Genomic DNA, 260,173 nt, shown 5'->3' with positions numbered 1-260,173 from the left:
ACAGAAAGGCAATACAGAAAGGCTCCTGTGGCTTACCCAGAAACACATGCAATTTACTTGTACAGCCACAGTGTGAAAGGTCAGCAACTGGCCAGTTCCTTCCCAAAGGCGCCAGGTGAATACCAAAATACATTTCAAATACAAAAATACATCCCCTTATTTACAGCAAAAGCATTCACTTTGTCTTATGTACAAAAGGGCACACATTACGAACGGCAACAAACTCATGGAATGTTTGGTAAGATTTGCATCATTTCACTTTGATTTATAATAGCCTTGTAAAACCCCTCACACAGGTTCTGAAGCAGGTTTCTACCACACATTTGGGGGACTAATTACAAAAGATTGACCCTGGTTCAACCAGATAACTCAGTCGGACTTGATTTACTGTGTCATGCACGATCCCAATGGTTTAGTGTGGACACAGTCATCAGAGAGCCTGTTCAAGATCAGCACATTGGACAGATTATAGAATATAGAGTAGCAGTCATTTATACCAGGCACTGCTTTAAGACAACCTAAAGATGGCGTAGCAGGTAGGATAGAGGGGGCTGGGGTGGGTTTTGACAACTAAGCAACCATTTGATCAGTAGAAGGTGTGTTTATAGAAGGCAAGTGGGTGAGGGCTGGACAGCTTCCAGAGCATCTGGTTGAACCTTAGTTACACATCTATTAATCAAACGAAAGGACAAACATAGACAAACAGTATCTTGACAGGAATAATATACACACATTATCAGTGTACTCAGTTAACCAACTCTAGATTTGTCAGGTAATGTGCACTAAGATATAAGACAGGCGACAACTAGGAAACAAAACCGACTTAGAAATTATATGGCTCTGATTAATAGGGCAGGTAGTGATTTTACAAACCATTTGACAGAAAATGAATAATGCAAATCTAATGACATGTTAGAGTAAAATACATATTAATTACATGGAAGGATTGTGCGTCTGGCCTCCCCTGATTATACACAGACAAGCCACAGTTGTGAATAAGCAAGTGAAATCTATGAAGAGCAACAGACTGGATGTTAAGCTAAGACTCCAAGGCCACTGGCTGACCCAGATCCTCCATGCCTCCTCCACAGAGCCTGGGCTGTCTACTCAAACCCTCCTGCCTAGCATTACGCAATCTCATTTAGCGTCAGTGGGGCCGCCCCACTCACTCCTTACACAATCCCTCTCTCCCTCTCTCGCCCTGAAACAACACAGCAGGAAGAGGAGGGAACACCAGAATATATTCTATTCAATGTAACAAGGTTCTTCACAACAAAAACGCTGCATGAAAAGCTTTTTGTATTATTTTGCTGCTGGAGTGACTGTTTTTAAGAAGCATTATCAACAGAACAGTGTTCTTTAGAGTGAACAGTTTTTCTGGGCACTACTGTAAATCGTGATGCGATTATTATTATTACTTGTTTTATACCCCCAGTGGATTCTGAACTTTGATATTCAATTTAAAATATACTCTATTTTCACATTCACAATGACATTAGGGCTGAATGGACTTTTGGCATAATGATGATATTCATTCATTTTTTTTGTGGAGAAAATGTATTCTCGTGGTGGTGTTTTGACTATTTTTGTAAAGATGGGCAGTTTTGAGTCTTTTGGACTAGAGAAGGCTTTCCTCCAGTGAGGAAGTATTGTACACCCTTGGTATGCATTTACACTGATTGTCCCTGTTCATGTTTTTTTCAATATATACAAAACTTTCTTGATACAGAAATAAATACAAAAACAGACAAACTGTGTAACAGTTAAGACAACAAGATCATGTAAACATGACGTCATAATTGATATTCATAAAAGGAAAAGTTCACAATATTTTTTTGCATAAAATAAATATGCTCTTTTTTGATGCCAATAATACGTATATATTACATATGATTTAGTTTGCATAAAGAGTCAAATAATAAAATGAACAACCCCATGTGGATGGCGTGAGAATACAAAAACTGAAAGAGTTTGAAGGCACTTATACCCATTAGCTTGCAATGTCGACCTGAAGAAAAAAAAAGTGCAATGCACACACAAGCTTAAACATTATGGGACAAAATGTGGTAAAATGTAAAAAATAAATGCCTTTGAAAGATGTATAATTCTAGCATGAGGCAATAGAGTGCATTTTAAGCGCTTTAAGCAAAAGGTAAAAGAGGACATTCTTTGGAATGTATGTATTAAAATATTTGCATGACCAATTGTGAAGTAGGAGAGGGAATTTCTATAACAGAACAACTGGAATTATAAATACCCCCCCACCACCCCACATCCCTATCCCCCTCACCCTCCTATCCCATTTGCTATAGATCCCCCTACACCTGAAGTACCCCCCTGTGTTCTAAATATTTGTAGAAGTCCTTGAAAAAGCAACAGTGTGATGGAATCTGAGGAGCACTTCATCTGCACAGAAGCACTGCAACCACACTCACCCAGTTGAACGTGCAGACAGACACACAGAGCACACAGATGTTTCAACAAGTTACTCAATTCAAACCCCTCTCACTCCCTGCTTCTGCCTCCAGTCAAACACAGCAGTCAGAGATGAAAAAGTTCCTGTGGAGCTTTGAATGGAGTTGCCCGTCATTTCTATCTTCTTCACATACCCTCTTCATCCTCTCTATCAGGTGGGACTTCAGGGAATGGGATGGAACAGGAAGGCCAGGGAGCTACTGCAGGAGGTCAGGGAGTGCAGGGAGAGGTGGGTTGGGGGTGGCACACTAGGGGGCGCCGTAGTGTCACTACACATCCACATGGGTAAGGAGTCTGGAGAGCCTGTGTTTTTGGCAGCTCCGCCCCTCAAGGTTAAAAGTACTCCTCTCCTCCTTCGGGGTTTGGCTCTCTGTGGAGGGGAGAAATAGTCCATCAGTATCACAAAAAAGTCTGGTAACCTAACAATCACATTCATTAAAATGACAAGGAGCACTGATAAAATCATGAGTCCCTTGTTCTGAAGAGCAATTTGTGAGAATCTTCTCATTAACAAAGATGGAGACAGAGTCTACAGCCCTACTTGTCTGGCCTCAGTTTACATTTTGTGGTACTGCGGCTCTTCTTGGAGGAACTGGGCGCCGGTCCTGTTGTAGTCCACCGGATCGGAGTGAACCTTGCTGAGGTACTTGGTGTTCTCGTGTTCGCCTCCGTGGCTGTCATGTGCCGACCGGTCCTCGGTGGAGTCGAGGGGCGCCCCCTCCGAGCCGTCCCCCTCCATCTTCAGGAAGCCCCCGTGACCGTCCTCCAACGAGGAGCTCTCGTCGTAGAAGAGTAGGCTGCGGGAGCGGACTAAACAGACACAGACAGAGATAAATAGAGGATGTTAAGTTAATCACTGCCTTGATCCTCCAAACACAACAAAGGAACATAGAACCATTCCTATATTGTAAAAAAAATGAAAAACAAACAGTAAAAAGTCGGTTTTTCTTTTGAAGAATGGAATGGTTTTAAGCAGGGCGGACATCTTTATTCAGCAGGTGTGTGAGTTTTACAGGGAGAACAACTCATTACAGCTTCCTGTGACATGCTGACTTCAGGTTTCTAAAGCAACCCAGCCCTCACCAACCAATTCTGAGTAGCCAGTAGGTCCATGTATGATTTCCATGTTGTGGTCATCAAGCTGAATATTATAATAGAAGGAAAGATATTGGGATTTCCGCTAACATACTCGCCTGAGTCTGTCGCTTTTGAAACACTACAAGATAAGATGTAACGCCACAGTGACGTGTAATTCAACCACACGATGCTCCCGTTGACATTATTTCTGGAAGTGCTGGTAGGCAAGCAACATGCGACCTGAAAATATGTGATATGTATGGGACAACAAGCTAAAGGCTTTGTGTTTGTCATGCTGTAGATGGTGGACTATTCTAAGTCAGGGTTTCCCGAACTTGGTCCTGCACGTTTAGTTATTTCCCCCTAGCATTACACAGCTGATTCAAATAACCAAGTCATCATCAAGCTCTGATTGTTCTAATCAGCTGTGTAGTGCTAAGGGGGAAAAAAAACGTGCACCCGTGAGGGGCCCCAGGACCGAGTTTCCTGAAACTCTGTTCTAGGTGACAGGTGAGGGGTAGGGGACATACCCTGGCTGGCTGTGTAGACATCAGCCGAGGGGAGGGGCGAGGAGGACTTCACGGTATGGGACAGGGAGGAGAGCTCAGGCAGACAAGGTACAAGGGAGCCCAGCACCAGGAAAAAGCACAGCGCCACCACCTGGCGGGAGGGAACCAGAAACCATCAACAAAAGCACATGGTCAACATGAGAACAGTGTGCTAGTGAGGTTCTGTTCTCCAGCTTTTGCCAGTTTGAGTTCATGGGGTCGCCTCTGTGTTTTATAGTAGAGTAGGCCAGGCCACAAGCCAGTGTCCCTGTCCATTGCTGTGAGTCTTTTCACAAACAAAGCGGTCGTTTTCCCTTTTTAACATGACGTGACTATCCAGTCCAAGGAACACTAACTACACAGTATCTTAGATCAGTGGGGAGCAAAGAAAACCCCCACATTTTTTAAATTGGATTTTGCATGTCTGGTGCATGTGTGTATCAGAATAAATAGTATGCAAAGTACCATAAGGCATGTTCCTGTTTGCGTTGAGGCCATTTTGTAGGATTGGGGCACTTTTCCTGTGACCAGGACCTGGAGTTTCTGGAGCTGCTGGAGTAGAGTTCTGGAGAGAGGAGGCAGAGAATACATGTTTCAGATTGACTAATAATACAACTGTATTCATTTACCGAATCTACAATAATGATCCTCATGTGAACTTAAAACGTTCTCCAGAAGAGCAGACTCTAACGACTGTCAGACATTACAATGATCCAGTTTAGCTCCAGCTGTCGGATAACACAAAGCATGCACCATTACACACACAAACACACACACAGATGACTGACAGTGACATTTCACAGAAATGTATTGTGAATCCCCCAAATAATCCCTCTCCATCTGGCTATTTCCGTGATTTTAGAGCGAGTACAAAGTCAACTAGGATTGAACATAAAATAAACAATTACAAAAACAATCATAATTGTCTTGCTCTTCTGAGCATCCAGGACATTGAAGTTCATCTCTGAGAAAAAGGATAATGTGAGGATAACACATTGAGGAATTAGAGCTGGAAATTATATAAGACGTCTCTATTTCTAGTGTGTGAACCAAGCTCCCACAGTCTCTCCCGCTCACCACAAAATACAAGCTTTGCCCAAATAGAAAGCAATTCAAAACCACAAGCAATGCAGACGCCCGCTCGGACTCTACCTCCTCCATACATTTCTCTCTCTCTCTCTCTCTCTCTCTCTCTCTCTCTCTCTCTCTCTCTCTCTCTCTCTCTCTCTCTCTCTCTCTTTAGACATTAATTACTGTATGTTAGACGAGCATGAGTGTTGGGTCAGGCTGCAATAAGAAATAAAACCAGGTGAGCTTTCATATTTTCACCACGAGAGGGAGCATGTTTTCCACTAATGGTAGAAAAGACATTTCCATTGTTAGCCTCCACATAACCCAAACACCATGAAACGATTTGCCATATCCACAATATGTGACTATAACCCTAGTATAAAGTTCAAATACATGCAAACAGCTATACTGGCATTATATTGGTCCTTTGGGGTACCCCAGATGCACAATAACAATTTACATGCTGTTAATACCAGAGATTGAAAATACAGTACATTATGATAGAAGAAGAGCTTCATGTTATGGCCCGATTGAATATGAAGGTGGTTATAATTTTTTTGTCAAATCTTAACAGGACAGTTCTCATGGAAACTCGGGAAAACGGAACATTAACGTCCCATGTGAGGAATGTCCATTGCATCATCACGTTTGAATTGAACCATGGTTGGTCAGTGCTTGCACAGTTGTGATCTATAAACCATATTGCTCCCAAGGGACTAAAATAGACTGTGTAAAAGAAAAAGAAAAAAAAAACACGAGTAGATCTTGACTGGGAAACATGTACATGAGTGACTCTGTGACACCTTCAACTTCTCAAGAGCAACCTTGGCCCTCCTCATGAACCAAACCTTTTCAGACGTCGTCAATTAAAGTACAGCAAGCGCCTAGTATCCAGCTAACTGTATGCGAGATGCATACATCACTAGTAAAAACATTTTTACTTGAGTCACATTAGGACAACAGATTGCTTGTTGGGCTGCCATCTCGCATTGACAGATAAGCCCATTTTGGCCCCTCTTTACCAGGCAAGGCAAGGCATATGCTGTTGGAACACGCGCCCCACACGTTGTTCCTAGCTGGCTCCTGTGTGTTCCATTTGGACTGCCTGCTAGGAGCTGAGTCAGCCTGTGGTTTCCTTCTCGGGCCTCAAATTATTATGAGGCCGATTTGAGTGAGCACTTTTTGTGATGGTTCACTCTGTGCTGTAATTAGGGAGAGGTATACTGTCACGCTGTTACTTTGATCCAAGCAACTTGAAATGCCTATTGTAAATTAGAGGCTGGCACAGTCTGCGATGCCTTTAAGAGTCTGTGTTAGTCTGTGATGCCTTTTATTGAGCCCAATCACTTGCACAATGGTCGACACTGTGAAAATGCCCCCACCTAATGAAGGAAGAAGCAGTCAAATCACAGACAGCTATCCTGAATAGAAAAAGTTATCCGAGACTTGATTGGAGCTGGCGGATCAGGGATGTGTCTAGCATCACTCAGAGCGTGCTCACACATGCACACACTCACACACACATAAAGTCTGTCACTCAAAGTCATGGCTCACCTGTTAGCACTCTCCAGTGTTTCCACCTTCTTCCACAGGTCACTGTTCTCAGATGTGTAGTTCTCCACCCTGTACGACACAAAGTCACATCCATACATTCGATCATGGCTATCTGACAATTTGGAATATACATTCTTGATAATCACAGACAACATGGGCTATTGAAATGCAGTGCTTGAATATTGGATGGGAACACAACACAGTCTGCGGTGATAGGAGGCATAATGGTAATGCTATAGTAACCTCTGTACCGCTGTAATGTATTTAGGTCTTAAATATTAACTAAAAAAACAACAATGACCATGAATGGAAAGTCGGGGATTTTCCTGGTAAGGAACAGTGATCTACAGAGGCCTTTGCTGGAATGGATTAAGTGATTGTGTGTGACTCAGATGGCCTTGTGTGACCGCATGCTTTAATGGACAAACGCCATTGGCATTAGCTAAGGAACAATCAAACAATGAAGGAGTGGAGAAATGAAAAAAAGTGGAGAACAGGAATGACGATGAGAGAGGAGGAAAAAAGTTGGCAGACAGGAAAGGGGAGAGTGTCCTGCTTTTACTTTTTCTCCAGGCACTCCACGTACTCCTTCTTCTTCCTGCGACTCTCCTGGGCAGATATCTAGACAGAGAAGGGAGAGAGGGATCCCCAAATCAATAACAGCTCATATGATAAAAGGGAAAATATTAAAATATTAATATTGCTGAAACACTACTTTGAGATTACAGGTAAAAAATTACATTAAAAAGTATTGCGGTTACAAATAGTTTTACACATTTTCTGGAAGCAAATCGTACAGTTTCTTTTGGACTGAATCTACATTTTACTTCCCGGGATGCAAGAGTGGGTACCTTATTTTTTATTTTCCTGCGAACCCTCTTCAGTGCCTTCTCCTCGGTCTTGGTGAGGGGCAGCTTGTTGGGTACGGGGTAACCTTCAGCGATCAGGGTGCGTTTCTCCTCCTCTGTCAGCATCAGGGGCCCTGAAGTGCCCTGTAGTTTCTGTGGAGAAATAAGGATTCATTTTATGAATTGGAGAAACTGTGGTACTGTGCGTATTATACTGTATCTGTACACCAGGGCAGCTCCTAATGAAGAGACTAGACTAGGGTGGCGGTCAGGGTCAGTGTGAGGATGTGGATATGAACTCCTAATATGTCCAGCAGCTGGGTTTGTCTGCAGCCCAGCTCATCGTGGGTGGCTCTGACTCTACTGACGGGAAGGGCTTGGAGCTAGGCCGGAGGAACCTCCTTCACTGATAGAGAACCATCCACAGCACAGCCCAAAGTCATCAGGAAAGGCAAACCATAGATCAGCCATGGGCTTAGATACTGTAACACTGCATGTGCACGCACATACACTGACTCACACGCACTCACTGACATTCACTCTCACTCACACACACTCACAGACTCAGGATTAGCATAAACATAGTTCCTGTTACTTACAAACAACTTGATGTACAATCTTTTTCTCACTTTCGCTCTGATTGGCACCATTACCAAAAGACAAAACGGCACGCTGCTGGGGGGTGTGGCGAGTGGGACGGTCTCAGTACTTACGTGTGGGGCAGTAAGGAGGGGTGAGGAGGATATGGCAGCGGAGGAGCGGGCCTGTAGGCGGGCTGGGCTGGAAGGGGGCATGGAGCGGGGGCTCTGGGATCCATCACTGTCACTGCCATGGCTGCTGGGAGGGGTGGGGGAGCTGCAGCTGATCATCTGTGTGTGTGTGGGGGGGGCAGAAAATAGGGTTCCAATGGTTATGAAATGCATCACTTGCAACATGACCCATGTGCTCAAAGCCTCAGCCCATCTAACCTCATGATGATACACAGTCCCTGTATAATGAGACAGAGGGGACAAAAGTCTGACTTCATCTGTCGTGTGGGATTGAGCTGAAAATAGTTCATTTAACTTAAACAGTGGAGAGCAGCGGTGCAAATCCAAGACCTCATAAAACGGTCAGTTTTGCCAAGACATCCATATTTAAATGGCAAATGACTTCCTGGACAGAGTCAGTTCAAACATAGAGACAGCTTAATTCCAGTAAGTAAGACAGCCAGTGCCTGCTCTTATTTTTATTGCTTGATCCCATCCTCCCATCCACTCAGTAGCCTCTGTGTAAGTATCTGAATGGAGCTCAGACAGGGATGGGGTGAGGACTGTGTTTTCTTAAGATATCTGTGCCAGGCAGAATTTCCCCCAACACAGTTCCCAAACACCAGGCCATACCCATGCTGGTATGACCCTTGGATTTAGTTTGGTGTGAGTCCAGAGTACACAGGACCCAGGTTTTATTCTGTTATTACTGGAAAGGGAGGCGAAGAATGGGAGAAAATGGACTTTGTCAAAGGCAGAGGCAGACACAATGCAGACGTTATTGTTCAGACTGCGCTCTGCGAAGGGAGGCAGGGCTAGACTGGACATGTGGTGCTGCTGGACTGTGGTTATTGAACATAAGATTTATGGTCAACCAGATGGGATTCAGTCTTATATGGAGGTATTCCTCTGCATCACGAAGGCCATCTCTGCAACCCCTGAACCAGTAAAAGTGTCTCTTTAACCGGGATACTGGAATCTGCAGGCTGGTGACTGAACAGGTCCAGCTGCGTCTCTACAGGTGTATCTGGTCAGTTCTATCTTCTACTCCAGTTGAATCCCTCTGTAGGTGAGGGTAGTCCTTCCCTGTCTCTCTGATACACTCTTTAAAATAATTGGGCAATATGGTGCTCCAGGCAGAAATGATGAAAAGCGAAATGCAAGATAGTATCTTGGTACATCAAAAAAAAGGCATTAGTGTGCAGAACAGAAAATATTGCCATTCTTGAGGAAGGGATAGAAAAAGAGAGGGGGGAGAATCTTACTTAGCTGGTTTGATCAACACCGGGGAAAAAAAAAATGAGCGCACTTAATCACCAGCACCACTACTCTAATAATATACTTTCAGATTAGAGTCTCAGTTGGCTTCTTCCGCCTAACTTCATTAGCAATTAGATCAGAAAATACTACATGAATGAACAGAGGCATTCTCGTCCTGTATGTGTAAGCGAAAAATGGGAAAAGAAAAGCGAGCAGGTTATAATTGGAAACACTTCATATCTGAAATGAGCCATCACTAATAGTGTTTCATAGTGAAATACCTATTAGGGGAAAGAACACATTATACATCATTATGTGTCACACTTGCTTGCAGTAATTGCTATTCCTATCTACCACAGCCTAGCCATTCACTTTCACAAAGATGGACTAATTCAGCTGAATAAGAGAGAGGAAGAACATGCCGACCACTGTCTGGAAGAATGGTGTGTCATCGGGAATACACTGTAGTGAGCCACAGTGACACACGCTTCATGTCAGGTTTTTCTAACCCCCCCTCCCCCCGTGTAAATAACACACTCGTAGAAAGGCACTATGGCGGAATCAATTGGAGGTAGCCGCCTGTTGACACCTGCACATAACCTTTAAGATGAGAGGTGGGATCTCTGAGTGTGTAAAGGTCTCAGAAGAAACGGAGGCATCTCAATAATTGAATGAATGGCAACTTAAAAATACCAGCTTTCTTAGAACCGCTGGATACATAAGCCCTTGAGGATGTTTGAATGCCTTTAGTGTCCTCTTGCTTATTGTCGTGGTTCTCACCTGAAGGGATGTTGAGGAACTGGTTCACCTCTCTGGGTTCATCTTTGATTGCAGGTGTGGGGTTGAGGTTCAACTCTTTGGAGCCCTGGAATAAGAGTATTATGAAGAGCTTAGTATTTGTATAGGACAAGAGACATTCCAAGTGGTTCTGACAGTAAACACATCCGAAGACAGTTCAAAACTATTTATATAACTGAAGAAAGGGAATTCATCTCCACCAATGGTTCTTGGAAGGGATCCAAGTGAGGACCATGTAGCCAGGACACTCACCATTTCAGACGTATAGAGTTCATTCTTACAGCTGGAACAAATCGGATGACCATGCCCTAATCCTAAAATATTCACAGATCTTTAAATATGCTATGAATTTGAAGATGTTCAAACTAAAATAACTCTTGTGAAAAGGAACGGTACTGTAGTAATGTGTGCTGGGCTACAGGCCTGGTAACCAGGGATAACTAGTAATAGCTGTGCCGGGGTTCACATCTGACTGCTAAGCCCCACCTCAGCCCCACAAACCATGAATTACTTCCATGGACAATGAAGCATGAGTCACCGTGCTGGTCCTGTCGGGGTGCACTGTGTGAATGGTTTATTTCCTCCACTTACAAACTAAGTTTATTTTCCTTTTAATAATCACATTTTGACCTACATTTTGTGTCAAAAATGTGATTTTAGGTTGCCGTTCCAGCCAGACACTAAACTCCAAATGCCAAATTCATAGATGTCCTTCAAACAGCTCAAGTTTTAGTCGAAGAGGAGAAAGCCAGGAGAGATCCCTATGGTTTATAAAGAGGCTTAGTCTTCCATAGCTCTTGACACGCAGGAAAAATGTTTTCCTTGGTAATGGATCAGGATAAGTTCTAAGTGATAGTTTCTATGGCTGCAGTTTCTTACTGTGTCCCCCGATGAGCTCCTGTGAGGTGGTGGGGCGAGGTTGAGAGGCTGGAAGCATGAGTTCCCCATGGAGGGGACTGTAGAGGAAGGCTCTGCCTGTTGATCAGGCTCCTGCTTTACCAGGATAGCTGTCAGGTCCTGGCTGAAAGACCACATTCCTTCAAACTCTGGGGAGAAGAAAAAGAAGACGTGGTAAACGAATTAGTTGTATGTCTCAAGGGATATCATTACATAACTAGTACTCTACATGAAGTAGAGTATCAAACCAAGAAGCCCCCCTGTGTATTTCAAAGGGACAGCTTGGGATACTACTAGAGGGGAGCAAGATTGGGTGACAGATCAGTGTAGATTAAAGCAGCAGGTGTGACGCACATCTACAGAATGGATCCTCTTTATGGTCCAGGGCTAACGCGAAGCAGCTGATTGTGAAAGCCAATAGCTTCAACTTTGAGGACTTTCTGCCTCCGAAATGAATTTCCTCCTCCGTTAATAACCTCTGTGAAGATGGCAAACAGTGAGAGGCCAGTGAGTACAAAGCCTCTCCTGAAGAGGGGCCGTCCTGCAGTTTCAAAGTCAGGAGTAAAAGCACTCACAACCAGTGGTCCTCGTTAGCAGCCTGTTTTTTCCCCTTTATTTGTTTGCTGGCACCCTGATTGGATCGATAAAACATTACAGAGGCTTATAAAAAGGTAGTAAGCAAGCTTTCAAGTTGTGCTCCTTAACAGAAGACAGGTTGGGGTGTGGGCGAGATTCCCATGGCGAGGAGGGGAAAGGGAGCAGTGGGAGACTGATTACGGTGAGGGTGTAAATCCCTCCCCCACTGGGGTTTTATGTCCACAGACTTCACCCCACGGGGGAAACCCAAAGTGGCGTCAAAATCTTCAATCCACTCAGAAAAGTCTACTGTATTGGCAACCTTGGCAACATACTAAATTGTCCACAAGGAATAGATTACATTTTTACTTTGCCAAACACAATAAATAATGGACTGTAAGATGAGTGAAATATTGCAAATACTTATTTTATGGTCGTGTAACAACTTTCCTTTGGATTCTACATCAACAAGTCATGGCTTGCAATACATTATGATAAGGCCTTGGCTTTTCTGTGGGAAGATTCAATCGGGGAAGCAACCGGATGCACTGAATGAATGCGACCAAGGACACCACTAACTCTAATTGGCATGTCATCACAAATCATTAATGCAAACCAACAGCACGTCCATGTCATTTTATGTACAGTATCTAGACAGTAGCTCACAACTCATGGGATGTCATGGCTACAGCCTGCACATACCCATGAGGCCATGTGTTGTGGCCTTGAGGAACCATCGGGATTGCCTTTGAAGTTTACAGGCAGGTCAGTACAGTTAGTCGGACTCCCCTCACTCAGCATCCGAGTGGATTGGGGCAGGGCCTGGGAGCTCATTAGCCAGGCTATGAGAGGGGATGGCAGTTTTATCTTCACACATTACACCTAGGTGGAGAGCAGTAAAGCAGCTAGACACCCCCTTTTAACAGCCAACCTCTTTAAAAATGGGCATTTTACAGTGATTGGGGCAAAGGGGATTGGGAATCAAATCTGCGTTGGCAGCAGGGCTCTCTGGGTGCCTCTGCTCTGTCGACAGTTTGGGAACTTGACTGCTATGGTAGTGCTGTGCATCAACATGCACACTTTCATGTTGACATTCAGTGAAAGGAATGTGTGTGGCCAATCATCCCATATGAATCCATTTCATTAGATTCCATCCATTTGTGGATTCCATCCATTGTTCCATACACCTTACTGGGGATCCCTGTATACTTTTTGAGGCCAGTGATTTAACAGTGATTTCCACGTGTGATACTGTGGTTTTTAACTCACTGTTTAGTCCAATGTTATGCATTCAGTCCACCCTAAGCCTTGTGACGCAACCGTATCTAAGAGCCAAGGCAGTTGTCTGTGGCTCTCAGAATAGGTTGCCCCCCCCCCCCCCCCCCAAGCAGATCCCCCTTTCTTTCTTAAAAAAAAAAACTTATGGCTCTTCTTTTCCCTGGCCCCAAGCACAAGGGAAATAAAGGAGAAACATTTGCAGCTTGGAGTCATTGCAAGGGCTGCAGAAGCCACATGATGTGTGTGTGTGTTTGTGTGTGTGTTGGCTGACTGCCTGGAATTCCCTGACTTGCTTCCTTGATTCCTCCAGGGTGGGCAGGGCTTGGCTGGGAGTGTACTATGTGAGCTCGGCTCCTTGGATGGGTTCTCTATGCGGCACGGGAGCGTCGGGAGATAGGGCAGGAGCGGAGAGCGCGGATACAGATCTGATACAGCTATTCTAGTGACGTAGGACTTACACTACTATCAAACTATAGACAGTGTACACCTAGCAGTCGTGTCGGTGGAGCTCTTGTTTTTGTCCTGAAGTAACATTTAGCCAAGGCATTGTGCTGTAGATGTATTGCTTCTTGTTAATTTTGGTCAAAGCATCAATAAATTGCCAATTAGCTTCACCATAATAAGGTGTGTGGGTTTCCGGGAGAAGGATAACCTACTGATGAACAAGATCAAAGAAGAAGGACCAAAAATCATGCTTTTCATACCTGCTTCCTCATCCATTTTGATGGACATGGAGGGGCTCTGGGGGGCCGAGTCTCCGCTCAGGGAGTAGCTGTGTTCTTGCTGGATGTCAGGGTTGGGTGGGTCCATCTCCATGTCCAACAGTGGGTTCCTGTCGGCCAGGAGGTGGTCATCAAAGAAGCTGCTGAACAGCTCGTTGGAGAAGTCCTCCATCTGCTCCGAGAAGTGCTGCAAAACAAAATCACCAACAAAACAGTCATCACATCAGACCGTCTTCAATCAGAAAATCATGTCAATCGAATCCCATACCAGAATATACAAATGTAGACCTGCTCTTTGAAGTATGAGTCGAACCATTTCAAACATGCAGTCCTTGGGTTCTATGCATTAGGGCACCAATGTCTGCTTCAGTTTTTCCACTCCACTACTTTAGTTTAGCTAGCAGACAGTGAGTCACTGCTGGTGTGCAGAATCAGAACAGCTCTATTAAAATCCCTAGGGACACAGTCTGGTACTCTGGCTGTAGTGTTCTAGATAACCCCTGTATTCCACATCACAGACCAGTTCACATTCACTTTCTCTACACTCCACCTCCTCTCAAACCAGCTATGCCTAATGAATCCCAACAACACATACCACTAATTACATGTCATACACAATGACCAACATGACTAGCTGTAATTAAAAACAGGCCAGCAGGCTCCACTCGTTTTCCCAGATGTGTAACAGCTATGCTCTCAAGACTTTATATCATCCGTGATATGCAGAGGGGAAATACAATCAAGGGATTTTATAATCGCTAGAGCTGTTATAAAAATGCATTGTTACAACGGTAAACGTAATGTGAAGAACGCAGATTATTTCAGGCCCAGTATCTGGTTGGGGAAAAAAGCATTTAATTACAGATCAGAAATAATAGAAAACCCCATAGACGGCAGCGGCACTGTGGAGTCAATACAATGACTGTACTAGTCAATCCAGAGTCCGAACAGCTATATGATTTGCATTGAAGGACATCACTATCGCAGACATGTTGAGACATGTTGAATCATCCTGGAAATAAGAACACTTGTCGAGATTTGTGTTTCATTTGAACATATCTACACCTTTAGTTACATCAATTGCACATAAATGCTTGCTTCTGGGTATGGCTTTTGAAGGTAGGTTGACATTAATCACAGTGAAGAGAATTCCAGAGCCACCATCACTCCAACTCTTACCAAAGTGATGAAAGTTTTTCCATGTCCCTCACTAAGTTGTATTTTTTACATTTAATTGACTTTACCTTTATTTAACTAGGCAAGTCAGTTAAGAACAAATTCTTATTTTCAATGACGGCCTAGGAACACTGGGTTAACTGCCTGTTTCAGGGGCAGAACGACATATTTGTACCTTGTCAGCTCGGGGATTTGAACTTGCAACCTTCCAGTTACTAGTCCAACGCTCGAACCACTAGGCTACCCTGCCTCCCCATACTTGTATACCTTTACAAGTATGAGACACACGCAACTATTCACAGTACAGCGACCTGTGGGGCAGTTTGTTTGCTGTAGAGGGGAGTGTCTTAGGTGTGACCTGTAACCCAGGCATGAGAGCTGCACAGCTGTCAAACAAAACACAGTGTACGCCATGCCACAGCACCAAAGACATCCCCATTTCACTACCTGCTGGGCCTCTCACACGCCTAAACATTGTGAATTCTGTGACAGGAAAACGAACACAGATCAAGCCCTGGCCATCTGTGTGTTCCCACAGAAGGCTGTATCATTAGACAAAATATCTACATTTGCTGATAATATTTAGGCCTAACAGATGAAATGATCTTGCTGGAATCAATTCCAAACAGTACTACATATTCACCCTACTTGTCATGTTCTCATGATAAGGATATGGATAACGTGCAAGGGAGTATATAAAAGGCTCACTCTCCTTAGTTTACTCCTACATTATCTATGTACACAAAACTTAACCGGATATCAAACACCATTAAATAGAGCTGATGTCGGTTCGAGAGCAGTGTATGCTTAAAGAAAAGCACACTGGCAATACTAGATGATCCGGCTTATTTACTTGATGCAACACCATTGCCGTCAGCAGGCACACTAACGACTATGGCTGAGTGCGCAACAGGATAAACAGTCCCACCCAGACCCTTTCATCTACAGCAGGAGGTTCCTGTTGTGCACCGTGTGCGACGGATGTGCTTGCGGCCCGAGATAATCCAGACTGAACTGAGTGATGTGTTTCACTGCCAAGCCAAGAAGAAGGTGGCCATTATGGTGGTTGGAAAAGACAAACACAATCACAATGTGTATATTACACAGATAAATCGTTGGTTTTTGTAGGCAGCAGGCTGTAGCCACTGGCAGAATTTCCCACGCAAATTTGAAATTGAACAAGCCTTTTAAAAACGAACAAATACACAAACAAATTGAAAACTATTCAATAAAGTCGACACAATATAATTTAAACGCATGCTCCCGTGGTAGAGTGTCTCTGTACTCTGGTTCAGTCTGTGATGGTGATGGTGATAATGATGCAATCCCTCAAAAGTAGAGACGGAGAATTTCAGAGGCAGACAGAGGGGCCTTTTCTCCCTTGTGGCACTTAAATAGTCTTTTAAAGAGACCCAATTACTGAATTTGGGTCATACTTGGGACGGAGTAAAAATAACATTACACTTTTTCTTGTTGGAGTTACTATGACGATTGTTTGCACATGAACCCACTAGAAATGTAAGCCGGAAAGTCAAAAAGATCACAGATTCTTTGGGAGTTGCCCCTCATATGACATTTTCTCTAGATTGCTAATTATGTTTTGGCTAGAGCACCAGACAGCGGGCTTTGAAGTACACCAAGTCATACCAGGACGGTACTTGCATGCATAATGACTGAGGAAATATTTTAATTCTCCGCTTAGAATGAGACAGAGAAAGCTTGCTTTTTGAACAGCAAACAGGTAATGAGAATTCATTATAGTTTTGGCACTCAAGTTCTTCTCTCGTCTATCATTTTAGTGGTGATGATGGCAGACAATAATTACAGAGGTCTGTCAGAATGGGATGGGAAGAGAAACACACTTGAGGGAAACATGTCTTCCCTGTCTGGGGTGGAGAAAAGACCCTTTCTGCTGCCCCAGATGTTCCCTCAGCCCTCGCCGGCCCATCTCTCCAGCTGGGGCAGCTGGTACAGGTCTGGACAGACAGGAAGCCCCATAGAGGGGGAAGGGCTGCTGGGTGCTACTCTTTCTGGAAGACCTCTCATTAAAACGCTCTGTGGCTGAGAGAGAGAAAGATAGACTACTATGCTATAGGGAACCGAAGAGGTTAAAATGTTCCAGAGCAACTCGACTCCCTACTCTACATCACTGCCTGAGCAATCAGGCTCCAGAGCATTGTCTGTGCAGATACCTAGCAGCCCGTTTAAACGCTTTGCCCTTTAAAGCCAACTATGATAATAGATGCCAAAAATGTTAGCGCCACTGCAGTTATGGATTTGGAAACCAAATATTGTATTTTTAGAAACCACAGGCACAGGGATAAATGTACAGATTTCTTGGGAGTATTGTACTAACTGTGATTGAAACAAGGAAAGTGTTTTGTTTGGCTTGTTCAGAAGGGGTGGAAAGTTACCATATCTATCTGAAACAATCTAGACATTCTACCACACACTAAATAAGCCCTATAAGCCTACCTACCCTCTTGTCATTGAAGTGGTGCTAGTATTCCTAGCAAGGCATAATCATATCAAGTATTGCACTCTCTCCTGGCACACAGTATCACATTTGGTGAAAAGAAAGCATAAAGAAATGTCTATGCAGTAGACATAGTAAACACTGCACTGAAGTCAAGCAGCTCATGGTAATACCAATGTGCTTCTCAGCATTGCTTGTGGTGATACAAATACTATGTCAGCTCTGTGACCAATCAGAGCAATGCATGCAAATTAGCCAGGCGCTTGCAGAAGGAAAACTGGAGTGCAAGGTTCGCATGGAGAAGCTCGGCAGCAGGAGAAAATGTGCGTTTGTAAAAGGAAAAATAAATCGGCCAATAAAAGTTTGGGCCGGGGACCCAAGCCAAGAAAGCTGCTAGACTCTCAGATCTGCAGGAATGGCTGTTATGCAGTTCAATTGTGGCCACTCTGTGGAGATTTGCCCTTGTTGCTGTGAGAAGATGAAGAATCGAAGCAGCAGTTAATACAGTTTGTTCTTATAAAAACAATTATTATTTGAAGAATTGTGCTTAAGGATGCAGTTAAAAAACTGAAAATCAACAGAAAAGATGAGCACAATATGACTGTTATGATCTGGACTATGTTAAGTTCGACATACAGGAAGACTATCTAGAGGACACGCGCTACATTAGTACAGGCGAGGAGGAAATTACAAGCGAAAAGCGTGCGCGTTCAAATCAGCTGTGATCCGTAAAGTTTTGACAGCTTGACCTAATCTGACCTCCCATTGAAAAACCTCTTAAGTTGCGTGCAAACATTAGGATTTGAGACTGCTGCATCCAAATGTTCACATCTGCAACTTTAAGGGCCTGGTCACATGTCTTCTCTTGTCACATTGCCGCTGGCTCCCAAATTGGACCAGATGCTGCAAGATGAGCCTGATTTGCGTCTGATGCTTTTAACGACTTACAATTGATGTGCATAATGCTCAAGTGTACACACCTGAAGCCCTTAGGATAAAGGTACAAGGAGGTTTTGAATGTGTCCCCTGATTCTCACCTACTACCTGCTGTTTGGGGAAGACATTTGGAAGTAGCGCTTCTGTTTAAAATCAGAATTACAACGATCTCCAACGAAACGACATATGTGTATTAGACACAATTTACATACTGCTTGACATACTGTATTACGCATGTAATCACTGGTATTTCCAAAGCTCTCAAATCAACCAGACTTGACACTCACTGACTCCTGCTCCTCACTGAGTCCAACATTTAATTTATTCATCTAGTGTTGAGGCAGCAGTCAGAAGTCCCATGGCCTGAATTTCCCTCTGCATGAGCAGCGAGGGAGCACCCTAAAGTATAGAGTAGACCTATGAGCTCCCATCCCCCACGTTCCCTGAGTGGAAAGGCCTGGTTTCTTCATTCCAGTGCAGATGCTTTCTTTAGCAAGCAGAGAGGTTTGAAAACCACAACCACTAGAGACAGGCTTCTGTGTCACACTCTGACTGGTTTCCTGACCTTTAAGGGATTGTTTGGATCCATTTAGAGTCTGTGATAGATTAGAGGAAGCCCAGAAAATATTATTGTTGAGGGGGGATCACCTTCTCACTGAAGCTCCAGGGTCCTGAGAGTCTGGAGTTCTACTTTGCTGTGGCATCTGTGGCCAACCAAATGGACTGCAAAACTCAAGTCACTTTAATCACTTCTCAATATTATCTTCAGCTTGCAACCTCACAGTCCCAACCATTCCCTCTCTGACTGTTTGTACCCAATTTCCTGTGCTCAGCTTGGTCCTGCAGTCTGTAATTTAGTTGCTGCTTTTCCTTTTCATTTTTTTCTCCCACTCAAGACAATGACAATTTCTCACAGCCAGTTGCACTAATAATGGACCTTAGTACACTTAATTGACTAGTCTGAACTTCAAGTACTATCTTCTTTAAAAAACTTATTTGGGATCGGTGTCCTGTCCACGGGACGGTTGAGCTAACATAAGCTAATGCGATTAGCATGAGGTTGTAAGTAACAAGAAAATTTCCCAGGACATAGACATATCTGATATTGGCAGAAATGTTAAATTCTTGTTAATCTCACTGCACTGTCCAATTTACAGTAGCTATTACAGTGAAAGAATGCCATGCTATTGTTTGAGGAGAGTGCACAATTCTGAACATGAAAAGGCACATTTGGGCAGCCTTGATACAAAAGCTGGAACAGAAATGCAATGGTTCATTGGATCAGTCTAAAACTTTGCCCGTACACTGCTGCCATCTAGTGGCCACAATCTAAATTGCACCTGGGCTGGAATAATACATTATGGCCTTTCTCTTGCATTTCAAAAATGATGTTACAAAAAATACAAAAAAACGGTTATTTTTTCTTTGTATTATCTTTTACTAGATCTATTGTGTTATATTCTCCTACATTACTTTCACATTTCCACAACCTTCAAAGTGTTTCCTTTCAAATGGCACCAAGAATATGCATATTATTGCTTCAGGACCTGAGCTACAGGCAGTTAGATTTGGGTATGTCATTTTAGGTGAAAATTGAAAAAAAGGGGAGGATCCCCACCATTGGAAGCTTTGAAAGAATTTACAGCCTTGTTCCAGCAAAGGTTAACACCAGTCTACAATGTTGACTCGGTCTGAGAGAACCAGCGAGGCAAGGTATGAATGAACTGTGGTTGAAATGGGTCAGGGAACAGGAATCCAACTGTTATATTTGAATCCAATTCATATCAGTATGACAGTCATTCAAAGGTGACTAACCTGTGGCTAACCTGTATCCCCGAACATTGTGACTAATCTGTCACATTGTGACTAACCTGTATCCCCGCACATTGACTCAGTAACAGTTCCCCCTGTATATAAGCCTCGTTATTGTTATTTTGTTGTGTTACTTTTTATTACTTTTTACTTTAGTTTATTTTGTAAATATGTTCTTAATTTCTTGAACTGCACTGTTTGTTAAGGGCTCGTAAAGTAAGTATTTCACGGTAAGGTCTACACATCACTAATTGAATTCATTTGGTTGCTTATATGGAAAGTGGATTTTCAGACAGGTTTTGTCTGACAGGTATAGCCAGTCCTACTGCTTCAATAGAGATGTGTAGGTGGATACGACAAAAAGACTTGCCTAGAACTGTCCCTGCTATGTCTCCTGAAAGCCTCTCCCTGAAATCTATCCCTGAATGCTCCATCCTAACAATGTGTTCCAGATTAAGTCTGGCTTCTTCTGTTCTGCTGTTTCATTTACAGAGCTGGTTGCCAGAGACTTCAACAGAGGACTGATTTACAGACTGAGAAAACTGCCCACCAGCCTTTCATACAAGATAAAATAGATTAATTATACATATCTACTCAATAAGCCAAACAACTCACAGCTCCATTTAGTACCATTACGGTTAGTCGGAAACCACAAGGAAAACATTCATAAGGTGACCTAAAATGTCATACCAGTGTGAAAATAACCTGCAACAGATTGGTACAATGCTGCAGATATATGACTCTTTGTAAGCTTGGAGGATGGGTGGGTACTTCAACTACAATGGGCATTATCCTCTTATTACACGATGATAAACAAAGTGATACCTTCAAGGATGTGATGAGAAGGAAATGGGTGAAGGAAACACTCATGTCGATATAAGATAAAGAACATGAGAACTTCCCTGAAAATAGGCTATAGGCTCACCAGAACTTGGTCCAATTCAAAATTTGTGGACGCTCCTATTACTCAGATGTCTAAATCAATATACTATTTCGGAAAGGCCCATAATATAGCTGGAGGCTCTATTATGTAATCTATTTCAAATGAATATTGATAGAAACCATATCATTTCTAGTTCTAAGATGTTATATAATTCAAATTTTCATGGGAGTACAGATTTTTTTTTCTTCTAAGAGCAATAGACATGGGCACGATTAAAAAAACAAAACAAGAATGACCGGCATTTTTAACAATTCAGTGAGGACAATATAAGAGACACGCACCATCACCAAAGATAAAACACTAACTGGTTTGACAGTACATGCTTTCTAAATTGATCACAGCCTGCAACTACCACATGTTAGAGCTTATTTCCAGGGTGTGTGCTCCGCACTTGACTGAAAGGCACCACCACGCCTTTGATATTCACCTCAGAGACAAAGTTGAAGGGCTGATACTCGCAAGGACCTTTTAATGCTTATTAATCTTTCTCATGACATCTTAGTTTGTCACGTATCTCTTTATTGATCCTTCCATGACAAACACACATCAGTATTAGAGGTCGACCGATTATGATTTTTCAGCGCCGATACCGATACCGATTATTGGAGGACCAAATAAATCCGATACCGGTTATTCAGACTAATTTGAAAATGCATTTGTAATAATGACAATTACAACAATACTGAATGAACACTTATTTTAACTTAATATAATACATCAATAAAATCAATTTAGCCTCAAATAAATAATGAAACATGTTCAATTTGGTTTAAATAATGCAAAAACAAAGTGTTGGAGAAGAAAGTAAAAGTGCAATATGTGCCATGTAAGAAAAGCTAACGTTTAAGTTCCTTGCTCAGAACATGCGAACATATGAAAGCTGGTGGTTCCTTTTAACATGAGTCTTCAATATTCCCAGGTAAGAAGTTTTAGGTTGTAGTTTTTATGCTATTTCTCTCTATACCATTTGTATTTCATTAACCTTTGACTATTGAATGTTCTTATAGGCACTTTAGTATTGCCAGTGTAACAGTATAGCTTCGGTCCCTCTCCTCGCTCCTCCTTGGGCTCGAACCAGGAACACATCGACAGCAGCCACCCTCGAAGCAACGTTACCCATCGCTCCACAAAAGCCGCGGCCCTTGCAGAGCAAGGGGAACAACTACTCCAAGTCTCAGAGTGAGTGACGTTTGAAACGCTATTAGCACGCACCCCACTAACTAGCTAGCCATTTCACAGCAGTTACACCAGCCTAATCTCGGGAGTTGATAGGCTTGAAGTCATAAACAGCAGAGCTGCTGGCAAAACGCACAAAAGTGCTGTTTGAATGAATGCTTATGAGCATGCTGGTGCCTACCACCGTTCAGCCAGACTGCTATATCAAATCATAAACTTAGTTATAACATAATAACACACAGAAATACGAGCCTTATGTCATTAATATGGTTGAATCCGGAAACTATCATCTCGGAAACAAGACGTTTATTCTTTCAGTGAAATACGTAACCGTTACGTATTTTATCTAACGGGTGGCATCCATAAGTCTAAATATTCCTGTAACATTGCACAGCCTTCAATGTTATGTCATAATTACGTAAAATTCTGGCAAATTAGGCGTCCCAAACTGTTGCATATACCCTGACTCTGCATGCAATGAATGCAAGAGAAGTGACACAATTTCACCTGGTTAATATTGCCTGCTAACCTGGATTTCTTTTAGCTAAATATGCAGGTTTAAAAATATATACTTCTGTGTATTGATTTTAAGAAAGGCATTGATGTTTATGGTTAGGTATACATTGGAGCAACGATACGCACCGCATTGATTATATGCAACGCAGGACACGTTAGATAAACTAGTAATATCATCAACCATGTGTAGTTAACTAATGATTATGGTTGATTGATTGTTTTTTATAAGATAAGTTTAATGCTAGCTAGCAACTTACCTTGGCTTCTATTGCATTGGCATAACAGGCAGGCTCCTCGTGGAGTGCAATGTAATCAGGTGGTTAGAGCATTGGACTAGTTAACTGTAAGGTTGCAAGATTGAATCCCCGAGCTGACAAGGTAAAAATGTCGTTCTGTCCCTGAACAAGTCAGTTAACCCACTGTTCCTAGGCCGTCATTGAAAATAAGAATGTGTTCTTAACTGACTTGCCTAGTTAAATAAAGATGAAATAAAAGTGTAAAAATGTAAAAATTAAATATTTTTAAAAATCGGCCAAATCGGTGTCCAAAAATACAGATTTCCGATTGTTATGAAAACTTGAAATCGGCCACAATTAAATCTGCCATTCCGATTAATCGGTCAACCTCTAATCAGTATATACCAGGGCTGCCCAACCCTCTTCCTGGAGATCTACTGTCCTGTAGGTATTCAGTCCAACCCTAATTTAGCAGTTCTGATTCAACTAGTTAAGGTCTTGTTGAGCAGCTAATTAGTAGAATCGGGTGTGTTAAATTAGGGTTGGACTGAAAAGCCATAGGATGGTCGTTCTCCAGAAAGAGGGTTGGACAGCCCTGGTATATACAGTACAGTGCCTTCAAAAAGTATTCATACCCTTAGATTTTTTCAAAATGGGATTAAAATGGATTTAATTGTCTTTTTTTGTCAAAGATCTACACAATGTATCTGCAATGTCTCTGCAATGTCAAAGTGGAAGAAAAATTCGCCCAAAAATGGTTTTCATAGAAAATAAAATATTAATATATTTTGATTAGATAAGTATTCAACCCCTTGAGTCAATACATGTTGGAATCATATTTGGCAGAGATTACAGCTGTGTCTTTCTGGGTAAGTCTCTAAGAGCTTTGCAAACTTGGATTGTACACTATGTGCCCATTAATCTTATATTTTTCTTTCAAGCTCTGTCAATTTGGTTGTTGATCATTGCTAGACAGCCATTTTCAAGTCTTGCCATAGATTTTAAGCCGATTTAAGTCAAAACTGTAACTAGGCCACTCAGGAAATTCAATGTCCTCTTGATTTAAGCAACTTAGGCTGCAATAAAACTAATAACTGACTGATACACTATTATATACTAGCATTTAGTCTGAATTCATTCAATGCTTGATTGATAAAAGAGGGTATCAATCAAACTACCTCACCTCACACCTGATCAAGTTATAGAGTAGAATCACCTTATTGACCACTTAAAAGTGGAAGTCTGTAGCAGGGGTTTACGCTCCTTAGCGGAAAACACATGTAGCAGAAAGTGTCAATGATTGTGAAGAACTAGAGCCAGTGGCCTGCCATTTTGATAGACTGGTTTCTTTTGCATGCATACATGCATTTTCAAAATATTACATAACTTTGTCATAGCCATCCATGATGGACTGGCTCCAAAAACAGCAGTAGAAAGCTCAGCGCAATGAGTCCCTGTAGGAACCTAGTGGGAAGGAATGCAGCTAGCTGATCCCTTTACCTCCTCCCTCTGCCAAAAACTCCTTTCCACCCCCACTCTACATTAGTGTGTCTCGACTGCAAGGCCTTGACTTGCTGGAGTTTTATGGCATGCCCAGTCACGCTCCATCACCTATGAGCAGAACTAGCCGCTGGCTTGTGTGAGACGCGGGCGTGTCGGCCAGTCACCTGCCAGCTGGGATCCCCCCTCTTCCACACAGACACACAGACACACAGACACACGCTTGCAGTGCAGCACTTGCAGGTGCCGTTCTATTCTGTGCATCCATATATAAGTGAATATTTAACTTCTGCAGTCAACTACAGTATGCTTACTGACCTTTTAGCCGATAGGAATTTCTCTTGTCATTCAAATACAGTGGGATTGAACAGACCAGCCAAATATGAAGATAACCTGCGAAGTCATTGCAGGCTGTAATCCATGTAAAAGGAATGAACACCCTCTGACACATTTCTAAAAGTCGCATCATGAGAATATGCAAATCTCCACCCATCGGCATCCTAGTTAATGTGGTCACACTCTGATCTTAAAAGCTACACAATAGCCTGCAGCTTATCTGATTTACCCACCCATGCAATTACCTAAAATGTAGGGTAAGTGCTTGGCAAGAGAGACATCAAAAGCAGCATACGAAAACTCCAAGACAGCCATTGAAATTCTAACTCCAAGCTATAAATATAAAAGTAGCACACAGAAACCTAAACAGTTGAAACCCTTAAATGACCCACCTATATTTAAACCTCCATAATAGTTGGTAAAACAAACACCGCCTATTACTTGCCTCCCCCCACCCTTCCTCCAAGGCTGTCAGTGTGTAATTTTGCTGTAATTTTTAAAGGCATAAAAGGGTTCTTTCACTTGAAGAGGCCCCGGCCTGAGCCTCATCACTTCGGGCCTACAGAGGGGCTTCAACAGAGGGCTGTGCAGGGGGAAGCAGTGGCAGACCGGTGAGGGGTGCACGCAGCACACACACAGGCCCCCATTCACTCTCACACAGCACTGAGACAGCAGTCAGTTGCTAGAATCTGAACGTATTCACACTAAAGACAGACTGGTCCTCTCCTCCCTGTCGCTGTCCCCTAGAAATCCTCCAACCACAATCAAGCCATTGAGGGCCAGGGGCCAGGCTTGATACATACCCTCACAGCTGGGAGAATGTGGAGGGACATCTGGGTCTATTATAAGTCTGTCAAATCCCAATTGACAACACCTTCATCCTCAAGTGTACCAAGCGCATGACTAGCTGAGCTGATGTGCTGATTCAGTGTGAATGCCATTATGTCACATGATTTCCCATTCATCTGTGTGAAGCATTTCCAGTTACACTTCTTTATGTCCAATAGGTGTTTGGATTAGATTAAATGTTGACCCATTGGGGAGTAGTTAAAGATACAAAACACCACCACTCTCTCCTCAGAAGAACGAGTAATCATGGAACATTCAAAGCCTAATGGGATCCTTTCCAAATTGCTCACCATTTCTCCAATAGCCCATTGGTTGGTCCAGTTTTCCACCACCTTGTAACAATGATGTACTCCATCTCTTTGTGGTGGGGTTGCTAGTCTTGGTACAGTTGAACATTTTCCAGTTACATTTACTCTTGATCCCTGTGTGAAATATGCTGAATATTTAACTTAACTAATAAATGAGGAAGATATTCTTATCGGCAGACTCAATAGCCTTGGTTTTTCTAACGACTGCCTCGCCTGGTTCACCAACTACTTTGCAGACAGAGTTCAGTGTGTTAAATCGAGGGCATGTTGTCCGGACCTCTTGCAGTCTCTATGGGGGTACCACAGGGTTCAATTCTCAGGCCGACCTTTTTTCTCTGTGTATAGTATCAATGATGTCGCTCTTGCTGCGGGCGATTCCCTGATCCACCTCTACGCAGACGACACCATTCTGTATACTTCTGGCCCTTCCTTGGACACTGTGCTAACTAACCTCCAAATGAGCGTCAATGTCATACAACACTCCTTCCGTGGCCTTCAACTGCTCTTAAACGCTAGTAAAACCAAATGCATGCTTTTCAGCCGTTCGCTGCCCGCACCCGCCTGCCCGACTAGCATCACCACCCTGGACAGTTCCGACCTAGAATATGTGTACAACTATAAATACCTAGGTGTCTGGCTAGACTGTAAACTCTCCTTCCAGACTCATATTAAACATCTCCAATCCAAAATCAAATATAGAATTGGCTTTCTATTTCGCAACAAAGTCTCCTTCACTCACGCCGCCAATCTTACCCTAGTAAAACTGACTATCCTACCGATCCTCGACTTCGGCGATGTCATCTACAAAATAGCTTCCAATACTCTACTCAGCATACTGGATGCAGTCTATCACAGTGCCATCCGTTTTGTTACCAAATCCCCTTATACCACCCACCACTGTGACCTGTATGCTCTAGCCGGCTGGCCCTTGCTACATGTTCGTCGCCAGACCCACTGGCTCCAGGTCATTTATAAGTCTATGCTAGGTAAAGCTCCGCCTTATCTCAGTTCACTGGTCATGATAACAACACGTTCCAGCAGGTATATCTCACTGATCATCCCCAAAGCCATCACCTCATTTGGCCGCCTTTCCTTCCAGTTCTCTGCTGCCAGTGACTGGAACTAAATGCAAAAATCACTGAAGTTGGAAAATTTTATTTCCCTCACCAACTTTAAACATCAACTATCTGAGCAGCTAACCGATCACTGCAGCTGTACATTGGCCATCAGTAAATAGCCCACCCAACCTCATCCCCTTATTGTTTTTATTTTATTTACTTTTCTGCTCTTTTGCACACCAGTATCTCTACTTGCACATCATCATCTGCTCATTTATCACTCCAGTGTTAATCTGCTAAATTGTAATTATTCGCTCCTATGGCCTATTTATTGCCTACCTCCTCATGCCTTTTGCACACACTGTATATAGACTTCCTTTTTTCTACTGTGTCATTTACTTGTTTATTGTGTTATTGGCTTGTTTATTGTTTACTCCATGTGTAACTCTGTGTTGTCTCTGTCACACTGCTTTGCTTTATCTTGGCCAGGTCGCAGTTGCAAATGAGAACTTGTTCTCAACTAGCCTACCTGGTTAAATAAACATTTTAAAATTTAAAAAATTGTCTTCAATTCGATCAGAGTCATTTATTGAGGACCATCATAAAAGTGTGATAGTTTTCACATACGTCACAACAGTCTTTACAAACGCACTGAAGCCGGATGCATGAGCAGGATCAACTCCAGCTAACACGCCCACTTTAGGTCCGGCACGATTGGGAAAGAGAATTTGCTGAATTACACAGCTGAGCAAATAAAACAGCAATAGTCTACATGCCGGCTGTTTATCTTTCGTAATCGTTGCTGACACGCATGTGACGAACCCAGCAACTTTCTCTGACGCGCATTGGATATTTGCAGTGTAGTCTCACAGCTTAATTCATCCATAAATCAGTTTATTACAGCGTAATTAACACATCTATCACAGTCGAGACAGAAGAACACTGCTGACACTGTAGACATTGAAGCATTAATTGCATAGGCTATGGGCATGCAAGCCGAATAATATATTTTAAAAATATTGGGAATAACAGCGACACACGATTTATGCTGCATTGCAGCTTGTCAATCACTATTTGCGTAGAGATTAGTGTTGATAATATGTAGAATAGAAAAAATAACATCTGCACCTACCACATTGTTGAGAAAATCCCCTTCATTCAAATCCTCAAGGTCCAACAGGTTGGCACTGGGGAAAAGTTTATCCGGGGCGAAATTGTCCAGAATGGTGTCCATAAGTGCAATTACTATAATTAAACTCTATGATAAAATATATTTTCACAAAAGCAATAGAAGGTAAATAGTGAAAAATGTTAAAAACCGATGACAACAGCTGTTTTAGGCTACTATGTTCTGAGCTGTCTCTTATACAACTATAATTTTGTTATGCATCCCGCGACTCAATAGGTTGTTGTGCTTATTAAGATATGATTTTAGATTTTATATGAGTTGTTATGATGCGAGGTGTCCTCTAGTTCAATCAAATCAGTGACATCCAGCTGCGCTCTGTCTCTAAGGAACAAATTACTTGATTAATATTCATGATGGTACCATCCCACTTTCTCTGCACTCATCACCGCCTCTTTTTTTTTTCTTTTTTTTTAAAGAAGCAGTAGCCTGTGTATTATCTGACTCTTCTCATAGCATGTAGAGTGACATGTAGAAAGTGCAAATCTCCAATTAAAAACCTTCAGGTGTATCTCTGTGAAGGTCATCTCACAGCATTAGCAGTTATAACACATGTATGACAATAATGACCCCAACATGTAAAAAAAAATCAGAAGTTGACTGAGAACACATTCTCATTTAGAGCAATGACCTGGGGAATAGTTACAGGGGGATGAATGAGCCAATTAGAAGCTGGGGATGATTAGGTGACCATGAAGGTATGAGGGCCAGATTGGGAATTTAGCCAGGACACCAGGGTTGACACCCCTACTCTTACAATAAGTGCCATGGGATATTTAGTGACTACAGATAGTCAGGACACCTGTTTAACATCCCATCTGAAAAACAGCACCCTACACAGGGAAATGTCCCCAATCACTGCCCTGGGAATTTTTTAAATATTTTTTTAGACCAGAGGAAAGAGTTCCTTCTACTGACCCCCCAACACCACTTCCAGCAGCATCTGGTCTCCCATCCAATCCAGAGACCAACAAGGACCAACCCTACTTAGCTTCAGAGGAAAGTCAGCATGGGATGCAAGGTGGTATGCTGATGGATAAAAAAAGGACAGATCGATATTTACAGAATGATCACCTGGAGGAAAATAATTTTTGATTAGGCCTAGTCCCCAAAAATATTTTGCACGGACTGGCCAATAGTCTATGCTCTGTTCAGTTTGAGGAGAACGCGAAGATGAGGAAGACCGGAGGTCAACTTTGATAGATTGCTACTACTATAATTAATTTATTAAAAACAATATGTTTCTCTCATGATGTATTTATCAGAGTTATTGACCCCACAATAAGCCAGATTCGAGTAACTTACATTGTGGTGCTGAAAAAAAAATGGAAATGGACAACTCATGGGGCTGAAAGTAGATACATTTGAGTAGGTATAATTCATTTAAACCATCCTCACTTAATTAGACTTTACTAACAACAGGTGTGAACTAACAATGTCTTCCTATTTAAGAAATTAGGTAGGCCTACCTGTTTGACAGACAAAATTAGGCTATGGACTGCAATAGCCATAGAATTGTTGGTCAATTCCTCCACCCACCATGCACTCTTTAAATAGCCTACCTCGATGTCAGTGAAGGGCTGTTAACGGGCTCGGGAGAGTTGAAGGTCAAGTCATGCACCCTCCGAAACATGACCCACATGACCCGCTAAACCGCGCTTCTTAACACCCGCTCGCTTAACCAGCTGCACCAATGTGTCGGAGGAAAACACTGTTCAACTGAAGTCAGCCTGCAGGCGCCCGCCCCGCCACAAGGAGTTGCTAGAGCGCAATGAGTCAAGTAAAGCCCCCTCCCCTTCGCCGGTCAAACCCTCCCGACACTGGGCCAATTGTGCGCTGCCCTATGGGACTCCAGGTCACAGCCGGTTGGGATCAAACCCCAGGCTGTAGTGACGCAGCAAAACTGTGATGCTGTGCCTAAGACCGCTGCGCCACTCAGGAGGATTAATAGTCATACCTTTTATTCGAGAAAATGGCAGTTAAAGATTTAAGAACATTTGGAAGAAAATTAAACGGATCCGATTATATTCATTGATCTATAACAGTGCCTTGGTCCGCAATGCTTATGCTAGAAACAAGCTGTAAAATGCCTGGCAACGTGGTGACACTGATGCATATGGGGATATCATTGTTTTGTTTCTTTGACATTCAGAGGCTGACTTTGCTTGCGAGGTAATCTAATTATGTCACTATCAATTGATTAAAGCTATTCACTTCCTTCACAATAGAAGGTGTTTAAACCCAGACAGCTTTTAGGGACACACTTGTTACCTTCTCTCGTTGGGTGAAGCCAGTGATGAAGAGAAGCCAGCAGTTAAAGCTTACACTTTTCTGCGTCGGTAGGTCTACTCTGTCTAGGTTGGAAAGGTAGGCTTAACTTTTGAAAGTACCATGCTCAGATTCCTAAATGAAGTCTCAGATTGAATTATTTGCAAACAGGGACAGTTTCATTGCAAAAAAGACATACTGATTTGGCATTGGAGAAATGCGATAAGATGATAACACATAGGCGTATCTCTCCTATCTCTTTGTCCATTCTCAGCCTGCAATGTCCACCAATATGGAATATTACGTGGAATTGCAAGAAGTGTTTATAAAAGCCATTTTTTTCTTGCACCTGCAAATACAATGATATATTCATGCAATGCTTTTACTATAAAGGGGCTCTTACCACCCCTACTCTTGTCCACAGTGGTATGTGAACCCACAACCTTCTGGCCCGCAGCCCTGTTGCCTGTCCAAGAAGTGTGGGAAAAAGGAAGACATGTTCTCTGCTATCCGCTTGGTTTTAATTATTATTTGGGGTATAGAGTACCACAATATGAGTCAAAATACCCATAAAACCTAGCAGTCAAACAATAAATGGTTCCAATCATTTTTCCATCATTCATTTTTCTGATAACCGTGTAAATCTGGTGCCTATAAATATATTCGCCTGTTTGTACCCCGCCAAAAGTAAATGCTAATTAGATGCTAATGTGGCTATCATAAAAAACAAAAAATTCCATGATGATCTGGATGAGACTGCCAAAACGAGGCAAAGGTAAGAATCTCCGGATTAACTCTCTGATGTTAGTAAAATGTTGTAATGAATAAATTGGCTACATTTCTTTCAATTGACAATTCTGTGAACTGTCTTGTGCAAGTTTTAAATTTACACAATACCTGTTAGCAAAGGTGTCAGCTAGAGATGACGTGCAGGAGCTTGCAGGGATGTGTAGTCTTGCATGATGTCTAGTTTGATGTGAATTAGCATTTTTGAATCTGAGAGTAAATTGAGCCGAATATATTTGTAAAAGTCACCTTGTCTGAGAGAGATTTACATGCTTATCGAAATGCCACGCCAGAGTAAGCCTAAACGATTGGAACCATTTCCCTGTTTGACTGCTAGGTTTTATGTGTATTGTGACACTTCCAATGCGGGGCTGTATACGGGAGGGTCACTTGTTTTTCAGGGATGATTTAGGTCAAATATATTTTGTTGAATGGAAGGCTATCCATTTTTATTTCAGAGAAGTCTGATTTTCTCCATGTAACCCTTATTATAAATAACGTTCATTCCCTAACATTTCCTTTTATCACAAAACATTAAAATACTGCATGGGCTGCACTTTCACACTCAATAGGAATGCCGATATGCAGTGTAGTGATGCATACATTTAATAAAGAGCATACTTATTCTAATGTCTCTTATGTGCACTTTCTTACAGTATACAGTACTATTCATATAGTAAATGCATCAGAATGATAGAGACATCTTAACTGACCGAGAGTGTGGATGCAGCATTATGCTCATGACTGCAGTGATATACTGACTGTGTGTGTGTGCGTGTGTGTGTGTGTGTGTGTGTGTGTGTGTGTGTGTGTGTGTGTGTGTGTGTGTGTGTGTGTGTGTGTGTGTGTGTGTGTGTGTGTGTGTGTGTGTGTGTGTGTGTGTGTGTGTGTGTGTGTGTGTGTGTGTGTGTGTGTGTGTCAGCCATAGGATGCTACTCTGGTATAGTGCTGTGGTGAACCGAGCTGTCTCAGCTCACAACCAGGCTTAATTTACGCAGCAGGGCGTCGGGTTCAGATCCACTACCATAACCAGAAAGTGTGAGAGTTAGTTTGATTGAGTTGGATAACATCCTTGACTGATCACAGGCTAAAACGGGTTGCCTAGTTGCGTGAAAATGACCTCCTATTTTGCAGGACTTAAAGACATGAATTGAAGAAAACATTTATCTTGAGAGACGATTGACAATGACACTTCTCACTTCTTGCACCGTCTCTGATCACTGGGCCGGATTCAGTTCACACCTGTTACCTGATTTTACCACCTCCACTGAGGGGATGGAACACTAAGCCTGTTATTACTCAGTCAAACAAATCACAGTGTCACTGTAAACAGATGATCTGGATCTTTATGCAGCTCTGGTGGTTTTTAAAAGAGAGCAATAATGAATATTTGTATGCAATGCTCTTTAACAGCACTTCAGGTGGACAGAGAAAATAATCCCATTCATGTGGTTCTTTCTCTCCACCATTTCCTCTAGATCCTCAGCTAATGTTACCATTCCACTCTCTGTCCCCTCCTTCAGGGACTGTTTATGTGGCCTAATTTGTAACAACTGGCCCATGATACATTACACTCATTCTTTTGTGTGAAGGTGCTGTTAACTGCGTGTGGTGCGATATTACGCCATTTCAAACCAGCATATGAACAGAATGCAACCTGCAGATGTTTTTCTGAACCCTTGTTTTGTCAAGTAGGCTATCCCCCAGGTTTTAAGTGTACATTTGTATGCTTACATTGCAATGAGTACCATGTTAAATCCTCAGAAATGTCTCAAAGTCCTGTGATATGTGGCCTAAGCAGGTCATATTGAATGTCTGCTTTGTGTTCACCTGTCTCTCCTCACCTTTCTGACATGCTAACAGGGGGAAATAATTAGTCATCACTTACGCACCACGCAATTTCTGACCATTTGTTTATTTTTCTGCTCCAGACCGGCAGCTGTAACAGTGGCTGTTTAATAAAGCAGTGGTCTTGGCAAGTGCCCCTCTAAAAGAAGTCAATGAGATGAGGAGGAACAGGAACAGTTAAAGCAGACAGTTCTGTATTTCTTGAAGTGAGCTTATTATCCCTAATTAGGAGCCCATTCTAACTGGAAAGGACTCCTCACCCGGGTCTGATGAAGCCATCGCTTGTCGAGAGCGAGAGTGGCTTCAAGTAGCTCGGTGATTACCTATAATTCCACGGCCAATTAGAATACAGACAGGGGCAACATTTGGTGGAAAGCAGCAGATGAGGACACTGTTAGATTTCTTCGTTTTGCCTTTGTCTAGGAACATAGCTATTTTGTCATTATACAGGACACCACTACTCTCACTGCCATATATTCTCACCAATTACTCTTTGTAGCAACAAGACAAGATGAAAGTGTGACTAAAACAGGACAAGATGAAAGTAGCAACAAGACAAGATGATAGAACGTGGCTTGAACAGGATTGAAACTGAACACACATTTCACTAATGTGCACTGGGCTTCATATGTCATACATCATATTCCCAGTCCTTTTATGTGTCAGGCCATACATGAAATACTTCAGGTATACCATGGCTTCCTCTCACTCTTGTAGCTAATGATAGTTAAAACAAAATGCCATAGCAATGAAAACACCTGGTAGGAGGGGGGCTGTTAACGCTGCTTCAAATGGCTGCCTCGGGCCTTTTTACTGCCTCTCTGAAGCCTCTCCGCAGCTCTTACGTCCGCCCTGTACGGTTGTAAACCCCATCCCACTGCAGATGATGGCTGGTTGGAAACGTACCATAAATCCCCTGAAGTTTCCTTGACCAGATTTTGCCCCATTACCATCAAATGCAAAGGTGACAAATGACATCAAATGCAAAGTTGTAACCACCGGTTTACTGTAAGATGAAATAGTTTGGTGCTGTATGACAATGTACAATGTCATATCATCGTTATAGACTGAGCAGCAGGAAGGTGGAACCATGGTCACGCTACATAATGCCAATTACGTCCAATGCTGATGATGCTATTGCAGGCTACAGCAAGGATAGAATCCCCAGGTCTGGACTATGAGGAATTCAATTGCAATCAACTACAGTAGCTGGTGCACAATGGTACTAAACTGTGCTGTTTTTTTGTGTGAACCCCAGACAAACAAAAGCTTAGTTATTATGTCATTATTATGTAGTTAGAATTTCACCAAGCGCTACCTTGGCAAAATGCAACTATGAGGTGAATAGTGGAATGTTGCATAAAACATGACAACATGCCTGCCACAACATTACTATTTGTCCACACACCTTGCTGCTTGGTTCATAGTGTGGCTTGAATACCAAGACCAAGAAGACTACAGGGTCTCACCTCTTCAGACCCACAGTGCATCTCCCTCGGCTTTTCCCCTTTTGTCTCCACCTCAGACAAAGCATTATGTCATTACAAACGGCTTCTTCCATAACTGCGGGCGGAAACTTAACTCTGTGAACCAGACACCTGTGATTGTCACATGTAATATATTATCATAAAAGAGGATTGAAAGAGAGAGAGAGAGAGAGGCACAGAGGGGTTGGACTGTGCAAGGGTGAGCAATAGATACAACTTATTCTCCTATTGACAAAAAAGAGCTTAATATACTGCATTGCTGCCATGGTGGACATTTTTATGTCGCTGATTGCTGCCAGTACTTTGACTCCTACCAAAGATAACTGACTGGCCTCAATGATCCCCTGTGTTCTTCTTATTTCACAGAATGAATGGTAAATCAGCCAAAGCTAGAGCCATGCGGAATATTGGTAAGGGATTGCCATCCAAATGTATTCAATTTATGTCCCTTTTGTGGCTGTATCATCTGCCAACTCTGTTAGCCTGGTCACTAAGTATGTCCCTACCTAATCTCGGTTACACAGAAGTCAAATTTGCGCAAAAGTTTGTCACGTCCACGAAAGATTAATCCCTAATTTATTGAGAAAGACAAAGGAGCAATGCACAAATAAGAGAGGGTGCATAACACCCATGTACGTGACAAACCAGATGGCACCAGTGTGTGAAATCCTCTCCATTAACAACACTCATTACCTGTCCCTGTCGTGGTGGTCTTTAATATGTATGTCCAATTAGAGGTTCTATCTCTAGAGGGTATCGATGACGGATGAAGAGGGATATTGACCAACTGAGACATTTACAAGGATTTCATACTCGAGAAGCACTGGTATAGCAGTGCGACTCAAGACAGTGATTTAGTGACGTAGAGTGTGGAGAGCAGTTACTCATGTAGAGACAGCGTATGATCACTGCCTTTCAAAAGAGAGTAGCACTTGATGTCGCTCTCTGGCCCGTAATGACAGGGCTGCACAGAGAGTGGGTTGTGATTATACTGTCCTATGTGGTGTAACCGGGTACAACTTGGCTTCCCATTTGGGTTCAAACAAGCTAAAGATTACTTTCAGTTGCACCCATCCTGTCAGCGCACATACATGCGCATCAGAAAGTTGTAAATCAAAATGCTCATACTGTACAGAAGCCCTTTAATTGCACCCATTGTTTCAGAGGTTTCTGAAATGACCATTAAATGAAAACATGAAACCCGAAAGGACTGAAGAATAAAACACAATAAAATATGAAATACTCCATTATAATATACTGACACCCAACACCAGCAGTCTAAAGCAAAAGTACAACACATTCTGTTGCCTCTTCTCAATGGCACATCTGTGTGGTTTACTCTGGGGAGGAAACTCTTATGTAACATGTATGCCATTGCGTTCTGTACAGTGACTTGTTCTTATACTTCCAATGAGCAGACCATTAAGCCTCTTTCTTGTACACCGAAGAACATGTATAGAACAATAACCTGTATATGTACAGGGTGAGAGAGTACTTACCAGTAAGAACTCTATGGAACATGATGACAGGGCCTGGTGGAAAGACACTAGAGGAGTCACAGAATATAATTATGTGCAGAAGGAAAGTAACAATATCCCGCTACTGTCATACATTCTGGTAGACAAAGCACACCTGTGTAACACGCCCTCTACAGCTAAAACCTCAGGAGTCCTGATACTGATCAATGTAGTCCAATATTTCAATAGGTTGCCTGTCCCGCATTCTCCTCTGATCCCAGCAAGAGAGGAGAAGAGCCTGTCAACTACACCCATCCCATTATCATTAGCACAGTGAAAGAGGGTCACTGGAGAGGACAGGTGAATCCCACCCCTCCAAATAATGTGCCCCTCAGCTCTGAACACGTTGACCTTTATGTCTCTGTAGCTACCCAGAGGCTGAGCAACAACAGAGAGCTGATTTCAGTTCAGGTAGGTCTCCATGCAGAAAACAGAGAAAAGTAGGACAGGTCTTCGACAACAACGGCAAAAATCCAACAAAAGGGCTTACCAGGAAACACTTCCAAAAGGAATCATTTGAGGCAGAGCTGATTTCATCATGAAGTTACCTGATATTTTCCTAGCAGGGGAAATGTGATGAAGCTGGGTTGACACCTTAGATTGTGATACATTATATTACATAACCTTTACTAATACTGTGCCTCTGTATCTATTATAATTATTATCATTTTGAAACACAAGATAAGGAGAAATTGCTTCTACTATATTATACTGCCAGGTATGTACAGAAACAGTCATGTCTGATTTGACAGGTTTATCTGAGAGGTAGATCCTATGTTACTGACCAATTGATTCTGGTAGCCTATTTACAATGATGGCTTTACTAGGCCAATGTACATTTTTGAAGGTCAGAACGTCTGACCATTTGCATGGATCCATAAGTCCTGTAAGGTGTCTATCCCCACACTCCTGTTCGACTATCATTTGCTCCAATTTTTTTGGCGTGAGTACATAACCAAAGTACAAAACAGTGATGTCATATAAACCAAGGTTCTAACTAGAACTTTGAGGTTTGCAGGCACCTTTTGACTGCATACGAACTATTATCAATGTCATTGCTTTGCTTTTTTTGTTTTCAAGGGGATGGACTTCTGATAAAACTATGAACCTGAATGACTCACCACTTACTCTGGTAGCATCCAGTTCTGACTGAGGCACCCATGGCTCCGCTGTCATTACTGAAACACTACACTCTGCTTTCCAGACACCAGCCTTTCGGATGCCATGGTAACAGATTTAGCATGGTGGATGAATGAACATAGAGTGAATCTGGTGAATGACGGACAATATTTGCCATAAGCTTTTGTTGTCAGGTGTGAAATAACTGTAAATATATCTTTATATAGAAAAATATATTGTCTTTTTTTAATGAAAAAACAACACCAACTGAGGTGTATACTTTCAGTAAACAATCATATCATAATGGCTAAGAAACGTTATTGCGTCCATTTTCAGTCTGTTTTCTTGAGATAATTGGAGTAATAATTTCTGATACGTCATGTTTTAAGAATTTAGGTCAAATCGGGGTTATGTTGTTTTACAAGACAACATGCATTGAATGGGCTTTCAATGACACAATTATCACATTTTAGGTATGACCCAGATGCAGACGGTGTCGAAGAAACAAACGTTTATTTCTAATACAGGGGCAGGCAAATGACAGGTCATAGGCAGGCAGGGGTCAGTAATCCAGAGAAGGTGCAAAGGGTCCAGAATGGCAGGCAGTCTCAGGGTCAGGGCACAGGAGACAAAGGGCTGTGGGACATGAGTTTAACTCCGGACACATGAAAGGTAGGATATATACGAAGGGTAATGGGGCAACAGAAGACGAACAGCAAAGGAGCTGATGACTTTGGAGATGGGAAACGGGCCGATAAACCGGGTATTTGGTATTTGTTATTTTATTAGGATCCCCATTAGCTGTTGCAAAAGCAGCAGCTATTCTTCCTGGGGTCCACACATAACATGAAACATAATACAGAACAACATAATACAGAACAGCAATAGACAAGAACAGCTCAAGGACAGAACTAGATAAAAAAAAATTAAAGGCACACGTAGCCTATATATCAATGCATACACACAAACTATCTAGGTCAAATCGGGGAGAGGCGTTGTGCCGCGAGGTGTTGTTTTTTGAAACCAGGTTTGCTGTTTATTTGAGCAATATGAGATGGAAGGAAATTCCATGCAATAAGGGCTCTATATAATGCTGTATGCTTTCTTGAATATGTTCTGGATTTGCGGACTGTTAAAAGACCCCTGGTGGCATGTCTGGTGGGATAAGTGTGTGTGTCAGAGCCAAGGGACTACTAGGGGGGCACTTGAACATTCGTAGTGTCATTCCAAAAAGTGATCAAATTCAACATCTACTCACAGACTCCAACCTTGACTTTCTCTGCCTCTCAGAGACATGGCTCCATAAACACATAAACACTCTCCATATGCTGCTGTGATTGTGCCTGGCTACAATGTTTTCAGGAGAGACAGGATGGAAGGAAGAGGAGGGGGTGTGATGATTTACATTGAAGAACATATCCGATGTAAACAAATTGAGTGGTCATGTGATAATGAACTAGAATGTATCGGCCTGAACGTTACACTGTTTCCCCAAATGTCTTTTACCCTCATTGGAATGTATAGGCCACCTTCCACCAAAAGTGTGTTTTTTGATCAGTTTAATACCATGCTTAGGGAATGTGATTTTGGGAAAGAGGTCATCTTAATGGGAGATTTTAACATTAATTATGAAGACAAGTGTTGTAGGAAAACCCTCAAACGGATCACTAATACCTTTGACCTTACACAGCTAGTTAAAGGGCCAACCAGGGTGACTTGTTGCTCTAAAACACAGATTGATTTGGTGTTCAGTAATAAACCAGAGAGAGTGACTAAATCATTCAATATGGTTACTGGGCTGTCTGATCATAATCTGACACTTATAGCCAGAAAGCTAAGAGCAGGTTTAACCTCTCTACTGTTAGAAAGCCGGATCAACTCAGAATACCTAAGAGTGAATTAAACTATTTTGAAAAAGCAATTAAGGGAATCAACTGGAATGATCTCTTGTTCTATACAGACGTGGAAGCTGATAGTCAGGTTTTTCTATCCACAATCCAGACTACAATAAATGGCTTCCTAAAGAAAATCAAATCCAAACCTGGCCAAAAGAGCACTCTTCCTTGGCTAAATTGTGTTCCGGAGTTCTAAATTGAGCAGCTGCTGAAAAATGAGCTCCTGTATATATTGAGATTTAAATGTTTTTTTAGAGTGAAGTACATCGAAAAAATCAAGAGAAAACTGCAAGACTCAATAGAAGACAAAACCAGGAACAAACCAAAAAAGACGGGCTTTTGAAAAATTAACTATTTTTCATAAAATTGTACAGTTATCTTAGCTAGTTGAATTGCTAGCAGAATTGTTTACTTGTTGCTAAGCAGTTGCTAGGGACTCTCCTGTAAGAAGCTAGCTAGCTTACAAAGAATAACAACAAAAAATATCTAGTTAACAGAAGAAAGGAAGACTAAATAAGGACAAAAGAAGGACAGAAGAAAAAGGAAAAGAAAGAGGACAACAAAGTGAAACAGTCAGCACTTCTATTGCAACTTCGTATTTCGTCGTCCTAACATAGTCTACACTGCTATCTGCCCAGCAGCTAGCCAGCTAGCAAACGTCCACCGTCTACCGAATAGCAGCACTGTAGAAACTATTACACTCAACTGAACGACTTGATTAGTGTAGTGTTAGCTAGCTACATAGTTGTCTTTGCTGTCTACGTATCCAAGATAATTGTGTAGTTTAGAGCGTGTAGTCTTAGAGTGATTATCTTAATTTACCGAGGTTAGCTAGCCAGCTATTTGTCGTCCTTAACGTAGGAGACTCTGCTAGCTAGCCAACAGCTAGCCAACGTCTACTGAATAGAACTTCCGCACTCAACAACCCGGTCGCATTCCGCTTCGCTCCACAGGTAGTATCACATTTTTCATTTCATTTCTTTACAGCACAACGGTTTGATTTGTTTGATCGTAGCTAGCTACATAGCTAGCTACATAGCCGTCTGTGTATCAAAGATAATTGTGTAGTCTAGAGCGATTTTCTAGGTTAGCTAGCCAGCTATTGTCGTTCTTTTAACGCAACGTAACGTAATCAACACTGCTAGCTAGCCAGCTAGCCCCCGAATAGCAGCACTGTATAAACTATTACACTCAACGGAACGACTTGATTAGTGTAGTGTCAACAACGCAGCCACTGCCAGCTAGCCTACAAAGTCAACAACGCAGCCACTGCCAGCTAGCCTACTTCAGCAGTATTGTATCATTTTAATCATTTTAGTCAATAAGATTCTTGCTACGTAAGCTTAACTTTCTGAACATTCGAGACGTGTAGTCCACTTGTCATTCCAATCTCCTTGCATTAGCGTAGCCTCTTCTGTAGCCTGTCAACTATGTGTCTGTCTATCCCTGTTCTCTCCTCTCTGCACATACCATACAAACGCTCCACACCGCGTGGCCGCTGCCACCCTAATCTGGTGGTCCCAGCGCGCACGACCCACGTGGAGTTCCAGGTCTCCGGTAGCCTCTGGAACTGCCGATCTGCGGCCAACAAGGCAGAGTTCATCTCAGCCTATGCCTCCCTCCAGTCCCTCGACTTCTTGGCACTGACAGAAACATGGATCACCACAGATAACACTGCTACTCCTACTGCTCTCTCTTCGTCCGCCCACGTGTTCTCGCACACCCCGAGAGCTTCTGGTCAGCGGGGTGGTGGCATCGGGATCCTTATCTCTCCCAAGTGGTCATTCTCTCTTTCTCCCCTTACCCATCTGTCTATCGCCTCCTTTGAATTTCATGCTGTCACAGTTACCAGCCCTTTCAAGCTTAACATCCTTATCATTTATCGCCCTCCAGGTCCCCTCGGAGAGTTCATCAATGAGCTTGATGCATTGATAAGCTCCTTTCCTGAGGACGGCTCACCTCTCACAGTTCTGGGCGACTTTAACCTCCCCACGTCTACCTTTGACTCATTCCTCTCTGCCTCCTTCTTTCCACTCCTCTCCTCTTTTGACCTCACCCTCTCACCTTCCCCCCTACTCACAAGGCAGGCAATACGCTCGACCTCATCTTTACTAGATGCTGTTCTTCCACTAACCTCATTGCAACTCCCCTCCAAGTCTCCGACCACTACCTTGTATCCTTTTCCCTCTCGCTCTCATCCAACACTTCCCACACTGCCCCTACTCGGATGGTATCGCGCCGTCCCAACCTTCGCTCTCTCTCCCCCGCTACTCTCTCCTCTTCCATCCTATCATCTCTTCCCTCTGCTCAAACCTTCTCCAACCTATCTCCTGATTCTGCCTCCTCAACGCTCCTCTCCTCCCTTTCTGCATCCTTTGACTCTCTATGTCCCCTATCTTCCAGGCCGGCTCGGTCCTCCCCTCCCGCTCCATGGCTTGACGACTCATTGCGAGCTCACAGAACAGGGCTCCGGGCAGCCGAGCGGAAATGGAGGAAAACTCGCCTCCCTGCGGACCTGGCATCCTTTCGCTCCCTCCTCTCTACATTTTCCTCCTCTGTCTCTGCTGCTAAAACCACTTTCTACCACTCTAAATTTCAAGCATCTGCCTCTAACCCTAGGAAGCTCTTTGCCACCTTCTCCTCCCTCCTGAATCCTCCTCCCCCTCCCCCTCCTCCTCCCTCTCTGCAGATGACTTCGTCAACCATTTTGAAAAGAAGGTCGACGACATCCGATCCTCGTTTGCTAAGTCAAACGACACTGCTGGTTCTGCTCACACTGCCCTACCCTGTGCTCTGACCTCTTTCTCCCCTCTCTCTCCAGATGAAATCTCGCGTCTTGTGACGGCCGGCCGCCCAACAACCTGCCCGCTCGACCCTATCCCCTCCTCTCTTCTCCAGACCATTTCCGGAGACCTTCTCCCTTACCTCACCTCGCTCATCAACTTATCCCTGACCGCTGGCTACGTCCCTTCCGTCTTCAAGAGAGCGAGAGTTGCACCCCTTCTGAAAAAACCTACACTCGATCCCTCCGATGTTAACAACTACAGACCAGTATCCCTTCTTTCTTTTCTCTCCAAAACTCTTGAACGTGCCGTCCTTGGTCAGCTCTCCCGCTATCTCTCTCAGAATGACCTGCTTGATCCAAATCAGTCAGGTTTCAAGACTAGTCATTCAACTGAGACTGCTCTTCTCTGTATCACGGAGGCGCTCCGCACCGCTAAAGCTAACTCTCTCTCCTCTGCTCTCATCCTTCTAGACCTATCGGCTGCCTTCGATACTGTGAACCATCAGATCCTCCTCTCCACCCTCTCCGAGTTGGGCATCTCTGGCGCGGCCCACGCTTGGATTGCGTCCTACCTGACAGGTCGCTCCTACCAGGTGGCGTGGCGAGAATCTGTCTCCTCACCACGCGCTCTCACCACTGGTGTCCCCAGGGCTCTGTTCTAGGCCCTCTCCTATTCTCGCTATACACCAAGTCACTTGGCTCTGTCATAACCTCACATGGTCTCTCCTATCATTGCTATGCAGACGACACACAATTAATCTTCTCCTTTCCCCCTTCTGATGACCAGGTGGCGAATCGCATCTCTGCATGTCTGGCAGACATATCAGTGTGGATGACGGATCACCACCTCAAGCTGAACTTCGGCAAGACGGAGCTGCTCTTCCTCCCGGGGAAGGACTGCCCGTTCCATGATCTCGCCATCACGGTTGACAACTCCATTGTGTCCTCCTCCCAGAGCGCTAAGAACCTTGGTGTGATCCTGGACAACACCCTGTCGTTCTCAACTAACATCAAGACGGTGGCACGTTCCTGTAGGTTCATGCTCTACAACATCCGCAGAGTACGACCCTGCCTCACACAGGAAGCGGCGCAGGTCCTAATCCAGGCACTTGTCATCTCCCGTCTGGATTACTGCAACTCGCTGTTGGCTGGGCTCCCTGCCTGTGCCATTAAACCCCTACAACTCATCCAGAACGCCGCAGCCCGTCTATTGTTCAACCTTCCCAAGTTCTCTCACGTCACCCCGCTCCTCCGCTCTCTCCACTGGCTTCCAGTTGAAGCTCGCATCCGCTACAAGACCATGGTGCTTGCCTACGGAGCTGTGAGGGGAACGGCACCTCAGTACCTCCAGGCTCTGATCAGGCCCTACACCCAAATAAGGGCACTGCGTTCATCCACCTCTGGCCTGCTCGTCTCCCTACCACTGAGGAAGTACAGTTCCCGCTCAGCCCAGTCAAAACTGTTCGCTGCTCTGGCTCCCCAATGGTGGAACAAACTCCCTCACGACGCCAGGACAGCGGAGTCAATCACCACCTTCCGGAGACACCTGAAACCCCACCTCTTTAAGGAATACTTAGGATAGGATAAAGTAATCCTTCTCACCCCCCTCCCCCCCCTTAAAATATTTAGATGCACTATTGTAAAGTGGCTGTTCCACTGGATGTCATAAGGTGAATGCACCAATTTGTAAGTCGCTCTGGATAAGAGCGTCTGCTAAATGACTTAAATGTAAATGTAAATGTAAATGGAGAAATCTGGAAATTGATGAAAGAACGAGATTATGCTCTAAAAATAGCCCTAAAATCTAAATTAGAGCATGACAGACGTAGGTTTACCATGTAGAGAAATAAGGTGATGAAAGAAATCAGACAGGCCAAGGCAAACTTTTTTATTAACATAATTGGTGAAGCAAAGGGAAATTCTAAATTGATATGGGAGAATCTAAAAAAGTTAACAGGGAAAGACCATAGTAACACTGCAAAAAGACTAGAAATCATGGTGAATAACAATCTAACACAGGATGCAGTCGAAATAGCAATAGCCTTCAATTCCTATTTATTGACTCTGTCAGGGTACTGACACAGAACCCCTCCACTGGTTTCTTGGGCTCAGTGCTAGTGAATGATACTCAACCTGTCTTCATCATAAGGGAGGTTTCTGAGTCAAAGGTGAACAAGGTGATTAGCTCACTAAAGAACTCTAAAGCCAAAGATGTGTTTGGGATGGACTCTACCTTTCTTTAAAACTACAAAGAGTCACTCATTGGCCCCATTACTAAGGTCACCAACACATCCATTGGTCTCGGTGTGTTTCCAAGGGTATGGAAGTCGGCCATAATAACGGCCATCTTTAAATCAGGCGACCCTGCTGACGTGAGTAACTACAGGCCCATTAGTATACTACCTGTGGTGTCAAAGGTTGTTGAAAAGTGTGTAGCAGAACAACTAATTGCCCACCTCAACAACAGCCCCTTCACATTACACTCCATGCAGTTTGGCTTCAGAGCGAAACACTCCACAGAAACGGCCAACTGCTTTCTTCTGGAAAATGTGAAGTCCAATATGGACAAAGGGGGTGCTGTTGGGGCTGTGTTTCTGGACCTAAGGAAGGCTTTTGATACTGTTAACTATGAGATTCTCATCACAAAATTGTCCAAGTTCAACTTTTCCCCTGATGCCTTGAGATGGATGAAATCATACCTTGAAGGCAGAACTCAGTGTGTCAGAGTGAGCAATGAGCTGACGCCCACTCGTAGCTATGATGTGTGCGTGCCCCAAGGGTCAATACTGGTGCCCCTCCTGTTCAGCCTGTACATTAATGATCTGCCTTCTGTCTGTACTGGGTCTGAAGTTCAAATGTATGCAGATGATACAGTGATATATGTGCATGCAAAGAGCAAACAACAAGCTGCACAAGAACTCACTACTGTAATGGTCCAGGTTACAAAGTGGCTCAGTGACTCGTGTTTGCATCTCAATGTGAAAAAAACTGTTTGCATGTTCTTCACAAAGAGGGCAACAGATGCTACTGAGCCAGATGTCTATGTGTCAGGGGAGAAGCTCCAGGTGGTATCCGATTTTAAGTACCTTGGCATCATACTTGATTCCAACCTCTCTTTTAAAAAGCATGTGAAAAAGGTGATTAAAATAACTAAATTCAACCTAGCTAATTTCCGATTTATACAAAATTGTTTGACTACAGAGGTAGCTAAACTGTACTTCAACTCTATGATACTCCCCCACTTAACATACTGCTTGACTAGTTGGGCCCAAGCTTGCTGTACAACATTAAAACCTATTCAGTCTGTCTACAAACAGGCTCTCAAAGTGCTTGATAGGAAGCCCAATAGCCATCATCATTGTCACATCCTTAGAAAGCATGAGCTCTTGAGTTGGGAAAATCTTGTGCAATACACCGACGCATGTCTTGTATTCAAGATCCTTAATGGCCTGGCTCCCACCCCACTCAATATTTTTGTTAAATAGAAAACCCAGACATATGGCAGCAGATCCACAAGGTCTGCCATGAGAGGTGACTGTATAGTTCCCCTAAGGAAAAGCACCTTTAGTAAATCTGCATTCTCTGTGAGAGCTTCCCATGTCTGGAATACACTGCCATCAGACACACATAACTGCACCACATATCACACTTTCACACCTAAAGGTCAATCAGGTCAATCAGATTTGTGAACATGGTCCCTAGCTGTGTGTTGCCGCTTTCCATGTTGTCTGTTGTCTGTAGCTTGTGAGGTGTGGAAACACTTTGTTGCTTTTATGAATTTTGTCTTGCTGCTTTTTGTTCTATGTTGCTCTGTCTGTATGCTACGTCTTGCTTGTCCTATGTTGCTCTGTCTGTATGCTATGTCTTGCTTGTCCTATGTTGCTATGTTTTGCTTGTTCTATGTTGCTATTGTCTATATTGTAATTGTTTTAAATAACCTGCCCAGGGACTGCGGTTGAAAATTAGCCGGCTGGCTAAAACCGGCACTTTTACTGAAACGTTGATTAATGTGCACTGTCCCTGTAAAAAATAAAAAATAAACTCAAACTCAAACTCAAGCTGTGTGTAAGTTGACTATGCAAACTATTTGGGATTTTCAACACATTAATGTTTCTTATAAAAATAAGAAGTGATTCAGTCAGTCTCTCCTCAACTCTTAGCCAAGAGAGACTGGCATGAATAGTATTTATATCAGCCCTCTGATTACAATTAAGAGCAAAATGTGCCGCTCTGTTCTGGGCCAGCTGCAGCTTAACTAGGTCTTTGCTTGCAGCACTGGACCACAGGACCGGACAATAATCATGTTTAGACAAAACTAGAGCCTGCAGAACTTGCTTTTGGAGTGTGGTGTCAAAATACAGTTAGACCTCTCCCCATCTTTACAACCATTGAATCTATATGTTTTGACCATGGCCGTTTACAATCTAAGGTGACACCAAGTAATTTAGTATCCTCAATTTGTTCAACAGCCACAACATTAATTAGCAGATTCAGCTGACGTCTAGCACTTAAGGAATCATTTGTACCAAATACAGTGCAATTAGAAATTAGATGTTCTGCACCAGTTTATTACTAGCCACCCACTCCGAAACAGACTGCAACTCCTTGTTAAAGGTTTCAGTGACTTAATTTTCTGTAGTTGCTGATGTGTATATGGTTGAATCATCACACACATGCTTTGTTTAATTAATGCCAGTGGCAGGTCATTGGTAAAAATGGAAAAGAGTAGAGGGCCTAGAGAGCTGCTCTGCGGTACACCACACTTTACATGTTTGACATTAGAGAAGCTTCCATTAAAGAAAACCCTTTGAGTTCTATTAGATAGATAGCACGGAATCCACATTATGGCAGAGGTTGAAAAGCTATAGCACATAAGTGTTTTCAACAACAGGTTATGGTCAATAATATCAAAGGTTGCATTGAAATCTAACAGTACAGCTCCCACCATCTGCTTATTATCGATTTATTTCAAACAATCATCAGTAATTTGTGTCAGTGCATTACATGTTGAGTGTCCTTCTTTGTAAGCATGCTGAAAGTCTGTTGTTCATTTGTTCATAGAGAAATAGCATTGTATTTGGTCAAACACATTTTTTTCTAACAGTTTGCTAAGAGCTGCTGTTAGAACCAGTAAAAGTCACTTTACCACACTTTGGCTTCCCTCCAGGCCTGAGGACAAAGACTTTCCTCTAGGCTTAGATAGAAAATATGACAGATAGGGGTGGCTATAGAGTCAGCTACCATCCTCAGTAGCTTTCCATCTAAGTTGTCAATGCCAGGAGGTTTGTCATTATTAACAATCATTTTTCAACCTCTCCCACACTAAAAAGCAATGCTTTTCTTTCATTATTAGTTTTTTATGCATGAATACAATTGCTCACTCTTCGTTGTTGGCATTTCCTGCCTAAGTTTGCCAAACCATTAAAATTATTGGCAACATCAAATGGCCCAGCTGTTGGAACTTTGGCTTACCTGGATATAACCACTATATTGTGATCACTGCATCCAATGGGTACGGATACAGCTTTAGAACAAAGTTCTACAGCACTAGTAAAATGGGATCGCAACATGTGGATGATCATGTTCTTGTAGTGTTTGTAAACACCCCGGTAGGATGATTAATAACCTGAACCAGATTACAGGCACTGGTTACAGTAAGAAGCTTCCTCTTGGGCGGACAGCTTGATGAAAACCAGTCAATATTCAGGTCTCCAAGAAAGTTTACCTCTCTGTTTACATCACATACACTATCAAGCATTTCACACATATCATTTAGATACTGACTGTTAGCACTTGGTGGCCTATAGCAACACCCCAAAAGAAAAGGATTTAGACAACACTTCAATAACACTTGACACAAGATCTTCTCTAAGCATTACAGGGATATGGCTCTGAATATATACCGCTACACCTCCCCCATAAGCATTTCTGTCTCTTCTATAGATGTTATGTCCTTGCATTGCTACTGATGTATCATCAAATGAATTATCTAAGTGAGACTCAGAAATGGCTAATATATGAATGTTATCTGATGTTAGCAATTTATTGATTTCATGAACCTTTTTTCTAAGGCTACATATATTAATATGAGCTATTTTCAGCCCTGTCCTGGGTAACTTATTAGAGATAGACATAATACTGAAAACAGCAAACAAAGCTAAATAAAAAATATATACATTCAGCAGTCCAATAATAAATTGGTGTATGTGTGTGTGTGTGTGTGTGTGTGTGTATGTGTGTGTGTGTGCGCTGCGAGTTTGAAGCTACAAACCCATAGGCTTGGCTCTCTCATCCCTTCCAGGCTTCTGGGAGGGAGGGTGGACAATGAGCCTGTCACAGCAGATGTAAGCAATGTCCACACGCGCTCTGGCAGCTTTCATGGCTGGGATCAATTCTTTCCTCTTCTGGCACACAGCTGGTCTCTTTTTGCAGGTCTCTTTTTTTTGTTTAAAAGATCCTTCATGTGTGATAGAGACACCACTTTCCTCAACGGTATTCCGCCTGCATGGTCTTTGTCATGGTAGCTAGCAATGTAGGTTACACTGTTACTACTCGCAAATCCAGACAGGGCAGGTCACGGGAAAAATTAAAACAACAAACAGCAGGGATCTAGAAAGCCACAAACCTGTGACAATCCGTGATCCCAGCCACAGGGGAGAGTTTGCGGGATTCCACCCAGAGGGGCAGATCCCAGGTGGACAACCATACCTTCTGCCCGAAATGATACCGGGGAGCCGGGGTCCCCATGGCGATCCGCTTGTCGTCGATACCTGCAGGTGGTCTTGAGGAGGGCCGACCGGGCTCTCCTCCAGGTACCACGACAGTGGCAGACAAACATCTGGGCAGAAGGTATGCCACCTCTTCTTCCTGCTCGGGGAAGAGCGGGGGCTGATACCCCAGGGAACACTCAAAATGTGGTAGGCGGGGAAGGGTGTTGTGGGTGTATTCGACCCACACCAGCTGCTGGCTCCATGTGGTGGGGTTGGCGGAGAACAGGCAGAGCAAAGTAGTCTCAAGTTCCTGGTTGGCTCGCTCTGACTGACTGTTGGACGGGGGATGGAACCTAGAGGACAGGCTTGGTGATGACCCAATCAAATCAAATCAAATGTATTTATATAGCCCTTCGTACATCAGCTGATATCTCAAAGTGCTGTACAGAAACCCAGCCTAAAACCCCAAACAGCAAGCAATCCAGGTGTAGAAGCACAATGAGGGTGCAGAACGCCTTCCAGAATGAGAACTGAGGACCCCGGTCGGAGACCATGTCAACTGGCACTCCATGGATCTGGAAGACGTGCTGCACCATGAGCTGGGCCGTCTCTTTGGCAGAGGGTAGCTTGGAGAGAGGAATGAAGTGGGCGGCTTTGGAAAACCAATCTACAACAGTCAGGATGGCAGTGTTGCCATCAGACGGGGGGAGACCCGTGACAAAGTCCAGGGACATGTGAGACCAGGGACGGTGAGGGACAGGCAGAGGTTGGAGGAGACCAGACAGAGCTTGCCAAGGAGTCTTGTTCTGTGCACAGACCATGCAAGCGATGATGAATGCGGTGACGTCAGGAACCATGGTAGGTCACCAAAAGCATTGTCGCGAAAAAGCCAGGGTCCGACGGGAGCCCGGATGGCAGCCAAGCCTGGAGTAGTGGATCTACTCCAGGACCGTGGAGCGGACAGCGTCAGGCTGCGCCTCCCGAACCTGCTTCCCTATTCCCCAGCTGAGTGCCGTCACCATGCACGAGGTGGAAAGGATGGTCTCAGGATCCAGGGTAGTAGTCGTGGGGCTATAGCGCATCCGGCTTGACATTCATGGATCCCAGCCGGTAGGAGAGTGAGAAGTTTAACCTGGTGAACAGTAGGGCCCACCTAGCCTGCCTGGAATTGAGGCCCTTGGCCGTGCGGAGATATTCCAGGTTCTTGTGGTCGGTCCACACAATGAATGGATGTTCTGTCCCCTCCAGCCAGTGCCTCCACTCCTCCAACTCCATCTTCATGCTTCAAGCTCATGATTCCCCACATCGGAGTTCCTCTCCATGGTGTTGTGGCGGTGGGAGAAGGCGGCGCAGGGATGCAACTTGAGATCCAGGGAAGACCACTAGGACAGGACAGCCTACCACTCGCGGCATCTGAAGCATCGGCCTCCAACACGAACTGGCGGGACAGGTCAGGATGAACCAATATGGGAGCTGTGGTGAAGTGGTGTTTGAGATCCCAGAACGCCTGGTCAGCAGAGGTGAGTGCAGACAGGGGGGAAGCCAGGGTGCTGTAGCCCTCCAGCTGTACTTTGGACATAGGCTCGGGCCAATCCATCACCGCTCACACCTTCCCGGGATCCATCTGTGTGCTCCCTGAGGCGATGATGTAACCCAGAATGGGGATGGTGGAGCAATGGAATTCGCACTTCTCTGCCTTTACAAAAAGCTGGTTCTCCAGGAAGCATTGGATAACCTGTCAGATGTGATGGTAGCGAGTAGCCGTTCTTCACCGTGATGTCCTTGAGACCCTGGAAGTCAATGCAAGGTTTTGCCCTTCTTCTCCACAGCGAAGAACCCTGTGCTGGCGGGGGAGGCAGAATGACTCCTGCAGCTAGGGAGTCCTCAATGTATGTCTTGGTCTCCGGACCCGACAGAGAGTACAGTAGTCCCCGGGGCAGAGTGGTGCCTGGGAAAAGGTCAATCCCTCAGTCATAAGGTCGGTGCAGCGGCAGCGAAGTGGACCGGGCCTTACTGAACACCTCCAGAGGTCTTGGTACTCCGCGGGAATGACAAGGAAGGCAGAAGGACAGATTAACCCTGCAGCTAGGGAGTATTCAATGTCTCCATAGCCTTGGTTTCTGGTCCCGACAGAGAGTAAAGTCATCCCCGGGGCGGAGCGGTGCCTGGGAGAAGGTCAATCCCACGATCATAAGGTTGGTGCGGCAGCAGAGTGGGGATATCCAGCTCGGAAGCCAGGGTAGCGTCAATAATCTCTCATAATCTCTCATCAGCCCCGGAGATTTTTACTGGTTCCACCACAGCAACATGGCATGAAAAGGGATGCGATTAAGGGGAGAGGAAAAGTTATCTGTATGGCCCACCAGAGTACTCGCTCCTACCGGTGAGCCTGGTCTTTTAGTGGACAGGTGGAGAAGAAATGACCAGTAGTCCCGCAATATAGGCAGCTCTTAGTGTGAATCCTATAGACATTCAGCTGGAGACAGTTTAGCTCTGCCTAGTTGCATGGACTCGGGAAGAGGTGGCTGGGCAATCTTCGGAGGCTCCCGGGGGAACTCGGGTAGCCTAAGGTTCTCTCAGCAACAGAGCCGTCGGGGGCTTCCGGGACACCTCGGAGGTGAGGTGGAGTCCTTGGAGGGGCGAGTGAAATTTAACCTCTTGCTCCTACCTGGCACGCAGGCGTCCCATCTAGAGCTCTGGAAATGCAAATGCGCTACGCTAAATGCTAATAGTATTAGTTAAAACTCAAACGTTCATTAAAATACACATGCAGGGTATTGAATTAAAGCTACACTCGTTGTGAATCCAGGCAACAAGTCAGATTTTTAAAATACTTTTCGGCGAAAGCATGAGAAGCTATTATCTGATAGCATGTAACACCCCAAAAGACCCGCACAAAATAAACAAAATAATTAGCATAGTCGTCGCTACACAAACCGCACAAATAAAATATAAAACATTCATTACCTTTGACCATCTTCTTTGTTGGCACTCCTAGATGTCCCATAATCACTATTGGGTCTTTTTTTTCGATTAAATCGGTCCATATATAGCCTAGATATCGATCTATGAAGAATGTGTGATAAACAGAAAAAAATTGCGTTTCATAACGTAACGTCATTTTTTTAAATTCAAAAAGTCGATGATAAACTTTCACAAAACACTTCGAAATACTTTTGTAATGCAACTTTAGGTATTAGTACACGTTAATAAGCGATACAATTCATCAGGAGGCGATGTAAATTCTATAGCTGTCCGTCTCGAAAAAAATGTCTGGAGAGCTCGACCAAAACATCCGGTCGGAGACCGGAGGGAATCGGTTCCCTTGATTCGGTTTGACCAAGAATCAAAGCCGAATCAAATGACAAGACTCTAGACATCGTGTGGAAGCTGTAGGCTGCAACCTCGGCCTCATGTAATTCGGTTCACTTTGAACAATTCCTGGAGTAACGCAAGGATATTTATTTCCATTTTCAGTGATCAGATTTTCCTGCACTTTTCGATGAAACGCACATTCTCTTATAGTCACAGCCGTGATTTAACCAGTTTTATAAACGTCTGAGTGTTTTCTATCCACACATACTAATCATATGCATATACTATATTCCTGGCCTGAGTAGCAGGGCGCTGAAATGTTGCGCGATTTTTAACAGAATGTTCAAAAAAGTAGAGGGTCGACTGAAGAGGTTAATCTCCTCTCCTTCCTTCATTCCCGTAGTCGCCCATCGATCCAAATGGTCAAGGCGATGAGCGAGTCGAGATCCGTTGTTAGGTCCTGGGCAGCAAGCTCGTCCTTTACGTGCAGGAACATGCCGAACAAAGTTTCCGTGTTCCAGGCACTCTCAGCTGCCAACGTGCGGAAATCCACTTCGTAGTCTGCCACGCTGCAGGAGCCATGCCAAAGGTGGAGTAACTTCTGGGTAGCCTCTCTCCTGGACAATGGAGCATCGAAAACCTCCGTTACCTCTGCCACAAACTCCTCCAGACTGAAGCATACGGCTGACTGTTGTTCCCATACTGCCGTAGCCCAGACGAGAGCCCTCCCGGATATCAGTGTGATGAGGTATGCTATCTTAGAGTGGTCCAAGAGGAAGGAGGAGAGCTGCAGCTCGATGATGAGTGAACACTGAGTGAGAAAAGCCAGACAGGTGCCCAACTCTCCATCGATGCGCTCCAGGGGAGGTAAGCAGGGTTCCCGGGAAGCTGGCGTGACCGGGGAGGCGGCGCTACTCAGGGTTACTGAGGGGCTGGGAGGTTACCGTCGTGGTAGGCTGCATAGTAGACAACCCACGGAATTGCTCCAGCAATATGTTCAATGCTTGGTCGTGGCGTTCGGCCAAGGTCTGGAACCCTTCCATAAGACCACGAAGTAAATCCTCGTGCCTTCCAATGGTGCCTCCTTGGGAGGAGTGTGGCTGGTCCGAGTCTGCTGGGTCAGTCAGTGCCAGTTTGTACTATCACATTTCAGGTATGACCCATATGCAGAATGTGTTGAAGAAACAAAAGTTTATTTCTAATAAAGGGGCTGGCAAATGACAGGTCAAAGGCAGGCAGGGGTCAGTAATCCAGAGAAGGTGGGGAGGGTCCTGAACGGCAGGTAGTCTCAGGGTCAGGGCAGGCAGGAGTCAATGATCCAGTGAGGTGGGGCAAGGTATAGAACAGCAGGCTGGCTCATGGTCAGGTCAGGCAGTAGGGTCAAAACCAAGGAAGGACTAGTAAACAAGGGCAAGAAACAGACAGAAGCAGGGGAACAAACGCTGGTACAGTAGGTTTCATGAACAAAACGAACTGGAACAGACAATCAGAGAACACAGGTATAAATACACAGGGGATAATGGGGATAATGAGTGACACCTGGAGTGGGGTGGCGACAGGCACAAAGACAGGTGAAACAGATCAGGGTGTGACACCAATAGCGCATGGAATCACTTCAAATTACACACAAACATGGAATGAGATTCAATGTTTGTTTCTTTCCATGCGTAAAATCCTGTTTTCGAGAACATAACATACTCCCAGATTCCCCAGACTTTTGTTTACTGTATGTCTCCGAGAAGTGAGTCAACATTTTATTCTTATTTTCCTGAACAATATTTCTACCACTTGGAAGGTAATGTGCATATAATCTCATTTGTTACAGTAGCTTGAGGTTTATTCTCCTCACGATTTCTACTTCCCACCCAGAAAAAGTTGCCAGATTTGGTATTTTCCTCCATATTCCATTTTACTATGAATTACTCATATATGTTTTTAAATCTAGCATAGTGATTTACTCACTTTTTTTCCTGTATTGGATATGGCATATCCAATGACATTTTCTTAAATGTCAGATTTTGAAAACAATACCGAGATACACATTTTTTGTCTGTTTGAACACACAAGGGGAAGCTTCAGGTCAGTTCTATATCAGATTGGCATTGGATTGCACCACTGCCCTGACTACTCTCTACCTGTCTTCATGTCATAAAGGACATTTCTCCATCTATTGAATATTGCACCAAACAAATATTCTCAAACTGTATTCAACCTCAATAAAAAAAACTCACAGACTGCAATTCCGTTTCCCCGTGTGCTGTCCTGAATTGATGAAATTAATATAAAAAGGTTTAGAAAATGTGCTCCAGATTTAGGGCAACATGGGGACAAACTGTGTTCAAGAAATGCAACATTTTCATTTAAAGAAAAGCTTTTGTTTGAGATAAGGGGCTTATGGTGTGTGAGCAGAGTCAGTAAAAGAAGACGGTCAGAATCCATGACCTGAGATCCATGGCCTGTTCTCTAAAGGAAACTGAGCACCAGAGTGGAACTGCCAGATGAAGCAAGGCGATGTGTGAGTGACTGGATGCATCCTATGGTAATCAAGGTCTTGGATGGGTGCTCACTGCACAGGCCAGCTGGAATAGGCCTCAAAAGAGCTCCTTCAAAAACCATTACCAACAAATCATCTGCAGTCTGCACCAAGGTCAGGTTATGTAAGGAGCATACATGACAAAACCAGTCCCGCCACCTTGCCCACTTTTTGTAGTTACTACAGGAGCACAGTGGTGAGGCTGTTGTGCGTGGTCGGGGAGAACAACACAAGAGGTTATAGCACCTGGACAACACCTTGTTCATGAGGCCATGTCACACAGCCTGACCCCAGGCTAAGTGTTTGGCCCTTTCCTTCCAGGCACCCTGCCTGGGCTAACGTATTGTGTCTAATCAATCACAGAGCCCTGTAGTCTGTCCACCTCCATCACTCATAGACGTAATACACTCCACCCTTTGGGCAAGCTGAAGGGTCTGTATCGAACAGTTTTTATCTCTGTTCAGGGACCTGCTCTGTCTGGTCTCAGCTTTTGTTCTTGTTCATGTGAAAGCTTAGTAGTAATAACTTGCTCTTATTTTTAGCTGGATTTGACTGATCCTCAGCACAGCATTGTGTTGCTCAGGGTATAGACCAGACCAGTGAGGGGACCAGAGGCAAGACGATAACCTAACCACCCCCCAAACCACCCAAGCAAGCTTTCATCAGTAATGTAAGCATGGACATCATTTTTCCTCTCACCAAGATAATGCACACATACAGTACTGTACATCATCATAGCCTAATCTCAGATCTTCTTAGTTCACCCAGGGCTGAATAGATCCTCAGAACTGTTTTGATACAGGTATTTTGCAAGGTGTATCACATTTAATACAAGGTATCGCACAAGATATTCATCAGCATTTGTGTCATGTTTCTGAAAATTGCTTGGAAGGTGATGTGAAGTTGCAAGCCTTAGTCAATGATGCTGTCAGATCCTGCATCGTTTTCATTCAAAAACGGACCATAACAAACCTCTGTTTATATATTTACAGGAATACTAGCGGCGGGTGAGTCACCCATCTGATCACACACGTTGTGAAGCAGTGACCTTTCCTTTCCTGTTTCCTGTGTGATAGAACAGAGACGCATTATGGTGATCAGATCGGAAAATGTTGCCTCTGCCTCCCCGCTCTGAAACCTTTAGTTGAGTCAATACAGCTAAATCACTGAGACTTGATGTTTATGGACAGCGAATGTTGAATCAATGTACTTATCATGTACGTCAGAGGCTGGGCATTTATGTTGGTGATAATATAACCATTGTAGCTAGGACCATATGATGTGTACTATTGCCCAAAATTCTACTGAGAATATATATATATATATATATATATATATATATATATATATATATATATATATATATATATATATATATATATATATAGAACAGAGTTAAACCAATGGAAATATAATAAATATGTAATGCAGCAAATGTTTATGGACAGAAAACTGTATGTCTGTGGCTTACCAGTAAATGCTTCATTGGAAATACACTTTAAACCACCAAGCTTGTCAGCAGTGAGCTAAGCGGTTGCCAATAAAATCATATACAGTATAGAGGGAGACGAGCTAAATATACCTTTTAAACTAGATATAAAGATACACTATACAGTATATGCAAAGGTATGTAGACACCACTTTAAATTAGTGGATTTGTCCGTTGCTGACAGGTGTATAAAGTCAAGCGCACAGCCATGCAATCTCCATAGACAGACATAGGCAGCAGAATGGCCTTACTGAAGAGCTCAGTGACTTTCAAAGTGGCACCTTCATAGGATGCCACCATTCCAAGTCAGTTTGTCAAATTTCTGCCCTGCTGGAGTTGCCCAAGTCAACTGTAAGTGCTGTTATTGTGAAGTAGAAACATCTAGGAGCAACAACGGCTCAGCCACAAAGTGGTAGACCACACAATGTAGACCATAAAAATCACATGTCCTAGGTTGCAACACACATCTGTCCTAGGTTGCACAAAGCAAGGTCCATACAGAAATGGTTTGTTAAAATCGGTGTGGAAGAACTTGACTGGCCTGCACAAAGCCCTGACCTCAACCCCATCGAATACCTTTGGGATGAATTGGTACGCCAGGCCTAATCTGGCTCGCAGTCCCCACAGGAATGTTCCAACATCTAGTGGGAAGCCTTCCCAGAAGAGTGGAGGCTGTTATAACAGCAAAGGGGGACCAACTCCATATTAATGCCCATGATTTTGGAATGAGATGTTCAATGAGCAGTTGTCCACATACTTTTGGTCATGTAGTGTATTTTGTTTGGTTGTTGCTTGTTATTTTTGAGCATGTCAAAAGCCTTCTGCCTCACAGATCAACTCTATAAAGCAGGGTTGTGAGGTTTTGATAGTTCATTCAAACCCATTTGATTCATCTTAGCAGAGTGCGTCCACATTGAGGCTGATTATAGTCCCCTGAATCACCTGCAGCCTATTCATTATAATAGCATATCTTGTTCGTAAGAGACCTGCTCTCACACTCTTGACAAGAGTTGACTCACCAGACTGACGTCACATTGACTTGGACATGCTCTGGTCAGAGAGACGCTTATTAACCAAGCCTTTTTCAATAACAAAGCGCTTGTCCTCCGTGCCCTATTAGAGCTTGGATTTGAAACATCTTTTTTTACAAAAATCTATTTCTTCATGTAGTCTGCATGTCGATATCATATTGTTTAGTGAGAGGCACAACTTTGATCTCTGTCATTGTTGAAAGCTTGGCACTGGCTGGCTATTTCTATTAGTTATACAGACCAATGAAAGATAGAATTCCAGGAGAAAGTATCTGCTGGTGGCAGTTTGAGAGTATTGCATTCAGAAATCTTCCATTCCCTTTAGTTGACTTCAACAACGACAGCACTGGGAACATAGGAAAAAGTGACATGGTTTGTGTAGCTTGGAAGCCTAACACAGAGAAGACTAACAAACCACAAATCAAACCACTGTCTGGAAAGCATCCAGGTAGCTCCTTTATCCCATTGTTTGAGGGGAACGTTTGGTTTAGTAGTCCATCCCTCACTGAAGTTATTCCCAGACTTAGGTTCAGAGGTTCTCTCCTCAAGTGTTTCTTTTTATTTTGGTCTTGGAAAAGCCTAAATGAAAGCCTTCTGGCCATAGCCCCATCGCCACCCAGTAATAAGTGGGGTATTTTTAGCAAGCCTCAGGGTCACTCTGTCTGCCTGTCTGGGGAGGCTGAGGCAAAGGGCGAGGCTGTAGATTCCATCCAACCATCCTCTCCTCCCCCGGTGTATCAATAATTATATCCATCCCAGAGACTGGCCGGGGCGTGGTAATTCGTGGTTGGTCCCAACTTCTCTCCCTGATGAGGCAGTGGTTCAACTTCACATTGATCTCACTGGTGGATGAGGTAAGGGTTTGATGATTCTAACATTTAGATGGGGCTGACTCATGACTGACAACCACAACAAAGCAGAGAAGAGTCATGCATTGTGTTTTTTGTTTTTGTCTCGATGCTGTGACTGACAGTGTATTATGAGGACCTATGCCTAAAGAAAATGTATACTTCTGAAGTACTATACACTGAGTGTACAAAATATTATGAAGACCTGCTCTTTCCATGACATAGAATGACCAGGCGAATCAAGGTGAAAGTTCCGGTTTGTGTCAAGAACTGCAACGCTGCTGGGTTTTTCACACTCAACGGTTTTCCGTGTGTATCAAGAATTGTCCACCACCCAAAGGACATCCAGCCAACTTGACACAACAACTGTGGAAAGCATTGGAGTCAACAGGGGCAGCATCGATGTGGAATGCTTTCAACAGCTTGTAGAATCCATGCTCCGACGAATTGAGGGTGTTCTGAGGGCAAAATGTTTTCTACACTCAAGTGTATATCCAACCTATTCATATGTATATGCTTTCAGTGGAGATGAGACGGGGAAACAACATCAGGGATAGAGCGTGATTGATGAGGAGGTTCCATATGCTGTCATTCCTGTGGATGCAGTCTGTCCCTCCCCCACAGTACCAGCTCCACTAGGCAGCCAGCCAGCTACAGTCTCTCTCGCACTCTTTCCCTCTTTCTCTCTCAGTGAACTCCAGACCAGGACCTCCAGAGCAGCATGTCTGGGTTACATCTGGAGAGAGCAATACAGCCAGATGGAGAGAACACTAGTGAGTGAAAGGATAGGCAATTTAGATGGACAATGGCAAACATCTAATCAAATTGTATTTGTTACATGCGCCAAATACAACAGGTGTAGACTTTATTGTGAAATGCTGACTTACAAGTCCTTTCCCAACAACGCAGAGTTAAAAAGTATGTTTTTGTTTTGCAATAAAACAACGATATATACTAGAGTACTGGTACCGAGTCAGAGGGTACGAGATAGTTGAGGTAATTGAGGTAATGCAGTATGTAGGTAGGGGTAAAAGTGACTAGGAAATGTGCCTTTGTGTGTGTTTGAAACATGTATAGTGTGTATGTGTCAGTGTAGTATGTGTGAGTGTGTGGATAGAGTCCAGTGAGTGTGCATAGAGCTGGTGCAAGAGAGTCAGTGCAAATGAAAATGGGTTCAATGTAAATAGTCAGGGTACCCATTTTATTAACTGTTCAGCAGTCGTATGGCTTGAGGGTAGAAGCTGTTCAGGAGCCTTTTGGTCCCAGACTTGGCGCTCCGGTACCAGTTGTAGTGCGGTAGCAGAGAGAACAGTCTATGACTTGGGTGGCTGGAGTCTATGACCATTTTTAAGGCCTTCCTTTGACACCGGCTGGTATATAGGTCGTGGATGGCAGGGAGCTCGGCCCCATTGATGTACTGGGCCATACTCACTACCCTCTGTAGCGCCTTATGGTCGGATGCCAGTTGCCATACGAAGCGGTGATGCAGCCAGTTAAGATGCTCTCAAGGGTGAAGCTGTAGAACTTTTTGAGGTTCTGAGGACCCATTTCTCCTGAGGAGGAAGAAGTGTTGTCGTGCCCTCTTCACAACTGTATTGGTGTGTTTGGACCATGATAGGTCCATAGTAATGTGGACACCGAGAAACTTGATGCTCTCAACCCACTCCAATACACCCTCGTAGATGTGAATCGGGGCGTGCTCGGCCCTCTGTTTCCTATAGTGCACGATCAGCTCCTTTGTCTTGCTGACGTTGAGGGAGAGGTTGTTTTCCTGGCACTACTTTTTATTTTTATTTATTTCACCTTTATTTAACCAGGTAGGCTAGTTGAGAACAAGTTCTCATTTACAACTGCGACCTGGCCAAGATAAAGCATACCAGTGTGAACAGACAGCAACACAGAGTTACACATGGAGTAAACAATAAACAAGTCAATAACACAGTAGAGACAAAATAGAAAAAAGAGTATATATACATTGTGTGCAAAAGACATGAGGAGGTAGGTGAATAATGACAATTTAGCAGATTAACACTGGAGTGATACATGATCAGATGGTCATGTGCAGGTAGAGATACTGGTGTGCAAAAGAGCAGAAAAGTAAATAAAGAAAAACAGTATGGGGATGAGGTAGGTAAATTGGGTGGGCTATTTACCGATGGACTATGTACAGCTGCAGCGAGTGATGAGCTTCGTGGGCGCTATGGTGTTGAACGTTGAGCTGTAGTCAATGAACAGTGTCCTCACATAGATACATTTTGTCCAGGTGGGAATGGGCTGTGTGGAGAGCAATATAGATTGCATCATCTGTGGATCTGTTGGGGTGGTATGCAAATTGGAGTCAATCCAGGGTGTCTGGGATAATGGTGTTGATGTGAGCCATGACCAGCCTTTCGAAGCATTTCATAGCTACAGATGTGAGTGCTACGGGGTAATAGTTATTTAGTCAAGCTGTAGTACTTTTGCATTCTTGGGCATAGGGACTGGGTCAAGGAGAGGTTGAAAATGTAATTGAAGACACTAGCCAGCTGATCTGCGAATGCTCTGAGTACGCGTACTGGTAATCCGTCTGGCCCTGCCTTGTGAATGTTAACCTGTTTAAAGGTCTTACTCACATTGACTACGGAGAGCGTGATCACACAGTCGCCTGGAACAGCTGGTGTTCTCATGCTTGGTTCAGTGTTGCTAGCCTCAAAGCTAGCATAGAAGGCATTTAGCTCATATGGTAGGCTCGCGTCACTGTGCAGCTCGAGGCTGGGTTTCTTTGACTTAACATGGCGTCAAGTTAAAGAAAGTATCAGAGAATGGAAGGGGATTGATATCCTTACACGCTGTTGCATCATACACAGTCTACAGGAGTTGCGTAGAATTTTTTGTTATTAAGAGTTTCACAGAATTTCCACAGTGTATCTGACACCCACTATAATATGTTTGTGTGTATGAAATGCTAAGCTTCTGACTCGAAAGCGTTACCGAGGACCGCCCACAAACCCACTACACACCAGGGCTTCCCATGTGAAGTTTAAAAAGAAAACTTGTAAAAGAGTATTTTTATTGAGGTCTCTTTTTAACAAGCCTATTTTTTTTGTTCTAAACATAAAAGAGGAAGTGCAAGCTTTGAATTGCATGCTTAAATTTGCTGAATGTTGAGACTATTAAATCTTGAGAGTCTTAAATCACATAAAAGTATGCCTCACGATGAGTCAGGCAAAAATCATACCAGGTTGTGCAAATTGTATGACTGCTTTGAATTGTCTAATATTTTATACAGAAAATGTCTCAGATTTTTACCTGAAAATCTCCAGCAGTTTAATATACCATACTCTGAAGAATAGTCTAATCCAATGTAGAAGATTTTCTCCTTTTGTCTCTCCATCTCAACCCGTCTCAGAGACCAAATTGTCTCATTCTGCTCATAAGACCATACCACGGAGAATACTGCAGCACGAGTGATAGGCATCTCCATCCTTTGTGACCACAAAGATGAGTCACACCGTAAGTTTACACGACAGGCAAGTAAAATATATGATTATGTTTGTTTGGATGGTAGTGTTTGGAAGTTGAAAGTGTGTGGAAGTCAGTGATGTTTGCAAAGGGACAAAGGCAAGCTGTATCCTAGGGTGAGCTACGGATCAAATGCAAGCAGGGGGCCTTGGGTCTGGGAATTGAAGCTCTCCGTCCTCATTGTGTGGTCATACCAATCCAGCCACATGTAATTCAGTTTACTGAAGAGTTCAAGAATACTCCCTTCTATCCACAGGTATACTCTTTCAGTTTAAATCCCCTTCAAAAGACCAAGAAGAGATTATAAGCAGTGTAACGTTTTCTGAAGGCCTGACATACAAGAAGATGTTATAAAACCTGCCAGATATACAATTTGGTGACCGTATGTTACCATTTCTTGCAAAGTTCATATAAAAACATAGTTTTTAGTTTGAACATGTACTTTTCTTGGGCTATCTCATTATGAAGGAAATATCACGATTAAAGTTGAATGTTGACATGTTGACATGTTGAAGAATGCCCGAAGAAAAGCTTTGCGAGCCCATCGGCTTGATTCAATTCATGTTTTAATCTTATCGAAACTGGATGAAGATGCAGAGATATTAATTCAAACATCAAGTGGAACATTGGCTTGACTATTTGGATGTTTGTTTAACTGCTCAGCCCAAGGAATGATTAAGCCAAAGGGTATTACTTTTCATGACTTTTCATTCACCTCTGCTCAGTCTGGTAAAAAAAAAAGAAGATGTGAAAAAACGTTCATTGAGTTCATTCATCGAGACCATGTAGATAGGAGTATGGCTCCATCCACAGTGAATGGACAGTACTGCATCCTCACAAGCAGCAATTTCACAGGACTACGGATAGAACACGAGAGGTGGATATTTGTGTGCTGCTACTTGAAAGATTAAGTCAATAACTTAAAGATCCTATGAACGAAAACAAGCACTTGGGATGAAAATCAATAGGTATATCATCAAAGTTATAACAGACGAAGAATGGAAACCAGCAGCAGAAGTTACTGATTAAAAGGACTTATTGAACTCATTCATGTACATGTAAAATCAATTCTGTGTGTCATTTATAATGGGGTATACTGTACGACGGCATAGACATAGGCTACAAAATACATAAATAATAATACAAAATATTTAAATATAAGTGAAGCCAGGACTACAAAAGAACTGAAACAGGAATAACAAATAATATAGGGACCATACATAAAAATATGATCCATTTTTATGGAATGGTCAGCCTATCAATATGAGAGACGCAAACTCGGTCTCGACCTTTAAGTCTTTACTGAAGACTCATCTCTTCAGTGGATCCTACGATTGAGTGTAGTCTGGCCCAGGGTTGCGAAGGTGAACGGCAAGGCACTGGAGCGGTGAAACGCCCTTGCTTTCTCTGCCTGGCCGGCTCCCCTCTCTCCACTGGGATTCTCTGCCTCTGACCCTATTACAGGGGCTGAGTCATTGGCTTACTAGTGCTCTTCCATGCCGTCCCGAGGAGGGGTGCGTCACTTGAGTGGGATGAGTCACAAATGTGATCTTCCTGCCTGGGTTTTGTGTCCCCTCATGCTCGTGCAGTGGGGGGAGATCTTCGTGGGCTATACTCAGTCTTGTCTCAGGTTAGTAAGTTGGTGGTCTGTTGATATCCCTCTAGTGGGGTTTTATTCTGCCTGGTTTTCCCTGCCCGGGGGTATCGTCGGATGGGGCCACAGTGTCGCCCCCCCCCCCCCCCCAGCCTCCAGTATCTATGCTGCAATAGTCTATGTGCCGGGGGGGCTAGGGTCAGTCTGTTATATCTGGTGTAATTCACCTGTCTTATCTGGTGTCCTGTGTGAATTTAAGTGTGCTCCCTTTAATTCAGTCATGCTGTAGCACAGTTGAAACTGGTCTTGCTGCTGCTCCAGTTTCAACTGTTCTACCTGCGGCTATGGAACCCTGACCTGTTCACCGGACGTGCTACTCGGACCTGCTGTTTTTGAATCTCTCTCTCTCTCTCTATCGCGCCTGCTGTCTCGACCTCTGAATTACCCTGCTGGTCATCTATGAATGTTTGAACATCTTGAAGAACAATCTGGCCTTAATGGCCATGTTCTACCTCCACCTGGCACAGGCTGGTTCCTCTCTAGGTTTCTTCCTAGGCTCCTTCCTTTCTAGGGAGTTTTTCCTAGCCACCGTGTTTCTACATCTGCATTGCTTGCTATGTGGGGTTTTTGGCTGGGTTTCTGTATAGCACTTTGTGACATCTGCTGATGTAAAAAAGGGCTTTATAAATACATTTGATTGGTTGACTGATTGAAAAAAAGTAACAGGAAGTAATGGCAAAGCCATACTTTGAAAACTTAAAAGAAAGTCATTGCTCTAAACTGGGCCCTTGACTTATACTCTTCTAAGGAAAAGCCATTGCATTACTACCCACTAGTGGCCTTTTCAATGCTCTGCAATGATGAGCTGCACTCAGAAGTGAATATTCTGTAGCACAAAACAATCAATCAACAGTAATGTTTCAAAGTCTCACGGACTTACAGTATATCTGATTGACTGTCTATACTCGAGAAGGAAAATAGGATTGGATTGTCATACATTACCTTTGCAACTTAACAATGCATATCCTCACCTTTATCCCATCTTCACCCTCAATCACACAACCACAAAGATACAGCATCCTCGGACTGACAGTGGATGCGCTCACATACCCACACATAGTCTCAAAACAAGTCACTGAGTTATTATAAATACTAGTAGAGATATTTCTCAGTGTGAAAACTGCACTGGGCAGAAAATGTAACTCCATTGCTTTATCTACAGAACAAACATTTAAAACCACCCTCAACTGTAAGAGTAGAAATAATGGTTTAATAACTTGGTGAGAACACGGTTAAAGGAGAGAGAAAAGAAGACAGCAGCTGAGCTCCTGTGAGATTGCTGATATAGCTGTGAGAGACCTGTCATTTCTCTCAGGTGTGCATTTTGCCGTGACTGAGATTTTAACTACTCTCTCCTGTGTAGATGGGAATCTGTGCGGAAGAGAATAGGGCATGAGCGATTTGATAGGACCCAGAACAGTGGATTGGCCTCTCACTTCCTTTCTCCATCATTAAAGCACATAATAGGGGCACTTCTGTATCTGAAAACCGTCATTAGAACACTCAAGTGCCTTTTCATTAGTGAGGGCATGTATCTATGAAAGTATGAAGCCATTGTACTCTGATATGTTTGACTATGAAATACAAATTAAATATATTAATAAAGTTTCTAATGCTTTACAGTACCTACAGTACCCCATGATGTCAAAATATATTTATATATATTTTTAAATGTTTACAAATTAATAAAATGTCTTGAGTCGACAAGTATTCAACTCCTTTGTCATGGCAAGCCTAAAATCAGGACTACAAATGTGCTTAACAAGTCACATAATAAGTTGCATGGACACCGTCTGTGTGCAATAATAGTTTTTAACATGATTTTTTAATGACGACCTCATCTCTGTACACCACACACACAATTATCTGTAAGGTCCCTCAGTCGAGTAGAGAATTTCAAATGCAGATTCAACCACAAAGACCAGGGAGGTTTTCCAATGTCTTGCAAAGGACGACACACATTGGTAGATGGGTAAAAAAAGCAGACATTGAATATCAATTTGAGCATGGTGAAGTTATTAATTAGACTCCGGATGGTGTGTCAATACACCCAGTCACTAGAAAGATACAGGCGTCCTTCCAAACTCAGTTGCCAGAGAAGAAGAAAACTGCTCAGGGATTTCACCATGAGGCCTATTGTTATGCAGGTGAATGAGGACCCAAAAGCGACTTGGCGAAAACAGAGTCTTTAATCCAGTAAAGTAAAAATACAATCATAAAGCACAATTCCACTCGTAATGACGAGAACAGACTGGAGACTCGATCTTGAACTGCAGGTTGCCTCGGGAAGGCACTTGAAAGTAGCAGACTCAGACACCTGCTCACCACGCAGCATCTGAGGGAAACACGACACGACAGGGCGATACACAGACACAGCACGGTGAACAATAGACAAGGATCCGACAGGGCAGAAACGGAAAACAAGGGGAGAAATAGGGACTCTAATCAGGGGAAAAGATAGGGAACAGGTGTGGGAAGACTAAATGATTGATTAGGGGAATAGGAACAGCTGGAAGCAGGAACGGAACGATAGAGAGAAGAGAGAGAGGAAGAGAGAGAGAAAAAGGGGAACGAACCTAAAAAGACCAGCAGGGGAAAACGAACAGAAGGAAAAGCAAAATGACAAGACAATCTAAGACAAAACATGACAGTACCCCCCACTCACCGAGCGCCTCCTGGCGCACTCGAGGAGGAATCCTGGCGGCAACGGAGGAAATCATCAATAAGTGAACGGTCCAGCACGTCCCGAGACGGAACCCAACTCCTCTCCTCAGGACCGTAACCCTCCCAATCCACTAAGTATTGGTGACCCCGTCCCGAGAACGCATGTCCATGATCCTACGTACCTTGTAAATAGGTGCGCTCTCGACAAGGACGGGAGGGGGAGGGAAGACGAACGGGGGTGCGAAGAAAGGGCTTGACACAGGAGACATGGAAGACAGGATGGACGCGACGAAGATGTCACGGAAGAAGCAGTCGCACAGCGACAGGATTGACGACCTGGGAGACACGGAACGGACCAATGAACCATGGAGTCAACTTACGAGAAGCTGTCGTAAGAGGAAGGTTGCGAGTGGAAAGCCACACTCTCTGGCCGCAACAATACCTAGGACTCTTAATCCTACGTTTATTGGCGGCTCTCACAGTCTGTGCCCTGTAACGGCAAAGTGCAGACCTCACCCTCCTCCAGGTGCGCTCACAACGTTGGACAAACGCTTGAGCGGAGGGAACGCTGGACTCGGCAAGCTGGGATGAGAACAGAGGAGGCTGGTAACCCAGACTACTCTGAAACGGAGATAACCCGGTAGCAGACGAAGGAAGCGAGTTGTGAGCGTATTCTGCCCAGGGGAGCTGTTCTGCCCAAGACGCAGGGTTTCTGAAAGAAAGGCTGCGTAGTATGCGACCAATCGTCTGATTGGCCCTCTCTGCTTGACCGTTAGACTGGGGATGAAACCCGGAAGAGAGACTGACGGACGCACCAATCAAACGACAGAACTCCCTCCAAAACTGTGACGTGAATTGCGGGCCTCTGTCTGAAACGGCGTCTAACGGGAGGCCATGAATTCTGAACACATTCTCGATGATGATTTGTGCCGTCTCCTTAGCGGAAGGAAGTTTAGCGAGGGGAATGAAATGTGCCGCCTTAGAGAACCTATCGACAACCGTAAGAATCACAGTCTTCCCCGCAGACAAAGGCAGACCATGGTCGAGAAGGAATGGGGAGCGGTCTGAGACGACCGGCAGGAGGAGAGTTACCTGACTTAGTCTGCGCGCAGTCCGAACAAGCAGCCACGAAACGGCGCGTGTCACGCTCCTGAGTCGGCCACCAAAAGCGCTGGCGAATAGACGCAAGAGTGCCTCGAACACCGGGATGACCAGCTAACTTGGCAGAGTGAGCCCACTGAAGAACAGCCAGACGAGTGGAAACAGGAACGAAAAGAAGGTTACTAGGACAAACGCGCGGCGACGCAGTGTGCGTGAGTGCTTGCTTAACCTGTCTTTCAATTCCCCAGACTGTCAACCCGACAACACGCCCATAAGGAAGAATCCCCTCGGGATCAGTAGGAGCCACAGAAGAACTAAAAAGACGGGATAAGGCATCGGGCTTGGTGTTCTTGCTACCCGGACGGTAAGAAATCACAAACTCGAAACGAGCGAAAAACAACGCCCAACGAGCTTGACGGGCATTAAGTCGTTTGGCAGAACGGATGTACTCAAGGTTCTTATGGTCTGTCCAAACGACAAAGGAACGGTCGCCCCCTCCAACCACTGTCGCCATTCGCCTAGGGCTAAGCGGATGGCGAGCAGTTCGCGGTTACCCACATCATAGTTGCGTTCAGATGGCGACAGGCGATGAGAAAATAAGCGCAAGGATGAACCTTATCGTCAGACTGGAAGCGCTGGGATAGAATGGCTCCCACGCCTACCTCTGAAGCGTCAACCTCGACAATGAATTGTCTAGTGACGTCAGGAGTAACGAGGATAGGAGCGGACGTAAAACGTTCTTTTAGAAGATCAAAAGCTCCCTGGGCGGAACCGGACCACTTAAAACACGTCTTGACAGAAGTAAGAGCTGTGAGAGGGGCAGCAACTTGACCGAAATTACGAATGAAACACCGATAGAAATTAGCGAAACCTAGAAAGCGCTGCAACTCGACACGTGACCTTGGAACGGGCCAATCACTGACAGCTTGGACCTTAGCGGAATCCATCTGAATGCCTTCAGCGGAAATAACGGAACCGAGAAAAGTAACGGAGGAGACATGAAAAGAGCACTTCTCAGCCTTCACGTAGAGACAATTCTCTAAAAGGCGCTGTAGAACACGTTGAACGTGCTGAACATGAATCTCGAGTGACGGTGAATAAATCAGGATATCGTCAAGATAGACAAAAACAAAGATGTTCAGCATGTCTCTCAGAACATCATTAACTAATGCCTGAAAAACAGCTGGCGCATTGGCGAGACCAAACGGCAGAACCCGGTACTCAAAATGCCCTAACGGAGTGTTAAACGCCGTTTTCCACTCGTCCCCCTCTCTGATGCGCACGAGATGGTAAGCGTTACGAAGGTCCAACTTAGTAAAGCACCTGGCTCCCTGCAGAATCTCGAAGGCTGATGACATAAGGGGAAGCGGATAACGATTCTTAACCGTTATGTCATTCAGCCCTCGATAATCCACGCAGGGGCGCAGAGTACCGTCCTTCTTCTTAACAAAAAAAAACCCCGCCCGGCCGGAGAGGAAGAAGGCACTATGGTACCGGCGTCAAGAGACACAGACAAATAATCCTCGAGAGCCTTACGTTCGGGAGCCGACAGAGAGTATAGTCTACCCCGAGGAGGAGTGGTCCCCGGAAGGAGATCAATACTACAATCATACGACCGGTGAGGAGGAAGGGAGTTGGCTCGGGACCGACTGAAGACCGTGCGCAGATCATGATATTCCTCCGGCACTCCTGTCAAATCGCCAGGTTCCTCCTGAGAAGTAGGGACAGAAGAAACGGGAGGAATGGCAGACATTAAACACTTCACATGACAAGAAACGTTCCAGGATAGGATAGAATTACTAGACCAATTAATAGAAGGATTATGACATACTAGCCAGGGATGACCCAAAACAACAGGTGTAAAAGGTGAACGAAAAATCAAAAAAGAAATAGTCTCACTGTGGTTACCAGATACTGTGAGGGTTAAAGGTAGTGTCTCAAATCTGATACTGGGAAGATGACTACCATCTAAGGCGAACATGGGCGTAGGCTTGTCTAACTCTCTGAAAGGAATGTCATGTTTCCGAGCCCATGCTTCGTCCATGAAACAACCCTCAGCCCCAGAGTCTATCAAGGCACTGCATGTAGCACCCGAACCGGTCCAGCGTAGATGGACCGACAAAGTAGTACAGGATCTAGATGGAGAGACCTGAGTAGTAGCGCTCACCAGTAGCCCTCCGCTTACTGATGAGCTTTGGCTTTTACTGGGCATGAATTAACAAAATGTCCAGCAAGTCCGCAATAGAGGCACAGGCGGTTGGTGATCCTCCGTTCCCTCTCCTTAGTCGAGATGCGAATACCTCCCAGCTGCATGGGCTCAGTCTCTGAGCCAGAGGAGGGAGATGGTTGCGATGCGGAGCAGGGAAACACCGTTGACGCGAGCTCTCTTCCACGAGCCTGGTGACGAAGATCTACCCGTCGTTCTATGCGGATGGCGAGAGCAATCAAAGAGTCCACACTTGAAGGAACCTCCCAGGAGAGAATCTCATCTTTAACCACTGCGTGGAGTCCCTCCAGAAAACGAGCGAGCAGCGCCGGCTCGTTCCACTCACTAGAGGCAGCAAGAGTGCGAAACTCAATAGAGTAATCCGTTATGGATCGATCACCTTGGCATAGGGAAGCCAGGGCCCTAGAAGCCTCCCTACCAAAAACTGAACGGTCAAAAACCCGAATCATCTCCTCTTTAAAGTTCTGGTAATTGTTAGAGCAATCAGCCCTTGCCTCCCAGATAGCTGTGCCCCACTCTCGAGCCCGGCCAGTAAGGAGTGAAATGACGTAAGCAACCCGAGCTCTCTCTAGAGTATGTGTTGGGTTGGAGAGAGAACACAATATCACACTGGGTGAGAAAGGAGCGGCACTCCGTGGGCTGCCCGGAGTAGCAAGGTGGGTTATTAACCCTAGGTTCCGGAGGCTCGGCAGGCCAGGAAGTAACAGGTGGCACGAGACGAAGACTCTGGAACTGTCCAGAGAGGTCGGAAACCTGAGCGGCCAGGTTCTCCACGGCATGGCGAGCAGCAGACAATTCCTGCTCGTGTCTGCCGAGCATGGCTCCTTGGATCTCGACGGCAGTGTTACGAGCGTCTGTAGTCGCTGGGTCCATTCCTTGGTCGGATCCTTCTGTTATGCAGGTGAATGAGGACCCAAAAGCGACTTGGCGAAAACAGAGTCTTTAATCCAGTAAAGTAAAAATACAATCATAAAGCACAATTCCACTCGTAATGACGAGAACAGACTGGAGACTCGATCTTGAACTGCAGGTTGCCTCGGGAAGGCACTTGAACGTAGCAGACTCAGACACCTGCTCACCACGCAGCATCTGAGGGAAACACGACACGACAGGGCGATACACAGACACAGCACGGTGAACAATAGACAAGGATCCGACAGGGCAGAAACGGAAAACAAGGGGAGAAATAGGGACTCTAATCAGGGGAAAAGATAGGGAACAGGTGTGGGAAGACTAAATGATTGATTAGGGGAATAGGAACAGCTGGGAGCAGGAACGGAATGATAGAGAGAAGAGAGAGAGGAAGGGAGAGAGAAAAAGGGGAACGAACCTAAAAAGACCAGCAGGGGGAAAACGAACAGAAGGAAAAGCAAAATGACAAGACAATCTAAGACAAAACATGACACCTATGGTGACTTTAAAACAGTTACAGAGTTTAATGGCTGTGATAGGGAAAAAACTGAGGATAGATCAACAACATTGTAGTTACTCCTCAATACTAACTAAATGGCCGAGTGAAAAGAAGAAAGCCTGTACAGATACAAATATTCCAAAACATGCATCCTGAAGAAAAATTGCAAAAAATGTGGTAAAGAAATCACTGAGTACCACTCTTCATATTTTCAAGCATGGTGTTGGCTGCATCATGTATTGGGTATGCTTGTCATTGGCAAGGACTAGGGAGTTTTTTAAGGATCAAAATAAATGGAATAAAGGTCAGCACAGGCAAAATCCTAGAGGAAAACCTGGTTCAGTCTACGTTCAGTCTACTTTCCAACAGACACTACAATTGGTGCCCTTCTTTGCGAGGCATTGAAAAACCTCCCTGGTTGAATCTGTGCTTGAAATTCATTACTCGATTGAGGAACCTCACAGATAATTGTATGTGTGGGGTACAGAGATGGGGTAGTTATTCAAAAATAATGTTGACCATTGTTATTAAACACAGAATGAGTCGATGCAACTTATTATGCGATTTGTTAAGCATACTTTTATTCCTGAATTTATTTAGGCTTGCCATGACAAATAGGTTGAATACTTATTGATTTATTAATACTTGTTGACATTTCAGCTTAATATTTATATGAATTTCTAAAATGTTGTGCAAACAAAATTCCACGTTGACACTATGGGGTATTGTGCGTAGATCAGTGACAAAAAAAATATCTCATTTTAATCCATTTTAAATTCAGGCTGTAAAGCAACAAAATGTGGAAAAAGTCAAGTGGTTTGAAACATTTCTGAAGGCACTATTTGAAACAGTCGATGTCATTAGAGTGACTCTGAGCTGTGGGCTAACCCTGTCATATTGTGTGCCACTATTTTGCATCATACTGTATTTTAAGCCATTTGTACATGACATTTAATACATGTTAGTGTCCTAAATTATAGTTGCGGAGTACATTGAGTACATTTTACCTTCCTTCATAAACCCTATTATGCCGCAGGCCAGGGTCAAGATCTGATGGGATTTTATACCAACTGAGCACCCTGCTCTTGCATCAGTAGGCTACACAAGACTGTCTTCAGTGATCCCAATTGCAGGGGTGTCAAACTCATTCCATGGAGGGCTGAGTGTCTGCAGGTTTTTGTTTTTTCCTTTGAATTAAACCCTACACAACCAGGTGTGGGGTTCCTTACTAATTAGTGACCTTAATTAGTCAATAAAGTACAAGGGAGGAGTGAAAACCTGCAGACACTTCTTGGCCCTCGGTGGAATGAGGTTGACACCTGTGCCCTATAGGTTCTACTTGTGCAGATTCTGTCCATAGGCATGCTGTGTCTGAACTATTCATCACTACTCTCTGGCTGTTACAGTGGTGGATACAGTGGCTCACAAAGGAGATGTCAGGGCCACAGTAGCACGTTTGATGAGCACTGCTGAAGTGGCTGCAAGATCAATCTCAAACCCAGAGAGCGAACAGACTTTAGTCTACAGCCATGAGATGTTGTGCATTTAGAGTGCTCTGTGCCAAATTGGAGGTCAAAGAAAAAGAGAACTACTGCGGATTATACACAATGACCATGCTGCAGGCACTCACTGCGGACAATCAAATCTCCAACATAATGCACATGATTGATCATTTCAGCAGGTCAATGTCTTATAAGACGGCATAAGTCTTGTGTTGCAATCCTTCCACTGCCATCTCGTTGACTAAAGTCCGAGGCTAACCTTTCTTGAACAAGACAACAGAGTAAAAATAATTGCCATTTGTGGACAACAAAATAGGCCAAAATAGAACCTTTTGATCAGGTCATTTTTTTGCCTATTGTCCTCATGAAAGAGTATTAATATATCTATAATATATATAATAATAATATATGCCATTTAGCAGACGCTTTTATCCAAAGCGACTTACAGTCATGTGTGCATACATTCTACGTATGGGTGGTCCCGGGGATCGAACCCACTATCCTGGCGTTACAAACGCCATGCTCTACCAACTGAGCTACAGAAGTATGGTACATCTTTCAAATACAAAATTCATTCATGATGTTCAAACATCATATATTACTAATCACAATAGTAATCTCTATATTGTGTGAACGGGATTTAAAAAAAATTAAACTAGAATACCCAACTTGCATTTTAGCCTATGGGAAAATATACACACCCTTTTAGCATAAAAAACATTGACATTTTGAGAAGAATGGATCAATTATTTTCAAGCTGTTCCCACATAATACAATGGATCTGGAATTCAAAGTATTTCACTCTAGAATTTGCAGATGTTGAATATAATAATATCCACATGTTTTGTGGATATGATTAATATGCCTTAATCCTTTCCTTTTAAATAAATTGGCATATTTGATTTTGTAGGCATGTTTTCTGTCTAATTGTGTGATAGGGACGACTCTGTATTTTAATCTAAGCTGTAAGACGGGGCCTGTTATATATTGGCCTGTTCTGGCATTCAATTCCCACAAGGCGAGGGTGCCCACAAGCTTTGGGGCCCCCAACTCCCAAAAATGAATTTGCTTTAAAACTGCAACATTTTCTCTTAGCTTCATGGCAAAATTTGTAGAAAAGCAGAACATTTGTTCAGAGATTCTTGAAAGTCGGGAAAATCATTCTCCAGCAGGGAAAATTAATTTTTATAGTTGAAAATTATTCATTTTGTTGCATTATTTATTTTTGACATTTTAACCCTTTTTCTCCCCAATTCCATGGTATACAATTGTTTAGCTACTATCTTGTCTCATCGCTATAACTCCTGTATGAGCTCAGGAGAGATGAAAGTTGAAAGTCATGCATCCTCCGATACACAACCCAACCAAGCCGCACTACTTCTTAACATCCAACCCGGAAGCCAGCCGCACCAATGTGTCAGAGGAAACACCATGCACCTGGCAACCTTGGTTAGCATGCACTGCACCTGGCCTGGCACAGGAGTCGCTGGTGTGTGATGATTTAAGGATATCCCTACTAGCCAAGCCCTCCCTAACCCAGACAACACTCGGCCAGAGTCTCTGGTGGCACAGCTGGTGCTGCAATACAGCACCCAGCACCCCAGCACCCTTAACCACTGCGCCACTGTGCCTTTTTGTTGCATTATTTGATCTTAAAATGAACATTTAGGGGAATTTGATCATGGAAAATATTTGTTTTGGGAATTTTCAAAATACTTTCAATATTATTCATGTTGGCTCTATGCCTGGAAATGCCCTTGTCCGGAGCAAAGTTTAAAATTCTAAAAACTAGCAATAATGATTATTAACTGAAAAATTATCTTATGTATATAGTTTATTGCAATAGCCCTCTGTGACTTTAATATTTATCTCAAAAATGTGATTCCTAAAAGAATCTGGAGATTTGTATAAAATCCTAAATCAATCAGGAATGAGCAGGGTCAGCTATACTGTACCGTAAGGACCCCTTATTCATCTCGTAATTACATGTAGTGCAACAAGACCACTCATGGTCTGTAAAGTTTTCTACTTTTACTAGATTTAAACAAACAATATTGGAATCACCTTGGTCACAAAACTCCATCTGCCTGATAGATTAAGATAGTATAGGAATTTTGGTTCGAAACACCTTCCTATTATTGAGTTGCACCCCCATCTTTTGCCCTCAGAATAGAGTAAAAACGTTGGGACACGGACTCTACAAGGTGTTGAAAGCATTCCACAGGACTTTAGTGCACAACTCATCAGCTGTCTGTGGCCAGGCAAAAAAGAACTAACGTCAAAGTCAACATAGCTACTAGAAATAACGCGTTAGTGGACTCCTAAGTGGTACAATGGTCTAAGGCACGTCAATGCAGTGCTTGAGGCATCACTACAGACCCAGATTTGACCCCAGGCTGTGTCACAACCTCCGTGACCGGGAAACCCATAGGGCTGCGCACAATTGGCCCAGAGTCATCCGGGTTAGGGGAGAGTTTGGCCAAGCGGGGCTTTACTTGGCTCATAGCGCTCTAGCAACTCCTTGTGGTGGGCTGGGCACCTGCAGGCTGACTTCGGTTGTCAGTTGAACGGTGTTTCCTACGACACATTGGTGCGGCTGGCTTCGGGGGTAAGCGGGCAGGTGTTAAGGAGCGCGGTTTGGCGGGTCAAATTTTGGAGGATGTGTGACTCGACCTTTGCCCCTCCCGAGCCCATTGGGGAGTTGCAGCAATGAGACAAGATCGTAATTGGAAATGACAAAAAAATACATTCAAACTAAGAGGAAAAATAAATAACGCGTCAGTAAACCCACTCAAATTTGGCAGTTACATCAACGTTTACCTTGACTTCATAGTGTTCCAGTGTTGGATAGCCATAGCTAGCTAACTAACATATTGTAGCATCCCTCTCTGTTTGAGATGGGTGTTTGAGTAGGCTAAACTAGCTAGCTGCATTCGCTAGCTAAGTGAAAGTGAAAAAGTAAATAGCACGAAGTATAGCTCTTGCTCTCTCTCTCTTGCTTCTCCTTCCATTTATAAATACATTAATTTGTTCCAAACTGTTCTGCTATCGTCTTTCTCTCTCTTTGAGTCAACTACTCACCACATTTTATGTACTGCAATGCTAGCTAGCTGTAGCTTATACTCTCAGTACTAGATTCATTATCTGATCCTTTGATTAGGTGGACAACACGTCAGTTCATGCTGCAAGAGCTCTGATAGGTTGGAGGACTTCCTCCGGAAGTTATCATAATTACTGTGTAAGTCTATGGAAGGGGTGAGAACAGTGAGCCTCCTAGGTTTTGTATTGAAGTCAACGTATGCAGAGGAGGACGGAAACTAGCTGTCCTCCGGCTACACCATGGTGCTACCCTACAGAGTGCTGTTGAGGCTACTGTAGACCTTCATTGCAAAACAGTGTGTTTTAATCAATTATTTTTGATGTGAATATATATAGTTTTAATCTATCAATAGGTGACCTTTTTTGCGAGGCATTGGAAAACCTCCCTGGTCTTTGTGGTTGAATCTGTGCTTGAAGTTCACTACTCGACTGAGGGACCTTACAGATATGTTTGTTGGGTACAGCAATGGGGTAATCATTTAAAAATCATGTTAACCACTATTCTTGCTCACAGAGTGAATCCATGCAACTTACTATGTGACTTGTGAAGCACATTTTTACTCTTAAACGTATTTAGGCTTGCCATAACAAAGGGGTTGACTCATCATTTCAGAAACGTAACTCCACTTTGACAATATGGGGTATTGTGTGTAGATTAGTGGCACAAATGTAATCCATTTAAAATTCAATCAGTAACCCAACAATATATGGAAAAAGTCAAGGGGTGTGATTACTTTCTGAATGATTTTGCTAAATACATGTATTTGACAATACTATACTACTGACAGCAATAGGCCACGCACCCGATCCGCGCCTATTGGTGTCAGATAGTTTGGTCAAGTCTTACATCATTATCAACCTCAATTATTCTAACAGTACATTTATTCACATTTGTAAGTAACAATGTCTGATTTGTACGTCTTTGTCTGTCTATGATCAAAGCTCCTGAATGTGATATATCATTGCAAAGAGTTGGGGTAATTGTGTCCGACAATTCGTGAAAGTGGTCTGTTACTTTACATACGAAGCGTTTCATCAAGTCTACATCCGGGTTTTTTTCCTAGGCAATGGAGGCAAATCACCTCCGTTCCTTAGGCAAAGTGAAATAAATTCGCCGCACCGTCACATAAAGTAGTTCCTCTACTAAATGCGTTTTAATCTGTATTTATGCATACAATCACAATATACTGAAACGATTTAATACTTTAATTATATTATTGAATCAATCAGAGCCATTGGTGACTTGTTTTCTGCTAAGTGCCCCTTAGTTTTTCTTGCCCCGTTCTCGCTCACTCTTCCTACGCGCATTGATGTGCAATGTGCTCAGGATAGGGGGGTGAATGAGATTGACGAAGAGTTCTTGTTCTGTATCTCAGTTTTTCTCTTTATACTCAAATTAAATAGTGGGAAAATTTATCGGGAAAATCACATCATATGCAATGGAGTGTATTTGGATATTAAGTGGATAAATACACGCTCTGGGCGTTTTTCGGTGAAGAAGTACTACGGTGTTTGTAAATATTTATTTAAATAATTTGTGTGAGAAGAGCAGGGTTGGCTGCTGCTCAAGTGAGTAAAAGAGGAGGGTAAGAACATCTCGGGATCTTTCTATTATTATAAGAACTTTCATTTTCATCTCTGCTACTCTCTTTATTATTTGATTAATATTGTTGTTTTAGATCAAGTGTATTCGCATTTTAGTCGAGGGAAAGCAGTCGCTGAGCAATCGTTTTGTTCATATATCCATATTCTAGGAGTTGGGTGATATTTTATAAGTGCCTTGCTATTGGAGGGCATTGAACGTAGTGCGTAAAGGGGCTGATTCTAACTTGCGCTAAGCTTTACGCCTCTGTTATACAATAAAAACACCGTTTGCAAAGAATTTCAAAGCACAATTATAATGTATTTTGTTGTGTAATGAACTACCGGACAGTCATCCATTTCAGATGTCTATGTTATTAATTCGATTTGTCTGCTTTTTAGTTGAACGAATGCTTTGTTGCTTGCCCTCTGTTTCTTTTTCGTAAAGGAACGCTGTATCGCGACGAGTAACACGTAATAGCGCCACAAAAGCGTTAGTGAATGCTATTGAGTAGGTTACCATTTCACGTAAAAGAAAAAAACGTATCACACAAGTTATTGTATTTTATTCCAAAAGAGGTATAACATACGTATATCATGTTCTTGCGTAGTTCATTTATGTTGCAAGTTAATACCATGTGATATTTGAGTTAATACTATACCATAACTAAGTGGATTCTCATTGGACAACCAACTTGCTATTTGGAGGAAGAACTCCAGCTCGCGAATGATATTTAGCTAATTTAGTTATGCTTGCATCAAGTGCACTAAAATAGTTTCTCCTGGTGCCCTACATACTAGCATACTCTGAGAAAGAATAAGGATATTTCCCTACTGAACAATATATAACTAATTCTCAGGATTCGCTATACAGTTATTTCCCCCCAAATAAATGTAGCCTAGCTGGTGAAATCGTGGGGGGTAGTTGTAGGCCCTATTCCACTCGAACGGCTGAGATTGGAACGTTTGATATTGTATCAGTTTTTCTTAATCGAGGCCCTTATTCTTAGTTTGATTGAGTGGCAGACAGGTGCAGTGACGTGTCCAGTAGGTCACTTTAGGAGTAGGACGTATAAATCGACCCATCATCGACCCATCTGTAGTTTAAATGTCCAGTTTTGCATCACGTTCGTGTTTGGCCCCACTTTATATCATGTATTTAGACAGGTGCCGTGGAATTACAGTGTAGGAAGGGTACTCATTGTTGTACTCACTTACTGCACTGTTGCAGCTAGGAACACAAGCATTTTGCTACACCCGCAATAACATCTGCTAAATATTTGTATGTGACAATAACATTTGATTTGATAGTATGTAGGACCAGCCTGGTCTCATAGACTAGACGTAACATAGTAAATGTAAAAACGGGAAATCCAAATTAATATGATATGTTACGTTTGATATTGTTTTGTTTTTTTACCCCCTTTTTCTCCCAAAACACCATACACCTGGCGACCATGCATGCGCCCGGCCCGCCACTGGAGTCACTAGTGCGCGAAGGGACAAGGACATCCCTGCCGACCAAACCATGCCCTAACCCTGTTTTAGCCAACAGGACTGGATTTTTTCTGTTTGTCACACCATTATCAATACACCCTAGAAAAGTCCAGGAGGCCCACCATTTCTGAGATACTGCAACCGGCACATACCATGCTCAAAGTTGCTGAAGTCACTCATTTTGCCCATTCTAACCTTCAATCGAACGGTTACGGGGTGGTATACCTAAACCACTGAGTGTATGTATATTTTTGATTTTACCTTTATTTAACTAGGCAAGTCAGTTAAGAACAAATTCCTATTTTCAATGACGGCCTAGGAACAGTGGGTTAACTGCCTTGTTCAGGGGAAGAACAACAGATTTGTACCTTGTCAGCACGGGGATTCAAACTTGCAACCTTTCGGATACTAGCCCAACACTTTAACCACTAGGCTACCCTGCCCCGCCCCATATTATAATACATTAGTTTTCCGTATGGGTAACTTTATCCCCTAGCCTAGCTAATGTTATCTACCTAGCTAATGTTAGCTTTAGCCACCTAGCTAATGTTAGCCACAACAAATTGGAATTAGTAACATATACATTTTTGCTAATTCGTAACATATTGTACGCATGAGTTGGAACCGGTTCAGGGAACAGAACCGAAAACTGTAAAAGAATGAAATTATTTGATGAACAGAACCAGAAATGAAAGTGATCTATATTGTTCCAGAATAGAACCATTATTTTAAAAGTCTGGGACCCAGTTAGTAACATTTATTTTACGTTCCTGACATTTTTTCCCAGTTTCCCAAAAATCGCAACAAAGTGCCGATGCAAAGCCCTCACTGTCTGCCAGTGGATGTGTGTGTAGGCTACCTTCCCCTTCCCCTCAGAAGCATAGGTTACTGGAGTCTACTGGCGACATTACAAACGTGATTCAGAAATTATGGAGAGATGTTTAATTATAGAAGAATGGATTAACTTTTTCAATGCTAGTTAAGGATATTATAGTTATCAAGTTTCACATTGGATTTAACTGACTACAAAAAGGTAAGATGAGTTTTTAATTTGAGTGCTGTTCTACACAAACAAGCTTGTTAGCTAGCTAGCTAACGTTTGCTCTGGTCCAACGTTAAACCAAATCGGAAATTCAAAGACATTCAAAGTTCCTCCATAGAAGCTGCTCCTCTGTAGGTATAATTCTGTGGGCCTAATTCAGATAATGCAACAAGATGCCCGGCGCTTCAAGGCAAGCTTCCTTCACCCTCTTGCTCTACACTGGTCTGTCTGTAGTGACTGGCAGCACCGTGTTTGTGCTTGTCTTTCGTTATGATTAAACCATGATGTTACGGAAAAATACAATTTGCTCTTAACAACTTTCATTTACAGATTAAATAATGGTTCTGTTCAGGACGAAACAATTAGATTTTTTAAAGTTCCAACCCCTGATTGCACGAATGGCAATTTGTAACATGTATTGTACAAATTGCAATTCGTAACATATCATATGAAATGGATGATGGACATCCACAAATTAATACGTACCATATGAAATGTAACATATCATGCTAATTGGAGTGTTATGGATTTACATTTATTATGTTACGTATACCCCTGAGTCCAGGTTGGTAGGCCGTCAACTGTTATACCTATAGTGCTAACATTAGTATGAGTATCATGCACAATTTCAAGGATTTCTGCAAAATGTACAGGTTTTAGAAAATAAAGTAACTTACTGTTGATGATTTAGATTTTTCACTGCAATGTCCTAACCCTCACTCTAATAATTGTGCATACCATCAAAGAATGGGCCACGAACAAGAACATAAACAACGGTGCAAATGCATTTAATACATTACATTTTTACATGCAAATAGCACTCGCTTTTTATCATATGTTTGTAGGCTATGATGTTCAAGCAATGACATTCCATGAGAGCGACATAATGTAACGTTTTTTGAAACATAATTTGAAGCTATACAAAATTGTTTACAAAGTTTTCTATGATATCAAAAACAATGGACTAAGTGGTTTTAATAATGTATTAACAAGTCGTATTCTTCTAAATCAAGGGATATAGATTATTTCCATAATTTAAATTACTAGAACCCTTACAGACTTAGTAACCTACAGTATGAAAAAGCAGTGTACTTCTGCTAGATTAATTGAATAGGTAGTAGCTCAGCTTCCTGATATGTACACTAAGGCTGGCAATTGCCAGGGACCTTCCGATATTATCACAATGCTTAGGACCCGATATGACATGTATTGCGATTCTCACAATTCTATATGTATTGCAATTCGACATTGCGATTTGATGTTCCAAACACATTGCTCACTATTTGTCTGCAGCTGAGAGACAAGACAGAGCATGAGAAAATGAGTTTAGATCAGCCATGGAAGTGAAAGTGCTATTTGCACATAAAAATGTTATGCATTGAAAGCATTTGCACCATTGTTTATGTTTTTGTTCGTGGCCCAATCTTTAATGGTAACGTAACAAAATGTAGAAAAAGTCTAGGTGTCTGAATACTTTTCGAAGGCACTGTATAGCACCACCAACAAAAAAAATCATAAATATTTGCCATCTGAACAAACCAAAACTAATTTGCAGGCTTCAGTATACAGTTATTTCCCCCGAATAAATGTGGCCTAGTGACATGTAACTGTATCGTATTCCCCCATCACTAATGCATACCTGGACTGTGTTTTACCTATATACCCGCTTCCCCTGAAATTGGCATGTTCTCAAGGATAGTGAGGGAAGGATATGAGGAGAGCAGGAGAGAGAGATAGTGAGAGAATGGGAGAGGGAGGAAACCAGTCCACTCAGCCAGGTGGTAAGCCCATGTAATGGCCCCAATGTTATTATTGTTCTCTTGGCAAAAGGCCCTGGCCGGAAATCAATCCGCCGGCTGGGAGGCTGTAACACTGCTGTGATTTGACTCGCTCTCTTTCCCAGTTTTCACTCACTATGAAATGCTTACACACCGAGTACAAAACTAGTAGGATGTTTTGGGGAGTTTGACATTCATCTCTTTTTATTTTCTCAGCATTATAGTTCATCATCAGAAAGCAGTAGGTTACTTTCAAATAAGTTGTACAGAACATCAAAATCTGGATTTAAATGCCAACGATTATCAAACTGAAAATACTCCATTTGTTTTATCCATTTTACTCTAGACTAGAAAACGGTCTAATGCACTATTAATACTTTAAAGGCCCAACCAGGCCTAGAGAGCAGAGGGTAGTCCATACTATCCAAAGCATAGTAGCGTGAGATGATGTAAAACAAAAACAGAAAAATACTATTCCAAAACATTATGCTGAATATTCCTTGCACATCACAATCTAATGACTTTGTGGAGTAGCCTTGGGCCCTTAGGTCTTTGAATGGGCTCCACAGAGAGAGAAGAGAGAGTGGACAGCAAGTGTTTTGGGCCCCTGCTGTGGGTTAGGAAAGCCCATGCTATGACATGCTGCTGGACGTCGCACTGCAACATTATTTAAGTGGAGTGGCTTATCTGATTGCCTCTTTTTTGTGTCACAGCTGCCACCCCCTCAATGCAAAATTGGATGGTGTTCAAAACTGAAGACTGTGTGAAGGTAAAGCTATGAACATTTATTGTGTGTGTGTGTGTGTGTGTGTGTGTGTGTGTGTGTGTGTGTGTGTGTGTGTGTGTGTGTGTGTGTGTGTGTGTGTGTGTGTGTGTGTGTGTGTGTGTGTGTGTGTGTGTGTGTGTGTGTGTGTGTGTGTGTGTGTGTGTGTGTGTGTGTGTGTGTGTGTGTGTGTGAACGTTTAAATGCAATCCTTAACATGAAGAAAAACCAATAACTGCAAATGTAAATAACAGTGCAGTTTTCACAAAACAACATATTATTATACGTGTTATAGCCAAACTAGACGATAGGCAGGATTAAGGCCTCGAAAGTTGTGTAATTTAAACAAAACCAGAGAGGAGGAGGTGAACTTTAGGCTGCATTGGTGAATTTGCGATGCATGCAAGACAAAACATTGAAAGATACAGATAATACAGTGTGTATTCAGGCCCCTTGACCTTTTCCACATTTTGTTACGTTACAGCCTTATTCTAAAATGGATTAAATATTATTATTTTTTCAGCAATCTACACACAATACCCCACAATGGTTATAGTATCTGTATCTTTCAATGTTTTGTCAAAGTGAAAACAGATTTTTAGATTTATTTTGCAAATGTATTAAAAATATTAAACAAATACCTTATTTACATATGTATTCAGACCCTTTGCTATGAGATCTGAAAGACTTCAACATCCTTGAGATGTTTCTACAACTTGATTGGAGTCCACCTGTGGTAAATTCAATTGATTGGGCATGATTTAGAAAGGCACAGACCTGTCTATATAAGGTCCCACGGTTGGCAGTGCATGTCAGAGCAAAAACCAAGCCATGGGGTTGAAGGAATTGTCCGTAGAGCTCCGAGACAGGATTGTGTCAAGGCACGGATCTTGGGAAGGGTACCAACACATTTTTGCAGCATTGAAGGTACCCAAGAACACAGTGGCCTCCATCACTCTTCAATGGAAGACGTTTGGAACCACCAAGACTCTTCCTAGAGCTGGCCGCCCGGCGTAACTGAGCAATCAGGGGAGAAGGGGCTTTCATTAGGGAGGTAACCAAGAACCTAATGGTCACTCTGACAGACCTCTAGAGTTCCTTTGTGGAAATGGGAGAACCTTCCAGAAGGACAACCATCTCTGCAGCACTCCTCCAATTAGGCCTTTATTGTAGAGTGACCAGACGGAAGCCAGTCCTCAGTAAAAGGCACATGACAGCCCGCTTGGAGTTTCCCAAAAGGCATCTGAAGACTCTGAGACCATGAGAAACCATATTCTATGGTCTGATGAAACTAAGATTGAACTCTCTGGCTTGAATGCCAAATGTCACGTCTGGAGGAAACCTGGCACCAAGCCTACGGCGAAGCATGGTGGTGGCAGCATCATGCTGTGGGGACGTTTTTCAGCGGCAGGGACTAGGGGACTAGTCAGGATCAGGGGAAAGATGAACAGAGCAAGTACATAGAGATCCCTGATGAAAACCTGCTCCAGAGTGCTCAGGACCTCAGACTGGGGCGAAGGTTCACCTTCCAACAGGTCAACGAGCCTAAGCACACAGCCAAGACAACGCAGGAGTGGCTTTGGAGACAAGTCTCTGAATGTCCTTGAGTGGCCCAGCCAGAGCCTGGACTTGAACCCAATCGAACATCTCTGGAGAGACCTGAAAATAACTGTTCAGCAACGCTCCCCATCCAACCTGGCAGAGCTTGAGAGGATCTGCAGAGAGGAATGGGAGAAACACCCCAAATACAGGTGAGCCAAGCTTGTAGTGTCATACCCAAGAAGACCCGACCGAGGCTGTAATCGCTGACAAAGGTGCTTCAACAAAGTACTGAGTAAAGGGTCTGAATACATACATTTCTATAAAACTTAATTGCTTTGTCATTATGGGCTATTTTGTGTAAATTGGTGAGTAACATTTTTTTTTAAACACACACATTTTAGAATAAGGCTGTAATGTAACAAAATGTGGAAAAAGTTGAGGGGTCTGAATACTTTCCAAAGGCACTGTATGCACACCTTCTCTCTTTCCCTCACGCTGGCTTGCCTGCTCTTTCTCTCTGCTAATGATGCAAGTGTGTGTAGAATATCCTAGCCTATTCATTGATCATAGGCCCTGCTTTACTGAAGTTGCGAGACATTGCAAGCCAAGAAATGGCGAGTTACAGCATACCATTACAAGATGCAGCTTTTGATTGCCTAGTGCACTAGTTTGCCTAGTGCACTGACTTTGTCTGCTTTGGTGTCTGACCTGCCTATACGGTGCCCCTCCCCTCTCACACTGTCCCTCGCTAGGTCGCTTTGAAAGTTGCAAGCGTTTTTGTTCTCGGAAGTACGCAACTAATCAGTCTCCTCAGTTCCAAAAAAAACAAACACTTGTCCCGTGGAAAACGGTGTGCACAGTCATTTTAGCTTGGACTTCAAGCTAGTTAAAGCTGCTGTCTCGGATCTTTACACCACACACCACACCGCACCCGAGCTTGGCACACGCAATCCCCAATTCAGCAGTCACAGTCTTGACACTCAGAAATGGGAGTCGACGTGCAAGGAGTCGAGGAATCAATTATTTTGGAGTCGCCTCTCCGCCACCACGTCAGTTGGAAAAATGTCAGAGAAAGGCGAGCGACAGCAGCGATGTGTGGCAATACTTTGAGCAGTTAAATGAGAAGGTGGTGAAGTGCAAACTTTGCTAGGTGGAATTGAGGTAAAGTAATGGTAGTTCACAGGTGCAACGCTTAACCATCTGAAAGGGACGCACCCTGAGACCCAATCCTTTGCTGGCATTGTAAATGTAGTAAATTCTCGTATCGTTTTAATGGGAAAACCCCCAAAAATGTGTCTGTTTTAAACTTTAAGAAAAAAGTGTGTGTGTGTGTGTGTGTGTGTGTGTGTGTGTGTGTGTGTGTGTGTGTGTGTGTGTGTGTGTGTGTGTGTGTGTGTGTGTGTGTGTGTGTGTGTGTGTGTGTGTGTGTGTGTGTGTGTGTGTGTGTGTGTGTGTGTGTGTGTGTACAGGTTTATAAACAAATAATTACATGTTTATAAACTACTTACAAACATGTTGTAAATCCTATTAAGTGTACTTCAATGTGAAGTGTTTGGAAATGTCTACTTTAACGTCCACCTTAAAAGTAGATAAAAGATAACATGGATAACGGCAACATTTTTACAGTGTTCTATGGCCTGATGCCATTGCTTTGTTATAAGCACAACTTGATTTCACTGTTACAAGTCTTTATGTTGACATATTAGTATTCCTGTTGAATGAAGGGATAAAATATCCATCTTCCTGGCTGAACAGGCTGAAAGCTGTCCAGGACTGAGCTTCCGACAGAAGGGCTCAATGATGGAATTACAGACCCTCCAAGAGTCCCTGAAAGCGGATATACAAGTTCATCAGGTAACAGCACTACAGCATCTCTCTGCTTTTCTGTCATTTAACCACCATTTGTTCACTTGATTCACCTGGAAATGATCAGACATGTTTCGGGAGGAAAGTTGATAACACATTCAACTGTGCGGCAGAATGTGGTTGGGTTTTTGTTCATTACACTCCCATCAGATTCTTGCCCTCAGGCTGCGCCATGAATACTTCCTCCTTCGACTCATCCTATCTGTCAGCTTATCCACCTCCTTCTCTACTCTGCGTCCTCCTGCCTCTCCCTTCAGTGATTGTCCTTTAAGTATGGTTTAGTGTCGGGTTTGGGTCAGAAAAATATACTTCATCCTGTAAATGTATGCTTTACACTCTTTGAAAAACAAGTGCTACCTAGAACCTAAAAGGGTTATTCGGCTGTCCCCATAGGAGAACCCTTTGAAGAACCCTTTTTGGTTCCAGGTAGAACCCTTTTAGGTTCAATGCAGAACCCTTTCCAAAGACGGAACCCAAAAAGGGTTCTCCTATGGGGACAGCCGAAGAACCCTTTTGGAACCCTTTTTATCCCTCTTAAGAGTTTATGTGTACTCTGTAGTCTTTTTGAGTTGTATTTCTGTGCCATCCATAATGTTTCTGTTTTGAGGTTTGGTGCATGATACCCTCCGTTTGGTTCAACCCAAATACGGAAACCAGAAACATGAGGAAAGCTTATCCTCGCACCTCTATCGCCAGCCAGATGTGCTCCTCGTAGCACAAATGCAAACATGGCATGTGTTGATTAAAATGAGAGTGATCACATTAGAGAGGCCCACATGTTCAGTGTAAGTCAGTATGGTGTTCCTATTCGCAACCACTGAATGTACCTCCTTGTGTTTGTCTGGAATGTTTTGTACAGTGGGGAGCCATGAATGTGCTCTAAGGTTGCAGTATTGGAAGGTGCCTCTGGGGGCCACTGTGTCTACAGTTTGTATGGCTGTGACAACAAGAATGCATTGGGTACTGCAACGTTAAAGGGGGGGGGGGGGGGGTGAGTAAAAGGAACGTTCGCTCAGGAAATGTAAAAACCTATTGCAAAACCTTTTTCTCTAACCTTTAAGAAGCATGTGACGTTAGGAACAAGTGACACAGCCTCTCTCCTTGTAGTATATTAGGTGTGTCAATGCATTTGTTATGTGGTTGTTAAAAACTTATGTGTCTTTCTATGATTTCTCTCTCACAGAAACTAGTGTCCCAGATGAAACAGGATCCACAGGTAAGCCCCTCCTGTCACAAAGGCGTACCAGATTGCTAGGCCCAAATACACAATATGTTTTGGGGTTGACGTCAGAGGTTTTCAAGCTTTTGAAAGAATGTAGTATCCCTATTACTCAAAATCTACACAGTTGAAAGATATGACTTAAAACAGCCTAAGAGGAAAACCAGAAAAAAGACCAGTTAAGATATAATGTTTTGAATTTTTTCTCACCAATTCCGTGGTATCCAATTTTTTTTTTAGTAGCTACTATCTTGTCTCATCGCTACAACTCCCGTACGGGCTCGGGAGAGACGAAGGTTGAAAGTCATGCGTCCTCCGATACACAACCCAACCAAGCCGCACTGCTTCTTAACACAGCGCGCATCCAACCCGGAAGCCAGCCACACCAATGTGTCGGAGGAAACACCGTGCATCTGGCAACCTTGGTTAGCCCGCGATGAGACAAGGACATCCCTACCGGCCACGGACCTCCCGGTCGCGGGGCGACGGGCTCAGAGCCCCAGGGGCTCAGAGATTTTTGATTGGTTCCAAACTCCACCTCTTTTACTTTACTCTGTCAATGTTGAGAACTGCCTTGAAATCTCCCCAGAGCTCTTCTATCTCTGTAGTATCCGCCCACCATACTTTATCATCCTGCAGCCCTTTTATGAGGACTCAATGCTGTAGCAGCAGCGGCCCATCCCACATTTCAGCGGTGTCCCTACATCCCAGCTCTGAGTTCCCCCTCATGTGGCTGACAGCCGTGGCAGCCCAGTGACGCGAGGGGAGTGGATTACTCTTTCCACCTCACTTCACTCATCCCGTGGGAAACGGTGTGCACAGTCATTTTAACTTGGACTTCATACTAGTTAAAGCTGCTGTCTCGGATCTTTACACCACACCTACACACACACACACACACACACACAAATACAGCACCCAGAGCTTGGCACACTCCCCACATAACACACAAACCCCAACTCAGCTGTCACGAATGAACAATTCTTCACAGCTATGTGTAAGTGAGCTATAACAGGCTTGTTGCTCTCTTCTTCTTCTTTTTTTGCTGCAGAATGCTGATTTGAAGAAGCAGCTCCATGAACGTCAAGCCAAGATCACAGCGCTGAGTGAGCAGCAGGTAGGCAACTGAAACAGGAGAGGGGAGTGGTGGCTCTGGGATTTCATACACCATCACACTGGCACACACCAAGGTCTTTACCAGTCTTACATTACTGCACTGTGTGTTAACATGCTAGAGGTTCTCTACATGACAGAGCCTACTTTCACTTCCTGTCTGAGCTATCCTTTCTTTCTTTTCTTCTTCTCTGTCCTTCTTCTGAAGAGCAGGCCTAGACAAGTCAATGTGGCAGATCTAAGAGTCCTGCATGCTTCTGCATGTGATTGATGATTTCTGTACAGTTGAGGGTGTGAGCCTAGGATCACTTTGAGTTGGGTTTTGTCTGCTTCTTCAGGCTAGGGGCTTAGAGCAGGTGTCTGACTGATCCAGTTTCATGGTGCTGAAAAGCACCACTCTTTGTGAAGCTGTTAACATTCACATCCATTGACAACCTTGGGATGGTTAGAGATAAGAGTCATTTGAGACTTTAACAGTTTATAGGACCTATGTACAGCAGTGGTGCGAAGTACTTATGTAAAAATACTTTAAAGTACTACTTAAGTTGTTTTATTTACTTTACTTTACTATTTATATTTTTGCAAACTTTTACTTCACTACAATCCTAAAAAAAATGATATACTTTTTACTCCATACATTTTCCCTGACACCCAAAAGTACTCGTTACATTTTGACAGGAAAATGGTCCAATTCACACACTTATCAAGAGCACATCCCTGGTCATCCCTACTGCCTCTGATCTAGCGGTCTCACTAAACACAAATGCTTACTTTGTCAATTATGTCTGAGCATTTGAGTGTGCACCTGGCTATCCGTCAACAATTGTGACGTCTGGTTTGTTTAATATAAGGAATTTGAGATGGTTTATACTTTAGAAAGTTAAGTGCATTTGAGCAATTCCATTTACTTTTGACACTTAAGTATATTTAAAACATTTACTCAAGTAGTATTTTACTGATACTAATAGATTTTTACTTGAGTCATTTTCTATTAAGGTACCTTTATTTTTTGCTCAAGTATGACAATTGAGTACTTTTTCCACCACTGATGTACAGTATATACAGTATATTTGTTATTGACTTACAAGTACAACTGGCGTGCATGCAGGTTAGTGTTAGTGAATTTGCCCCTCAACCAATCATTTACATATTATTGTAAGAGGCTTTGTTTTGGCGATTTGAACTGAGTCAAACTAAACTTTTGGAGATATGTTGTTTTTCCTCTCAACCACTTTGCTGCATATAAACTTACCCTGTTATTGTGGTTTAATGAAGTCTTGGGAATGATAGAGGTTTCTATTGAACCTCTGTTTACAATGTCCCTGGTGTCTAATTTTCTTTACAGACTAAATGAAGGGGTGTGATTCCTGTAGAAGTGTCCCATTTCTTTCCACCTGTCACTTATCGATCGTCCTCTCTCGAGTCTAGGGCCTCTGTCGGCTCAACCAAAGAGGTTTTTAAAACGTCAAATTTAAACGCTGTTTGGGAAGGGCCTGGATTCACTTTCAAAAGAAAAATAATTGCCATTTTATTTGTGCAGAGGCCGAAGCTTTTGTTGTACCTTAATTGAGTCTGTGTTGCTGTCTTAGTTTTGAGAACCCTTAAGCTTTATGTTTGTTTAACGGTTATGCTATTAGAATATTTGGTCACAATACTCGCAGTGGATGCATGGGTATCTGATCTGAAGAGAAGTTCAACACCGATTGAGAGCTGTTCTTTGAGAATCAAGGGGAGCATTTTACTGGAATTAGCATCAAACCTGCATCCCCATAGTCCCATCCAGACACTGCTTGTGGCGGTGCACTTTCTCAGTCTATTCTTATTACCCCCTCAAGATATGCTTATTAATACAACTGCTGTTGCAGTCTCTCCTGTATTCACTTTACATGGAGTCAATGTCTTCATTATTTAACTTACATGAAGTTGCTCCACACCTTGAGGCTCCTTAAGGAAAACATGTTTGACATATATTTGTTACTGGATTGTGTGTGTGTGTGTGTGTGTGTGTGTGTGTGTGTGTGTGTGTGTGTGTGTGTGTGTGTGTGTGTGTGTGTGTGTGTGTGTGTGTGTGTGTGTGTGTGTGTGTGTGTGTGTGTGTGTGTGTGTGTGTGTGTGTGTGTGTGTGTGTGTGTGTGTGTGTGTGTGCATTAGTGCTAAGCGGTTAGTGCTTTTTGATTTATGAGGTCGGTTCGGTTTCGGTTTGATTATTTAAAAAAAAAATTACGGTCTTCGGGTTTCGATTTAATAATTTTAAGCATTTAAATGCGCTATGCATTATGTGGGTTGAATCCTTTAACAACACAGAATAAAACAATGAATAAAAGTTCAACGATGGTAATGACCCATTGATACTTATCAGTTATTACCCTTCGTTTATTCACCTTACTATATCTGAATTAAATATTTGTTGTGTATATTACATTGGTTTTACTTGAGGACTTTATTATTTCATTCCAAGTCATCTCTATAGAGCTGCCTATACTATACTACTATTTTAGTAGTTTATAAAAGTAAATAAGGCATACTTTTATGACTGTTGAATACCAATTATCAACTACTTCGATCAGGGATGGGTAACTGATCAGGGATGGGCCTGTACCCAAAAACACAAGCGGGTCCAGAACCAGAATTGAAAATAATGTCATGGGTCAGATCTGATATGATTGTCTCGGGTCTCGGGTATGTGTAATTTCTAACTGACTTTTCCAGGAGGACCCATATAGTTTTGAACACAACTGCTGCAGTAGAGAGAGTGAGAGAGAAATTGTATAATTTATGCTGCTCCTCTTTGCTTTTCACATAGGTGGCACGTGTAGCTTGTTGTTGTTGTTGTTGTTGTTGGCCAATCATAAGCCATCAAAGCTGCAATAGGCTAGTCACAGAGCCTCTGCGTGGGGAAAAAGTTAGGAGATATCTATTCATTGGAAGATTCATTAAAAGTTTAAGGAGAAGGATAGGCTACAACGACCTAAAGCCGACAGGTAGGCTGCTACTATTATATTATGAATGGAGTTGTTGTTGTTAGTAACTGTGTAGGACGAGAAAGCGCATGCAGCCTCAATTAGCCTAGCTAGCTAGATTAACTAGCTTCTCCAGGTTTGAAGACCAGTATTACATATAAATAACCTAGCTATGGCAGCTATTAGTCTACTATAGCGTGAGCCAGCTTGGTTGGTTGCAGTTTCTCATCTCTCCCTTCCTCCTCCCTGTTCCCCGGTCACTCGCTCACACTCATAGTAGCCTACACACACAGCACTGGCCCCTGCTAGAGCGTCACTTCTCTCTACCTCCTCCCCCTTGTGCTTTATCAGCTCCGGTTAATAAAGTAGCTTAAAATGTTATTTTTCTGCTGCTTCCCTCACTCAGATCGAACCGGGCCTGGATCCAACCAGGCCTATACGGAACGAGTCTGGCTGTTCCTCAGGTCCGTTTGGAACTGGTCTCTATATTGTAAAAGTTATCTTATGCGTATTGGGTCTGGTTGGGAAATCCCCAGGTCGGTTTTGGAACGGGTCCAACTATTTAGTTTCAAAAAGTCCAATATTCTACAACTCCCTACCACATCGCATAGTTTGGGCATTTCAGGCATAACGCTCTTCAGTACTGTATCTTGCCCGGTGCTGAAAGGGACACCTGCTGACGGAGTGTGAATAATACCAGGTTCATTTAACAAGGGTGGCAGGCTGCTCAGGCCAAGTATTTCAGCAGCTCAGCTATGAATTTTTAAAAGTGTTTTTTATAAATTCACACTAGCAGCTGATTTATATTCTATGAGGTGCGGGGCCTCCACTGAGTCGATGTCAGATGAGTGTAGCGTATAAGACCGGAACGATTAGATGATTATATCCATAGAGCATTTACATTTTTTATCATACTGAACTATTCATTGTCTGTATGAATAGAGGTAGGAGTGGTGAAAGGTAAATTGAGAGGGTCACTTCATTCGAGCACTGTGTGAAAGACAAATACTCAATCTGAGGATTCTCCGCTGAAATTAGTCACACCAATGTGCTTTTGGCCACACGACCTCCCACCACTGCATTGTAACCAGAAGGAATGAAATATTAAAGTGCTGACTGAAGGTCAGGTTGGTTGTGTGTGCAGAAACCTGGATTCCATTTCAATGGACCTGAGCTGTTTTCATCTAGTGTTTCACGTTGTTCGAGAGGATTCTAGCTGACTTAATTGCTGGACTGGCTTGATTCGGAGTTAGATACTGCAAAGGTCGTGAGGAATAGAATTGTCAATCTTGACAGATAAGTTGTGTAGCACAGCATTTGACGTTCTGCTTATAAACGTATACATCATTAGTTCATTGTTTGTTAAGAAGCTTTTGAAAATGATCATTATATGCCATTCGTTCTTGTTAGGACTTTCTCTTCGCCCCCATAATGCGCCGATGACTTATTTTATGAGCTGAGAAACTTTTTCAGAAACCGTTTAGTTAACAATGTCCTGAAAGAGACTATTACAGTTCCACACATCAGCAGTTTTCATTGTGTGGACTGAAAAGATGTAGAAAACTCTCTCTCTCTCTCACTCACTTAATGAAAAGGCTCAACTCCAGGGATGTCACCCCACCGGGGCTATGGAAGCAGCCAGGCTGTGCTTCTATAAATCATGCTGCAATGATCCAGCCATCGATTTCAGACTGGGGTTGTCTTTAGCACAGTTGAAAACCCTTAAAAATGTCAGTTATTTTATTGATTCCTGTATTTTCTTCTCTCTCCCCTGTCCCCCATTTACAATATATATATATTTTTTTAATAGTTTTTTTTGGTCAATCGTCTCTCAGTACTGTGTCTATTTGTCGGTGTGATGTGTTATAATCTGGATTTACCGCGCAGTTCTTTCAACATCACTTCTTGGATTTAAAATAAACTGCCCTGCATTTCACAGGGGTCGATACTAGGTGCTGTTCTTTTTACTATTTATACAAATGCTATTGGTCAATCTGTTAAAATGTTTACATTTGAATCGATATGCGGATGATACTATTGCGTATGCAATTGACCCCACTACTGACTGGGTTGTGACAAGGCTACAGTCTGATTTTTGCAGTTGTGCAGGAAGCCCTCCAAGTAATCCCCGAAAGATGTTTCGATTGGATGCTTTGAAGTCCCTCGGACAATTCAGACAGCTGATTGTTATCATGAGGAATGTGTTAGTTTTAAATGAATGTGTTTTGTATCTTAATGTGTATATTGTCTATATGTTGTGTTTACCTGTACTTCCCTGTTGTATGTGCTTGCTTTTGTATGGCGCAGGGCTCATTTGTGAAATCGACGTTAGTCTCAATAGGACTTCCCCGTTGGAATAAAGGCAAATAATCTGAATATTCCTCTGAAAATCCTTTTTACTCTGGAAGAAGGAAGTCGCTTTTCGTTGTGATTTGTAGAGACTCAGTAGCTTGTCTTGTGTTTCTGAGCGTTATGGTCGCGCTCATGTCGGAGAGTTGTCTCATTTTCCCACAGATGACATTTGATTGGCTTTCGAGAGGCATACCGCTGAGGATGTTTGTGAGAATAAAATGGGTTCAACCTCTGGTCAGACCTGAACCTGATAAACTTGGGACACATGGGAGCAGAAAGTGCTGAACCTCCCTTCTCTAATAATGCACTCCAGGGAGGCTGTGTGTGTCAGTGAGCTGGTGTCTTACGTCTCTTTGTGAGTTGGCAAAGGATTTATCCATATTTTCAAGCAGGTTTCAAGCAGTGGAGTAAAGTTGCAGCATTCTGTATTTATGATACTATGTGGTGGTCCCTTCCTCTTTTAAGAGGTGTGCTATTCAACTTGCCCTGCAGAATTCATTTAAAAGGCTCTCCTTTTAAATGAGGAAGCTCTATTGTCTCGGAATACCTGTCTGCCTGTGTGGCTCCCTAGCTCCCACCCAGGGATAATAAAACACCTTGAGCTCCTCCACCGTAGAAATAATGACCCATGGCACTGAAACGAGGCACAATTGAATCGATTTAGCTGCAGTCTGTCCTTTCTTTGACTGCCTCAATGGTTTGAATAGTACGGGGCATTTTATGAGGAGACTGAGCCCTGTGGATCCAGAGAAATGGCACTGCGATGAATGCTTGGGTAGGTCTCAACTGGCCTGGCCAGGACTGAATACAGGGGAGTCAGACAGACTGGCTGTGACATGTGACGTTATGGCTCACTGTAAAAGCCTCACAGCTGTTGATAAGCTAGTTGCACTTGTGCCATTTGTGAAAACATGAGGAATAGAAAGACCATATGATAATATGCAAAATACTGGAAGGACTAAAACATTGATGCCAAGGAAAGAACCTGCTCCCCATCTATTGTCAATGCTATTGTTCTTAAGTCACACACATTATCAAGATGTTGTAAATGGATTTACACAGACTTGCTATGCCCTTCTATTCCCCTGGGGACACAGATTTGCTAGTGGGGCATTTTTGGGCAGGGCTGTTTTATGGCTACTTCAGGGATGGTTCAGGACTACTTGGGGCTGGTTCAATGCTGGTGCAAGTTTGGTTTGGGCTTGGTACAGCAGGGGTAACCTGGCACTCAGTCTGAGCTGTATTTGCAGCCTCTAACGAGAGTCCCTGCTGCGAGGCCCAGATATTATCACTGCTGCTCCTCCATGCACGTAATCTGGACGTGTATCTCTGCTGTGTGCCCAGGAAATAGAAGGAGGTAGGGAGGAGAGAGAAGGGCGGGCATAAAAAGAGCTGGAAACTAAAAGTGCTTTAGTGTTGTTGAGGGATGACTCACAGTATTGCCCTGAAATGAACCCCCCAAAAATTCCTGCATACAATATATGGTCGTCCTCCGCTGCTCTCTTCTAAATGCAAAATATGCAGACAAGCATTGTTTCACGTAATGTCCAATTGAATATACATCAAATAAAGTATTCTGACTCTTTTTAATATACTTTTTAATTATTACCACACTCTGAGGCTGTACCACACATCAAGTTGTACTTTCCCCTCCTCACACCTTGAAAGCACACACAGTAGAAGCATTCACATTACATTCAGCCCACCAGGTAGACTCCTATCTCTTCTCCGTGTTAGATACCTGCGTTGGAGTTAGCCTGCACAGGGTTCAGTGATCACTGTTCCTTAGCAACAGGTGAGCCATATGGTCATTTCTGGCACAGAGTCAGTCTTTTTTTGTGAGCAGCTGCCTAGAACTTTTCGTTTTTTTTGTTCTGTTGGCGCTTGCAGGGCAATTACGGTTGCGCTTGTGGCCGGTACAGGTGTACTGTATGTCAGTGATCTCCCGGTCACCTCCCAGGGAGTGATGACACATCTCCCTTGGACATCTAGCTCCGTCTCAGAGAGGAGAGTAAAGAGCCAGCCCCCTCACTGACTTCTCCCACTTCCCACTTACAGTTCAAAGGTTGGCGAAGTAGCTACGCCTCCATTCTACCCTACAGCCAGTTTAAGAACATCCTCGACACTTTAGAAGCTAACGGGGGAAGAATGCGTCTATCAAAGCCTGAAAAGAAAATCCCTATTCCTGAGAAGTGCTGCGGCAGCACGCTGCTAAGTCACCGTCTTGAAAGCGGAGGGAGGGAGGGAGTGTGTGTGTGTGTGTGTGTGACAGGAGGACGTGCTATCCTCCAGCAGCACGGTGCCTCTCAGTGTTAGAATGTCAGCTCCACTCTTCCACACAGATGCTCCCTGCTGTGTGGTCTGGAGAGGAGACTGTGGCAGGCCAGAGGAGAGCAGGAGAAAGGGTGCAGCCTGGCTGGCTGTCATTGGGAGAGTGGGGCCAACTACTGTGCTCTCTGAGAGCTGTGTGGGGAGGAGTTTCGCTAAGACATGCCCCCGCACTGTTCCACTGCAGGCCTGTTCTGTCCGCCCCCGGAACCTAAAACTACAATCCGGGATAATCTCCTTGATGTTTGACTAATACTGTGAAAATACAGAAATGAGCCTCGTGTACTACCTCCTGGGGTGTGCTTTCCTTGCCGTGTTCTTAAAACTAATGACCCCCACCTGCTAGTTCACCGATCCTTAAATCTCCATCCTCCCGGTAGATTAACATTTGCTCAGGCTGAATAAGCGACCAGGCCAAAGTCTTTGACACAATTGAAAAGTTCCCCCAAAAACACATTTGTTTGCCATGTTTTCCATTTATAGAAGCTTTGAAGGTGACTAAAGACACTGAGCTTGTTGAGTAAGTGGGTAGATGGATGCTGTTTTCTATTGTTTCCTATTCTGTACTAAGAAGGATTTGCAGTGTGTGTCATACAGGAAATGCTGGAGGTAATTATGAAAGAGTATGAATCACACTACAGCTCAGTGCTAAGAGGCGTCACTACAGACCCTGGTTTGATTCCAGGCTGTATCACAACCAGCTGTGATTGGGAGTCCCATAGGGCGGCGTACAATTGGCCCAGCATTGTTAGGGTTTGGCCGGGGTAGGCCGTCATTGTAAATAAGAATTTGTTCTTACCTGTCTTGTCTAGTTAAATAAAGGTAAATTAAAATGTAAATTATTTTGAAAATATTTGAAGAAAATAAACAAGTCACACAATTGTTAATACTATTAGTTGCTTTATCTATATCAAAGCAGATAAAGCACTGCTCCTGGTAGACTCAGTAAATTGATTTTAGAAATTAAGTATGAACCAGATTAAACACATTCATGGAAATGCTAATCCTTTTCCTGCTCAGGGGGCAGTTTACATTGTTCAGCACATTGTACTTTGAAAGTAGATTCGTATTCAGTGCCCTGCACTTCCTCCCACCCCACTAGAGCGTATCTGCAGGGAGCAGGGATGTCTGGATAGAGAAGAGGTTTTATACCTGCTTAACCCACTTTCACAGCGCTCTGTGGCTGACTGAGAGACTGACTGAGTAAAAGAGAGCAGCGCCTACCCCATGATGCATGTAGTTGCTGAGTAAATACTAAATTCTGGCAGTGATGTGCACTGTGCCAGGGGCTGTGTGTGTTCATGAGGAGACTGTAGAGCTTTTACTGTTGTTTCCACCCAGATTTTTAGCTCTAGTTGTTGTGAACAGGATGGGGGGGAGGTAGAGCTAGGTCTGCTGGGTTATGTTTAGCTATAAGGCTGACAATGTGCTGTGTACTGTGGCCAGCCATGATTCCATTAATAGTAGTGACACGTATCCTGTTTGACACTAAACAGAACTGTGCAGGTTCATTTGTAGATCTGCTTTGCCAGAGGTTTAAGTAAGGCAGATTGTCGCCTAAAACCGCTACTAGCTAACTACTATGCACGTTTATCAGATGCAATTGATCAATTTATATATATTTTTTTACTCCTATGCTTGTGTATGCTTTTAGAGAACTTATGATTCATTTACTTACTACCGCCCTCTTGTTCAACCTCTCTGTCTCCACTCCTATCTGAAATACAAAAAAAAGAAGCTGCATTGTCTTTAACGCTCCCCGGCTAATTGTAATTAATTACTACCATTTAACGCACAACGGCATAGTAAATATCCCAGATCCTTTACAATTCGCCTGTTGTCCGCCATGATGCCATCTCACGGTAGCCCTGACTTTAACCTCCGCTTCAGGCTCTCGTGAGAGGAAGATGAAACTGACGGGGTGACCACGGCTTTATTCACTCTCTGTAAGAAAATGTCTACCATTTACTATTGTCAAGCAGTCCTTTCATAATGTCAAGTAACAATGTAACAGGGTAGATGGATATCGATGCGGTATGAAATCACCACAATAACTGAGGTGGCCTGGTTGCGTTTTTTTTTTTAAAATCACACTCGTACTTACTGTAATATGCATTCGTCACTCTGTCTCCGTGAAGAGCGTTGTCTTGGCAGCGGAGGGTTTGACAGTTAGGGAAATTGACTATAACTATATCGGGTGATAATGAAAGGCACAGGGAAAGGGGGTTGTGTAGAGGAGCTACGCGATGTCAGGCTAGGACAGGATCACCGCTCCTCCTTTCCTGTCACACTCAATGTCTCATCAATATCAAGTGTCATCATCTTTCACTCGTTCATCTCAGTATTTTGCACACAATCTCTGTCAGTTTGTTGCCATGTGAAAAGAGTGAAAATATGACCTTGACTTCATTAGACAGCTGTGGTGTGAGAATAATCTCAAAACAATACAGCTCTACCTGACACTTGGTACTTTTGAATTGACTGTGTGGGCGTAACTGCGTATGTGTGGTGATAGGGTCTTTTGAGCAGTGAATAATTGTTGCTGACGCATTGCATCCTCTGGTGGTGATTACTTCCTCACTATTCTTTGTTGTGAAACAAAAGGACAGTTAGTAGCCCCCTAACTCATGGTTTCCCAACCCCCTTTCCCAGCCCACTCCCCAGCCCGCCAGATGTTTTACATTTGAGTTTTAACCCTAAACTGACACGCCTGATTCAATTAGTCAAAGACTTGGTGATTAGTTGACTAATTGAATCAGGTGTGCCAGTAGGGTTAAAACAAAAATGTGAAATGTCGGGTGGGGCCGAGGAGAGGGTTGGGAAGCCCTGCGTCTAACTGAGAGGCAACAGAAGTCTACTGCAGGGGTCGGCAGTTCCGCAGGCACCCGGAGTTCCTCGTGCACTTCCTGGTTTTGATTGAACCGACCTGGAACACCAGGTGTGTTGAATTTAGCCAGTCACTGAGATAATCAATTAGTTCAGTTGCCTAGTTGGAACAAAATCCTACAATACCTTCTGCACTCTGGGAACAGGTTTGCCTACCCTTGCTACTGTGTGTACAGATAGCCCAATGCAATCTGTAGTTCTTTGTGTGTGCATGTGCAAACATGCCAGTATGTGTTACAATTACACACACTGACTGCAGTAGGGAGGCTTTGTGTGTGTCATATGGATCTGCCCAGATGGAGCGAGAGGAGAGTGTTAATGTGTGTCTGTGATGGGTTTAGTTCTAGCTCAGAGAGATAGCGAGAAAGAAGGGAGAGGGAGAGCGCGGGAGGACTGTGAGGCAAGAGGTAGTGTGAGAGGAATTTCAATCAAGGGCTCAACATGCTGTTTAAATACCATCAGCACAAAAGGGGAGGGGAGACTGTCAAGGGGATAAATCCTCACACCTGAGAGGCTGAGAGGAGGCAGGCAGGCTGGACGGAGGCAGGCAGCCCCAGCCCAACCAGACCTCCCTCCACATGGCTGGAAAGGGGCAGATGTGCCGCTCACATTTCATCCTGTTTCAGAGGAAGATAAAAAATGAAAATATAAAGATGATGAAGAGATTATGGAGGTAGAGGAAAGCCAGAGTCAGCAGGCCTTAAGCCAATGACGATGAACAGGATCGGGCTTTTATGGAAAAAGATACATCTTAGGGAATGTTGATGATTGATACTGGATGCCATCATTTATAAGTCTATCTTGAGAAACTCAAATTTCTAGTTTTTGTCACATGCCCAAGTACAGTGAAATGCTTTTCTTGCCTTCTCTTTCCCAACGATGCAGTAATCAATATCAGTAGGACTATTAAAAAAAGTAACTTGAACAAAAAACACACCAAAAAAAAATAATTAAGAAGAATGTAAGTAAGCTATGTACAGGGTCCCTGAGCTGAAATAAAATATCTCAGAAATGTTCTATACACACAAAGCTTATTTCTCTCAAATGTTGTGCACACATTTGTTTATATCCCTGTGAGTGTGTGTTTCTCCTTTGCCGAGAAACTCCATCCACCTGAAAGGTGTGGCATATAAAGAAGCTGATTAAACAGCATGATCATTACACAGGTGCACCTTGTGCTGGGAACAATAAAAGGCACACACACAATTCCACATATGTCTCAAGTTTGTGGGAGCATGCAAGTGGCATGCTGACTGCAGGAATGTCCAGCAGAGCTGTTGCCAGAGAATTTAATGTTAATTTCTCTACCATAAACCGACCGCAACGTCATTGTAGAGAATATGGCAGTACGTCCAACCGGTCTCACAACCGCAGACCACGTGTTACCACTCCAGCCCAGGAGATCGTCTGAGCCCTGCCACCTGGACAGCTGATTAAACGGAGGAGTAATAAAGCCCTTTTGTGGGGAAAAACTCAGTGTGATTGGCTGGGCCTGGCTCGTTTATACTTTGGTTCATTATACAGTGGCAAGAAAAAGTATGTGAACCTTTTGGAATTACCTGGATTTCTGTATAAATTGGTCATCAAATTTGATCTGATCTTCATCTAAGTCACAACAACAGACAAACATAGTGTGCTTAAACTAATAACACACAAATGATTGTATTTTTCTTGTCTATATTGAATATATAATTTAAACATTCACAGTGTTGGTTGGAAAAAGTATGTGAACCCCTAGGCTAATGACTTCTCCAAAAGCTCATTGGAGTAAGGAGTCAACTAACCTGGAGTCCAATCAATGAGACAAGATTGGAGATGTTGTATAGAGCTGCCTTTCCCTATAAAAAACACCCACAAAATTTGAGTTTGCTATTCACAAGAAACATTGCCTGATGTGAACCATGCCTCGGACAATAGAGATCTCAGAAGACCTAAGTTCAAGAATTGTTGACTTGCACAAGTATCTCTAAAAGCGATGTTCATCAGTCCACGGTAAAATAAATGATCTATAAATGGAGAAAGTTCAGCAGTGTTGCTAATCTCCCTAGGAGTGGCCGTCCTGCAAAGATGACTGCAAGAGCACAGCGCAGAATGCTCAATGAGGTTAAGAAGAATCCTAGAGTGTCTGCTAAAGACTTACAAAAATATCTTGAACAAGCTAACATCTCTGTTGACGGGTCTACGATACGTAAAACACTAAACAAGAAAGGTGTTCATGAGAGGACACCACGGAAGAAGCCACTGCTGTCCACGACTGCACTTCTGAAGTTTGCAAAAGTGCACTTGATGTTCCACAACGCTACTGGCAAAATATTCTGTGGACAGGTGAAACTACATTTGAGTTGTTTGGAAGGAACACACAACACTATGTGTGGAGAGAAAAAGGCACAGCACACCAACATCAAAACCTCATCCCAACTGTAAAGTATGGTGGAGGGCGCATCATGGTTTAAGGCTGCTCTTCTGCCTTTGGGCCTGGACAGCTTGCTATCATCGACGGAAAAATGAATTCCCCAGTTTATCAAAATATTTTGAAGGAGAATGTTAGTCTGTCTGTCCGTCAATCTGTCCGTCAATTGAAGCTCCACAGAAGTTGGGTGATGCAACAGGACAACGACCCAAAACACAGAAGTAAATCAACAACAGAATGGCTTCAACAGAACTAAATACACCTTCTGGAGTGGCCCAGTCAGAGTCCTGACCTCAACCCGATTGAGATGCTGTGACATGACCTCAAGAGAGCAGTTCACACCAGACATCCCAAGAATATTGCTGAACTGAAACAGTTTTGTAAAGAAGAATAGTCCAAAATTCCTCCTGATCGTTGTGCAGGTCTGATCCGCAACTACAGAAAACGTTGGGTTGAGGTTATTTCTGCCAAAGGAGGGTCAACCGGTTATTAAATCCAAGGGTTCACATACATTTTCCATCCTGCACTGTGAATGTTTGCACAGTGTGTTCAATAAAGGCATGAAAACATATACTTGTTTGTGTGTTTATTAGTTTAAGCAGACTGTGTTTGTCTATTGTTGTGACCTAGATGAAGATCAGATCAAATTTTATGCCCAATTTATGCAGAAATCCAGGTATTTACAAAGAGTTCACATTCTTTCTCTTGCCACTGTGTATGCCATATGTACAGTATTTGACCCAGGTCTGCTGTACATGGTTTCTATGGTACAGCATGTCATGATGAGGGGGAGTGGGTCTGAACAGAGTGTACCCCTTCATTCCATCTGTTATATCCCTCCCCTGAGATGAGATGGGGAAATAGAGGAGCTTGTGCTTTTATAAAGTCAACCTCATCTGTGAGTCACTGCTTCCCCTCCCATTTGTATGCCATTTAAAATGACCACATTCTGTCCCCATTGACAGGGGGGATGGCCATCGAGGGCCGTGTGATGAAGTGCCATTTACCCTTTCCTGTCACACGCACAGTAGAGATCCCAGTGAGTGTCGTAGGGGACTTATGACAAAGAGGTCTGACAATGTCACCTAATAAATGCCTGAATTACGGCAATGCAGATGAAGCAAAGAAAACATGCGCTATGGGTTTTGACACCCGAGGAAAGCTAGCAGAGGAAACAGCTGATGCTGTGAAGCCAGAGACTGAGGACCATTTTAGCAGAGCATTGGTTCAGATTTTTTTTTCTCCCGGCAGGCAGCCTTTGGACTTACCACCATGTATAATTTGTGAACTACAGACCCTCCCAGAGAAAGTGGGAGGTGGGACAGTTATAGGGCGCACTGCTGTGCCTGCTGAGTGAGCACTGGGCCTTTGATTAGCCAACCACTGCTTTGCGCCGTATGTTCAGCAGCCAAGTCAGCACTTCAGCAGACACACGGGGCTTTCTCCCAAGGCCCTCCGCACACCCCAACAAGCATCTGGAGATGACTCGCGTGTGGTTTAAATCTATAACTGGAAAGGAATTGTTGCTATGGTCTCTCAACAAATTATTTTAAGAAAGTACATCGGACTCATTGTGTGTAATATTTATGCTGTATGTAATTGTCCATTCTTGTCTTGGTTTTTTGAGAGGTTCGGTTCTTTTGACTTCTTGTTTATTCAGAATTGATCATTTTAAGCCTTGACCACGTTTTCTGTACGTACAACTTACAAACAAGTGTCCCCCATCAAAGAAGTAAACACTTTGATTTCAGTCTTTAGAGGCTGTAAGACACATGTGACCATATTGTGCCCTCTGGAGGTCATCTCTGCCTGTGCATGTTTCTTACCGTACTCTACTGTGTTCTCTCAACAAAAAGCATTCCATCGCTAGGGACACCCCCCCCCAAAAGGAAATGCAACTGGCCGACCTACCACATGCCCAAGGACTTCTGCATAATGAAACGTATCAAGGTGTGAAAATGGTCTCGGGAAAAGCTGTCAGCTTTGTCTAGCTACTACTGAGCATCAGAGAATACTGAATGGTTATGCTAAAAGATGAGGTACATTGAAGATGACAGTAGTTACAGGACAATAGTTCACATACTGTTGCTGTATGTGGAGTAAGAGATGTGGAACATTTGAGGATGATACAAGATGTCTTGCATTAGCCCGAGATGTCCCAAGACCTTAGCGGCTGATAGCTGTTGTCTGAGAAGGACAACTGTCAGAATCATGAGGGTAGTCTCTGATGAAACCTGTCTCACCATGGCAGCTGTCCTGCTGTGTGTGTGTGTGTGTGTGTGTGTGTGTGTGTGTGTGTGTGTGTGTGTGTGTGTGTGTGTGTGTGTGTGTGTGTGTGTGTGTGTGTGTGTGTGTGTGTGTGTGTGTGTGTGTGTGTGTGTGTGTGTGTGTGTGTGTGTGTGTGGGGCATAGAAAGTTATTTGTCCATCAACTCAATGTAGCTGATGGCAATAACAGCAGAGAAAGCTTGTGCCCAATTCTTCTTTGTGGAGCACTAAAGGGCAGCTCATGCATATGCATCACTGACCTTGCCAAATCAAAGCTACAGCAATACACTGACTTTAAAAAATAATGCAATTAATGTGGAGTCCTTTACACGATCGACTAATTAGAATTCCCATAATAAGCGGACTGTAAAAGGCTGATTTTTAAAGGGAAATCATTAGTTAAACCACAAAGAATAAGCGCAATCACTGCATCAGTCATCAAGGCTTATTAACAGGAGTGCACTGAGCAGATTATGAAATCCCAATGTTGATCCTCTAGTGGTTATTAGTAGTGTTGCACGGTGTACCTAAACGTCTACTTATTCTATACTATAACACTAAGAACGGTTCGGTACTAGATTTTGTGTTATTTTCAGTACTTCTGTTAAATGTGTCTCACGAACCAAGCCTGTCTATCAGCGCAGCCGACCCTGTATTAAAGCACGCACCCTGCTTTCTCCACTTACTCATTAGCCTGTACTGGGAGTCTGGGCTGCCTCATGTTAGCTCCCACTCATGCTGCGCAGAAGTTAACAGACTTGAATAATGCGACACGGCATGTAGAAATGTTGAAACTGTTCATTACTGTTTGCGAAACAGGCTAGTCTATTACAGGCTCGAACACTTTACAATGGAAGAAGATACTGGTAGATTCCAGCTTTGTAAGCAAAATATCTTTGCTAGCTAACAGCTAAAGCTAATATCAGTTCACTACCCTAGTACTTTGTTTGTGATAATATGCAACTATAAGGCAAAATATGCTGTTTTTCCAAGCTGATTGCCACCAAAGACATGGTTTGCTCACTTATTTGGTCTCACAGCTGCCTCTAATTGAGAACCATACTAGGCCAAACACAGAAATCCCAAATCATAGAAAAAAGAACATAGACAACCCACCCAACTCACGCCATGAAAATACTAAAACAAAGACATAACAGAAGAACTAAGAACGTGACAGGCACTATCTCCACCATGGATCGTTGGACAGAGCCTATGGGGAAAATGAATGTAGTTTTTCGAGGGGTTTTGGATTAACGCAGAAGAGACGGTCTGTGGTAAAAGCAGGCTTAGAAGATCTTCCACGTCTTGTTCTATGAGATCATCTTCATCAGCCAACGTCACTTTTTGTGAATTTTGAAGAATTGATCTAATAAAGCACATAAAGGCTTCATAATTCATAAAGGTCATATTAACTGACTGCTATTATCTTAAATGGAAGGAAAACTGATTTTTATATTTGTATATCTGTAGCCCCGTGAAATCAGTCAAAACAAGCTCAATAACTCAATGCATGCACCAACTCCTATTGAACATGCGTTCACCTGTATTGTGGATATGCCTAAGCTACATTTCATTTACCCAGTTTATCAATAGAAATGTACTATTTAAATAAATGATTGCCATTCTGTAATTGGACTGGTAAAAACAAGGTCAAATTGACTGTATAATTGATTCATTAATGCACACATATTTGTCTCAGAATTAGTATTTTGTAAATGTAATGATATTGAACTCAAAAGATGCGGCAGGTAGCCTAGTTGCTAGATCAAATCCCCGAGCTGACAAGGTCAATATCTGTCATTTTGCCCCTGAACAAGGCAGTTAACCCACTGTTCCTAGGCCGTCATTGTAAAAAAGAATCTGTTCTTAACTGACTTGCCTAATTAAATAAAGGTTCAAATAAAATACAAAATGATAAACACAAATGCCCAACAATTAAACAGAGCAGTAGCTGAGTTTATCTGTATGGTTCAAGTGCCATTCTTTGACTGGCTAATATGCCTACCAAAGGGCAAAAGGCCTCCAGCAGGGACTGGGGCTGGGATTAAAAATATAGGACAAATCACACAACACGACAAGAGAGATACCTCAGCCTAAGGCAACAACATAGCATAGCAGCAACACATGACAACACAGCACGCTAGCAACACAACATGACAACAACATGGTAGCAAGACAACATGGCTGCAGCACAACATGGCACAAACATTGTTGGGCACAGACAACAGCGCAAAGGGCGAGAAGGTAGAGACAACAATACATCACGCAAAAAAGCAGCCTCAACTGTCAGCAATACTAAACCTGGTATCGGTATTGAAGTCAAAATTCTGGTATTGTGACAAAAGTACTTATTAGTCCTTCATACATATTTCTCTACCTTTTGATTCATTATGGGGGTGGAAAGCTGCAGTGCCTGTAGCAAACAGTTAAATAGGCCTGATGCAGAGGAGATAAGGGAATGGGAGAGCTGACAGGAGCCTCACCTCAAACCCAACGAAAGATTCAATCTGAGGTGTGCAGTGGTGGGATTATAGATCCGAGGGTAGATGGATGGAAGGGGAAAGTCACCGGCTAGTACGGATACATCCACGCTTGTTAAACTAAACACACAAACACAGCGGTCATTCACCACAGCACGTCTAAAAAAAACTTGTGCTTCTTGCTCTTCCCCGGAGCTGTGTATTTCACGTGCACAGGTTGGCCTTTTTGCTCAGACACGCCTGTGTTTGGTTTTTAATTGAGGGCGTTTGCCGTTCCCATGTGGCCTCAGAGAGCGTTTGTGGGTGAGCGTCAGATCTATTTCCAAACGGGCTGTTCCATATTGTACTACTGCTTGGTTTGATCGACAACAACAAAAAGATTCGATTTCAATGAATAGAAAGAAACATAAAGGTTGTTTTCCTATGGGGGATGAAATGAAGTTGAAATGGTATTACAGTGAAATGCTTGCTTGCAAGCTCTTTCCTCAACAGTGCTGTATTAATATAACAATTGTCAATGCCTGTAATGTATTTTCTTTTCAAAGAGCACGGTCAATGCTGTACGAAGTCAGATAAAAGGTAAGAAATAATGTACATGATTGGGATTTATATTTATTTGTTAGCGGTTATATTTTCCGTGGCGAAGCCACAGTTGGGTGTTTTCGCTTGCTCTGACAGAATTCACATAGACGGCCGGTTACCCGTTGTTCAGACGCAGCACCCTCCAAGAAGTTTGGCTCAGCCTGCCCTGTGGCTTTCCCGAGAGGACATTGGCTCACTTTTCACCGCAGTGAGTGTGGGAGAATGGACAGAGGTGAACTCGAGCGGTCAGACTCTGTCCCGTCTTATCAGACGCAGGCAGGGGGGGGCTTTCGCTGCATACGTCAATGGAGTGAATGTGGGGGGAGAATGAACTGCCTCATTGTGCTGCCGTCATCATGCGTGTCCTCTCCTATCTCCTGGCGAGGCCCGCGAGAGGCCGCGGCAGTGCCAGAGTCAATGCAAGCTAGTCTGAAGCCGGGCCAATTGGCAACTGGAAACTGTTTGTGAATGTGTGTTTATGCACGTGTGCTAATCTGAGGGATAGAGTGTGTGTGTGTGTGTGTTAATGTGAGTGTGTGCGTGTGCACGGTTCTGCAATTAGCTCTCTGGGCATAAAGGAAAGCAATATATAATTAGAAACCGTAAAGCATTCTATGAGCCTACCAGAATAGGGTTGATGCTCACTGTGTGGGTAAGGTTGCAGATAATTGAGAATGTTTGTGACTTGCTGTGTCAGAACCAGTATAAACCTGTTGTTGGGGAATGGAACAGATGATTTGCCTAGAAGCAGGCTGCTCATGACTGGGGTAGGTGTCCTATGTGCAGTAGCCAGGGGGAATCTGGGACACCTGCCACTTTGCTTGCTGTCAAACTGGAAGCATGTGGGGGGGTGAGCCTTGTGTGTCTTTGTCACAGTGTGAGTAAAACAGTTTCAGGCTGTATTTTATTGGGCCATATTCCCAAGCTGAATTTCAGCACTGGTTCTGCAGGAGGCTTAAATGATTGTTCATCTTCATTGACTTTCTGGTCATGTTTAGCTGTGGTAGTTGGTTGTGGTTACTATATAAACATATAATACTAAATCTGTGCCTTTGCAATAGCAAAGGGATAGCTAGAAGTATCCAGGGCACTTCCTGGTATTCCCCAGTGAGGGCTACTCGTGCATTTATATCTAACAGGATTTAGGCCTACATGCGTGTGAAACAAATCCTCATGTCATTTTAATAAGTTCTCTCGTCAAAATAAAAATGTGGATACATGGAAAATAGTTGTTTTTCTTCAACAATCAACTGGATAACATCATTGCCTTAGTTCAATGCGCGATGTGGTCCATTTTTTGTTGTTGTCATCTGATCTATTTTCGGTGTGAATTTAACCTGAGGCAGATGCTGTTCCTCTCTCTTCTCACTCTTTCGGTTCCCATTTACCTCACCACCTCCCTCTGCCTTAAGCAGAAAGCATTTCTGTTACGTTTAAGCAAACAGTGCCTTTATTGCCTATGAAGATAAAAAATAAAAAATAAACAAAAATGACTGAGTCGGCAACAGAGGGAATTGGGTTTGTATGAGGTAAAGAATATCATTTGTCAAGGACAGTTGCTTCTCTCTTTTTCCTTTGTTTCGTGCTTTTGATATTCTGGCACTGGACAGTTTTTTGTTTGAGTCATCATTATGTATGTACCTCTCTAGCACAGCACAATCCATATGAAAACTCTGAATTCCTTCTGTTGACTTAAATCTGTCTGTCTCCTCTGTCTTGCAGAAGAAGGTGGTGGAGCAGCTGAGGAAAGAGCTGCTGGTTAAACAGGATCATCTGGAGGTCCAGGCCCATCAGCAGCCCCAGCACCCAGTGCAGCCTGATGGGAAGGCCTCTGCCCTGCCTAACCTCCACACCCCACCCTCCCTGCCCTCGCCTGACAAACTGAGCACGCCACAGGTACTTGCTCACACACACACACACACACACACACACACACACACACACACACACACACACACACACACACACACACACACACACACACACACACACACACACACACACACACACACACACACACACACACACACACAGCTGCAATAGTAATCTGTTTGTATGTGTTGTTGAAGGGTAGCGCCATATTCAACTTAGGTTCTCTCCTGATCAGATCACGATGACGATCACCCCGGTCATCGCCACTAAGACTCTACCTCTGGTACTGAAAGCTGCCACCGCTACCATGCCTGCTTCTGCCGTGACGCCGCGACCCTCCGTCGCCAAGGTCACAGCCATCAGCAACACGCCCAAGGCCAGCATAGGTCACCCTGACTCACTGAGTTCACCTATCAACCTTCAGACATCCAGCAAGTTGACCAATCAGGGAATGGAGCCAGTTCGGATAGTCTCCAAGAACACTGTTGTTGTAAGTATACTGTATGTCCCACATGTCACTCACTCAGCTTTATAAAATGAATTTACACTGAACTGTCCCTGAAGTCCTGATTGTGTTAATAGTATATGTCTGATTTGTAAACAAACATTTTAAATCACAGGGCACAGATGGGGTTGCTGTCTTCTTTACATAAGGATAATGTGCCACCCTTTTCTGTGTCGTTGCAGGGAACGTCTGTAAATGCAGATTTCACAAAGAACCTATTTCTCTTTGCTGTGTGAATTGTACATTTATGAGTGTGCTCTCATGGTCTATCTCGTGGAGACTGCACAGCTCTGCGTTTTCACATTCTCTAACGTGTGTAAACGGATGGTTTCGTCACAGGTGCAGGCCACCGCCCAGCCTATCAAAGTTCCTCAGTTTATCCCTCCACCTAGACTGATGCCCCGACCTACCTTTGTACCGCAGGTTCGTCCACATGGATCTCCCCTCCCCTCCCCTCACCCCGCAGCCTCTCTCCAGTAACACTAACAGGGGGCGTTTAGACTGGATATCAGTCCTAGAATGACCCGCTTCTAAGCTTGCAATTCATTAGGTATCATCTGACATCATGTAACATCAAATGCAGTCAATTTGAGGCAGTTTGATTGCGTAGCCTACCAGGCTACAATGGTTTTCTATTCAGAGGCCTGAATAGGGATCCTACTGGAGGGGACTGTTGGAGCAAGTTCTTTTAAATTTGTTGTGTTTGTCTCGTGTCCTTTTTTGATGTGTGTTCCTGCATTCGTATGCTTTTTGTTCAGGACCAGAGGCTTGGCCCAAGACCTGTTTCAGTGGCATTTTCGTAACCCCTTGCTAACTACCTGGCTTCACTATCTATGTCAGCAGTGTTGTTCCTTACCACGTGCTTTGGCTGTTCCTTCAATCGACCTGCCCAGGGCCAGCCCACCTCCTGCTAACCTTTGTTGTGAATGTGGCATGCCCTCTGTTGTTGCTGCATTGTGTGTTGATTACAGAGGGTTAATGACAAAGCTGTGTAATTGATATGCACTTTTTCTGTTATGCTGTTTAAAAGGCATTGGCCCTGACAATACTGTATACTCACTATCCTCCTGTCTATGTTGTGGGCCAGGTCCGACCAAACCCAGCCACACCTACACCCACTCCCACGGTGCCCATCGCCCCTGCGCCCCCTCCTCCCATGCTGGCTGCCCCTCAGCTCCTCCAGCGGCCTGTCATGTTGACCACCAAGCTGACCTCCACCTCACTGGCCTCCACCACCGGGCCCATCCACCAGGTACGCGTTGTAAACGGCCAGCCCTGCGCCAGCATTACCAAGACCCTGCCCTCTGCCCAGCTGACTGGCATCGTCATCACCTCGCCAGCCACCATTACGGCCACCACCCCCCTGGCAACTCATCAGACCCTTCAGATCAGAAGCCTCAGCCCTGACACCAAGGTGAGAGCAGGGGGGGAACAAAGAGGGGGCGGGCGAACTTGATTTGTCTTAATTGCATTCATCTCAAAGGGTCCAATCAAATGAAATCTTATTAGCTTCCAGGTTAATATTTTGAGTAGGGCCTTCGGTAGTATGATTACCATTTTCATTGCTGTTTAACCAAGAAGCAGGCAGCTGTTAGCCTTGCTATTTTGTGTTCATCACAGGCTTCTTACTTAACTCAATTTGGTCTGCATAGGCACCCTGCTTTGTTGATGTGCACGGATAGGTACTTGAGCGGCTGCCACAACTCTCTTCCAGAGAGTGAATTCTTAGATACAGTGAAATATTGGAAGACGTCCCAATAACCTCTCAATAACGTTCATGAATGGAGAGTCCTCCACCTCCATAAGCTCAGGTTATCACATCCCTCTGTCCTGGTTTGCTGTGTGTTTTCAAAATGTGTGTTTTTCTCGTCGAGAGAGAGGTCGCACATGAAGGGACGTAGCACCCACCGTGGAGGGACTGTGACTCTTGAAGTGTGCGGCTAACTCTGTCACTTCCGTCCTCCAGACTGTTAAAGCTCGGGGTGTTACCGAGCCGAAGGCATCGGCCAGTGCGCCCTCCTCCCCCTCACACGCCACTAGAGGCACCCCTCCACCCCTGCTGAGGAACAAAAGAGAGGACAACCCCCAGGTGGGCCTAAACTCTATACACAGATGCAATGAAAACAAGAAAGTGAAAAGTATATGGTCAGCTTTTGTGGGAAAATCTTGTTTTCTGGCACGTTTGAATGAACATTTGATTTCTTGTTCTCTCCCACAGAAACTAGCCTTCATGGTGTCCTTGGGACTTGTGACATATGACCATCTGGAAGGTTGGAAGACCCAAATGGAGCTTTGTTTTTTCATAGGACCCCCGCACTGTTCTGTATACTTTTTTTTTTTACAATAATGTCTGAACTTGCAAGAGCACAATGTAACATTAGGTATGTCCATAGTGTTATACAGACCTGGTCTATTCTATACCTGTGCAGAGATCCAGAGTCGGAGGCAGGAGCGCAAGAGGAGAACGACAGCAAACCCGGTATACAGTGGAGCAGTGTTTGAGCCGGAGGTACAATACATAGACCACTAAGCTTATTATTATGGCATTACGGTGATACTGTCAGGGTTGGGCTCAATTCCATTTAAATTCCAGTCAATTCAGGAAGTACATTGATATTCCGATTCAAATTCTCTTCCATGGGGAAAATTTGGAATCGGAATTTGGTTTACTTTCTGAATTGACTGGAATTGAAATGGAACCGACTCCATACTGTACCCGTTCTAGCTCTGCTGTGAGAGAACCCTACCCAAGTAGTAAACACAACCTATATTCACAGCGTAAGAAGAACGGCGTCACATACCTGAACACTCCTCTACACCAAGGCACCAGGAAGAGAGGTCAGTATGAATCTCTTGTCAGGTTATGGAAACACCTAGCTACTCAGGGTTGTGTGGAGTGTCCCACCTTGTAACCTTGTTGACACCATGTCAATTGGACCTCCCAAATACCAGGAGGACGGCTATGCTGTCATATCCCATAACTGCGGAGACTAGTTTACAGCATTTTGTTGTACTGTGATACTGTCCCATCACAGACTTACTGTGGTAGCTATTTTGGTGGCGCTATCATGCTAATGCAATGTCGCTGGCTCTTTCTTTGGCTTGCATTTCCTGCTTTAATGCCACTTGACTCTGTGCTTTTTTTTTGCCCTGTCAGTAATTCATGCTACTTAACCAGCTCTCTTTGCCCTCTCAGTAAGATGTCTTCCCAACCCACCCTGCTCTGAATGTATTGTTGAGGATGACCTCACAGCTCTGCTCTGCCTATACTGTATGTGCTCACCCCAGGACTCCACCAAGCAAAACCCCCATGCGGATTTGAGCCACGTCTCAGTCTGAATGCTATGGGTATGGCATTAGCCTGGGTACCAGTCTGTTTCAGTTATCATTCCAGTCCTTGCCGCTCCTTGTCATGTTTAGCATGACACGGAGTATATGGAGTGGAATGTTAACAAAAACAGGTTCTGGATTTCAGGCTAGTATGGCATGCCAAGTCAGGTCTCACTGCTAATTTGTTTGTAACAGACTTAAGAGGCCTGTTTTGTGACAGGTTGAGTGGTTCACTGCGGTTTTGTGAGTAGAACATGTAGGAGAATTGATCCTCATATGAACCAAGCATTTGCTTCCCACGTTCTGACTGACAATGTTGAATGTAGCTGTATTTGACCTATTGTTTCAAATAGTACATTGAAATAGTGTTGATAATAGCTGACATAATTAGATTTGACATTTGTTTCAACAAAGTTCTGCTCTGCGGGTCGATACGATGTGGCTTATGTCTTGCTTTGACCTGCTTTGTTCTCCGAACTACTGTCTAATTAACTCTCGGCTTCTTTGTTCCTCCGAACTACTGTCTAATTAACTGTCGGCTTCTTTGTTCTCCGAACTACTATCTAATTAAGTGTCAGCTTTGCCCAGCTCACCCTTCGTCTTGACCCGACTTCATGCTGTTCCCTCTCGCTGTGTACTAACGCTTCTGTCTGTGCTCCTCCTCTTCCTTATGCGCTAGCCAATGAGGACCCATTGTCACAGGTATGTCATGAGGATGTTTTTTTTTATTTTGTTCTCCCATTTTCCTTTCTTTTGTTTTTGTTTTGTTTTGTCGTGTCTCATCTCACCCAGGTCGCCCACCCAAATACAGCAGTGTTCCTGAGCTGGGTCTTCACACCCCAACATCCCCCACCAGCAGTCATTCCGCCTCCCCGGCCCACCACCGGCCAGAGAGGGGGGGCTCTCACTTCCCCGTCCACCCCCACACCCTCCCTCTGCCTAGCCCCAACTCCGGGGATGTAAGTAGCTGATGAAGAGCCCACTGCACCTACCAGGACTAGAGGAAGCCTCCCCCCAAATCACCCCTCAGTGGTATCTCCCTGAGGCCCTATGGTTTCAAGACAGACCATACCTCCTTACAACATGAAACCTTCCACATCCATTCACTTTTACACCCTTACATGCCATTACATCCATCATTCATGTGTGACAATCTATGTGTGTCCTGTTGTCCATAAGCTTACAAAGTGAAAAGTCCCTCCCTACATTTGGCTGAGGATGTTTGGATCAACGCATCACACATCAGTGTTGTTGACAGTGGTGTTTGGGGTTTGGTAGGGTATCTTGACCAGCAACATTACTCGCGGTCATCCAGTGAAAACTGGGGAGTGTGAACAACCCCCAGTGCCCACAAACACAATTACAATGTGGACAGTTTGAAAGCACAGTCAGATTGGACAGGTGTCATTCAGTGAAGTTCGACTCCCCTCTCCTCTAGTCCCACATATCCAGTTGTGATCGGTTGGGCGTAGTGGGCCACAATACTGATTTGATGCAATTCTTCCTGACAGGGAGACATCCATGAGGACTTCTGCACTGTGTGCAGGCGCAGTGGTCAGTTGCTCATGTGTGACACATGTGCACGTGTTTACCATCTGGACTGCCTCGCTCCACCTTTGAAAACCATTCCCAGGGGCATGTGGATCTGCCCCAAATGTCACGACCAGGTAACAGCCGCATCTGTCCCTGCAGTCTCAGCCACTTAGAAGCTCCCCCAGCAGTTCCCCGGGCCAGTTGTAAACTAAATGCAGCTAATATAAGCTCCAGCTGAGCCACAGCCACCCCTGTTTATCCGAGCCAGTTTGTAAGAGTGCGATATTAGAAGGTGAAACGTCAGTATGAACCACTCGTGCCACCGTGTCCTAGTGCTCTCAGGAATCTCAAGAGCGTGTCTTACTGTAGGGCGTCTGAGCAATAAGACTGTTCCTAGCTTTGTGAGTTCTCCCAACAAATGTTTTGAACGGGCATGAGAAAGCGACCATGCATTTCACTTCATTATTTGTACAAAAATGCTTCTTGCACTGCCATCTTGTTTTTTCTTGTCCGTCTGGTCTCTGAAAGATTATAGCGATGTGGAAGTGCTCCACAGGGGCGCTATATGTGTCCCTGGGCTTTTGGTAGCTTGGTTGAAAGGGAGGACGTGTTATGTTGATATCCCTCTCTGCAATGTTTCCATAACATACAGTATGATAACCTACAGTAACCAATAATCATTTGATTCATGGCCTTGTCTCTCTGTCCTAAAATCCCCGACAACAGCGTTCAGAGTCATGATTGTATACACATCTGAAAGTTGGTGAAGATATCAGGCAACTTCAACTAAAGTATATACAGTGCGGTCCAAAATTGTTGACACCCTTGACAAAGATGAGCATTGACGACTATAAAATAAATAATTCAAATACTGAGCTATATTTTATGCGAAAGAAAAATGGAAAGTATATTCTTTTATACTAACACAATTGTTTAGAGAATGATTTTGTTCAACAAGTCATGTTTTTTTTGTTGTTTTTTTTTAAAGGTAGTCGTCAAAATGAGTGACACCAATAAATACTTGTGGAATTAAAGTGGTCAAAAGGTTATTATTTGGTCCCATATTCATAGGACGCAATGACTACATCAAGCTTGTGACTACAATGCATTTGCAGTTCATTTGGTTGTGTTTCAGATGATTTTGTGCCAAATACAAATGAATGGTAATTGAATGTATTGTGTCATTTTGGAGTCACTTTAATTGCAAATAACAATAGAATATCTAAACACTTTTACATTAATGTGGATGCTACTGTGAATAATGAGGTGTGATGAAGTTACAGAGGGTCAGAGATCATACCCCGAAAGACATACTCTCACCATTACCAATAACAGGGGATGTTGGCATGTGGTGGGTGTATAATCTTTGACCCTCTGTAACTTTCTCACTCATCATTATTGGCGATTTCATTCAGGATTATCCGTAATCATGGTAGCATCCGCATGAATGTAGAAGTGTTTAGAAACATTATATTCTTATTTACAATAAAAGTGACTCCAAAATGACACTACATTATTTACCATCAATTTCTATTGGGCACAAAATAATCTGAAACAACCAAAACGAACTGCAAATGCATCCAACAAGTTTATAGAATCACATGTAATAGTAATATGGGACCAAATACTAAACCTTTGACTACTTTATTTCTAAGAATTTTTAGGAGTGTCAATCATTTTGACCGACACCTTTTTTGAGAAGAAAGAAAAGTATTACTTGTTAAACAAAATCTCTTTCTCTGAGCAATTTTATTCTTATAAACAAATATAATTTCCCAATTCTTTTGGGGGGGCATACATTATATAGCCCAGTATTTGAATAATACTGTAATATCTCCACTCACCTGACTCCACCAAAAACCACTGAAACACAATTTATGGTTGAATGGCTATTACAACATTATAAAAAAAGAAGCAGAAGAACTAAGCCTATTGACATGGATTCAAATGTTGTTCTTTTTCTTCTTTAGATTTTGATGAAAGATGAGGCAATCCCATGGCCTGGAACCCTCGCTATCGTTCATTCCTACATTGCATATAAAGCAGGTACAGAAGGAGCTCAAACTTCAAAAAAAGCTACCTCAAATGAATTTGTGTTAATATAATGAACACTTAGTGTTGACAGTAATGGTTTCTCTGTCTTCTGGCTGACAGCTAAAGAGGAGGAGAAGCAGAAACTGGTGAAGTGGAGCTTGGAACTGAAGCAGGACAGAGAACAGCTAGAACAAAGGGTCAAACAGCTGAGCCAATCCATAACAGTAAGCATCACACTGCATGACACTGAGGCTAACCCTGAAGGCATGTGAAGTCATCTCAGAAACAGTACATGAACTGGATGGTTAATTACTAATGAGTCTGTCCCTATTTCCCTCTAAAGAAATGCATGGAGAACAAGAACACTATCCTGGCCCGTCAGAGGGACATGCACAACTCCCTGGAGAAGGTCAAAGGCCTGGTGCGTCTCATTCAGGGCATCAACTTCTGCCCATCCCCCGAGGTCTCGCCGCCAGCGGTCCAGACCAACATGTCAAATGGAGGAACAGACGGTGCCAGTGCTGACCACACGGACGACACAAGTCCTGAGGAGCACAAGAACATGACTGACAGTAGCGGTGACGAACTGAACAACAACACAGACGAGGCGACCGAGGAGGAAGGGAAGGAAGAGGACGTTAAAGAGATGGACAACCTCAACAGCAGCAGCCTTGGCAAAACCTTAGAGCCTCCCCAGACTATAGCACCGGCCCTTGTGGATGTAGCAGAGGGAGCCAAATAACACCCACCCACCAAGTCCAGGGACAGGAACCCCCAAAGAGAGGGAAAGAAAAAGATAAAGCACCCCATGAAGTTGCCAATCGATTAACACACACCGACATATATATATATATATATATATATATATATATATATATATATATATATATATATATATATATATATATATATATTTTTTTTTTTGGTCGTTGTTATTGCAGTTGTGTATTATCGGATTGTCTGTGAGGACATACGTTATGAGTATCGGAACGGGAAATGGAAAGGGACGAAGGAGGGTGACTTATGGTACCAGTGGTATGCCAATCGAGGTCAAAGATTATTATTCGAGTCTGATGATATTGACGCTCTTACTAATAATAAGGATATTGTTAATAGTAATAAACATCACACCAATGTGTGCCTCCAATAGTCGCCATGGCGTCTCTTTGTGGGGATGGTTTCTTAGGGTGTCTTAGTCTGCAGCTTCAGGGGAGATGGATCCGAGAAGTCCAAAGACAAGACCTGCCCGCTCGCCTGAAGATCCACCACCTACACCACACCAGAAACAATTGGATCAACCAAAACACCATAACAGCCATTTGGAATTTGAAAAACTACCAGGGGACTTAGGTTTTGTTTGCTGCAGTATTTGTCAACAGTTTTGAAAATCACTACAAAGTATTGCCTGAGGGATATGATTGGTCCCAAATCACACTTTTTGTCTTACAGGAGCTCCAGCTCACCTCCATCCATCTATCCCACCTGCCCCCATTACAACCACCAAAAACTCTGACAATACAGCTTAAAGTAAGATCACAGGACAGATGATGGATCAGCATAGGGTTAGCCTCGCGTTCAAGTTGCATCCACTGTCACCTCAGTGCTGCCTGACAGACAGCCAGACAGACCGGCTACAGTGGGAGGAGCCCAGCATTCGGCTTAATTAAGATCGGTGGTCTTCGGCTGCATCACATGGACTCATTGCATGCTTCATTGACATTGGAGGTGTTTTTATTTCCAAGGTCATTTTTATCATGACTTGTGTTCCATTGTTGCTGAACCTAGCATTCCTTTTTGCTTGTTGAGAATATGATTGACCAATTTGTTGAGTGATACATTCAGAGACATAGCACGAAGGCGGCTGCATCAATATTCCATTTGAATGATAGAGGCCATGTGAATGCAGCTCTAGGCATGCATGGGGATTTAGCAACTATCAGTTCAGATATTGTCTGAGAGGTTTTTTTTTTGTGTCCGTTTGTTATGCCCCTGGGATCTGTTGCTGAAGGAAACTAACAATTTATTCTGGGGGAATCTGTGTATATTCAGGTCTTCCTAGTTTTCAAACATGGAGATATGCTTCTTCAAAAGTGCTTTTCTGTTTCGCATTACCTTGGTTTCGTATCAAATATATTAGAACTGGAAAATACTATGTAAATAGCTTTCTTTCTTTTTTGAAGTTCCTTGCAATTGAATTATCATTCAATATGCTGAATTCATAACTGCCAAATGCTATTGTATCCAAATACAGCAGGGAAACAGTCCTATTTTCTTACATAATGTTTTTTAAGGTTTCAATTAGGAGTCCCCATAGATAGGCACACGTTTTGCATGGCCGTTCCATGCATACAAAAGAGAGTGTGGCCATTGTTCCCGAATGTTGTTTGGAAAAACTGTCAGGAACCCTGTAGGAAAAGCACAAACTTTTTGGCAAAAGAAACTGGAACCGAACCACATACCCTCATCCTGCCATAAACATGTCTAAAGTAAATATGAACATTTTCATTATTTATATTTTACACCACAACACGGACAAGTCACTTTTCATTTGACACTTATGTACAGTACGTGTAGCTTTTGTTTATAATCTGCCATTTTACATGTTTAAGTCCTTGGAGTTGCAATGAAATGTCGATATATTAGTTGTGAAACACGTGAGAAAGTAGGGACATTAAATGGACATGGAGGAATAGGTTGTCAGTGAACATATCCCTTCACCGCAGCCTACTTGCTGTACTACACCATAGGGTATGGGTTCCCCTGGGGTGCCTTTTTCTAGAGAGTTTGAAGGCTTTTATATTTTCTCTTGACATGAAATGACCAACCATGTTTTAGACGGGTTAAGTTTGAACAAAAATGGTTTCAAAATAATAAAGAAATCTGCATAATAATGCAATTAACTGGAAAGCACAAGAGAAGATGCGAAGCGGTTTGAATCTATAGTCAGATCAAAAGGAAAGCGTTAGTTAAAGAATAAGTGATGGCCCAGTCCAACGTCTTGTGTTGAGGCCACTCTTCCTTTTGGCCTACAGTACTTGTCATCTTTATAGCAATTGCCTTAAGAAATTCTTTCTCCTTGTGAAGAAAATGTGTTCGGTGTATTGTTGGGATTGTTTGAGTGTCACACAAAAAAAATGTCTCTGAATTATGGAAATATTGTTTATTTGTGATGAACCACTTCAGGAAATCTACTTCTCTTTGCACCAAACTGAAAAGATAGGCTAAAATTGGAATCTATTGTTTTCACAAGGGGTCAGTTGCTCTTAGTCATCATGTAAGAGAGTTCTGATTTAGTTTTGACTTGACTTGCCAGTGTATGAAAAATACGGATTTGTGATTTGAACTACTATTTGAGTTTTCCCTCTACCAAGTCCCTCAAATACAAGCAATTAGCAAATATTATAACGCACCTTTGGTTGAACACGCAACAGCGTTACATCCTTTAGTTCTCTCCTGGCTGTACATTTGCCATCTTCACAGGGCAAGATGCAAATGATCAAAGTTGACAGCAATGATGACACACACCATGAATGTGTGTAATTAGGGCCTGATTTCCAAGCTTTTGAAAATTTCCTGAATATTGTTAAATCATTTAAATGTGATTCTTCATCGTTTCTTTATAATCCTTTTTAGGGTATTTTATTGGACCTTTGGTGCAGAAGCTTAGACCATGTGGCTCTCAGTGCCTCAATAACGCAATAGAAACGATAAGGATCTCAGCAAATACACTCCCCTCTCTGTGCTCAGCATGGTGAGCCCAACATCAAAACTACAGCTGTCAAAACCTCAACAAATCTATGCCTACATATGCAAATAGATTGTATGGACATGATTATACTTATAAAAACCATTCCTACTTTTCATATATTTAGAACTGGATTTCGCCCTTTCCAACCGTGGTAACACTTTACTTTAAGGTGCCTTTCATAAAATATGTAGAAGTAGTTTATAGACTGTTATTTAGTAGTTTACAGATTTGAGTTCATAACCCATTATAACTAATAAGTAACACTTTCTAGATCAGTGATGGAGGGTATAGGGTACCTTAATGTAAAGTGTTACAGCAGCCTATTGAAAACTACAGCTGTACAATTAAATGTTTCATGTACTGTATACGTACCCCAATTACTCGTGTAGGAAATGAAATATTCCTATAAATTAGTGACTTTTATTGGATCATAACTTTGAAGGCAAAGTGCTGAATATTATGGGCGTAATTGTTTTTATTTTCTGATTTAGGAAGGAAAATCGGGGAGGATGTGGTATGGCCAACTCAAATATTGTGTAGTGCTTTGTGCTGTGAAAGAAAGTAAATGTCATGTTGTGGTAAAAAAAAAAAAAAAAAATGGAAACGACATTAATATCCAAAGAATGATTTGAAAGCCTTTTTTTATTTCCCATTTATGATGTACACCAGCTAAATAATATTCACAAACGAGAGCAACCAATTAGGAAAACAATATTGAGTAGATTCTTCATCCATACCAGTGTATTACTTTGGATTCACTGCATATCTTGATTCGTTCTGAAAACAGTTGTTCTCATGCTATATCATGTCACATCGGTGGCCTTCCAAGTATTCTAGTTGAATTTCATTACCATCAATATGGAGACCCCCCTTCCTTGTAACCACTGTCCCACCTCTAACTTCATGCACTCATATCATTTGATTAATTTAGAAGGCTTTTTCTCAACGTAAAGTATTCTTCCTCTTTGTTAAGATGCATTGTAGCAAATCAAGCAAGTCAAAGGCACTAATGTGCCGAATATAGTGTAAATGGTTTATTATACAAACTGCATACTATCTTGTAATATTTGTCAGTTGTATTTTTTCACAGTTTTTTTAAAGAAGTATTTCTTTATTTTTGACTACGGTTTTGTTACCAATCCTTTTTGTTGCCTGTGATGCACTGATTTCCTTTATCTCTTTCCTGTACTTTAGTTATTTTATGTAGCTATTTGTATGCAGTGTTTGGCAAATTCCATTGCAGTGTCAGAGTAAGTCAAGATTTTTGGAGCATTCGATCAATTTGTATTTATTTATTTGACCATTTTTAAATAAAATTACAAAGTTGTAATTGTGACTTCTCTTCTCTCTGAAAAAAAGATATCCTGATTTTTATAAACAGCCATCAAGATTTAGTGTGTGACAGTTCTCCTTATGAACACTGTAGACACCAAAATGTCTCAAAATAACATCTTAGTTTACACTCAAGGATGTCTAATGTTTTTGTAATAATGGAGTTACCCATAATTCAATGTCAAACAGGTGGTAGTAAGAGATAATACCTCCTGGTCAAAGTGCAACTTCCAATCCATGTTCAGCTGCTTTCTTTCAAACTCCCATTGATGTTGTCAAGTGTAATATCAAAGCTATGTGAACCCTTATGCAATTGTGCATTACCCCAAATATGTAGCCATAGACACACAATGTGTATATATATATATCATTTCTGTGTAATGCTGTCCATTGTGTTCTTCTCCAACTTCTGTGTGCTTTTTTTATAAGGAAACTAGCCACTGACCTCTCACTGTCAACTTAAAGCATAATGCAGATGAAGATAACAGCATTGGCTAAGTAGATCTTCAGGCCTGTGCTCAGGGGGCCAGACTGAACGGCCTTGGTCACCACTGCATGGTCTTGCTGCGGGTAAGCTTGCGGCTCAGTGCGTGCCTCATCTGGAGCATGCGTGAGCGTTTGTCCATGGCCAGTAGGTGGCGCTGGTACTCCAGGCGCACCTCTCGTACCAACTTCTCAACCGCTAACTCCACAGCCACAGAACACTCCGCCACAGACAACTCAAAGAAGCTGCACCTGAACATACACAAGAGGCTAAAGATAAGTTCTCCATTCCTCATCACCCACGGAAAACAATTGGACATTGGCAACTGGTCAATTTAATGTATGGATATGGTTGAGGGACAAATAAATGGTTTTCCAGCATGGATCATCCACCACTGGCTGATAATATTTGAATTCACTTGTGTTGGCAAAAACTTTTACTACATCTTACTTCACGCATCTTCAGAATGTAGTATGATTTAGGGTTCCAAGATGATTTAGAATATAACCAAATGGAACGTCACCTCAGATCATTGGCAAGGGCCTTTCCTTCTTCTGTCCGCACCACCCTTCCATTCTCCATGTCACATTTATTCGCAACTATTACAGTAGGTATGCCTGATGAAAGAGCATAAAACAGAGTTTAGAAACATATTAAAGGCATACAAAACTCACACAAAAGACAGAAAAACAGACAGAGATGATCTTGTTTGAGATTGTATATCTTGTAAGGAATTTGAGGCGATGCACCGTCGTAAAAGTGACAATTGAGAAAAGACAAACACCACATAATGTTTGCAGTTACAATAAACAGACCTACTGTTTTATAAACCTTGCCTCCTGGATTCATTGTACTAGTGTGTAACAGTGGATTAAGTCGTTTGTCACAGCAAAAGCAGTAAGCAGTCAAACTCCGCTTAACACAGCCTTGATAAAACCAGTTCCCCTGGTCACGAGTGATTTAACGGAATCATTATGATACATTTGACAAACATACAAAAGCAGAATACCCTTCAATGAAAGGATAGCTGGACTAGCCTATGTAAAGTAGGTTCCGTAAAAATCATGGGTGGGTCGGGTTCTATGCTACCCTATAGCCTCTTAGAAGATGTAACCTCTACAATAATGAGATGCCCTCCACCCCAGACTCTATTTGATTGCCCTTTCCTGGTGTTTCCACTGGTCATAATTGCTGTCTCACCTAGGGTCTGCTTGACATGATCAATAAGCCTCTTTAAGTGTGAGACAGACTCAAAACTGCTCCGGTCTGTGATGGAATACATAATAAGGAAACCATCGCCCCATTTAATGGAACTCTCCAGAGAAGGTGCTGCAAAACCCACACACTCCTGCAGAGAGAGAGAGAGAGAGACGAGAGAGAGAGAGAGAGAGAGAGAGAGAGAGAGAGAGAGAGAGAGAGAGAGAGAGAGAGAGAGAGAGAGAGAGAGAGAGAGAGAGAGAGAGAGAGAGAGAGAGAGAGAGAGAGCGAGAGAGAGAGCGAGAGAGAGAGAGAGAGAGAGAGCGAGAGAGAGAGAGAGAGAGAGAGAGAGAGAGAGAGAGAGAGAGAGAGAGAGAGAGAGAGAGAGAGAGAGAGAGAGAGAGAGAGAGAGAGAGAGAGAGAGAGAGAGATATAGCAAGATATATGGGTGGGACCACAAAGTTTGAGTTTTCATTTAATGAAGAACTAAATACATTTACACACGGGTTCATGCTCTCAAAAGTAGTCTGTTTATGGCAACATTTAGACCCTAGCAGGGACATAGCACTTTTGGGAGCATATGCCAGTTTGTTTTGTTCTCTACAATTGTTTGTTTAAATCAAGCACCGGGAACATTTTTTTTTTGCAGGATGTGCACATACCATGTCCTTGACCTTGCTAAGACATGAGATGTCTGTTTACTCTTCTGTTTAATCTTTATTCAAAACTACTGACAGTAGATGGGATATTTAATCCACTCAAATGGCCTTGCGTGTTATTTTCATTGTCGCATCAGATGTTTCTTGTCCTCGGTACCATTATATTTGATCAACGTCAACATTGTTGATATTATGTCCAAGACACTTTAAGGCACCATGATTCAAGAAAACAGACTTGAAAGGAATGGTATGGGGGCCTGGTTGTTGTCTGAGCCTGAGAGTCATCTTCCTCTTTGGGTTTATAGAGGTCTGACACAAGGGCAAAGAGAAACAAATCCCCAAAGCAGTACAATATAGACTGAATTCTGAGGTTAAATTAAAGCAAAGGGCATGATGACCTCAGTCTTTGGATAGTACCTTGTTGGCTGTGTCCAAAATCTCCAAATCGATGGTCTCCTTGTCGACAGTTTTCCGACACCTGTATGTTACTTCTGTATGAGAACACCACAGACAGAATACTGTCAGCCTAATATAGTCAAGAGGCAACTTACATACGGGACAGTAAAATGAGATGCAGTATGTCTTTACCCTTTTTATGGTCATATTCTCCTATGAACCGCTTGGTGATGAATCTAACACACAGGGCTGCAGTTTAAACAAAGCAGACCATGAGCACTCAGGTATTTGAAATATTTCCCCTTGCATGTACCTCTCCACGTTAGCTAAGCCTAGGCTACTGATAGTAAATATTAGTAAATAGCATAGTAAACATCATACTAAATTAACATAGTATCAACAATTTAAAGTATTATTATTTTACATTCATTTTTGTATTGCAGATATGTCTCACATTTAGAGTTTTTTTTAAAAGTCAGCCCTGGATGTGCCATACAATAACACAGTCAATTTAAGCCATCAGTCTCCAACTTAAACATTCGTTTCAATACCTGTCTTTCCACAGTTGTCTCGTCCAAGTATCACTAACTTTGCCCGTGACATTTTTCTTGACGGTCCAGAATCGGTCATGGCTTGGATGGTGTATTAATAACAGGCTGCATTGTATCAATATCTAAAACATACAACAAGTTATTGCTCTCCGGCAAGCCTATTTCAAATTGTGTGGTCATCATGTTGGTGCTTACGAAAAAGTTCAAATTGTGTGGCTGGCTACATCGTTATAACAATACAAATCAATTGCATGCCCCATCGACAATTTCGACCAATGAGTTATGTTGATTCGTTCTTTATAACTACTAAAACATCTATGAACGTACTTTACAAATACTCACAGCTCGTCTAAATTAGTTTAACCCTGTTTTCTTTAGCCTACAACAATTAGTTCAAAACCAGGATTCAGTACAGTTCTGAGAACTCCTACTACGTCTGTTCATGCATATTGTTACATTTTTTAAACCGTGCAACAAACACTGGACGTCATTTTACGACTATATGAAATATTGTATATCCTTACTCACTCACTTCGCTATGTCTGGTTCTCCAATTACTCAATAAGATGTTGGGAGACAAAAAATATGTTTGTTCTCCATCACTTGCTCAGGTTTTCAGCTCACTGTTCAGTCCAGCCTTTAGTTTCCCTTTTCGAAATGAAACCATTTCTTCTTCTTTTTTAAGGCGTGCCCCTTCCAAGACTCATTAAATGTATTTGATTTATTGCTGTTGGTGGCCAAGCATGCTGTTCGATGAAGACATCTTGGTCTTTACACTTAACTCAAACAAACCTTTGAAATGGCTAATGAACTTCCTTTCAAACCGTTTTTGGAAATAACATTAAACGGTTTCGTTTTTTACATAGTTGTGCATAGTTATGCGTATCTCTGATCAGATTTGAAGAAAAGGTTGGTTATAAAGAGTAAAATAAATTAAACAGGCATGTACACATGTATTTATTGGAGCATATAAATCTTGCACACCACACCACACCACACCCTGCACTCTTGCAGACAATTCAGGTGTCTGCAAATACATAGTGCCTTCAGAATGTATTCACACCCCTTGATTTTTTTCCACATTTTGCTGTGTTACTGCTTGAATTTCAAATGGATTAAATCGAGATTGTGTGTCACTGGCCTACACACAATACCCCATAATGTCAAAGTGGAATGATGTTTTTAGAATTTATTACAAATTCATTAAAAATTAAAAGCTGAAATGTCTTGAGTTAATAAGTGTTCAACCCATGTGTTATGGAAAGCCTAAATAAGTTCAAGAGTAAACATTTGCTTAACAAGCCACATAATAAGTTGCTGGATTCACTCTGTGTGCAATAATAGTGGTTAACATGACTGTTGAATGACTACTTCATATCTTTACCCCACACATACAATTATCTGTAAGGTCCCTCAGTTGAGCAGTTCATTTCAAACAGAGATTCAACCACAAAGACCAGGGAGGTTTTCCAATGCCTCGCAAAGAAGGGCACCTGTTGGTAGATGGGTAAAAAATCAAAACAGACATTGAATATCCCTTTGAGCATGGTGAAGTTTTTAATTACACTTTGGATGGTGTATCAATACACCCGGTCACTACAAAAATAGAGGCGTCCTTCCTAACTCAGTTGCCGGAGAGGAAGAAAACCGCTCAGGGATTTCAGCATGAGACCAATGGTGACTTTAAAACAGTTACAGAGTTTAATGGCTGTGATTGGAGAAAACTGAGGATGAATCAAACACATTGTAGTTACTCCACAATACTAAGATAAATGACCGAGTGAAAAGAAGGAAGCCTGTACAGAATACAAATATTCCAAAAACATGCATCCTGTTTGCAATAATGTAAAACTACAAACTATGTGTCAAATAATTAAACTATATCCTGAGGACAAAGCATTATGTTGGGGGAAAACCAATACAACACATCACTGAGTACCACCATATTTTCAGGCACGGTGGTGGCTGCATCATGTTATGGGCATGCTTGTCTTCGGAAAGGACTAAGGAGTTTTTTGGGATACAAATTTAATTTTAGATAAATTCACAAACATTTCTAAAAACATGTTTTCACTTTGTCATTATGGGGTATTGTGTGTAGATGGGTGAGAAAAAAATATCAATTTAACCCAACAAAATGTGGAACAAGTCAAGGGGTATGAATACTTTCTGAAGGCACTGTACATATACACCTCCTACAACCTATATTATTCTGATTATACAGAATCTGGTGTCAACCACTTCTCTATTGCAGGCAGTGTCTCTGTGAACCATACAGTGTTTTCCACGTTGATTCTGAGCATGCAGACCTAGCTGAAGTGACTAAGAATGAGCTCCTGACGGATTCGGACTGCCTCTGAGTCCACAGCCTCTGGCTTACAACTGCCCTCCTCCGACTGGTCTGGCATATCAGTCCTCTCAAACGTCCAGGCATCCAAGCCTGATTGCAATGACACGTTGTGTAAGACACAGCAGGCCAGAATGATGTGAGAGCACTTCTCAGGTAAGTACTGAAGGTAGCCTTTGGACCCATCCAGGCAACGGAAACGGGTTTGAATGGCCCTGAACGTGCGGTCCACAATCTCATGAGTGGCAGTGTGAGCCAAGTTGTATCGAAAGTCTGCTGAAGTTTCTGGGTACTGGACAGGTGTCATCAGCCATTTCTTTAAAGGATAGCAGCAGTCTCCTAGAAGACAAGACTTAGGTTAGGTTAGACATTATGAAAGAGGGAGGCTTGAAGAGCAAAACAATTTGTTTTTATAAATTGTATTTTCAACTATTTTAAATGGAGGATTATGAGCTATATTACCTAAAAACCAGCCTTCATGATTTTCCTGTTCTTCCAATTCCTTGTACACTGAAGACTGCTTTAATATGAAATCATCCTGTAAGCTGCCAGGCCAGTTAGTCTCTGCACTGAGCAAAAGTCCCCTGGCATCACACACAAGTTGGCAGTTAATTGAATGGAAGCCTTTCTTATTGACATATGAAGAATCCTCTGCATTGGGTGCCTTAATGGCTATATGGGCACAGTCTACAACACCCATGACGTTTGGTATTCCCGCTACCCTGAAAAACTCCTCTTTGGACTGCTGTTTTGTAGCTTCGTCTCTCATGAATACTATGCACTCTGGAGCTTTCTCAACCAGTGCCTTGGTTACATTTGTCACACAGCGACTCATGGAAGCCTGGCTAATGCCAATGGCATCTCCCATCCTCGTCTGGAAGAATCCTGAGGTATAGAATCCTAAAGCAGCAAGAATCTGAACTTCTGGGCTTATTGCTCGAGACCGTTGCGTACGTCGTGATAATGTGTCACGCAGTAGCTCCACCAGGTAGTAGATGAAATCTCGAGGGAATCCAAATGTTGTTAATAGGAACTCGTCTGAAACGGTCTCTATATCAAACCTGTCGAGAGTTTTATGTCCACGACCATGGAGCAGCAGGTCACAATCCAGGATGGCTATTTGTATAGCCATTTCTACTTATGTATATTCTGTAGGGGGCAAAAAGAGAAAGGCATTGTTGAATGCATCAAAACAGAGCCTGGTGTTTTCAGCATGGTCTATTTCTTTCAATATTATGTTCTGGTATGATATGCTTCTCTAACATTACTAGATATAAAAATGATTGGTTTTCTATACAAACGTTACTAGCTAGCTAACCAGCTAGCCTAGCAATTTCCTTATCAGGCATTTCTTTGGGAACAGTGAACCCGAGATGGTGCAAACTTAGAAGAATGCGAACTATAAATATCATGCATTTGTAAAAACACGTCGAATTTGAATCCTACCGGCGTTTGCTGTTGTTGTTGTTGTTGTTGTTGTTGTGACTCGTCTGGGTAAAGTGCATTGCGCATATCACTTTTCTGATAACTAGCAAAAATATGTGAGACGCAGTTTCGATTTTATTTTAAAATAAACAAAAAAACAAATGAACGGAATTATTGTTTCCAGAACAACGTGTAATATGTTTTTATTGATAATAAAACACTGACATATCGATATATGCAATTTTGCTGATTTTATAGACCACCGTGTTGGAGATGAATGTGCTTCTCAAAATACAACTCCTTCGAAACACGCCATACACCCAATGAAAATAAACAACAAATGGGCCAGCTGGTTAAGGCTTGTGTCCCAATAACACAATGCGACAGTGTGAACTTAGCCTATATAAGAATATGTCAAATTTAGGCATATAGGTAACCAGAACTACGCTGTTCAGTACGCTATCAGCGCAACATTCAAGTACAAGTTGTGATTTTCGGATGTGATGAGCTAACGTTAAGTACGTACATGCTAGCTAGCTATCTTGCTATCAAATTAATGAGCTAGATAGATAGCTACCACCAATCTTGAATGTTTTCTTGTCATTGACAGCCATTATGTTTTACTAAAATATTACCTAGCTAGAGTCTGAGTTAGCTAGCTGTTTTTTGTCAACACACACAAGCTTAATATGGACACACTATAGAGTTCTTAGCTAATATGACTATAGTCACTCTTGCTTTTGGGGGGGGGGGTTGTTTTCTTTCAATGTTGGTTAAGGGCTTGTAAGTCAGCATTTCACTGTACGGTCTACACCTGTTGTAGTCGGCGCATGTGACAAATAACATTTGATTTGATTTGAATGGTGCTAGACAAAATCCAGCATTGTTTTGACTGTGGCAAGCCGTCGATACAGCCTGCCAACAGTCGTACGATTCATTTGTCTGTCCTTGTTCACCAGAATGTGTTTTTACATTACAGGGGCATTCCATGATGGACAGTGATCTAAGTCCTCAGGATAAAAAAGACTTGGACAAGTTCATAAAGTTTTTCGCTTTGAAGGTACTGCCTTTAATTATACGCAATATTGCCACACTTAGATTATCAAGCACTTTCTACAGTATGTCTGAGCTGATTAATTCACTGAGGTTGATAATTCCCTAATTTCTCTGTGTCATCAGACAGTGCAGGTGATAGTCCAAGCGCGACTTGGGGAAAAAGTATGCACACGCTCCTTGTCTTCACCTACTGGCTCTGATTGGGTAAGTCACAATGAATTCTTTGCCTCTCAACTCATTAATTTACCTGTGCTAATTTTCTCCTGAAAGGGTTGTGGATTCAAGTCTCATTAAACTCAATTATTTTCACCAGTTCAATCTGGCAATCAAAGATATCCCAGAAGTTACACACGAGGCAAAGAAAGCTCTGTCCGGGCAGCTTCCTGGCATCGGACGATCCATGTGTGTTGAGATCTCCCTCAAAACCTCAGAGGTAAGATAGCACTGACTGGTGTTCACAGACAGTTCTTGAGACAAGTGGTCTGGATCATTGGGCATTTGTTCATCAATCAATCCAAGTGACTGTAAAGGTTAGAAAAACATGAACATGTTTTTGTCATATTTTACAGGGAGACTCAATGGAATTGGAGACATGGTGTCTCGAAATGAACGAGAAGTAAGTAATGAGAAGTAGTTTTTTGTTTTCTTATTTTAGTGCTTCAGTTTTTGTAGTTGGGCCGTAACACTCAACATTTCTGATTCTTTTTTTTTCAGGTGTGACAAAGATATTAAGGTGTCCTACACTGTCTACAACCGCCTGTCATTACTGCTCAAGTCACTGCTGGCCATTACAAGGGTAACCCCAGCCTACAAACTCTCACGAAAGCAAGGCCATGACTATGTCATACTGTACAGGTTTGTTTTCTTGTATACAGATAAGTGTTATCATTATTTTGACTGGTATTGCTAACAATGGAGTTTTATCGTGTTAGTAAACAATCTGACTAATAGATACATTATTTTGCAGGATATATTTTGGAGAGGTTCAACTCACAGGATTGGGAGAAGGTAACCATGCCCGTTATATTATTTACAGTGCATTCGGAAAGTATTCAGACCCCTTGACTTTTTTACATTTTGTTACGTTACAGCCTTATTCTAAAATTTATTAAATTGTTTTTCCCCCTCATCAATCTACACACAATACCCAATAACGTCAAAGCAAAAACTTTCTTCTTTGAATGTTTTGCAAATGTATTAAAAATAAAAACACGTATTACATTTTCATAAGTATTCAGACCATTTACTCAGCACTTTGTTGAAGCACCTTTGTTAAAGATTACAGCCTTGAGTCTTCTTGGGTATGACGCTACAAGCTTGACACACCTGTATTTGGGGAGTTTCTCCCATTCTTCTCTGCAGATCCTCTCAAGCTCTGTCAGGTTGGATGGAGACCATTGTGGCAAAGCTATTTTCAGGTCTCTCCAGAGATGTCAGATCTGGTTTTGGCTGGGCCACTCAAGGACATTCAGACTTGTCCTGAAGCTGCCACTCCATTGTCTTGGCTGTGTGCTTATGGTTGTTGTCCTATTGGAAGGTGAACCTTCACCCCAGTCTGAGATCCTGAACACTCTGGGGGAGGTTTTCATCAAGGATCTCTCTGTACTTTGCTCCATTCATCTTTCCCTCAATCCTGACAAGTCTCCCAGTCCCTGCCGCTGAAAAGCATCCCCACAACATGATGTTGCCACCACCATGCTTCACCATAGGGATGGTGCCAGGTTTCCTCCAAATTTGTCCAGTCAGGCCAAAGAGTTCAGTCTTAGTTTAATCAGACCAGATGCTATTTACTGAGGAGTGTAGTATTCCATCTGGCCACTACCATAAAGGCCTGATTTATGGAGTGCTGCACAGATGGTTGTCCTTCTGGAAAGTTCTCACATCTCTATAGAGGAATTTTGGAGCTCTGTCAGAGTGATAACCTCCCTGACGAAAGTCCTTCTCCCCCGATTGCTCAGTTTGGCCAGGTGGCCGGGTGGCCAGCTGGAGGAAGAGTCTTGGTGCTTGTAAACTTATTTTGTTTAAGAATGATGGAGGCCATTGAATTAATGGTGGACCTTCATTTGCTGCAGACATTTTTTGCTACCCTTCCCCAGATCTGTGCCTCGACACAATCCTGTCTTGGAGCTCTACAGACAATTCCTTCGACCTCATGACATGGTTTTTGTTCGGACATGCACTGTCAACTGTGGGACCTTTTATATAGACAGGTGTGTGCCTTTCCAAATCATGTCCAATCAATTAAATCTACCACCAGTGGACTCCAAGTTGTATAAATCATCTCAAGGATGATCCATGGAAACAGGATGCACCTGAGCTCAATTTCGAGTCGCATAGCAAAGGGTCTGAATACTTATGTAAAATGTCTAAAAACCTGTTTCATTTTGTCATTATTGGGTAATGTGTGTAGATTGATGAGGAATAAAATGATTGTATCTATTTTGGAATAAGGCTGTAACGTAACAAAATGTGGAAAAAGTCAAGGGGTCGGAATACTTTCCGAATGCACTGTATACATTTTGTTGGTTGTCTGGGTCTTTGGAAGTGTTGTATAGGGCTGTGAAGATTTTGACGTTAGTTTTTCCTGAATGCTGTTTTTCAGGGTTCCAGACAGTGCGTGTAGGAGTTGTGGGAACTCCCATTGGAACAATCACCTTGTCTTGTGCTTACAGGACAAACCTGGCCTTCATGTCCACCAGGTACATAAACAGAAGCTGTTCTTGTTCACACCACTGCATGGGCTCACTCCTCAGTGGTCAAAAATGCACTGCCTGTAAAATCTGCCACCATGTTTTCCCCTTTTCTTCCACGTCCTCTCCTTGTTCTCCACTGGTTTTAGCTATACACTTCCATTATTCATAATTCTATATTCATAATCTCACAGGCAGTTTGAGAGGACAGCTCCGATTATGGGCATAATTATTGACCACTTCGTTGAGCGCCCCTTTGGCAACATGGGACACATGCGTCCATGTAACTACAGGTGGGTTAGCCCTCGCCCAAACACCTATACTGACCCAATACAGATTTGTGCATGCCTATTATTTATTATCATCGTTAGTGATGGTATAAATTAAAGGATTGAGTAATAATCTGGCCATGTTTGTTTGCCTTCCCTATACTCCAGAGCACCCGGGGAAGATGAAGGAGCATACAATGGGGTGGAGGATTCTCAGGAAGTGTGCACCACGTCCTTCTCCACTTCTCCACCCTCACAAGTACGTATGTCACCGCTTAGCAAAGTCGATCTTTGCAACATGTGTAACTTCAGAGGTGGTGTCCATGGTGAGGTTTGAGATTTGTGAATGTTACTTAGACACACCCATATGTAAAGACTCCCTCTCATGTCATAAATCACATCCAAATGGGTCAGGTGTTTTCTTAAACGATTATGTCTGGCACCGCATTCAAATAGACATACATATTCAAACATTTGACCCATATTGATGATCATGCATCCAACTGTTGTGTGTATTTGTGGATCTGGTGGTTTGGTATTCTCATACCCAAAGCTCATTTCACAAGTCTGGCTGTGGGAAAAGTAGATGTTTTGTGTTGGAGACATTACCAAGCCCCCATACCATATTTCTCCTTTCTGTTTTCTGTATAAGTGCTTTCATCTCTTAGCCCCTTTTCCCTCTCTCTCTTTCTGTGCTGTCTGTGTAGTGTGTGTTCACTGTAAGTAAGGCACATTTAAAGACCCCTAAACCTGCAGTGATGGACACTCTGAAAGTCCCCATGATGGGCCTGGCCTTCTCACACCAAGTGAGTCTTGCGTGTGTGGGCATGTATCTCACTCACTCACAACTCCCTTACATTAGGGCGTCCAATCAAAAACGCATATTTTGACCAATGGGTAAAATAATGTTTTTCTGTGTAGATATTCCTCTAAGAAAACCAATGGTCCTAACCTCGTATCTCTATAATAATCTGTTGAACCCTTCCAGAATTAGGGTGACTAAATCAATGGAGTCCAGAGAGAGAAAAAAAAGTGCTAAAAACTGAGGGAAATTGTGCAAGAAACCAGGTTACTGGCTACCTGACAGGCTCACTTTCCCATTGAACTCATCATATTTCTTCTCAAATCCGCAGGACATAAAACAATATAGATGTAAGATGGATATGAGTTTCGAGACGTGACATTAATTATTTTCATATTTTAGTATACGCCTTTCATATTCATCTGAAATTCCTGTTATTTCTTTGAAGATTTCTCACAATAACGGGCGTATCTCTGTGAAATGTCAATGGCGCACGGAGCATTTTTTTACCAAGCTTTTTATTGTCAAAGCCTTTTACATTATTTCATTCAGCTCGTGTCATGCTAATTGCGCTTTTTGCGACCCGCGGAAACAACTTTGAAGACGATGACCACAAAATGTAAAGTGCTCACAAGTTGTCACAAGAAACGTGCACCGCTAGGTCAACAGAGCTCGGTGCTTATTATCGGATGTAATTACGTTACGAAATCCAACTTTTTGTATGTAATGTTAATGATATGTTAGAGAGAGTCCAGTTCATTAATAATCACATTTGTCTTGGTAAAAGGTATTTTATAACATAAGGAAGTACTTATGTCATTATCTACTGACTGCCCTAGAATTCCGAACCTAAATCCTTTCCACATTGGTTTGCTGATAATGATTCCTTAACGAATCGTTAGTCGTCACTTAAATATATGAAGATATTAATCACGTTCATTGTCAGGGTAAGTCAAATCTGCCTTAGAATCTTTACCCTGTCCTCTCTAATGCTATACTTTCTACCTCCTGCTGCTTGCTCCCATCACCCCATTTCTCCTCTGTGGATTAATTCATGTTTTAGCTTGCTCTCTCTTTCTTACTTTTTCTCTCTCTCTCCCTCTTCTCTCTCTCTCTCAGCTCTACTGCTCTCGTCTTTCTTATCAGCCTCCTGTTCTTGTCGGAGCTGCTGACTTCTGCCACCCTTCCACCTTAAACGCTGCCAACCCACACCAGGTAACCACCCAGGTATTGAGCGAGTCAAATCACATCTTATTTGTCACATGCTTAGTCTACACCTGCTGTTTACAAACAGTGAAATGCTTACTTACGGGCCCTTCCCAACAATGCCGAGAGAGACGAAAAATAGAGAAATAATAGAAGAGTAATAATAAATACACAATGAGTAACGATAACGTGGCTATATACACAGAGTACCAGTACAGAGTGGATGTGCAGGGGTACGAGGTAAATATGCAGCTACTGTATAACTAGGAATAAAGTGACTAGGCAACAGGATCAATAACAAATAAGTAGCAGCAGCGTATGTGATGAGTCAAAGTTAGTGTAAAATTGGTCCATGCACATATTGTACATATATGTACATATTTAACTAACTATTTAGCAGTCTCATGGCTTGGGGGTAGAAGCGGTTCAGGGTCCTGTTGGTTCCAGACTTGGTGCATCGGTACAGTCTATGACTTGGGTGGCTGGAGTCTTTGACCATTTTTAGGGCCTTCCTCCGACACCGCCTGGTCAAGCAGTTGCCATACCAAGCGGCGACGCAGCCAGTCAAGATGTTCTATATGCATGGATTTGAGGGCCAACACGGGAAACAAAGCTTTGCATAGGTGTATCAACACGACTCAACCAGTGCTAACTATGGTCTTTCACACGTCCTATCTAGATGGGAATCCCAGGGAAGGAGGGGGGCGTACCCCAGCAGGTGCCTGTGCAGCCTTGTCATGGTGCCCAGGCAGAGCATGGACGAGTGTCCTCATGCCCCCCCGCTGATCATGTTCCCGCCACTCCCTCCAGCAGGTAAGCCCCAGTCTGCCATGACCCCCATGTGACAAAAGCGAAACACCCCGTGGGACTGTGGATCACCTGAGATTATACTTGCTTGGGAGAAACCTGTCGGTTACAACTTTGCCATGTTCTCTTTCAAAGTGGTGAGGGTGCAGAGACCTTGTCGAGGAGCATTGAGGTGAAGGGTGTCTCTCCCTGTGATGTACTGGAGACCACCTTCACCAGGAAAGTGGGTGCCTTTGTCAACAAGCCAGGCACACAGGTCGGGACAACCTTATTATGTCCTTGTTTAAGTTACACACCTTTGATATTTTTCGCTGGAAGTACCCATTTTTACGAGTAATGGACAAAATACCAGTGAGTATTATACCCTTGTAATCACTGCCGTATTACTCTTTGTCCATTGCAGGTAACCACAGCAAGCCTGGACTTACCATTTGCAGCGTTTGCTCCCAGAGCCTATGACCTCGAGGAAAATGACCCTATGGTAAATCAAATATTCGCATACATAATTGTCACCCTTAAATAACCATTTTCTGGGTTATGATTAGGAGTCATTTTAGTGCAGACATGGTAATGATACCACTTCTCCTTTATCCAAGGTTCAGCCGCCGGAGTCCCCAGCCACGTCCTCTCCCCTGCAGGGCAGTTTACACTCCCAGGGCTCTGGTGAGAGTGGTGGCCCGGCACAGGACGACTTTGTTATGGTGGACTTTGTAAGTACCCTGCCTTCGGTAACAGAGTAAAAAACAGACTGCATTTTGGTCAAGGATAATAATAATTAGATCAATCTAACCACATTTCTATGCCGTATCAAATGCTGCTACGAACAAATGTCTGTTTATGTCTGTCAATTGTGGATGTTATCTGCAGAGGAAGAAAACATTCATTTTCTTCGTGTAGAAATGAGCATTACTTACGTCACTTAGCAGTGGTAATTTAATGTGCCTGCATACTATGTTCGATTTGCTCCTAGCATAACTCGGCTAGACGAAGTGCATGTCCGTGCCTCGCAATACTCCCTTTAATTAAAGACCTTCGCTGGAATAATGAGCAAAATAAAGCAGCAATAGTACTGTTTGCCAATCTTTAGATGCCGTAGCAGTATACACGAAGGTAACTCAAGAAATCTGGAATAAATTCCGACGTTCCTGCGGAGGAGGTCTTAGTCACGCAATTTTACAACTAACTAAGATGTTTGATGCAGTATTTCTCAACTGAAACAATTTGCATGACAACGAGTTATCTCTCGTTGAACGACATCAAACACTTCATTGAAGAATCCCTACAGTTGACCAGTCACTTACAAAAGGGGAGTAGACTTCGGCTACTGAACTTCTGATTGCCTCAGGAGAAAGAAAATTGTGTGCATGAACAGCCGAAGAAACTGTTTCGGATGGGAAGCATGCAGACGCCTTCAGACAGTATTTCTTTCTGGCCTGTATCTGGGCTGTAGTGACCATGAGAAATGAAATGCAAAACAGTCAAAGGCGAATGCGACAAAGCACATAGCAAGGCTTTTAAAGCAACAGAGGGAGAGATGTCAGCTTTGAATATTTTAGATAAATGCTTCTGATGAAGAGAAATTGAAGCTTATGGGAATGAGTGTTCTTAATGAAAATCTCTGACCTGTTCTCTCGTGGTTAACAGTTGAGAATTAATTAGGACTGTTGCTGGCAAGAACATTTTAAAAACGGAACCTCTTTGGGAATAATATGTGCTGCTGACAGCAAAATCGTAGGATCGATCGTCTATTATTAAGGAAGGGCCTGTTACAGTTGTTGCCCTGCACATCTGATTGTGTTCTGTGTGCTCTGTGTTATTCAGAAGCCTGCGTTCTCTAAGGATGACCTGCTTCCCATGGACCTTGGCACATTCTACAGAGAGTTCCAGAACCCCCCACAGCTCGCCAGCCTCACTATTGATGTCAGTTCTCAGTCCATGGCAGAAGACCTGGTGAGATGGGGGGGGCGGGGTCCTGTTGGAATTTAAATGACTGACTGATAGTAGTTACCATTATACGATTTACTGTGGGTTTGACTGTATCTTTTCTGTGGTGCTTTTTAGTCTAATAAATCAATATCTTAGTCATGTGTTTGTAATGATGTTCATTTTCCCAACAGGACTCTCTTCCCGAAAAACTTGCAGTATACGAGAAGAACATTGATGAATTTGATGCATTTGTGGACACATTGCAGTAGGGATAGAAATAGATCCACTGGCTGCAATGACAAATTATCCCATTTAGTCCATCTGCAAGGTCCTGTTGTCTTTCGAGCTTGTTTGCATTCAGCCTGTGTATGCGTCTTTTTTCTTCTCTAGATTTAAAATTCCACATTGATTTGTAATCGGAATGTTCCTCTTCAAACCTCACTGGTTGATGTATTGTAGAGTAAGAGAGCCTGTACCCAACAGAAGACATCTTTAAAAACATATATATATATTTTTTTTTTGATGTGAGAAACATTTGCTCTAGTGTTGAGCAGACTGTCATAGTGTACCTACCAAATCCCCTCTCACCTTGCTGTTATAGAACTTAACACACAGTAACAAAACATTCAGTTCATGAAAACGATTTTGTCTAAATAATGTCAGGAGGCATTGTATTATTGCTGTCCCGTGTGACACGGAGAACGTTCATAGCGCCTATGGAGTCAGACATGGCTATGTTTTAGTAGATGTGAAGAAGCCAAGCTATGTATGGAAAATGATCAGCAGTAGTCAATCTATACCCAAGAAACAACAAACATACTCTGAATCTGTATATTGAAAGAAGTTCTTTTTGTAAATTGGGAGAAATGTTGTCCTCCTACCAACTTTAGGACAAGAATCACTACAAATGATGTACCATATAAAGGAAGTTTACTTTTTCCCCTTATCTGTAAAAAGGCTAAACATTATTTGCACTTTCAATGTATCAATCTTAAGTCCTCTTGATTTTCCCGATGCTTTGTTAATATACAGTAGCATGGTCATGCATAATAAAAGTTATTTCAAATGGCCTACTTTGTATTATCGGAAAGGAATAAGCCAGAGGCCCTATATATATTTCTGATTGTGGTCGTTTGTGATTTATACCAGCACACCACGAGTGATTGTATTTGTCACCCCTCTTGAAGCTTAAATACAATAGAGCATCAATACTCTTGTCAAATGAGTACGCCCCTCCACCCCAACTGAATAAATCAAACAAAGGCACTTTTAACCATCACCTTTTATTTATACTTTATATTCACAACATTAAAAAAAGATCTTGAAAGTAAGATACCTAGAACTGAGGAAAATAGTCTTAAAGAGGCATTTCATTTTCACTGTAGCAACCAGGAAAAACTATTTGACAATAAAAGGTGGACAAACGGGCACAATTTTCACGAGATATGACAAGTGGTAGTTACTCGCCTGTTTCCTTAAGGCACACAGACGCAAATGGGGTCAAAGGTTCTACTAAGCCACTGATCCGCATGTCAATGCAATTGTTTCATTGACATGATTAGGAAGTTTTCATAATAGACAAAACATCGAAGCACAACAGAACTCTTACTTATTCAGTCTTAATATTAGCACGGTTCTCGTTCAGGATATGTTCATTACAAAGTCATTCAGGATTACAAAGCACAGGATTCGTACCCCCAAAAGTTTGGCCACTGCAAATAGAAAAAAAATGTTTTAAGGTTAAAAAAAAAAATCAAATGGAACCCTCTTAGTGTTCAACGCATTTGGAATTGAACAAAAGCAACGGATGTCAAAATTGACAAAATAAGGCTCAGAACAAAAACAAATACAGTATGGCCTGAGAGCCCAATGGGTCTGTAAGTACACAGCATTTCAGTCTATCCATGACTAGGAGCCCTTTTGTTTCCCCTACTGACTTTAAGGCTTCATAAAAGATCTTTCGCCAGCAATGACACTAGCCATCAAAGCCTTTACATCTGGATAATGATTTTCAAGGAATAACTGCCGTAGGTAGAGTAATAATGCACACGAAAGTAGAATATGTATCATGAACACTGTCCTGCATTGAGAAAGCAAATCAGGCATAACATTAATTGTAGAAGTTACACGATTAAGACTAAGAGTTTTTTTTAAATAGTTGACCTGTAGAAATGATATAAAATTAAGACTTGGCAAATGTAATGCAGCAGAAAGAAACAAACGAAGGCTTGCTGGAAATATTTTAAAAGGCGATATGTGACAAACATTTTTTTTTTAAACGTAGATACACACTTATGGTTTTATTCTGCGATAGACTGTAGCTTTACGCATAACCATGATACCTAAATAAGACATGCCAAAATATAAACTCCAGAAAGAATTTAGACTACATCGAATACCGGAGTACACTGGCACATTGAGTGTAGCGACCGATCATTTATGAAATTCTAAAATGATTTGTTCCAACGCAAATAGGACTAGACATACCAAGTAAATTAATATGAAATATATTTTGCTCCCCAGATACAAAACATTGTATAAATGTTCTCAGAAATCTGTACCATCAAAATAAATATTTGATATGATTCAAACCAGAACAGATGTGAACTGGTTTCGATTATTCCAATTGTTTTAAAGACCAAATCGTGTACACTGTGTTGAACCTTTCCTGAGTGATATATATCTGTCTGAGACATTAAAGCCTTCTTCATACCTGACTTCTAACCTGACTTTTGGCCTCTTTTGGCATCTTCAACAGTTCATCTCCCCTGTTTTGTTTTTCTCTCTCTGTGTCCTCAGTCACAATACACTCATGCATTTGGCAACACTACTAGGGGACACTGGGAGAGACACAGTTACGCTGTACTAGACCAATACAGAGACCGGGTCAGAGATGGGGATTTAAACACGGAATGAAATGTGGTGTGGTTAGAGATAGCTGTACAGGAGACGTGTTACGGGGAAAAGACCTTGTGGTGTTGGTCCAACAGAGTTCTGGTGAAGTTATTGATGGGGCCGATGGCACTGAGTGTCATGGCCGCGTCTTGTCCCCATAGCAGGTTGGGTCCGAACACCACTGCCAGGTTGGCGTTGTTCATCTTGTTGATCTCACTCTGTGCAGACACCTACATGGGCAAGCATGCATGTTCGTAGAATATCAATAAGAACAAAACAACTCACTGGTTTATTTACACAAACCGGTAAAGGCCAGTGTCGCCAGGCAGTATTAAATGCCACGATCGAAGACTATTTTAGACAGAAGCCTAAAATAACAGGCCTCAAAGAAAAAAATGGAGTGTTTGCAGAGCTTCTGAGAAGTATTCAGCTGGAGATATGAAAACATACCTGCACCAGGAACTCAATGAGGAACTTCAGGGAGGCATAGTTCTCCTCAGGGAGCATAGCCAGCATGTTCCGGATCGCAGTCACTTGGGAACTGCTGTCAACATCTGAGGAATGAGTATAACAAATACACCGTTTATAAGATACTGCTATGACTTAAAACTATCCTCTAAGGATTACGACTTACAAAACAAATCGACAGCTATAGTGATATTTTGTATACCTATAGTAAATCAAACGTAAATATATATCCCCATTGTCTACTGTGTGGAGGATAAAAGAGTCTTCCCCAGACTTACTGTGGAAGTTGACAATGTCGTTGTAGAGCTGGTAGGTGAGGAGGGGTTCTGGTAGTTCTCTGAGGAATGTCTTGAGGATGACAGCTGCCAGGTGAACGTCCTCCATCTGGGAAAAACTCACCTCCTCACCTGGAGCCAGAGACGGACACAATTACAGACAATCACAGTCGTACAAATCCCACAGCTACAGCCAAAGAGGTAATTAGGTCTACCCAGGGATTTCAAGACCAGATATATACATTTTTTTAGATATTCATTTAAGAGTAACAATGAGTGAAAATCATTCACCCGAGTTATATCTGTGCTGAACATCCTTAACGAGGGTCACGTTGGCTGACCGCCGGAATATCCCCTCAATTTCAAGACCTAAGACAGGACAGAAAATGGGGGAAACCATAGAAACAAAACATTTTGTAAAACAGAACCAAATAACAGAATTAGCCTTGTTTTGCAAGTAAAATACTAATCCAGGTACAGTATCCATGAAATTAGAATGGAATTGTCCAAAAGATGATCATCAGAACAAAGACTCAAAAGTTGAACCCATCATCATCAAGCAAAATTACCACTGGTAAAACATGCAAAAATGGTGCTCACCTTGTTCCATTAAGAAGGCCACTGTCTCTTGCATCACTAATGGAACTGCTTCGTTGTCAGATCTTCTCGCTCTTAGCCTTGACAAATCAACAAGAACAAAGCACTTAAAAACCTTTGAAACATACACAGGAGAATATCTTACGTACGTATTGAGGGAGTCAAATGCAACAGCCCTCATCCAGCTACCTACATTGGCAAGGGGACTCCAAACTGTTGATTGGGCAGTGGTGGACTGCGGGGGGGGGACATCTGGGCCTGAACTGACGCTTTCAGTGAGGCTCGGATTTTTTCATCATAGCTAACGATTTTGGGTGTGAGAAAGCAGAGTAACGCACTTGATATAGTCAAGATGTCACAAATAGACATCCATTACACAAGAGTGAATAATTCAATGCCAATGTTGAGATACAGTAGTCACACGTAAAGTGTGAGAAATGTTCTTACTCTCGCACCCGGGTGGGTATCACTAGCTGCTCACACTTAACAATGTCCTCCAGTTCACTCAGGTAGTTGATGTAGTTGATCTTTCGTCCAAACTTGAAGCTAGAAAAGAAAGGATTCGTCACAAATGGCAAACACTTTACAGTTAAAGGAATAGAGCGCATATCTGGTGCTGGAATGCTAACCTGATGAGAGGCTTGAAGAGGATGAGAAGAGTCTTGATGAACATGGTGGGGTGGACAATGTACAGTGCCTTGATGTTCTTCTTGTACCTGAAGAAAACAGAGCAGTCAGCAAAAGTCAACTTTTGTTGTTAGAGAAGTCAAGCCATAAGTGCAAATAGAGCACGTTTTTATAGACTTCAGTATGGGTGAGGGCAAAGTCCACTTCCTCTTCGGCTTTAGTTTTCCAATTCAGATCTCTGGTGAAATGGAGTGCATCTCATCATTCATAGGTGGAAGAACTAGCAAATGTGCTTTGCAACTATGGTCCCCCAGTGTCTGGCTAGAGGTAGGCGGGGACTCACTTCCGGTCAAATTCTCTGTAGGCGTCTCTCAGCCAGCTGAGAGATGGCTTGTTCTCACTGGTGAGGCCATTATGGAAGTAGATGAGGGTGTAGTCGCTCTCAACATACTGGTCTAGGGTGGCCTTCAGATACCTGGATGATAGTATGACAGTTGAGAAGTCAATCCTCATCACATGAAAACACAAACAACGACGACTACTGACTTGACTAGCAGCGGAGGGGGGGGGGAAATCAAAGCACAAACAAGAAGCAATTTATTAGAAATTTGGCAGTATGAAAATGTCTCAATAATCTCTACAGTAACACCTACATCAGTAGCTTGTGGTGGTCCAGTTCGTGGTGAGGGGGCATTCGACAGGCGTTGAAGACAATCACCTTCCTGCCAAAGTTATCATCACCTTGACAGCGGATTGAGAGCAGAAAAACAACGTCAACGGGATCCAAGACTGACCGTGATATTCAGCACAGAGAGACAAGTAGAGACAAAGTTCTTACCTGCTACTTCTACAATCTGATGCCTGGCAATATCATAGTATGGGTGGTCCCAGGTCAGGTGTGACCCCTCCCCCAATCGCTTGGATATGTCCGTCTCTGTTGAGAGATTCAACCATCTCACACCAGCTCATATCTTTGGAGGCAGATCGCTCAGAATTTCACAACTCAACGTTTCGGATCTGCCCCGTCACAGACAGTATGTGCTCACTGCTCAGGCACTCTTAGAATGAGTTTGCAAAACACACTTTGAGCCTCTTCTCAATGCATCCTGAAATAAGTAGATGGGTGTGACATTTCATTTTACGGGCTTAACCCACACACATGACCACGACATCCGCATTGTGTACTTCTGCCAGCAGCAATCTGCAGGCCACACTGACTAAACCAATGCCCTTCTCACAGAGTTAGTCATTAACATGCAGTTGCCCGAGGCGGGGTGAGACAGTGTGCGCTTCATTTGGTATCTCATACGATGAACCCTTGTTCCCTTCTCTTTTATCATCTGTTCATGAATAATTAGTAATGATTTTGAGAATAATTCAAACTCTAAATCGTGGTGCTGTAGATGCATCCATTAGCCACAAATAATGGCATTTGTCTTCAACCTCCCCACCCCTCTAACTCCAATCAGACAGGGGCTGGAGATCTGCTGTGAAACAGAAATTTGACTGTGCCTAAAAATAGGATGCATAACTAATGAATGCACACTGTGTCAGAGGGCAATATGCAACGATGTTGCGATAATATGACACGAGTAACAAACGGCTCCCTGCATTGGGCTGTGAAGAAGGCTCTTTTTGACTCTTCCCTTGGACTAAAGACAGATTGGTGTAAAACTATGAGACGGTAAAGATGTTGAGAGAAATAACAGCAATAGTAATGGTCCTACAACAACGTTCCATTTCTAAAAACTCAGCTGATCTTACAACAGGCTGATTGGTATCATATTACAAGGGCAAACATTATTTTGCCAGGAATGTGTCTTTTTAAAACGGTGATCTCATGATTTTGTTTTACTCAAGGGATTAGTTGGCTTTTAGAACACTAGAAATTCTTTAAGCAATTTTTAAATTTCAGGAAGCTGACAGCACAGAGGTCCAGCTTTCCTTTAAATTGCCTTTAGGTTCTTACCAGACTTGCTCATACTGGAGTCATCTGGGGGCCACAGCTTGTCCCCCATTGGAGACAATTTGAGCAGGTCCAGCGCATTGCTGGGTGGATCATCTACTCCAAGGTCATCATTGAGGTCAACCAGAAGGTCTGAAGACATGGTGGTGTACTATGGGACTCCACACAGAATAAAGTCTGGTCAAGTGCTCAGCCAGCCTCCTGTCACAGAAACAAGTGTTAAATTCTGGATGGATGTTGATTATCTAATGCAAAGAGATGGCACCTTATCTCAGCAGTGGGATCACTTTAAATATCTTGTTTTTTAAGTCTTCCTCAAAAGAAAAGCATTCTTCTGACTGTGTCGATCCCCTCCCTATAGCCTAATTTAGACAAATAAAACAGCTAACAAGTGTTAAACAGGTACATTTTTTAAACATGCATTTTCTATTGTGCTTTGTGGTAATTTATCACTGTTGTAATGGACCCTGTGCGAAACCCATGCAACTAAGTTACCATATTTTAAAGCTGTACTGATGCGTCATAACTGCAGAAGAGCAACTTCAATGGGGCCAGAAAGGACAATGCATATGAAACATGGACGGAAGAAACAAATAGGTCAATAAGCGATTGTCCTTTAGACTAGGCCTATTTCACATCTGCAACCAGGTTAGCATCAGTTGAATACATGCCTGTCGAATGCAGCAACAATTGCATGGCTGGTTTGTTTGTGGAAGGCCCACACAACATTTCACACACACACCGATTTTCACATGGAATGACCCAATCTATTTTACAACACCACAGGGGTTGTGATGGAAGAAGAAGCGTTGTTGTGCTACCCGACGTCCTTCATTTGGCTGCAAGGCCAAATACAGTCCTCCCCATCTATGAGATGCAATCTGTTCTGATATGTTGGTTCTTTAAATATCACGACTGAAGTCAGAAACGCATTCCTGTATGCGCAGTCCACGGGAGTAGAAATGCATTCAGGCAAAGTGCAATAATTTTACACATCTAGCTCAATTAGCCATAAGGGTATATTACGAAACACTGCTACTGCCATGTAACGTCAGCAACCAAAATACGGTGATTCGCGTCTTAGCTGTTTATCTATCGTTACGCAAAACAAGTCTGCAATTTGTCCCGAATCTTCTAGCTAACGTTAGCTATTTCACGTATGCTCCATTACACTGCGATGTCGATAGATTAAAAACAAAAAACGTTGCGTTGGCCAACGTCAGCTACCGACGGTACAGCAGTAGTTCACCTAACTACTCAACAATGTTTTACAAATGTCGATGGATTCAAATAAACGTTAACCAGCTAACCTGTAGGTGTAGACTGTAGTTAGCTAAATTCTTGTTGAGTAGCTAGCTGTTGTCAGCTAGCAAGGCACAGTATGTTACCATTATTTTTCCTCGGCTGGTAAGGCTAACCACCTGGTTATAATTTGGATAATCCAAGTCAGCTCGTCTAACGTTTATGTCCTAGCTAGCTACAATAACGCGCAAAATACATTGATTATTTCATCAAATAAATTGAATTGTCGGATTTACCGTACAGTCTGTGAAATCGATCCCCGCTGAAAGGCTTTCTAAATTGCTAGCTGGCTAGGCTACTAACGTTAGCTATGCCAGTGACAGCTGCTTGCTTCACTAGTCACAAACATCCGGTTTTCGTTCGGCGGGTGGAGAGCTCTCTGTCTTGGCAAACACACTACTATACTTCTGACTCCGAAAACGAGACAGAGGCATAGGTGGAGGAGTGCGGCTGTGTGATCAAGGCCCATCTTCGATTATGATAGCATATATAGTTTCAAACCTGCTTGCTTTTACTTCATCATTAGATCTGTATCCAAAAAAAAGTTTCGAAAACCTTGTGCACAAAAACTACATGCAGAATTCTAGTGGCAGTCTCAGATCTGAATTAAGTTTTTGTTAATTTCTGTAAAAGGTCATATTGCTGAGTAATAACAAGCAGATCAGGAACACACGTTTATTTCCAATATTACATCAGTTTGCATGTAGAGAAAATGAGAAGAAATAACAATCAATCATCATCATCACCGCCTGTTTTGTCAATAACTTTCTTCATCCACCTTCTCATACGGAAAAGATGGGTGTAGAATCCATATTTCCCATCCCTGTCACATCCTTCTCCCCAGGACACAATGCCGATCTGATACCAACGGTTGTCATCTGGGTTCTGTGAATGAGGATATAAGTCATTCTCATGCGTATATCAAATATAAAGGGGAATATGCAAGACATCTAATGAGTGAAGTTCGTGTTTCTCTAGTTGTATACCTTCATGACAAAGGGCCCACCGCTGTCCCCTTCACAAGCATCACCCGTTTTCTGTTCCTCTGGTTTGAAGCCTGAAAAGTACATGGGCATTATGAGGAAGCGTCATACTAATTGAAACACGTGTGGTTCACCAAGTCACACTGCACCAATTCACTCTTGGTTAACATATTGGATGGACTTGAGCTACAGTATACAGCAATTCCCATTCTGAGATGAGAACTGCTACTCACCAGCACAGAACATGTTGTCAGTGATGCGGATAGAGGTAGAGGCTCTGCATATATCCTGTTCAACGATGGGTAGATGGATCTGCTGGAGAACTGTGGGTTGAGACTTGGGGGAGGAAGTCCATGTCTCATAAAGGTTCCCCCAGCCTGTCACACGGCCTTTATAGCCAGCAAACATCAATCTAGGAGAAATAGAAAAAAGGATGCTACCATTGCTAGTATGTGAAAAAGCTCAGAAATGTTATTTCATATTTAATCATTACACTATCTTACGTCTTAGCAACCCGCTTGGTTGGTAGACAGACAGGATGAACCTCATCGGTGAAAGTAACGGGCCTCCTCATGTGCAGCAGAGCGATGTCCCGGTTCAGGTTCTCCTTCCAGTTGTACTTGGGGTGGACAATTATCTCATCAATGGCCACAATCTTCTCTGTGCCCTTCTCAAACCTGGGATTAGGTTGAAATAGGGTATTACCCAAGAACGTTTTGGTATGGCTATATTATTGTTTCGTCACATCTTATGGCATGTCTTGGTTCACTGTTGCACTGTGCAAAAGTCGATGTGTATTGTTCGTTTAATACAGATAAAATGGGAAAATAGGAGATAATCACTCACTTAGCTCTGTTATGTTTGCCAAGACGGACCAGGATGTCATTGATGGTGAAGTTTTTGTTCCATGGTGGGTAGAGGATGCAGTGGGCTGCAGTGAGGATCCACTCATCACTGATTAGACTGGCCCCACATAGAAGCTCCTGGGGGCTTTTCTTGTACAACATCACCTGCCTGACATCAAAGCATCCATGAATAACAGGCACCGCCATTTTCTTCTGCCAAATTACATCTGTGTCTTTCTTTTAAGGCCGAGGCTCCGGATTTGACTTTTCCGGCCTTGTGCATTTCTCACTGTCAATTGGGAAATTATAATTATTCAGGTTTTACAGGTGAAACATCTATGCAGCATCTGCATACCAACCATCTGATCTCAATGAGTTCCATGGGGATATGCATTTAGGTCTTCTTGAGTTATAGGCTACCGTTTAAAGTAGCCTACAGTTTTGTTTTGAATGAATGTATTGTGAGTGAGTGTATTTTTAGAGCAGATTGTGTTAACAAACTGTAGCATAGCCTACCTGTGTTTAGTTTCAATCTAAGCATATATTTTGCCTAGTGGCGTACTTTAGAGTTTTGGCCACATGAGGAAAAAAAAGACACTTTCAGACACAATCATCGTAAAATCTCATAAGAAATTAGGTGGTGTTTTTTTGTCTTACAGTAACGTTTCTATGCTATTATATTTGGGTTAGTTATGTAGAATAGGCTCCTATCATTATGTGTTCTTGCAGACATTGATTCAGCATTGATCTAACGTTATTAAACGGGCCCCATTCGCCAGAGTATCCCTGTTCTCTATGAGTAGAACAGAGAATTAAACTCTTCCTGCCTCACACAGGAAGCGGCGCAGGTCCTAATCCAGGCACTTGTCATCTCCCGTCTGGATTACTGCAACTCGCTGTTGGCTGGGCTCCCTGCCTGTGCCATTAAACCCCTTCAACTCATCCAGAACGCCGCAGCCCGTCTGGTGTTCAACCTTCCCAAGTTCTCTCACGTCACCCCGCTCCTCCGTTCTCTCCACTGGCTTCCAGTTGAAGCTCGCATCCGCTACAAGACCATGGTGCTTGCCTACGGAGCTGTGAGGGGAACGGCACCTCAGTACCTCCAGGCTCTGATCAGGCCCTACACCCAAACAAGGGCACTGCGTTCATCCACCTCTGGCCTGCTCGCCTCCCTACCACTGAGGAAGTACAGCTCCCGCTCAGCCCAGTCAAAACTGTTCGCTGCCCTGGCCCCCCAATGGTGGAACAAACTCCCTCACGACGCCAGGACAGCGGAGTCAATCACCACCTTCCGGAGACACCTGAATCCCCACCTCTTTAAGGAATACCTAGGATAGGATAAGTAATCCCTCTCACCCCCCCCTTAAGATTTAGATGCACTATTGTAAAGTGACTGTTCCACTGGATGTCATAAGGTGAATGCACCAATTTGTAAGTCGCTCTGGATAAGAGCGTCTGCTAAATGACTTAAATGTAAATGTAATGTAATGTAAATGTAAGTAGAGAATCTCGCATGTGCAAAAGCTTCGGGCCTTTAGCTGTCTGGAAGAAAGGTGCAGAAAAGTCAGATCGGCAGCCACTCCATTCTTTTAATTGGGCAATGCATTGACAACCCCAAAACATATCCTCTAAATGATAGACAGAGATAACTTCCTTTCCCGCTCCCACTGTGTATATGGTCAAACATGATGACCATAATCCTAAGTAGTAGTCCTACGTAATGCAATAGAATAAATGTGGTGTTTTGAATATCTATTCATTTCATTACCATGGTGCACTGGCCACTTCTGCATCAATCCCTTTAACAATACGGCCTCCTTGGTAGGAGTCAATCAGTTCTTGCTCTCTACCGTCCTTCTTACTTATCTTCTCAAACATGGGTCGCTCCCCGCACACTGAAAATAAAACAGAGTTTAATTCAAAGTCATGAAAATAGACACTTTCCTCCTCGGTCTGCCGTACCTTACACTTTATGTCCAAAATTATACTACTTACCCATCTCTCCACTGCCAAAGCTCCGAGGGCTGAAGAAGGTTGTTCTGGGCCCAGAGAGTGTTGTCCTTTCCCTTCCCCCAGCCGCCTCCTCATAGTTATCTATTGGGTCATCTGAAAGAGAACAACAGTCCAGCACTCACAGTAAAGAGCATTTATGATACCTTTCAGATATTTTATTCAGAGTCCTAATATTTTAAGTGAATCGTTTACAACTGGAACCAGTGTTCAGCTCAGTGAAACAGCTCACCACACATTTCAAGGTCACAGTAGTCCACAGTGGTATTTCCATGCTGGTCCACAAAGCACCAGGGTCCCTCCATATCTCCGTCAGGGTTTCTACAGTGGTTCGCCACAAGTTTGACCTCTGGGAGGAAATCCTTTCCTTTGCTGAGTGCCAATACCTTTGGGGAGGCCCAAGGCAGACACTTTTGGCCATTTGTGGTAACTGAGAGATCCCCAGTATAATCCAAGCCATTGTTGGCCATGCAGTCCTTCTTGGTGTACGTGGCTTTCCCATCCACTGCAGTGGGTACTTTTGGGGGTACCCAAGGCTCCCCTGTAAGGGAACAATCACAATAGAGGACCGCTAAGACATATTGCAACATGCTCTGCACTTTGTTGTTGAGCAAGGACGCATAGAAACCACCGTATTGTCAGTGTAAAAGCACACTCAGCTAAGCAACAACATGCAGCCAAATTATGGTTATTTTATGCAGTAGGGAAATCATACCACATTTTGGAACGATACATTGCTCTCTCCTGACTGTGGGATCCCTGGTGAAGCACCAAGGTCCTTCAGGAGTTTTGTCTGGGTTCCTGCAATAGTTCTCATACAGGGTCTCATCCAGCAAAGTATTGAACTCCCTAAGAAGAGATGTTACCCCTCAGCAACGACACAGCAAGAATGGGACAACTTTGAAATGACATCCCTCAAGTTATGGGGTCAATAATACATACGTAATTCTGTGTGGGAAGTTACTGGACCAGTACTGGCATGTTTTTCCTGAGGAGGTAGTGAAGATGGTACCGTTGTAGTTCTCACCAATGCCCACTGAGCACCATCCTGTAAGATGCAGGCCCACATAATATTTGAGAAACAGGATGTCCTGCTCAAAGAAATTGATCTTTAACATTACACAATTTTCCTGGTAGATTCCTCACACTTTTTAGCTGGTTTCAACAGAAACATGAACATTTTGTCACGAAATCATTGACATATTTGAAATGCACAGTGTAATCAGGCCATAAGTATTACCATCGAGATGAATACACCCCCTCACTGTATTTATATTGTCCTTGGTTCTCAGCAGTGAAGTGCCTTTGCAAGCTGTGAAGAAGACAAGCAGAATTAGAAAACATGAGGAAATGACTTGCCTCTACTTACTTATCACTGCCAAAGTCGATATTAATGTTTGTTCTTTAAGTATAAAGAGCACAGCATGTGTGGGAAGAGCAAAACATGTGGGGTCACCAACACTGGGGCTAAAGCCTATTCCTCCACCAAGTCGACTCACATCTCAGTTGCACTTTGTTCTGGTTCAATATCATATATTTACATTGGTGTTGTGACTCATGACTGCACACATTTCATGGATAAGGTTTTGATAGAAAACACAAATACTTACCCAAATAGTTGCCCCAAAAGGCCTTCTATATTGAGAAAGATCAATTTAGACAGTTATTTGGGGAGAAATACTATCATCATACTTTATTTTGCAAATTAACATAGTGCTACCCAGGTAAACATAAAGCTCATGTTTTATGTACTAGTAAACCAAGGTGAATATGAATTTGCTTTCCATAATACTTCAATCTAACGAGCCAGACATTCTCACCGTCTTGTCAGGCTTTTCAAAGACTTCACGGGCTTCTTCATGGTCACAGATCTCCTCGATGCACTCCCGTTCCAAGTTCCCAGGTTTCAACTCCTCAAGGAAGGAATTTGCCCGTTTAGCACGGATAAAAACCTGTGAGGCCTCTTTGCTATTAAGAAATACTATAAACAGATATTTGATAACTCAACACATTGTTTAGTGATATTAAAACAGACAAATAGCCTAATTCACATCAAGGAGTAACAGTTTAAGGGGTATACATTTTCTAAATATCGATATTTTTGAAACATTCTTGCTTTTGTGCTCTCTGGGTTGGCAAATAAAAGCTGGTATCTTACCATTTTCACAAAGGGTGATCTGAAGAGTAGAAGAAAATAGTAGAGTGAAAATGAGAGTTGCGGGTATTTGACCCATTCTTATGGATAGTTAAGACAGAACTCCTTGCAAAACCTAGGACATCACCAAACCTTCTCAACCCCTCAAAATCCAGTACTCATTGAAACACCCCACTTTCTGTTACATTGAATCCACCTGGTTAATATTGAACCACTATACTAAGACTGACTCGGGGCTGCGCCTCCCATCTGGGCCATGTCACATACAATGTTGCATTCAGTATTTCCATTAAAGTTTAAACTACTACATATGACCATGGATAAGCTTTCCACACAATGTCAAGAATTGCTTTCTCAATTGTTTATTTTCTGTCAGGGCCTACTTATGGATTACTTTATATATATAAAGAAATTATATTCAGTAATTACAAGCAGAATACCAAATTATAAAGACTTAAAGGCAATGTCAAAAACAAATACACAATAAATCAACCTTTTAAAACACCCCTATCTGCTAATTTAGACTATCATAGTGTGTGCCGCTAAGCTGCATAGACAGGCATAGCAAACACACACTCCAAACGAGAATGTTTGCTGATTCAGTCTCGGACTGTCCCAACCATCGAAGAATTTGCACCCAAATATTGAATGACGCATTGGAGAAAGAGGTGAAAAGTCAAAAGTTGTGTTCAAAAACACATATAACTGTTGTAAAGCCACCACAGAGGTAACTTATTTTCTCTCTTTTAATTGGAGTCTTCAACAATAATGATAATATTGTTGATGGGCCCATATTTACAACAGTGTGTTAAAATACAGTAAAGCTATTTAAAAAGCCTTCATAAACAATCTCCAGAGATCAAATATATTTTGGTCAGATAAAAAATAAAACTATTGATGAGGATTTCTCTTTGTAACCATCAAGACATTTCCTAAAATACAGGGGCAGGTAGTTTTAGTAGTCCTTGAAAAGAACATTTGCTGCAGGTAGTGGCTAGATAAGGTCCACCACAAATGTGAGTCAATATTAGCTTATATCTTTAACTCGTTCACAGCTGTCTCCCTTCTCCAGTAATCTAAATGGAGTATCCTGATGGTGATATCATAACATATGTGATATTCATGACAAAGGTATTTTCCAAGTAAGTACTGCTTATGGTCTTCTTTTAGGTAAAGTACATCTAGAATGCAAAAATAGTTTTTATTTACATTCTTGATTTTATTTGAAGATTTAATTAAACAGCAACAGAAAGCAAAATGGTGTGAATTGCAGTTTTAAACTCCCGTTTCGATCTCTATTGTCTCTGCCAAAGAGCTCAGTCCATCCTCGCCATGTAGAATCACCAGGTTGCTGTGTGTTTTGTGCTCCCTTACCACAATGCACTTATCATTAGAGTCTGAGACAATTATCTCAATGATATTCTCATTTAGCTTGAATTGGCCCACATCCTGTTCCAAACCTTCCTCTATTACCACAGGAGATATGTCACTATCATGATATGAGTCACAGGTGCTGACAATAACCTCCCCTGAATTAGGCCAAGGCTAAGTCTTCAATGGCCTGAACATACACTACTGTCTGTCTCTCCATGTTCTCTTCAGGGACATCGACCCATGGCTTGACCTCTGTATTGCGAGGGGTCTTTCTAGGTCTGCCTCTAGCAGGTGCAGAGTGGCTAGACTCCAGAGCTGCTAGGGCGTTAGCTAGCTCCCCAGATGTCCCATCTTCTCTCTTTTGATGGGAGAACTGGTGGCGAACCAGGCTCTGCATTAGCGTGTAGCCAGCACCACATGTCGGACATTTGTAGGACTTCTCCTCAAGGTGGGACTTCATGTGGCAGCGTAGCTTGGTGGTCATGGTGTAGGCTTTCCCACACAGCTCACACTGTGTGAGGTCTCTCCCCTGTGTGTAAACGTTCATGGGCCCGCAAGGTGTGGGGGTCCCGCAAGGCTTTGCCACATATAGGGCAGAGGTAGACTTCCCCTGTGTGTGATATGAGGTGTCTGTGGAGTTCAGGCACCTGTGAGAAGTACTGATTGCAATGGTTGCACTTGTAAGGCTTTTCCCCTGTGTGGATGCGTAGATGCCCCAAAAGGTTCCCCCGCTGTCGGAATGTCTTATTGCAGTGGGGACAGGCATACGGCCGTTCTTCTGTGTGCAAGCACATATGATTCCTAAGGGAGCCTGAATTGGCCAGTTCGTTACCGCAGACAGGGCACTTGAGCTTAGAAGCATGGTAATTTTCTTCCTTAGCGCGGTGGGCCTCCCTATGAATACTGAACGCCAGCGGGCAAAAGCCTTCCCACATATATCGCCGACAAAAGGCCTCTCTCCTGTATGGAGAACTTCATGCTCCTTCAGGTCCCGTTTCAGGCCATAGCTCTTGTCACACTGCTGGCACTTGAATGGCCTCTCTCCCTTATGCATCAGAAGGTGGGCCCTGAAGTTCTCTTGGGAGCTGTAATTCCTACCACACTCTGTGCATAAAGTAAGGCTTTAGGTCCAAGTGGGTGAATTTGTGCTTCTTCAGGTGATATAGCTGAAAGAAACTCTTGTCACACTGGTCACATGTATACGTCCTTTCCCTGGTGTTAAAGAGGTCTGGAACCATCATAAGCTCCTCTGTGTCTTGCTTCCGCCCTTTCTCAAGATCCTTTGGGATTTCATCTGAGCTTATATTTTCTATCTTTTCTATCTGTTTCTTGGCAAGCTCGTCCATTTTCATCACCAACTCTGGACGTAATTTCCAATGTCACTTGACGATCCAGATACCCATTTTTGCACACTTGAAGACGCTTGTGGATGCAGCTGACTAATGAATGCACCTTCCTGGGTTTAGCAGCCAGTCTGCAACTGGCCCTGACAACCTGTGGCCCCCGCACCTCCTGGGCTTTTCTTACCACATTATCTGGTTCTTCACTACTCTTTGAAGGCTCGTCAGCAGGACTCACAAGTTTGTCCTCAGAGCATGGCACATTGGTTATTTCTGGAATGAAACGTTCTGTTTTTATTATTTTGCAAGAGTGAACGTCTCTATTCTGTTCCATTGTTTTCTCACCACTGGAATGAGAGTCTCTCACACATCTCTTGTTCATTTTGTAGATAAGAGGTTTGCTCCTTTTGATTCCAGTCTGGCTTTTCTCCTCCTCCACCACCATAGACTCTGTAAACCCCAGTGGAGAAGTTGACATGTCTGAATCTTCAGTGTGCTCCTCTGGCTCTGTAAGACATACAAATATATTCAACGTAACATTTCAGAAACAACTATCCAAATATAAAATGTAATCATTTCATAACATAAAATCCTTATTTGTACAACATTTATTAGTTAGTGTGTATTAAGAATGCTATTGAATGTGGGTGTCAGGCTACCTATAAGCTTGAGCTCTTGCTCTGTGGAGTTTACACCTGGTGATCCATCCTCTCTGGACTTGCGAGGTGTAACTTGTTTGCGAGGTTTGCCTGGTGTTGTTAGTGGCCCTCCTTGGCTTCCGTACGTGTTCCAGAGGATCAGCTAGGAAACTCTAAAGCAGAAGCTCTGTCCTTGGTTGATGTCTTTGCAGGCCCTTAGAAACAGACTTCCGTTCACCTCATGAACAGTAATATTATGTTCATCTTTCCCCCTTGCATTACAGGCAAATCTGCATAAAACAAAGAAAGCGGGTTTCTCCCTCCCAATTACCAAATTAATTATGACAGTAATGTTAATGTGTTTGATACAGCTGAGCACTACAAAAAATAACCATTTGTTTATTTATTTATTTTTTACCTAGAGACACCTACATAATCCAATAGCACCTGTCCCAAAGACTCCCCTTGATTATCATCTGATACACTTCTTCCATCAAGCTATGACGACAACAAATGTGTTACATTCAATACACTTGCAATGTTATAGAAACTTGAGCAAGTGTGTGCCTCCGCCATCACAAACACTCTGATACATACCTCTGTAAAGTCTTCACTTTGGTCAAAGGTGTTGCTTTGGTCCTCCACGCCCAGAAGCATCCCTTTCTGCAGAGCATTTCCTACACACCAGAGCCCCAACTGGCCATCATTTGCAAGAGAGGGGCCCACTGTCAGTCCACGAGGAACAGCATTCAGCACACTGTGTAGTGAGTCCTGGTTTAGGGATGGGCCCCTCATATCCAGATGGTCCATCCATCGGGTGGCAGGTAGCCTAGTAGTTAGAGCGTTGGGCCAGTAACTGAAAGATTGCTAGATTGAATCCCCAAGCTGACAAGGTAAAAATCTGTCGTTCTGCCCCCGAACAAGGCAGTTAACCCACTGTTCATAGGCCATCATTGTAAATAAGAATTTGTTCTTAAACTGACTTGCCTAGTTAAATAAAGGTTAAATACAAAATAAAATGAACCCTCTATAGCCACAAAATGTAGACTCACAAAAATGCAAATGTTTTGAATGTCGTGTACAATGTCAAGCTTACAATGACACAAAAATGCACGTTTTGGATATCATTTATAATGACTAGCTACATAGGACGTGGAAACGTATCTCCTTGACTTGTGTTTCAAGCTGTCATTGTCAGTATAATACAGTACTGTATAAGCAACTGCAGCCACATACACAACGTATATACCATAGGAATATAGCTAGCTGAGATTTATGGCCATCGTGTATCAATAATTGTGTGTGACATGCATACGTGATTGCTTGGAGCTGCCAACATGAGTACCCCGGTGGGTGGCAAGATTCGTCGTGACAATGTATGTAAGCCTGAGCATGCGCGGACAAGGCAACACATTTCAGCGCTAATGTAAGCCCCTGACAAAACAATTAGCTAATGTAATCGAGTTTGCTCACTAACAATAGTTGGCCTGCTTAACTGGAAATAGTACACGTCGACAAGGGACCGTGAGTAAGTTTGTCAATGACTTCGTGACACAGTCAGCAAATTATTATGAAGCACAAGCCAGCAATTAACTGGCGAGTTAGCAAGCTAACTAGCTATGGTTTCAGTAGATCGCTGGAAGAGGCTTGAGTATATGTCAGAAATCTAGTAACAGTAGTTATTTAACTTGGTAGTTAGCTATTAACGAACGTTATCAACGCGTTTTTATTCATTATTGGTGGCACTGATGATGCTGACAAACTCAAACTAACGTTACTGTATTTGCGTTATGCATGCAACATTGTTGTCTGACTAACCAGTCGACTACAATGTGGACATGATACTACGCCGGTTGGGATATCAAACATCTTTCAAATAGACGTTTGATTCGCGGCAATAACTCGAAAATATTATTTCAATTAACTCAGGATTTCCACAGGTTCTTGGCCAATTTGTAGCATTATTTTCTTTCATTTGAAAACTCCGGGAAAATCATCGTTCTCCAGCCAAGGACAGAATCCGGAAGTCCTCAAGTTCCTGTCTTCCTAAACATGCCGACAGGAAACGTGTCCTTTCTCGCACATCGTAAATGCTATATTTATCATAATTCGAATGGTTAGAAAGTCACATGATTACATGATATAGGCATGGGTCATTAGCTGCCGTGCTTTGCTGTTTTTGTTATTTCCCAACTAGCTAATTTACAACAGTTCATTTGTCAGCGGCAAGAGGAACTCGTGTATGTTATCTCATAGAGCAAGCACCGTAGTCCCGTTTATGGTTTTGTCACTGCCAGACTGAAATTGAATGTCGAGTTTATTTTTAAATACTTGGCCTAAATGTATTACCTCCTGAGCCACCTGTATTCATGGACTGCCATTATATTATGTTTTTTTCTACCAACAGACCTGCCATGGTATGCTGAGGTGGAGAGTCTGGGGACCTATACACTATGGCAGAGTCACTTGCCATCCAGGACCATTCAACAGAAGCAGAACTATGCACTAAGTAGTAATATGAATCAATTTGGCCTAGTGGGCAGCAGATCCGACCAGCTTGCTTACAGCTGCAGACAGGCTAGGGTCGGTCAGGCTTCCTGTGTAAATTAATACACCGCGGTGCCAGCGCGAGATATTTACATTTACATTTAAGTCATTTAGCAGACACTCTTATCCAGAGCGACTTACAAATTGGTGCATTCACCTTATGACATCCAGTGGAACAGTCACTTTACAATAGTGCATCTAAATATTAAAGGGGGGGTGAGAGGGATTACTTATCCTATCCTAGGTATTCCTTAAAGAGGTGGGGTTTCAGGTGTCTCCGGAAGGTGGTGATTGACTCCGCTGTCCTGGCGTCGTGAGGGAGTTTGTTCCACCATTGGGGGGCCAGAGCAGCGAACAGTTTTGACTGGGCTGAGCGGGAGCTGTACTTCCTCAGTGGTAGGGAGGCGAGCAGGCCAGAGGTGGCTGAACGCAGTGCCCTTGTTTGGGTGTAGGGCCTGATCAGAGCCTGTAGGTACTGAGGTGCCGTTCCCCTCACAGATATGGCTCTAGAAAAGTACCTCAGTCCAGGGATGACAAATGTGTTGTACTCCGAATTGTCCCATTATCCCAACTGTTAAACAGAGAAGATTGAACGAATGCTCCTAGATCAATCGTTCAATATTCTCTGTGTAACAGAGATAATGTGATAATGGGTCAATTCGGAGTACAACGCATTTCTCATCCCTGTATGAGGTATGTTTTGCTAGTGGTGTAAAGTACTTAAGTAAAATCACTTTAAAGTATTACTAATGTATTTTGGGGGGGGGTATCTGTACTTTACTTGACTATTTTTGACAACTTTTAACCTTTACTACATTCCTAAAGAAAATAATGTACTGTTTACTCCATATATTTCTCCTGAACACACAAAATTACTCGTTACATTTTGAATGGCTAGCAGGACAGGAAAAGTGTCAAATGTATCCACTTATCAAGAGAACATCCCGGGTCATCTCTATTACCTCTGATCTGGCGGACTCACTAAACACAAATGCTTCGTTTGTTAATTTTGTCTGAGTGTTGGAGTGTGCCCCTGGCTGTCCTTAAATAAATAAAAACAAGAACATTTTGCTGTCTGGTTTGCTTAATATAGGGAATTTGAAATTACTTTTAACAAGTATATTTGACCAAGTACATGTACTTTTGATACTTAAGTATATTTAAAATCAAATACTTTTACTCAAGTAGAATTTTAGTGGGTGACTTTTACTTGAGTCATTTTTTTTTAGGTATCTTTACATTTACTCAATTATGACAATTGTGTACTTTTTCCACCACTGCGTTTTGCGAGCCATATCTTGCGCCGGCTCCGCTGTTATTTGAATTAGCAGTTGTTCAATCTTCTCGGTATAACAGTTGGGATAATGGGACAATTCGGAGTACAACGTATTTCTCACCCCTGGATTGAGGTACGTTTTGCGAGCCATATCTCGCACCGGCTCTGATGTGTCTTAATCTACACAGAAAGCCTGTCTGACCCTAGTGCAGCTGTAAGCAAGCAGGTTGGATCGGCTGGATAGCCTAGTAGTGGCTATCTGTTCTATCCTCTACTAATCAATGACCTGCTGTTTTGATCAGTGGAGGCTGCTGAGGGAAGGACGGCTCATAATAATGGCTGGAATGGAGTAAAAGGAATTAAGCACATGAAAACCAGGTGCTTGATACCATTCCATTCTTGCCATTATTATGAGTCGGCCTCCACTGGTTTTCATATAACCGAGTCTGTTTTAATATCTGCTGCATTGATAGCCCATCTTTGCAGGTTAGTTGAATTAAAAGGATGCTAATCGGGTGCAGTTATACAAATAAAATAAAACGTTTGACACTCAGCGATTGTATTTTGATATGCTATATCTTATAGTGAAATAAAAGACATTGAGTCCTTTGAGACTGAAGGAGCCAACCAGAGATTGAAAGTCGACCACTTGCTTTTCACCATTGAGAGACATCAAAAATGTTACTTCTGGTGTGAGTATTAGCTATTTCTGTCCAGTGCCTTTACACACAGACTTGTACAAAGAGCCTTAGACTATGACTAAGAGCAGCAAAACTGTTTAACTGTTTCATTTGTTCTGATACTTTGATACATTTCCCAGTGCCACTAGGCCTATAATTTTTTTATGTGAATATTGTATTTTTATTGCTAATGAAATGTACTCTACAACTTCTATTGTTGCTGTGGTATTATTTTTTCATTCATGCATCATTGCTGTCATTTTAAAAATGTATTTTACCTTAAAATTATATTGCCTAAAATGTACCCTTGTCATGTCTTACAGTTTGTGAAGAGTGCAAAGAATATTTTATTGATGAATGCCCCACACATGGCCCTCCAGTTTTTGTGCCTGACACCCCTGTGCCAGTGGGCGTCCCAAACCGTGCCGCCCTTACTACCCCTAATGGCATTGAGGTCATTCAGGAAGGCAGCGAGGTGGACGTATGCTGCGTAGACAAAGACATTCCCAGGGGGGCACTATTCGGTCCTTACCAGGGTGAAGTGATGTCACATGACAAGTCCTCTGGTTTCTTCTCCGGGATGGTGAGTTGAATCCACAAACCTTACTATGTTCTGAAAATCACTTTTCACTAGTATATGGTATGCCTCATGAAATTGTCTTCCTAACTTCATGCACCATTTGTAACTTTAAGGCTCTCGCATCTATGTATTTATGTCAATGATGTTTATTCCTAGTTGGTGGACAAAAACAACTCATACAAATCCATTGATGTTAGCGACGAAACCAAAGCCAACTGGATGAGGTATGTCCGAAATTCTTCAGAGGACATTGAGCGAAACCTGACAGCCTTCCAGCATGGCGAGCACATCTACTTCCAGGTGTGCCGTGACCTGTCAGTGGGAGAGAGGCTGAGGGTATGGTACAGTGATGACTACATGGACCGATTACACCGCATGTCCCAGGACACCATCGGCAGCAACTTGGCCACAGGTAACACACCTACCAGCCTCATCCCTTTGCCAGCCCTCTAGTTAACTACCAAACTTATGTTATTGCTTTCCAGAGTGCTATATTGTGTGTACTTTTCTACCCATATCACTGATCTAAGATCTCCTAAATAGTTACTCTAAGAAATTCATTAGTATGAGTGACTTTGAAGGAAAGATGAAGATCATTTAAATACATTTTGACCACCAGGGGGAGCCATGTTGCAAAATACATGGAGAAGCTCAAACAATGAATGGCAATATCAAACCCGTTGTCACGTTTTGGAAATTAATACTTCATATATCAACATGTCGTTTTATGCACAAATATAGTTAAATGAAGAGGATGTTGTCATTTTATTATATAAGAATGTTTGTTTATATTGTTATAAGCAGTTTTAAGGTGCTTACCCGTCAGAGGCTGATCAAGTTGAACCTGGGGTTTTGAATGATCATCTTGTCTTCCTCCACAACAGTTGAAAAGGACTCACGAGTGTGGTCAAGCCCCTGGAATGTTACAGCCCGGGACCGGGAGGCCACCCAGACCCTCATCGAGCACTACGGGTCCCCAGAAATCCAGAGCCTACTGAACGACCGGACAACCAGAACCAAGCAGATCTTTGAGATCATTGCCAGTCGGATGGAGGCACAGGGCTTCCTGATCAGTGAGAACTCCTGGCAGGCTGGCAAGCGATGCTTCCAAAAGTGGCGCAACATGGAGCGCACGTACAAAGACTATGTGCTGGCGTCCAAGAGGACTGACGCTGGACGCAGGAAACAGCCCGAGTTCTATGACCAGTTCCATGCACTCATGGGCCAGAGGCTGAGCTCCAAGCTGGCTGCTGCTGACACCCCAGCCAGGGCGTTGGCCAAGCTGAAGCCTAAAGCTGTAGCACCAACTCCAAGCCTGCCCCTCTACGCTATTGTAGTCCCATCAGGCCACCCAGTCAACCTCGGTATACCCTCCACCTGCAGCCCAGAGGCTGAGATTGGAGTCCATGCAGGCACCACTGAGCCTGATCCGCTAGCCAGGACGTCCAGGAGCGAACGGGTCCCACATCCCAAGATACTCCAGTCAAATGCAGAGGAGGAGAGGGCAGAGAATCAACTCCAAAAGGGGAGGAGGAGGTCATGGCTTGGGGATGACAGAGGTACATTTGTTATAATGTTGAATCTTAGCAGTTGGCCTATAACTGAAAAGGACGCAGCCATTTTCAAAATCACTGACAGTATTTACATAATAAGTCTTTATTTTTGTCTTCCTATCCATGTCTCCAGCTGCTGAGAACGGTGGGTCCCTGCCTGTGTGGTCGGAGCGGAAAATGATTAGTCAGGACATTGAGGCAACGGAGGCTTTAGTAGAGCTGTACAGCTCTCCAGAGATCCAGGGACTAATCAGGGAGAACAAGACCCGAACCAAGAGGATCTTTGAGATCATAGCTAGCAGGCTAAAGGAGCAAGGCTTCCCCATCAGTGATGTGCCTGAGCAGGCAGGGGAGCGATGCTTCCAGAAATGGCGGAACCTATCGAGGGCGTACAAGGAGTACATCCTCCACCCAGAGAAGGCTGACATGGCAAAGCGGAAGCTTCCGGCCTACTTCAACAGGCTCCAGGACCTCATAGGCCACCGGCTCAGCCTTCAACTATCTGAAGACTCCCCCGAGCCTGATGGCAGCATGGGAGATGCTGAGGCAGATGCAGGGGTTGAGGACATAAGCCAGAATCTTTTACACATTGTGGAGGTGCCGGCGAGCCCCACTGATATTGTCAGTCCCCCCTCCACTTCTGCCTCCTTCTCCTCTTCACGTACAGGAAACCCCCTCCACGTTGGAGCCAGTGGGCGGAAGAGAAGGAGGATGGCAAACATATTGGATGTCTTTCAGGGTTACAGGGAGGAGGACAAACGATTGCAAGAGGAGAGGGAAAGGAGGGCAGAGGAGCGCTTTAATCAGCTGCGAAGCATTCTGCAGCAACAGCACACAGAGACTATGGCAGTGATGAGAGAACTGATCAATTCCATGAAGATGAAAAAACAATGAGATATACCGTGAATACAGTTGAAGTCCGAAGTTTACATACACCTTAGCCAAATACATTTAAACTCAGTTTTTCACAATTCCTGACATTTAATCCTAGTAAAAATTCCCTGTCTTAGGTCAGTTAGGATTTTAAGAATGTGAAATGTCAGAATAATATTAGAAAGAATGATTTATTTCAGCTTTTATTTCTTTCATCACATTCCCAGTGGGCCAGAAGTTTGCATACACTTAATTAGTATTTGGTGGCATTGCCTTTAAATTGTTTCAGGTTTCAGGTAGCCTTCCACAAGCTTCCCACAATAAGTTGGGTGAATTTTGGCCCATTCCTCCTGACAGAGCTGGTGTAACTGAGTCAGGTTTGTAGGCCTCCTTGCTCGCACACACTTTTTCAGTTCTGCCCACACATTTTCTATAGGATTGAGGTCAGAGCTTTGTGATGGCCACTCCAGTATCTTGACTTTGTTGTCCTTAAGCCATTCTGCCACAACTTTGGAAGTATGCTTGGGGTCATTGTCCATTTGGAAGACCCATTTGCGACCAAGCTTTAACTTCTTGACTGATGTCTTGAGATGTTGCTTCAATATATCCACATAATTGTCCTTCCTCATGATGTCATCTATTTTGTGAAGTGCTCAAGTCCCTCCTGCAGCAAAGCACCCACACAACATGATGCTGCCACCCCCATGCTTCACGGTTGGAATGGTGTTCTTCGGGCTTGCAAGCCTCCTCTTTTTCCTACAAACATAATGATGGACATTATGTTGAAACAGTTCAAATTTTTGTTTCAACAGACCAGAGGACATTTCTCCAAAAAAGTACGATATTTGTCCCCATGTGCAGTTGCAAACCGTAGTCTGGCTTTTTTATGGCGGTTTTGGAGCAGTTTCATCCTTGCTGAGCGGCCTTTCAGGTTATTTCAAAATAGGACTCGTTTTAATGTGGATATAGATACTTTTGTACCCGTTTCCTCCAGCATCTTCACAAGGTCTTTTGCTGTTATTCTGGGATTGATTTGCACTTTACTCACCAAAGTGTGTTCATCTCTAGGAGACAGAGCGTTTCTCCTTCCTGAGCGGTATGACGACTGCGGTGTCCCACGGTGTTTATACTTGCATACTATTGTTTGTACAGATGAACGTGGAACCTTCAGGCGTTTGGAAATTGCTCCCAAGGATGAACCAGACTTGTGGAGATCTACAATTTTTCTGAGATCTTGGCTGATTTCTTTTGATTTTCCCATGATGTCAAGCAAAGAGGCACTGAGTTTGAAGGTAGGCCTTGAAATACATCCACAGGTACACCTCCAATTGACTCAAATTATGTCAATTAGCCCATCAGAAGCTTCTAAAGCCATGACATCATTTTCTGGAATATTCCTAGCTGTTTAAAGGCATAGTCAACTTAGTGTATGTAAACTTCTGACCCACTGGAATTGTGATACAGTGAATTATAAGTGAAATAATCTGTCTGTAAACAATTGTTGGAAAATGTACTTGTGTCATGCACAAAGTAGATGTCCTAACTGACTTGCCAAAACTAGTATGTTAACAAGAAATTTGTGGAGTGGTTGAAAAACGAGTTTTAATGACCCCAAACTAAGTGTATGTAAACTTTTGTCTTTAACTGTGTATACACTACCGGTCAAAAGTTTTAGAACACCTACTCATTCATGTGTTTTTTCTTTATTTTCACTATTTTCTACATTGTAGAATAATAGGGAAGACATCAAAACTATGAAGGAACACATATGGAATCATGTAGTATCCAAAAAAGTGTTAACAAATCAAAATATATTTAACATTTGAGATTCTTCAAAGTAGCCACCCTTTGCCTTGATGACAGCTTTGCAAACTCTTGGCATTCTCTCAACCAGCTTCATGAGGTATTCACCTGCAATGCATTTCAATTTACAGGTGTGCCTTCTTAAAAGTTCATTTGTGGAATGTTGTTCCTTAATGCGTTTGAGCCAATCAGTTGTGTTGTGACAAGGTAGGGGTGGTATACAGAAGACAGCCCTATTTGGTAAAATATCAAGTCCATATTATGGCAAGAACATCCACCATTACTTTAAGACATGAAGGTCAGTCAATCTGGAAAATTTCAAGAACTTTGAAAGTTTCTTCAAGTGCAGTCGCAAAAACCATCAAGTGCTATGATGAAACTGGCTCTCATGAGGACCGCCACAGGAATTGAAGACCCAGCGTTACCTCTGCTGCAGAGGGTAAGTTCATTAGAGTTACCAGCCTCAGAAATTGCAGCCCAAATAAATGCTTCACAGATTTCAAGTAACAGACATATCTCAACATAAACTGTTCAGAGGAGACTGTGAATCAGGCTTTCATGGTCAAATTTCTGCAAAGAAACTACTACTAAAGGACACCAATAATAAGAAGAGACTTGCTTGTGCCAAGAAACACGAGCAATGGATATTAGACCGGTGGAAATGTGTCCTTTGGTCTGGAGTCCAAATTGGAACATTTTGGTTCCAACCACCATGTCTTTGTGAGACACATGGTGGGTGAACGGATGATCTCCGCATGTGTATTTCCCACTGTAAAGCATGGAGGAGGAGGTGTTATGGTGTGGTGCTTTGCTGGTGACACTGTCTGTGATTTATTTAGAATTCAAGGCACACTTAACCACCATGGCTGCCACAACATTCTGCACTTAGTTGGACTATCATTTGTTTTTCAATAGGACAATGACCCAACATACCTCCAGGTTGTGTAAGGGCTATTTGACCAAGAAGGAGAGTGATGGAATGCTGCATCAGATGACCTGGCCTCCACAATCCCACAATCTCAACCAAATTGAGATGTTTGGGATGAGTTGGATGGCAGAGTGAAGGAAAAGCAGCCAACAAGTGCTCAGCATATGGGGGAACTCATTCAAGACTGTTGGAAAAGCATTCCATGTGAAGCTGGTTGAGAGACTGCCAAGAGTGTGCAAAACTGTTAAGGCAAAGGGTGGCTATTTGTAGATTCTAAAATGTCAACCATATTTTTTATTTGTTTAACACTTTTTTGGTTACTACATGATTCCATATGTGTTATTTCGTAGTTGCGATGTCTTCACTATTATTCTACAATGTAGAAAATAGTTGTTTTTTAAAGCTCATGAATGATTAGGTGTATCCAAACTTTCGACTGGTACTGTGTGTGTGTGTGTGTGTGTGTGTGTGTGTGTGTGTGTGTGTGTGTGTGTGTGTGTGTGTGTGTGTGTGTGTGTGTGTGTGTGTGTGTGTGTGTGTGTGTGTGTGTGTGTGTGTGTGTGTGTGTGTGTGTGTGTGTGTGTGTGTGTGTGTGTGTGTGTATATATATATGTGTATATGTATATATATATATATATGTATGTATATATGTATATGTATATATATATATATTATTTGCATTTGCTATCTGCCCTCTTATTTGTATTATGTATTGTTAAAGTCTTATGTATTGTTGAAGACTATAGAAAGTCGCATAAATGTTTATATAATAAGGGTTGTGTCTTTGTCATCCACAGTTCACTTTTCTACATTTCACTTGGAAAATACTGTATCTCACTTCCCGCGAGTGCCATTCTTTTTTAATGCCAACTGATTATTTATAGGTGCTTTAAGTCTAACCCAGTCTGTATTGAGCTAGAACATTTGAAACTGTGGCTTATTAGTCAAAATAAACCTCTTGGTTCGAGCTAGACAATACTTGATTTTGGTCATTTTATTTATTCATTACACAATGATGTCACAACTGTTAAGGCTCATCACATTGTCCTACATCAGATTTGACTCTGACTAAGACAATGGCTGAAACAGAACTAGGCAGCAACAGGCACTTTTTTCCATTTTAAACTGAAAAGAGACGTATCAGACCCATGGGACAGGCTGATCTAGTCAGTACGTTTCACTTATTAATGAATCAGTGGGTTTATTTCTTGGTTCTCATTATTGCAATTATTCTTCCAGGTTCGTGTTGTCCTTGCCAGGCAATGGATTTAAAAAATGTCCCATCGTTTTTCTCTCTTTTCGTTTAGGGGCCATGATGGATATTGAGGTTGATGAACTGTGAACTGTAATATTTGGTTATGTTATATAACCGGCACATCGGAAACAAGCATTCATTATTCATTCTGGCCATGTCTGCAGCTGCAGGGAGATTGTAATGGATAGTTCACAGAAGACAACTGCCTGGAAATGCTGGATGATTTATTGTAGCTTTATATCCAACCACTGCATCTGCACCAGTTATTTTACATAACAATGTAGCTACATCATTAGTTGGAAGTGCTGTTGTTTAGGGCTATAAAGTGTATGCGCTTTGCACACCATCGCATGCATAATGGTTGCACTACTTACACAGTAGATTGCTCATATCTTAACAAATAGGCAGGAATATAATGGCCATGGCATCCTAAAGCAATCTGGCAAATGATCAATCAGTCTCATGAAGATATGTCTTTAAAAAATGACTAATATCTACAAATGATGACCTAAGGCCTAAGTACAATAAGCACACAAAATAAGACATTTGTTGAAATAATTTCATCCCCCAAAAAATATACATTTGTTTTCAAATGGAAACTGCAAACACATTTTTTTTTTCAGCAGAAAATACAAGCCTGTGATTGTGAGTCAAGGAGTAGGCTACGTACTGTGAATAGGATTTACGTAGGTGTATTGAGAGAGATTAATCCCTTGTTGCACTTGAAGAGTGACATGATTTACAACAACAACAAACAACTCAGCATACAGTATTACCAGTGTTCTTGTAAATACAACACGTGCATGTGAACTAGCTATAGTTATCATTTAATAGGTTGATTATATTCTGGTCTGTTACAGTAAATCTGAGTTTTTTTTGTGAAATTGCTTGGATGGGTGATATTAATGTGTAACTTCATCTCAGCATGATAACAGTAGTGCTCATTCAGCTATGAAAAGCTAGCTACTGTATAGCAGGTCAGGTCCAAAGTTATATCAGTTACCCATAATGAGCTCTGAGTATAGGAAGTATCAATATATATTACATCAATGTCTGGTGTTATGGGCTGATACTGTACATAGTGCTCTCTGGATGCCTGGGTATTTGCACATCCTCAGTTGAATTCGACTCGAAACAGATTTTGGCATTACATATTTCGAAAGATCGTGCAGGTAGCTTTTTTTATTTTCACACACGTTTGTGTGTCCGTATGTAAGGTTTCAAATGACACAGTATGTTTCTCACTGGCTCAGTCTACAGCACTTCACTTGACAAAAGCTACGTGCAAGCAAAACTACACTGGATAAAAATACCTTTTGTACATAATTAACTGAAGCAAAGTGGGTTGAATGTAAACAGGTGTGAAATGGGGTAAGTTGATAGTTGTATTGAACTACTTGTAATATAACATGTGTAACAACTCTCGTATTCTCCAAAGATAAAATACAGCTGCGCATATTCATAAAAATGACAAATACCGTATATTACCTGATTAAACCAATTTTTTTTTTTATACATCATTTGTATAACTTTAGCTGCCGTTTTTAGGCCCTGTGTAATGAGATCAACTTTCAAACGTATAGTCGCCTGTAAGTCCATCACGGGGCTTTTGAATCTCCGATCCATTCAATATTGGCAGGCTTTTTTACTTTCTGCTCGGCGCATTTTTCTCCATTGCTTTCCAAGTGTGTGAATACATCACTTTACAAATACAATGACAGCTCTACTGTAGAATAATTCACTTGTGTTTATCATATCATTACATACCATACACATAATCCCCTGTACCACAGAAACACAGACATTACTTATCATGTTTATTCTGTTCAGCTATAAAAACAGATCATAGAGGTGGTTAAGTATCGGTACTACAAGTATTACATTGCATTGATGAGTTTCGGTGAATATATCAAATGTGTTCATAGATGGAAATCTTGGGAATTTCTGTGATATCCAGTGATATGTCAGTTCGGTGTATGCTATTGTTGACATGTTATAGGATGCTGTGGGATAAATAATGGCAGGCAATGGGATAATTTCCATATATATATATATATATATATATATATATATATATATATATTCCCATTTCCATATAAGTGGATACATAGATTTAGGTTCTTAAATCCTGATCCAGGAAGGCAGGATCCGGAATTACTCAGTCCAGCCTTGTATGGTTACATTTTTATGTGTGGTATACTATTTGGGTATTTGGAATGGCAAAGCGGACAGGTGGTTATCTTAGTCATACAGTGGGTGCCACATGGCGATCTGCTTACGGGGGTTGTCTAGCATCTGCTGCCAATGTTGGAGGCCAGTGTTAGAGGCATGTAAACCCAGCTGACAGCGGCCCAGGGACTCCTGCTCACCAGGACCTGCCTGATTCAACACCTCCAAGTCCAGACTGGATTTAGATAGCAGCTCGCGGGGAACCTCCAGCATCATCATCTCATTCCACACTGGGTTCATCTTGTGCTTGACCCGTCGCGTCTGCTTCTTCTTCAGCTTGGTAGTCTGGTGCTTCAGGGCCAGTTTCACAGACAGGTCTAGGAACAAGGAACAAATCCGCCACTGCAGTGAAATCCACCAACAACAATATTTTTCCATTTTAGTATACTCTGTCATCAACCTGTGGCTGAATGGTTGTTCACGGTTGTATGATTTGAAGAGCAGTTGTAGGCATCTTACAATATGAGCTGCAATGGGTCATATTAATAAACAGGTGTACCTATGGAGTCCTTCAGCTTGTCCGACTGTAGTCCTCTAGCCTTCATCACCACTACTCCCAGCCGGTTGGCTGCAGGCAGGTAACTTATAGACAGCAGGAGCTCTCCAGCAGACTGGACATCCTGCTGATTATAATCAATCACACCAGTTCACTGTGATTAGAACAAGTCACACGAAAACCTTTACTCTGCAAATAATGTCAAAAAACAGCGCAGAAAACTTCAACAGACTTTGGTACACATGGGTTAGAACAAATATCACAATAAGCAATGTCCATTTATGAATGACAATAAGGTGTGTGCACGTGCCTGTTACCTTGACGCCATCATTAATGGACACAAAGGTCTGATTCACTAGTAAATGGACTGGATGAATGGCTGTGTGAGTCACCTCTGTGCCTCAGGAAGATTCATTAGGCACAAATCATTATAATCACTGCTATTACACTTCTGATGCTACCGGTGAATCTCACATTGATCTGAAATCGTGCCACTTTCGTAAATGGTCTTTGTGCGTGGGTTAGCGGCATACTGCAATATGCACCAATATGTCACTTTACGAAGTGGAATATCAGAGACTCTTATAACCAGGAAAGAGTCTGTTGTAAAAGTAATATCATTTGAACGTAATGTGTGTGTAGGAGAGGCTTTACAGTCAACACTCCACCTTTTGTCAAACTGTTCTCATGCATAGCCAACTATGTGGAGGGTTGATTAGTGAAAGTGATTGATATCTAGGATCTTTGGTCTTCCAGTAGTGCAAATAAGAGGAAGTGGTTTGTATTATGTCCAAACAGGCTACACAAAAAAATAGGGAGCCCACTAATGGGCAAAAAGTCAAGGGTTATGCATTAGTGAATATGCAGCGTAGACAAGGCATAATTGGCTTTTTTAGGGGGTGCTTGAAAATGACATGTTAACTACATCATTTTAACAGCACCAAAGAGCACAGTACAGTTTTACAGCTTGAGCGTCCCTTTATAATCTGCGATCCATGGCAAGTAAACACATTAAAGTAGCAGCCTGACTTACTCTTGGATTCGCTGTGAGCAATATATCAAAGGAGTGGTAAGTAATCGATGCAAAGGGAATGGTGGGGTAGTCTTGTTCATTGAATAGTGTTCTTCTCTGAGTCAATAACTCCATACAACTAAACTCAACAAAAAAAGAAATGTCGCTTTTTCAGGACCCTGTCTTTCAAAGACAATTAGTGAAAATCCAAACAACTTCACAGATCTTCCTTGATAAAGGGTTTAAACATTGTTTCCCATGCTTGTTCAATGAACCATAAACAATTCATGAACATGCACCTGTCGTTAAGACACTAACAGCTCACAGACGGTAGGCAATTACGGTCACAGTTATGAAAACTTAGGACACAAAAGAGGCATTTCTACTGGCTCTGAAAAACACCAAAAGAAAGATGCCCAGGGATCCTTCTCATCTGTGTGAATGTGCCTTAGGCATGCTGCAAGGAGGCATGAGGACTGTAGCTGTGGCCAGGGCAATAAATTGCCATGTCTGTACTGTGATGCCTAAGACAGCGCTACAGGGAGACAGGATGGACAGCTGATTGTCCTCGCAGTGGCAGACCACATGTAACAACACCTGCACAGGATCGGTACATCCGAACACCACACCTGCGGGACAGGTACAGGATGGCAACAACAACTGCAAGAGTTACACCAGGAATGCACAATCTCTCCATCACTCTCAGACTGTCCACAATAGGCTGAGAGAGGCTGGACTGAGGGCTTGTAGGCCTGTTGTAAGGCAGGTCCTCACCAAACATCACTGACAACAATGTCACCTATGGGCACAAACCCACTGTCGCTGGACCAGACAGGACTGGCAAAAAGTGCTCTTCACTGATGAGTTGCGGTTTTGTCTCACCAGGGGTGATGGTCGGATTCCTGTTTATCATCGAAGGAATGAGCGTTACACCGAGGCCAGTACTCTGGAGTGGGATCAATTTGGAGGTGGAGCGTCTGTCATGGTCTGGGGCGGTGTGTCCCAGCATCATCGGACTGAGCTTGTTGTCATTGCAGGCAATCTCAACGCTGTGCGTTTACAGGGAAGACATCCTCCTCCCTTATGTGGTACCCTTTCTACAGGGTCATCCTGACATGACCCTCCAGCATGACAATACCACCAGCCATACTGCTCATTCTGTGCGTGATTTCCTGCAAGACAGGAATGTCAGTGTTCTGCCATGGCCAGTGAAGAGCCCGGATCTCAATCCCATTGAGCACGTCTGGGACCTGTTTTGTCGGAGGGTGAGGTCTAGGGCCATTCCCCACAGAAATGTCTGGGAACTTGCGGGTGCCATGGTGGAAGAGTGGGGTAACATCTCACAGCAAGAACTAGCAAATCTGGTGCAGTCCATGAGGAGGAGATGCACTGCCGTACTTAATGCAGCTGATGGCCACACCAGATACTGACTGTTACTTTTGACCCCCCCCCCCTTTGTTCAGGAACACATTATTACATTTCTGTGAGTCACATGTCTGTGGAACTTGTTCAGTTTATGCCTCAGTGGTTGAATCTCTTTATGTTCATACAAATATTGACACGTGCAATTTTGCAGAAAATGAACGCCGTTTGACAGTGAGAGGACGTTTCTTTTTTTTGTTGCTGAGTTCACAACCAAATCAAATGTTTAATGAAAATGTTTGTCTCTCTTTCAGTGGACATCTAATAAATGAAATATCTCCCATCTTTCTTCAGTGGAGTATCGTAGTGTGTGATTTCCTGAGGCGCTATCGCGCAGTCTACTGCTGCGTGTGTCATCCCTGGCTTCTGTCAGCCCCATCTGCTCCTGCGCGCTCTCTATGCAGCTAGGACCATTAAATAAAGAGCTGAGAAACTTCTCACTGTGCTCAATTAGAAAATAATTTATAGCTATTTTTCCGCAGCGGCGTGTATCACTTGCGTCACAACCCACATCCTACAAACTCCCGCCTTCCAACTCCCTACATCCCTCAGCCTCCTCCTGTCCTCTGTCTCTATCTGCTCGTCCTTTTCATCTTTGGCATGACTTATTTATCTCATGTCATCCTCGTATCTCTCTCCGTCATCTCCCACTCCCTCTCCAGCTCTCCATCATCCCTATTTGTGATTCCTGGCAGGACTTCAGGCTCTCTTGCCGCATCCCTGAAGAAGAAAAAAAATCCCCAGGGTTTGTGATGACGTAGATTCTGATCTGCTGCCTGGCTCGGAGGCTCACGATGCAGCAGCCAGGAAAGACTGGAGAGTTGGCTGTTTTTTTAATTAAATCCTTATTTTCACACAGGTGTCCCTGTAGCTGATGTTTTAATTGAATAACAGCTTGTGGGTGGACAGAATGAGCTGTTTTGACAGAAAAGAGAAACCAGATCAAATTGGGTTTCTTAAAAAAAACCTTTTTTAAGGCTTCCCAGCCTTTCAAATGGATCAGAAGCTAATAAACTGAAAAGGACTTGCAGTATACATTTTCTCTCTGTATGTACTCAATCCTTTCAGAGATTTCAAACAAAACGACCAACAACAATCTCTCTTTCAACTCTATATATTCAAATCCTCCCTGTGTCACTGAGACTGAGGCGTGAAATGGATTGCATTTTTCTATAGCAGCTTGAGTAGCTGTCCTTTTTACTAAATCATCTTTAGGTTACCATAAAGGCGGATGGTTACAACTGTATCTTGAGGAGGCTTAAAAGTGCTTGTTACAGGGTAGCCATGCAGACAGGCAGATCAAACCTAGCCATTGAGCTAAATTAGTTTGGCCTTGAATAGAAAATATATTTTTATCACAGTGCCTTATATTCAGTTTCACCAGATCTACAGAACAGTTGTCTTGTTTGCGAGCTGGGATGGCTCAAGTCACTACCAGATCACAGAGGGGTAGGGTCTCTCGAAGGATGCCATGGCAACGCCTACTTTTTATAATGAACACCTTCTGACAGCTCAGAGAAGCAGAGGAGAGACAATTAGCACAGGTTCGAGATAGTTAGTGGAAACACACTAAACACACAGTGACACATCTCACCCCAATTCAGAATCACTCATGATTCCACCCAGTCTTCAAAAGAAAATAAACAGCTATAGTACTCCTCATGACTAAAAATTATATATGTGATGGTCTTGAAGAGGAACACAGTCCAACACAATTCAATTGACAAAAAATATAATAATATTGGAGGGAACAAATCACCCGGTGATTTCGCCTCGTTTTTTGGCTTGCCGTCTGGGAGAGAGGTGGGATCCTATGAGAGGTTCATGGGTCTGTTCAAGATGGTCTTTGACCATCCTCCAGAGGGCAGAGAAGGAGGGGAGTGACTTCTCCAGCTCCAATAGGGTGCCCAGACCGCTGCGAAGTACGCCCTCAGATTTCAGATTGTGGCAGCCTCCAGCAGATGGAATGAGCCGGTGAGGACTGCGCGAAAAGAGGTCCAAACGGAGTTGGCGTGTCGGGATGACAACCTATCCTTGGACGCACTAATCGCGATGGCCATCCGTCTGGATAACCTTGTTTGGGAGCGCCAGCACCTACCCCTCTCCTCGCCCTCCTCCTTTGGCTGTTGTGAGACAGAGCCTGAACCGATGGAGGTAGGGGCCACACACCTCTCCACGGCAGAGCGGTGTCGCCGGAGACAGCTGGGGCTTTGTCCCTATTGTGGCCAGGAGGGGAACCAGCTTCAGTGGTGTCCGGTGCGTCCTAACCCGGGGTCCACTATGGCAGAGGGTCAGCCCTGTGATCTTCCATCTCCCAGGGTAGGCTTTGAGTATCCAATCATCACTGTTTCCTGCCAAACCCTTTCTGGTTTCCATTTCACTGGCTGGCTGTCCCTCATGTGTTGTCTCTACAGCACTAGTGGACTCCGGTGCCGCGGGGAATTTAATCAACCAGGCCCTCGCCTTGTCCCCGCTCTCCTCTCCTTTTCCAGTCCAATCCCTGGATTATCGACCATTGGGATCTGGCACTATCACGCACATCACAGCACCACTCACCCTCACCGTGGGACCATGCACCAGGAAAGCCTTCCTCATCATCACCTCTCCTGTACACAAAGTCATCCTCGGCCTCCCGTGGCTCCAACGACATAACCCCACCATCTCCTGGTTGAAGATGAATATCACCGCCTGGGGAACAGGATGCAGGAGGACCTGCTTTCCCGTACCCTGTGGTTCCACGTTGGTTGAGAGTTCTGTGAGTGCCCTTAAGCCCATCAATCTGTCCTCCTGTATTGTTGGCCCCTTGTTTTGGGATGTAGACGTGGACATCCACCAGGCTCTGTAAAGGGAATCCGCTCCGGATACCTGTCCTCCAGAGCACATATACGTCCCCACGGGGGTAAGAGATCGGCTGTTGACCTGGGCACACACATCCCTCGCCGCTGGGCACCCAGGTATCACCTGCACCATCCAATCCCTCTCTGATAAGTACTGGTGGCCCACCTTGGCGCAGGACGTTGCCCCCTATGTCAACTCCTGCTCTGTATGTGCACAAACCAAATCTCGCCGGCACGCTCCAGCAGGGCAATTACTTCCCCTTCTCGTGCCTCAGCGGCCTTGGTCCCATCTGTCCATAGACTTTGTTAATGATCTCCCCCCTTTCTGATGGTTTCACCACTGTTATGGTTGTTGCTCCCCCTCTCTAGCGCTCGACGTCGCCAGTCTACTAACCACCGGCCCTACAACCATCATTAAGTACACCTGCTCCCCATCATTACGCACACTTGCTTCCCATCATTACGTACACCTGGACTTCATCATTACCTTCGCTTTATTTAGCCCTCAGTAGCCTCAGTCATCGGGCAGTATTGGTTTGTTTTGATTCATGTTCTGTACGCTTCTCGTGTTTTACTTATCTTCATCATTATTAAACTCACCTTCTGCACCTGCTTCCTGACTCCCGGCGTATACGTGACAATCCTTAAGAAATGCCGGTGGCTATGACAGAAAACAAATTCGAGGTGGCTTGGGGGTGTGGTTTGACGTGGGTGTATCTTAGGTGTGTCCTTGCCACCACCAAGACACCCATCTGTCAGAAGCTTGCCCGCAGCTGTGCCCCCCCCCCCCCCCACCACTCTCCACCCCACCCACTCAATCGCAACAAACCTCCTAGAGGGTGAGTTCAACAACTTCATATGTATGATGAGATGCCGGAGGAAACTTTGAATAGGCCAGTAGCCTACAGAGTAATACGAGAAGAATGCAATTGCTATTTTAAACTAAGTGTTTTTGACAACTTTTAAATGTAGTAGCAGAAAGATGTAGAATTTCAAAAAAACTTTACATAATACCATATAAGCAGTGTTCTGCTAACATAACAATGAACACCTTTCATTGTCATTCCCAGCCGATACAGACACTGTGACTATCAGCATGTTTGTCTGGTGGTAAAGGGGAGGATACCTTGGCAAACATGTCAGAGTGGTCATACAGTACCTTCCTGTGTGGTATCCCATATACAAAAGGAGGTCCCTGATCAGATGCAGAATACACAGGGTTTCTCCCTCCCCATGTTCACTGATACCATTCAATTCAATAATTAAAAAAGACAATACAAGTAAAAGTTGTTTCTTGTAAATATGTTTATGCAGAGTGTAAGCGCTCTCTCCTTTCAGAGACATCAGTATCAAGCCCATCTGTCAGTCTGGACTTCATCACATCATCTTGCAAGTCTCCATGTACTGGCCCCATACATGTTTCTGTGAACACATATGCACATAGTCACTGTCCTATTACCAATGACAGTTAGGATAGGTAGTATCTGATGCACAAACAGGTACTTTGTTGACGTTTTAACAGGTCAGACTAAACCTACCTAATGCTGTTCTCCCCATCAACGACCGTTGGTGAGCAGGAAAGAGGTGAGGCTGGAAGTGAGGTTTTTGCCAGAGCCCCTTTGATGGGCATAGCAGCGTAGATCAGCTCCTGGCCCCTTATCAAAGATACTGGTCGGTCACACACGCACACACACACACACACACACACACACACACACACACACACACACACACACACACACACACACACACACACACACACACACACACACACACACACACACACACACACACACACACACACACACACACACACACACACACACACAGCACTGATTATGATTAGCCTGGTGAAACCAACCTGATCGCTGCGTTCATCTTTCTATTTCACTTCAGATCAATCTTGTTCTACCAAGCTAGGTAATGCTCCGGACATTATATGCATCTAAAAAGTAGAAGATAAGCAACAAGTAATGTCAGTTTACATCAATTATGTTTAACAATTGGGTTATCAAATGTAATGAAGTGGGTTACCTTCTGTATTTTCTTTTTTACAAATGATGAGCCTGTGAAGGCTGTTGCCGCAGACAGGTGAAGGTTGCTGGCCGGATACTTGCAATTGGAATGCTCACAGCGAGGGCCCCCTTGCTGGTCTCTATACTGCATGTTTGGTTGCAAAAAGGACATCTCTCGAATAACAATATGTATATTGTGCCCTCGACACTAACTTAGAGTGGCATGGAAATATGATTACATCGCTAGCCAAATAATTAGTAGGAAACAACTTTGCCATAGTATGATGTCGTCAAATAACATCCGCTATGCTAACGATGATCGTGATAATGATTATCAATATACATAACCAGATACATAACCAGCAGTCTATGTACTCCCTGTTCACCCACGACTGCGTGGCCACGCACGCCTCCAACTCAATCATCAAGTTTGCGGACGACACAACAGTGGTAGGCTTGATTACCAACAACGACGAGACGGCCTACAGGGAGGAGGTGAGGGCCCTTGGAGTGTGGTGTCAGGAAAATAACCTCACACTCAACGTCAACAAAACTAAGGAGATGATTGTGGACTTCAGGAAACAGCAGAGGGAACACCCCCCTATCCACATCGATGGAACAGTAGTGGAGAGGGTAGCTAGTTTTAAGTTCCTCGGCATACACATCACAGACAAACTGAATTGGTCCACTCACACTGACAGCGTCGTGAAGAAGGCGCAGCAGCGCCTATTCAACCTCAGGAGGCTGAAAAAATTCGGCTTGTCACCAAAAGCACTCACAAACTTCTACAGATGCACAATCGAGAGCATCCTGGCGGGCTGTATCACCGCCTGGTACGGCAACTGCTCCGCCCTCAACCGTAAGGCTCTCCAGAGGGTAGTGAGGACTGCACAACGCATCACCGGGGGCAAACTACCTGCCCTCCAGGACACCTACACCACCCGTTGTTACAGGAAGGCCATAAAGATCATCAAGGACATCAACCACCCGAACCACTGCCTGTTCACCCCGCTATCATCCAGAAGGCGAGGTCAGTACAGGTGCATCAAAGCTGGGACCGAGAGACTGAAAAACAGCTTCTATCTCAAGGCCATCAGACTGTTAAATAGCCACCACTAACATTGAGTGGCTGCTGCCAACACACTGTCATTGACACTGACCCAACTCCAGCCATTTTAATAATGGGAATTGATGGAAATGATGTAAATATATCACTAGCCACTTTAAACAATGCTACCTTATATAATGTTGCTTACCCTACATTATTAATCTCATATGCATATGTATATACTGTACTCTACAACATCGACTGCATCCTTATGTAACACATGTATCACTAGCCACTTTAACTATGCCACTTTGTTTACTTTGTCTACACACTCATCTCATATGTATATACTGTACTCGATACCATCTACTGTATGCTGCTCTGTACCATCACTCATTCATATATCCTTATGTACATGTTCCTTATCCCCTTACACTGTGTATAAGACAGTAGTTTTGGAATTGTTAGTTAGATTACTTGTTGGTTATCACTGCATTGTCGGAACTAGAAGCACAAGCATTTCGCTACACTCGCATTAACATCTGCTAACCATGTGTATGTGACAAATAAAATTTGATTTGATTTGATTTTGATTTGGTCTAGCTAGCAGTATGCTCACCATCACTGGGGACCAACAAACTCCAACCACCTATTCCGCATGATAGTGTCCTTCGGCAGGACATGCAAACCACAGTTGTTGGCTGTGCATCTTGCTGGAAGCATGCGTTGCATGGTCAATCCGTTTAAGTCTTTTCAGTCTCAAACGGCATGTGATCCTTTGAACGTGTTGGTTGGGGAGCCCCATTCAATGAAGGTAGGCGAAGTGGGCGGAGTGGACATATGGCCTTATGTACACTTTGTAGTCAATTTTGATACTAAAATAAATGTTTCTGACTCATAGCCCTGAGGACCATGCCTCAGGACTACCTGGCCTGATGACTCTTTGCTGTCCCCAGTCCATCTAGCCGTGCTGCTGCTCCAGTTTCAACTGTTGTGCCAGCGGCTATGGAACCCTGACCTGTTCACTGGACGTGATACCTGTCCCAGGCCTGCTGTTTTCAACTGTCTAGAGACAGCAGGAGCGGTAGAGATACTCTGAATGATCGATCGGCTATGAAAAGCCAACTGACATTTACTCGTGAGGTGCTGACCTGTTGCACCCTCGACAACCACTGTGATTATTATTATTTGACCCTGCTGGTCATCTATGTGTTACGTTCCCCAGTTTCTGTGTTGAAGTTTGTGTATTTGAGTGTGTGTTTCAGGAGATGGCTTCCTGAAATTCCCCAAGCAGCTGATTGGTCGACTCCACGGCTAATTGGAGCTGACCCCGCCCCCTCGTCAAGTTACAGCTGTATCCGATTAATCTCCTTCTGAAGCTATATAAAAGCCAGTGTTCTGTTCAGAAAAGAGATGATAGCTGGGAGGTCATTGCAGAAAGATTGATTGTGATATAGAGAGAGATGATTGCTGAGAGAGGAGGCTGATGGCTGAGAGAGGAGGCTGATGGCTGAGAGAGGAGGCTGATGGCTGAGAGAGGAGGCTGATGGCTCAGGGTTATTTACTGTGTTGGTTGTAGCTGGGAGCAGTTGGTATGTACTGTGTTAGTTTGTTGCTCAGTCAGATAGAGCATATTTTATGTCCTGTTTCTCAGTTTGTGAAATTGTTTAATATTCTGTTTCATTTGTTCCCAGGGGGGAAGGGGAAGGCACCTAGGAAGTGTTTAGGCAAGAGGCCCGCGGGGCATACATATACCCGTAGTATATTCACCGTCTAGGCGCACTTACGTAAGACCTGGGCGGACCACACCCTGTATTTTGGATAGGGCACCAGGTGATGCTAAATTAGGTAAGTAGTGGTTAGGCAGGTAAGATAGGAGAGGGGGCTCTGATATTTACTTTCTTTGCTTTGGTTCCGTCCAGCCCCTTTTCCCCATATTACAGTGTGAAGGAATAAATTCCTAGTAAGCGGTAAATTCTGCCTTTTTGTCATCCTTACTCGCACCTACAGTCCATACCTCTCACTTCACGGGGAGTTCAGTTGTAGCAGGGTGTTGCATCCCCTCTTCACAGAGGCGTGTGTAACATATGAACATTTGAACATCTTGGCCATGTTCTTTTATAATCTCCGCCTGGCACAGCCAGAAAAGAGGACTGGCCACCCCTCATAGCCTGGTTCCTCTCTAGGTTACTTAAGTTCTGGCCTTTTCTAGGGAGTTTTGTGATTTGATATCGATGCCACATAGGCCACAAGGATTTGTTTTTTTTTTAAGGGGCAGTCACTCTTTAACTTTGCAGCCAATGCCATCTACTATGTATCAATGGTAGGAACAGGGTAGTCTACCTGTTTTGGTAGTTGAAGGTCGACCCAGCAGTCTGCGTTGGACATCATGCCCACATCAACCAGCTTGAACCTCATAACGCCGAGGTTGGTGTTCTGGGAGAAGCGGTCACAACAGTGCAGGGAGAGAGCAACTTCGCCCTCCACCTCATACCCTCCTGGCAGGGAGAACACCAAACCTTCCTCCCAGCGGGTGTGGTTGGTCAGGCGTCGCGACGAGGTCTGGGCCTCCCTCTGTCCTGCTGCAAAGGTCAGGACTCCGGCCACATAGCCCTCACAGCCCGACCCCACACACAAATGCTCCGCTACAGAGAAAGACGGAGAGGGGAGGCAACAGAGAGAGGGGAGCAAACCCTGAGAATAGGAGTCTATTGATGTAGTTTTAATTACATTTTTACATTTGACATTTTAGTAATTTAGCAGATGATCTTATCCAGAGAGACTTACAGTTAGTGCATTCATCTTAAGATACAGTAGCTAGGTGGGACAACCACAAGCAAAGTCAGTGCAGGTAAGGGGAGGAGTAAAGTGTGTGTTTTTTCATAAAAGGCATTCTTGAAAGGGGGGATTATTTAAGATACTCTTTGAAGAGGTAGGGTTTCAAATGTTTTCGGAAGATGGGCAGGGTCCAGGGTCCTAGCTTCTTCCACCATTGGAGTGCCAGGACAGAGAAGCGCTTTAGTGGTGGGAGGGCTAAGAGACCAGACGTGGCACAACAAAGTATTCGGGTTGGGGTGTAGGGTTTGAGCATAGCTTGAAGGTAGAGAGGGGCAGTTCCTCTTACTGCTCTGTAGGAAAATATCATGGTCTTGTAGTGGATGCAGGCTTCAACTCGAAGCTAGTGGAAGAGAGATTCTCATTAGCTGTTCCCAATTCCCTATTTCTGAAATAAGCATATATGACAAAGTCTGCCAAATCTTATGTAGAATACACTGATGCTAGAACTGTATAGGATATGTATTAATAAGGAGAGGATGTGTATGCCAGGCAGGACTCACAGACAGCTGGCCTGCAAAGAAGAGGGCACGACAAAACCTATTCCCCCCTCAGGAGACTGAAAAGATTTGGCATGTGTCCTCAGATCCTCAAAAGGTTCTACAGCTGCACCATCAAGAGCATCCTGACTGGTTGCATCCCTGCCTCGTATGGCAACTGCTCGGCATCCGACCTCCAGTCATTACAGAGGGTAGCGTGAACGGCTCAGTACATCACTGGGGCCAAGCTTCCTGCCACCCAGGACCCAGGATATTTTTTTATAAAGTCTGCTGCCTCAGTTTGTATGATGGCAATTTGCATATACTCCAGAATGTTAGGAAGAGTGATCAGATTAATTACAATGAATTGCAAAGTCCCCCTTTGCCATGCAAATTAAATGAATCCCCAAAAAACATTTCCACTGCATTTCAGCCCTGCCACAAAAGGACCAGCTGACATCATGTCAGTGATTCTCTCGTTAACACAGGTGTGAGTGTTGACGAGGACAAGGCTGGAGATCACTCTGTCATGCTGATTGAGTTTGAATAACAGACTGGAATCTTCAAAAGGAGGGTGGTGCTCGGAATCATTGTTCTTCCTCTGTCATCCATGGTTACCTGCAAGGAAACACGTGCCGTCATCATTGATTTGCACAAAAAGGGCTTCACAGGCAAGGATATTGCTCCCAGTATGATTGCACCTAAATCAACCATTTATCGGATCATCAAGAACTTCAAGGAGAACGGTTCAATTGTTGTGAAGAAGGCTTTAGTGCGCACAAGAAAGTCCAGCAAGCACCAGGACCATCTCCTAAAGTTGATTCAGCTGTGGGATCGGGGCACCACCAGTATAGAGCTTGCTCAGGAATGGCAGGTGTGAGTGCATCTGCACGCACAGTGAGGCAAAGACGTTTGGAGGATGGCCTGGTGTCAAGAAGGGCAGCAAAGAAGCCACTTCTTTCCAGGAAAAACATCAGGGACAGACTGATATTCTGCAAAAGGTACAGGGGTTGGACTGGGGTAACGTCAATTTCTCTGATGAATCCCCTTTCCAATTGTTTGAGGCATCCGTAAAACATCTTGTCTGGAGAAGACAAGGTGAGCGCTACCATCAGTCCTGTGTCATGCCAACAGTAAAGCATCCTGAGACCATTCATGTGTGGGGTTGCTTCTCAGCCAAGGGAGTGGGCTCACTCACAATATTGCCTAAGAACACAGACATGAATAAAGAATGGTACCAACACATCCTCCGAGAGCAACTTCTCCCAACCATCCAGGAACAGTTTGTTGACGAACAACGCCTTTTCCAGCATGATGGAGCACCTATCAAAAGTGATAACTAAGTGGTTTGGGGAACAAAACATTGATATTTTGGGTCCATGGACAGGAAACTCCCCAGACCTTAATCTCATTGATAATGTATGGTCAATCCTCAAGAGACGGGTGGACAAACAAAAATATCTAAAGACACTGAGGCAGCAGACTTAGTGAAAATTATTATTTGTGTCATTCTCAAAACTTTTGGCCATGACTGTACACCTGTTGTATTTGGCGCATATGACTTATAAAATGTGATTTGATTTGAACCTGTGCCCTTCGTTAGCATATCTCAACAAGCGTATGATGCTGGTGTGAACAGAGTGACATCTTGCAACCCTACCCCCACCACCAACTAACACCCACCCACCCGCAAGGCAAAGTAGATGCATTGCTGACCTTTTCATTGGGCGACGCATCAGCATCTACAGTCGATAAGCGTCCACATACGGGGACCAGCCAACAGAGTGCCAACGCAAAGGCGTCCGAGCTACTCAACCCCTTATCAAATTACCCACAGTCTTATGAAGAGGGGAGACCGGAGGATTGTTTTGTCTCACCACAAATTAAATACATTATTTTGTAGATGGAGGACATAAAAGAAGTAAGGCAGAATATTGAAATAGATTAAGCTAGTGTGGTAGTGTTTGTGTGTCATCACTTTGCCACTTTATTGGCTTCGGGAATATTGCTCCACAAGACACGATGCACTGAGGGGATTGGGTTGTGAGGTTTCCATTTACAATTTCCTGTCACACCCTGATTTGTGTTTATTGTTGAAGGAATGAGTGTTACACCGAGGCCTGTACTCTGGAGCGGGATCTATTTGGAGGTGGAGGGTCTGCCATGGTCTGGGGCGCTGTGTCACAGCATCATTGGACTGAGCTTGTTGTCATTGCAGGCAATCTCAACGCTGTGCGTTACAGGGAAGACATCCTCCTCCCTCATGTGGTACCCCCTTCCTGCAGGCTCATCCTGACATTATCCTCCAGCATGACAATGCCACCAGCCATACTGCTCGTTCTGTGCGTGATTTCCTGCAAGACAGGAATGTCAGTGTTCTGCCATGGCCAGCGAAGAGCCCGGATCTCAATCCCATTGAGCACGTCTGCGACCTGTTGGATCGGAGGGTGAGGGCTAGGCCATTCTCCACAGAAATATCTGGAAACATGCAGGTGCCTTGGTGGAAGAGTGGGGTAACATCTCACAGCAAGAACTGACCAATCTGGTGCAGTCCACGAGGAGGAGATGCACTGCAGTACTTAATGCAGCTGGTTTTCACTTGTTCAGTTTGTCTCAGTTGTTGAATCTTGTTGTGTAAATATTTATATGAACATATGTTAAGTTTGATGAAAATAAATGCAGTTGACAGTGAGAGGACGTTTATTTTTTTGCTGAGTTTATGTTTAATAGGTGAATTAGGGTCAACATCTTGTTTAGTGATACCTCACCCTTCATAGTTTGGCCCTGTCCGGGGGTGTCCTCGGATGGGGCCACAGTGTCTCCTGACCCCTCCTGTCTCAGCCTCCAGTATTTATGCTGCAGTAGTTTGTTCTCTCTCTCGGAGGAGGAGGACCTGAGCCCTAGGACCATGCCTCAGGACTACCTGACCTGATGACTCCTTGCTGTCCCCTGTCCACCTGGCTGTGCTGCTGCTCCAGTTTCAACTGTTCTGCCTTATTATTATTTGACCATGCTGGTCATTTATGAACATTTGAACATCTTGGCCATGTTCTGTTATCTCCACCCGGCACAGCCAGAAGAGGACTGGCCACCCCACATAGCCTGGTTCCTCTCTAGGTTTCTTCCTAGGTTTTGGCCTTTCTAGGGAGTTTTTCCTAGCCACCATGCTTCTACACCTGCATTGCTTGCTGTCTGGGGTTTTAGGCTGGGATTCTGTACAGCACTTTGAGATATCAGCTGATGTACGAAGGGTTATATGAATACATTTGATTTGATTTGATAATTTACATGAAGTGGACATACTGGCAGAGGATACTGTTGAGATCGTTGCCTTACCTTCTATCACGGTGATATGTAGCTCGTTCTGGTCAGTATAATAGGTGAGAGAGAAATGCAGCTTAGGGTGGAAGATGGAGCTGCTTGTTGTCATCCCATTGGTAAGATCCCTGGCACAGGGGTTTTCGTCCTTTGAGTCTGGGAAAAGAGGCTGCGTTAGGGCTGGGAAGTTCTACGGTTACAGGTTTTCATTGAGACCAAGCAAAAACCATTGATTTCAAAGTTTTACAAACCATACAACCCTTCACGAGGACTACTTTTAACAATTAACACTGAAGATTTTACAAAAAAACACATTTACTGGAAGAAATATGCAGATGCAAAGTTTGGAAACAGAATTTCTGTAAAATGTCCAGTTTTTTTGTGTCCATGTTTTCCAAAAACTCTTAAATATGTGCTCTGAATTAAGATTTAATGGTGTCTGCAGAAATAATGAAAGCTATGATATGAAACATTGACTTTGAAAAAATATATTTTGGTCATTGAACTACAGCAAGTGAAGTGGACAAAAATGGACAAAATGAGCTACTTCATTTTTATGCTGATGATACTGTTATTTACTGTTGTGACTTGTCTCTTACAATAGCTTTCCAGAACTTGCAAACTGCTTTTTATACTGTTCAACATACCTTGTGTCAATTGAAGCTTATCCTCAATACTGAAAAAACTAAACTAATGGTGTTTTCTAAAGCAAGAAATAGACCTCTGCACCTTTCACCTATTACTACCTGTCAGGGCAAGGAGATTGAGGTTGTAACCTCATATAAATATATTGGAATTTTAATTGATGACGGCCTCTCTTTTAAATTGCATATTCAACATCTTACAAAAAAATTGAAGCTTAAATTGGGATTTTATTTTAGGAATAAGGCCTGTTTTTCTTTTGAAGCCAGAAGGTATCAGCTAGTATCAGCTACATTTATGCCTTTACTAGACTATGGGGATATTTTATATATGAATGCTTCCGCTCAGTGTTTGAGATCAATTGATACCCTTTACCATGGCACTTTGAGATTTATTTTAAACTGCAAAACCCTTACGCACCACTGCACTTTGTATACCAGGTTTGGCTGGCCTTCTCTAGTCACTCATAGGCTCAGGCACTGGTATACTTTTATTTACAAAGCCATTTTGGGTTTACTACCTTTTTATTTGGGCATTTTTATTGTTTAGAAATGTGGTGGGTACTCTCTTCGTTCGCTGGACTTTATCCTGAAAGCTGTTCCAAATGTCCGAACTGAATTTGGAAAAAGGGCTTTTATGTACTCTGCGCCATCGTCTTGGAACGCCTTACAAAATACCTTTAAACTGGAAGAACTTGTCCCGATTGGTATTTTTAAATCACTGATTAATGATCTTGAGGCTGATTCCCTGACCTTTTCAATGTTTTTAATTTGCTGTTTTTTTTACTTGTAGTTTTTCATGTTGTTTGTCTGTCATTTTTGTAATGACTTGGTGCTGCCTATCTTGGCCAGGACGCTCTTGAAAAATAGATTTTAAATCTCAATGAGCCCTTCCTGGTTAAAGAAAAAAAAGGAAAAAAGAAAGCACCAAGAATAGCAGTATGAGGCTTTTAGCCCTGTGGGACCAGTCCTATCCATCATGCATTAGGTTCCATTGACTGGACACATCAATAACACTGAGTGGATGAGTGTAGGGACTAGGGAGGGAAGGAGGGAGAGCGGGGCAAAGCCTTTGATCACAATGCTCTGGCAGGAGGTGCGTTAAGTAACACAAACAATTATCTAGACTGAGTGAGTGGTAACTCTAATAGTAGGAAGTGATTAATTACAGTAATTACCAACAAAATGTGTTTCTGCCAATAATTGTTTTTCTGATTTACAGCGAAAAAGTGGATGCAATCCAAAAATCCATTTAAATGTACAATTTCACCTTAAAAATGTTGAATCTAAATAACTGAAGAGTATAACACATTGTATAACATGGTGAAGGCATAGTAGCTATGAAAAGAACAGGAAATTATAAAGGTATTTCTTTTGTTCAATTCAGGGTGTTTGTCATTGGTTGGGGTTTACCTTGTCTGAGGATCGTGAACGTGTCAGAGCTGTCCGTTGCTTGGTTACCAGCATCAGGCTCAGTTGAGGGTCCCTCGGGAGAGTGTTCGCCCCCCTTCTCTGAAGCATGATCAGGGTAGCTGATGACCTCAGATGAGGTCACAGACGGTTTGGGCTTGTATATTTTGGGAAATTTCAACAATGTCCTTGGTTGGATGGGCTCTGTGGATTTTTCCACACTGAACTAGAGGAGGAGAAAGAGTTGGTTAAAGACAGGCTCATAAAACTGTACTATGATACAATATGTGGTGAGAAATCACAAATAGTTTGTAGACTGCTTTCATGAAGATTTAGTGTTGGTCGTGCAGTTCAAAGACAGCAAGCCTGCTGTATGCAACCAATCCCAGAGGGGTTCAATATGGCCATAACAGTCCATTATCACTGCAGTCTGGCAATTCACAGGAAAACATGGAACACCAATTTACAGTGAATGCACCTCTCTGGCAATCAGCTAAGTGTGGGCCATTCAGATGGTTGAGTTATGGTTATACTAATAAGAATTTCCATCCATTCTCCTGGGCTTGCACCATTACTCTCCCAAATCAAACTCTAAAACTGGTAACTGGTAGCCATTATATTAAAGTATAGAACTTGATTAATGCTTGTGGAATAAATTGCACATTGTTAAGTTACATTCCATAATGGGATATAAACATTTCAGAGGAGGACTAAAGAGTAAGGTTGTTATCTCTCCAACCAGCAAGTGTTCTTTCACCTCCTTAGCAACACATTTAAAGTACTGCAAAAAACAAGCTGACTGGAACATGGTGTACCCCTGGAGCATGCATCATGTGTGAGGGCTTGTGTAAGCTGAGGAAAGGAAGACTGTGTGCAGCCTGGTCTCATAGACTAGACTTAACATAGTAAATGTAAATCTGGTATGATATATTACATTTGGTATGGTTACATAAGACAGAAGGTTAGGAGTTAGGTTAAAGGGTTAACGCAAACGGCACGGACAACTTTAACATTTTAGCTAATTAGCAACTACTTAGCATGTTAGCTTAACCTTAACCCTTTAACCTAACTCCTAACCCTAATCTTAACTCTAACAATCCTTTAACTTAACTCCTAACCCTAACCCCTAACCTAGCTATTGTTAGCCACCTAGCTAACATTAGCATTAGCCACCTTGCTAACGTTAACCACAACAAATTAGAATTTGCAACATATCATTACAAATTGGTAAAATATTCTACGAATTGCAAATCATAATATTTCATAAGAATTGTAATTCATAACATATCATACAAAATGGATGATGGACATCCACAAATGAATAAATACCAAACAAAACTTAACATATCATACTAATTGGAGTGTCCCGGATTTACATTTACTATATAAGGTCTACCCCTGAGTCCAGGTTGTAGCGTGAGCTGCACGGGTACCCTGCTCCTCCCTCCTCCCCAAATTACACTGACACAGATGTGCAGGGAACCTATGCATTCATTATTAGGCTAGTTCTAGCAGTTTTTTTCCCACTCATCATCTCATCACAAACTCATGGGATGGGTATCTGCTTCTAACACCATTATTTAGCCATCTTCAAATGAGACACATATGCAGGAACACTACACAGCCCATAAGGAAATAGGAATTTCAATTAAACACACTGTAGTTCTTCAAAGTGGTTGCTGAGGTGTTAAGTCTGCTTCAAAGCTGTGGAATCTCACTCCATGACTAATCAGTCAAGGTCAAATGTGGACATACGTGCGACACCTTTTCTTTGGCTCAGAGAGAGGACGGGTGGGTTCACTCTAAAGGGGACTGCAACAGACAGTCAACCTTTCCCACAGAAAGGACACGGTTTGTGAGCAGAACTTTGATACAATGCCACAAGTCGAGTCACAGATTAAGACTCCTGCAGCCCATTGCAACATGAATACAGTGCTCTACTAACTGTACTCCAGTGCCCATAACAGTAAAAAGACTACAACAAATGATCATCAGAGGAGCCAAATGGAGGGCTCTATCTTACCGCAGTCCATTATTGTAATGTAACCCCTATCTGATGTTTTTTAACTGCTGCATTTCCTGTGTTACAATCTATATATCAATTAAGGGTGATATCAAATGTTGTCATAAGCAGATATGGCAAATCGTCTTCGCCCACTAACTTCCCTGTTCAAAACTCTAAAGACTAGTTGTTATATTAGTGTATTAACCAACTGTAATTAGCTATATTATTTACCAGGATGTCATGCCACTCAGAGTAACTGTAGTTACTCAAATCAAACATACAGGACAAAGCTTTCTGCACTACAATTATAGATCACCTATGATATAGCTCTACACGTGATATGACATTTAGTCAATGGTATCACTCAATAACCATGGCATTCACTCCAGTCCCACGTCACATAAACCTAGTCACACAGATTCACCAAGTCACCTGCGGTGTTGGTAATTACCCTCCCAGGAAAGTAAGTTCTCCAATATCTTAGTTCATGTGCAAGTACTGTAGTAGGGCAGCTCACCTGCTCTGAGGAGTGCAGAACACTGGGTTTAGCCTTCTCTGGGTCTGCATCTTCACCACTTTCCAGCTTGCCTTTCTTACAGGACCTGCAGATCAGTGAGAGCCCACAGAGAGTGAGGATGCCTGACGCAGTGCCCAGCGTGGCACCAAGGACAGCAGCTGTGGTGAAAATCATGCTGGTCAACAAGGGCAACACAGGAAAAAATAAAGAAGAAGAATGAAAGGAAGCTAAATATGTCCAAGTTACTCTTCAGGCAGCATTACAAATAAAGATGCGGAGATGCTGATTGGTTAGTCTGCAGCAAATGTCCCACAAAAATAGGACGATTTTTCAGGAGAAAGGCTGCACTTCATTCGGGTCCCAGCAGTTGGTTGCAAGCACTTTCAGTATGCAGTTCCCTCATCCAGAGACAGAGGGATAATGTTCCTGTCTGCAGAAGAGAACAGCATGAGAGAGAGGAAGCCCGCCTTGTCTACTTGCATATATTCAGTGAGAGGAGGGATGAGAAAAGACAAAGGGAGAGAAAGGAGTGGGAGGGTAGAGGCTGGCTGGCTGCTAGCTGTATAGGACAGAATATGTATGTTTCATTGATGCTTCCCTTCTCTGTCTCTTTGTGCTCTTTAGCTCTACGTTCCTTTCTCTTCCTTCCTTCTCTTCCTCACTACCACTTTCCTGTTGCCCTCAGATCCATCCATTTCTGGCATCTGAATGACGTCAGAGGTAAAAATCCTACTCCCCAGAATAACCTTCTTTTTTTTACACACCAACAGAAAGTTTAAAAAAATAGGCTGATCTCATTCCCCTTCTCCCAACGCACTATCCCCATTATGCTGTTCAGCCAGGAGAATGTGCACCACCACAATATTGCTGTTAATTCCTCATGGTTAAGCAAAGGATACCTCTCTGAATTAAACATCTCTCTGAATCTGAAATTGCTAGAGTAAGAAGACATTTCATTTAGCCACATGAACAGTCAAAAACAAATCTATTCTCGCTGTGGGGGAAAATCTCCCATCAAATTCTATATTTGGTCCCCCAACTTTTGCATTAATATGCAGTTTCCATGGAAACAACATAACCCACACTCCAAACAGACCCTCACAAAATCTGTGAACATCTTGGGGCAAAGCACTGTTCTTAGCACTGCCGTAACCAAAAGTATAGTACTTAAACATGACAAATAAAAAGGCTCCATGGCTCATTACTAACAACAGTAGCTGACTGCAAGTAGTTTCACTTTGCAAGCTCTTCCGGAAACATGCTGTATAATGAAAGCCATCATCATAGCTGTCTGGATAACTTAATAACACTTCAGTCTTCTTTTACATTCCATCCCCATGTCTAGATTAATCACATCCTGAAATGTCCCCCGGGGCACTGGCCATCTCTCCAAACTGTGTGATGATGTATGACGTATGATGCCTCAGTTTGGTTTTCCTTACCACTTTCATTCAGAAGGCAATACTGGTTCATAAATCTGTTTTTTTTAACACAGCTTATCTATACATTTTAAACAAAAATATAGCATTCTATAGGTATACATGTATCCAGCAATCTACGTCCAATGTTACACCCGCAGGAGGCCTTTTGCCTTTTGGTAGGCCGTCATTGTATATAAGAATTAGTTCTTAACTGACCTAGTTAAATAAAGGTTAAATAAATAAATAAATACAATATTATCATTTCAGACAGTGAGGGAAGTCCCTTTTAAGACAACACTCATTCATGGATTTGAATTGAACATGCAAGAGCACAATATGTGAATTGAAGGATTACCCAATGCAGAAAATAGGCCTAATCTCTGATGCCATCTTGAGGATGTAAGAGAAAGTAAAGTCTGCAGTTGCTTCATTCATTTTTGAATGTATAACTTAATGATATGTAGCCACTGATTCTTGGAGAATGCAATTTATTAACGCCGCATGAGCTTAGTTCAACTGTAGTACCCCATCAGAACCCAAAATATAAGATTGTTTTACTCCAATGTTCGTAAAGAAAGTAAATGTAAATATCGGAGGCTCCCGAGTGCCGCAGCTGTCTAAGGCACTGCACTACCAGCTATAATAATCTTTGGTACTATACACAATGATATAATGTCCCGATAATTTTATGTGCCACACAGGCCTCTCAACCAAGCTTGGCCAGAAGACCGGTCTCAACATACAGGGAAACTACTACACAGTATGTTACTACAATCCAGAGTGTACACCATAACCGTAGGTGCACACATGCCTATAATTGGAAATTCCCTGAATAGGGCATACAGTTGGTAAAAGTATTTTATGTTAATTCATATCAACCACCTACGTAAGCATCCTACTAGTTTGAAGTAATCCCATTGCTAATATAATGTGTAAATGTTTACACAATAAGTTGAGATAGATGAGAACAACCTGATCACATTTTTTCATATCAACTTCTCTCAAGCCCCACTCCCCATGTGCGAACTATTTGATAACAAGAAAGCATGCGGAAACTCTGTCACAATAGATGGGGCGGGACTTGAAGCGAAACTCCAGGTTCCAAAATGGCAGCGTCCATGGAGCTAAGCTTGAACAATTTACCCTCCGATCCTTTGCTGTTAATGTTATCCTTTCTTGACTTTAGAGATTTGATCAGGTATGTATAACACGCTTCAGGAGGGATAAATGCCTGTGCACAAAATACCATGCGAGTTTATGTTGCGTAATAGAGCTATGCTTAGCTACAGAAGCTGGCTATAGTTAGCGTTCTCAAGATGTTAGCTAAGCAAATAATTCACTTTTGTTTACTAGCTAGCTTGCTATTGCATGACACTGTGTTATCTTTCCTGATTGTTTGGTCATTACTCTTATTCAATATGACAGTTGCAGTTATATTTATTGCATAAAAATGTAACTTTCAATTAGCCGTGAGCTAATTTACCGTCGCTAGCTAGGGTTGGCTAGTAGCTAGGCTAATGCTGCGTTCCTAACCAAGTGGGAAGGTGGTATTTAGTAGTTGCATAAAGAATCCACTTTAACGCCCCTCCAACTGGTAATTACTAATGGGAAATGTCTATCATCCATGTGCTGACCCCTGACGTCACCTACTAAGAAATGACCTAGATAACAGCATTTTTGGCAGTAACATGTATTATTTATAAAAAATAAATAGCTATGTTTTTTTAACACTAATTTGTTTACAAGCATGATAGCTCTACTTTAAGTTGATTGGGCTTGTTGGCCATCAGCCAATCAGTGTTTCTCAACGAGTTCAAAGCACTTGAATGCAGCCAACTTGTTTTTATGACTTCACAGCTGATAATTACCACCTTCCCACTTTGATATTAAAGCAGCATAATGGTTTGTTTTGGTTTCAGATGCCTTGTTGTTGTAGCTAGCTAATGTTACTTCTCCGCTATCCCATTCAAATTAGACTGTAAATGTTATTAGACATTATACCGCGTCTATTCCCAAAGCTGTCTGCCGCCTGTAGACGCTCCGACGCTGTACACAAATGCTCTGTATAAACAAAAAGAGCCCAGCACGGGATACAATTTTCGAAACATTTGGAACTTAAAGGTGCGATATGCAGAAATCGCTCCGCCATTTCCTGGTTGCAAATAGTTTTGTTTATATGACAAAGCAATGCATAGTGTTGAGAATCATTGTACAATCTAAACCGCTGTGAAATATATTTTCAATAACCAAACAATATTGTTTTTTCAGCTGTTTGAACCTGGTGTACAAAACCGAATGTAAAAGACTCAAAAACGAAATTTAGGAAGAGGAATCATAGAAATAGCACATAGAACATATCTACCGTTTCTTGTACTTGCTTTAAAGACAGCATGACAGAAAACAACCACAATGGGCAGAAGTTGGTCGTTCCTGGGTATGAGAGTACTTGAATCTAAATAATTATTTGTCTAGATTTGTTTTTTGTGCAGCTGAATAAGATTAATTTACATGAAAAACTGCAGACCCTAAGTGTATATTTTGTATTTTAAAGATTATTTCTCACTAGTATGAAAGTTAAGTTCCAAAAGTTTACAATACCTTCTCGCTAGTGAGGTGTATTTGCGTTTAGACAGACCGTCGGTATTGAACGGAGAGCAGGGATTATAGTTCATGAGGGAGTCAACTGTGATCAGTACCATGAGCTGAGAACCCAAGGGGTGCAGGCTGTAATCTGGGTATACCCAAAGATGAAGAGAGGCCCAACTCGGCTGAAAATCTTTGTCCCTCCAGCGGGTGGTGTTTTTTAGTTTCGCCCACCAAGCAAGGTGTTTTTGTATGGAGGTCAATGAGAGAGTGTCAAATTTGGTCATCAAAAAAATGTATGGCTTATTTGTTCTGTGAGATTTATTTGATCGAATAGAAGTTTGGTAATGCCTATGTTGTTACGGAGTGTATTGATATAAGGAAGACATTTACATCCGGGCAACTTTGAGAACACTTTATATCAGAATGGCAATGCATATTCATGACATGAGGCTAGTAACATAGCATCTCCATTGAAAACAGGCGGAAACGATAGGCTGGAGCTTTACAGCCTGCAGTGCCGCTTTGTGGATATTGTTTTTTATTTTTTATTTAACTAGGCAAGTCAGTTAAGAACAAATTCTTATTTACAATGACGGCCTACCAAAAGGCCTCCTGCGGGGACGGGGGTTGGGATAAAAAAAAAAGTATATATTTATGAGGACAAAACACACATCATGACAAGAGCAAATTTGATGTTCCTTTTGATGGCATAGAAGGCCCTTCTTGCCTTGTCTCTCAGATCGTTCACAGCTTTGTGGAAGTGACCTGTGGCACTGATGTTTAGGCCGAGGTAGGAAAAGTTTTTTGTGTGCTCTAGGGCAACGGTGTCGAGATGGAATTTGTATTTTGTGTTCCTGGCGACTGGACCTTTTTTGGAACACCATTATTTTTGTCTTACTGGGATTTACTGTCAGGGCCCAGGTCTGACAGAATCTGTGTAGAACATCTAGGTGCTGCTGTAGGCCCTCCTTGGTTGGTGACAGGAGCACCAGATCATCAGCACACAGTAGACACCCATACGTAGAATGTATGCACACATGACTGTAAGTCGCTTTGGATAAAAGCGTCTGCTAAATGGCATATATTATTATTATTAAGAGACAACGCAACACTACATAAAGAGAGCCATAAGACAACAACATAGCTCGGCAGCAGCACATGGTAGCAACATGGTAGCAACACAACATGGCAGCAGCACAACATAGTACAAACATTATAGGGCACAGAAAACAGCACAAAGGGCAAGAAGGTTAGGGCGGAGAGACATGTATCTTTACAGTATATCGATAATGTTTGGTATACACCTTGGGTTCTTGAGAGCTACTTATTTGCCAGACTATTAGCGTCCGAGCTAGCTAATGCTAACCTGGATCTATTGATTTTATAAGCCTCAAATTATTCTTCCCTGTATGAAGTGTGATTTTCAAGAGAAATTGGCTAGCTAGTATAAATAGCAAGCTAGCTTTGCCGTCTTATACAGTTGAAGTCGGAAGTTTACATACACTTAGGTTGGAGTCATTAAAACTCGTTTTTCAACCACTCCACACATTTCTTGTTGACAAACTTTGGTTTTGGCAAGTCAGTTAGGACATCTACTTTGTGCATGACAAGTAATTTTTCCAACAATTGTTTACAGACAGATTATTTAATTTATAATTCACTGTATCACAATTCCAGTGGGTCAGAAGTTTAGATGCAACTGCACATGGGGACAAAGATCATACTTTTTTGAGAAATGTCCTCTGGTGTGATGAAACAAAAATATAACTGTTTGGTCATAATGACCATCTTTATGTTTGGAGGAAAAAGGGGGAAAGTGGCAAGCCAAAGAACACCATCCCAACTGTGAAGGTGGCAGCATCATGTTGTGGGGGTGCTTTGCTGCAGGAGGGATTGGCGCACTTCACAAAATAGATGGCATCATGAGGTTGGAAAATGATGTGGATATATTGAAGCAACATCTCAAGACATCAGTCAGGCAGGAACTTAAAGCTTGGTCGCAAATGGGTCTTCCAAATGGCAATGACCCCAAGCATACTTCCAAAGTTGTGACAAAATGGCTTAAGGACAACAAAGTCAAGCTACTGGAGTGGCCATCACAAAGCCCCGACCTCAATCCTATGGAGAATTTGTGGGCAGAACTGAAAAAGTGTGTGCGAGCAAGGAGGCCATACAAACCTGGTCAGTTTCACCAGCTCTGTCAGGAGGGTTGGGGCAAAATTCACCCAACTTATTGTGGGAAGCTTGTGGAAGGCTACCTGAAACGTTAGACCCAAGTTAAATAATTTAAAGGTAATTCTACCAAATACTAATTGAGTGTATGTAAACTTCTGACCCACTGGGAATGTGATAAAAGCTGAAATAAATCATTCTCTGCTATTATTCTGACATTTTATATTTCTAAAATAAAGTGGTGACCCTAGCTGACCTAAGACAGGACATTTTTACATGCATTAAATGTCAGGAATGATGAAATACTGAGTTTTTAAATATTTTTGTCTGAGGTTTATGTAAACTTCTGTCTTCAACTGTAACAGCTAATTTGAGCTAGCTAGCTGTCAGCTGATTGAATTTCTACAGGTATCACACCATCACATCCTGATATACCGAAATTCATGTAAAGAACCTGCTAACTAGCAATAACTTTTTTTATTTTCTATCCATAGTTGCAGTTTTGTGAGTAGACGACTCAACGAGCTTTCCGGTCACAACCCATTATGGAAAGGCCTCTGTTTGAAACATTGGCTCTTAACTGAGTAAGTCTGTTGATCAACAACAAAAAACATGGATTTCATCAGCCTATGGACAGTGTAAAGCCTGTGTATGAGAATCTTGTCTAGCAAAGAGTAGAGTTGTAGTTACTCTTCACCACAAACCAGAGGAAGTTAACAGCAAAACATTCACATAAAAACGTTTCAAATTGAAAAGGATTCAAAATGGCTTGGACCAACATTCTTTTCATCTCTTATTTGATGTAATAATTAGGAATGTTTGTATTGAATGTGTTTATTTTGCAAACGGAAATGATACAGATATGTTTTATTAAGCTAAATATTTTGTTGTTGTTGAGCAGGTCAGACAAAACTCAGAAGGTTCAAACCTGGAAGGAACTCTTCCGAGAGTTCTATACTGACTTGGGTCGTTACATTGATCACTATGGCACCCTGAAGAAAGCCTGGGATGACCTGAAGAGATACCTTGATCAGCAGTGCCCCAGGATGATTGCCTCTCTCAAAGGTAAACCTCCACAAGGAATACACATCACCACTTTAGGGGATTTGATAGCTGTGGGATGGTTTGTAAGTCGCTCTGGATAAGAGCGTCTGCTAAATGACTTAAATGTTATGTTAAATGTTATGGTTCAATGGAACCATTAGGCCTTACTGGGGCGGCAGGTAGCCCAGTTAGAGCGTTGGGACACTAACCGAAAGGTTGCTAGATCGAATCCCCGAGCTGACAAGGTAAAAAATCTGTCGTACTGCCCCTGAACAAGACAGTTATCCCACTGTTCCTAGGCCGTCATTGTAAATAAGGTTTTGTTCTTAACTGACTTGCCTAGTTAAATAAAGGTTATGTAAAAAAAGTAGAAAATGATCTTAACCTTCAACCAATATGTTGATGGATTTCCAAATGTATTGGATAGAAAATCCATACCTTGCCTAAGTCATTTTATGATTTCCCCTGAGCAGAGGGAGCAAAGGAGGAAGAGCTGGATGGCATTGAGGCCCAGATTTGTTGCAAGCTTTCAAATGACTATCGGTGCTCATACCGGATACACAATGGGCAGAAGCTGGTCGTTCCTGGGTATGAGAATTCATCAATTCAAATAATTGTTTGTCTATTTATTTTTTTGTGCTGCTGAGCTGAATAAGATGAATTTACATGAACAAATTTACATAAAAGTATACTTATGGTAAAAATGATCTACCCCTATTTTCTTCCAGGTTAATGGGAAGTATGGCCCTGTCTAACCACTACCGCTCAGAGGACCTGCTGGATATTGAAACGGCAGCAGGTGGCTTTCAGCAGCGCAAGGGCATGAGGCAGTGTTTGCCCCTCACCTTCTGCTTCCACACAGGCCTCAGCCAATACATGGCCCTGGAGGGCACTGAGGGCCGCAGCCGCAGCGAGATCTTCTACCACTGCCCGGTCAGTTTTCATATGAGACCCCGGCCCCCTCCCCAATTACAACTGGGGGACAGCCTTTTATTCTCACACACAGGTTAAGGATGAAAAGAATAAGGAGGTGGGTAGCATCGCTTAGTAATAATAAACCACTCCTTAATTTGAGTGTTATATAACTTTCAGTATTTGGGACAGATATAACCCATTGCAACTGGGGGGAGCCATTTTCTAGCTATCTCACCACGTCAGTTGCAAACAGCTTTCAGTGTTTACGTTTCATAACTTGTCTGGGGCAAGGACAACTCTTTGCCACTGGGGGCAGCCCTTTTCTAGCTATGGTATCTCACCACAGGCAGGAGATAATGTTGAATAATGGAATTTAACTAATGGCAGTGGTGGAAAAAGTACCCAATTGTCATACTTGAGTAAAAGTAAAGATATCGTAATAGAAAATGACTCGAGTAAAAGTCACCCAGTAAAATAATACTTGGGTAAAATTATAAATATCTTAAGATATACTTAAGTATAAAAAAATAAATAAAGTATAAATAATTTCACATTCCATATATTAAGCAAACCAGAGAGCACAATTTTTATTTTTAAATTTAAGGATAGCCTGGGACACACCAACACTCAGACATAATTTACAAACAAAGCATTTGTGTTTAGTGAGTCCGCCAGATCAGAGGCAGTAGGGATGACCAGGGATGTTCTCTTGATACGTTTGTGAATTTGACAATTTTCCTGTCCTGCTAAGCATTCGAAATATAACGAGTACTTTTGGGTGTCAGGAAAAATGTATGGAGTAAAAAGTACATTATTTTCTTTAGGAACGTAGTGGAGTAAAAGTTGTCAAAAATATATATAGTAAAGTACAGATAGCTCAAAACTTCTTAAGTAGTACTTTAAACAATTTTTACTTAAGTACTTTACACCACTGACTAATGGATGACTAATAGGATTTTTCTATTATAGGATCAAATGGCACAAGATCCATCTGCAATTGACATGTTCATCACAGGTATGATGAGCTATTAGTTTGTTACATGTTATACAAATATTTCAGTTAGGTTGTGTGAAAATGTTTCATTGCAACATCTCACTGCAAGTTGAGCCATTGTAAACTTTTATTTGGATGCTTAACAACTAGGTTATTATGCACTTCTTGGATTTGTTCAAGGTACAGAGGATGCAGCGCCCAGTTAATCTCTCCCCAATCTTACTTAAACAGGAAGGCACTGCTCCCATTCTTCAAATATAAATAAATACAACACAACACTCCATGAATGGAATCATTTAATTAACCTTTATTTATCTAGGCAAGTCAGTTAAGAATAAATTCTTATTTACGATGAATTAAAAAATGGAACTCTGGTTTATTTGCTAAATTAATATTTATTGATATTCAATGTGTTAGTTCCTCAACATATGGGTTTGAACTTCTAATGCAGTGTCTCACACTTTCTCATTATTTTGCTTCCTCTTACTCTAATTTCTCACTTTAGGGTCCAGCTTTACTGAGTGGTTTACCTCATACGTCCATAATGTGGTAACAGGAGAATACCCCATCATCCGGGATCAGATCTTCAGGTAACCTCCATTAACTTTCCCTTTCTGGAATACCTAACAGGCACATGCAGGAAGGTTGTAGTTCATTATGGCAATATGTAGTAAGGCTGACCCCATGTCGTCGACTGGTCGATTGTTTGGTCGATAGGCTGTTGGTCGACCAAGATTTATTTAGTCGAGCAGTAGCAAAAAAAAGATATACAGTACCAGTCAAAAGTTTGGACACACCTACTAATTCAAGGGTTTTTATTTTTACTATTTTCTACATTGTAGAATAATAGTGAAGACAAACTATGAAATAACACATGGAATCATGTAGTAACCAAAAAAAGTGTTTAACAAATAAATATATTTTATATTTGAGAATCTAAAAAGTAGGCACCCTTTGCCTTGATGACAGCTTTGCAGACTCTTGGCATTCTCGTAACCAGCTTCACCTGGAATGCTTTTCCAACAGTCTTGGAGTTCCCACATATGCTGAGCACTTGTTGGCTGCTTTTCCTTCACTCTGTGGTCCACCTTATCTCAAAAATCTCAATTGGGTTAAATTCGGGTGCTTGTGGAGGCCATGTCATCTGATGCAGCACTCCATCACTCTCCCTTCTTGGTCAAATACACAGGCTGGAGGTGTGTTGCGTCATTGTCCTGTTGAAAAACAAATGATAGTCCCACTAAGCACAAACCAGATGGGATGGCGTATTGCTGCAGAATGCTGTGGTAGCCATGCTGGTTAAGTGTGCCTTAAAATCTAAATAAATCAGACCGTGTCACCAGCAAAGCACCATAATTTCGCCTCCTCCATGCTTCACGGTGGGAACCATGCATGCGAACATCATCCGTTCACCTACTCTGCATCTCACAAAGACAGCGGTTGGAACCAAAAATAAAAAAATGTGCACTCTTCAGACCAAAGGACAGATTTCCACTGGTCTAATGTCAATTGCTTGTGTTTCTTGGCCCAAGCAAGTCCCTTCTTGTTGGTTTCCTTTAGAAGTGTTTTCCACAATTTGACCATGAAGGCCTGATTCACGCAGTCTCCTCTGAACAGTTGATGTTGAGATGTGTCTGTTACTTGAACTCTGTGGCTTTTATTTGGGCTGCAACCTCTTGAGGCTGGTAACTGTAATGAACTTATCCTCTGCAGCAGAGGTAACTCTGGGTCTTCCATTCCTGAGACGGTCCTCATGAGAGCCAGATTCATCATAGCGCTTGATGGTTTTTGCAGCTGCACTTGAAGAAACGTTCAAGGTTCTTGACATTTTCCTTAAAGTAATGATGGACTGTCGTTTCTCTTTGCTTATTTGAGATGTTCTTGCCATAATATAGACTTGGTGTTCTACCAAATAGGGCTATCTTCTGTATACCACCCCTACCTTGTCACAACACAACTGATTGGCTCAAGAGCATTGGGAAGGAAGGAAATTCCACAAATTAACTTTTAACCAGGCACACCTGTTAATTTAAATGCATTCCAGGTGACTACGTCATGAAGCTGGTTGAGAGAATTCCAAGTGTGTGCAAGGCTGTCAAGGCAAAGGGTGGCTACTTTGAAGACAAAAATACATTTTAGATTTAACACGTTTTTGGTTACTACATAATTCCATATGTGTTATTTCATGGTGTTGATGTCTTCCCTATTATTCTACAATGTGGAAAATAGTCAAAATAAAGAAAAAACCCTTAAATGAGTAGGTGTGTCCAAACTTTTGACTGGTATTGTATATCTACAGAAATAAGACAGATCCTGCTTCTGTTGCCTGTTTGTTTGTTTGTTTAATAGCCTACTGATTCCATGAGCACCAAGCATCACGCAATGACATGTCAAGTAAACAATTTCACAAATTTGTCTGTTTTTAATCTTTGCTTTGCTGTAATAAAGGCTTTATACTTAATTTTGTCATAACAGCATATCTGGTATTGTTTATAATTTATTGTTTACACTGTTCAAATTATATTATTGATCATTATAATAATGCTCCATGTAATGTCATTATCATCTATTATCATAGACTTGTATAACCACCATTTGATTTTTAGGCCTAAGAGCGTATCCTGTTTAGTCTTCATACCATAACTTACTTAGGCTGAAAAACATCCCCACAGCATGATGCTGCCACCACAATGCTTCACCGTAGGGATGGTGCCAGGTTTCCTCCAGGCGCGACGCTTGGCATTCAGGCCAAAAAAGTTCAGTCTTGGTTTCATCAGACCAGAGAATCTTGTTTCCTTTTGGCAAACTCCAATGGGCTGTCATGTGCCTTTTTACTGAGGAGTGGCTTCCGTCTGGCCACTCTACCACGAAGGCCTGATTGGTGTGTGCTGAGTGCTGCAGAGGAGGTTGTAAACAATTGTTGGAATAATTACTTGTCATTCACACGAAGTAGATGTCCTAACCGCCTTGCCAAAACTATAGTTTGTTAACAAGACATTTGTGGAGTGTTTTAATGACTCCAACCTAAGTGAATGTAAACTTCTGACTTCAACTGTAGTTTTGGCAAGGCGGTTAGGACATCTACTTTGTGCATGACACAAGTAATTTTTCCAACAATTGTTTACAAACAGATTATTTCACAATTCCAGTGGGTCAATAGTTTATATACACTAAGTTGACTGTGCCTTTAAAACAGCTTGGAAAATTCCAGAAAATTATGTAATGTCTTTAGTAGCATCTGATAGGCTAATTGGCATCATGTGAGTCAATTGGAGGTGTACCTGTGGATGTATTTCAAGGCCTATCTTCAAACTCAGTGCCTCTTTGCTTGACATCATGGGAAAATCAAAATAAATCAGCCAAGACCTCAGGGGGAAACAAACAAGCATACTTCCAAGGTTGTGGCAAAATGGCTTAAGGACAACAAAGTCAAGATACTGGAGTAGCCATCACAAAGCTCTGACCTCAATCCTATAGAACATTTGTGGGCAGAACTGGAAAAAGTGTGTGCGAGCAAGGCGACCTACAAACTTGACTCAGTTGCACCAGCTCTGTCAGGAGGAATGGGCCAAAATTCACCCAACTTTTTGTGGGAAGCTTGTGGAAGGTTACCTGGAACGTTTGACCCAATTTATCCGTTTGAAAGGCAATGCTAGCAAATACTAAATGAGTATGTAAACTTCTGACCCACTGGGAATGTGATGAAAGAAATAAAAGCTGAAATAAATATTTTCTACTATTACTCTGACATTTTACATTCTTAAAATAATGTGGTGATCCTAACTGACCTAAAACGGGGAATTTTTACTAGGATTAAATGTCAGGAATTGTGAAAAACCGAGTTTAAATGTATTTGACTAAGGTGTATGTAAACTTACGGATTTCTGTTTTATTTTTTAATACATTTTCAAAAATGTCAAACCTGTTATTGCTTTGTCATTATGGGGTATTGTGTGCACATTGGTGAGGGGAAAATGTGTAATCCATTTTAGAATAAGTCTAATGTAACAAAATGTGGAAAAAGTCAAGGGGTCTGAACATTTTATTTATTTAACTAGGCAAGTCAGTTAAGAACAAATTCTTATTTACAATGACGGCCTACCCCGGCCAAACCCAGACGACGCTGGGCCAGTTGTGTGCCGCCTCATGGGACTCCAAATCTTGGCCGGTTGTGATATAGGTATGTAGTGACGCCTCTAGCACTGAGATGCAGTGCCTTAGACCGCTGCGCCACTCAGGAGCCCCGAATGCACTGTAGTTGATTCGATTAAAACACATAGGATGTGTCTATATATGGAAAAATACACGTAAAAAAAATGTTGGCCAATCGATTGGTCGAATGAACAGACAACTCTTGGTCGACCAAGATTTTGGTTGGGTCGGGACAACCCTAATATGTGGTTAACAAACATTCAAAGCAAGGCTTCCAACGGATTTTGAAGGTTTAATAAGCTTTTTCACTATTCACAGGTACGTCCATGATAAACAGTGTGTTGCCACCACGGGGGATATTACTGTTTCAGTGTCTACCTCTTTCTTACCGGAGCTTAGCTCCGTGCATCCTCCACATTTCTTCTTCACCTATCGGATCAGGTACCACTATTTCACCTACTGATTTCAGCTCCTGATGATGATTTTAAAAAGATAAATGTGTAAATGGATCATAATACACCTGTCATAACTTCCCCTAACCTTATGCATTAAATTCTACCCTCAGGATTGAAATGGCAAAGGATGCCCTCCCTGAGAATGCTTGCCAACTGGACAGTCGTTATTGGAAGATCACCAATGCTAATGGCAACGTGGAGGAGGTCCGTGGGCCAGGCGTTGTTGGTAGGTGACTAGACTAGAGAGGATTCCGTAGACTTACCATAATGTTTCATTCTTAATTGTCTCCATTTGGTAGCAGAGGGCAAAAACCTGTTATGATCAAAGAATGATTTACAGCTAACAGATTACTAATGTAATTGTCATGTTATACTAATTAAATAAGTTAACATTTCATGTGTAATTTATGCAAGAGATATACTAACCACATGACATTGTCTGCAGGAGAGTTCCCGGTGATGACTCCGGGTAAAGTACATGAGTACGCCAGCTGCACGACCTTCTCTACTACCTCAGAGTACATGGAAGGCCACTACACCTTCCACCGCCTCAAGAACAAAGAGGAGATCTTCGACGTCTGCATCCCCCGCTTTCACATGGTTTGCCCTCCGTTCCGTGAGTCAATTGTACGGTCGGTAAGTGTTTTATGGTTTATGAGATGGAGATGAGTAACAATTGGATTCAGTTTTAAGAAACTTGGTAAATCAATGATCAGGGCCAACTTTTAGGTTAGGGTTATTCAAATTAAAATGTTTTGTTGGTCTTTTTATTTGTCCATTTTTGGTAATACAACAAATGGTAAAGATTTGAAACAAGAACTTGGTTTAATATTTGCTCCCCCCCATCAGCAGGGATCGGCAAGGGATGTTTCAAGTGCATCTTTTAACGAAGACAACTCGTCAGACACCGATGACCATAATGAGGGTGAGCTTCGAGGCATTAATATGGCAGCCCCAGGGGGACGATGCCCACGCCACATCTGATACACTTTTCTCACCACAGGACTCAATTAGGAAAGGGGCTAGGAAGGACTTTCACAGTTACATAAGAGTAAATTTTGTTTTTGTTTGTAAAGCTGTATTTACCATTGGCTGATAGTCATTGCCCTGTGTGAATTTTTCCACCCCAGCTCGATGAGATACTACCACAGCCTCTGCAATATGCCCTCCCATGTAAATCCCAGATCGCTCCATTGTTTGTTTTCTTTTTTTTCAACAATGGAGCGATCTGGAACTGGACATTGTCTATTGAGAGCAGGGTTGTCACCTCTTTTTCAATAGTAACATTGTTCATTCTCTAGCTGGCTGCCTAGTGCATAGAGCTAAAGTGTAGATTGGTCTAAATCCTGAGTATTCACTTTTTTCCTTGGCGTATGTAGTGTGTGTGTGTAGTCATATTCCTTGTATAAAAAGCCACAGCATCTCTACAGGTCCACTGTGGATGTATTGTCAATGCATCATCAAAAATGACTTATTTTTACATTGCAGCTGTTTCTGCAGCAGTGTAAAAAATGTGTAACTATGATGATCTTAATCAGAGATGGTCACTGCCAGTGGTTTTCAAACCAACAAAAAAACAAGGAATTATATGGAAACACACAACTCATAAAAGCTGGGATGTTTGCATATGCTAACAACAATGACAAAGAGAAGCCCACATCAAAGCTGTTGTGCTACATTGGATGCTGTCTGTATATCTAATCGATATTCAGGAACATGTTAATGTGGGCTTGACTCTGTCATGCATTATCTCTGTCATGCATTAATGCATATCATATTTTATTAATTGCAATGTGATTATGACTATGATCCTTTGAAAGTCTGCAGAAACAAACAACTGTTTAGTAAAGCAGCCAATCAGTGTGCAGTTTCTCATAGAAATCTGAATGTTTGAACAATGAGCTACAGCATCACACCCCTCTGTATTTATTTGGACAGTGAAGCTACAATTAGTGAATTTGGTTCTACTCCAGCATTTTCAATTTGACATCAAGTGTTTTATATGAGGCAACAGTACAGAATTTCACCTTTTTATTTGAGAATATTTCTATACATATCTGTTTTGCTGTTTACAAATGAATGCACTTTATGTACAGTGCCTTCAGAAAATATTCCCACCCATTTACTTTTTCCACATTTTGTGTTACAGCCTGAATTTTAAAATTGAATAATTTGAGATTTTGTGTCCCTGGCCTACACGTAATACCACAATGTCAAAATTGAATTATGTTTTTAGAAATGTTTACAAGTTAATTAAAAATGAAAAGCTGAAATGTCTTGAGTCAATAAGTATTCAACCCCTTTGTTATGGCAAGCCTAAATAGGTTCAGGAGTAAATTTGTAAGTGATTTGCTTAACAAGTCACATAAGTTGCATGGACTCACTCTGTGCAATAATAGTGTTTAACATGATTTTTGAATAACTACCTCATCTCTGTACCCCACACATACAATTATTTGTAAGGTCCCTCGGTTGAGCAGTGAAAGTCACACAGATTCAACCACAAAGACCAGGGAGATTTTCCAATGCCTCGCAAAGAAGGGCACCTGTTGGGTAATTTTTTTTTAAAGAAAAGCAGATGTTTAATATCCCTTTGAGCATGGTCAAGTTATTAATTACACTTTGGATGGTGTATCAATACATCCAGTCACTAGAAATATACAGGTGTCCTTCCTTACTCAGTTGCCGGAGAGGAAGGAAACCGCTCTGGGATTACACCATTAGGCCAATGGTGACTTTAAAACAGTTAGAGTGTAATGGCTGCAATAGGAGAACACTAAGGATGGATCAACAAGATAGTATACTGAACAAAAATATAAACCCAAAATGCAACAATTTAAGCAATTGTACTGCGTTATAGTTCTTATAAGGACATCTCATTAGGCCCTAATCTATGGGTTTCACATGACTGGGCAGGGGCGCAGCAATGGGTGGGCCTGGGAGGGCATAAATCCACCCACTGGGGAGCCAGGCCCAGCCAATCAGTATTAGTTTTTCCCCACAAAGGGGTTTTATTACAGACCGATCTGCGGTTGTGAGACCGGTTGGACGTACTGCCAAATTCTCTAAAGTTATGGTAGATAAATTATCTGGCAACAGCTCTAGTGGATATTCTTGCAGTCAGCATGACAATGGCTCGCTCCCTCAAAACATCTGTGTTGTGTGACAAAACTGCACATTTTAGAGTGGCCTTTTATTGTCCCCAACACAAGGTGCCCCTGTGTAATGATCATATTGTTTGATCAGCTTCTTGATATGCAACACCTGTCAGTTGGCTGGATTATCTTGGAGGAGAAATGCCCACTAAAAGGGATGTAAACAAATCTGTGCACACATTTCAAGAGAAACATTTTGTGCGTATGGAACATTTCTGGGATATTTTATTTCGGCTCATGAAACATGGGGCCAACTCTTTACATTCTGCGTTTTATATTTTTGTTCAGTATAGTTACTCCACAATACTAACCTAATTGACAGAGTGAAAAGAAGGAAGCTTGTACAGAATAACACATATTCTATAACATGCATCCTGTTTGCAATTAGGCACTAAAGTAAATCTGCAAAAAATGTGACAAAGAAATGAACTTTGTCCTGAATACAAAGAGTTATGTTTGGGGCAAACACATCACTGTGTACCACTCTTATATTTTCAAGTAGGTGGTGGCTGCATCATGTTTTGGGTGTGCTTGTCATCGGCAAGGACTAGGGAGTTTTTTTTAGGATAAAAAGAAATGGCATAGAGCTAAACACAAGCAAAATCCTAGAGGAAAACCTGGTTCAGTCTGCTTTCCAACAGACACTGAGAGACAAATTCACCTTTCAACAGGACAATAACCTAAAATGCAAGGCCAAATCTACACTGGTGTTGGTTACCAAGATGACATTGAATGTTCCTGAGTGGACTAGTTACTGCTTTGACTTAAATAGCCTTGAAAATCTATGGCAAGACTTGGAAATGGCTGTCTAGCAATGATCAACAACCAATTTGACAGTGCAAAAATAATGTGCAAATATTGTACAATCCAGGTGTGCAAATATTAGAGACTTACCCAGAAAGACTCACAGCTGTAATCACTCCCAAAGGTGATTTTAACATTCACACGACTCAGGGGTGTGAATACTTATGTTAATGTTTTTTATTTTCAATACATTTGCAAAAATATCTAAAAACATGTTTTCACTTTCTCATTATGGGTTATTGTGTGTAGATGGGTGATATTTAATCTATTTTGAATTCAGGCTGTAACACAACAAAATGTGGAATATGTCAAGGGGTATGAATACTTTCTGAATGCATTGTATCTAGTCTCATTTGTTTGTTTTTTCTTCAAGTCTTTGGACAAATTCAAAGAATTTACAGAAGAACAAGAGAAAGTGTAAATTACAGAACAACAAAGATCATACCCCCGCAAAATGCTCCCCTCTCACAATTACCATAAACAGAGGCGGTTCTCATTTTTCCCGGGGTATGATCTTTGTTCTTCTGGAACTTTCGCAGTCTTCATTATTCTATATTCGTTCATGATTATCCATAAGCATGGTCGCATCCACATTAACATCTATTCTTATTTACAATAAAAGTCACTCTAAAATGACACTACATTATTCACTGTTCAGTTCCTATTGGGTGAAACAAACTGAAACACAACCAAAACAAAATGCACATACATCCAACAAGTATGTAGTCACAAGCTTGATGTATTCATTGCATGCTAGGAATATGGGACCAAATACTAAACTATTGACTACTTTAATAGAATAGAATATACCTAAAGTTCTTTCATTACTAAACGGTAAAACAGATATGTTTGAAAATACCCTCAAATAAAAGGAAATAATGTGCTGTCGCCTCATATGAAACATTTGATCTCAAATGTAAAAAATGCTGGAGTTTTGAACATTTTAAAAGAAATGTTGCTTGACTGTCCAAGTAAAATACATCGGAAAGTGTATATTGTCTGGTTTATATTGCTTTCTGGTGCAATTTCAGGTCATTAGAGGGACACTATCTCAGCTTTGAGCACACGTGTATCACTCATCTCAGCACGTACTTAACTGGACATGAAAATACCCTGGCTGAGCTGAGCAAATTCAGTTTTTCCAAGGAGAGGTTTTAGCTTTGACATTGTTGCCAGGAAGATGTGTGCTGTTATGTATTATTTGAAAATAATTTCCTCTAAATATGGAATTAAGGCGTTTGCCTTCTGTTCTTCTTGTCTATGAATGGCAAGACATATTTTGTGGGTAATAACTGACTGTTTTAATCCTGTTTTCCCCTTGTACTTAGCAAAACAGTGCAATAGTGTCTGGCTATTCTCTATGATAATTTCAAACCTCATTTGACTTGCATTTAGGTATTTGTTCAGTATCACTGTTTTTTACTTCATAAAAGTGTGTTTTTGTTTTTCTATGTTTGGGGTAAATAAACACTAAATGCTGAATTTGTAAGCACATTGATTTTTGTTCATGAATTGTTGTGATGGATTTATTTCATCTATCATTTGTGTTTTTATATTCTATTACCTGTGGCTACTGAGAAATATATTCATAGGAATCAGTTATAAATTGGATGCGATCAATGTTTTTAAGACTCTCTTTGATAGAGAACAATTGTGCATACAGTACATTACACAATCTCTACAGAAGTAAACGTTGAACCAAGATGCCTATTGAAGAATATTGTACAAAATGTTTCTTAATAGGCCGATCTTAGTTCAACTTTCACTTCTGCAGAGATTGTGTCAGGTTGAACGCACAATTCACAAAGAAATTCATCAAATTGTTTCATTAAAATGACAAGGGTGGTCCCACACAAATGGCATACTGAGACAAGCTCACAATTGTCTATTGTTTGTTTTGGAATGTGTCTTGATGTTGCCAGATATTCCTCAAGTGGTCTCTGTTGTGGCCCGACCAATGTTCCTTTGTTCAGCTGTTGTGTTGGCCTACTGGTGTAAACCAATAGCCTCATTTCACCCATTCATGTCATGATAACTAATGTAAAGTAGGGTGCAATAAGTTGGTCTTTCCTATGACTAGAATTCAGTCTGATAATTTTGTCCTCTATATAGCACATTCCAAGGATTGTACAACCCAGCTGTTAAATTTGCCCTGATATTCATTTTCTGAAACAGACTGGTGCAGACAGTTGTGGGGTCAGTTAGTCTACCTGAAGATAGGAGTTTCGGCCCAAATAGTTGGCCATTTTGAAATGCATTTCAACCTCCAACTTGGTATGGTTCATGTCATATGTAGATGAATAAATAATGAATCAGTCATTAAATTACTAACCCTTCCTCATACAATATTAGGAAATGGAAATGGTTGTACCCTGAATATAACATCCCACCTTGAATAATACTGAATTTATTTATTAATAGGTTGGTGTGTCACCACCAATCTGGATAAAATAAGGTCACCGCCGAACCACGCTCCCCAGCAGTGGTCAGTTTATTTTCTAAAGGGGAGGGGCCGTGGTTATTTTGGGTTCAGAAGCGCTTGCTTGCCATTTTGCTCTCGTTGTTCGATGAAGCAGGGTAAGTAAATTCCTCTTTCGTTAAAAAAATGTCCATCTTCCTAATAATTACTTAACAATAACTATAGGTGTATTTGAACCAAAACTATGAACAAACGTAGCTATTTGAGAGTTAATGTGATGTGGTTGGCTGTCTGACGTGCATAGATTTTTAGCTAACTTTACACAACTAATGTAAACTACTGCAGTTAATTTAATTTTAGTACGGCCAGTTGATCAAGTTGTTTGGCCATCACTAGCTACTCTGTTGGTCAGGTTACTGTAAACCATATCCATATCATATGCAGATAGAAATATAAAGCTGTCTCTCATCTCTGCAGTGTTTTAACAAGGCATGGACCATAGGCAATGCATTTGTGTGTAATCCGGAATTCGTAATGGGAATTTTAGCTAGACATAGGAATTGCCAGTGACCTCACGATACGATATTACGTGTGTTCGTAAATTCAATTTGGAGTGCCATATTTACTTCTCGGAGAGAGCTTCCAGGAATGTGGGCTCTGAATTTACGGAAAAGACCATATGAGCGCACTCTTGCACTCCAGATAGAATTTACGAACATGGATATCTCCACGCGTATCTCACCATATGGCTGCTGTCGATGGACAAGAAAGAGCCATGATAACTATTTTTGATCAGTCAGGGAAATAAAAATGCTGAAAACAAATTAGGTGCCTATTTAAAAAGATGGTGAACAAACTATGAAGGAAACGTACTGGGCTTCTGGTGAAGGTACAGAAAATTAGCGCAAAATGTGTATTGCGACATGGTCAAAATGATATGATATATCGTCAAACATAATATCCAGATATGTAATTGAATAGTTTTTTAATCCCATCACTAGTTAAAACCAGTCCTTAATCGAAACAATGACAAAGCAGTCACCACACCCCAGTTTTGGTAATACGATGAGGGATGTGGCCTGGAGAAATGTGACCACTGTAACCACTTACACATTTACATTGTTTACAAACAAGTTTATATTTTGGTCTCTGATGGTGTACAACAGTTGACCTAAGTTCGAGGCCTTTATGTTATTCTTCAATAATTAATTGGTATATATCATTAATTTATAAGTCCAAAAATTGATGTAGCAACTAAGGATTCCAGCTTTAATAAATTATTCTTGTCTCCTTTTTTCTCTCCAGACGTGACAGTCAGCAAAAATCAAAATCATGAACAATTATTCTGGGATATGCTTAGTGTTCTGTTTTGCAATATTTGGATTGGGTAAGCAATACTTTTTGTTGTCTTCACACTCTGCCATTGAAGTTGGTTATTTTGATACTGTTGAGTCTCGCCTAGCTCTCGAACTGAAGGCCGTATAGCCATAGGGATCACATTTACAATGCTCTGTCTAGCAGTTAGTAATCACTGCATACAATACGGTTTTGGAATCCTCAAACTGTACTTTCATAGCACCCAAAAATCATTTTACAAATACAAAAGATGCATTTATTGTGCACCGTTCTAAGATTCCCACAGAAGTTTTTTTTGCGTAGCTCAGGAAGTGCAATACAAACACATCTGTGGAAATTTGTGATAAAACAGTAAGTTTGTTTTGTATCTGAAGTTATTTTTGGATGATAATCAAGTTCGGTGTTCAAGTTTTCCAAAACTGTATCGCAATCAAGGATACATGTTTTTCTAGATGAATCACTCCACTTCCCTTTTGATTAGCTGCTGGGATTTGGTCAAATGTGAAATGCTCAGAGTCATGAGAAGGTGCTAAGTGTCTCACCTTGTTTTCTCAGGATCTGCCATCCGCTGTGTCAAATGCAAGGATTACACAGGGAGCTGCACAAAATCACAGGACTGCAGTTATGAGGATGCCTGCCTGACACTGACTGAGAGAGGTGCAGTAAAATGTGTCATCTGAAACAAATTATGAAAATCCTCCATGTCTCTGCGTTACCCTGTAACTCCTATATTCTTTGGCACAGGGGGACAGACGTATCGGCAGTGCGTCAAGTACTCTGACTGCGACTACAATCGACTGTCCCAGATGTTCCCAGCTGTACCAAACTTCTACTTCAACTGTTGCACCGGTGATCTATGCAACGGAGCCACATCCATTGGCACTGGCAAGCCCTTGCTGGGCCTTCTTGCCTCAATGGCAGTGATGTGGTGGTGCATGCACTAACTTCTCCTCACACTTACGCCTTAGAAGCTCTAATGCTGCCACTCGACTGAACAGAAGCCACTGATGGAACGGCAAGCAGGAAGATATGGGTTAATGGCTCATGCTGAAATTCTGCCGTATTAGTATTTGCCTGATTTACTGCTGCACATTTCTAATATTGAATTAGACTCTTTGCACTAATTGGATTTGTAAAGCTTTCTACGATAACCTATTGGTTGATTACCAATGCTTTGTGCTTCAGCCCAAAGGCTGAAAATAAGAAATGTGCTCACAGCTCATGAGTTTGAAGAAGGGATATCATTCAAACAATCCTCTTTTGAGGCTAGTATAATAGACTTTGGCACTTAATTTCCATCGAAGGGGGTTTACTATAGGTTGTCTATAGTTTGCCGACCAAAGTTACTGTAACGTGTTTAAATGTAAGGGATCATTTGAGAAATGTTTTAGTTTTTGTGTGTCTGTGATCGAGTGGACAAAGTATTGTATAATTCAAAATGCAAATACTGTGGAATTGATGATGTGGAATTTAGAACTAAAGGTTGATCCGTTTGGGAGAGATGTTTGTTCACACACAATGCCTTCACTGCTCTTTTACTGCCTAGCGGCATACCCTGTTACATAACATTGCTTTTCCTGTTTAATAGGAATCTATTAAACCAACCAAATATTTTTTAAAGGGCACAGTAAAGACCTTTTTGGATTAAATATTTCATGTGGATGGTGTTGTCTTTTTATTTTAATCTCTGGCCAATAAAAAAAAATATTGCCAAATAAGCCATATTTATTTGTCAGAAGGATGCCTTCATGTTTATTCTGTTTACCCTCCTGTTTGGATTCAGAGGAATGTATAGCATCGTTTGACAGTGGACTTCAACAATCTTAGTATTGACGAATGGAGTTTGTTTTGTGAAGCTCTCAGCATCTTCGGTTAGAAAGAGGAGCTAGAAGAGTAGTGCATACTTATTAATTTTCCTAATCTACAGCATAACCCAAGGAGTCCCTGTAGTGGTGAACCTATGGTGTATCTTATAAGTGAAAATAGCATGTTCTTGAATGTGATTAGAGATATGTTTCAGAAATTGGTTTTAAAATGTATGCTAATATCTCAGCAAAATGGTTGGTTATAGACTTTTATGAACAGGGCAGGATCTCAAAATGTGTTGAATACTCCATTACTTTTAGTATGTTAATCAAGAGTTAAACTGAGCAAGCATTGAGAAATGCATCATACAGAACATTTGCAGAATGGTTTAATGTTATCCGGTGAATTTGATCTCCCAAAATGCTTACCTGGATGGCAGTCTGGGAAGTCTGACTTTGAAATTAGTGCATGTAATCCATTCAGCTTTAATTCCCCATTTCCTTTTACACTCCTACTGATATGTTCTGTTGTGCGGGAGTTTGTCACAGAGTTGGCTTTACTTATCCATACTACAGCCAAATCCAAGGTCCTTAACTATGACACGGTCCTTAAATATGACAACATCCATGGCTTATCATTTACCTAGTAGAGAGATGCCAGAGGCCATATTCCCCCCTATAACCTACTGTTTGACCCCATGCCCTTCATAAATGTCATCCTGTTTGGACAGCTGGATGAGCCAAATAGCAGAGAACAAGAAAGGAAGTAAATGGGAAAGCAGAGAGCAATAGCAAATAGAGAAGTAAAAAGGACGCACAGTGGTAGGAACTTGGTTTTGGTGCATTGTTAAGAGGTTACAAGTTAGTATGGCTTGAGTGGGCACTATCAAACAACTTTTATTTGATGCCTGATACTTGATACTTTTCTAAATGGCATGAACAACAGCCATTAATAAAGTAACCCATGATACAGAGCACAGTAACAAAATGCATTATGGCCCTTGGCCTGTGTCAAGTAGATTTGTCAAATGTGATTTTCAAAACTTGGACCTGAGATTTGAAATATTCCTTCATAAATGCTGTGTATCAATCTGAGCAACCTAATCTGACAGAATAAGCCTAAATCACAGTGTTTTAGAAAAAGGTTGCTGAGATAAACCATTCTGGGGGACAAGATGTGGCCACATGTTGTTCTTTCACACATTTGAGAGGAGAAAGTGGTGTTTCAATATTTACAGTGTCACAGCGACATCCTTAAAACCCTTGGCCCATTGGTTATGCTAACGACATGCCACAGTCTTAACTCAAAGGTACTCATCCTCTATTGACGTGGTCTTTTCACCCCCCCAGACCACAGACATAGGGCCCAGTGTTGTGTGAGATGACTCAATGTTTGTGCTATTTACTGTTAAATAAAAAGAATGTGGGATGCTCTGGCAACAGATGTGTGCCATCACAACTAGCAAATAAAATTGTAACCCTTCGGGTCAAATCATGATGCTGACCAAGCCTGTAGAGACACATTATTACAGGAATTAACTGTTAGTCAGTTTCCAGGACATAGGAACAACTGAAGGCTGTACAGTACGACACAATGATGTGTATGTCCATATTGACAATAGTAACAATAGTAGGATTTATGTGTTACCCTAGTGTTATTAACCTGTTTTTAAAATGTCTTTAATTTCTGCTGAAGCACTTATTGGATCTATTTCTTTATCAAAATTCCCCAAAAGTTTGCTGGCATAGTAAGTCACCAGTCTAAAACAGGATACACAGCCATCCTGACCTTGGAGATTCCCAGAAATTCAAATGTTAGTACTCCCCTGAGTATCCTCAAGACAACAGCACAGACTTATATTGTATGTGCCCCACATTTCCGGCATATATTTGCCCTGGTGAGCATCTATTAACAGACTGTTTAATGTTGGCAACTCTTATTGTCTTGTAGGCTTCAATGTGACTGCCATTGTTCAGACATTGTGCAAAGGAGAGTCTTGGTAGGTATACATTGTGTATATTTTGTTATATTTGTGCACAGTTAGTGTGTACTGTGGGACAGGGATAATGAGGTCTGTTTGCAGGTCTCACAAAGCTTCTCTGGGGTGGTCTGAGAAGAGGAGAGCAGGGGAGTGGGAGGGGCTGAGGGACAAGGAGATCTACTATATCTGGAGCAGGGGGATTCACATAGCACTAGTGAGACACACCTCCAAGCCTGGACAAAAATGACCTGAGACAAGAGAAGACTGGTTTCCGTGGAATATGGGAACAGGCTATCATCACTAAAGTCCGTTTTCAACAAGTTCAGAAGAAGAAGACCCTGATCTTCAGGTGTTGAGGTAAGGCTTGTAAACATTTACGTACATATTGTTATTTGATGTACATACTCTTCTTGTCAAACACTAGATTCTTATTTACTAGACCGATGGTGATTCTGTCAACCCCCTAAGTTCTAGGTTTCTGTTATATGGCATACAATAGGAGTATATATATATATACTTTCTTTAAAATATTTTTTTTCCTTCAGATGCTGTGTACAAGACTCAACACAGAAGTTGTCATAAAAGCAGAGACATTGACCTGGAAACATTGAAAACAAGAGAAAGAATATAATTTTCTTAACCCTGCAACAAAAGACAGTGGCTGGTCATAGACTCTCACATTTATCCACTCTGCCCATCCCATTTATGTCGGACTCTGAGCTGCTGCCCTCAGCATCCCCCTCTCCGCCCCCGTTTCACCAGTGTGACTACAGAGAATGGAGACCCACATGGGTAATCATACCCTCAGTCTATCTCCTGGTATTTGTTTTGGGCTCCCTGGGAAATGGGCTTGTCCTCTGGTCATACCTGGATCGACCTGAGGGTAAAACAGCCGGCATGGGGACCTGCACCAATCGGCGTCTTCAGCAATCTGGAAGGAGTTCTACCCCCAAGTTGTCTGACTCCTCCCGTTCCCTTACTGACTCACTCATTGCCAGCCTGGCAGCAGCAGACCTGGCTTTTGTGGTAACCCTGCCCTTGTGGGCAGCCCACACAGCGCTAGACTACCACTGGCCCTTTGGCAAGCCTCTTTGCCAAGTCAGCAGCTATTTAGTGGCCCTCAACATGTATGCCAGTGTGTTCTCCCTTACGGTCCTGAGCATGGAGCGTTACTGGGTTATTGCTGGCCGACGGCGGTCCAGTAGGGCCCAGGGGAGTGGAGTCTGCCGAGCTGCTTGGGTAGTGGGGAGCGTTTGGGTGGTGGCAGGTATCCTTGCTCTTCCTGCGCTGCTACTGAGGACTGTAAGGGAGGTGGATGTAAGGGGTCAGTATGAAGAAGACTGGCAGACAGCTGAGGAAGAGGAACACTCGGTTCATGATCACATGCCCATGTTCATATCTTCCTGTATGATGGACTACTCTGGTCTGATCTCAGCAGAGCTGGAGGAAGATGACAGGGAGCAGGCAGAGCTACTGTGGACGGCGGCTCTAGGACTTAAATCCACCCTGATTGGCTTTCTGTTGCCTCTGATCATCTTATTGATATGTTACTGCTCCCTAGGCCGCCTCCTCAGCCGCCATTTTGGACAGGGTCCTCGCCCCGACCGCCGACGCCAACGCCGCCTTTTGCGAGTTATCGTCACCTTAGTGCTAGCCTTCTTCCTCTGCTGGCTTCCCTTTCATGCCAACAAAACACTTTCCATGCTCGTGGATTTAGAGCTGCTGCCCTACTCCTGCCTATTTGACCGGACTCTGGTTGCAGCTCACCCCTATGCTACCTGTCTAGGGTATGTCAATAGTTGCCTCAACCCCCTTCTATATGCTTGTTGTGATGTGGCCTTTCGGAAGCGCTGCCGGGCCTTACTGCAGTGGTTGTGGTGCAGGGGTAGGTGTGGGTGTGGGAGTCCAATGACAGTAAATGATGATGACAATAGGGAACAAGCCAGCCGGAGTTCTGCAATTCCTTCTGGAACACGCAAGGAAACAGGAGATGGAATTGAAGGGAAGGATGACGTGAGGCATGGCAGAGACTGAGAGGAGGGTAGGAGTGCTGTGGAACCTCAGTCAGAAGAGGACACCAATAAACAGAGACGGATATCCTGGGAAATGTGCAACCCTTACTGTATTCACGTAACCCCTCAGGAGATACATAAACTCAATAAATTCCACTGGGAATGTGTTTGATTGAAAAACTGTCATTTCTTCCAAGGAGATAGAAAGGAGACCTTATAGCTAGACACTGGCAACAAAGAAAATGTATATTATTTGCTTCCAAGCCAACATAAGGGTTTTCTGTATATATTTTTTTATATACAGTACCAGTCAAAAGTTTGGACACACCTACCCATTCAGTACTATAGCTGCATAACAATAAGTATGAAATACACATTACAATTGAATACTAAGAATTGTGAATGAAGTATCCTTTTTTTAAGAGCAATAAAATGAATGCTTCTCTGTTAAGGACAGTGATGTTCACACAAGCTTTCTCCAGTCCATGAGAATCATGTGTCCCGCTGAGGTGGAGGCGGCAGAAATGTTGTTACCAAATGAAATCCTTTAGCCATGGAACTGATACAGCTCATAGTTTCTCACGGAGACACATGGCACTCTCCCTGACACACACACACACACACACACACACACACACACACACACACACACACACACACACACACACACACACACACACGCGTATATATATATATATATATATATACTCCTATTGTATGCCATATAACAGGAACTTAGAAGGTTGACAGAATCACCAACGGTCAAGTAAATAAGAATTAGCCAGCTAGCTGGCTTACGTTAGCTAGGCTAGGAGTTAGGGTTAGAGTTAGGAGTTTGGTTAAAGGGTTAAGGTTAGGGTTACAGGAAGGGTTAGCTAAAGGGTTAAGGTTAGGGTAAGTTGAAGGGTTAGCTAACATACCAAGTAGTTAAAAAGAAGTAAGTTGTTGAAAAGTTGCTAATTATCTAAAATTCTAAAGTTGCCTGTGATGAGATTCGAACACGCATTATACGTCCACCCATCCACCCCGACCAACCATGACCAGACAGAAGTAACATTCTGTCTGGTGTAACCATGCCAAACATAACATATCATATAAATTTGAGAGTTACGGATTTACATTTTCTATGTTACATCTAGTCTATGAGACCAGGCTGCCAGAGGTGGTGAGAAGAGCAAAATAAGGGAACAATTTTGAATAAACTATCGTAGGTGGATTTGAGACACCATTAAATGTTCCTCACCCAGGATCCTGACATGTTGTATGTTAAAAAGTTGCACTTTGTATCGTTTATTTTATTGGTTATAAACGGCACAGTGCAAACAAAGAGGAAATCTGAGAAAATAGGCATCATAGTGATTCTGGCTAAACATTTTTTGGACCTAAGGGATTTTACAGCAGAGGCATTACAATCAAATAAATTAAAATAAAATTTTATTTGTCACAGGCTTTGTAAACAACAGGTGTAGATTATCAGTAAAATGCTTACTTACAGATCCTTTTCCAACAATGCAGAGTTAAAAGTAGGAGGAATAAATAACATTATCGAGTAGGCGTAAAAATAATATGTCTATAAACAGGGAGAAAGAGTACAGAGTTGATGTGCAGTAATACAAGGTAATTGAGGTAGCAATGTACATATGGCATGGGTAAAGTGACTAGGCAACAGGATAGATAATAGACAGTAGCAGCAGCGTACTGTGGTGTGTGTGTGTGTGTGTGTGTGTGTGTGTGTGTGTGTGTGTGTGTGTGTGTGTGTGTGTGTGTGTGTGTGTGTGTGTGTGTGTGTGTGTGTGTGTGTGTGTGTGTGTGTGTGTGTGTGTGTGTGTGTGTGTGTGTGTGTGTGTGTGTACGTATATGCAGTGTGTGTGTGTCGGGGTGTCAGTCTAAGTACAGGTATGTGTGAGTGTGCAAGTAGAGTCCAGTGTTTTCATAGAGTCAATGCGAGAGAGTTAGTGCAAAAAAGGGACAATGCAGTGATGTACTGGGCTGTACTCACCACCCTCTGCGGCGCCTAGTGGTCGGGTGCCTAGTAGTTGCCGTACCAAACGGTGATGCAACCAGTCAAGATGCTTTCAATGGTGCAGCTGTAGACTTTTTTTTAAGGATCTGAGGGCCCATGTCAAATCTTTACAGCCTCTTGAGGGGGAAGAGGCACAGTCATGCCTACTTCACAACTGTGTGGGTGTGTGTGGACCATGTTAGTTCCTTAGTGATGTGGACACAGAGGAACTTGAAGCTCTCAACCTGCTACACTACAGCCCCATCGAACGTTTATCTCAGTCACTACCCGTACAGTAGGTGGCGGTAATACACCTCATCGGTTGTAGTCTGCCGATTAACCTCAAAGAAGAAGTAGAAGAACTACCAACACGAAGACAAGAGGAAAGATGGCGTCGCTGAATGACAGATCAGTTTGGGATGAGGTGGAGGTTTGTTCCTTGAATTAACAGATTTGAATGTGTTCATCAATTTATTTTGATTACAACATCTATTATTTGAATATGATCGTAATTATGAAGTTAACATGTATCCAATAAACGAAAGAGCTCATACTGATGTCAGCTAGCATAGCTACAAGCTAACGTTAGCTAGCCTGTTAAATTGATGGGACAGTGACACAGGACATTTTCAAATGTTCTTTAACGTTAGCTTGGTCACATAAAACAAATGTTTTTCTTGGTATTTAGCCTGTTAACAAAGTTAACACCTTTCTGGTCACTCAAAAACGTTGTTAGCTAGTAACTAACGTTACACACACTGAGACTCGTAAACATATCTGCAAGTTGTTAGCTAACGTTAGCCTGGCTATTTTGCTTGTCTTATTAGCCGCCAGCTAGTTAGCTTATAGCCAGGAGTCATGATTACTGTATTTCGTTAACGATAGTAGCTAAATAGCTACGTTGTATCATAACATAACAATTTTGTTTGCAACAATAGGATGGGATCGGCGAAGAAGTCCTCAAAATGTCCACCGAAGAGATCGTTCAGCGCACACGTCTTCTGGACAGTGAAATAAAGGTAGATAGCTAACTAGTTATTTTAGCAGCTATTGGTGTATCAGATGGCCCTCACTATTCTCCATTTTTTTCAGCTTCTTATCTGTTATGTCTCCACCATATACTTGACCCTTCCAATTTTTAAATGATGATATGAAAATTATGAATAAGTTGCCTAGGTCTATACATTCAATTGGACTCTTATGTTGTTAGATCATGAAGAGTGAGGTACTGAGGGTAACCCATGAGCTGCAGGCCATGAAGGACAAAATCAAAGAAAACACAGAGAAGATCAAAGTGAACAAGACTCTGCCGTACCTGGTCTCCAATGTCATCGAGGTAGGAGCATGAAGAAATGTGTACACTTTCGTCTCAGTGCCAAATAGTTTTATTGTATTGAACAGTTTAGTATCAAAAGCACAATTCTTGTGAAGCTCACTTTTGTGATGGGTGTAGAGCTAATTGTCTGTTTATGACCATACAACAGTGTCTGGATCATCACAGGTTAGGTTTGAGATGTCTTAAAACTGTCTTTCAGCTTCTGGATGTGGACCCAAATGACCAGGAGGAGGATGGAGCAAACATTGATCTAGATTCCCAGAGGAAGGGCAAATGCGCTGTCATCAAAACATCTACACGACAGGTAAGTAACAACTAGGAATATGTCCAATCCAGTGTTTTCTGCAGCAGTCATTTAGCTGTGGCGGTGTGCACCAACAAAATTTTTGCCGCCACACCAACAAAATATGGAACATTAAAAAATATTTATTCCAAGGAGCACTTTGAAGATGCTGGAACAGTCCACATTTACTTTTCCTCTGCAAACAAACAAGTAATGAATAGAAATGTCTGACAACCCCATAATAGAATAGTTTATCCATTTACCTAGTTGGCTTGTTTTTTGTTCTATGCGAGATTAATAATCCTTTTGTGGTGCATTCAAATTACGGGTGCCATAGGGAGGGGGAATTGCCAAAATTGAATATAGGCTGTGAAAATAGGCTTTTTTTAGTAGGCTAATAAAACGTTTACCAGCCACACCGGTTTATACTTTATATGGCCTGCGTATGGTATAATGAACTAATGCCTGAATTAATGTAATAATGAACTGAATTATCTAAACCAGGCTGTTTATCCATCTAGTGTGTTGTCCTTCCAAACTGGGGATTTCACTCGTGCAGCACCGTTTCCACTATATTTTTGTAGTCTGTTCCCTTATCGTAACTGCTATTTTTATTTCTCCGCTTAGGCCTACGTTAGCCATTTTCGCGTGAGCTAGGCTATCCAGGGAAAGTAAACTTGGCAAAGTTTTGTATTATCACACGGAGAGAGGGAACGTTTTAGCACCACACAAATAAGGGACAGTTCCCGGCTCCACACTCAATGCATGCGTGACTGGTAGCCTTATGTCTGGCTTTCCCGCACACAGAATGGAATTCGCAACACAATAAACTCCTGGGTTTTTAAAATGTGTATTATTTTGATTTAAAATGTTTCTGACCATCATTTAATTGTTCTGAACTGTGAGCCGACCCATGGGGTTGAAAGAATGTAGGTATCCGACCTGATGCTCGACTACTAATGATTAGCCCAATAGGGTAAATGCAGATGGGAAACCCCATTCTTCAGCCTATTTATTTCTAGCCACTATGCTGCATCAGCTACAGGTGATAATATATCAAAATAATTGTAATTTTACCAATATGTTATTGTTTGTAATTTCTTGAGGTTTAAATTATATTTTAGATGGTGTCATCATGATTTTCTTTTCATTCCTTTTAGACTAAAATGTATATTTTTAATGTCACCAGAACAAAATAAAAGAAATCAGCCCCTCTGTGACATTTTCCCCACAACGCTACCAATTTTCCCAGAGGAAACACTGGTCTGATCTCCTCCCAAGTTCAACTGCATTTTGATCAATACTTTTCCTGTGTCATTCTTAGTAAATTAAAACAGTTATTAATAGGAGTTATTCAGCAGTTGTAGTTGACAGCGGTTGCCCCTTTGTGCTCTTGCAGACATACTTCCTCCCGGTCATTGGCTTGGTGGATGCAGAGAAGCTGAAGCCGGGAGACCTCGTGGTAAAACCCCTTATGTTCACTTGAGTGTCCTTGAATAGCAGCTCCCTCTGCTCAACAAGCTATGGATTTATTTTTTGTTTGTGCTTGAGTGTCACTTTTTCTCTTTCCCTGTGGTGATGACCAGGGTGTAAACAAGGACTCATACTTGATCCTGGAAACCCTGCCCACAGAGTATGACTCCAGAGTCAAAGCCATGGAGGTGGACGAGCGCCCCACTGAACAGTACAGTGACATTGGTGGATTAGACAAACAGATCCAGGAGGTCCGATATTATCATTTGTATCTTATCTCTTTAGACACTCGTATGTGAATGTAATTGCAGTTTTAACAACATGTGATGCTATTCTTTTGACTTTCAGCTGGTGGAAGCAATTGTTCTGCCCATGAACCACAAGGAGAAGTTTGAGAACCTGGGTATTCAGCCACCTAAGGGGGTTTTGATGTATGGCCCCCCAGGCACAGGGAAAACCCTACTGGCTAGGGCCTGTGCTGCCCAGACCAAGGTAAAACAAAACATTGACCTTATGGCTTGTATTTTAGCAAGGGGTTATTTGTTTGTGCAGGAGTGTCAACTCCTTTTCTGTTTTGAGTAAAATTGTGTAGACAGGCAGAGTTTTATTTATATATCTTTCATTCTACTACAGGCCACATTTCTCAAGCTGGCTGGCCCACAGCTGGTCCAGATGTTCATTGGTGATGGTGCCAAGCTTGTCCGAGACGCCTTTGCCCTGGCCAAGGAGAAGGCCCCCTCTATCATCTTCATAGATGAGCTGGACGCCATTGGAACCAAACGGTGAGTGGTGCAGTTAAACTGTATGAGTCCTACACACTGTAAACCAGCTACCGATGAGAAGTTTCACAGTTGCTTTCTATAGCTGTTTTAATAGCATCGACATAAGCCTCTGATCCCTTTTGATTTTTCCAGGTTTGACAGTGAGAAAGCAGGTGACAGGGAGGTTCAGAGAACTATGCTTGAGCTCCTCAACCAGCTGGATGGGTTCCAGCCCAACATGCAAGTTAAGGTATTACTCAGTTCTTTAAAAACAAATCTTCACTTCTTAGTGATCCCTTCCCTCTTGAATCCCGGTAACGGGATTGATTAGACAACATCCAGTGAAATTCCAGCGCGCCAAATTCAAAAACAGAAATACTCATAATAAAAATTCACAAAACATACATGTGTAACACATCAAAATAACGCTTAACTTCTTGTTAATCCAGCCGCAGTGTCAGATTTCAAAAACGCTTTAATGGCGAAAGCAGACCATGCGATTATCTGAGGACAGCGCCCCACATACCAACACATGAAAACATATATAAACACACATATTTCAACCAGGCAGGTGCTACACAAAAGTCAGAAATAACGATATAATTCATGCCTTACCTTTGAAGATCTTCTGTTAGCACTCCAAAATGTCCCAGAAACATCACAAATGGTTCTTTTTGTTCGATAAATTCCTTCTTTATATCCCAAAATGTCAATTTATTTGGCGCATTTGATTCAGAAAATACACCGGTTCCAACTCGCCCAACATGACTACAAAGTATCTAAGTTACCTGTAAACTTGGTCCAAACATTTCAAACAACTTTCCTAATCCAACCATAGGTATCCTAAAACGTAAATAATCGATTAAACTTAAGATGGGATAAACTGTGTTCAATACCGGATGAAAACAAAGTGAAGCGCGTTCCATGTCGCGCGCACCAAAAGACTTGAGTCCACCTGGAGTGACACATGGAAAGAACAGGGCTATTTCTTCATTTCTCAAAAGAAAAACATCAACCAATTTCTAAAGACTGTTGACATCTAGTGGAAGCCATAGGAACTGCATGCATATTCCTATTAAAAAGGACTTACCATAGAAAACTAATGGAAAACAGATTGACCTCAACATTTTTTCCCTGGATGGATTGTGCTCGGGGTTTAGCCTTCCAAATCAGTTATGTTATACTCACAGACATTATTCAAACAGTTTTAGAAACTTCACAGAGTGTTTTCTATCCAAATCTACTAATAATATGCATATCCTAGCTTCTGGGCCTGAGTAGCAGGCAGTTTACTTTGGGCACGCTTTTAATCCAGATGTGAAAATTCTGCCCCCTATCCCTAAAGTTTTAATCAGCTGTACTTGAGGTACCCAAGAGACCTGGTACCTAATGAGAACTGGATGTTTAACTATGCTATGAGGAGGCCCTGTATTGTTAGCCCGGCTGACGTGACTCAGAGCGCAGGGAGAGCTGTGACGTACTGGTCTGGATAGGAGACAGTTGTAAATGCATTATCGATTGGTTCTCTTCGCTGAATTTGTGCAGTGCGAACACTCCAAAGGAACTCAGACCCCTCAAGAACCCCCGAAGTGAACCGAACTGAGAACATCTCGAGGGGTTCAATTCTGTTTGCTTGAATTCCGCGGTCCGGTTTTCTTTTCTTTTTAGGGCACTGTGAACACAAAGCACCATTTCCCGTGCCATAAACCCTCACATTGGTGCCACAAAAGAGAGATGATGTGCAGGTGGAAAAACGTTTGCTGTTTTTGGATATTGATTCGCGATTATGAATGCATAGACATTATAAAATATGTTTTATACTGACATGATGTTCAGATGATTTGTTTGCTATATGTTCTCTTTAGACTAGAGGTCTTCACAGGTCCAACAGACCCCAAACCCAGAGAGGGTTTGGGTTCTAAATCCCGACTTTTGTCTCGGATCAGGGTAGGATCTGATATAATTTCTACGGGTCTTTGGTATGTGTAATTAAAATTGATTTACCAACTGGACCCGATTGGACCTGTCCTCTGTTAATTTATTGTTTGTGTGATGAGAACTGCGTGAGCTTCTCAACAAATTGCAACTCAATCAAACATATAGCTTATGTCCAGCTGAAACTGGTTCCAGCTGCTCACCTCACAGGCTCCTGCTACTGAGGAGAGAGTTTAAAAGGAGCTGTGGACGGCTACTGTTGATTGTGAAGATGGGAGTTCTTCTTCATTGAAGTAAAATGAAAGTTAGAGGAAAAAGAGTACAGTGAAAAGAAGCTGACAAATATTTATATTGTAGTGGACAAAGATTATTGGCGGGGCCAAATGGATTGTGTGCGACTCACTATTCAAGTTTGATACAATTTTATACCTGTCATTTATCTATTTTTGAATTTATTATAAATTGTTTTGTCATTAATAATTATTATAAGCTTGTTGTAAAAGAAATAGCATTAGCCTATTGCTGTCGTTTGGTAGGCCGACATTCGGTATTGCCTTTGTTGATAATAGGTGCAATATATGCCGAGCCCGTTAAACTTTTTTTTTTTTTTCTCGAGACATTTTCATTCGGCAAATTAAATTCCAGCTGTAATGTTTGCCATAATATAATTACTGGTACTAAAAGCATGAAAAAGATAAACCAAAGATGGCAAAATGTAATTTAATGCCGCAATATAATAACCTGTTCGTGTTTTCCATATAAACAATGACTTGACTTTTATTACCCTAATAAAGCTAAGCAACTTTTTGTGAAGGTATGGTTATTATTAGGCTTAGCTTACTGCAGGCCTATGAAGGCAGTGCGCACTGGCACTCCCAACAGTTTTATGCCTACCAGAGTTACTCCAACAATATAATGCTTATCTTCATTTAGAATATTCGGATTGAAAAGGAACGAATTAGCCTCCTGTACACCCGTATCTATTTAGCAGTAGTATCCTATCTGACTAGTGTAAAGAAGTCGGTTTCGTCTATCTTTCTCTGGGGCTATGCCTAAGCTTTGATCCCTTAATAAATATACATACATACATATACATGCATATATATACATACACTGCTCAAAAAAATAAAGGGAACACTAAAATAACACATCCTAGATCTAAATGAATGAAATATTCTTGTTAAATACATTTTTCTTTCCATAGTTGAATGTGCTGACAACAAAATCTAAATCTAATTTATCAACCCATGGAGGTCTGGATTTGGAGTCACACTCAAAATTAAAGTGGAAAACCGCAACTACAGGCTGATCCAACTTTGATGTAATGTCCTTAAAACAAGTCAAAATGAGGCACAGTAGTGTGTGTGGCCTCCACGTGCCTGTATGACCTCTCTACAACACCTGGGCATGCTCCTGATGAGGTGGTGGATGGTCTCCTGAGGGATCTCCTCCCAGACCTGGACTAAAGCATCCGCCAACTCCTGGACAGTCTGTGGTGCAACGTGGCGTTGGTGGATGGAGCGAGACATGATGTCCCAGATGTGCTCAATTGGATTCAGGTCTGGGGAACGGGCGGGCCAGTCCATAGCATCAATGCCTTCCTCTTGCAGGAACTGCTGACACACTCCAGCCACATGAGGTCTAACATTGTCTTGCATTAGGAGGAACCCAGGGCCAACCGCACCAGGATATGGTCTCACAAGGGGTCTGAGGATCTCATTTCGGTACCTAATGGCAGTCAGGCTACCTCTGGCGAGCACATGGAGGGCTGTGCGGCCCCCCAAAGAAATGCCACCTCACACCATGACTGACCCACCGCCAAACCGGTCATGCTAGAGGATGTTGCAGGCAGCAGAACATTCTCCATGGCGTCTCCAGACCCTGTCACGTCTGTCACGTGCTCAGTGTGAACCTGCTTTCATCTGTGAAGAGCACAGGGCGCCAGTGGCGAATTTGTCAATCTTGGTGTTCTCTGGCAAATGCCAAAAGTCCTGCACGGTGTTGGGCTGTAAGCACAACCCCCACCTGTGGACGTCGGGCCCTCATACCACCCTCACAGAGTCTGTTTCTGACCGTTTGAGCAGACTCATGCACATTTGTGGCCTGCTGGAGGTCATTTTGCAGGGCTCTGGCAGTGCTCCTCCTTGCACAAAGGCGGAGGTAGTGGTCCTGCTGCTGGGTTGTTGCCCTCCTACGGCCTCCTCCATGTCTCCTGATGTACTGTCCTGTCTCCTGGTAGCGCCTCCATGCTCTGGACACTATGCTGACAGACACAGCAAACCTTCTTGCCACAGCTCGCATTGATGTGCCATCCTGGATGAGCTGCACTACCTGAGCCACTTGTGTGGGTTGTAGACTCCGTCTCATGCTACCACTAGAGTGAAAGCACCGGCAGCATTCAAAAGGGACCAAAACATCAGCCAGGAAGCATAGGAACTGAGAAGTGGTCTGTGGTCACCACCTGCAGAACCACTGCTTTATTGGGGGTGTCTTGCTAATTGCCTATTATGTCCACCTGTTGTCTATTCCATTTGCACAACAGCATGTGAAATGTATTGTCAATCAGTGTTGCTTCCTAAGTGGACAGTTTGGTTTCACAGAAGTGTGATTGACTTGGAGTTACATTGTGTTGTTTAAGTGTTCCCTTTATTTTTTTCAGCAGTATATATATATGTATGTATGTATGTATGTATGTATGTATGAGACAAAGTAGAATCGCAATTCAACGGCTCAGACACGAGGTATATGGCAGGGTCTACAGTCAATCACGGATTACAAAAAGAAAACCAGCCCAGTCACGGACCAGGATGCCTTGCTCCCATGCAGACTAAATAACTTTTTTGCCCGCTTTGAGGACAATACAGTGCCACTGACACAGCCCACAACCAAAACATGTGGACTCTCCTTCACTGCAGCCAAGGTGAGAAAAACATTTAAACGTGTTAACCCTCGCAAGGCTGCAGACCCAGACGGCATCCCCAGCCGCGCCCTCAGAGCATGCGCAGACCAGCTGGCTGGTGTGTTTACGGACATGTTCAATCGATCCCTATCCCAGTCTGCTCGTCGCTCTGGATAAGAGCATCTGTTAAATGACTTAAATGTAATGTAAATGCTCTTCCCACATGCTTCAAGAGGGCCACCATTGTTCCTGTTCCCAAGAAAGCTAAGGTAACTGAGCTAAACGACTACTGCCCCGTAGCACTCACTTCCGTCATCATGAAGTGCTTTGAGAGACTAGTCAAGAACCATATCACCTCCACCCTACCTGACACCCTAGACCCACTCCAATTTGCTTACCGCCCAAATAGGTCCACAGACGATGCAATCGCAACCACACTGCACACTGCCCTAACCCATCTGGACAAGAGGAATACCTATGTGAGAATGCTGTTCATCGCCTACAGCTCAGCATTTAACACCATAGTACCCTCCAAACTCATCATCAAGCTCGAGACCCTGGGTCTCGACCCCGCCCTGTGCAACTGGGTACTGGACTTCCTGACGGGCCGCCCCCAGGTAGGTAACAACATCTCCACCCTGCTGATCCTCAACACTGGGGCCCCACAAGGGTGCGTTCTGAGCCCTCTCCTGTACTCCCTGTTCATCCATGACTGCGTGGCCACGCACGCCTCCAACTCAATCATCAAGTTTGCGGACGACACAACAGTGGCAGGCTTGATTACCAACAACGACGAGACGGCCTACAGGGAGGAGGTGAGGGCCCTCGGAGTGTGGTGTCAGGAAAATAACCTCACACTCAACGTCAACAAAACTAAGGAGATGATTGTGGACTTCAGGAAACAGCAGAGGGAACACCCCCCTATCCAAATCGATGGAACAGTAGTGGAGAGGGTAGCAAGTTTTAAGTTCCTCGGCGTACACATCACAGACAAACTGAATTGGTCCACCCACACAGACAGCATTGTGAAGAAGGCGCAGCAGCGCCTTTTCAACCTCAGGAGGCTGAAGAAATTTGGCTTGTCACCAAAAGCACTCACAAACTTCTACAGATGCACAATCGAGAGCATCCTGTCGGGCTGTATCACCGCCTGGTACGGCAACTGCTCCGCCCACAACCGTAAGGCTCTCCAGAGGGTAGTGAGGTCTGCACAACGCATCACCGGGGGCAAACTACCTGCCCTCCAGGACACCTACACCACCCGATGTCACAGGGAGGCCATAAAGATAATCAAGGACAACAACCACCCGAGCCACTGCCTGTTCACCCCGCTATCATCCAGAAGGCGAGATCAGTACAGGTGCATCAAAGCTGGGACCGAGAGACTGAAAAACAGCTTCTATCTCAAGGCCATCAGACTGTTAAACAGCCACCACTAACTAGTGGCTGCTGCCAACACAGACTCAACTCCAGCCACTTTAATAATGGGAATTGATGTAAAATATATCACTAGCCACTTTAAACAATGCTACTTAGATAATGTATATACTGTACTCTATATCATCTACTGCATCTTTATGTAATACATGTATCACTAGCCACTTTAAACTATGCCACTTTGTTTACATACTCATGTCATATACGGGGCGGCAGGGTAGCCTAGTGGTTAGAGCGTTGGACTAGTAACCGGAAGGTTGCAAGTTCAAATCCCCGAGCTGACAAGGGACAAATCTGTCGTTCTGCCCCTAAACAGGCAGTTAACCCAGTTCCTAGGCTGTCATTGAAAATAAGAATTTGTTCTTAACTGACTTGCCCTAGGTCAAATTAAAAAATATGTATATACTGTACTCTACCATCTACTGCATCTTGCCTATGCCGCTCTGTACCATCACTCATTCATATATCTTTATGTACATGTTCTTTATCCCTTTACACTTGTGTGTGTATATATAAGGTAGTAGTTTTGGAATTGTTAGCTCGATTACTCGTTGGTTATTACTGCATTGTCGGAACTAGAAGCACAAGCATTTCGCTACACTCGCATTAACATCTGCTAACTATGTGTATGTGACAAATAAAATGTGATTTGATGTGTGTGTGTGTGTATATGTGTATATATATATATATCTATATCGACCAGTTGGAGGTTTCTTTCTCTTTCTACTCTCGGATCTGAACGGTCTCTCAGATCCAAACCAGCACTGGTCTGTTTGCCATGGTCCTTTTCGGGAACAGGTCAGACTGTTCTCGGGTCCATTCGGAACAGTTCTCCGTTTAAAAACACATTGGGTCCGGTGGGAAAGCCACAGATCCATTTCGGAATGGGTCCTGTTTTTTTATACCAGTGAAGACCTACTGTAGACTGAGTTTCATAAGCTGTTTATTCAATTGTGGGGTTTGAATAATGAGAAGACAACACAGGGTGCCTACATCGGGTGTACAATTTTCAATTACAGTGTTATTTAATCTGCAGTTTTTATTCTACCAATAATATTGACATGTTAATTATAATCAGATTATAATATATTATCTTCTAGCTTACAAAATGTGAGTAGGTATATCTAGCTGTACAATAAAGTTCTAATGGAATGGCTGGTCCTGCACTTTGTAAAAACAGAGTGCATTGAGTGGGACGACAAAATAGGTGAAGTGAACTGGTTAAAAAGTTGAGTCCTTGGTCAAAGGCAGTGTGAATACAAAGTTTATTTTAAAGAGGACTGAGATTGGTTATTTTAAACACCCTCAAATGTTTTAGGAATGAGACTTCTCATTGTTTGGATTTTAAAATCCAACCGTTGTAATGGAAGGGGGTGGCGACCAGGGGCTGTGTTTGGTAAAAGCACAGCCCCCTTCGTTATCGACGTATCGTGCAGACAACATCGTCTTTCCAGACTGAGGTCAGGAGGACTGAGTTAGGTGTTAGCCAGACTACTATATTGTACGCTGACGCCTTGACTTTCTGATCCTCTTCTGCCAGGTTATTGCTGCCACTAACAGGGTGGATATCCTAGATCCCGCACTGCTGCGTTCTGGACGTTTGGACCGTAAGATTGAGTTCCCAATGCCCAATGAGGAAGCACGAGCCCGCATCATGCAGATTCACTCACGCAAGATGAATGTCAGGTTTGGACCAATCCGCTATGCTTCATCAGCCAAATTGATATACATGTTATGATTTATAATTAAAAATACTCTAGCTCAACTCTGGTCTTCCCACAGCCCTGATGTCAACTACGAGGAGCTGGCCAGGTGCACTGATGATTTCAATGGCGCCCAGTGCAAAGCAGTGTGTGTGGAGGCGGTGAGTCATACATACTAAACATGCACAAATTTGTGAAAGAACCAGCCCAATAACTAAAGTTACGTTGTTTCCTTACCCTTGGTGAAACTGTTCAGTGACTTAATTTGCCCATTTGTTTAAAAAAAATACCTAGTTCATTTAGGAACAAACATGGATTTAACTTTCTTTCTCTTCCAGGGTATGATCGCCCTTCGTAGGGGGGCAACTGAGCTCAATCATGAGGACTACATGGAAGGCATCTTAGAAGTACAGGCCAAGAAAAAGGCCAACCTGCAGTACTACGCCTAAGGCCCTGAGCTTCAGGGGAAGGGTGCATGTGATACTCTCCAGATGTGTCCAAAACATGAACCAATCTCTGTACTGTTAGTGTGCAACATTGTCACTTCTCTCTCTCGTGTGAGACCTGTTTTGGCTTGTTTATGGTCCATGAAAGAATAAAGGCTTTACATTTGCCCTTTGGCTGGATGGAAAAGATATCTCTGCATTATATTTCAGATGTTCCCATTTGGGGAAGTCAAAAAAAAAAGTATCTTTATTTGGATCAGTCAATGAGTTAATACAAGCACCTGACTGCTTCGACAAGGCGAAGTGTTGCCCAAAAGTTACCACACATCCCTTTGAAGTTGTAGCATGATCACGTAAATAACAAATCCCTTTGAGTTAAACATTACATGCACATTTTCAATAAAACTTCCATCTTAAACTCAACAAGGAGAGCCTCCATTCCAGATATACCGAGTATTCTGAAATGTATATATTGGCAATAGGTGACAAGATTCAGTCTCCCATCACAGAAAGAGGAACTGGGCACTATTACAATCTTGTTTGTTCCTGGATTTAGGTGAAACGGCTCCATTTAATTAACCTGCAGTACAGTTTTACAAATGTCTATTAAAAGGAAGCTCTTCACATTTCCAATCAAAGCAGTTTTATCTTTACTTGATGACAGGTAAAAAAAAAAAAGTATAATAAACAAGTGCATACAAAGGATTAGATGCCAGCGATCCACCCCCATTCAGGCAATGTCAATTTATATAATTACAATTAGATTCTATGCAGGTAGTTCAAGACTTCAAAAAAATCTCTTCTGGTCGATTGCATAAGTCTTCCCCACAGGCAGCTTCCGGAAAAATAAACTGTTGCCTCTGCTCATGTTTCCCTATAAATAGAGAGGGAATACAAAGACAAAACAGGCACAAATTATACATAATTAACCAATTTAGAAACACAACCAATTTAGAAACACAACCAACGATCTTGTTCTTTGTGTAGCATTAACATTTTGAAAACAGCAACCTACCTCTAGGCTCAGGTGCCTCCAGCAGTCCACCCAGGTTGGATATATAGAAGCATAGGGAGGGAGACCGCCAGCCAGCCTGTAAAAGACAGGAGTGCTTATGTGGAAAGCCAGCCTTAGAGAAACTTTTTTTTTTTTAAAGGTCAATGGTCTCAAGCAAGAATTTTGCTAGGACTGTCAGGGTGGTCTGAGTGAGGAATCTATTTAGACAAGCCTAATGAGAGAGATATGTAACCTGAAAACTAGCTGTCATTGGCAGAGCGATTTGAAACTATGGATGGGTGATATGTCCTAAAAGTTAAAAAGTTAAATAAGCTTTGTTGTACAATTAAATCATACACTGCATTTCAAACAGTCAACAATAATTAAATGAATTCAGGGCTTGTGAAATTATACCTAGGCTAAATAAGCCTTCCATAACCATAGACCCACTAATAATATAATCTAGTTCAACCTGCTTTTAAAAAAATAATTACTGATCTGGTGTTCAACTGAGTATTAAAATGCCCTTTTTGTTAATTTAACCAGAACCACACATAATGCACATTCACTAATGACTAACATCTTGTATCAGGCTTGCGAGACAATTAACACAGGTCTCAATTAGAGGTTGACCGATTAATTAGGGCCAATTTCAAGTTTGCATAACAATCAGTAATCAGCATTTTTGGACACCGATTATGGCCGATTACATTGCACACCACGAGGAGACTGCGTGGCAGGCTGACTACCTGTTATGAGAGTACAGCAAGGAGCTAAGGTGCTAGCTAGCATTAAACTTATCTTAATGATATATTACTAGTTTATCTAGCTTGTCCTGCGTTGCATATCATCGATGCGGTGCCTGTTAATTTATCATTGAATCACAGCCTACTTTGCCAAAAGGGTGATTTAACAAGCACATTCGCAAAAAAAAAGCTGCCGTTGCACCTATGTGTACCTAACCATAAACATCAATGCCTTTCATAAAAATCAATACAAAACCTGCATATTTAGTTACCGTTTCCTGCTAACATTAATTTCTTTTAACTAGGCAAATTGTGTCACTTCTCTTGCGTTCTGTGCAAGCAGAGTCAGGGTATATGCAGCAGTTTGGGCCGCCTGGCTCGTTGCGAACTGTGTGAAGACCATTTCTTCCTAACAAAGACCGTAATTACTCAGTTCTGCCAAAACAGGCTGAAATATCAGGTGTTCTTTCGCACCAGTTCTTACACTAAAATGGCTTAATTTTTCACAGTATTATTCCAACCTCAATGTGGAAAAATATATCAAACACTGGGCCTTTAAACCAGCAACGTTTTGTTTAAGAAGGGTTAAGATCCAAATGTGTACCTGCACAGAACTAGTTCAGGAAAAACAATTGGGAAATAAAAGGCTTCCTCAAATGGCATGAAAACCGACGATGCAAATGCACGCATTGCAACTTGACATCTTTCAAAGTGTTCTACATTTTGTAAATAAACTAAAACCAAAAAGATTAAAAACATCCAACACAGCTACTTACCCGCAGTCATTGACAGCCATGAGGTTTGACACCAAAACAAAGGGGTATGTGAGCATACTGGCGAAGAACTGGAACACAAGAGGGTGAAATTACAGAACTAAAACAGTCCAACAAAATTGACAGAACATGAACAACCAAAGCAATACATTAACATTTTAGTCATTTAGCAGACGCTCTTATAAAGAACGACTTACAGTGGTGAGTGCATACATTTATTTAATTAATTATGTACTGGTCCCCCGTGGGAAGTGAACTCACAACCCTGGCAATCGCCATGCTCCATTAACTAGGCAAGTCAGTTAAGAACAAATTCTTATTTACAATGATGGCCTAGGAACAGTGGGTTAACTGCCTGTTCAGGGGCAGAACAACAGATTTGTACCTTGTCAGCTCAGGGATTTGAACTTGCAACCTTTCAGTTACTTGGCCAATGCTCTAACAACTAGGTTACCCTGCCGCCCCATGTGAATAGGCGATGAGTTGAAAATCAACCAGCCCCAGAATTTCCACTTCCTGTTTGGAAGTTTGCCTGCCCTATGAGTTCTGTTATACTCACAGACATAATTCAAACAGTTTTAGAAAACACTGAGGTTTCTATCCAATAGTAATAATAATATGCATATATTAGCATCTGGGACAGAGTAGGAGGCAGTTCACTATGGGCACGTAATTCATCCAAAGTGAAAATGCTGCCCCCTATCCCTAAAAGGTAAAAAAACAACATCTAAATAAGATTTGCATCTGTTCGCACTTCCTACGCCTTCCACTAGATGTCAAGTCAGTAGAACGTGGAATGAAGCCTCTAGTGTGATGTGGGACTGGATGGCAGCTATTTGAGTCACTGGTCTGGCAGAATGCCAGTTCCTGGTTACGTGCAGTAGTCATTATAATGCCTTGCGTTCCATTACTCTAGACAAAAATAATGCTCCGGTTGGAACGTTATTGGATATATATGATAACATCCTGAAGATTGATTCTCTACTTAGTTTGACCAGTTTATTCGACCTGGAATATAACTTTTTGATGTTTTCGGCGCCAGGTTTTAGACATGTGAACTAAACGTGCTAGCAAAAGTAGCTAATTGGACACTAGGATTCCTTGCACTGCATTCTGATGAAAGATCAAAGGTAAGGGAATTTTTATGATGTAATTTCGTATTTCTGTTGGCTCCAACATGGCGGAGAAATACACTGCTCAAAAAAATAAAACACTTAACACAATGTAACTCCAAGTCAATCACACTTCTGTGAAATCAAACTGTCCACTTAGGAAGCAACACTGATTGACAATACATTTCACATGTTGTTGTGCAAATGAAATAGACAACAGGTGGAAATTCTAGGCATTTAGCAAGACACCCCCAATAAAGGAGTGGTTCTGCAGGTGGGGACCACAGACCACTTCTCAGTTCCTATGCTTCCTGGCTGATGTTTTGGTCACTTTTGAATGCTGGTGGTGCTTTCACTCTAGTGGTAGCATGAGACGGAGTCTACAACCCACACAAGTGGCTCAGGTAGTGCAGCTCATCCAGGATGGCACATCAATGAGAGCTGTGGCAAGAAGGTTTGCTGTGTCTGTCAGCGTAGTGTCCAGAGCATGGAGGCGCTACCAGGAGACAGACCAGTACATCAGGAGATGCGGAGGAGGCCGTAGGAGGGCAACAACCCAGCAGCAGGACCGCTACCTCCGCCTTTGTGCAAGGAGGAGCAGGAGGAGCACTGCCAGAGCCCTGCAGAATGACCTCCAGCAGGCCACAAATGTGCATGTGTCTGCTCAAACGGTCAGAAACAGACTCCGTGAGGGTGGTAATGAGGGCCCGAAGTCCACAGGTGGGGGTTGTGCTTACAGCCCAACACCGTGCAGGACATTTGGTATTTGCCAGAGAACACCAAGATTGGCAAATTCGCCACTGGTGCCCTATGCTCACAGATGAAAGCAGGTTCACACTGAGCACATGTGACAGACGTGACAGTCTGGAGACGCCGTGGAGGATGTTATGCTGCCTGCAACATCCTCCAGCATGACCGGTTAGGTGGTGGGTCAGTCATGGTGTGGCATTTCTTTGGGGGGGGGGCGCACAGCCCTCCATGTGCTCGCCAGAGGTAGCCTAACTGCCATTAGGTACCGAGATGAGATCCTTAGACCCCTTGTGAGACCATCCGCCACCTCATCAGGAGCATGCCCAGGTGTTGTAGGTCATACAGGCACGTGGAGGCCACACACACTACTGAGCCTCATTTTGACTTGTTTGAAGGACATTACATCAAAATTGGATCAGCCTGTAGTGTGGTTTTCCACTTAAATTTTGAGTGTTACTCCAAATCCAGACATCCATGAGTTGATAAATTTGATTTCCATTGATAATTTGTGTGATTTTGTTGTCAGCACATTCAACTATGTAAAGAAAAAAAGTATTTAATAACAATATTTAATTCATTCAGATCTAGGATGTGTTATTTTAGTGTTCCCTTTATTTTTGTGATCAGTGTATATTTACGTCTGAGCGCCGTCTCAGATTATTGCATGGTATGCTTTTTTCGTAACGTTTAAAAAAAATCTGACACAGCGGTTGTATTAAGAACCAGTGTATCTTTAATTATATGTAAAACATGTATCTTTCGTCAAAGTGTATGATGAGTATTTCTGTTATCTGGCATAGCTCTCTGTAATTACTGCGGATATTCTGAAGGCATTTCTGAACATGGCGGCAATGTAAACCGAGATTTGTGGATATAAATATGCATATTATCGAACAAAACATAAATGTATTGTGTAACATGATGTCATACGATAAAGGTTAGTGATTAATTTTATCTCTAATTCTGCTTTTGTGACTATCTTTGGCTGGGAAAAATGGCTGTGTTTTTTGGGATTTGGTGGTGACAAATATATGTTGTGTTTTCGCTGTAAAACATTTTTAAAAATCGGACACAATGGGTAGATTAACAAGATGTTTATCTTTCATTTGCTGTATTGGACTTGTTTATGTGTGAAAGTTAAATATTTCCTGCGCTACCTTTTCAAAAATAAAAATATCCCATCAACTGTTTATTATTTAAAACATATTTTACACTTACCCCAGTCACAGCCTGAGAGCAGTTCTTTATTTCTCCTGTGTGACTCATCTGTGAGAAAAGTAAAATGTCATAATTCACATACCCATGCATTCTACTGACATACAAATGCACTTCAGTACAAGGTATTTTTTTTATGCGAGGGCCACATCTACTTTAAAGACCCAATGCAGCCAAAAACGTGATTTTTCTACATTAGAAAATATACATAGAATACCAAACTATGAGGTTGGAATAATACTGTGAAAATTATGATGCCCTTTTATTTTAGTGTAAGAGCAATTTGAAAAGGCCACCTGGATGGTGTTTTGGCCTGCCTGGTGACGTCACCAGGTGGTAAATTAGTTAGACCAATAACGAGTTCCAAACCTTTCAGCCAATAACGGATAGTTTTCAGTTTCCCACTCAGACTACTCCTAGACAGTCCTAGCAAATCTGTTGCTTGAGAAAATGCTCTTTGCTAAGAAGCTTAGGTACTTAATTGTTACCCAGAAGCGATTTGAGATGGAGATAAAGACGGCTGCATTGGACCTGTAAACAAGTGGCAAAATCCCAAATCCATCTGACATACTGAGTCATCAATGGCGTATGTGTTGATGAGGTGGGCAAGCATGTTGCAGATCCACAGAGAGAGCACGTCACCCAGCAAACGAGGAATAAGGCCCCTGCACAAGAGCACAGCTATTAGTCGACGGTTAAGACGACAAGGAAAGAGAAGTCATGGCACAGACATCCAGAGGAAACAGCATTCAGAAAACAAAACATTTGCAAGATTCTGGAGCAAGCATAAACCTACTTCTAAAAATAACTTCAAAAAGATTGACTGAATTTACTGAGGTCAAATGTATTCTAGTAATTTAGCAAGTCAAGAGTAAAGGATGTCCTTGATGAGACATTGGTCATGTAGCCAAAGGAAGATCATACTTACGCAAAGAATCCCAGAACTCCTTCATTCTTGTAGACAGTGACGATGGAATCAAACACTCCACTGCAAGACAACAAGAAACATTTGTAATATTCAGTATTACATGGCTATAAATCATATAAACACATATTGAACTTAGGTTAAGAGAAACTCACCTGTACTTGGTTTCTCTACCGATAAACTGGACCATGCATCTCAAAGTGATCACTTTGGTACAAACAGAAAATAACCATTAAGAACCCAGTATCCATGCAGTAGTCATTATCCTATGAGAAACCGCATTTAGGGCAAAGGATAACAAGACAAAAAGTTGCCCGACACAAACAGTACAATTACCATGGAAGGGGTGTGTGACAATCGTGGCACAGGAGCGGGCTATCATCTCTTTGGTTGTCTGTGGTAAAAAAAAAAACAGAAATAATGGTGATGCAGAATTTAGGAAGAAATGAGAATCCAACATGGACAGCTTAAGCTGGGGATAAATGCCCTTACACCAAGAACCATCTGCGCACCAGAAATGAACTTACTCGCGTACGGTGAAAAAAAAACAACACAGCCAAGCGATTAGACATGCTCAGATGATGTCCACGGCAATAAACCACAACTCAATTTATAGATTACGGTCTGTTCAACCCACGTCTAACAGAACTGTGAAACAAATCTGAATATTTCGATTGGAACAAATTTGACACGCCCAAGATCAAAGGCAATAACATGCTAAAAAACAAACATCTGTCAAACAATCTGCTTTACTGGATAAATTAATAAATACCTCATTCACAACATGCTGTAAAGATCCCTCTTCAGCTTTCTGACTGGTTCCAGACACCTAAAAAGGATTGTAAAACTGACCATAAATATCGACAGCCTGCATTTAAAAAGATACGTTTAATTTAATAAGTAAGAGTCAATTATACAATTAACCCATAACCCGGCCAAAAATATTTACCTCATATTTGCCTGCATCCTGGCATCTCTGTAAAAGACAAGTGATTAGTTCAACAGGGATCCAGTTTCATAATGGTGTGTCGACACTGCCATCCAGAGCATTCGTCAGTTCATTAATTTAGAAACAGATAGCATTTGTCAAACTCACCATCCTAAAACAGTGAAAGGCCAATCCAGCTCAAGTCAGAGAGTCAATTCCCAAGCCAGTATATAGCTTATTCTCTGACGAGCACGACTTTCCACACAGAATGTGATCACATTTAGGGATTGAGGCTAGACTACTGCTGAGGTCTGAAAACGTCAGATAACATTTATTTAGGAAGCTACATTAAGCCAGCGTGTTAGTTAGACCCACCTGCAAGACTCTGCCGTGTACGAGGGTGCCAATGGTCCCTGCACAGAGCCGGGGGGCTAGGCCATTAAAGAGACCTGCCTTGCCATCAATCTTTATGATGTGCTTCGCTAAAAAGACAGAAATTACAGGATCAAAGAACAGACGCATAGAAAATCAACATGTTAATTGGCCGGTCTGTACCATACAGTCTGACCAGTCTTATTTCCAGTCGCCTACTAGTTGGAATTTAACATCAAGATAAGTCAAGTCAAGTTTAAATCAATCACTATTAGTGATGCGCAGGTTGACCGATATTTATATCTGCAGGGTGGGCTGGTTTAGGGTCATGAAATAGTCTGGATGAAGCCCAGGTTGAAATAAGACCAAACAATACTTAAAAATTATATAAAATGTATAACTCTTGAGCAATAATATCTAAAGGCAAAATATTTTTTTTCCCCCTTTCATTATTTTAAGCTATCTGGCATTATCTTGTAAGCCAATAAGCTTTAGGGCCATAACTGTACACCCACCAAATAGCCGACACGCCACTAGTCAAATGCTTTTGCGAACGGGCAGAAAGAGTTAACGTGGATCCACGGAGGCAAAAAGGACAATGTCAGAGTTTAATTCAATAAGAGAAAAGCTGCGAAATGGAGAGTTGAAAAGAGAAGGGAGGGCCAGAAAAGTCCATGTTTGGGAAAGATTTGGCAAAGTGGTTAAAGAGGATCATATGTTGTGTGATATGACTGTGTGGTGTTATACTAATTGGACAGTCAAGGTGGGGACTTCAAATAGACCTATTGCACGTCAAGGGAACTGTAGCCTACTGTTCTGATGGGTTAAATGAAAACTGAAATCTGGACACTGACTGTAGGTCTATAACCTCTCACATACCCTTAATATTAACTTCTGCAGAATTAATCATTTCTTGCAGTAAAATAATACACCAAACGTAGGACACATTTAGACTCAAAAATAGGAGTGGAGAAATGATTTTTCTTTCAGCATTTTGAGAGTATGTGAAAGCGCATTTAGATGCCATCTGTAGTGATGCTAATTGTTATCAGCATCATAAAAGCTGATAGTATTTCAACCACATGAAATATGCATCCAAGGGGCGGCATGTAGCCTAGCGGTTAGAACGTTGGTCCAGTAACTGAAAGGTTGCTCGATCAAATCCCAGAGCTGACAAGGAAGAAATCTGTCATTCTGCCCCTTAACAAGGCAGTTAACCCACTGTTCCTAGGCCGTCATTGTAAATAAGAATTTGTTCTTAACTGACTTGCCTAGTTAAATAAAGGTTCAATAAAATAAAAAATACGAAATCTTATTAGAAACATGAGTGATTTTCAGAGCTTTCTATTTCTTTACACCTGGTCAAACAAATGTAATTTGGAAATTTTACTAAATCTTTCCTCTTTGTTTGTTATTTATTGCATTTTCTTCCCAGTCCCTAAATGTCTGCTCCACGAAAGAAGCAGGGATGTCAACCAGATTGCATTCTAACGATTTATGACGTTCTGGTGAGCATGGGCTTATTTAGTCTTCTAGGACAATACAAGTGACAGAAAATAAGCTGCATGCATCTTAATTATAAGCACCAACATCTTAAAATCAGGCTAAATAAATCCTGCACCCCATGTCAAAAAATAGTGTGCCGTCTGACTGTAGTCTACAGTGCATTTGATATATTATGCTTGAGCCGAAAGTGTTTTCGGGGGCTCTGTATGGAGGTTGACACGCAATTATGGAACCTCCGGAAGCATGCAGAGGCAAAATTGAGATCTGTACCAAATGTAACAACGCGGAGGGCTCTGTATAGCTCTGGATTGACATGATTGGTTGACGGTAGGTGGGGGTGAAACAGAAACTCACTTCATGTAGTACACTATATGACCAAAAGTACGTAGACACCTGCTCGTCCAACATCTCATTACACAATTATGTGCATTAATATGGAGTTAGTCGCCCCTTTTCTGCTATAACAGCCTCCACTCTTCTGGGAAGACTTTCCACCAGATCTTGGAGCATTGCAGCGGGGACTTGCATTCATTCAGCCACAAGCGCATTAGTGAAGTTGGATATTGATCTGGGGCGATTAGGCTTGGCTGGCAGTCAGCTTTCCAATTCATCCCAAAGGTGTTTGATGGGGTTGAGGTCAGGGCTCTGTGCACGATGAAACACAGGACCAGACTATCATTCCTCTAACAAACTTTACAATTGGCACTATGCAGGTAGCCTTCTCCTGGCATTCGCTAAACCCAGATTTGTCCGTCGGACTGCCAGATGGTGAAGTGTGATTCATCACGCCAGAGAACGCGTTTCCACTGCTCCAGAGTCGAATGGCAGTGAGGTTACAACACTCCAGCAGACGCATGGTGATCTTAGGCTTGTGAGCGTTTGCTCGGCCATGGCAACCCATTTCATGAAGCTCCCGACAAATAGTTCTTCTGATGTTGTGTCCAGACGCAGTTTGAAACTCGGTAGTGAGTGTTGCAACCCGAGGAAAGACGATTTTTACGCTCTTCAGCACTAGGGTGGTCCCGTTCTGTGAGCTTGTGTGGCCTAACACTTCGCAGCTGAGCCGTTGTTGCAACCTAGAAGTTTCCAATTCACTATAACAGCACTTACAGTTGACCGGGGCAGCTCTCGTAGGGCAAAAAATTTGACTAACCGAATTGTGGGAAAGGTGGCATCCTATGACAGTACCATGCTGAAAGTCACTGAGCTCTTTAGTAGGGCCATTCTACTGCCAATGTTTGTCTATGGAGATTGCATGGCGGTGTGCTCAATTTTATATACTTGTCAGCAACGGGTGTGGCTCAAATAGCCGAATCCACTCATTTGAAGGGGTGTCCACATACTTTTGTTATTTATAGTGTATGAATGCCCCGACTTCTTTAGAAGCAGTATCCCCGTAAATGCTGCATGGCCAATGCAGACATTGGATTGATCATTCAGCGCATTTTAGGGCCGGTTGGGGGCCTCAACCCGTATAGTTGGGTGGATGGGTTATTAGCAATTGCAGGCGGGTATGGGAGAACAAACAGCTGACCCAAACACCACTAAATCACTAGTACCATCAAGGAACAAGGACTGATTGCACCAGTCGAGCGTAATCTTAAATGAATGGTCTTAAATGTTAGGTCGGCATAGCTGCGTCTGACTTTGGTATCAGAATTTATACGTGCTGCGCTTAACAAAAATAAGACTAGTCGTAGCTAAGCCAGGCATAAGCATTGCACATTCATGAGATTTGATGATTGATAATGATGGTTGCTAGGCAGTGCCCTTTGCTAGGCTGTTATCATCCTCATGGCATGTTCCATCACTTCGCAAAGCCCACCAGTATGCATGCACGTTTTCTTAACCACAACTGGAAGGATCAATCGATAATTACCTCGGAAATGAATATCACTGAATGATGAAAACACTGGAATAAAGTAGACTAATGCCATTAATTTGCTCTTCACTCAAGTAATAGCCGAGGCTATATCCCAACTAAAAGCCCTGGGCAGAATCACATTGATTATCATGTAACTGAATCTCAAGTCTGTATATTTTGTTATTTGATCTCTGGCTGGCAAATAAGTGGAGGTAGCAGCTCATCTATTAGTTTGCTAATATCTGCTCAAACACATTTAACATGCTATAATGTGGCATAAATCAAGTGTATTATCAGAGTTTATAAACGCAGAGGCTCATCATTGTGAGACTTCTGGGAACGTTTGCGGAACAGACCAGGCCAGTGTTCAGGGATTGAAAGGTCAGAGAGAAGTGAAAAATGCTTCCTTAGTAGTAAAGTTTCCTCAATCTAAAAGACAACCTAGATTTGAGAAAATGTCTTTGGTAGTTGAACATGTTATTACTTCAACCTTGTGAAAGTGACACGTCATCATTTTCGTCAAAAACAACTTCATATCGAAGGAGAGCCTTTGATAAGACGGCTTCCACATGCACATTTCAGGTCGGGACGACCTTTAGACCTGATTACGTGTTTCTATGCATAAGCTTAGCTAGCCAACGTCGCCTACAAGTGTGGTCAAGGATTTCTAATGGAGAAGCAGTTTTAGCCTAGGGCTGGGCGGTATGCCATGTTTTACAATATACCGGTATTGATGCATGGTTTGGGTTTTACTTTACCTTCTAAGAGTATTTGTATGTTTGGTTTGTTAAAATGTGATACGCTGTGTGTAACGTCCATTTTTACAGTTTACTTCGCTACCCTCTCGCTCTATGCCTACTTTCCACACAGACCTAGCCCCGACCGCTGTCATCAAGGAGCACATTTGGTGTTCCTCTACCATGACACTTGTGTTCAGTCTTTGCATGGTCAATGCAGCACATGAAACAATGTTGTTCTTAATATAAATTCCCTAGTGTTATATACAGTGGGGCAAAAAAGTATTTAGTCAGCCACCAATTGTGCAAGTTCTCCCACTTAAAAAGATGAGGCCTGTAATTTTCATCATAGGTACACTTCAACTATGACAGACAAAATGAGTTTTAAATGCAGAAATCACATTGTAGGATTTTTAATGAATTTATTTGCAAATTATAGTGGAAAATAAGTATTTGGTAAATAACAAAAGTTTCTCAATACTTTGTTATATACCCTTTGTTGGCAATGACAGAGGTCAAATGTTTTCTGTAAGTCTTCACAAGGTTTTCATAACATGTTGCTGGTATTTTGGCCCATTCCTCCATGCAGAGCTCCTCTAGAGCAGTGATGTTTTGGGGCTGTTGCTGGGCAACACGGACTTTCAACTCCCTCCAAAGATTTTCTATGAGGTTGAGATCTGGAGACTGGCTAGGCCACTCCAGGACCTTGAAATGCTTCTTACGAAGCCCCTCCTTCGTTGCCCGGGCGGTGTGTTTGGGATCATTGTCATGCTGAAAGACCCAGCCACGTTTCATCTTCAATGCCCTTGCTGATGGAAGGAGGTTTTCACTCAAAATCTCACGATACATGGCCCCATTCATTCTTTCCTTTACATGGATCAGTCGTCCTGGTCCCTTTGCAGAAAAACAGCCCCAAAGCATGATGTTTCCACCCCCTTGCTTCACAGTACGGGTACAGAGTACATCAATGAGGTCGCTCTTGCTGCTGGTGAGTCTCTGATCCACCTCTACGCAGACGACACCATTCTGTATACTTCCGGCCCTTCTTTGGACAATGTTAACAACCCTCCAGGCAAGCTTCAATGCCATACAACTCTCCTTCCGTGGCCTCCAATTGCTCTTAAATACAAGTAAAACTAAATGCATGCTCTTCAACCGATCGCTACCTGCACCTACCCACCTGTCCAGCATCACTACTCTGGACGGCTCTGACTTAGAATACGTGGAAAACTACAAATACTGAGGTGTCTGGTTAGACTGTAAACTCTCCTTCCAGACCCACATCAAACATCTCCAATCCAAAGTTAAATCTAGAATTGGCTTCCTATTTCGCAACAAAGCATCCTTCACTCATGCTGCCAAACATACCCTTGTAAAACTGACCATCCTGCCAATCCTCGACTTTGGCGATGTCATTTACAAAATAGCCTCCAATACCCTACTCAACAAATTGGAAGCAGTCTATCACAGTGCAATCCGCTTTGTCACCAAAGCCCCATATACTACCCACCATTGCGACCTGTACGCTCTCGTTGGCTGGCCCTCGCTTCATACTCGTCGCCAAACCCACTGGCTCCATGTCATCTACAAGACCCTGCTAGGTAAAGTCCCCCCTTATCTCAGCTCGCTGGTCATCATAGCATCTCCCACCTGTAGCACACGCTCCAGCAGGTATATCTCTCTAGTCACCCCCAAAACCAATTCTTTCTTTGGCCGCCTCTCCTTCCAGTTCTCTGCTGCCAATGACTGGGACGAACTACAAAAATCTCTGAAACTGGAAACACTTACCTCCCTCACTAGCTTTAAGCACCAACTGTCAGAGCAGCTCACAGATTACGGCACCTGTACATAGCCCACCTATAATTTAGCCCAAACAACTACCTCTTTCCCAACTATTTAATTTATTTATTTATTTTGCTCCTTTGCACCCCATTATTTTTATTTCTACTTTGCACATTCTTCCATTGCAAAACTACCATTCCAGTGTTTTACTTGCTATATTGTATTTACTTTGCCACCATGGCCTTTTTTGCCTTTACCTCCCTTCTCACCTCATTTTCTCACATGGTATATAGACTTGTTTATACTGTATTATTGACTGTATATTTGTTTTACTCCATGTGTAACTCTGTGTCGTTGTATCTGTCGAACTGATTTGCTTTATCTTGGCCAGGTCGCAATTGTAAATGAGAACTTGTTCTCAACTTGACCACCTGGTTAAATAAAGGTTAAATAAAAAGTAGGTATGGTGTTCCTTGGATGCAACTCAGCATTCTTTGTCCTCCAAACACGACGAGTTGAGTTTTTACCAAAAAGTTATATTTTGGTTTCATCTGACCATATGACATTCTCCCAATCTTCTTCTGGATCATCCAAATGCATTCCTCATGGAGCTGGTTGTTTTTTGTGAAGCAGTAGCTTCTAAATCAAAGAGGAATACGCAAAGCAACAATATGTTATCAATAATTAAGTAGTTAAGCGAAAACATTCAATCTAGCCAAAGATTAGTGTCCCGTAGGAAACACTTGTCAACACGTCTGTTCCTTTAGTATTTTTTTTATTTTAATTTAACCTTCATTTAACTAGGTATGTCAGTTATGAACAAATTCTTATTTACAGTGACGGTCTACCAAAAGGCAAACGGCCTCCTGCAGGGACGGGGGCTAGGATTAAAAATAAATATAGGACAAAACACACATCGACAAGAGAGACAACACAACATAAAGAGAGACCTAAGACAACATAGCAAGGCAGCAACACAACATGGTAGCAGCACAAAACATGGTACAAACATTATTGGGAACAGACAACAGCACAAAGGGCAAGAAGGTAGATACACCAATACATCACACAAAGCAGCCACAACTGTCAGTAAGTATCCATGATTTAGTCTTTGAATGAAGAGATAAAACTGAGATAAAACTGTCCGGTTTGAGTGTTTGTACCCTGTATTTGTTGTTATATATATATATATATATATATATATATATATATATACACGTAGGCTCATGCGATTAGCAAGAGGTTGTAAGTAACAAGAACGTTTCCCAGGACATAAGACATATCTGATATGGGCAGAAAGCTTAAATTATTGTTGATTTAACTGCACTGTCCAATTTACAGTAGCTATTACAGTGAAATACCATGCTATTGTTTGAGGAGAGTGCACAGTTATGAACTTGAAAATGTATTAATAAACCAATTAGGCACATTTAGTAGTATTGATATAACATGTATTTTTTTTTTTTTACCCCCTTTTCTCCCCAATTTCGTGGTATCCAATTGTTAGTAGTTACTATCTTGTCTCATCACTACAACACCCGTATGGGCTCGGGAGAGACAAAGGTCGAAAGCCATGCGTCCTCCAAAACACAACCCAACCAAGCCACACAGCGCGCATCCAACCCGCACCAACGTGTCAGAGGAAACACTGTGCACCTGGATAGTGTGCACTGCGCCCGCCACAGGAGTCGCTGGAGCGCAATGAGACAAGAATATCCCTACCGGCCAAACCCCCCCCCTAACCCGGACGACGCTAGGCCAATTGTGCGTCGCCCCACAGACCTCTCGGTCACGGTCGGCTGCAATAGAGCCTGGGCGCGAACCCAGGGTCTCTGGTTGCACAGCTAGCCCTAGACCACTGCACCACCTGGGAGGCCCATTGATATAACATTTTGAACCGAAATACAATGGTTCATTGAATCAGTCTAATACTTTGCAAATACACTACTGCCATCTAATGGACCAAATCTAAATTGCGTCTAACCTGGAATATTATATTTAAGCTTTTCCCTTGCATTTCAAAGTTGCATGTTTTTTTCTTTGTATTATCTTTTACCAGGACTAATGTGTTATATTCTCCTACATTAATTTCACATTTCCACAAACGTCAAAGTGTTTCCTTTCAAATAGTATCCAGAAAATGCATATCCTTGCTTCGGGTCCTGGGCTACAGGCAGTTAGACCTCTTTATGTCATTTTACCCATTGTAATCCATTAGAATGTATGTGTTGCCACCGTAGGGTCGGTCACACACACTACTCAAAGCAAATGTTGAACTTTTATTATTCAAACATTTAAATACCATTATATGATATTTTGGCCATATCGCCCAGCCCTATCTTAATACTGTACTGTCTTTGGTATTATTTTGCTATTGAATCGGCATAGGCACCTCAAAAAGCGGTTGTGAAATATTAACACAAGACTCACATCCTATTGGGGGAAAAAATAAATATATTTTCTGTGCATATCATGAATTATAGTCGCAATTTAACACCCTACGCCTGCTCCCCTACTAGGCGTAGCTCATAGAAGGGCTTATGCCCAGGTGGGATAGCCCGTAGTTACGACCCACTTACAACTAACTGGTGCAACCAAGCCCGATGCTAATCGAAAACTAGCTAGCCATTTTGCAAGTGGGTAGACTGGAATTTAGGTCTCACCATAGGCAAACAATCCAGGCAGCTGGTACACTTGTCTACCAAACAGGTTTCTTCCAAGGGAGGGAGGGAGAGGTTCATGGCCAACCTGAAAAGGAGTACATGAGCAATTGCCACTTATTAGGTAATGACATAATATATTGGAAGTGAACGCCAGTATAAGGCCAAGTGCTAGTCAGTTCTAGTTAGGGCTAGTACCATTTCATACGCTAGCTAGATTAACAATATGCAACATTTGTTTTACTTTCTTTGCAGACATTTGACACAGTACAATTGTAATCCATTTTAAGATAACAGCGCACACAGTTATGATCCAGCGAAATACCCTGTCCTTTTATAACCTTGGCTAGCTAGTTCGCGTTACACGGGTGAGTGGGCCAAAGGGCGCCCATTGTGTCCTGAACGTTTAAAACGTGACTTAGCTAGTGACGTTAGCCAGTCGTTATTCTCATGGTATTTATAATGTCGCACAAATTAACATGATAGCTGGCTAAATAGGGGCATATCTAGTTTGGAACTGTTTATCAAATGTTGGTAAAAGGTAGATTGTTTTGTTACATTTTAGCTAACCCTAATTCTCCCAACCGGTTCCTTTGATTCTCATAACCTGATGCTTAAAGTACATTTTGACAAAAGCTGTAAACCTTTTAGACATAACGGCTAGATAGAAATAATTGTATTACAAAGTAATTGTTTATGTGCGCAAAATGTAGAAACCCACTTCGTTAGTAAGCTAACAAGCTAGCTTAGCTCTCCGACCTTTTCGTGACGTCTACCCCCTAGCTACTCATTTTAGCTAGTTATAGAAACATACTGACTGAAACGATAAGTGAACTGCTGTTTATGTAATATTTTACTGAGATCAGCTTGAATTTATCGGCTGTATGGAAAGTTCAACACCGGAATGTAACGTGAGTTCTATTTAGCTAGCTAGTCGTTACGGCTGTTGTGGCAGCTAACTACAGTAGCCTGTCAGTTACAGAAACGGTCGCGGAGTAAAGATAGCTGGATCAAAACATTCTGGTCAGTTATGTTTGTTTAATCTCAATATATATTTTACCTGAACTAGAACTTTGATGTACATGAGGGGGTGGGAAAGGACCGTTAATCCAGACCCCAGAAGTACTTGGCCACACGTGTCCGCCATGTTGGAGCAAACTGACAGGATTCTTCTCCTCCCACCAGCCGGGAAGAGAAGAAGGAAGCTTCAGTAGGTTAGCCACTCAACTCACGTGACACCGGAATTCCTTTTTGATACTGTGGCAAAGCTAACTAAAAAGCAGCATTCCCCAAGAGAGGATGACTTGCACTTTAGCAGTGATAAATTCATGAACTTCTTTGAGGAAAAGATTATGATTATTAGAAAGCAAATTACGGACTCCTCTTTAAACCTGCGTATTCCTCCAAACCTCAGTTGTCCTGAGTCTGCACAACTCTGCCAGGACCTAGGATCAAGAGAGACGCTCAAGTGTTTTAGTACTATATCTCTTGACACAATGATGAAAATAATCATGGCCTCTAAACCTTCAAGCTGTATACTGGACCCTATTCCAACTAAACTACTGAAAGAGCTGCTTCCTGTGCTTGGCCCTCCTATGTTGAACATAATAAACGGCTCTCTATCCACTGGATGTGTACCAAACTCACTAAAAGTGGCAGTAATAAAGCCTCTCTTGAAAAAGCCAAACCTTGACCCAGAAAATATAAAAAACTATCGGCCTATATCGAATCTTCCATTCCTCTCAAAGATTTTAGAGAAGGCTGTTGCGCAGCAACTCACTGCCTTCCTGAAGACAAACAATGTATACGAAATGCTTCAGTCTGGTTTTAGACCCCATCATAGCACTGAGACGGCACTTGTGAAGGTGGTAAATGACATTTTGATGGCATCGGACCGAGGCTCTGCATCTGTCCTCGTGCTCCTAGACCTTAGTGCTGCTTTTGATACCATCGATCACCACATTCTTTTGGAGAGATTGGAAACCCAAATTGGTCTACACGGACATGTTCTGGCCTGGTTTAGGTCTTATCTGTCGGAAAGATATCAGTTTGTCTCTGTGAATGGTTTGTCCTCTGACAAATCAACTGTACATTTCGGTGTTCCTCAAGGTTCTGTTTTAGGACCACTATTGTTTTCACTATATATTTTACCTCTTGGGGATGTTATTCGAAAACATAATGTAAACTTTCACTGCTATGCGGATGACACACAGCTGTACATTTCAATGAAACATGGTGAAGCACCAAAATTGCCCTCGCTAGAAGCATGTGTTTCAGACATAAGGAAGTGGATGGCTGCAAACTTTCTACTATTAAACTCGGACAAAACAGAGATGCTTGTTCTAGGTCCCAAGAAACAAAGAGATCTTCTGTTGAATCTGACAATTAATCTTAATGGTTGTACAGTCGTCTCAAATAAAACTGTGAAGGACCTCGGCGTTACTCTGGACCCTGATCTCTCTTTTGAAGAACATATCAAGACCATTTCGAGGACAGCTTTTTTCCATCTACGTAACATTGCAAAAATCAGAAACTTTCTGTCCAAAAATGATGCAGAAAAATTAATCCATGCTTTTGTCACTTCTAGGTTAGACTACTGCAATGCTCTATTTTCCGGCTACCCGGATAAAGCACTAAATAAACTTCAGTTAGTGCTAAATACGGCTGCTAGAATCCTGACTAGAACCAAAAATTTGATCATATTACTCCAGTGCTAGCCTCTCTACACTGGCTTCCTGTCAAAGCAAGGGCTGATTTCAAGGTTTTACTGCTAACCTACAAAGCATTACATGGGCTTGCTCCTACCTACCTCTCTGATTTGGTCCTGCCGTACATACCTATACGTACGCTACGGTCACAAGACGCAGGCCTCCTAATTGTCCCTAGAATTTCTAAGCAAACAGCTGGAGGCAGGGCTTTCTCCTATAGAGCTCCATTTTTATGGAACGGTCTGCCTACCCATGTCAGAGACGCAAACTCGGTCTCAACCTTTAAGTCTTTACTGAAGACTCATCTCTTCAGTGGGTCATATGATTGAGTGTAGTCTGGCCCAGGAGTGGGAAGGTGAACGGAAAGGCTCTGGAGCAACGAACCGCCCTTGCTGTCTCTGCCTGGCCGGTTCCCCGTTTTCCACTGGGATTCTCTGCCTCTAACCCTGTTACGGGGGCTGAGTCACTGGCTTGCTGGGGCTCTCTCGTGCCGTCCCTGGGGGGGGATGCGTCACCTGGGTGGGTTGATTCACTGTTGTGGTCGGCCTGTCTGGGTTCCCCCCACCCCTTGGGTTGTACCGTGTCGGAGATCTTTGTGGGCTATACTCGGCCTTGTCTCAGGATGGTAAGTTGGTGGTTGAAGATTTCCCTCTAGTGGTGTGGGGGCTGTGCTTTGGCAAAGTGGGTGGGGTTATATCCTTCCTGTTTGGCCCTGTCCGGGGTGTCCTCGGATGGGGCCACAGTGTCTCCTGACCCCTCCTGTCTCAGCCTCCAGTATTTATGCTGCAGTAGTTTATGTGTCGGGGGGCTAGGGTCAGTTTGTTTATCTGGAGTACTTCTCCTGTCCTATTCGGTGTCCTGTGTAAATCTAAGTGTGCGTTCTCTAATTCTCTCCTTCTCTCTTTCTTTCTCTCTCTCGGAGGACCTGAGCCCTAGAACCATGCCCCAGGACTACCTGACATGATGACTCCTTGCTGTCCCCAGTCCACCTGGCCATGCTGCTGCTCCAGTTTCAACTGGCCTGGGCCCTAGGACCATGTCCCAGGACTACCTGACATGAGGACTCCTTGCTGTCCCCAGTCCACCTGGCCATGCTCCTGCTCCAGTTTCAACTGTTCTGCCTTACTATTATTCAACCATGCTGGTCATTTATGAACATTTGAACATCTTGGCCACGTTCTGTTATAATCTCCACCTGGCACAGCCAGAAGAGGACTGGCCACCCCACATATGCTCTCTCTAATTCTCTCTTTCTTTCTCTCTCTCGGAGGACCTGAGCCCTAGGACCGTGCCCCAGGACTACCTGACATGATGGCTCCTTGCTGTCCCCAGTCCATCTGACTGTGCTGCTGCTCCAGTTTCAACTGTTCTGCCTTATTATTATTTGACCATGCTGGTCATTTATGAACATTTGAACATCTTGGTCATGTTCTGTTATAATCTCTACCCGGCACAGCCAGAAGAGGACTGGCCACCCCACATAGCCCGGTTCCTCTCTAGGTTTCTTCCTAGGTTTTGGCCTTTCTAGGGAGTTTTTCCTAGCCACCGTGCTTTTACACCTGCATTGTTTGCTGTTTGGGGTTTTAGGCTGGGTTTCTGTACAGCACTTTGAGATATCAGCTGATGTACGAAGGGCTATATAAATAAATTTGATTTGATTTGATTTGATTTGAGAGACCGCCCCGGACCGGACAGACCGCAGATTCTTCAGATTACTTTGGGCAAGACTTCATAGGACCCGACTGTGCTAGAGTATAGATGTTTGAAATCATTTGTTTTCATCTTCTGAAAGATTAGTGGTTATATCAATTTAGTGCATAAACATCAATTTTTAGTAGGCTTAGACACGTGCGGGAAGTGTTATGCTCTTAGCATCTTGAGGTGAAAAGAAGACCATGAATATAAAAGTAAGCGCACCCACCGTCAGCCCTGCAGCTCTGCAGTAGCCAAGCCGACCTTCGACCAGACCAGAGTTGACCCATTGACCAGACGAGCTGCCCTTCGGCCATTGACCAGACCCAGCACTGAGCAACCCAACCAGACCAGCGTTGACCAGCCGACCAGACCAGTTGACTGACCAGCTGACCGTCGACAAGACCAGCTGACCGTCGACAAGACCAGCGTTGACCAGCCGACCAGACCAGCGTTGACCTGACGACCAGACCAGCGTTGACCTGACGACCAGACCAGCGCTGAGACACCTGACAAGACCAGCACTAAGCCACCCAACCAGACCGTCGAGCAGACCAGTGTTGACCAAACTAGCACTGAGCCACCCAACTAGACCAGTGTTGACCAGCCGACCACTGACCAGACCAGTTGACTGACCAGCCGACCGTCGACCAGACCAGCATTGACCAGCTGACCGTCGACTAGACTAACGTTGACCTGTCAACCAGACCAGCACTGAGACATGTGAGGTTCTGTGTTATACACTATAGCCCTTACCATATCATATGTGATGGAATATTATTTGCTGTTGGCTTGTGTAGGTATATGTATTATGCAACATAGCTGACTTGAGACATTGTTAACAGTTTCAGGGCCATGGGTCTTGCTCGTGATGGAAAAATACAGAATAACATGAAGACAGGAACTGTGCAATGAGTTGTGAGGGCACATTCAGAACGTAGTGTTGCGGGAACAAACGGTCTTTTGTTAGATAACAGGAGCCAGGTGTGAGATAACTGTATTGAGTGTGTGAGTGCATAGATATTCTACACGACTACAACGACTGACCGCTGAAGCGTCTAGGAGGCTGGGACCAGCCTGTGCGCCAACAATCAACGATAGGCTGGGTGAGTTTAACCCACGCCCAGTCTCTACTCTGACAAGCCGGCTCAGAAGCAGGAACTACTTCTGTCATCAGAATATATTATAATATCTTTGTCAGGAACAAGTCAGTTCTCTGTTTGCCCTGCGAGGTGTGACAGGTCAGGTATGTTTGTTTAATCTCAATATATATCTTACCTGAACTAGAATGAAAATTGCATTTACCACTTATTGCTTAGCTAATAAAAAATACATAGCATACAATGCGGTGACTCATTGTCATATTTATCCTGATCCCAGATTATATTGACGCAACCCTAACAGACACCTGACAAGACCAGCGCTAAGCCACCCAACCAGACTGTCGAGCAGACCAGCGTTGACCAAACTAGCACTGAGCCACCCGACCAGACCAGCCTGGACCAGACCAGCATTAACCTCCTGTTGACCAGACCAGTGCTGACCAGCATTGACCTGCTCACAGTGATAAAGAACCCTCCGTTGCTCGCTACTTAAATGAAGAAGACAAATCAATCTTTGCCAGCATAGATGGGTGACTTTGGCTTCAATACGATGTGGAAGTGACGTCATCCTACATCATACTTCCGGGTCCTGTCCCTTAATCTTTTGAATAGGCTTGATGATTATCTCATAATATTTTTGAAAACGCTGCAATTTATTAAGATGTATACAGTTGAAGTCAGAATTTTACATACACCTTAGGCAAATACATTTAAACTCAGTTTTTCACAATTCCTGGCATTTAATCAGAGTAAAAATTCCCTTTCTTAGGTCAGTTAGGATCATCACTTTATTTTAACAATGTGAAATTTCAGAATAATAGTAGAGAGAATTATTTATTTCAGCTTTTATTTCTTTCATCACATTCCCAGTGGGTCAGAAGTTTACATACACTCAATTAGTATTTGGTAGCATTGCCTTTAAATTGTTTAACTTGGGTCAAACGTTTCTGGCAGCCTTAAGCAAGCTTCCCACAATAAGTTGGGTGAATTTTGTCCCATTCCTCCTGACAGAGCTGGTGTAACTGACCAGGTTTGTAGGCCTCCTTGCTTGCACACACTTTTTCAGTTCTGCCCACAAATGTTATATAGGATTGAGGTCAGGGCTTTGTGATGGCCACTCTAATACCTTGACTTTGTTGTCCTTAAGCCATTTTTCCACAACTTTGGAAGTATGCTTGGTGTCATTGTTCATTTGGAAGACCCATTTGCGACCAAGCTTTAACTTCATGTCTGATGTCTTAAGATGTTGCTTCAATATATCCACATAATTGTCCTTTGTTATGATGCCATCTATTTTGTGAAGTGCACCAGTCCCTCCTGCAGCAAGGCACCCTCACAACATGATGCTGCCACCCCCATTCTTCACGGTTGGGATGGTGTTCTTTGGCTTGCAAGCCTCCCAATTTTTCCTCCAAACATAACGATGGACATTATGACCAAACAGTTCCATTTTTGTTTCATCAGACCAGGGGACATTTCTCCAAAAAGTATGATCTTTGTCCTCATGTGCAGTTGCAAACCGTAGACTGGCTTTTTTTATGGAGGTTTTGGAGCAGTTTCATCCTTGCTGAGTGGCCTTTCAGGTTATGTTGATATTGGACTCGTTTTACTGTGGATACTTTTGTACCTGTTTCCTTCAGCATTTTCTTAAGGTCCTTTGCTGTTGTTCTGGGATTGATTTGCACTTTTCACACCAAAGTACGTTCATCTCTAGGAGACAGAACGTGTCTCCTTCCTTAGCGGTAAGATGGCTGCGTGGTCCCATGGTGTTTATACTTTCGTACTATTGTTTTTACAGATGAGTGTGGTACCTTCAGGCATTTGGAAATTGCTCCCAAGGATGAACCAGACTTGTGGATGTCTACACATTTTTATTCTGCGATCTTGGCTTATTTCTTTTGATTTTCCCATGATGTCAAGCAAAGAGGCACTGCGTTTGAAGGTCGGCCTTGAAATACATCCACAGGTACACCTCAAATTGACTTAAATGGTGTCCATTAGCCTATCAGAAGCTTCTAAAGCCATGACATCATTTTCTGGAATTTTCCAAGCTGTTTAAAGGCACAGTCAACTTAGTATATGTAAACTTTTGACCCATTGGAATTGTGATACAGTGAATTATAAGTGAAATAATCTGTCTGTAAACAATTGTTGGAAAAATTACTTGTGTCATGCACAAAGTAGATGTCTTAACCGACTTGCCAAAACTATAGTTAACAAGAAATTTGTGGAGTGGTTGAAAAACAAGTTTTAATGACTCCAACCTAAGCGTATGTAAACTTGCGACTTCAACTGTATATATATATATGTATATATGCATATATGTGTGTGTATATATGTGTGTGTGTGTGTGTGTGTGTGTGTGTGTGTGTGTGTGTGTGTGTGTGTGTGTGTGTGTGTGTGTGTGTGTGTGTGTGTGTGTGTGTGTGTGTATATATATATATATATATATATATATATATATATATATATATATATATTCAAAAGGCACTCGCACATCTGAGCAATCTTTTTTGCAGGTGCATGGTAACAGTTGAATAAAATGAGAAAAAAGAAGGAACCCACACACTGCTCTTGATAGTATCACTGCTCTTTAATAAGCCTTACGTATCGGCCTCACGGCCTTCATCAGAGCTTTAGTGAGTTTTTTAAATTAGCACCGTTTTGTAGATCTTGCCCCACCCACATCTGTTCCACACATCGATGCACAATAGGTTTCTAAGAAGAGGCTATTCTCCACAATGTGTGGATGAAGCTCTTAATTTGGCATTGGGGAAAACACGAGATTAACTGCTACAAAAACTACCCACTACAGCTAAAGAACACTCTGTAATGTTCACGACCACATATACTTTGAATTTACGAAAAGTGGGAGATGCTGTCAAGAATCCCTGGCATGTTTTATCATCAGACCCAGCTTTGCCTGCTGAATTTAAGAATCCACCACTTATTGTATATAGGAGAGGTCGCAATTTACTCAAATTGGTTCTCATTAAGATATATATACAATTACACTGAACAAAAATATAAACACAACATGTCTAGTGTTGGTCCCATGTTTCATGAGCTGAAATAAAAGATCCCAGAATTTTTTCACATCCACAAAAGGATTATTTCTCTCAATTTTGGTGCACAAATTTGTTTACATCCCTCTTAAATGAGCATTTCTCCTTTGCCAAGATAGTCCATCCACCTGACAGGTGTGGCATATCAAGAAACTAATTAAAGAGAATGATCATTACACAGGGGCACCTTGTGCTGGGGACAATAAAAGGCCACTCTAAAATGTACAGTTTAGTCACACAATACAATGCCACAGATGTCTCAGGTTTTGAGGGAGCCAGATAAATGAATGTTACTTTCCCTATCGTAATCCGCCTCCAACATCGTTAGAGAGAATTTGGCAGTACGTCCAACTGGCCTTACAACCCAGGACCTTGACATCTGGCTTCTTAGCCTGCGGGATCGTCTGAGACCAACCACCTGGACAGCTGATGAAACTGAGGGTTTGCACAACCAAAGAATTTCTGAAAAACCTTCTCGGGGAACCTCATCTGCATGCTCATTGTATTCACCAGGGTCTTAACCTGACTGCAGTTCTGGGTCGTAACTTGGGTTGCACATTTTGGGGAAAATTCAGAGGTGGAAACTTTCCATGGGAATATATGGGAATTAACAGACGTATATGCAAATTAATGTCAATACCATTTAAATGTAGATGCTTTTTTGCATTGGATATATTTTCCATATCATGTGCAGACATAAACCGTTTACTTTATCATAAGTAGACATAATTGCAAATGATTAAATCCTTCCAATATAAATTTTAAAAACAATTTAGTTATGAATTGAACTTAATTAAATGAATTGACTCTTCACATGGGATGATTTCACTGAACAACAAAAGAAAGGGAATATTGAATGATCCCAATGATCCATCGCATCTCCCAATTTTTTTTAAACATACATCTGTAAAATGATGGTCTAGAAACTAAAGCTTTGTTTGTCTTCCTCTCGGGCTTCCATGTCTTCTCCCTGGACCTCCTCAATGTCCACTTCTTGAACATCCGACTCTGAGGTCTCATCTTCACTGTCACTTTCCAACCTTGTTGAGGATGGCTCGTTGTCAGGCTCAAAAAGCCTCAAATTTGCCCGGATGGCCACCGATTTTACGATCCTTGTATTGGTCAGCCTGTTGCGTGCTTTGGTGTGTGTGCTACCAAATAAGGACCAATTGTGCTCTGAGGCGGCTGATGGTGGGATTTGGAGGATGATGAAGGCATCAGGGAAAGAGCCTCAGATCCACAAAGTCCCTTCCACCAGGTGGCTGGTGAGATATGTTGGTACGGCTGCCATATTGCATCTACATCCCAAAGCCCTTGCTTGTAAGTGTACTTCACCAGACTGCCAAGAACCTTGCCCTCATCCAGGCCAAGGTGGCAAGACACGGTAGTGATGACACCATAGGCCTTGTTGATTTCTGCACCCGACAGGATAATCTTGCCAGCATACTTGGTGTCCAACATGTACGCTGCAGCGTGTATGGGCTTCAGGCAGAAGTCTTCACGCTTTTTGATGTATTTCAGAACTGCTGTTTCCTCTGCTTGGAGCAACAGTGAAGTGGGCAGGGCAGTACGGATTTCCTTACCATGAAATGCTTACTTACAAGCCCGTAACGTGCAGCCCGTGCAGTTCAAGAAATAGAGTAAAGAAAATATTTACTAAATAAAATAAAGTTACATAGAACATTTGGTTTAATTATTTATTTACTAAATACCTAAACAATCACACAGAATTACACATACCCAGGATGGGTCATACATCGATTACTAATTATGCCATAAAATAAAACGTCCCTAGTGGACGGAACAGATATGACGGCTGGTTACACAAAGAAAGGGGGTTGGGTTTTGAAGGAAATTGTGGGAAGACTGAGGAACTGTCACGCCCTGGTCGAAGTATTTTGTGTTTTTCTTCATGTATTTGGTCAGGCCAGGGTGTGACATGGGTTTTTGTATGTGCTGTGTAGCTTAGTGGGATTGTAGCTTAGTGGGGTGTTCTAGGAGAGTCTATGGCTGTCTGGAGTGGTTCTCAATCAGAGGCAGGTGTTTATCGTTGTCTCTGATTGGGAACCATATTTAGGCAGCCATATTCTTTGGTTGTGTTGTGGGTGATTGTCCTTGTTCGATGTTAGTTGACACAAGTATAGGCTGTTTTCGGTTCGTTTATTGTTTTGTAGTGTTCGTGTTTACGTTTATTTAAATAAACATGGATCGCAATCAACACGCTGCAGTTTGGTCCGACTCTCCTTCACCATATGAAAACCGTGACAGGAACAAAGAATAAGGGCTCTGATCGGACCTTGCTAAGTTATGCTATTGTAAATACCGAATTTTATGCATTCTAAATAACCGCCCATTTGGAAAAGTAAAATGCAAGGAATATTTACTCTGAGCTGTGATTCAATAGGTTGGTCATAGATGGAAGGCCGTGTTTGTAACGGCTGTCGTCGGTGGAAGGAGCGGAGGACCAAAGCGCAGTTCTTTTTAATAAAACTGAACACTTCAAAAAATACAAAACAACAAAGTGACAACCAAAACAGTCCTATCTGGTGCAGACACACAAAGACTGAAAACAACCACCCACAAAACACAATTGAAAACAGGCTACCTAAATATGGTTCTCAATCAGGGACAACGATAGACAGCTGCCTCTGATTGAGAACCATATCAGGCCAAACACAGAAATAGAAAATCATAGAAAAATTAACATAGACAACCCACCCAACTCATGCCCTGACTATACTAAAACAAAAGACAAAACAAAGGAACTAAGGTCAGAACGTGACAGTGTTGCCCAACAGAGATCTTCCTGTCCTTTGAAGAATGTGTGGTAGAACGGGTGCGTTGTAGTACCGTTGTGTGTTTGGTAGAAGAGATACTTTGTCCATCCTTCCCTAGTCCACATTTACAGCTGCTGCTGCTCACTGAACGGCTAGGAGTTATCACTGCTTTAGTGAATAAGATTTCACTAACTTTCACTTTTGAAGTTGGCTTAGTTCTGTAATTTGATATTAGCGGTGGGTGAGTCTCTCCTTACTCCCATTCCTTGGTAGAACCACACAAGTTAAATAAACAGTGGGATTAAGAGAAACCAGAAAGGCACCAGAATCACTTTCAGTACGACTCGTATGAGCTTCCACCAACACCATCATTCCAGCATGTTCAAGAGCAGTTACAGTCATTTTCTTACAAATATAAACGGTAACCAAAATCATCAAACCTCCCACCAGTATAGGAATAAACAACGAAAACAGAGTCAACAACTTTTCCCATCACATTTCCAAATTTAGCATTAAACCTGTCACCAATTTTGTCAAAAACTGATTTTTCAGATTTTGAGAGTTTTACAAAAATCAGCAATCTTATCAATTATTTCAGTCATATTCTTAGAGGAGTCAGGGAGGAGCATAACACCATTTTCAGGATCAATAATACCTAGTACGTTACAGTGTCCTCCTTACTTCGCCAAAAGATCATCTAAAGCCAACTCAAGGCGGCTAACTACTGCTTTCTTATTTTGGACATCTAATGAGAGTTGGCTAAATCCTCGGATCATTAAATTCATATGGGCCTGTAAAGAGTAGGTTACATTGTTAACCCACTTTCCTAGGACAGCCACGCCCCAGGAGGGTAGGACATGACCACAGGCTTCCTGATTGTCTGGGATGAGTTGTTTGGCATGCTTCAGTACCCCAGAGTTGGTTTTACCTGTTTCATTGAAAAGATTGGTGACCGGCATCCTTAACATGTACATTTCTGTTCTTCCCAAATAACAACACCCCCCCCATCCGGGAGGTAAAGTGAGATACTCCTTATCACTGCATACTCACATTCATTCAAAAAGTGCTCCCATGCCTTCCTCTATCCTGGAAATGTTTACACCTGTCACCTGTTGCTGTAAGTCTAACACACTACAATCCCCTTTATCATAGTTTATCCTATCACTATACTCTTCTCTCAGTTCATGACAAGCTCTAGTATCTCTCATATCTTCCCTCTACCACATTAGGTAAGTTTGCTCCTTTCTTGTGACCACCCCAACATACATGTGTCCCATAATCCCCAAATGTTCAACAGTCTTTCTAGCCAAGCACTTTATTATACATAAATCAAAAGCAAAACACAGTAGTCCTACCAGGAGCGGAACAATCATGGCAGTCATGGACATCATTACCTTACCCATCACGGTTTCCAAATACACCATTAAACCAGTGTCCAATTTGGTTAAATATGGTGTTGTCATCTTTTCCTAATTTAGCCAGGTAATTAATAATAGTTGTCATGTTGTCAGAGGAGTCAGGAAGCAACATGACACAGTAATCCTCATCTTTTATTCCAAGGGACCTGTCTTTGGCCAATATGTGCCATTTCGTCTCTGGTCACTACTGCCTTCAAATTCGTCACATTTAGTGACAACTGAGTAAATCCCTGTTTTATCAAATTCGTAAGGACCTGCATGGAGTATGTCAAATTATTAATCCATTTACCCATTACTATAACTTCCCATGCTGCTTCCTTCCCCCTTTGACCAACATCAGAATAGTATAATTGTTTTTCTTTGTCGAGCTCTAGTTTTGTTCCTTTTCATAAAATTGAATAATCTACATCCAAAATCATCATTTCTAATTGGTACTGCCTGGGTTCCACACAGAAGATCTGTGGAGGTGGGTTTCTGTAAAATCATTACCTGTGTGCCAGATGTGTTCCCCCTCCCCTGTAAATCCTATGTATGTCACTGCTTTCACCCATTTATTATTCTCCACATCCCCGTCCACAAAGGGAACGGGTAGATTTGGAGAGCAACAAATGGGTATTTGCATGTGTTTTTCCGTGGTTGCGATTATCTTGTTTCACAACCGTAGAGTGTGTGTACGATGGTTTCCTCGATATCTGATGACTCTTCAGGTTCTGTGGCTGAACCCTCTGTTGGTTCGTCTGGCCTTTGGTCTCTTCCTTCTGCTCCTGTCCTTTGGCTCTGACTTTTTCCTCCTTCAGATGTTCTCGGGGCCCTGCTCTCCCTCCAGTCGCTCATCCATGGCTTCTACTCTGGGAGATGCTTGCAGTGGGAGCGATGATGCCAGCCTGACCTCTCCTCTACCCGCAGGGCTGGTGGTGTTACCATGGTTACCTGGAACAGACCCATCCATCGTGGTTGGTTCCATTTTCGCTTTTGGACCCTGAGTTTCACCCACTCTCCAACATTCATGGGTTGCTCGTCAGGGTCTTCACCTGGGATTGGTTCTGCTGCTTTCCTAGTGTGAGAGTGGAGAAAACTTACAACAGAAGTTAGTTCCTTTATGTACTCAAGATGGTTACACTATATCTCAGTTATGTCTATCTATCGGTCAGTCGTAGGTCTCACCCTTGGGGTGTTCATTGGTCGTCTTGTTAACATTTCATAAGGTGTACACCCAATACATTTGTTAAGGCTGCTGCGCATTTTCATGAGGACAAGAGGTAATTCCTCTACCCATGTCATTCCTGTGGAATGGCATAGTTTGACAAGGGAGAATAACATGTTCTTATTAGCCCTCAGTAAATCTCGTTACTCCGTGGTTGATAGATGGACACAAACTTCTGGTCAACACCCATCATTTTGGCCATTTGGGTAACCACATCTCCTATGAGATGGGTCCCATTGTCTGCAGACAAACCTCAGGCACTCCGAACCTGAGTATAATATTCCTAACTAGCAACTGTTCGCACAACGCAGTTGGATGGTTCCACCCACCTGGTAAACCTGTCAATTATCACCAGGCAGTATCTCTTTCTTTTCACTCTATCGTGTCTCTAAAAATCCATAGCTATGTGGACAAAATATTATTTTGGAGTGGGGGACTTCCCTGGTTGCAGTGGATAAATTAACTGTTTACCGTGCTGATTTGAATTTTGGGTCAAATTTAAATGCCAAACATTCTCCTCCTCCTCCATTCTCCTCTCATATCCCCTTTGACGAATGGCTCACTTCATGAGCCAATTGGCAAATATTAAAGATCATTGGTTGATGGTAAACAGGGCATGCCAGACAAAAGATGTTGCCATAAACCAGACCTAGGACAGAGAGCACACCCTCTCTCCCTCCACACCTGGTGATTGAGAATATCAGACTGCTGCTGTTTCTCAAGATCAGTAGTTTCAAATGATACAAATGACAAAAAAAATCAAATGCATGTGTTTGACAAAGGGAAACAGCCAATTTGGCCGCCTCATCAGCTATGCTGTTACCAATTCTAGCATTATCACACCATCCCGTGTATGCCTCAAACTTAACAATAGCCAGTGTGTTAGGTTTTCACATAGCTTCAAATAACTGTTCAACAAAATGTCTGTTTTTAATAGGTGTGTCTGTGGTATTAGTAAACTCTCTTGCTCTCCAAATCCTACACCATGACAAACAAACCCCAATAACATATGCTGAGTCAGAGTAGCCAGTAAAGGCATTCCCTTCCCCCAATTCACAAGCTGTGGTCAGAGCTA

At 42.5% G+C, this 260,173-nt stretch overlaps 14 protein-coding genes, 1 long non-coding RNA gene and 1 pseudogene across 38 annotated transcripts; 7 read left to right on the top strand and 9 right to left on the bottom strand.

Moving 5' to 3' along the window:
- Nucleotides 1–2,288: 2,288 nt before the first annotated feature.
- LOC124032963 (cyclic AMP-responsive element-binding protein 3-like protein 1) lies at nucleotides 2,289–28,657 on the bottom strand. The gene is made up of 13 exons (XM_046344907.1): nucleotides 28,308–28,657; nucleotides 13,836–14,040; nucleotides 11,260–11,426; nucleotides 10,363–10,447; nucleotides 9,067–9,164; nucleotides 8,287–8,442; nucleotides 7,577–7,726; nucleotides 7,288–7,346; nucleotides 6,726–6,794; nucleotides 4,566–4,665; nucleotides 4,083–4,212; nucleotides 3,036–3,285; nucleotides 2,289–2,845 (listed from the first exon to the last, which is right to left on the bottom strand). Exons 1-13 carry the CDS (start codon nucleotides 28,407–28,409, stop codon nucleotides 2,809–2,811), a joined length of 1,608 nt encoding a protein of 535 aa, XP_046200863.1. The 5' UTR covers nucleotides 28,410–28,657; the 3' UTR covers nucleotides 2,289–2,808.
- Nucleotides 28,658–76,483: 47,826 nt separating this feature from the next.
- LOC124033918 (PHD finger protein 21A-like) lies at nucleotides 76,484–115,949 on the top strand. Of its 6 annotated transcripts, none has more exons than XM_046346347.1 (18): nucleotides 76,484–76,720; nucleotides 81,763–81,818; nucleotides 85,110–85,208; nucleotides 86,404–86,436; nucleotides 87,491–87,556; nucleotides 107,540–107,713; nucleotides 107,925–108,179; nucleotides 108,534–108,617; nucleotides 109,282–109,608; nucleotides 110,161–110,283; nucleotides 110,413–110,464; nucleotides 110,624–110,703; nucleotides 110,972–111,032; nucleotides 112,317–112,483; nucleotides 113,036–113,191; nucleotides 115,028–115,103; nucleotides 115,212–115,315; nucleotides 115,435–115,949. In XM_046346347.1, exons 2-18 carry the CDS (start codon nucleotides 81,777–81,779, stop codon nucleotides 115,831–115,833), a joined length of 2,298 nt encoding a protein of 765 aa, XP_046202303.1. In that variant the 5' UTR covers nucleotides 76,484–76,720; nucleotides 81,763–81,776; the 3' UTR covers nucleotides 115,834–115,949. The 6 variants fall into 6 exon arrangements, with proteins under 6 accessions (XP_046202303.1, XP_046202302.1, XP_046202305.1 ...); XM_046346346.1 differs by having other exon boundaries at nucleotides 76,484–76,737; XM_046346349.1 differs by lacking the exon at nucleotides 112,317–112,483 and adding an exon at nucleotides 112,204–112,226 and having other exon boundaries at nucleotides 76,484–76,737.
- Nucleotides 115,950–119,454: 3,505 nt separating this feature from the next.
- Nucleotides 119,455–124,204, bottom strand: zgc:110699 (uncharacterized protein LOC325371 homolog). Of its 3 annotated transcripts, none has more exons than XM_046346344.1 (7): nucleotides 123,983–124,204; nucleotides 123,459–123,580; nucleotides 123,100–123,156; nucleotides 122,929–123,002; nucleotides 121,856–122,003; nucleotides 121,179–121,272; nucleotides 119,455–120,906 (listed from the first exon to the last, which is right to left on the bottom strand). In XM_046346344.1, the coding sequence occupies exons 2-7, from the start codon at nucleotides 123,535–123,537 to the stop codon at nucleotides 120,717–120,719; spliced, it is 642 nt and encodes a 213-aa protein (XP_046202300.1). In that variant the 5' UTR covers nucleotides 123,538–123,580; nucleotides 123,983–124,204; the 3' UTR covers nucleotides 119,455–120,716. The 3 variants fall into 3 exon arrangements, with proteins under 3 accessions (XP_046202300.1, XP_046202299.1, XP_046202298.1); XM_046346343.1 differs by having other exon boundaries at nucleotides 123,987–124,203; XM_046346342.1 differs by having other exon boundaries at nucleotides 123,991–124,200.
- Nucleotides 124,205–124,999: 795 nt separating this feature from the next.
- harbi1 (harbinger transposase derived 1) lies at nucleotides 125,000–127,342 on the bottom strand. Its single transcript, XM_046345136.1, has 3 exons — nucleotides 127,252–127,342; nucleotides 126,268–126,954; nucleotides 125,000–126,144 (listed from the first exon to the last, which is right to left on the bottom strand). Exons 2-3 carry the CDS (start codon nucleotides 126,935–126,937, stop codon nucleotides 125,768–125,770), a joined length of 1,047 nt encoding a protein of 348 aa, XP_046201092.1. The 5' UTR covers nucleotides 126,938–126,954; nucleotides 127,252–127,342; the 3' UTR covers nucleotides 125,000–125,767.
- Nucleotides 127,343–127,524: 182 nt separating this feature from the next.
- Nucleotides 127,525–137,056, top strand: atg13 (ATG13 autophagy related 13 homolog (S. cerevisiae)). 7 transcript variants are annotated; one of them, XM_046346332.1, is made up of 18 exons: nucleotides 127,525–127,748; nucleotides 128,210–128,290; nucleotides 128,410–128,490; nucleotides 128,600–128,719; nucleotides 128,856–128,902; nucleotides 129,001–129,141; nucleotides 129,254–129,294; nucleotides 130,889–130,985; nucleotides 131,171–131,269; nucleotides 131,414–131,504; nucleotides 131,953–132,051; nucleotides 133,167–133,262; nucleotides 133,933–134,066; nucleotides 134,196–134,316; nucleotides 134,464–134,541; nucleotides 134,657–134,770; nucleotides 135,882–136,010; nucleotides 136,178–137,056. In XM_046346332.1, exons 2-18 carry the CDS (start codon nucleotides 128,219–128,221, stop codon nucleotides 136,253–136,255), a joined length of 1,638 nt encoding a protein of 545 aa, XP_046202288.1. In that variant the 5' UTR covers nucleotides 127,525–127,748; nucleotides 128,210–128,218; the 3' UTR covers nucleotides 136,256–137,056. The 7 variants fall into 7 exon arrangements, with proteins under 7 accessions (XP_046202288.1, XP_046202287.1, XP_046202293.1 ...); XM_046346331.1 differs by having other exon boundaries at nucleotides 133,167–133,274; XM_046346337.1 differs by lacking the exon at nucleotides 131,953–132,051 and having other exon boundaries at nucleotides 133,194–133,262.
- Nucleotides 137,057–137,250: 194 nt separating this feature from the next.
- LOC124033916 (rho GTPase-activating protein 1-like) lies at nucleotides 137,251–144,511 on the bottom strand. Of its 3 annotated transcripts, none has more exons than XM_046346339.1 (13): nucleotides 144,353–144,511; nucleotides 142,818–143,015; nucleotides 141,687–141,782; nucleotides 141,502–141,589; nucleotides 141,192–141,323; nucleotides 140,851–140,937; nucleotides 140,669–140,767; nucleotides 140,415–140,522; nucleotides 140,225–140,301; nucleotides 139,916–139,993; nucleotides 139,628–139,756; nucleotides 139,332–139,435; nucleotides 137,251–139,111 (listed from the first exon to the last, which is right to left on the bottom strand). In XM_046346339.1, exons 2-13 carry the CDS (start codon nucleotides 142,954–142,956, stop codon nucleotides 138,941–138,943), a joined length of 1,308 nt encoding a protein of 435 aa, XP_046202295.1. In that variant the 5' UTR covers nucleotides 142,957–143,015; nucleotides 144,353–144,511; the 3' UTR covers nucleotides 137,251–138,940. The 3 variants fall into 3 exon arrangements, with proteins under 3 accessions (XP_046202295.1, XP_046202297.1, XP_046202296.1); XM_046346341.1 differs by lacking the exon at nucleotides 144,353–144,511 and adding an exon at nucleotides 144,125–144,296; XM_046346340.1 differs by lacking the exon at nucleotides 144,353–144,511 and adding an exon at nucleotides 143,486–144,050.
- A 266-nt stretch (nucleotides 144,512–144,777) lies between these two features.
- On the bottom strand, nucleotides 144,778–150,331 carry LOC124033913 (prothrombin-like). Its single transcript, XM_046346330.1, has 14 exons — nucleotides 150,113–150,331; nucleotides 149,775–149,935; nucleotides 149,565–149,589; nucleotides 149,195–149,266; nucleotides 148,897–149,002; nucleotides 148,670–148,803; nucleotides 148,187–148,495; nucleotides 147,940–148,050; nucleotides 147,713–147,839; nucleotides 145,946–146,113; nucleotides 145,603–145,776; nucleotides 145,333–145,511; nucleotides 145,103–145,173; nucleotides 144,778–145,001 (listed from the first exon to the last, which is right to left on the bottom strand). The coding sequence occupies exons 1-14, from the start codon at nucleotides 150,186–150,188 to the stop codon at nucleotides 144,846–144,848; spliced, it is 1,869 nt and encodes a 622-aa protein (XP_046202286.1). The 5' UTR covers nucleotides 150,189–150,331; the 3' UTR covers nucleotides 144,778–144,845.
- Nucleotides 150,332–150,474: 143 nt separating this feature from the next.
- On the bottom strand, nucleotides 150,475–155,513 carry LOC124033914 (annotated as a pseudogene).
- On the top strand, nucleotides 154,853–161,127 carry LOC124033912. 5 transcript variants are annotated; one of them, XM_046346328.1, is made up of 7 exons: nucleotides 154,853–154,989; nucleotides 155,869–155,970; nucleotides 157,870–157,976; nucleotides 158,288–158,547; nucleotides 158,701–158,956; nucleotides 159,429–160,103; nucleotides 160,231–161,127. In XM_046346328.1, exons 2-7 carry the CDS (start codon nucleotides 155,915–155,917, stop codon nucleotides 160,989–160,991), a joined length of 2,115 nt encoding a protein of 704 aa, XP_046202284.1. In that variant the 5' UTR covers nucleotides 154,853–154,989; nucleotides 155,869–155,914; the 3' UTR covers nucleotides 160,992–161,127. The 5 variants fall into 5 exon arrangements, with proteins under 5 accessions (XP_046202284.1, XP_046202280.1, XP_046202285.1 ...); XM_046346324.1 differs by having other exon boundaries at nucleotides 155,869–155,973; XM_046346329.1 differs by having other exon boundaries at nucleotides 154,857–154,985.
- A 5,633-nt stretch (nucleotides 161,128–166,760) lies between these two features.
- syt13 (synaptotagmin XIII) lies at nucleotides 166,761–187,888 on the bottom strand. 2 transcript variants are annotated; one of them, XM_046346323.1, is made up of 6 exons: nucleotides 187,221–187,888; nucleotides 184,702–184,924; nucleotides 182,666–182,803; nucleotides 178,359–178,660; nucleotides 167,685–167,805; nucleotides 166,761–167,502 (listed from the first exon to the last, which is right to left on the bottom strand). In XM_046346323.1, exons 1-6 carry the CDS (start codon nucleotides 187,392–187,394, stop codon nucleotides 167,198–167,200), a joined length of 1,263 nt encoding a protein of 420 aa, XP_046202279.1. In that variant the 5' UTR covers nucleotides 187,395–187,888; the 3' UTR covers nucleotides 166,761–167,197. The 2 variants fall into 2 exon arrangements, with proteins under 2 accessions (XP_046202279.1, XP_046202278.1); XM_046346322.1 differs by having other exon boundaries at nucleotides 167,685–167,808; nucleotides 187,221–187,887.
- LOC124033911 lies at nucleotides 174,241–175,333 on the bottom strand. The gene is made up of 3 exons (XR_006838475.1): nucleotides 174,987–175,333; nucleotides 174,491–174,620; nucleotides 174,241–174,374 (listed from the first exon to the last, which is right to left on the bottom strand). It is a non-coding gene; the product is annotated as an uncharacterized LOC124033911 (long non-coding RNA).
- Nucleotides 187,889–189,696: 1,808 nt separating the features above from the next.
- Nucleotides 189,697–203,232, top strand: fbxo3 (F-box protein 3). Of its 2 annotated transcripts, none has more exons than XM_046345135.1 (11): nucleotides 189,697–189,839; nucleotides 193,894–193,983; nucleotides 194,301–194,464; nucleotides 194,917–195,031; nucleotides 195,172–195,376; nucleotides 196,328–196,373; nucleotides 196,858–196,942; nucleotides 200,823–200,945; nucleotides 201,070–201,185; nucleotides 201,405–201,595; nucleotides 201,812–203,232. In XM_046345135.1, exons 1-11 carry the CDS (start codon nucleotides 189,748–189,750, stop codon nucleotides 201,941–201,943), a joined length of 1,359 nt encoding a protein of 452 aa, XP_046201091.1. In that variant the 5' UTR covers nucleotides 189,697–189,747; the 3' UTR covers nucleotides 201,944–203,232. The 2 variants fall into 2 exon arrangements, with proteins under 2 accessions (XP_046201091.1, XP_046201090.1); XM_046345134.1 differs by having other exon boundaries at nucleotides 201,809–203,232.
- A 4,183-nt stretch (nucleotides 203,233–207,415) lies between these two features.
- Nucleotides 207,416–210,417, top strand: cd59 (CD59 molecule (CD59 blood group)). The gene is made up of 4 exons (XM_046346321.1): nucleotides 207,416–207,495; nucleotides 208,643–208,724; nucleotides 209,249–209,350; nucleotides 209,438–210,417. The coding sequence occupies exons 2-4, from the start codon at nucleotides 208,670–208,672 to the stop codon at nucleotides 209,635–209,637; spliced, it is 357 nt and encodes a 118-aa protein (XP_046202277.1). The 5' UTR covers nucleotides 207,416–207,495; nucleotides 208,643–208,669; the 3' UTR covers nucleotides 209,638–210,417.
- A 2,283-nt stretch (nucleotides 210,418–212,700) lies between these two features.
- Nucleotides 212,701–214,818, top strand: aplnr2 (apelin receptor 2). The gene is made up of 2 exons (XM_046345133.1): nucleotides 212,701–212,837; nucleotides 213,026–214,818. Exon 2 carries the CDS (start codon nucleotides 213,186–213,188, stop codon nucleotides 214,512–214,514), a length of 1,329 nt encoding a protein of 442 aa, XP_046201089.1. The 5' UTR covers nucleotides 212,701–212,837; nucleotides 213,026–213,185; the 3' UTR covers nucleotides 214,515–214,818.
- A 1,981-nt stretch (nucleotides 214,819–216,799) lies between these two features.
- Nucleotides 216,800–228,935, top strand: psmc3 (proteasome 26S subunit, ATPase 3). 2 transcript variants are annotated; one of them, XM_046346316.1, is made up of 12 exons: nucleotides 216,800–216,924; nucleotides 217,433–217,513; nucleotides 217,705–217,830; nucleotides 218,030–218,134; nucleotides 219,513–219,575; nucleotides 219,700–219,837; nucleotides 219,935–220,078; nucleotides 220,220–220,368; nucleotides 220,501–220,597; nucleotides 228,159–228,304; nucleotides 228,401–228,482; nucleotides 228,660–228,935. In XM_046346316.1, exons 1-12 carry the CDS (start codon nucleotides 216,883–216,885, stop codon nucleotides 228,768–228,770), a joined length of 1,284 nt encoding a protein of 427 aa, XP_046202272.1. In that variant the 5' UTR covers nucleotides 216,800–216,882; the 3' UTR covers nucleotides 228,771–228,935. The 2 variants fall into 2 exon arrangements, with proteins under 2 accessions (XP_046202272.1, XP_046202273.1); XM_046346317.1 differs by having other exon boundaries at nucleotides 216,843–216,918.
- Nucleotides 228,936–228,937: 2 nt separating this feature from the next.
- On the bottom strand, nucleotides 228,938–246,346 carry mtch2 (mitochondrial carrier homolog 2). 2 transcript variants are annotated; one of them, XM_046346319.1, is made up of 13 exons: nucleotides 246,192–246,346; nucleotides 245,135–245,219; nucleotides 236,586–236,692; nucleotides 236,232–236,258; nucleotides 236,055–236,111; nucleotides 235,619–235,676; nucleotides 235,438–235,489; nucleotides 235,286–235,345; nucleotides 234,929–235,022; nucleotides 234,361–234,408; nucleotides 231,284–231,351; nucleotides 229,783–229,858; nucleotides 228,938–229,641 (listed from the first exon to the last, which is right to left on the bottom strand). In XM_046346319.1, exons 1-13 carry the CDS (start codon nucleotides 246,276–246,278, stop codon nucleotides 229,555–229,557), a joined length of 906 nt encoding a protein of 301 aa, XP_046202275.1. In that variant the 5' UTR covers nucleotides 246,279–246,346; the 3' UTR covers nucleotides 228,938–229,554. The 2 variants fall into 2 exon arrangements, with proteins under 2 accessions (XP_046202275.1, XP_046202276.1); XM_046346320.1 differs by lacking the exon at nucleotides 228,938–229,641 and having other exon boundaries at nucleotides 229,778–229,858; nucleotides 234,889–235,022.
- Between the last annotated feature and the right edge of the window lie 13,827 nt (nucleotides 246,347–260,173).

This window comes from Oncorhynchus gorbuscha, linkage group LG04 (genome assembly GCF_021184085.1).
Source record: "Oncorhynchus gorbuscha isolate QuinsamMale2020 ecotype Even-year linkage group LG04, OgorEven_v1.0, whole genome shotgun sequence".
NCBI classification, from domain to species: Eukaryota; Metazoa; Chordata; class Actinopteri; order Salmoniformes; family Salmonidae; genus Oncorhynchus; species Oncorhynchus gorbuscha.
The sequence above is the reverse complement of the archived record's forward strand: the minus strand, read 5'-3'. Positions and strand labels throughout refer to the sequence as shown.

Bases quoted from the DNA above. Each gene is read 5' to 3' on its own strand.
- LOC124032963 (XM_046344907.1), bottom strand. From the start codon at position 28,409: ATGGACACCATTCTGGACAATTTCGCCCCGGATAAACTTTTCCCCAGT. The intron at 7,727-8,286 runs GTAAGTACTGAG...ATTTCTCCACAG, and splicing joins CCCTCCTTACTGCCCCACAC to AAACTACAGGGCACTTCAGG. The intron at 4,666-6,725 runs GTGAGCCATGAC...TCCTCTCTCCAG, and splicing joins ACACTGGAGAGTGCTAACAG to AACTCTACTCCAGCAGCTCC.
- LOC124033918 (XM_046346347.1), top strand. From the start codon at position 81,777: ATGCAAAATTGGATGGTGTTCAAAACTGAAGACTGTGTGAAG. The intron at 85,209-86,403 runs GTAACAGCACTA...TCTCTCTCACAG, and splicing joins CGGATATACAAGTTCATCAG to AAACTAGTGTCCCAGATGAA. The intron at 86,437-87,490 runs GTAAGCCCCTCC...TTTTTGCTGCAG, and splicing joins AGATGAAACAGGATCCACAG to AATGCTGATTTGAAGAAGCA.
- zgc:110699 (XM_046346344.1), bottom strand. From the start codon at position 123,537: ATGACCGATTCTGGACCGTCAAGAAAAATGTCACGGGCAAAGTTAGTG. The intron at 122,004-122,928 runs GTACTATCCAAA...CTCTCTCTGCAG, and splicing joins TTTTGGACACAGCCAACAAG to GAGTGTGTGGGTTTTGCAGC. The intron at 120,907-121,178 runs GTGACGTTCCAT...GTGTATGTTCAG, and splicing joins GCCCTTGCCAATGATCTGAG to GTGCAGCTTCTTTGAGTTGT.
- harbi1 (XM_046345136.1), bottom strand. From the start codon at position 126,937: ATGGCTATACAAATAGCCATCCTGGATTGTGACCTGCTGCTCCATGGT. The intron at 126,145-126,267 runs GTAATATAGCTC...CTTGTCTTCTAG, and splicing joins TCATGAAGGCTGGTTTTTAG to GAGACTGCTGCTATCCTTTA.
- atg13 (XM_046346331.1), top strand. From the start codon at position 128,219: ATGATGGACAGTGATCTAAGTCCTCAGGATAAAAAAGACTTGGACAAG. The intron at 128,903-129,000 runs GTAAGTAATGAG...TTTTTTTTTCAG, and splicing joins TGTCTCGAAATGAACGAGAA to GTGTGACAAAGATATTAAGG. The intron at 133,275-133,932 runs GTATTGAGCGAG...CGTCCTATCTAG, and splicing joins CACACCAGGTAACCACCCAG to ATGGGAATCCCAGGGAAGGA.
- LOC124033916 (XM_046346339.1), bottom strand. From the start codon at position 142,956: ATGTCTTCAGACCTTCTGGTTGACCTCAATGATGACCTTGGAGTAGAT. The intron at 141,590-141,686 runs GTAAGAACTTTG...TCCGCTGTCAAG, and splicing joins TCAGATTGTAGAAGTAGCAG to GTGATGATAACTTTGGCAGG. The intron at 139,994-140,224 runs GTGAGCACCATT...GTCCTGTCTTAG, and splicing joins GGCCTTCTTAATGGAACAAG to GTCTTGAAATTGAGGGGATA.
- LOC124033913 (XM_046346330.1), bottom strand. From the start codon at position 150,188: ATGGGTCAAATACCCGCAACTCTCATTTTCACTCTACTATTTTCTTCT. The intron at 148,804-148,896 runs GTATGTATTATT...ATCTCTTCTTAG, and splicing joins AACTTCCCACACAGAATTAC to GGAGTTCAATACTTTGCTGG. The intron at 147,840-147,939 runs GTAAGTAGTATA...TTTTATTTTCAG, and splicing joins CTTTGGCAGTGGAGAGATGG to TGTGCGGGGAGCGACCCATG.
- LOC124033912 (XM_046346324.1), top strand. From the start codon at position 155,915: ATGGCAGAGTCACTTGCCATCCAGGACCATTCAACAGAAGCAGAACTA. The intron at 157,977-158,287 runs GTGAGTATTAGC...CATGTCTTACAG, and splicing joins TCAAAAATGTTACTTCTGGT to TTTGTGAAGAGTGCAAAGAA. The intron at 158,548-158,700 runs GTGAGTTGAATC...GTTTATTCCTAG, and splicing joins CTGGTTTCTTCTCCGGGATG to TTGGTGGACAAAAACAACTC.
- syt13 (XM_046346322.1), bottom strand. From the start codon at position 187,394: ATGATTTTCACCACAGCTGCTGTCCTTGGTGCCACGCTGGGCACTGCG. The intron at 184,925-187,220 runs GTGAGCTGCCCT...CTCCTCCTCTAG, and splicing joins TTCTGCACTCCTCAGAGCAG to TTCAGTGTGGAAAAATCCAC. The intron at 167,503-167,684 runs GTACACCTGTTT...CCTTGTTCCTAG, and splicing joins CAAGCTGAAGGACTCCATAG to ACCTGTCTGTGAAACTGGCC.
- fbxo3 (XM_046345134.1), top strand. From the start codon at position 189,748: ATGGCAGCGTCCATGGAGCTAAGCTTGAACAATTTACCCTCCGATCCT. The intron at 193,984-194,300 runs GTAAGTCTGTTG...GTTGTTGAGCAG, and splicing joins AAACATTGGCTCTTAACTGA to GTCAGACAAAACTCAGAAGG. The intron at 196,943-200,822 runs GTAACCTCCATT...CACTATTCACAG, and splicing joins ATCCGGGATCAGATCTTCAG to GTACGTCCATGATAAACAGT.
- cd59 (XM_046346321.1), top strand. From the start codon at position 208,670: ATGAACAATTATTCTGGGATATGCTTAGTGTTCTGTTTTGCAATATTT. The intron at 208,725-209,248 runs GTAAGCAATACT...TTGTTTTCTCAG, and splicing joins TTTTGCAATATTTGGATTGG to GATCTGCCATCCGCTGTGTC. The intron at 209,351-209,437 runs GTGCAGTAAAAT...TCTTTGGCACAG, and splicing joins CCTGACACTGACTGAGAGAG to GGGGACAGACGTATCGGCAG.
- aplnr2 (XM_046345133.1), top strand. From the start codon at position 213,186: ATGTCGGACTCTGAGCTGCTGCCCTCAGCATCCCCCTCTCCGCCCCCG.
- psmc3 (XM_046346316.1), top strand. From the start codon at position 216,883: ATGGCGTCGCTGAATGACAGATCAGTTTGGGATGAGGTGGAG. The intron at 219,576-219,699 runs GTAAAACCCCTT...GGTGATGACCAG, and splicing joins TGAAGCCGGGAGACCTCGTG to GGTGTAAACAAGGACTCATA. The intron at 228,305-228,400 runs GTTTGGACCAAT...GTCTTCCCACAG, and splicing joins TCACGCAAGATGAATGTCAG to CCCTGATGTCAACTACGAGG.
- mtch2 (XM_046346319.1), bottom strand. From the start codon at position 246,278: ATGGCGGACACGTGTGGCCAAGTACTTCTGGGGTCTGGATTAACGGTC. The intron at 236,693-245,134 runs GTGAGACCTAAA...CTGTCTTTTTAG, and splicing joins GCCTGGATTGTTTGCCTATG to CGAAGCACATCATAAAGATT. The intron at 235,346-235,437 runs GTGAGTTTCTCT...GTTGTCTTGCAG, and splicing joins GGTAGAGAAACCAAGTACAG to TGGAGTGTTTGATTCCATCG.